The sequence below is a fragment of the Filicampus tigris genome, chromosome 21 (genome assembly GCF_054856515.1).
Source record: "Filicampus tigris isolate MCC_2025a chromosome 21, RoL_Ftig_1.0, whole genome shotgun sequence".
NCBI lineage: Eukaryota > Metazoa > Chordata > Actinopteri > Syngnathiformes > Syngnathidae > Filicampus > Filicampus tigris.
In genome coordinates, this window is record NC_141237.1 from 3,315,899 (window position 1) to 3,553,497 (window position 237,599).

The 237,599-nt window shown below is 47.3% G+C and overlaps 23 protein-coding genes and 2 long non-coding RNA genes across 66 annotated transcripts; 15 read left to right on the forward strand and 10 right to left on the reverse strand.

Moving 5' to 3' along the window:
* The first annotated feature begins 338 nt into the window (after positions 1-338).
* Positions 339-9,417, forward strand: LOC147127168 (uncharacterized). Its single transcript, XM_086020881.1, has 6 exons — positions 339-396; positions 1,314-1,467; positions 1,890-2,050; positions 2,132-2,338; positions 2,425-2,606; positions 3,024-9,417. Exons 1-6 carry the CDS (start codon positions 339-341, stop codon positions 8,559-8,561), a joined length of 6,300 nt encoding a protein of 2,099 aa, XP_085877007.1. The 3' UTR covers positions 8,562-9,417.
* A 555-nt stretch (positions 9,418-9,972) lies between these two features.
* pks1 (polyketide synthase 1) lies at positions 9,973-18,574 on the reverse strand. 2 transcript variants are annotated; one of them, XM_086020877.1, is made up of 7 exons: positions 18,443-18,574; positions 17,502-17,655; positions 17,028-17,188; positions 16,326-16,529; positions 15,997-16,178; positions 13,438-15,738; positions 9,973-13,341 (listed from the first exon to the last, which is right to left on the reverse strand). In XM_086020877.1, the coding sequence occupies exons 1-7, from the start codon at positions 18,513-18,515 to the stop codon at positions 10,309-10,311; spliced, it is 6,108 nt and encodes a 2,035-aa protein (XP_085877003.1). In that variant the 5' UTR covers positions 18,516-18,574; the 3' UTR covers positions 9,973-10,308. The 2 variants fall into 2 exon arrangements, with proteins under 2 accessions (XP_085877003.1, XP_085877002.1); XM_086020876.1 differs by having other exon boundaries at positions 9,973-15,738.
* Positions 18,575-18,705: 131 nt separating this feature from the next.
* On the reverse strand, positions 18,706-25,558 carry LOC147127170 (ATP-dependent zinc metalloprotease YME1L1-like). Of its 2 annotated transcripts, none has more exons than XM_086020879.1 (18): positions 25,353-25,558; positions 24,459-24,578; positions 24,194-24,362; positions 23,991-24,086; positions 23,779-23,888; positions 23,266-23,416; positions 23,104-23,187; positions 22,614-22,787; positions 22,386-22,538; positions 22,080-22,212; positions 21,923-21,985; positions 21,730-21,842; positions 21,107-21,262; positions 20,877-21,028; positions 19,884-20,010; positions 19,724-19,797; positions 19,554-19,640; positions 18,706-19,290 (listed from the first exon to the last, which is right to left on the reverse strand). In XM_086020879.1, exons 1-18 carry the CDS (start codon positions 25,383-25,385, stop codon positions 19,150-19,152), a joined length of 2,136 nt encoding a protein of 711 aa, XP_085877005.1. In that variant the 5' UTR covers positions 25,386-25,558; the 3' UTR covers positions 18,706-19,149. The 2 variants fall into 2 exon arrangements, with proteins under 2 accessions (XP_085877005.1, XP_085877004.1); XM_086020878.1 differs by having other exon boundaries at positions 23,080-23,187.
* Positions 25,559-27,088: 1,530 nt separating this feature from the next.
* On the reverse strand, positions 27,089-32,197 carry nell3 (NELL (neural EGFL like) family member 3). Its single transcript, XM_086021625.1, has 5 exons — positions 31,676-32,197; positions 30,454-31,599; positions 29,701-30,254; positions 29,519-29,585; positions 27,089-29,446 (listed from the first exon to the last, which is right to left on the reverse strand). Exons 2-5 carry the CDS (start codon positions 30,974-30,976, stop codon positions 27,906-27,908), a joined length of 2,685 nt encoding a protein of 894 aa, XP_085877751.1. The 5' UTR covers positions 30,977-31,599; positions 31,676-32,197; the 3' UTR covers positions 27,089-27,905.
* A 3,115-nt stretch (positions 32,198-35,312) lies between these two features.
* apbb1ip (amyloid beta (A4) precursor protein-binding, family B, member 1 interacting protein) lies at positions 35,313-43,566 on the forward strand. Its single transcript, XM_086019960.1, has 13 exons — positions 35,313-35,511; positions 37,771-37,830; positions 38,181-38,271; positions 38,956-39,218; positions 39,912-39,989; positions 40,076-40,235; positions 41,001-41,122; positions 41,215-41,289; positions 41,422-41,565; positions 41,934-42,044; positions 42,177-42,275; positions 42,342-42,435; positions 42,522-43,566. The coding sequence occupies exons 2-13, from the start codon at positions 37,771-37,773 to the stop codon at positions 43,388-43,390; spliced, it is 2,166 nt and encodes a 721-aa protein (XP_085876086.1). The 5' UTR covers positions 35,313-35,511; the 3' UTR covers positions 43,391-43,566.
* A 164-nt stretch (positions 43,567-43,730) lies between these two features.
* LOC147127173 (uncharacterized) lies at positions 43,731-50,085 on the reverse strand. Its single transcript, XM_086019961.1, has 19 exons — positions 49,224-50,085; positions 49,035-49,153; positions 48,808-48,936; positions 48,360-48,424; positions 48,211-48,267; positions 48,032-48,130; positions 47,288-47,355; positions 47,119-47,206; positions 46,975-47,044; positions 46,680-46,752; positions 46,540-46,623; positions 46,340-46,469; positions 46,198-46,242; positions 46,027-46,108; positions 45,601-45,693; positions 45,445-45,521; positions 45,311-45,354; positions 44,965-45,044; positions 43,731-44,314 (listed from the first exon to the last, which is right to left on the reverse strand). Exons 1-19 carry the CDS (start codon positions 49,519-49,521, stop codon positions 44,192-44,194), a joined length of 1,824 nt encoding a protein of 607 aa, XP_085876087.1. The 5' UTR covers positions 49,522-50,085; the 3' UTR covers positions 43,731-44,191.
* Positions 50,086-50,092: 7 nt separating this feature from the next.
* On the forward strand, positions 50,093-53,667 carry pdss1 (prenyl (decaprenyl) diphosphate synthase, subunit 1). The gene is made up of 11 exons (XM_086019977.1): positions 50,093-50,317; positions 50,994-51,061; positions 51,130-51,241; positions 51,323-51,453; positions 51,527-51,668; positions 51,747-51,858; positions 52,159-52,268; positions 52,348-52,428; positions 52,587-52,700; positions 52,784-52,864; positions 52,946-53,667. The coding sequence occupies exons 1-11, from the start codon at positions 50,171-50,173 to the stop codon at positions 53,084-53,086; spliced, it is 1,239 nt and encodes a 412-aa protein (XP_085876103.1). The 5' UTR covers positions 50,093-50,170; the 3' UTR covers positions 53,087-53,667.
* A 31-nt stretch (positions 53,668-53,698) lies between these two features.
* Positions 53,699-75,731, reverse strand: abi1a (abl-interactor 1a). Of its 11 annotated transcripts, none has more exons than XM_086019963.1 (12): positions 75,433-75,731; positions 68,585-68,752; positions 64,442-64,618; positions 62,005-62,019; positions 60,871-60,971; positions 60,363-60,515; positions 59,327-59,427; positions 58,380-58,484; positions 57,612-57,857; positions 57,179-57,268; positions 55,696-55,881; positions 53,699-55,602 (listed from the first exon to the last, which is right to left on the reverse strand). In XM_086019963.1, exons 1-12 carry the CDS (start codon positions 75,547-75,549, stop codon positions 55,427-55,429), a joined length of 1,635 nt encoding a protein of 544 aa, XP_085876089.1. In that variant the 5' UTR covers positions 75,550-75,731; the 3' UTR covers positions 53,699-55,426. The 11 variants fall into 11 exon arrangements, with proteins under 11 accessions (XP_085876089.1, XP_085876088.1, XP_085876091.1 ...); XM_086019962.1 differs by having other exon boundaries at positions 60,871-60,974; positions 75,433-75,727; XM_086019965.1 differs by lacking the exon at positions 62,005-62,019 and having other exon boundaries at positions 75,433-75,727.
* acbd5a (acyl-CoA binding domain containing 5a) lies at positions 75,564-82,984 on the forward strand. The gene is made up of 14 exons (XM_086019976.1): positions 75,564-76,025; positions 76,253-76,364; positions 77,044-77,164; positions 77,757-77,829; positions 77,897-78,014; positions 78,316-78,348; positions 78,939-79,106; positions 79,172-79,324; positions 79,566-79,660; positions 80,078-80,297; positions 80,679-80,893; positions 81,172-81,231; positions 81,352-81,461; positions 81,778-82,984. The coding sequence occupies exons 2-14, from the start codon at positions 76,265-76,267 to the stop codon at positions 81,788-81,790; spliced, it is 1,479 nt and encodes a 492-aa protein (XP_085876102.1). The 5' UTR covers positions 75,564-76,025; positions 76,253-76,264; the 3' UTR covers positions 81,791-82,984.
* A 66-nt stretch (positions 82,985-83,050) lies between these two features.
* mastl (microtubule associated serine/threonine kinase-like) lies at positions 83,051-90,202 on the reverse strand. 5 transcript variants are annotated; one of them, XM_086019958.1, is made up of 16 exons: positions 90,137-90,202; positions 89,007-89,132; positions 88,900-88,915; positions 88,418-88,544; positions 88,205-88,342; positions 87,990-88,129; positions 87,789-87,877; positions 87,312-87,415; positions 87,086-87,233; positions 86,726-86,874; positions 85,913-86,319; positions 85,273-85,666; positions 85,048-85,189; positions 83,917-84,030; positions 83,733-83,834; positions 83,051-83,556 (listed from the first exon to the last, which is right to left on the reverse strand). In XM_086019958.1, the coding sequence occupies exons 5-16, from the start codon at positions 88,337-88,339 to the stop codon at positions 83,399-83,401; spliced, it is 2,082 nt and encodes a 693-aa protein (XP_085876084.1). In that variant the 5' UTR covers positions 88,340-88,342; positions 88,418-88,544; positions 88,900-88,915; positions 89,007-89,132; positions 90,137-90,202; the 3' UTR covers positions 83,051-83,398. The 5 variants fall into 5 exon arrangements, with proteins under 5 accessions (XP_085876084.1, XP_085876083.1, XP_085876082.1 ...); XM_086019957.1 differs by lacking the exon at positions 90,137-90,202 and adding an exon at positions 89,362-89,443; XM_086019956.1 differs by lacking the exons at positions 88,900-88,915; positions 89,007-89,132; positions 90,137-90,202 and having other exon boundaries at positions 85,273-85,663; positions 88,418-88,857.
* Positions 89,803-97,299, forward strand: cip2a (cellular inhibitor of PP2A). The gene is made up of 21 exons (XM_086019954.1): positions 89,803-90,266; positions 91,097-91,244; positions 91,329-91,441; positions 91,696-91,790; positions 92,074-92,170; positions 92,300-92,422; positions 92,806-92,951; positions 93,015-93,090; positions 93,168-93,410; positions 93,548-93,713; positions 93,865-94,012; positions 94,082-94,181; positions 94,274-94,392; positions 94,675-94,852; positions 94,937-95,011; positions 95,188-95,298; positions 95,389-95,585; positions 95,834-95,947; positions 96,612-96,694; positions 96,779-96,918; positions 96,983-97,299. The coding sequence occupies exons 1-21, from the start codon at positions 90,165-90,167 to the stop codon at positions 97,124-97,126; spliced, it is 2,718 nt and encodes a 905-aa protein (XP_085876080.1). The 5' UTR covers positions 89,803-90,164; the 3' UTR covers positions 97,127-97,299.
* A 156-nt stretch (positions 97,300-97,455) lies between these two features.
* chrnd (cholinergic receptor, nicotinic, delta (muscle)) lies at positions 97,456-106,016 on the forward strand. Of its 2 annotated transcripts, XM_086019975.1 has the most exons (12): positions 97,456-97,909; positions 98,985-99,130; positions 99,264-99,308; positions 99,377-99,486; positions 99,732-99,887; positions 100,695-100,807; positions 100,897-101,097; positions 101,179-101,290; positions 101,361-101,475; positions 101,903-102,113; positions 102,234-102,352; positions 102,426-106,016. In XM_086019975.1, the coding sequence occupies exons 1-12, from the start codon at positions 97,867-97,869 to the stop codon at positions 102,606-102,608; spliced, it is 1,554 nt and encodes a 517-aa protein (XP_085876101.1). In that variant the 5' UTR covers positions 97,456-97,866; the 3' UTR covers positions 102,609-106,016. The 2 variants fall into 2 exon arrangements, with proteins under 2 accessions (XP_085876101.1, XP_085876100.1); XM_086019974.1 differs by having other exon boundaries at positions 100,897-101,290.
* Positions 103,098-109,594, reverse strand: LOC147127180 (uncharacterized). The gene is made up of 13 exons (XM_086021578.1): positions 109,471-109,594; positions 108,489-108,825; positions 107,847-108,173; positions 107,438-107,710; positions 107,038-107,343; positions 106,857-106,958; positions 106,704-106,784; positions 106,283-106,318; positions 105,118-105,471; positions 104,392-104,652; positions 104,016-104,321; positions 103,825-103,917; positions 103,098-103,746 (listed from the first exon to the last, which is right to left on the reverse strand). The coding sequence occupies exons 2-13, from the start codon at positions 108,580-108,582 to the stop codon at positions 103,532-103,534; spliced, it is 2,448 nt and encodes an 815-aa protein (XP_085877704.1). The 5' UTR covers positions 108,583-108,825; positions 109,471-109,594; the 3' UTR covers positions 103,098-103,531.
* On the forward strand, positions 106,421-113,220 carry LOC147127181 (LIM zinc-binding domain-containing Nebulette-like). Its single transcript, XM_086019978.1, has 5 exons — positions 106,421-109,008; positions 109,188-109,500; positions 111,474-111,568; positions 112,345-112,429; positions 112,510-113,220. Exons 2-5 carry the CDS (start codon positions 109,432-109,434, stop codon positions 112,783-112,785), a joined length of 525 nt encoding a protein of 174 aa, XP_085876104.1. The 5' UTR covers positions 106,421-109,008; positions 109,188-109,431; the 3' UTR covers positions 112,786-113,220.
* Positions 113,221-113,340: 120 nt separating this feature from the next.
* Positions 113,341-133,917, forward strand: LOC147127182 (uncharacterized). Of its 7 annotated transcripts, XM_086019953.1 has the most exons (60): positions 113,341-115,760; positions 115,839-115,918; positions 116,053-116,343; positions 116,529-116,600; positions 117,974-118,075; positions 118,147-118,257; positions 118,343-118,447; positions 118,541-118,651; positions 118,726-118,836; positions 118,922-119,035; positions 119,749-119,859; positions 119,956-120,066; positions 120,201-120,311; positions 120,388-120,498; positions 121,131-121,241; positions 121,306-121,416; positions 121,500-121,610; positions 122,040-122,147; positions 122,226-122,336; positions 122,405-122,515; positions 122,717-122,827; positions 123,107-123,217; positions 123,281-123,391; positions 123,459-123,569; positions 123,648-123,758; positions 123,836-123,943; positions 124,020-124,127; positions 124,315-124,425; positions 124,505-124,615; positions 124,693-124,803; positions 124,882-124,992; positions 125,058-125,156; positions 125,229-125,339; positions 125,442-125,549; positions 126,016-126,126; positions 126,407-126,517; positions 126,596-126,706; positions 127,102-127,212; positions 127,311-127,421; positions 127,497-127,610; positions 127,710-127,817; positions 127,889-127,999; positions 128,077-128,187; positions 128,264-128,374; positions 128,466-128,567; positions 128,723-128,827; positions 128,890-128,985; positions 129,234-129,512; positions 130,060-130,170; positions 130,237-130,464; positions 130,529-130,633; positions 130,700-130,804; positions 130,891-130,995; positions 131,077-131,169; positions 131,241-131,345; positions 131,942-132,104; positions 132,212-132,304; positions 132,463-132,558; positions 132,819-132,949; positions 133,362-133,917. In XM_086019953.1, the coding sequence occupies exons 1-60, from the start codon at positions 115,661-115,663 to the stop codon at positions 133,536-133,538; spliced, it is 7,041 nt and encodes a 2,346-aa protein (XP_085876079.1). In that variant the 5' UTR covers positions 113,341-115,660; the 3' UTR covers positions 133,539-133,917. The 7 variants fall into 7 exon arrangements, with proteins under 7 accessions (XP_085876079.1, XP_085876072.1, XP_085876077.1 ...); XM_086019947.1 differs by lacking the exons at positions 132,212-132,304; positions 132,463-132,558; positions 132,819-132,949; positions 133,362-133,917 and having other exon boundaries at positions 113,345-115,760; positions 129,234-129,338; positions 129,405-129,512; positions 131,241-131,440; positions 131,942-132,091; XM_086019946.1 differs by lacking the exons at positions 132,212-132,304; positions 132,463-132,558; positions 132,819-132,949; positions 133,362-133,917 and having other exon boundaries at positions 113,344-115,760; positions 131,241-131,440; positions 131,942-132,091.
* A 503-nt stretch (positions 133,918-134,420) lies between these two features.
* On the forward strand, positions 134,421-138,565 carry ssr1 (signal sequence receptor, alpha). 3 transcript variants are annotated; one of them, XM_086021483.1, is made up of 10 exons: positions 134,421-134,589; positions 135,609-135,760; positions 135,843-135,945; positions 136,143-136,246; positions 136,338-136,496; positions 136,560-136,636; positions 136,720-136,798; positions 136,870-136,963; positions 137,359-137,430; positions 137,706-138,565. In XM_086021483.1, exons 1-10 carry the CDS (start codon positions 134,511-134,513, stop codon positions 137,771-137,773), a joined length of 987 nt encoding a protein of 328 aa, XP_085877609.1. In that variant the 5' UTR covers positions 134,421-134,510; the 3' UTR covers positions 137,774-138,565. The 3 variants fall into 3 exon arrangements, with proteins under 3 accessions (XP_085877609.1, XP_085877610.1, XP_085877611.1); XM_086021484.1 differs by having other exon boundaries at positions 134,422-134,589; positions 137,416-137,430; XM_086021485.1 differs by lacking the exon at positions 137,359-137,430 and having other exon boundaries at positions 134,422-134,589.
* A 1,327-nt stretch (positions 138,566-139,892) lies between these two features.
* LOC147127184 (sodium channel protein type 5 subunit alpha-like) lies at positions 139,893-197,335 on the forward strand. Of its 5 annotated transcripts, XM_086019944.1 has the most exons (33): positions 139,893-140,001; positions 141,144-141,322; positions 154,682-154,846; positions 155,043-155,186; positions 156,207-156,324; positions 158,767-158,857; positions 159,117-159,245; positions 163,015-163,106; positions 164,132-164,374; positions 166,950-167,013; positions 173,230-173,371; positions 173,431-173,628; positions 173,771-173,953; positions 174,082-174,339; positions 174,438-174,569; positions 176,345-176,465; positions 176,654-176,892; positions 178,158-178,331; positions 178,442-178,603; positions 179,201-179,395; positions 181,612-181,752; positions 181,841-181,961; positions 182,022-182,218; positions 183,378-183,501; positions 187,303-187,457; positions 187,542-187,715; positions 188,024-188,146; positions 188,499-188,774; positions 190,296-190,349; positions 190,424-190,565; positions 190,847-190,947; positions 191,233-191,503; positions 192,136-197,335. In XM_086019944.1, the coding sequence occupies exons 3-33, from the start codon at positions 154,724-154,726 to the stop codon at positions 193,380-193,382; spliced, it is 5,934 nt and encodes a 1,977-aa protein (XP_085876070.1). In that variant the 5' UTR covers positions 139,893-140,001; positions 141,144-141,322; positions 154,682-154,723; the 3' UTR covers positions 193,383-197,335. The 5 variants fall into 5 exon arrangements, with proteins under 5 accessions (XP_085876070.1, XP_085876066.1, XP_085876069.1 ...); XM_086019940.1 differs by having other exon boundaries at positions 181,841-182,218; XM_086019943.1 differs by having other exon boundaries at positions 181,841-182,218; positions 183,381-183,501.
* Positions 197,336-198,602: 1,267 nt separating this feature from the next.
* Positions 198,603-212,434, forward strand: unm_hu7910 (un-named hu7910). 9 transcript variants are annotated; one of them, XM_086020722.1, is made up of 27 exons: positions 200,029-200,343; positions 201,000-201,170; positions 201,298-201,342; positions 201,663-201,731; positions 205,616-205,662; positions 206,663-206,873; positions 206,961-206,996; positions 207,136-207,180; positions 207,434-207,466; positions 207,541-207,573; positions 207,653-207,688; positions 207,756-207,803; positions 207,889-207,972; positions 208,039-208,086; positions 208,906-208,986; positions 209,073-209,114; positions 209,172-209,257; positions 209,334-209,420; positions 209,490-209,640; positions 209,821-209,957; positions 210,016-210,114; positions 210,188-210,277; positions 210,503-210,640; positions 210,711-210,846; positions 210,925-211,016; positions 211,091-211,224; positions 211,312-212,434. In XM_086020722.1, the coding sequence occupies exons 1-27, from the start codon at positions 200,181-200,183 to the stop codon at positions 211,460-211,462; spliced, it is 2,493 nt and encodes an 830-aa protein (XP_085876848.1). In that variant the 5' UTR covers positions 200,029-200,180; the 3' UTR covers positions 211,463-212,434. The 9 variants fall into 9 exon arrangements, with proteins under 9 accessions (XP_085876850.1, XP_085876844.1, XP_085876842.1 ...); XM_086020725.1 differs by having other exon boundaries at positions 200,037-200,343; positions 205,616-205,663; positions 206,673-206,873; XM_086020724.1 differs by lacking the exon at positions 200,029-200,343 and adding an exon at positions 198,603-198,813 and having other exon boundaries at positions 209,073-209,257.
* Positions 203,359-205,385, forward strand: LOC147127186 (uncharacterized). The gene is made up of 3 exons (XM_086020726.1): positions 203,359-203,586; positions 203,704-203,748; positions 203,878-205,385. The coding sequence occupies exons 1-3, from the start codon at positions 203,571-203,573 to the stop codon at positions 204,807-204,809; spliced, it is 993 nt and encodes a 330-aa protein (XP_085876852.1). The 5' UTR covers positions 203,359-203,570; the 3' UTR covers positions 204,810-205,385.
* LOC147127187 (clavesin-1-like) lies at positions 212,200-216,842 on the reverse strand. Its single transcript, XM_086020727.1, has 8 exons — positions 216,551-216,842; positions 215,852-216,178; positions 215,614-215,784; positions 215,374-215,492; positions 214,912-215,086; positions 214,076-214,186; positions 213,743-213,966; positions 212,200-213,552 (listed from the first exon to the last, which is right to left on the reverse strand). Exons 2-8 carry the CDS (start codon positions 215,948-215,950, stop codon positions 213,474-213,476), a joined length of 978 nt encoding a protein of 325 aa, XP_085876853.1. The 5' UTR covers positions 215,951-216,178; positions 216,551-216,842; the 3' UTR covers positions 212,200-213,473.
* A 320-nt stretch (positions 216,843-217,162) lies between these two features.
* Positions 217,163-222,971, forward strand: riok3 (RIO kinase 3 (yeast)). Its single transcript, XM_086020742.1, is given in 13 exon segments — positions 217,163-217,458; positions 218,024-218,145; positions 218,411-218,553; positions 218,709-218,875; positions 218,877-219,020; positions 219,131-219,274; positions 219,341-219,468; positions 219,534-219,716; positions 219,790-219,949; positions 220,027-220,107; positions 220,284-220,373; positions 220,478-220,591; positions 220,919-222,971. Coding segments are annotated over 13 exon segments (1,638 nt in total). The 5' UTR covers positions 217,163-217,422; the 3' UTR covers positions 221,045-222,971.
* Positions 222,972-223,836: 865 nt separating this feature from the next.
* LOC147127189 (uncharacterized) lies at positions 223,837-224,383 on the forward strand. The gene is made up of 3 exons (XR_015084241.1): positions 223,837-223,931; positions 224,121-224,204; positions 224,289-224,383. It is a non-coding gene; the product is annotated as an uncharacterized LOC147127189 (long non-coding RNA).
* On the reverse strand, positions 223,933-231,081 carry LOC147127190 (uncharacterized). Of its 4 annotated transcripts, none has more exons than XR_015084245.1 (8): positions 230,948-231,081; positions 228,036-228,118; positions 227,863-227,955; positions 226,254-226,568; positions 226,056-226,109; positions 225,873-225,948; positions 225,523-225,809; positions 223,933-225,392 (listed from the first exon to the last, which is right to left on the reverse strand). It is a non-coding gene; the product is annotated as an uncharacterized LOC147127190 (long non-coding RNA). The 4 variants fall into 4 exon arrangements; XR_015084244.1 differs by having other exon boundaries at positions 223,933-225,054; positions 225,333-225,392; positions 226,056-226,568; XR_015084243.1 differs by having other exon boundaries at positions 223,933-225,054; positions 225,254-225,392; positions 226,056-226,568.
* LOC147127191 (claudin-11-like) lies at positions 228,998-233,385 on the forward strand. Of its 2 annotated transcripts, XM_086020744.1 has the most exons (4): positions 228,998-229,101; positions 231,916-232,120; positions 232,285-232,449; positions 232,868-233,385. In XM_086020744.1, exons 2-4 carry the CDS (start codon positions 232,024-232,026, stop codon positions 233,167-233,169), a joined length of 564 nt encoding a protein of 187 aa, XP_085876870.1. In that variant the 5' UTR covers positions 228,998-229,101; positions 231,916-232,023; the 3' UTR covers positions 233,170-233,385. The 2 variants fall into 2 exon arrangements, with proteins under 2 accessions (XP_085876870.1, XP_085876869.1); XM_086020743.1 differs by lacking the exon at positions 228,998-229,101 and having other exon boundaries at positions 231,882-232,120.
* Positions 233,386-233,456: 71 nt separating this feature from the next.
* LOC147127192 (putative cationic amino acid transporter) lies at positions 233,457-237,088 on the reverse strand. The gene is made up of 8 exons (XM_086020741.1): positions 236,782-237,088; positions 236,345-236,581; positions 235,994-236,211; positions 235,661-235,807; positions 235,368-235,576; positions 235,066-235,301; positions 234,130-234,603; positions 233,457-233,935 (listed from the first exon to the last, which is right to left on the reverse strand). The coding sequence occupies exons 1-8, from the start codon at positions 237,086-237,088 to the stop codon at positions 233,601-233,603; spliced, it is 2,163 nt and encodes a 720-aa protein (XP_085876867.1). The 3' UTR covers positions 233,457-233,600.
* Between the last annotated feature and the right edge of the window lie 511 nt (positions 237,089-237,599).

Below are 237,599 nucleotides of genomic sequence, written 5' to 3' on the forward strand. Positions count from 1 at the left end.
CAGCTGTGATCTTTGATAAGCTTCAATGACAGCAGCTCATTGTTGGAAAACATATTGATTTACTCATTAAACCGCCTCTAATCAGTTGTGAGGCTTCATAAAGGCGTGCTCCTTGGTCACCATGGCCACGTCTATACAATCCATCATTAATGTTTGATAAGGGGCGGCCTATAAAGAGGCTGGGGCACTTCTGCCGAGGTTTACTTTGGATGTGTGAGGATGGCCGACGGGGACTAGTCGCACGCACGCACGCACGCACGCACGCACGCACGCGTTGTGGACGCCACGAGGAGGAAGTACTTGATTTTGTTTGTGCTCGTCAGTTGTCCTCGGCGAGGATGGAGCGGGCTGAAGACGGCATCGCCGTGGTGGGCATCGGCTGCAACTTCCCAGGCGGTAACGCATTTTGCAACCTGCTATCTTTTCCACCTTTAAAAAGAATATTACCTATGTATGCTATATTGATAAAACATACGGGTCGGGGGAAAGAAAAATGAAAACACTGGATTGTTTTTTCTTTCTAAATGTTGACTATTTTTCATTTTCTGCAAATAAATGATCTGAATGATAATATTTATATTTGTAATTTGGGAGTTTGAAATGTTCATTTAACCGGAAATCAGAAAAACGGATTTTTGCAGCGGTCTCCTCATTTTTAACACAACGTAGGTGTAAAGTTGTTTAATATGAAATTCAAACGGAAACAAAGTATGCCTTAAGTATACTTTATATTGTAATTTAAATTTCATATGAATGTAATGTAGAACAAAGTTGTTTGTTGTAATTAAAGTAAAGTTTAATAAGGTATACGTTGTATACAAATAAAGATACGGTTTTTCAAATAAAAACGATTACACTTATGTATATTTTCTTAAAAAATGAATATGAATGTAATTAAAATAAACTCATGCCATAATTAAAGAATTGTGATGTTTGTCTTAACATTACAATTGATCAATTTGATTAAATTTTATACATTATATATTATACAATAAATTAAAATGACTTAAAACAAACATAATTTAATCATTTCATTCAATTCATACATTTTAACTACTGCATTTAAAAAAAAAAAATGACAACAAAAAATGTAATTTCATTGAATATATTTTTTCCCGATGTCACAAGAATACATTTCCCTTTACTGCCATGAGCTCATTAAAAAGTGGTATTATTGTAATTATTTTGAAATTCCTTACAATGACTAATTTACAATGAGTACTAACGAGACTATTCATATCATGATAAAAACTAGAAATCAAAACACAATTTTTTGTTGTCATTCTAACATAGGAAATGTATTTTGCATGCAGGAGAGGGTCTGGAAAATTTCTGGAAGGTTCTGGTGAGTGGCCGGAATTGTTCGGTGTCGATTCCCAAGGAGCGGTTCGACTTATCCGCCTGGTATGACCCCGATGACAACAAGGCGGGCAAGTCTCGCACAGCCAACGCCGCCCTCATTGACGGGTACAACATCTCAATGCTCGTCTACTCTATGGCACTGTTGACCAACCTTTATAGCACCAAGGCACTAAAAATTTCAAAAGGTGGATGCACAGTACGGTTCAGTGAACCAGAGATTTGCTTCTTAATGTATTACACGTGTTTGAAGATGATTGCTGAAAACGCGCACGGACTGAGAACTATGTCGGACTCGATTGCGGAGATTGCATTTTTTTTCTGATATTTTTGGCCGTGGTTAAAATGGTGCACAGCGACGTACCTGGGCGGGAGTCCCCCCCCACTTTGTAGGAACTTAAGATGCATCATTTTTTGAGGTGATACTTGGTGTACAAAGTTTGAGAACCACTGCTCTATAGTAATGACTTGGTGGCTCGTGCAACTATTGATTGAATTTGGACCATTACCGCCCCCAATAATGTTTGCAGTTTCAACCAGTTTGACCACAAGTTCTTTGGCATCAGCGGCAGTGAGGTAGAACAAATGGACCCTCAGCAAAAGCAGCTAGTTCAGTGCGTCTACAGAGCTCTGGAAAATGCCGGCATTCCCATGGAAAAGGCCAGCGGGACCAGAACCGGAGTGTATTTTGGTAAAAAAAACAGTTTTCCTCATTTACCACATCTCGCGACTATGAGAGATGAATGTTTTTGTTTTTTTCTTCTCCTGGCAGGCCTCATGAATCGAGACTACGAAACCAATGCGGCACACGTCCATCCCAGCGTCATCAACCACTGGACCGGGGCAGGGTTGGCCATGAGTATTGCCGCCAACAGAGTGTCATACGTCTTCAACTTCACCGGGCCGTCGTTGGCCATCGACTGCGCCTGCTCATCCTCCCTGGTGGCGCTCCATCTGGCATGCCAGGCCATCAAACAAGGTGCTCCAATGCGTTCCCATTCTGACGAAAGCGATCTTGTGAAAAAAAGGTTCCAAAAGGTCCTTGTTTGTGTGCCGTCTCGTCAGGGGACTGCGACATGGCGGTGTGTGGCGGCGTCAACTGCATCATTGAGCCCAGAGTCTTTGTGGCCCTCAGCAAGGCCAAGATGATTTCTCCGGACGGGACCAGCAAGCCTTTCTCAAACAAGGCCGACGGTTACGGCAGAGGCGAAGGATGCGGTGTGGTTCTCCTCAAACCATTGGCCAAGGTGACGCTGTTTTCCATTGGTGGGGAAATACAGTCACATGATTTGACTCGAGTTAGGCTTAAGTCGCCAATTTAAGAACTGGGGACTCCTTTAGCTAAAACTTGTAGAACACTCAAATTTACTTGTCCTTTGTATTCATGAAATTCAACTTGACGGACTAACGATTTGAAATGTTTGAAAATTTGCATTCGTAACGCAAGAACAGATACAGAATGCAAAGTGACTATTGTCAAATATATGTTGTGACTGATTTTATGACTTAAGACTTGGAATTTAGTGGGGACTCGACAATTTGCTTTTGCCATTGTAACTTGGAACTTGCCATTTCCATATTGCCACATTCCCCACCATAAAGAAATATGATCGTCCTGGCACTTGCAACTTCAGTTTCATTGTATCCTTGCTGTGCCTTGACAGGCCTTACAAGACCAGGATCACATCTGGGGAATCATCAGCAAAACTGCTGTCAACCAAGACGGACACTCTGTGTCGCCAATCACCAAACCTTCCATGACTCAGCAGGAGGAGCTTCTGCGGATGATCTACTCTGAGCGTGACCTCGCCAACGTCCAGTACATCGAGGCTCACGGCACCGGGACGCCAGTCGGAGACCCAACGGAGGCGGCGAGCCTCTCCAACGTCATCGCCAAAATCAGAGCTTCGGGTGCAGAGACTCTGCGGATTGGCTCGGTCAAGAGCAATATCGGACACACGGAATCTGCCGCTGGAGTGGCCGGACTTATCAAGGTGCTCCTCATGATGAAGCACGGGACCATTGTTCCTTCTGTTTTCTTCTCTGAGGAGACGGCAAGCGTAGACTTCAAGGCTCTGAACATGCAAGTTCCTATACAGGTGGAAAGGTGGGAAGCAGGAGGTGGGCGGGTTGCAGGAATCAACAATTTTGGTTTCGGGGGTACAAACGCTCACGCCATTGTCACCCAGCACAAGCGGTCTCATAGAATGAAGAAGAACGATAGCAGGAAGAGGAAATATTTTGTCATGTCGGCAAATTCACCAAAGTCTCTCACTCTCATGCTAGAGGACACCATTAAACGTCTGGAGAACCACATTGATCTTGATCATCTTCTGTACACAGCGGCATGCCGGAGGAGCCACCTCAAACACAAATACAGACGGGCCTCCGTGGTTTCATCCATAAGTGACCTCAAAGAGAAACTCCAGGCCGCTGTGAACAAAAATGCAACGAGCCCGTCACTGCAAGATCCAAAGTTAGTGTTTGTCTTCTGCGGTAATGGTCTCGCTTACCACGGCATGGGCATGCAGCTGCTGCGATACGAGCCAGTCTTCAGAGACAAAATTGAGCAGATTTCCCAAGTCTACCAGCAGCTGAGCAGGCTCAACATCCTGGACACGCTTGAGAGCGAGAGCGAGCGTAGTGACTACAACGCTCCGGACGTGGTCCAGCCTCTCCTCTTTGCTCTGCAAGTGGGTATAGCCACCTTGCTTGGGCACTGGGGTATTAAAGCCGACGCCATGTTGGGACACTCTGTCGGCGAGGTGGCGGCGGCTCACTGCTCGGGTCTCCTGTCCCTGGAGGATGCCCTTAAAGTCATCTACTTCCGCAGCGTTCTCCAGGGTGAGGTGGCAGGGGGGAAGATGCTGGTCATCAGCAACATGGCCGTAACAGAGGTCGCTGCTCTTCTCCCTCAATACTCCGGGAGAATTTGTCTTGCTGCTTTTAACAGCCCACAGTCATGCACCCTCTCAGGGGATGCAGACGCAATCCAGAGCCTTCAGGCAAAGCTGAGCAGCACAGCTAACAGTGAGAACCTCTTCATCCGCGTTCTCGAGGTCCCTGCTGCTTACCACAGCCACATGATGGATCCAATTCTGCCAAAAATCAGGGAGGCGATTGGCTCCTTGGCGGGGAACAAGCTTAGCGTGCCGTTATTCTCAACCGTGACTGGTGAGGAGGCACGGGGGGGGGATTTTTGCTCAGGTGACTATTGGGCCAGAAATGTGCGAGAGCCCGTCGCTTTCGAGCAGGCAGTCAGATCAGCCAGTCAGGGAAAGAACAGCACAGTCTTTGTGGAAATAGGTCCAAGACGAGCTCTCCAGAGGAACATCATGGAAACTCTAGGAAATGACACAGTTGTCATAGCCTCGCTGCAGCCAGACAAAGACCACGAGACACTCTTGTTTGTCGTTTCAAAGCTCTTCGAGCTCGGTGTAAACATAGACTGGAACACCTTTTATGCAGGCTATGAGGCACCACCACTGCCTTTCCCGAGATACCAGTTTGATTCTTCAGACAGGGACGTCATCATCAAAGGGGCTCAGAAAAACACAGGTAGTAATCACCCTGTGCTCTGCGCCAGAGGCAATGAGAACAACACTTTCAACTGCGATTTGATGTCTGACTCCACCTTCTACCTGAAAGAGCACAGACACAATAAGGTGGCCATCATCCCCGGGGCCTTCTATGCCGAGTTGGGTTTAGCCGCATTCATGGCCTGCGCCAAACCAAAGGTCCCTCTCAACGCACTGAGGCTGAGTGTCAATTTTCACAGCCCATTTGTCATAAGCCCAAATCCCCCAGAGATGAAGGTGCAGCTGGAGCAAAAAGAGAATGAAGCTAGTTTCACAGTGTTCTCCTCATCAGCCACATATGCATCAGGCACGGTTGTCTTAAAGAAAGAGCGACCAGTCGAAGAGCAGCGCATTGACCTGAGCAGCATCTACAAAAGGTGCACATCTGTAGTGACTTATCAGGAATTTTACGGTTACCTCGCCCAAGGAGGCTTTCAGTATGGAGAGGTCTTCACAAACAAGGCGAATGTACACTATGGGGAAGATCTGAAAGAGGCTTTTGCCCTGATCACAATTCCACAAGCACTACAGTCTCAGCTGCACGACTACTATGTTCATCCAGTGGTGCTGGACTTCCTCATGCAGCTTCTCCCAGTCACAGTAGAGCACATTTTTGCTGGTAGACCAGGATTTCCTGCCAAGATTGGAAGTTTGACCGTGTTAGAACCCTTACAAGATGAGATGACTGTCTACTTGAGGGCAACTGATGTTGGTACAGATCATTTTGAGGTCTGTGGATGCTTTGCTGATCGACATGGTCGGACCTTGGTCGAGGTTAAGCATGTGTTGATCAAGTACCTTGGCAGTCGCTCTCATGTGGTTGAGGAATACTTCTACCATAATGACTTTAGTGTCATCCCCGAGGGGATCACTAATGATCCACCCCCTAAGGCCTTAGTCTTCTCTGACGACATGGGGATCGCAAAAGCCCTTCAGCCCCACTTGAACTCGCGTTCTCACTACATTTCATGCACACATGCAAAAGATATCTTGAGTCATGGATTTCCATATCTCTTGGCAAACCTCAACATACCAGACATTCCGCAGAACTTTGATGAGGTCTTGTTCTTATGGGGCAAAGAAAACCTAAACTCGTTCATGCCTGATGATGTCCTGCAGAATCTGTCAAGTTGCTGTGAAATATTCCGCCAGGTAGTCCTCGAGCTCAAGCGAATCCACTTCCCAAACTCCATCCGAGCAGTAACCTACTGTTCATCTGAGCTCACAGTTGACCATGTCAATCCAGGCTTTGCCATTGTAGGCATGACAAGGTCCCTTGCTGCAGAAATAGCCGAGCTGTCATTCCAGTTGGTTGACATTAGCTCCATCCGTGCGAAGGACATTGCGGCTCTGTCCGAGGTCCTACGAGCTTATCCTTGCAGCAAGTACCCAGAACTGGTGGTCAGAGATGGGGCAATTTTAAAACCTTCTATTGCACGCACCCCACCTGAACTTACTGACATTTCTGAAGGCACATTTGCATCCAACACATCTGATCCTTGCATCCTTCAAACTGCTTGCGCTTTTAAAATGAGTCGCTTGAGTGCCGTTCATGTCCATGCTGACGTACAGCAAATGAATGATACGTCAGTCGAAATTCAGCCTACTAAGTTATGTGTCCATTCATCAGAGTACTTCCCTGTCAGTGCCTCACATCTGAACTTTGGCCAGACGCTGTACTGGAACAAATACTCCTCACAGAACCACAAGCTACTCATGCTTGACTTCAGTGGGATCATTACCAAGGTTGGAAAGGATGTCAGGAAATTAAAAGTGGGTGATTCTGTGGCTTCCTGTTACCCTGTGGTAGCAGGTAGCAGGATCAGCATTCCACAGGATGTGTGTTACAAAACCAAACAACTCCCCTTCCTTCAAACAACACCTTGTGTCTCCTTCTTTGTGCTGGCGAGAGAAATCCTATGTCGGGTCTTTCCAAAGGCCAAGCATCATCTCGGCATTATATCTCCTATTCCCGATTCCGTTCTGGTAAAGGTTTTGACAATTGCCTCTCAAAAGTCTGGTTGGGACGTGATCGTTGGAACACACGGCTCCTTTAAAGATGCCAATCAAATTGATGCATTCATAGTCCTGCCTCCATACACCAAAAGCTTGATTGCAGAAGTATGCAACCTTCCTGGTGTCAAGAATGTTGTCCTTGTTCGAGGATCTCAGACACAGCATTTGCTTGCCCAGGATGACCTACAGGGCATAAAGGAAAGTGTCCACGTGCAAAGAATAGACATTCCGGCTATTTTGCAAAAAGGATCACTGGGTGCTCGAAGGCTACGTGTTTATCAGTGGCTTCGGTCCTTCAACCTGAACAAGAAGTTTTCCCTCGAAAGCTTCACTTTTCAGTGTCTCACACCTGAGAAGATACAAAGCCCTTCCTCGGAAAAGCCAGAATCCTACTTCCATGCAAAAAAACTGGCTGTTGTGGAACTGCAAAAGGGTCAGACCACCACAACATCAATCATTCCCCTTCTGTGCTCAAAGAAGCAGCTTTTCCGAAAGAGATCAGTGTACATCGTAGCGGGTGGTCTGACCGGACTGGGCTTTGAAACAGTTAAATTCATCTCACAAAAAGGTGGCGAGGTTGTCATCACCCTCTCCAGGAGCAAGCCCTCAGCGGAAGTGCAGCAGGAGATCCAAAACATAGAGAAGCAGTGTGGGAACAGCGTTGTTAGCATGCAGTGTGACATTGCTGCATCCGAGCAAGTGCACAAGGTTGTTCGCGATATCCAGCTTAAGTTCAAAGGTTATCCAATCAGAGGTGTGTTTCACAGTGCGGTCGTCTTACATGACGCGCTGATCGAGGCCCTTGACAGATCCATCTATGAGGAAGTCCTCAAGCCAAAAGTCAACGGTGTGCTTAATTTGCACAGCGCAACACTGAGCTGTCAGTTAGATTACTTTGTTTGTTACTCCTCCATATCGGCCTTTCTGGGAAATGCATCACAAACAAACTACGCAGCAGCGAACACATTCCTGGACTTATTCTGTCAGCACAGGCGTAAGCTCGGCCTGCCGGCGCAGTCAATTAACTGGGGAGCTCTGAACCTGGGACTCCTCTTGAACAAAGAGGTGTTCCATCGCTTCCTGGAGGCCAAGGGGATGATGGTGCTGATGGTGGCTGAGATCCATAAAAGTCTGGAGCAATGCTTGCTGCTCAACCGACCACAACAGGCTGTTTGCCGCTTCCACTTTCGGAACATTCGCTTTAACATCCTCTCGCAAAACATTGCCCTGACCATGCGGTTGTCAGCGCTGGTAGAGCAAGCCCTCCAAAAGTCCAGAGAAGTGAATCCTCAAAGCAAAAACATGGAGGAGGTGCCGGCCAAAGATTACGTCATCTCGCTGCTTAGCAAAACCGTTGGCGTGGACATGAGCGAACTGAAAGATGACACGCTGCTTTCGTCTCTCGGAACAGACTCCATGCAGGCCATGACACTGCAAAACCTCATCTACCAGGACCGAGGCGTCAATGTGCCACTGGTCAAACTTTTGGATCCCAATGCCACGCTTGCCACTGTGGTGGCCATCCTGAACGAGGGGCGTGAGTGTGGACCTAATGACCCAAACGCTTTTTCAACTGATAATGCCAGCATTCTTTTGACCAAATTTTAAGATAGACCACTCCAGATAGATACAGTTGTACCTTAACTTCCAAGTATAATTTGATCCGTGACCATGCTCATCACTCACATAATCTCAAATCAACTTTCTCCATCGAAATAAATGAAAATGGCATGAATACATTTTAGACCAGCGATTACTATTTTTAGGATCCATGGTTAGAAAAAATACATTTGGCAAGAAAACTACACAAAAATGAACAACGCAAGCCCAAAACACAACATACCTGTATTTTCATTGCAACGTATCCATGTGAACTGATGAAGTATGCTTCAGCCATCTGGTGGAGTGTCTGAAGGTCATAGAGAAGTCCACTTTTTTGCTTTCAACACAATGTTTAAAAAAAAAAAAAAAAAAAAAAAGCACTTTTAAGCCACGGCACTTATAAGTCAACATAGCACTGCGTCATAGAAGAACTGAATTAGTCATTTACGAGAGCCGACATCTCAGTTTGTTGGAATTGTCTTCGGTATCAAGTGTCTTCTGACTGGCGTAGGGTTTTGGAAACATTTTATTTAGAAGCTCTTGGAGAAGACATTTGAAAACAAAGTTGTTTATGATTGTTTTGTGTTGACATGATTATGTCACTGTCGCAAGGTTATGTGAAGATAATACAGATGTCCTTGTATTTGTTTTTTAAAGAGCTGTTCATTAATCCCGTGTTCCGAAGGTGATCTTTATTATCGCTTTATGAGGATTATTAAACCAAGTGTATGTAATGGAGTAAAATATACTCAATTAAATTATGGTGGGAATGACGCAAGAGCACACAGTGTGGCACATGCTACCCGCCTGACTTTTTTGGTCTTTCAAGTGGCGCTTTGTCAACTGAAACCTTTTCCATGTTGAATTGATTAGCAAATGCTCAGTTGCTGTACTGACCAACATCTGGGACTGAGCGTGAATTCCACCATCATTCCTGTCAAACTGTGTTGTGAGTAATTTGCATTTCTAGTCAATTTTGCTGTATATGTATTTTGTTTCTTATGTTGTTATTTTTCATCCAGTTGACTGTAGAATTGCCGCAGCTTTACGGTTCAGAGTGGTCGCCATTCATGGTTTGTAAAGCGGCTTTTAACCTTGGACTAAACCCCATTTCATAAGTGCATTCATCGAACACTTCGTGATTGGAAAGATCAGATTTTTTTTAACTATATTTTTTTCTCAAATTGAAAAAAACAGGTGTAATATATATATATATATATATATATATATATGTAAATTGTTCTATAATAAATATAACTCAATGAATATTTAATGCCAGTCTGCGTGCTTTTTGTTTTTGCCTTACATAGACAAGTTCAGGAATGTAAGACTCCTCTTTGGGCTTTTCCCCCCCACACCAAAAACAATACAATTGCAGTCCTCAATAAATGATTTAAGCGAGAGTCGTGTTTGTACAAAAACATTCAAGCACTTTTTATTACTATTAAAGAACAGGAGGGAAATAAACTTCTGATTGTCGTCGTGGATGTTATCGTCATCAGTGACTCATCACAGTACAATAAATGCATTGCACTGATAAGATGTAGTTACAATCAGATTAAAGAACTGTTGATTCAGTCTTCATTGCTTTATGCTAAACATTTATAAATACCAATCCAAATTTAGAGTAAATGTTTAAAACAACAGGATTGACAAAAGTGCTGGCCTGAGCACAAAAACAGCTAAAAGAACAAATATGTAGCGGTTACACTTTATTCGAAACCTTATGAAACAAATGCTTATTCCTCATGAATCACATTACATTATTATTTATCACAAAACTTTCCAAAGTTGCCACTGTTGTGTTTGGGTCCAGTATCCTGACCAAAGGTATATTTACACTTGTCTCTTGAAATATCTTATTCTGAAGTGTCACGGCCAACATCGAGTCGACGCCCAGCGCACCCAGTGTAGCGTTGTCATCCAACTCATCCTCATCAAGGTTTCTAACGTCACCGATGATCCTTCTCACGCTTTCATGTGGGGAGGACAGTTGCCAAACTGCTGGCTCAATGCTCCCGTTGTCCTTTAGCTCTACCTCCACCAAGGATGATAGTCGCTCCCTGAGGGAAGCGTTTTTAAAGTTGAACTTGCATACGAGTTGCTGAGGTCTGTTGGTGAGAAGGACCTTGGCGAGAGCTTCGTGAATCTCCTCCACGTCCATGACCATCATCCCTTTGCTCTCCAGGTGCTTTTGGACATGTTTTTTGTTGAACAGGAGGCCAAGGTTCAGAGGACCCCAGTTGACGGACTGTCCGGCCAGACCAAGGTTCCTTCGGTAGAGGCAAAAAGTGTCAAGGAAAGAATTGGCTGCTGCATAGTTGGACTGTGACTCGTTGCCAAGAAGTGACGAGACGGAGGAGTAGCACACAAAGAAGTCAAGCTCCTTGTGAAGCGTGGCATTGTGAAGATTCAGGGCGCCACTCACTTTGGGCTGCAAAACCTTCTGCAGGAGGGACGCATTGAGAATTTCTATGGGCGCATCGTGGAGCACTGCAGCGCTGTGAAAAACTCCTTTGATGGGACAACAACTCAATCTCATTTCAGTCTTTGAGATGGCGTCCACCACTTGTTGCAACACTGAAACATCACACTGGAAGTTCATGATGGTGATGTTGTAGCTCTTCTGGATGAGATCCAGTTCAGAACGCATTTTTTGAGTTGGCATACGTCTGGACAAGGTCACAATACAACCGCCGCCGTTACAGGCAATGAACTTAACGGTCTCGAAACCCAAACCGGTGAGGCCTCCAGTTACGATATAAGAACAGTGTTTTTTGAAGAGTTGTCTCGGTTTGCTCAGCAGCACAATGTCCGACAACTGGCAGTTAGGCGTTCTCTGATGCAAAACCACTTGGCGCACTGTCTTGGAGGCAAAGTATGACTGGTTAGCCTGAGCTTTTGTTGTGCCTGAGATCTGAAAAGTATCCCTTTTAATAGGCAGAGATGCTCGATCAAAGCCAAGCGTCGTGAGCCACTTAAAGATGGACCCTGCTTCCGCTTTGAGGTAAACCTTTTGAAGAACACGGGTCACATGCACAACGTGCAGGTGTAGGAAGTCACTCTTTAATGGAAACCTGTTTGTCCATGGGGGTGACTGGTGCGTTCCGCACACAAACACAGCGTGTCGCTCATGGCCGTCATCTTCACTTAAGTCTTGCCAAGAGTTGTCATACGGGGGCAGGAAAACAAAGGCTCGGATTGGGGCAGGACTTGGATCTTGCTTTGAAAAATGGGGCAAACAGGACACATTCCAGCCCGACCTGTTTGCTGTTAACGCTAGAACTTTCATAAATACAGAAGCCAAGTCTGGAGTGATGATGGCCAATTTGTTCTGTTGTTGTGGTTTGACAGTGGGAAGAGTGCGCTGCAGAAGCTCCCACGCCAGGATGAAGAAGGACACGCTTGGACATTCTTCCAAGAACGGAAGTTTCTTGGTGTCGTAACACACAGAATCCGGAATGACGACCCTGGTCGCTGTTGCAGATGGGTAACTTGTCGTGATGTGGTCGCCCACTCTTAGGCTGCGAACGTCTTTGCCAACAGCCGTCACAATGCCACTAAAGTCGAGCGCCAGCAGTGTGTGGTGGTGTGAGGTGCAATTGTTCCAATAAAATGTCTTTCCAAAATGCAGGTGTGAAAGTGTCACAGGGAAGTAATCTGATGAATGGACACATATATTTGTTAACTCCACCTCGACTGATCTATTCGGAATTTTGCGGTCATTTGTGTCATTGGGGCTAGCAGTCAAGCCTTCCACTCTGTAAGGATGACTGCTCTGTAGGACAAAATCTCTTACTGATTGTATGTCACCCTTGAATGATACTCTGTCCACTATATGCGTACATGTTATCCTTGGTGTTGACACCTGTCCTTGACCAACAATGACTTCGGATTGTTTGCAAGACGTAATGACACCAACTAAAGATTCAATGTCCGTTCTGGTTAGAGACATCAGGTCAATGAGCTGAAAAGAGATACCCGGCACCTCTGCTGCACAAGCTCTCATCATGCCGGACAGCACAAAACCAGAACTCACGCAATCCACAATCATCTCTGTGGATCTGTAGGTTATAACACGTACAGTGCAAGAATGATGGCTCCCCTTCAAAGTTACAACAACCTGTCGGAATGACTCACAGCAGGCTACCAAGCGATCCAGCGTTCTACTAGTTGATAAGTGATTGAGATCGTCTGCGGCCCAAATGAAGAGAACGTCTCTCAAGTTGTTGCCAAGAACGTCTCGGATTTGGCCTGGTGTCCAGTGGTTTCTGTTCTCCACGAAGGACGACTCCGGGTCCAAGTATGGCCCAAGTGCTTCAGCAATGCCGAGTTTGTCTGCAAAAACCAACGCCCTTATCTTCATGTCACAATGTATCTTGTTTGTGATGGGAATGAATTCATTGTGGTAAAACACTGGCTGCGAAGCAGGTAAACCACCATCCAAAAATGTGATCTGTACCTCCTGAAGTTCCACCAGTACTTTTCCATCTTTGGTAGCAAAGCAACCACATAATTTCAGGAAGTCTGGCTTCTCTTCAGTTGCCCGCATGTAAATAAACATCTCCTCTTGTGGTGGTCCTGAAATGACAATGCTGCCAATAGCCGAGGGGAATCCCTGCTTGACTGAGAGACGCCTCATGGCTACGACAGCAGTCATTTGCAAGAAATAGTCCAACAGCACAGGATGGATGAAGTAGTCGTGAAGGTGCTTCAAGAGTTCTTTTGGGACCTGGACTGCTGTCACAGCCTCTTTAAATTCATCACCAAAATGCACATTGTCCAGCTGTTTGAAAACAGAGCCATAATCAAATCCCGATCTAGAAAGAATGGAGTAAAATTCTATGGTCGTTATAATCAAACTGCACCGTTTAAAGAGTACCTCGGGGCAAATACTTGGTTCCTCAAAGACAGCCGGTCCATCCGTGCACCTGAAGGTACCTGAGGCGTGAGTGGCAGCAGGGGAGCTTATTGTAAAGACACCATTCGTTTCTTCAATCCTCACTTTCAATTGGTGATTTTTAGTGATAAGCAGATTGTGGAATGTCACACTGAGCTGGATAAAGGAGATGGGCCTCTTGGGCTTCAAATAGGCCACCACAGAGGAAAAAGCCAGTTCCACGTAGAAGGCTCCGGGCACGATGGCAATGCCATTGTGTTTGTGCTCCCAGAGATATGACACAGTCTCCGCCGTGAGATTGCATAGGTACTCTTTGTTGTTCTTCCTTATTTGGGATATCAGTGGATGTGGTGAAGAGGACGACAAGTTGTATCCTTGTCTGAAATCTTCAGAGTACATCTCTTTCTTTGCGTTGTCAAAATGATAGACTGGGAACGCTGTGGGTGGTGTTTTATAACCTTGGTAAAGCTCCTGCCAGTGTATGTTGACGCCCAGTTCAAAGAGTTTCCCCACTGTAGACAAGATGGTTTCATATTCTTTCTGTGGTTGAGAAGAGGAGAGAACAATCATGTCCTTTCCTAAGGTTTTGTGGATGTGTCTTTGAAGAACCCTGCGTGGTCCAATCTCCACAAAGACCATGTTTCTCCTTGACTGCTTATCCCTTACGACAGCGCGAAGTGTTGGCTCAAACAGAACAGGTTCCCTGATGTTCTTTGCCCAATAGCTACCAGTTTCAAAGTCACCACACGCATACTTTTCTCCTGTCACGGTAGAAAATAGCTTACATTCCATGTTGTTGACTGCCAAACAACTTAAATTAGTCTGAATGTCTTCAAGGATAGGATCCATTAGATGACTGTGGTAAGCTGCCGGAACATCTAAGATATGAAGAAAGATATTCTCCTCCATATACATCGTGTTGAGTTTGTCACGGAGGACATCTACAGCGTCTCCATCTCCTGACAAAGTGCAAAATTCCGGGCTGTTCAAGGCAGCAACGCAAACGCTCTCTGAGAAGTCCTGAAGGACTCTCAGCACCTTTTCTACAAGTATGTTGCCCACCACAAGCATCTTTCCTTCGGTGGCCCTACTTTGAAGCACACTGCGGTGGTACACCACTCTGACAGCATCTTCAAGACACAAGAGACCAGAGCAGTGAGCGGCAGCGACCTCACCTAAGGAGTGTCCCAGCACCGTGTCGGGTTTGATGCCCCAGTGCTTCAAGAGAGCTGCTATGGCCACTTGAAGAGCAAAAAGCAGAGGCTGGACAACATCTGGCTGGCTCAGGTCATCCGTCTCACACTCTCCAGAAAGCCACTGACTGATTCTGATGTGCTGGCTCCTCTTCTGAAAGAGGACCTCCACCTCTTGCACCTTGTCTTTGAAAAAAGGAATGGTGCTAAAGAGCTGCCTGCACATGCCTCTGAAGGCAACACCGTTTCCACTGAACACAAACACCACCTCAGTGTTGGACTTTGTCGATGCAACTTTTGCTTTCAGTGAAGAAGCCAGCTGATGCTGTAAATCGGACAGGGATGACGTGACGATGGCCCTGCGGTATTTGTGCTTTGTGTGGCTCCGTCCACAGGCTGAGGTGTAGGATAACGCCAGCGCGTCAGCCGCTTGGTCGTCGAGAAGCCATCTGTGGATGTCGGTGAGGGATCGGATCAAGGATTTCTCAGAGGCTGCAGATGTTACAAAGAGCCTGGGACCATCTTTTGGGATCTGCGCGAGATCTGTAGTCTGCTTATGCTCGCTTACAATGACGTGCGCATTTGTGCCTCCAAACCCAAAGCTGTTAACCCCAGCCACCCTTTTCCACGATCCACTGGTCCCCCACCTTTCTTTTTTTGTTGGAATACTAATTCTCATGACTTCAACATCGATGCTTGAACAGTCTTTGGAGTAGAAAACAGACGGAACGATGGTCTGGTGCTTCATCATGAGGAGCACCTTGATGAGTCCAGCCACCCCGGCCGCAGATTCTGCGTGTCCGATATTTCCCTTCACAGAGCCGACCCGCAGAGTGTCTGTACTGCCGTATGTGGATTTGGAGACCACATTTGAGATGCTTGTTGCTTCTGTCAGATCTCCAATGATGGTTCCAGTTCCATGAGCCTCGATGTACTGGACATCAGCGAGGTCACACTTGGAGTAAATTTGTTGCAGCAGCTCCTCTTGTTGACGCAAGGATGGCTTGGTGATCGGTGACACCGAATGTCCATCTTGGTTGACGGCGGTTTTGGTGATGATACCCCAGATTTTGTTGCAGTCTTGTAACGCCTGTGAATTACACAATGCTAAATACTCTTGGATTTTCTGTCATCTAGTTTACGGTCATCCGTAAGAGACGAGTGGAGATAACTGGACTCTCCTTGGTTGTTGTCATCGTATTTTGCTCAGGTTTTTTGAAATGTGAGCAAGTTTATTCTGAGCTATTTTTTCAATTTTTTTTTAGAATGCCTAAAAGTGAAGCACAGACTGACAAAAAGTCCTGACAGGAGCACACTGGCCACAATAAGGATTGTTTTCAAAACTCACATTTTTGAGCGGCTTGAGAAGAACGACGCCACAGCCCTCGCCTCTGCCGTAGCCATCTGCTCGGCTGGAGAAGGGCTTGCTGGTACCTTCGGGTGAAATCATCCTGGCCTTGCTGAGGGCGACAAACACTCGGGGCTCCAAAATGCAGTTGACCCCTCCGCACAGTGCCATCTCGCAGTCCCCTGGTCAGAGAGGTGGAAAAAGGACTTAATCGCTCCAAAATAATCGCTCAAAATCACACACGCGAGTAAAAAGTATAATAAGGAACAGATGCCCGAAAAATCTACTTAAGTATCGTACCAGAGTATTTATACATATACATAATATACCTTGTCTTATCGCCTGACAAGCTACATGCAGAGCCACCAGCGAGGAGGAACATGCGCTGTCCAGGGAAAATGACGGCCCGGTGAGATTGAAGACAAAGGAGATCCTGTTGGCTGCCAGGCTCATGGCCGTCCCCGTGGCGTTGTAGTGATTTATGGAGGCGGGGCTGTTAATTCGCAACGTCTCGTAGTCTCGGTTCATTAGACCTGCAACACCGTCAGGTCTGTTTGTTAAATTGCACTCTCATATTTTTTGTACTTAATCCATTTTTGAAAAATATTATTCTGTGTGTTTATGTGTGGAAAAAATGCTGCTGTTATGACTTACTGTTCCCTCACGGGATTAATCAAGTATCTACTGTAGGGTATTTCCCAAAACTGAGTTTTTAATATTAGTCTCTTGCCTGACTAAATGAAACTTTCAGTGATCTGTATGTGAATGTGAGAGCAATAAAACCAAATTCAACAGACCTGCTGCACAATCACACTCGAGTCACATGATAAAGGGGAATGAATAAGGTTCATTGGGTCCAATTTGGTCCTTTTCACTAAGGGTTGTACTCACTTTTGTTGAAAGAGGTGTGGATATTAATAGCTGTGTGTAGGGGTTATTTTGAATTGAAAGTAAAGTTGCAAAAGCAGTACACTATTTTCATAGCAGCAAAGTGTCATCTATCCATCTGAGTGTCATATGAGTAAGGTCACCGATATAAACTCCAGTTTTGCTTCCACTGATGCCCTCCATGGGGATGCCGGCGTCCTCCAAGGCCCTAAAGGTGCACCGAAGGAGCAGTTTGTGCTGAGGGTCCATGACGTCCGCCTCTGCCTCAGCAATACCAAAAAAATGGTGGTCAAACTCGTTAAACCTGAAATGGACACCGACAGTCATCATTTTACATCAAGCACTGCATTGCGCTAAATCTGGTGCACAATCAATATGCAATGTCAGATTCACAAATAAACGCCTTATAAAAACGTCCAACTATAGAAATTTGGGATAAAAATAAAAGATTAATTTATTAATCAAGGACTAAGAGGGATAGAGTATATAAAGTCATGTGTAAGGCTTATAGGTTATTTGTACATTTGGTCAAAGTGGACGAAGATGATAGATCTTTTTGTAACGGTTGAAAAAAAAATCGTATTTTTACAAATAAGAATCTGAATTCTTCCACTTACTCGTCTAGAAGAGCAGCTTTGGTGGTTTGCGTCTTTCCAGGTTTGCTGCCGTCAGAATCGTACCAGGAATCCCTGTCAAACCTCTCAGATGGAATATCCACAACACAGTTTTCCCCCTCTGACAGAACCCTCCAAAAATTATCCAAGCCTTCACCTAAAAACCACGGCAATGACAGATAAAGCATGAACATAAACTTCAACCCTCAGTACGGATTTATTGGATTTTTGACTACCTGTTCATCTACCCAATTTTTATATTTTTGGAAGAAAAATTTCTCCCAGTACGATTACCGCATAAAGTTTAAACCAACGTCAATTTTTGTTATTAGAATAAGATTTCCAATGTTTTTTTAACAGTACTAGCCAGCAAAGGGGCTTCCGATTCTTATACTAAAATGTAATTCTTCTCCACGGTCTGCAGAGGGTAGTACCTCCACTTAGGAAAATCTAAATTGTCATTCATTGGCTCCATTTGGATTCCAGGAAGCCTCTTTTAGAATATAACACGAAATTGCTGCCTTTTCTAAAATCATTTATCAACGGAGTAATCTGGTGTAAAACATAATAAATAAAAATCTGTTTAGCCTAGACTGAAACTCATTTCAACCAAATTTTAACTTAAATCAATAAAAAATACAAAAGTTGACCTTAATGCAAGTGAGGATCAATCATCTCGATTAAAGTAATTTGAATTTGATGCGTTTTCGTGCATTTATGCTATTAGGCTAATGAAAAGTAATATTCTTGGTTTCAGGTGGACTAAAGTGGCCACTATTCAGCCAAAAGGTCAAATTTGATGTAAACAGTATTAATAGATATATTTTTGGAGCTGAATTTGTAAATTACACAATGATACAAAAAAAGTCCACCTTTGGGAAGTTTCACTGCATTTGCACTAACCAGCCAAAAAGGAGGAAAAAAAAAAAAAAACATCAGTGTACCTCCAGGGAAATTGCATCCAATCCCGATGACGGCGACATCATCTTCTGCATCCATTATGTTCTTTTTTTCCATGTGGAGCTGCAGTCCTCATGTCAGACGAAGCGCTCTTTTTCCACTTATAAACACTCAAGAGGTGGGGCAACCAAAGAGAACTCAACAATGTCCCCATGTGTGACAGTGGAACTAATTGCAGGTTCAATAATAACAGTCAATTACCTGCAGTGGATGATACCTTCAATTCAAAATGAACGACCATCGCCAGTTGGAATAAGAGTGACCTTTATTTGACCAATTCACGTGATCACCAAACCGGGTGGGGGAAATGGAGGGCACTTCAATAAATAAAAGTAGCTCTTATAAGGTATGATGCTGCAAAAGCACCCATCTATACAAAATGGTGCCTTCAAGGAGAGGGACCCGAAGCTTCTGGGGTGAATAAACAGAAGCGCCGCTTATCAGGACGTGTGTGTTTTGTTGTTCATTGTCGTTGAAATGAGGTTGCTTGGTCGTCCAATCCAACCCAAACATTTCATGGAATTCAATCTAAAAAGGGACTACGGTAACTAGAAAAGGCAGCCGGGAGTTGTGAATAAATCCCAGCGCCCTGGGTCGGGACAGTATGTACAGTGGCGCCTCGCTGTAGTGCGCAGGACACGATGACATGACGACTGCACAGTACAGGGAAGTGGGAGGTATGTCGGTGGTCTTAGTGGTCCAGCGGTATCCCCTCCAGAACCATTTGGATCTCTTTGGCGTCCAAAGTCTCATACCTGAGGAGGGCGTCGGCGAGCTTCTCGTGCTCCTTTTTGTACGTCTTCAGGAGGCTCTTGGCCCGCTCGTACGAGTCCTGCAAATAGAATCGGACTACAGTTTTGAAGGTGCGTCAGACAAATAGGATTCATAATGCAGAAAGCAAACGAATCGTCTCTGCTTTGTGAAGTAATGTAAAAAAAATTTTTTTTTAAATGATGTTAGCCACGCTAGTTAGCCATGTTGAATCATGTCAAAGCTTTGTATATATCCTGCACTATTTAGAGAGATACTTGTGTGAAATTTCAAGCATGTAAAAGTTGCTTTTTTTTTTTTTTTTTTTTACTCAAAGCCGCACACCTTCAACAGCATCCTGACTTCCTGTTCGATGGCGGCTTGCGTCTCGGGACTTTGTTTGGTCACGTCGCCGTAGGTCATGACTCCGAGCTGTGGGGAAACAAATGGGCACACGTGTGACATCATAGTCCACTTGACAGTCTGCTTATCAAAATGCACACTGACAAATTGACCTTGTCACTCATGCCGAACCTGGTCACCATCAGATTAGCAATTTTGGTCGCCCCGTCAAAGTCGCTGGATGCACCTGAAATGGAGGATTCAAATTGAGATGTCATTGGAGCAGGCAGGCAGGCAGGAGGGCGTACACGCCGAGTGTGCAGGTAGGCCCACCTGTGGTGATGTCGTCGTCTCCGAAGATGAGCTCCTCCGCCACTCGCCCGCCCATGCTGACGTCCATCTGGGCCAGCAACTGCGCTCTGGTCTCGCTCCAGCGGTCATTTTCTGGGAGCAGGGACACCTGGAGGAAAGGACAAGATGTGAATAGGCGAATACGAGAGGACATGAAGACAAGTTGAGAGGGCGAGAAAATGTAAGGGCAATGAGGAAAATAAGGGCAAAAAAGAAAGGATGAGGACATGTGGCCGACGTTCTTCTTCACCAATAACCCATTTTTTAATTAAGTACAGTGGAACCTCAATTTTTCTGATGAACGCCTTCCAGAAAGTCAGACTAAAACAAAAATATTAAATCCGAAGCGATCTTTCCCATAGGACATAATGCAAACCCAATTAATCAGTTCCAGAGACCAGCAAATATTACCGGTAACCAAAAAAAAAAAAAAAAAAATGTTCTAGGAAATAACTCTAGATGAACATACACAACACTTTTAAATATAAATGATTAATGAAGTAGATAAATGAACAATTAACATTATCATTTTACCTTTATCGAAGGAGGAGAGACGGAGTGATTTTTGTACTCTGAGTTCTTTCCTAAATCATGTTTTTTTGCAAGCTTTTATAAACAACTCAAGTCAATAGCAAACCTGGTTGCCATCCTGTCTAAAGTCATTCAAAACCGCACAAATATAGTAACACTTTCTTTGGCATGTTCAGCGGGCATAAATTATTGTGCTTGTTTATTGGTCAGAGGAAGTGTGAGTTATAGTGCATGCTTTTATTTTGAAAGTCTGACTTTGGATGGGATATTATGCCGATGTTGCCCTAACACGTCCAGACGCCTCGCTGTCTGTTGAACCCTCGAAACATGAATTCCGAAATGCTTCCGATGAACGCACATCAATTACTGGAAAAATTGAAGATTGGACAATCACTGAAAATGAAATCATAGGAAAACTTGGGCATATACAAAATTTCGACTGACGTGTCCGAGCGTGGGTCCCCGTGGCATGATGGTGGCCTTATTGATGGGCATGGCGTCCTTGGTGTAGTAAGCCACGATGGCGTGTCCTGATTCGTGATAGGCCGTGATGGTCTTGTTCTTCTTGTCAATCTCCACGCTCCTCCTCTCGGGGCCTACAATGAACAGTGGGGTGCGCTGTTAAGACCCCCCATTTCCTCCCTCCCGACCGCTCCACTTCCTCACTCGCTCACCCATGAGGATCTTGTCCTTGGCGAACTCCAGGTCCTTCATTGTGACCATCTCTTTCTCGTCCACCGCCGCCTTCAAGGCTGCCTGGTTGACCAGGTTTTCCAGCTCGGCCCCCGAGAAGCCTACCGTGCCCCGGGCGATAATTTCAGGCTCCACCGCTGCAACACAACAAAAGAGACTTGTTACTTAAAAAAAAAAAAAAAAAAAAAAAAGAGGACAGAAGCTACTCATTCACATGCAAAGACAACCACTTCAGGAGGACAAAGAGTGTGGAGGTCTTTTGTAAATACATCAAGAAGGACATTTGAGAGGTCGCCATTCACAAAGGTCGGCGTCCACAATAAACTCATCCAAGTATGTCTTTAAGGATCTTTTCCCCCAAAAAATATTATGTAATAATCAACTCATAATATTCAACTAATAAAAAAAAAAAAATTGGTTAAATTTACAACAAATCAACAACCCAATCAATACAGGGCAGCATGCACATTGGTCTAATGGTTATGAGTCACAGTCGAAAGATTCTGGGTTCGAATCTCGCCTCACAGGTTCTCTCGCTGCATGCGTGGAAAAGACATGGCTTGCTGTCCACTGAGCATGCAGTCCATTACGAGTGACAACCTACCAGAGTCCACTTTGATCTTGGCCAAGTACCAGTTGAGGATCTCAGTCCGTCCCTTCACGTCGGGTCGGGGGACCGTCACCTGCATGTCGAATCTGCCCGGCCGCACAAGAGCGCTGGGGTCGGGCGGAAGAAGATTAACCATCAACAAGAGGACGGATGTTTGGAAACAAAAATTCTAAAACTGCAAACGTACTTGTCCAGAGCTTCGGCAAAGTTGGTAGCACCAATGACGATGACGCCTTCATTTGGCTTAAACCTGGAAAAAAAAAAAAAAAAGATACAAATATGATCAAATGTCTCCTTCAAAATAAAACCTCCTCCGGGTGATGACCACAGAAGGACAGACTGACCCGTCCATTTCGGCCAGCAGCTGGTTGATGGTTTGTCTAGAGTATGGATGCATGGGAGACTCGATCCTCTTCCCACCGACGCTATCCAGCTCGTCGATGAAGATGACGCAAGGTGCGTTGGCTTTGGCCTCCTCTGTAAATACAAACAAAGCGTAGAGACCATTCCGTAACATTTGGAAACCACAGGTGCCAGGATACGTCGGGATACGTCTGGACACCATGTCAAAAATTTGTGTTTGGGATTACATGTGACTGTCATGGCGGGGTGGATTCAAATCGAGATCAACCGCGTTCCCGGAAACTCACTGAACAGGTTCCTGATGCGGCTTGCGCCAACCCCGACAAACATCTCATCAAATTCGGACCCCGAGGCATAGTAGAAAGGCACGTCCGCCTCACCGGCGACCGCCCGGGCTAGCAGCGTTTTTCCGGTGCCCGGCGGCCCGACCAGGAGGATCCCTGCAGGGAGATTTTCAAGGACAGCGAAATCAAAGCGAAAGGAAAACACGGGATAACAAAAGAAAGCTGGGATACCTTTGGGCAACTTCCCACCCAGAACGGTGAACTTGTGGGGGTTCCTGAGGAATTCCACGACATCCTGCAGCTCGTTCTTGGCCTCCTCCACGCCCTTGACGTGCTCGAATGTCACGTTCTTCATCTGGATGGGGTCGATGGCTGAGTCCAGGCCAGATGTGGTTCGGAACCTCACTACCAGAACGCAAACCTGCTCAGTGTTTTGTAGAATTCACATAGAATGTAACTACTAGGGCTGGGCGATTATGGAAAAAAATTATAACGACGATTATTTCGATTGATACTACAATCATGATTAATAAGCACGATTATTAATTGATTTAGAAACAAAGTAAAATAATAACATTAAAATGATAGCAATAAAAAAATAAATAAAAATGATTACATTTCGATTAACTGCCCAACCCTACTGTATGTGTTGGTGTGGCTGTCAGATAATTTTTTGAGAGGAGTAAAAGGGACAAACCAGCGTCAGAAAAGGAGCCTTTACCCGAGAGAAAGGGCGCTCTGGACAGCCCATAAATGCCGAGCAGGAGTAGCACCAGCAGGACCAGCCTGGTTCTCCTCAATGAATCTGCACGGTTGAAAGAAACTAAACTAAACAAACATGGAAGCAAGAGGAGGTGCTGGCCGAAGGGAGTCAGCCGCCTGCCTTGCGTCTTCTGCGTGAAGGCCTGTGATCGCATGAAGCCGTCGGAGAAGCCCAACTTGAAGGCCTCCTCCTGGCTCTGCGGGAGGTTCCTGCTTTTCGTCAGTTGGTCCAATGACTGAGTCGCTGCCCCCTTTTCCCTCATCATAAAACCCTACAAGGAAACAAAAGAGATATCAATCATGAAAAAAAACAACAACTTTGACTCACCTACTCAATACAAAATATATCTCTAAAAAGTGGCATAGAGCAATGCACATTTGAGCCATCCATGGAAATTCAAAGTATCCCTTAAATTATATTCACCAATTTCTCTGGCAGTCAATATTTAGGTTCTTCTCTCCATTAATTTCCCCATTGAAAGATTGAAAGTCTATCACAGACCCGGTGCACAGAGCCCAGAAAACGTAGAAAAAACTATATATGTGTATGTGAAAGTCATTTTTGAGAGAATCACAGAAAGGCCTCACACCACACGTGTTGTATAAAATGCGAGAGATGATGCAGGAGCCCGACCTTCATGAAAGCTGGCGTGTACGGATCCAACTCAGTTGGAACATCATCACCAGACGCCGTCCGTCTGCTCTTTGTTCTGAGAGTCTTGAAACCTCGACTCTGGAGCCCCACTGAACGAAGCCACAAGCACAACACAACAAATGACGTTTGGAAAAAAAAATGTAAATAAAATCTTTGTCTCTGTAACGAACTGGTGGCGATGTGTTACTCACAGGGTAAAAACTGCAGCTCGGCGCAAACTTCTTGCAGAGGTCTGTGGTTTTGCCTGTGGAATATCGGCGAACCGAAAAGTCTTCTTTGTGTGAACCCTGTGATGAACCAAAATATTTGTCTCATATTTTATTTATTCTTTCTTTTGTTATGTGGACAAACGGGGAGCCAGAGAGGGTCACTTCATCAACACTGAGCAACTAACCGTGCTTGTTGTGAAAGAAGCTGTGTGCGGAAACGTGAGTTGTCCTCCACACCGAAGGGACGGTCGGCGGCTCCTCCGAGCCCAGCGTGGGCAGCAACCGGTCCAGTAGCTCGTACAGGTGACTGTCTCCAATGTCTGACACACCCAGATCCCGAAGACTTGTGCTGGGCTACAACAAGAGGAGGAAGAAAAATATTTATCCTAATAAAGCAAATATTGTGATCACATTACTGTGGCCGAGGCGCACCCAAAATTCCAAACTCGCCTCTTTTGCATGTGCGGTGTGTTCTGGGCTGAAGTCTTTGTGCAGAGTCTGCACTGATGCCGTGGCTGTGTTCTTCAGTGAGTGGAGGACGCCGATGAGCTGGTTGAGGGGCACAATCATCTGGTGGGGGTGGGGGGGGAAATGAGATGATACATAACATTGTCAACATGCATGGAACTACATTATATGTCATGCTGAGCACTCTTCAATGTGACAGCATACTCTCGCCCAAGACGGAAGGTTGTTTATGGTCAAATGTTTTCATCTGTTCCCTCGGTCTTCCGCCAAGCAGGAAATCTATAAAAACTCGGCCCGTTGTTAAATTGTCTTCCTTTGCGATCGTGGGTGGCATTGCTGCACCCCCTAACACAGCAACGGTTCACCATGTTTATATATTTCGGCCGTCTAAATCAAGCGAGAAACACAGCGAGTTTGTTTTACGTGTAACAACAGTAGTCACGTCGCCTTCAGTGCGCTCCTAACGTGGCGGCTAGCCCGGTAGCGACGTCGGCGATGACGCGATGTGCACGAGCCGTGTTGTGAAACTTTAGGTTGACGGCGGTCATTTTACTTTACATTGTCTACCGTTCGTTTCTCCGATTGGGTATACTTTATCGGCGCAAAAATCAAGCGCTACTCCTCAATTTGCATTAATCCACAGCGCGGTGACGTCACCATGGTCCCACCGTGACACAACGCACACGCTAATGCTAATATTAGCCAAACAGCGGCAAGAACAACAACAGACCTGACAAACACACACCACTGTAGTTATTAAACCAGCAAATTGATCGTCTCTAGGCTACCACAATGACATTCACACGCCAGAAGAAGACTATTGATCGATATGAATAACTAGCTACTCGCAAGGGCAAAAAGTAGCATTTCGCCTACCTGCTGTGGCTGAAACGACGAAAGGGAAAACATTTTGGCTGACTAAAACACAAATGTGAAACGTAAATGGACGAGGAGAAACCCTCCTTGTGCCGTTAGGGTAACGTGTAATCCTGAGTCAGTGTACGATTGTTTTTCTTGTTACACAACAACTTTCGGCTGCTTATAGCTTGAGAAAGAGCAAGCGCAACTTGCGGCAGCCCAGACGTCACTTCCGCTTATGCCGCGACCGCTGCCTTTTTTTTTTTTAAATATAACTTTATTTTGAAATACAAATTATACAAAAACAACAGCCAGGGAGAGACAAACTAAGTAACCAAGAAAACTACACTGCATAAACATTATAAAGAGCACATACATCTGTCCTTTTACATTTGTGGATTGTTCAATAGTTTTAATATACTCTTTGACTTCATTTACAAACATATAAAAATGTGTTCCTTCTTTTATCTTGTTGTTAATCAAATATTTAGCAGGTAGATTCCATATTTTTTCCAATTGAGATTATTGACAAGATTATTCCAATATCATGTATACATACATGATGTCGCAACTCCATTCGACCTGCTGCCTCTCCTTTTCTCATTCCACGGCATCTAACATTTTTATGAACGGCTTCTTTTTGTTGGTATCGTGTTTAGTTGTGCTCCATACCCACGATTAAAATCTATACTGCAGAGGCATACAACAAATTACATGCTGCAGTCAATTTATAGAATATTTTCCCCTCATCGTGGTGGACTTTGTACGTATGCTGTTAGTCTGGATTGTTTTCTTGGTTTGGTCATGTGATGTTTGCAAGCTTTGTTTTTTGTTCAATTCGGTTTTAGTCAGACTTTCCGAGGAAGAACGTGTGATCTCATGGTGAATTCAAATTGGACGATTGGACTCATTAGAGGAGGGCTGGGGAACCTTCTACCTTTCAGGGTTCATTTGAGTTTCTATGATGTCCCACGAGGACTTGATGTGTTTTGGAGGAGGAAATGGATCTGATCTTTGTGGGGAATTGAGTCAGGAAGTGGTGGATGTCCCTGGCTTGCGTTGGCTCGCTCGTCGCCGTCAGATCTCAAACATCTGGACGCTCAAGCGACTTTCCAATTGGATATGTGAATTTGCTAATCCCACCCCCCACCCCCCCCGAACTTCACCATCACGTCCTCGTCTGACGCTTCACATCTGGCGCAGCTGCTTTCAATCCGGCCAGGCCACAATCCAAAACTCGCTCGTTTACCTTCTTTTCGACTCTCAAGCCTTTCGGTATAGTTTCTGTTTTGCTGGATGGAGCAATTATGTGACCAATTAAATAAGTGGGGTGTGTTAATTTCCAGGTATCCAATCTTTAGAGGTGGGAATAAGTCAGACCCCAATGGCCCTTGACCTGGAGCTTTGCTGAAACTGTAGCGGAATATCCACCCTAGAAAAAAATGCCAATCCCTTGTTTGCCAACAACTTGGCTTGACTAGCAAACTAGTACAACCAAGTCAAAATCGAGTGGCGTCTGTCGTAAGGATTTAGCCAAGAAAGTCCCAAGTCCAAAAACTAGTAACTTCAGTCTCAGTGTTCTCAAGTCAAGTAACTGGAGTCCTCCACCGCTACCACTGTGCGCTACTTTTGACTGCCGCTGCTAGCCTTCTAATTGCGTCCACATGTCTGGATGAGTCACGTCTGCGATTATAACTCGGAAAATACGCGTCGTGATTAGGACTCGGAGGAACTACTGCGTCACCATTTCTACGTATGTGAAAAATGTGCTTTATTTATTTGGCCTTTAAAACACGCATGGGATGTTATAAACACATACAAAGACAATCTAATGGTCGATGAAGCTCATTTGCATAATCCATAATCCATACGCGTATTTTGTTCAACTGTCGTATTGTAAACCAATGTTTTGCATCCTGCATTAAACCAATAAAAATGGTTTTGAAAAATGTGCTGGAATGGAAGTACGTACGTATACTCATGCATATAAGCAATGATGACCATTTAAAATGTACATACAAACACACGTCGCCGATCAATACATGCACAGTACCTGCGTTATTCCATACCTTGCAAAAACAAGCGCACACACTCCATGAGAGAATTTGGTCACTGCTCAACCAGCCGAAGTACGCTCAACCAAAGCGGTACTTTCACAGTAAATCATAAACAAACACATTATCCGCAAAATTTGAATGGAGGCAACTGGACTCTTGGTGGGTGTTCAAGATGTTTCACGCGGGAATCCAAAAGTCTTCCTTAGTTCCAAACAACAATATTAATTCATTCGTCTGATAAGTTTGAGAAAGTTTTGACTCGACAAAGAAAGCGGGGGGAAGAGTTGGGTTTTCTGGAAAGGTCCAGCTGCACGTCATCTGCATGGCCGTGAAAGCGGATGTTGTATGCGTGAAAGATTTTACTGATTTGAATCAAGAGTAGTTTCCTCCATTTAACTTGTGTGGATTACTAGGACCTGGATAACAGAGATTCTACACAGACATATAACATTGTCCTTATCATACTCGAAAGAAAACCTTGTGCAAAAAGAAAAAAAAAAGGCTCTGCCCCGGCTCACCCGGCAACCCAAAGAATGGAGATATTGGTGCCGCCCTGGTGCGAGATCTGGTTGATGCGTCCGCGGATGCAGTCCAGGGTGACGTAGACGACGGTGCCATTGTGGACCTGGAAGGAGGCCCTCAGTCCCAGGCTGGCCCACTCACTGCCCTCCGGCATGTGTCCTGAAACCTGCTGAGCTACGGGACCGGCCAGCCCACTCGGGCCTGGACCCGGACTGCCGGCCCGCTGGAGAGTCACCTTAATGACGTTACATGAGTGGATGAGCCTCAGATTCAGGGCGACGTTAGCGGTGCCCTCTTCCAGGAACACAAAGTTCTTGCTGTTTGGTTCGCCGGAGCCGGCCAGGCGGATCTGCTGTGAGTCTGAAGAAATCTGCTGGAAGGCGAGTGGCTTGTTGCGGACCGCTCCGAAGGGGAGGCCTACCTTGGCCACCGTGGCAGTCAACGTGGAAGAGACGGCTGAGGGGATCCAGACCAGGCTGAGTGTGCTGATGCCGGTGCCGTCTCCGAAGTAGCGGACGTTGCACTGCGGCGGTGTCGTGATCTCAAAGCTGAGCGTGTCGCCTCCGCCCACGGCCACGGCCCCCGACAGCGTGATGGAGGTGTCTCTGTAATTCACGCCTGTCTTAAAAGCCCGCATGACCTCCTGCCCCGTGCCATTGCGGCTTTTGTAGGCGATCAGGAAAAAGCCCTCGCGGACGCAAGTGTGCCCCATGGCGTAGAGCGCCTGCTGGAGAACGAACTTGACAACACCACCCTCCGTGAAGCGCACGCCGCGATTGTCGTGCGTCAAGCTTACCATGTAAGGGTCGGACAATGAACTCGCACGAAATGTTGGGCGGTAGCTGGACTGATAGTGCGCTAACAGGGACATCTGGGCGGTCATGGCCACGGCACCCGTGTCGTGCGACAACCAGAGCAAGCTGAAGGTAGGCGTGGCCATGTCGTAGACGTGGAGGTCTTTGCTCCGGTTGCAGTACTGGTTGGGGCTCCTCAGGAGAAGGCTCACTGTGTCGTTGGGCTCCACCTCCACCCCGCCACTAACGCTCACGCCCTGGAAGTACTTCCCCTCAGGCTGCTCCATGCGGACCCCACTAAGCTCCCGACCGTCCTCTTCCTGGCTGGCGTTGAACCTCAAGCCCACCTGGAGGAAGTTCCTACAGTTGTGCTTGATGGCAAAGTTGTGGTCCAGCCACAGCAGGCCGTGCTGCAAAAAAGTCAGCCGGCCTCCCTCGCTGGACAGAAGATCACTACGTTCCTTGCCTCGCACGCTCAGCTGAAGCCCGGCGAAGATGTGGCTTCCAGACTTCCGGGCTGAGGGGACGGTGACGCTAGCGCTCCAGGACTCAGAGAGATGCGGCCCCGGGGCAGAGCCGCAGACAGAATCGGTGACGGTCGTGCAGGGGACGACTACGGGATCGCCTTCGCAGTCGGAGCAGGCCTGACATTCCTGAAGCTCCTGGTTGTAGAAGTAGTCTTGGCCGCACAAGCCCGTCCCCGCTTCTCTCTGGGACACTCCCAGACACCGAAAGCCTCCTAAGGCCGTAGGATAAAAAAGCATCAAGTCATCGGAAAACAGTTGCTGGTGATTGTTGGCAGCTCACAAACCTGGAGTGTTCAGACACTTGACCCGCTCCCCGCAGATGTTTGCTAGCTCGAGACATTCATCTCTGTCCTGTGAAAGAAACAGTGAAGAGTAGACATTACTAAGAGGGACATAAGTGTTCACGTTTGACTTATTTTCATGACTTCTGAACTTCTTGCCGGAGGTTTGTCAGCTCAGCGAGTACCTGGCACATAGTGTCCATGGTGGGCGAGCACTGTGACATCAGGAAAAATCCTGCCGGACACGTGGTGCACTTGTGGCACTGCGGCGGATCACTCTGGAAGTCGCAATAGTGGTCTGGCTGGCAAGCTGAGGGGCATCCCATCAGCAGCTGGGGGAAATGAGCTTCGCCGACTACGTCCATCACCTTAGCGTCCGCGTCCACCTTAAGGACGGCGTTGTGGAGATGGCTTCGGGCCTGACTTTGGAGGCCCACCAGGTGACTCTGGAAGTAGTTCTGCAGCTCCCCCTGGAGGCCCTGGAAGGACGCCTGCTTGAGCACGTCGGCCAGGAGGCCGTACTGGGCCTTGACCGTGTCCATCTGCTCGTACATACGATGCTGCTGCGTCAGGATGTCACGCTGCTGGGACAGGAGCGCCTCCTGCTGGTCGGCCAGCTTGTGCTGCAGCTCGCCGATGAGCACCTGCTGCGCGCGCAGAGCCTCCACCAGCTTCTCCTGACCCTTGGCCAGCTGAAGGTGGAGGATGAGGGCGTCCTCTGAGGGGACTTCATTTTCTCCTGGAGGAGGAATCATCGCGCAAGTAGGAATGAATACAACGCTTTGAAGATGTCGAATTTTGCAGTTTCAGTTGCTTGAATGCCAAACGTGGCTTTTAAGCACACATTTTGCACAACCCTACCTAGAATCTGTACGCTAGTTTTCATTGGTCCAAGTTTAAAAGACTACGCATGCACAAATTAAGAAGTTAACGCTGACCTGGTTTGACGTCACAGGTGAGCTGGACCCCCAGAGGCGCACCACCGAGGTCCGAAGACGGGGGTCCAAACTCCGGGAAGTCTCCGAGGAACTGCGCAGCTCTGTCGGCCAGATGAACCGGAGGGAGCTGCTCGGCCGCAGAGGACGGCGGCGAGTTCTGCCCCGTATCCCCGGCGCGCTCTTTGGGCCTTACGATCCGCAGCGGGAGCCGGCACTCAAACCCTTTACAGTCCCGTGTTTGGTTGCTCGTCTTGGGCGCCCTTGCGCAGTCCGCGTCGGTGCATGCCGGGGCGACTGCCGCTGTGCTGCTTCTCAGATGGGGGCTTCCCGAGGAGGGGGCGTGTTGTGGGCTGCCGGGCTGAGCGTGACGCGGCGGTCTGTTCGATCTGCCCGAGGGACAGTGGTCGCCGATGCACGGTCGTGGGTCTCCGGTGCTAGAACCCGAGCACTGGCCCCCCTTGCACGAGTCGGCGTGCACAGATGCGAGGACCAGGAGCAACAGCACCGATGACGTCAACAACATCTTGCGTCATATACTGTGATAGTGAAAAATCCGCCAATAATGGACACCTCCAAAAAGGTTTCTACTGTACTGTTAATGCCTAAAGATGCCACAAGATGGTGGCAAATGACTACTTTTATCTAAAGGAAACTCCTCAACTCACCTCAGCACTAGGATACCACCAAATAACACTCAAGCAATAGTTCTTGCTTTGCCCTCAGCGCAAATATGGTGAATAGATAAATTTTTCAGTGAGTAACGGAGGATAGCTTTTCAAAAAAGAATCAGAGACGTAACATGAAGATGCTATCGTTGATGATCATGGTGGTTTTTCTTACACAGCAAGTATAGAATCTGTACTGAGAAAAGACGCTGGAAAAATGTAATCAGAGTATGAACTATTCAAGCCTTGCCGAAGATACAAGGTACCAAATACAGCAAACCTATTCAACCCTCAGTCAATGAAGCTAATCAACATGAACAACTAATAGGATCAGATGTGGATTAACGAGGAGGATCAAGTCTGTATGGCAATAATTTAATGTGATCTCGATGTTTGATTGGTTGTATTGCTGTCCCTTTTTACTTGGACAAATTTCTCCTTAGTGAGACAAATGAAGAGAAACCTTGGAACCTTTGTCTCCCTGCAACAACAACAACAACAACAATGGCAGCCAAAAGTAGCTAAAAGTTGCCTTTTACTTGATACTTGCTATTTACCTTTCTTGTCCAGCCTTTGTTAAACGTGTTCAGCTTGAAATGTGGCATCCTGTGCACCGTCCGTCCATCCAGCCAGCCCGCCAGCCAGAGCCCCTCTGAGCTCCTCTGAGCCGCGGACTCCCAACTGCAATGTCTGGATGTGATGATGGCATTCCTGGAGCTTAATTAGCATCAGGTTTCATGGCGTCTGTTAACCCTTCGCCTGCCCATAGCTACCAGCTACCAGGATCCAAACCAAATCCCTCCTGGAGAGTAGACGGGAGTCATATGAACACCGTCGCATGACATACATTACAGACAAATACTTTTAGCGTAGCCTTGGCTTGACGGGGGAAGCTAACTAACTTCATCAGCTGTAGGGTGTTAAGATTACTATCTGGAGCAATCTTGATTAGAAAAATGGAATGACTACATTGCTAACTAACTAGCAAGCGAAAAAAATACATCTACTGTATATTACCGGACAGATACAATACTGAACATACTGTATTGGGAAATAAGCTTAGTAGCTTTTTATATGAATTTATTTGTTCTGGAAGAATTTAGAGATCCAAAGAACTCGTTCCACGGTTTTGAGAAAATTCCACAAAGGTGGTGGCCACTTGTCACGTTGCTATCAATTATTTATGCTAGTAACGGTTCCACAGAAAGATAAGTAGAGATTGTTTTGATAACAATTGAAAGGCACAATTATTAGCAATTGTTAGCTGGCCAAATTTAACAGTTTGAGCTAAATAAGAGAGAGCAAGTGATGAACAGATTGGCTTGGCTGGAGTAAGTTGACAAAGTTAGGTGGGTAGGAAAAAAACAGTTGAAGTAAAAGTGAAAATTGTATTTATTGCAAGCCAATTCGATAAATCGATCAGTTCAGGGCAGAATCTTGCTGTGTCATGTTTGTCTTTTCCCAGGTGACTGTCACTTTTCATTTGGCTCACTGTTGACTTTCCTGTGACCCTTGCGCTCCCTCCAGTTGTTTTTCTTATTCTTCTTGTGTTTTTGAGCGGCGTCTGACTGTTGAGACAGCTGCTGGTCCCCAAACCCCGTCACCGTTGTGTTGTCAACACCTTTTTTTTTCCATGCTATGATTCCCTTGCGCTTGGTAGCCGCCCACATTTCAATGCAGAACGCCGTCTAGTACAAAGGAACGCCGAACGCGCCTCACGTTTCACATCACACTTTAACAAATGGCATATTGTCTTGCACGCTCCCCGCCGCTTTTGCCATTATCGGCCCGTTTGATTTCTTTGAGAGCACCGTAAAAGAGCAAACAAAAAAGGCATGTTCAGGCCCGCCTGGATTGAACGTGACTAATGTTTCTTGAAGCCTGCAGCCTCACAGTTTGCCATCTGGGCTTCAGAAAAAGAGCCAGTGGGCTGCTTTGTTTGGTTTCTTAAAAGCCACGGCAACTCCTGCTCTGCTTCAAATGCTTATAATTAATAAACCTGCCGAGCTATAAAGAGCTTTTATCGTTTGGACCACCCTCACCGTGACAGACGAGTAGCTGCGACTTTCTCTTTGCTGTCCGCCTGCGAGCATTTATCAGGTTGTTAAATGGATGCAGTATTGCTGCTATTGGAGCAAATGTTGGCAGCTGAACTTGTTTCACTCAACATGAGAGGCCTTTGAGATTTCTGGTTCCCTCACTTGGTTTCAATGCGAAGACCACAACAGAGAGGGGGGTCTGGAAAGCAGCAGTCCAGAATCAGGGAACGGTCGGTGACCATGCGCCAAAATGCGGTCTCAAATGTTGTCCATCCAGGACGCAGGAAATGAGGTGAACCGGCCTCTCAAAAACGCCACACTCTTAATTTCTATTTGTGGCAACCTGCTTCTTCCATGACAATCGCCCTATGTTTTTGTGGTTCAATACAAGTAACACAATACAATATATTGCAAGTGGAACCTCAAAACCTGACACAGAGTCATAGTTGTTTATTGATGTGATGGTAGTTGGAGTTGAAAACTGTTATTTTTTTCACAATGGTCAATTCCAATCGGGCTTTGTGATTGCCAATTGACACTTATTGTTGGTGACGGTATTTGGAAAGCTCATTTTGGAGGTGGTACTTGGCGTAAAATGTTTGCGAGCCTCTGTGCCTTAGACCATATGCATGGATGTTATGAAGGAATGTGGAGGCGGGATTACTATAGTCTACGCACGGATGAAAACAGAGCAGAGGTAGCACAAAAAAAAAAGGAAACCTCAACAGCAGCGGGGTGAAATGGTCCTGCTGAGTTGCAAGTGCCGTAGTGTTGAAGTCAGATAGATGCTGCTGGCGGGCCTCCCAAGTTGACTCGAGGAGAAATGCAAATAAAGTCATCCGAGCTCCCGCGCTCAGATAAGAGCCGGCGGCTACGTAGCTCGCCTCCGCTCGCAAGTTCCCTCGCCAGACTTCTGCCCTCACCCCACCGCGAGATATTCTTTGCTGACTGCAAGACAAATGTGTTGTTGATGAAAGCGCTTTTGTGTTTGCAGCACACACTTTGAGGACCAATGGTGTCGCGCTGATTAGTGGGCGTGTTGTTGTTGTTGTTGTTGTTGTTAAGCAACACACTCAATTTATTGCTCACTTTCTCACACTATCCAAAACCAATCATAACACGTGCACTTGTATCTGCGTCATTTATCGCTGCTACCAGCGATGTCCACGTGGAGCCTATTGGAGAACATGTTCTGGTTTAATCTGGCACTTTTTGTGCTTTACTCTCTGACTCTTATGGTCAAATTCTTACTAGCTCTGTTACGATGCTGTTGTCTCAGTGATTAAAAAAACAATTCACCAACCAAATAACTAGCAAGCTAACCAAGCAAGCAAGCAACAAATCAACCCACTTTGGAAACAACTTACCAACCACCAACTAACCAAGAAACCAGCTAACCAACCAATAATTAATCAACCAAACAATCAACTGAGTAACCAAGCAACCAACTATCTAACCAAACAAGCTAGCAACCAACTCCCTAACCAACAACACAACCAGGAAACCAACTAACTTGTAAAGCACACAACCTGCTACACAACCAACCAACCAACCAAAAACCCATTCACTGCCATTGACGGCTATAGACATCAAAGATCCATTTTTTAATTGGCCTGCAGTGAATGAGTTAACCAAGCTACCCGCAAACTAACCAAGCAACCAACCAACTCCCCAACCATTTGACCATTTACTGAGCAACAAACCAAATGAACAACTAGCTGAACAATCCGCTAGGTAACCAAGCGACCATCCAGCGACCAATCGCCCAAGCAATTATCTAAACAACCAACTCCATAAACAACCAAGCAACTAACCGCGCAAGGCACATTGAGACAGACAACGTCCACCGTCACATCGACGCGTCGTCATTTCGCGCGAATGGAAGTCAGCCGCGTGTACGACAAGAGTCCAGCGCCAGCGAGGTTCCTCCTGTGGCGAGATTGTTACACGTTGTTGACTGAGGTGAATTATTAACAGCCACGCTCGCTATTGTTGAGCAAAGTCTGGGAGCAGGGCTGTCGGTTGGTCGCGGGCCCAGACACGAGTGTTGTGAAAGTGTTGTGCAGGAATGCGGCGGCAGGTCTGGACGTGAACTTCCGCATTGGGCAGGAAGGACGTTGTCAAAAAAAAAAAAAAAAAAAAAAAAAAAAAAGAAAGAAGCGGCCGATCAGCTAACGCTCGCCAACACACCCCAAAAACTGCTCGCCGCTATCTAACGGCCTCGTTTTGCTGGATAACCCTTTTTTTTTTTTTTCAACTGATGTCCATGACGCCTTTTTCTTGAAGGATATATACATCCACCCTTATTTATATACTGTACACACACACACACACACACACGCACAAAGGAAAAGGTGAGTTCAAGTGATTTGTTGGTAACACTTGTAGCGCTTCTGCTTTCTGAGCTTTGTTTTCATTGCTGCAATTTTGAAATTGATGACAGTCAATGGCAAAACGACATGGCAATAAAAAGAGAATGTTGAGAAATGGCCATTTCAAGGACAAGGACGGCCATATTTTGGATTTTTATTGGACGTCTTGTGTAGTCTGACTGGTGTGTGTGTGTGTGTGTGCGTGCGTGTGGACCCTTCCACATGTGATCGTCTCTCACTCTCTTGTACACTTGATTCCTGCGATTAAATCGCAAGGAGGCGCATTGAATGTCATAAATCACACAAATAGTGGAAAAAGAATGTTCTTTTGAGCTTTTTTTGTATGCGCCCCATTTTCAGTTTCGTTACGTAAAAAGACAAAGTAGAAGCATGAGGGGATGCCTGAATGCAGAAGTCATGTGGTTTGTTTGACATTTCTCTCCATACCAGAAGTGGTTTGTATTCTTTCGCCTCGTATTATTTTATAAAAGCTGACGCGTCACATTTGGGAGCTGGGTAGTGGAACGAGAGTGCAAAGAGAAGAGAATTGGACAGCAGGCGGGCATAATTGTGCAAAAAGAATATCGGCGGTTGCCAAAAGTCAGACGGCTCACTGGCTGCAAGTGAAGACAGTGGACAAAAATATTGGGACAAGTACTTTAGTGCAGGGCCTACCTAAAACTTCCATCTCTGAAGTGTAGAGTATGCATTCGAATAACAGGAAAAAAGGCATCAAAAATAAAATAAGGACAGAGATGATTGCATTAGTCCAGTAAGAAAGTCATTTGCAATTTCAACTTTTTAAAAAAAAATGTTTTGCATGCGTGGCTGCTCTCCTGGCGTCCATCTTGTGTTTTTTGAGGTTTTCCTCTCCCACCGAGTGTGGCTGGGTGTCACCTTTCACACGTTTCGACCAAGTGTGACATGTAAACGACGACATCATGTTTCTGTGGGCCACTTTATGATCGGTTACGTGAAATCAAGAAAAGTGGCGGCGGGGGGGGGTGATTAGGTTATGTTTAGTCATGTTTATGTTTCCTGTTAATTAACAACAATGACATTTCTGTCTTTTATGAATTTGCTTGGTGTGTTCTGAGAAGAAAACAAACACTGGACTTGCTTTCAAAATGTGTTCCGCTTTGCTAAAACTGCATACTAATCAACCAAAAAATGCTAAATTAGCAAAAGGCTCCGATAACTGTCTACTTGTATGTCCTTTTTTTAGACTATAAGATGGAGACGTTTTTTTTTTTTTTTTTTTTCTTAGGCTGGCACAACAGCGCATCCTCCACCAAACATTCGTTCAAGAATCTCAAGTGCGGTTGACTTTCCCTCTCTCCATTTTCAATTTTTCTCCTTTTTATGTCGCATCATCATCTGCGGAATTGGAAAAAAAGTAACCGGCCTATATCCGTTTTCAAATGTAGGGAGTAAAAGTAAAAAGTGGTGAGAAAAATCAACCCTGGTGGAAAGTAGAAATACTTGGAAAAACCTACATACGTGCAATCAACTATTTGTAGGTGGTTACCGGAACTTGCCACCACTGGCTGCTGCTGATGTCGTCATTTCCGTTCGCATTACAACAGAGCGCATGCTAAAAAGCAACCACTTCCTCTTCTCAGAGGTGAAGAAGCTTTGGTGTGAAAGTGGCACGAACCTAAAAGCAGTCACACAAACATGTTCCCATGAGAATTGAAGAGGATTTGGTATTAAAAATGATACATAGAAAAAAAACGAAATATAGAATGGCTTTGCTTTGAAATGATTGGATTGGCTTCAATTCTGCTCCAGCTCAAAACGTCAAAGTGAGAGCAAGCCCAAACAAGCCTGTGAAGAGCGAGGGAGAGTGAAAAGGAAAACATGACCGCGGGTTATTAAAAACAACATTTGATCCCGCCGCGTTTTGCGCGAGGCCTGCGCGCATGCGCGCGTGTTTTGCGCGGCGTCTGGAGCCCGCGCAAATGTCATGTCAGCGAACGCGTTCGAAAGCGGGACAAAGCGTCGCCTGGTGTTTAACGCGGCGTCTGCTCCACGCAAACGGCTTTGCTCTGCTCGTTCCGCGCAAATTAGCCAAATTGTCACATCACAATCTGGCAAAATTCAGACGCTCAGTCGTTCATATTTTCAAAAAGGCAGCTAGCAAAAGATTGACTTGGTTGCTAAATTTCAGTCTTGGTTGTTGCACAACCACAACTATTTTTATATGCGACATTAAAAAGTGACTTTTCCATGATTCGACAGATGGACGACATTGACGCCATGTTCAGCGACCTGCTGGGCGAGATGGACCTCCTGACGCAGGTGAGCCCCGCCCCCCGTCACCATGACAACTACAAAAAAAAGTATTTTTAATACAGCGAAGCCCTGTTTATCAAACAGAACACATTGCTGGGTTGCTCGTAAAAAGGTTGCTTCTTTTCTTTTTTTTTTTTTTTTTTGTAAATTGGATTAACTGAAAAAAAATTGCATTGTAGTATTTTCTCAGTCTGCCGTTAGCTAAATGAACTCCATGGAAAATGGAAAGGGGTGATAAATACGTAAGAAGCACAGGAGGGGAGGCGGGTCAAATGTCAGCTCCAGATAAGAGTTGAGTTGTTGGTGAGAACGTTGACATGTCAGTTCACTTTTGACTGTTTTTCTCCTCCTGGCAGAGTCTGGGACAAGAATCGGCGCCGCCCCCCTCGTCTCTGGCCGAAGCCGAGCAGGAAGTCAACGTCTCCATCGGCTTCACCGACCTCAATGGTGACCCCGTGTTTATTGTCGTCCTTTATTAGTTGTCGGACGCGAATTGAGCCCTGCAATTCATCTTGAATGGCTGTTTACGTTACTTCCTGTTTACTTGCAGGCATGGATCCTGAAATTATTCCTTGCATATGTTCATGAACTAGCCTGAAATGGCGATTTCAAACCAAAATGGCCGACCTCCTGTTCTATTTCTTGCATGGGACCTTCAGACTTTTTCTTGGTGTCAATTAGCGAAATTGGTGACGGGGGATGATTTTTCCTAACTTCAGAGGCATTGAGTCCAGCTACCAGACTGTACTCTACGTCTCTTTGTGGCACGGATGTGGCAAAGTATGTCGAGTTGCTTGGCGGCACATCCGGCAGCTGTTAAAAGTGGGACAAAGATTAAATTGTGCGCTGGGGCCCTAACGGCTCAACGTCAGCCTCTCGAGCTGTAAAACAACGCAGCAGTCGTCGTGATAAAACGATGACGCTAAAAGTTAAAGTGAGGTCAAGCCACTTGTTTGGTCCTCAGAAGCACGAGCGTTCACTCACAGTGTTAATCAGGGTGAGCGCAAGGTTACGTAAGGAGTTGAGAAGTTGTTGGACCATATTGACGTACTAGATGTGAAAATGTACATGCACGCAGGTAAATTCCACCTGTCTGCTTTTGACTTGATACCTGCTGTGATTTGACACCAGCGTCTCTGAACGAGCTGGAGGACAACGACTTGGACGCCCTGATGGCCGACTTGGTGGCCGACCTCAACGCCACCGAGGAGAAGCTGGCGGCCGAGATCGAGAGTCTGAAGGAGCCTCAGCCCGAGGCCGAGCCCGCGCCCCCGGGCGTGCGCCCGCCCTCCCCCGGCCCGTCGCCCTCCCCCGCCGACTCGTCCGCCGCGTCCCCCTCGTCCACCACCTCCTCCTTACCGCCTCCGCCCCCGCAATCTAGCAAACCTTCAATGGTGAGTCCACAACAGCTTCTGCTTCTTTTTCGGGCCTGAAGCTCTGAAAATGACTGCTCTATGCCAAGAGAAAACATCAAAGTGTTTTTTTTTTTTTTCTACACACTGTTAAAAAGTCAAACAGCTGGAACAAATCATACTCATGCGGAGTGGAAGCAGAACATACAAAATGATCTGTAATGTTCCATATTTACATCATATTTGGTGTTCTTTACACCTCCAATGTAGCTTATTTACATTGCACTTAAAGAGGGGATTCAACCGAAACATATTTTTTTTCAAGAATATGTAGTTGAAACACGGCATTCTGATTCATTTTGCGTTTTTGGAATAAGAGTTATTTCACCCCTTTTTAGCCATCTCAGGGGGCGGCCATTTTGTCATTTCTGTCACCTGAAAATGACATCACAACTACGCTGAGCAGTTGTGATGTCATTTTCAGGTGACTGAAGTGACAAAATGGCCGCCCCCAGAGATGGCTTCAACTAGTGGGCATGCATAGAACAGATTCTTAACAAAAATATGTTTGGCTTAAACGAGATCCAGTAGAAGAGCTGCCATTCAGGCTGCCTTCATGAAAGATGGGAATTCTGACCTCTAACTAGGGAAAAAAAAACCTCTGGGTTTCAAATGATGGTCTTATATTTCTGTATATTATTGTGATAGCTTTTTTTTTTTTTTGTGGCTTCATAGGAGGAGATTGAGGCCCAGATCAAAGCAGACAAAATCAAGCTGGCCCTGGAGAAGCTCAAAGAAGCAAAAGTGAAAAAGGTCAAACAGACCGTGACATCAAGAGTCGTATTAAAAAATGTTTCATTTGACTGGTTTTCTAAGTGAGGCGTTCATGTGCGCTTTAGCTAGTGGTGAAGGTGCGCATGAACGACGGCAGCTCCAAAACGCTGATGGTGGACGAGAGGCAGAATGTGAGAGAGGTGCTGGACAACCTCTGCGAGAAGACGCACTGCGACTGCAACGTGGACTGGAGCCTGTGTGAGACCAACCCAGAACTGCAGCTCGGTCAGCAGATGCACATTATAATAAAATTTAAAAAAAAAATATATATATATATATATGTAGTCACGCAGCTGAACATTAGCACTCACGCTGGCTATCGTTCATAAGTCAAAGCAAAATGAGGAAACGTGAATTTCCATCTTGCCCGCATGATTGTTAAATTTAGCTGAGCTGACGCGCGCAATGCTAATTGTAGCATCTCCACGTGTCGACGTGTCGCGTGAGTTAGCGCGGCGTGGTCGGAAAACGATGCGAATGTCCGTCTATGGTGCAAGGCAAGGACGGAGGGAAGCTTCCTCCAGCTTTTAGCTCCTAGCTTAACCTTCAAAGCCCGCCGTGTGTCGGCTACGCGGCCGTCGCGGTTCAAAGCTGAGCTGCGAGCTTCCTGCTAATCGTAGCGTCTCTTTCAACGTAAATGCCCCGATAAGGCGGCTCGGGACCACGGATGTGCCGTGGGGGCAATTTCGTCCTCTTTTTGGACGTCTTCCCGTATTCCTTCAGCCCATTCGGAAGAGACAATGGTGCAATTGTATTGAGTCATTGGTTGTGTGAAAAGTGCTTACATAAGCATTCACATACCGTCTTGACGCAAGGGCTGCTACTTGAATTTGGTTTCTTGGTCGCTAATTAGAACACTCTGGGATGAAACTGATGCCAATGGTAAAGGTTTTAAATGAGACTTTGGACTCATCATTTCAGATGATGTTTTCAAAACTGGGTTTAAACAAGGCCATATTGTTTTTTTTTGGGTTTTTTTTGTGGCGCTAGAGAGGACCTTCGAGGACCATGAAAACCTGGTTGAGCCTTTGCTGGCCTGGACCAGGGACAGTGAGAACCAGATCCTCTTTCAGGAGAGCCCAGACAAGTACGAAGTCTTCAAAAACCCTCAGGTCAGTGCAATCGATAGCTAGATTGATCAATGGATACAGTAGATTGATCGATGTGCCATATCTTGCTACCACCGAGTGTCTTCTGTGTGCAGAAATTCTACTTGTGGAAGAAGGACAAGAAGGTGTTGAAAGACATGAAGGACAAAGACAAAGAGATTTTAATCAAGGTACAGTGCTCTCTTGGTCAATATTTTCTATCCTTAAAATACTGTCGGGGTCATTATTATGAGGATATTCTTGACCTGAAACACACTATGTATCCAAACAATATGTAAAGGCACGTGTCCCCCCGTAAACAGGAGAACTTCTGCGGGACGTCCATTATGGTGCCCGACCTGGAGGGTGTGTTGCACCTCAAAGAGGATGGCAAAAAGTCGTGGAAGCCCCGCCTCTTCCAGCTAAGAGCCTCCGGGATTTATTACGTGCCCAAAGGCAAGACCAAGGTCAGGGTTCAAAGGCCTGGGAATCACTCACTCACTTCTTGTTAACCACTGCAGATTATTTTTTACATCCTGGACCTAGATTGTTTCCGAAAATGTCCACTAGAAATCCCTCACTAGGGAATTGGGAGTATTTGAGTAATGGTTGTAGCCCTCAAGTCAACTATTTGGTCCGCCATATAATAATCCCGCCCCATAATTAGGGAGTAGGGGATGATGAACGACGGCAAATGCAGTTACTGCTACTCAGTCCCTATATAGCCATCATCAGATTTGAAAATCGATTAATCGAGTACTCCAGAATCACTAGTGGGGGATTTATATAGCATGGATTACATTACATACGGCCGTTGTCTTTTTTTCCTCCTCAGTCATCTCGTGACCTGGTGTGCTTCGTGCAGTTTGACAACGTCAACGTTTACTACGGGAAAGACTTCAGAGCCAAACACAAAGCTCCCAGCGATTTTTGCTTTGTGCTCAAAGTAAGGCATCGACACCACGACGTATTTACCAAAAGTGTACATTAGTGAATGTCAGGTTTACAAATGGAAAATATTGCTCACTATTTATTTCTAGTATTTTGTGTTCACATTGCGTGCGTGTGTGTGGGGTAGCATCCTCAGATCCAAATGGACTCTCAGTACATTAAGTACTTGTGCTGCGACGACGCCTGGACCATGAACCTGTGGGTCACTGGAATACGCATCGCAAAGGTATTCATGACGATGACGACGTCGTGAAAATTGAAACGTTGATGAAACGAAACGCCTGTCTCGCAGTATGGCTCCAATTTGTACGAAAACTTCAAAACGGCCGAGAAGAAGGTGGCCATGGGCTCCACATGGGCCAGCTGCAGCCTTGCGTCAGGCCAAAGTAAACACACGCGCTCACGCACTCCAAAAATGTGCACGGGGTCAGTTTTGAAGCAAGTGTTTTTTGTTTTTTTTCTGCGTTCACAGACCAATCGGAGAGCCAGGTCGCCAATGGACACACCAACAACAACAACATGCCACCCGCACCCTCTCCTCCTCCACCCCCACTAGGTGAAGCCCTTCCCCCACCGCCTCCTCCGCTCGGCGGAGCCCTCCCCCCACCGCCTCCCCCGCTCGGCGGAGCCCTCCCCCCACCGCCTCCCCCGCTCGGCGGAGCCTTCCCCCCACCGCCTCCCCCGCTCGGCGGAGCCCTCCCCCCACCGCCTCCCCCGCTCGGCGGAGCCCTCCCCCCACCGCCTCCCCCGCTCGGCGGAGCCCTGCCCCCACCGCCTCCTCCTCTAGCAGTTCCCAACTGCGGCTTCCCTTGTCCTCCTCCTCCTCCAACCAAATCCTCCCCCAAACCTGTCCCCCATCCGCGACGTCTGACGACCAACTCCCCGCTACCTACCGCCGCCACGGATAACCTTCTCCCTCCCCCTCCTCCTCCGCCACCCGTCGATGACTCCCCGCCAGACTTCCTCCCCCCACCTCCTCCGGCGCCCAATTTTGGCTCACTACCACCTCCCCCGCCACCCGTGAAGACCCTACCACCTCCTCCGCCTCACATGAAGACTCTGCCGCCTCCTCCTCCGAGTTTCAAGGCCACAAACTTGCCGCCGCCACCTCCTGATCCAGGATCTTTACCGCCTCCACCGCCTCCTCCTCCTCCGCCCCCTCCTTCAATGGCTGCCCCCCCGAGGCCTCCGGTGAGGCCTTCTGGGTCGGTGAAGAAGATGCCGCCGCCTCCGCCTAGGAGGACTACACCTTCTCTTCATGGAGGAGGCGATGGAGGAGGTGAAGGTGACTTTATGTCAGAACTGATGCGCGCCATGCAGAAGAAGCGTGACCCCCATTAATTAAGTTTACAGTTCGGGTTGAGCCCAACATTGCTTGCGAGTTGTGTATATAGTCGGACGTCAGGTTTACATGGGTGTAAGTAGTCTTGAAAAACAAAAAGCTGAATCTAAAAAAACTGTAAATAACGTTATAATTCAGTGATGAATAAAATGCTGAAAAACGTGTGGAATACCTATTGGGACTGGCACAAGTCAAAGCATTATGTTGTAGATAAGTATCTAAAAACAATATGGGGATATTACTCAAAGGATACAAAAATATTCGCAAAATTATTAGTGGGAAAATGTAATAGTGGACCAAACATAAAAAAGAATCTGAAAAAAGACAAATGCAGGAATATTGCTTTATAAGATATATATTCAGTCTGCGTCAGCTTGACGGAGAGGTAAGTACTCGTCTAAATTTTTTTCAATGTGTGTCTAAACATAGGGTCACTTGCACAATCTAACGAGAGCCAAAGCGATTCACGCTCAAAATTGGACAAAAATCACCTTTTACACAAAGCAGCCAAAAAATATCAAATTAGCCCAAAATAAAAAATTGAAAAATTACACATAAGGCAAAACATAACGAAATAGTAGCCCCACCTCTAAATTTATTTTCAACATTTGACAAATATTAAGTCTTACTTTTTTGGTTGTTTTTTTTCAAATGAACTGTAAATTAGTGAGTAAGCCATAATGGACACCCTGAATGAAAAAAGGTGAAATAAAAATATGTATGGAAAAAAAACCACAATCGTTTTTAAAAAAAAAATACAGTAATAAAGGTGAATTGTAGCTTTTTGTTCTTTGAGTGACTCACGAGGAGCAGCTGACTTTCAAGTTGTGGGCCCACCAGGGCGGTTTGTCAGCATAGCCCGCCTGCTCTGCTGACGTCTGCGTCAAGAAAGGCTGCCGCAGGATGTCATGCAGCAGCGCCACCTAGTGGTCACAAGCCACATAAAAGAAAAAGAAGCTGAAGGTAAATGAGACATTGAGTATTTGCAGTCAAATATTGTTGTAGTTTTAATTTTTTCTTTGGATTTTTTCCGAATATATTTTGGGGGATTTTTGTGCATGTTCAATATTTTTTCTTGCCTAATACTTTTGTGGTTTTAGCCATTATTTTTCTATTTATTGTCATAAAACAAAGGTTAAATTTTTCATCTCATATCTGTGAATTTACTGTCCAATAGTTTTGCATTTCCCCCCCCCCTCAAATTTTTTTACCTTGGAATACCTTTTTATTGTATTCTTCTCATCTTTATGTAATCTGCATCTAATTTCTGTTCTCTCAAATACTTTTACTACATTTCATATCTTAATATTTGCTTGAAAATATTTGTGTATTTTTTTTTTCCAGAATGTTCTTACACTTGAGGAATTTTTTTCAAAATATTATATTCAAAACATTTCAGGCTCACTCCATTTTTGTCAAGTTTAAGCTAAGTGCCGAAATGAATTGATCAAAAGTAGTCGTCGTTGCCCTATAAATCCTAAAGTCAACCCCCCCCGTCCCCCCCCACCCGCCGCAATGACTCTCCTGCAAAATGCCAACGATGGAGTTAGCCCGCTCGCAAATGTGAAATCACCTGTGAAAAATCATTCATCTCTGCTTTGCGGATGGCCGACTCCGCCATCCAGTTCCTCAGCACGTATCTCGGGTTCACACCTGCGTCACCACACAAACTACCCGTGAGACTTTCACATGGCGTCATACAAACCATGGCGGAGGTGCTTCAGTCATATTTGACTGTTTTAGGAAAACATGGAAAATGATGCTAGTAGGCTACCAATATAAAGACACTACCCCGAAAGATGTTACCAGAAGCCAATCGGAGCTCAAGAGATTGAAAATTGCTCAAGACTGCTTCCCTATTTCTTCTTATCTGCGTTTATGTATCGTTGTGTTGTATTGTCTTGTAGTTGTGTGCTTACTTTTCATCCTGGCTTGACGATCCTCATCTTTGTCCTGCGTCTGACTGCGCGAAAACACATTGACATGTAGCGCCACAATTATTCTACGCTACTTATGTACCACTGTGTGTATCTTTTCAAAGTGTGTCGCTTGCCTGGCAAGGCGCAGCAGGTACACGTGCAGCCAATCGGAGAAGCGTCCGTGCGAGGCCAAATCCCGCAGCGCCCAGGCCTGGAAAGCAAAAAAAAAAAAAAAAACGAGCCATTATTCCAGCGCGGAGTCGGACGCCGAGAGACGAGCGGCGTCGCACTTGTGTGAAGTTCCTGTGGCGGAGCTGATGAGCCGAAGCCTCGCTCAGCTGCCTGAAGGTCATGGTGAAGTCTGCTCGCGTGTCCTCCATCAGCTGAGCAAACGCAAAACACCTTCATCTACACGTTCGAGACTGCGCTGCTGTTTCTAATATTTTGACCCTGATGAATGAGGTGAACAAGCACATGCAATGTGAACGAAATTTGACCGTATCGATCAAATGTGAGCATTATTTTTTGGTAATAATTTTCTTTTTTTTCCCCAATATTTTTCTATTATATTTTTCTATTTATTTCCAAGTATTTATGCACTTCTTTAATATTTAGTTTGACATTTTTTTCTCCAATTATTTTTCAGTTAACTTTTTTTTTTTTGTGTGTGTCATTGCTGCGGGTGAGCGCTGGCGCGTGCGCCAGCGGCAACTGGCCTGGAGCAGACGCGCAACCAGATGTTGATCCTGCGCGTTGTCCCCAAGCAGGCCCAACTTGGCTTTGAAGAGCTGCTGAATCCTAACAAGCAGATACACAAATACACATTTCAGAAATAAATATATGCATCACAGTACACGCGTAATTGACAACTAGCGAGTTCACTTTACCTGGTTTGGTAAATGTCAATAAATTTCTTTAAAACCATCTCAGCCCTGGAAATAAAACGAGAAGACTCCTTTTGATGCTGCAGTCGATGCGTGTAGAAGTTCCGAAAATAATCGTGAGGTGACATGGTTCAGGTCGACTTACGCCTCCTGCTGAGGCGCAGAAAGCAGCGGCCTGAGAGCATCCAACAGTTTCTCCATGTTGAAGAGGCCCGCGCGGGCCTGAGCGCCGACGCTGTACCTCCCCTCGTCGTCCGACGTGTTCGGCACAAAATCTGCGACGGTTCAAAGGGTTCAAACTGCCGGCCGTCGGCCGGGCAACTGACGAGCGTCCGCGAAACGCACCGGGGTCGTACGCCTCCATGAAGCCGAAGGGGCCGTAGTCGATGGTGATGGACAGCAGGCTGAAGTTGTCCGTGTTGCACACGCCTGCGGGGGCGGATGTCAAATTTCAAGCATCCGAGGGAGGCGCTTGAGCTTCTTACCGTGCGCAAAGCCCACTGACATCCAGTCAGCCATTAGACGGGCTGTGTCATTCGCCACCGTTGTATAAAACGCCTGAAAAGAAACGTAAATATATGAGGGAGAAAAAAAATGCAATGTTATTACATGAAAATTTTACAAGTATTGGGAAATTTTGCTAAAATAACACACGGAAAAAGTACAAGATTTTGTAAAAAACACCAAAATATTAGATGAACCTGTACCTAATGAAGTGGCCACTAAGTCTATTGTGGATTGGACGGTTCGACGCTATTAATAATTTGTACAATCACCCACCAAATATTTATCAGGCCTGTTGGAATGGATGGAAGGAAAGTGTTCGGCAATGACAAAGTTGAGCAGCTTTCTGAAGCATAAGAAAAAAAAAAGAATTGACAGATTTATTTTTTTCTACAAAAGTGTCATTTTTGTTGTGTTCACCTGAGAAGATCCAACTCTCCGCTTTGAGACAAAATCTCCAAGGAGCCGATCCGAAACCAAGATTTGGCTAAGCGCAGCACCACCGCCCCTGACGACACGACACGTCACGTCACGTCATTCGTTGTGTTGTGCTGATACAACAATCCAAAATAATCCAAATCCAAGTGACCTCTCTCCGTCTTCACGTCGCCGTTGTAGAACTGATCCCTCCAAACTGGCTCATCACTCACAACTAAGCTGTGAACAACAACAAAAATACATTTCAAGAACTCACTCCTGCCTTAAAACTGGCACTTTCTCCAAATCTTTTTTTCTTAAAAATGGAAACAAATTCTAATTCATTTTTTTTTTTTTAAACATACAATTTTTTTCCTCAAAAATACATATTTTTTTATTCTCTAAAATGTGCAACTTTTTACGAAAAACATCTATCCGTTAATCTTATTTCTGCAATATATAACATTTAAAAGATTTAAAAAATGAACTTATTTGTCAAATATAAATTACTTTTTTCATCAGAATTTACAATATTTTTCTTGACAATTCGCTAATATATAAATTGTTTTTATCAAAAATATTGGACTTGTCTTCCTCAAACATCTAGAATTTCCTTTACTTGAAAATGTTCAATGTGTTTCTTGGAAAATACATGATTTTTATATGACTTCTTTTTTAAATTGACAACTTTTTTATAAATTATTTGAAAACTTAAGTTTTCTCTATAATAGAACATTTGTTTTAACTAATTTAAAGATTGAAACTTCTTTTTTGTCAAACATATAGATTTTTAGTTGAAAATGTTCAACTTTATAAAATCCAAACTACACAACACAAAAAGAATACATTTGTCACATTGTTTTTTTTTTTTTTTTTTTAATACAGCAAAACCCCTTTTTGTGGCTTGTTTTGTCACCTGGCGGCTCTGCTGGTGGGGATGCCAAGGAAATACATGGCCTCGCTACAGAGGAACTCCCTGACCGAAGAACGAACGACCGCTCGGCCGTCTCCCGACCTGACGAGGAACGCTGACGTCAATCATTGATCTCATCCGGTCAGATTTCCCAAGAAGAACCCGAAACAGAAATGAAGTACCTTGAATACGGTGTTTTTCCAGAACCTTTGAGCTGCAGTTGCCACGTTTCGCCTTTTCTGAAAATATTTAGTCATACACGTTTCATCCGGAATATTTGATTAAAATAGACATAGAATTCATACGCATTTGTATTTACATATTCTCCTACCTGTTGGTATAGTGACCAAGGAGATGTGCGCGACCATCACCCAGCTGACCCGCCCAGTAGCCAAACTAGCATAAAGAAAGATGAAAATAATCTAACTTCATTGGGATTTTTTTAAACACTTGTGTCGCAATTGTTGTTGCAAATTTCGACTTGTCCCATCAAGTGTTTGAAATGTGAATTTTATGCGATGACATTAGCAACCATCAGTGTTTTCATCTTCCAGCCGTACCATGACATCACTGATTTGCTGTAATAAACTCCGATTTGATCTAAGCGGGAAAATCAAAAAATAAATACATTTTTAAAATCCCGGGTCGCTGTATAAAATAGTTTTGGGTCTCTAGATATCACATTCCCTTAAAACTTAAATGTATGCTCACAACTACATTAGACTTAACACAGGTTGATATTGCTTCTCGAAAATGGTGGAACTGCGTGACAAATTTACCTGATGGCCTCCATATCTGTGCGCCAGAGGCTCAGAGCCCGGAAAAAGTTTTCCTCCACTGAAGTATTGTCGGAATTCTTCAGATCCGATCACAGCCGTGTCCAAATCCAAGAGGCCTTGCAAGACATCCTATCAATCAGTTTAATATTGTACATACATCATCATGAAATATAATAACTGTATGATATATGTTAGTGGTCTTAAAAAGGAGGCACTGTAGTAGTCACCTTTGAAACCGCAGCCAGTCTTATTGGGCCTTTCAGAGGAGTCGGAAAGGATTTGGAGAAAACGCAGTTCTTCACCGTCCGGATGAAATTGCCCTGGGCTTGGTCTATTGGAAAAGCCCCTGCAAAAAGGACGTCAGAACATCAGGGGTCATGTTGATAACTAGTAGCTTGTTCCAGTGTTATAATTACCCTTGAGCTTCTCACAGGAGACTCTGAAATGGTCCAAGTTGCGTCTAAGGTTCAAAATACTCGTGTTCCACCTGGAATTGATCATGTGGGACGATGGAGACGTACCTTGACAGTCAGGCTCATCCCTTTGGCAGAACTCAAGCATGTGTACACATATGATAATCATATTTGAAGATACTAGAGTGAAGAGTAACACTTTTTGAAGGCTCCACATTTTGACATCCGTACTGTATTTCTCCAACTCTAATGAAATTAATTTGTAACCATATAGACAACAGTTTTGACTGGATTTGAACATATGGTGTAAAATAGACTAACTCGCTGTAAACTATGTCTATTTATCATTTTGACTAAACTAAAACGTATAACTAGAAGATTCACTAGTGAAAAAAAAAAAGTTTTAAAAACGTTTTAAGTTTACCATAACTGATAAGGGGCAACTGCAGAGGGGATAGGTAGAAGTCAGTAACACAGCTAGTGTGACCACCTTCGTCAAAACAAAAACAATAAACAGGAAACTAAAGACTAAATTTATACTCTGCCGTCTAAGAGAGTGCGGTCAGAAGTGGCCTACAACGCGAGAGCTAGTCGAGTTAACCAGTTAGCAGTCGAAAAGCAAGTACTGAAGTTTTTAGCAGAGGTTGCTATGAAAGTATGCTAGCACTGCAGGAGACAACGCGTTGTGCATTGAGTTGTACGTCAACGTCACCGCCATATTAGATGAGGCAAAGCGAAGCGCATTTGGCACCCACTTGGAAAAATTATAAATCAAATTAAATGTTTTCCTTTAAAATCTAACATACACTGATAGCCGTACACAGCAACGGGCCAATCTTTTTTTTAAGCTGTTACGTAAACCACATGACGTCGTTGCCAACTTCCGCTTCCGAGTCGCACGCGCACTCCCCTCCCCTCCCCTCCCAGCCGCTGCACGAGCCACGGCAAACATGGCGGGCCCACTGTGGCGGCGATGCCTCAGGTGGACCGTCGGTCGCGCCGCTGTGAGTTTACGAGAAGCCCAGTGGCACTTCTCCAGACTCAGGCCCGCCGCGTCCGCGGAGCGGACGCCCTGGAACTCGTGGAGGACTGACGAGGTGAGTGTGCCGCGGTGGGAGTCGCTGTCAAAACCGGGAGGGGAACAAGGAAGGAAGGTCATCTTGTTACATTGCGTGGAATGCGGCTGTCATTCGTCTCGCTGCGATGAACACAGAATAGTTTAGAAAGTAACATTCGTGGGACCTAATAGAAATAATTTCCTGTTTATATATGTTTTTAAACATTTCTCACTAAATTTTAGATTTGCGGTCAGAAGCTGTTGACGCACTACCTTCATTCATTGACATTTACGTGCAAAAAAGGTTGTGGCATTGTCACATGCGAAAGTAATCTTTTTTTTTTTTTTAATTTAAAAAATATATATTTTTGCACATACTTTTGATTGATTTAGTATTTGACTGCGAGTTGTTTGACCTAGAATGAATCTACATAGATGCTCATGTGGATGCCTGCTGACGTTGCAATTTTACAAAATATTTTTTGTGTATATATACGTATTTGAAAACATTATCAGTTAACATTTAGTATTTTATGGGATACTCAATACTTTTATTTGTGACACTGTAATGATATAGACATAGGTGTCCATTGACAAGCCTGACACTAAAAAAAAAAAGTTTTTATATTACTTATAGACCACATAGGAACCTTTCATCAACTTAGTTTATACGTAGGTATGCACGGAGTTTCCTGATGACATTTTTCTTTTTTTAGACACTGCCATCGTTACAGATAAACCAGAAGATCCTTCAGAGATCAACGTCCACGTTATCTCTCACCAGGTGACACGCGTCATTCTATTGCGATTTTATTTGATTGCATTTGTATGTAATGTGAGTTTTCCATGCAGACACAAGTATCCGGCTTGTTCCTGGAGGAAGATTCACAGTGATGCCAAACCCAAAGACCCCTTCGCGCTCGCTCAGAAAGACTTGACGAGCTTATACGATGACATCAAAAAGGTAAATAATGTGAATACATTTAGGTGACTTGATTAGGTGCCCCGGCTCTCTGTCATGTATGTTTTTTGCATCTTGTCCCAGGAGCTGTTTGTGTCCAAAGAAGAGCTCAAGTCTTTATGCGATTACTACTTTGATGGGAAGGGCAAAGCCATTCGGCCAATGATCGTCATCCTGATGGCCCGCGCCCTCAACATCCACAGCCACCGAGCAGGGTAAAAAAAAATAAAAAAATAAAACGTTCGGTAGGTGTGAGTAGTGCATGACGTCATCAATTGCGTCGTCCAGTGACTTACTCCCCGGCCAGCGCGCCGTGGCCATGATCTCTGAGATGATCCACACGGCCAGCCTGGTGCACGACGACGTCATCGACGGCTCGGACAAGCGGCGGGGGAAGAGGACCATCAACGACCTGTGGGGCGAAAGGAAGGTGCGCGGGAAATAGCGCTTGCTCTGGTCGTTGTCGATCTTGTGCAGTATTTTTTGACCGTGTCGTGTGTCCCTGCAGGCCATCTTGGCGGGAGACTTCATCCTGTCGGCCGCCTCCATGGCCCTGGCTCGCATCGGCAACATCACAGTGGTCAAAGTGTTGGCACAGGTCATTGAGGACCTCGTCAGAGGTAATAATAATTGCATGACAAAATTGTGTGTATATTACAGTAAGTGCCGAAAGAAATACAGTGGTGCTTTGTAGGGCTGTACAATTAATCGAATTCAAATTGACATTTTAGCGTAAGCCTAATTTATGTATATCAGGTTTTTTTTTAATACAGAATAATTTATTGCTTATTTTAAAAAAATACAGAAAATTCAAAAATAATCACATTACATTTACAATATGGGGGGAGGGAGGGTTACAAAAAAAAAAAAATCGCAATGAAACGGTGGTTGAAGTTCGTATTGTTTTGTTTGCGCCACAGGCGAATTCATGCAGCTGGGCTCCAAAGAGAATGAGAGTGAGCGCTTCAAGCACTACTTGGACAAAACCTTCAAGAAGACGGCCAGCCTCATCGCCAACAGTTGCAAAGCAGTATGTACGTTCTGTCTGCACGACACGCTCTCACCTGCTGCCTCCTTTTCATTCTTGTTTTAATCTTCTTTTACCACAGGTGTCCATTTTGGTCAATGCGGACCCTGACGTTCATGAGATTGCGTATCAGTACGGAAGGAATGTTGGCATTGCCTTTCAGGTGAATCACATCAATGCCAAAGCCTAAAAACTACCAGGAAATTGAGACATACTCTAGTATTTAAATAAAAAAAAACATATTGAAGAGGCAGATCATAGTCCCAGTATAAGAAAAAGTAGTAAAAATTAAGTAATTAATGTGTGTGTGTGTGTGTGTAGCTGGTGGATGACGTGCTGGACTTCACGGCGGGCGCCAGCCAGCTGGGCAAACCGTCGGCCGCCGATCTCAAATTGGGCTTGGCCACGGGACCTGTTTTGTTCGCATGTCAGCAGGTCAGCTCCTCCACACTACACATCCAGTTAGCCATTTCCCCCCCCCCCCTAATAAAGTAGAAATGATCATTCAATTTGTTAAGTTTCCGGAGCTGCACGCTATGATCATGAGACGCTTCAGCTCCAAAGGAGACGTCGACCGAGCCTGGCAGTACGTCGTCCAGGTAACACTTTCTACATCTCTTCATTGTGGTCATCTAATTAAATAATTGGTTTGGTTTATTCATTTCATTTTGTGTGAGCAGAGCGACGGCGTGCAGCAGACCAACTTCCTGGCGCGCCGTTACTGCCAGGAAGCCATCCGACACGTCAGCAGGCTGCGGCCCTCGGCCGAGAGGGACGCCCTCATCGCGCTCACTCACATGGTGCTCGCCAGGGACAAGTAACGCGCACCCGGGGGCTTCGCCTCAGGCAGCTACCCGTGTCGGCGTCAGCGTGACCTCCCTGGCTACGTCCCCCCCCCCCCCCCGGACAAAACAACCCCCATCAATGACGTCTCTACCTCGACACAAAGAGCGAGTCGCCTCATGTTTTGACAGCCACGCACTCGATTAGGCGGTTTATTAGGTACCTTCAAATATACAAGTCGCATCAAGGACGCTTCGATTGCCGAGATACCTAACAAACTGGCAAGTGTACAAAGCCCCGCAAATGTAAATAAATGTGTGTCAATATATTTGGTGCGCACATTATACCTATTCTCTGTGCCCATAATTGAACATTTTCACGTGTGGGGTTCTGTACGAGTGTGTGTCGATGGTTATTTAACTGCTCCGCATGGAATCGTACTGTACTGTAAACGCAAGCGTGTGTACTGCGTAGTCATTCCTTCTCCGGATCCGTCCGCACTTGAAATCTTACTGAAGGGTGACCAGTGTCCCAAGTGTAACAATCACAGCCTTAACATCTGCAACCACTGCTCAATAAACACGTTTTTTTAATTTAATTTTTATTTTATTGCAAAACATACCCTGTGTGTGTTCATGAATAATCACATGTTCTTGTTGTACATAGAACTGTTTATTATAAAAGGCTGTACATTCTTTTTTTTTTTTTTTTAAATCAACATATTTTACATACAAATGAAGGGGAGATTGACTTGAGGAGCAAGATTTTCTTGTTGGATGCACAAAAAGCAAATATGAAGGAAAACAAGACCTGATCTGAGAACTCAGAGCAAACCTGAATGAAAATTAGGAGGACTCAATGCGGCTGCTCATCAAGAGGTAAGAAAAAGTTGCTTTTTTTTTTTTCTTCTCTTTTTTAACTTTTAGTCCATTAACATTAAGTTGAACGCGGAATGTTTGTTTACTTGATCGGAATCAGTTGTTGGTTTTTAAACTGCCCACCAGCCCGTTCGGCTTCTTCTTGCAAATCAGAGTGTTTTGAATGAGTTATGACTAACCACGTGACTGTTCTCGTCGCTGATTGGTCAAAACAGGAACAAGTTTACGGATGATTTATGGAAAAGGCGATATAAAAAGCACCCCCTTTTTTTTTTTTTGTAAACTTTGATAACTTTCGATGATTTCATAGAACATCGAGCAAACCAAAGTACACCAGCAAAGAGCCAAATGCACTTACTGGGCAAATTACCCACTCAGACACGGCGAAAGGACGACATGCTGCTGTGCTAACGGCATACGTGCTAAAACCGAAGACATGTTCGGTAATGGTGCGTTCAAGGTAACTGGGAGTTCGCAAACTCGCAAGCCCATTGTGAACGTATCGTGTCAATTGAAAGATCCAAACTATAATTTCATGAATTGATCTGGTTATGCTTCATCATATCTGTGTTCTGAAGCAACATCTGTGCATTTTGTAAAATAAAAAAAAACAACAAAAAAAGACAGCAAGGCTGCAATTAAAATGTGTTGAATGCATCCTCCTCTTTTCTTTAACAATTTCATGTACATATGCTTAGCAACTCATCTAATCCTTGTTTGTGGAACGCTTCAATTAGAACATTTTCAAACCGAATGGGATCCCGGAGGTAACATCGTATTGGAGGATTTTAAAAAAAAAATGCCTTTAAGGATGCTTAGGCATGAATGTGTTCAATTTTCGAGGCCCCAAAATATGCATTTTCTTTAAAGTTCAGTGATTCAACAGTAATACAAATAAAAAAGGTGAATAAATTTACAACGTAATGGCAATAATAATAAACTGAAGGTAATATTGTGAAGATTGGCATGCTTTTTTTTTTTCTTTAATGGCCCTTCTCTCAAGGAGGAAGTGTTGAGTTGGACATTAACTCAATGTACAGCACAGCGAGAGAATGCCGCCGACTGAACAAAAAAACGAAACAAAAAAAAATCCATCGAAGCTCCTCTTTGAAGCAGTCGGACATACACGCACATCCTTCAACGGTTGATGTCGCCCGCCCACCCACCCAGAAAACCCCAAATGCAGTGAACTCCCGCTATATTGCAGTTCCTTGTTTGTGCAAACCATATAATCGCTAACTTTTAAGCAATATGTTTTTTTTTTTTTTTTGGGTGGCCTGTGAGTATTGTATGCTGTTTGCATGTGTTGCTGCTCCGTGTGTGTGTGTGTGTGTATTTGTGTAAAGTAGCAGTTGCTTGGGAAAAGGGGAGGGGGCGTACGGTCCTCTCTATATCACGGGTGGGTCTGGAACGCATCCCCGCGATGGACAGGGGTTCACTGTCGACTCAATTGTACAGTTTGTCATCTTACTTGTAAATTGTTATGGTTAGCGTCCCGGTTCAGTCGGCATAGTGTATGATGCTCTCCACGTAGTTCCCGGGGAAGAGGCCAGTGACACCGCCGCTGACGCCCTCGTACCAGCCGTCGTCGTTCTTCTTCACCACGTAGATGATGGCGCCCTCCATGAAGGACAGTTCGTCATCCTTGTCCTTGCTGTAGTCGTAGATGGCCACCACTGGCAGGAAGAGGCGGATTTACATGTTAGCATGAAGCTAGGCAGAATGAACCGGTTTGGTTGAGCAAATTCCACAAAATGCGGCGCAGCAACCTTTCTCGATGTAGTTCTTGGGCGCCCAATGGGGGTCTCCGTCGGCGTACGGGTCGTTGTAGTGCACCACAGAGGCGTCCTCCTCCTCGTAGTCCACCGGGGGAGGGGGCGGCGGCGGAGGGGACTCGTCGAACATGGCCATGTCGTCCGGGGGCGGCGGCGGGGGCGGAGTCGGGGTATCCGAGACTGGAGGGCGAACGACACGGCGTCAGTGAAACGGCGGCTTCTAAGTCGGCGGCAAGACGACGCACATGCACAACAAACATGCAAACTAGGGGAAAAACAGCCATGTTTTGTCAGGGTTTTTTTTTTCTTCTTTTAGACAAAGAAAAAAAAAAACGCACAGGTGGGACATGCATGTTTTTCATTGGACGGGAACAAAACACTACTGAGAGACCATTACAACTAATCATGCAGCTACCATGCAAGGACAATAGTTGGTCACAAACATACATTTTCTACACCATTCAAAAATTGGGCAAAGTGTTACCAAGCATTTATATTGTACGCTCAATGTTTATTTTTAAAGAAGAATTTTACATAAAAGTTAAAAACACCAGTTATAATAACTATTTCACCTGTATGTACCGTGAACACCCCACTTAGGGCTGCCCGATTATGAGAAAAATATTAATCACGATAATTTGGGTAATAATTGAAATCACGATTATTCACACAATCATTTATTTTTTGGTTCGACACAAGAAAATGTTTAAACGTAAAAGACAAAAACATTTCTTTGAAACACTATATATGTAAGTTCCTTTTGGACCAAACAAAATGTATAAAATTAGTTATGAAATAAAAGGTGCAAATGTATAAATTCAAGTATGATTTCCTTGTGTAAACAAACAGTGCGTTGGATAAACAGTACGCAGTCCCTAACTGCTGGGAAAGTATTAGGCAAATATTTTATTTTAGGTCCTTTAATTCAGAATTTTTATATCCATCATTCTGTTGACATTTATTTATTTCTGAGTCTCTGGCAAGCAAAACACATGCCCGCCGGCCACATCATTAGGTACACTTGCACTGTCAGTGTACTCTCAACAACAATTCTTTCTATTGCTCGCATGATTTTAAAATTCTTAATACAACACTAAATCTGGATCGCCGGGTTCTGTATAGGTGCACCTGGTGTTTTAGCCGGTGCACGAGTTGTAATTTTGTTTACGCCAGCAGGTGGTGACACACCTTAATTCTTTCAAGCGCAGTCCAGCATATTACGGTATACGACAGAATAGTTTTACAGTAAATAACAAATGACTATGTACACAAGCGTGACCTTGGAACAAACCATTCTGTTAAGTTAGTCACATAGTTGCAAACCGTGCTGGAGGGGAACTACATGACACTTGTGAGAGTGGAGCGAGAGAGAGAGAGCGCAATGCATGCTGGGAGTAGGGAACACAGACGATGATGATGATGATGATGATGATGGTGACGAGGGAGGTGGTGAATCAATGATGGGCTTCACACTTACTGCTCTCCTGCATCCTGGCCACAAAGCCAGTCAGGGGGATCTGTGGCGTCAGCTGGGGCATGGGGGGAGGAGGAGGGGGGGCCACGCACACTGACGGACGGCACGGCACACACGCGGAAAGAAACAAAGAGAAAGAAGGAAAAAAAAAAAGAAAGAAATGAAGAAAGAAAGGAAGAAATGAAACAAGACAGCGTCAGTCACCCAAAGTGGAAAGGAAACGATGGCACCAAGGCGTACCAAGTAATTTGCCTATCAAAATAACGTGATCTCCCTTTCCTACCTGAGATGCACGTTAAATATTTCACGTAGACCATCACCAAGCCAGGCTAACACAGTGGTTAAGTCATAATTAGAGGAAATATTTGTACGAAAAATCCCGCGCCTCAAAATGGGGAATCACTGCACTGCCTTACTATGTGGGGGCGGGGCTTACTTGAGTTGTGGCTGTAAGCGGGCGTGCCTCCGTTAATATGAGGCTGTTGTTGCTGAAGTTGCTGCTGCTGCTGCTGCTGCTGATGCAAGGAGAACTGCGAGGTGACGGACGGGGCCCGGCGGTAGGTGCCGGTGGCCGACACCATGGAGACGGACGAGTTGGCGGGGTTGTGCCGCGAAATCTGCCGCGAGATGGTGCCGAACTGCGACATCGGGGCGGGGCCCAGGCCGGGCCCGGGAGCCACCGCTGGCGGGGCGGAAAAACATGGCCGGGAAGCAAGCAGGAAGGTGAAAGATGGAAAGGCAGAGACAAAGGGACCCAAAACGGTGAACAATCTGGTTAGAATCAGATTTGAGCAATCAAAAGGGAGAAGAGCAGGTGCTTGAATGACATTTCGGGAGAGAAATAAAAAAAAATGTCCAGCTTGACCATTTCCTATTCAGTTATAGCTAACGCCAGTACAATAAGTCTCATTAGAAAAAAAAAAAGTCTGTTCCTTGTCACATTTTTGTCATTTCAAGTATTCTCAAAGAAAATGACGCGTCCAATCGTCCATGATGAACCTGCTCAACCAGCATTGCTTAACTGAAAATAGGTAACAAAGAATAGGCGATACATTTGTTAGCCAACGGACAGAAAGTTGCGTCAACCACCACCGCCACCACCACCACCAAGATTCAGAGAACCAATTTGTGTGTCGGTCTCCACCGGGCTGACCCGCCAATGCCGTGAGCCATGCATGACGACCAGTGGGCCCGAAGGTCTCACCTATGGGAGGAGGAGGCGGTGGCGGCGGCGGCGGTGGACCGAGGCCAGCTGGAGGAAGAGGAGGCGGCGGGGGAGGCGCACCCGGGGGCGAGGTCATGAACGGGACTGTGGAAAAGTTTTTAAGTGTGTGAGGCATCAGGAGACTTGGGCCCGATTCACTAAATTTGGCTTGTGTTGCGAGCGTCGCGCGAGTGACGTGGGGGGGGGGGGGGCAATTAAGGTACTGTAACGGCCTCGCATGTGGGCAAGGAGGGCCGTAGACGCTGCTTGGGAGCACACTTAGAATAAGCAGCCTACATTGCTCAGTTCTCCTTCCACACTTGGCCTGTCCAAACTGGCCACAATTTCTGCGGTCCACAATGACAACGACAATTTCCATTTTTACTTCACATTCTCTCTCATGATGTTTCAACATGATAATCCAATGCCATCACTTTTCTTGATTTGAATTTTGACACAATCCACACTTTGGGGTATTTGCAACTCGGGCCCTTGCTCCTTTTTTGCTTGCTTTGTGATGGGTGGACTGTTTCCATGGCGATAGTTCCCTGCGCCGGCGAGGCCAACAAGCTGCCGCACAAATGCTCAGAGGGTCTCTGAGCAAAGTTGACGCGGGAATGCGATGAAACGAATGCGCTGCTTTAATGCAGCTTGGCCTATTTACACTGCAACATCCGCGACGCGCTGCTCTTGGAACACAATGGGACTCTGCGTAATCCCTGTCGGGTAAACAGGCTTTATGCAGCACTTTATGATCATATGATCAAATCACGTCCAATGGGGGGGGGGGGGGGTGTCTTGGCATCATCATGAAGTTGAAATATCAAACATTCCCAGCATATCTGCTCAAGCTACAAACAACTCAAGTATAGTGTCAATGAGTGTGTGGATGAACTGTGAGACGCCACGTGAAGTTGTTACTAAAAAAGGAATCACTAAAACCTCACCTGATCCAGAGTTGGGAATGGAGGGTGTAGGCACTGCGATGGGAATGCCGATGCCGCTGCTGCCGCTGTTCTCGCGGCTGCTGCTACCCCCGCTGCTGCCACTGAGACACACCGCACGCACACACACACACACACACACACACACCAACATCAGTCAACGACGCTTGGCTTACTTTTTCCTCCCTGCCCTATGAATGTTTACACGTTACGCTCTATAAAAAATGGGAAAACATACAAATGTTTGTGGGGTTTCAGTTCAAGCAGACCGTTTCTTCTGATCATTTAGATGAGGAATCGGACTGCACTTTATGAGCAATTCAAGCAGAAATCGGTTGTTGAAAAAGCCCGGCTTCGTGTAGACAAGGCCTAATTCAATCAATGGACGCAGAGGACATGAAAGTGTCACATGTGCGTCAGCACATTGAGTTTGACCCCGGGGGTGGGTCTGCCTTGATCCTCCTCTGCATCCTCTCCATCTTTCATCCTACTTTGAACTGATCGCCCCACCACCACCACCACCATCTCTCGACCTGCCTGTCAACTAACATGCCCCCGAAGCCCTTCAAGCGCTTTCCATCCCAGTAAACCAGGCCCCCTCTTCCCAACCACTGCCCCTCCCATTTCTTTATCCCGCTTTTCCCATCCTCCCTCCCTCCCTCCCTCCCTGATCCATGTCAGTGGGGCCCCGGGGCGCTCGTGGCACAAACAGCAGGGGTTTGCCCTCCGCAGGCTGCACGATAAAAATGCCAACCCTCTTTTTTTCAGGCCAATTTTATCTCGCTCAACCCATTTACGAGCTTGCCCCAGCCTCCTCATTTGTTGCAAAAAGAGCAAAAGAAACATAAAAACGCACCGGGATAAAATATTAACGAGCATCGAAGCCTGCCGCGTTCCTTCGCTAATGAGCCCTCCCTTCGAATGAGACGAGCGTTTGGCTCTCAGTGGAGGTGTGCGAGCAACACTCGCGCGCCGAGTATGGGGCGGCACTGTAAATAGTGGTTAGCGTGGCTCCCCCTGCAGTTCCAGGGTTCCGCACCTGTGTGTGCGCTGCCTCTGATTGAGCGAGGCCGTGCGTCCAGGGCTGTGCTGCGCTCCGTGCTGGTTGCCCAGGCGGGCCGGGCTGGTCATGTAGTCGTTGGGCACCGTTGGGGGCTTCACTGGCTCCAAAGTCTTGTAGGATGCATTGCGCCTGCAGAAGCCGACCCCCCCAAAAAAGGAGAACGAATTTCAGTGGGGATCGCTGATCATAACTATTCCGAGCATCTCATACAGCCAATACTGGGACGGACAAATAAAAAGCTTGAAGCGAGCACGCTGTGCCTCTTATTTGGAGAAACGTGTGAGTGGCAATCATTGTTTCCTCACGTGTGTAGAGGGGGGGACATGCTACAAAAAAATCTCTCTCTAGGACTTTTCACCGATAGTGGGCGGGTCTGGAACTTAACCCCCACCCAAAAATATATATATATAAATGAGGCTTCACGTTACATACCCAAAAGATGATGGGATTATGTTCTGTTCCAGGGTGACTAACGGATTCTTACCCAAGCGTGCCACGCCCTGACATGGGCGGGCTCGGTGGTTTCTGCGTCGGCGGGTTGGTCCGCGATAGTGTTCCCGCTCGGATTGACTGATTGTTTCCGTGCTGCTGTGGTTGCGAGGATGACAGGAAAAAAAAAAAAAAAAAAAAAAAGAGTTAACATGTTAAGAGCAGGCTACTGGTCCTTTTCAGGCAAAACTCTTCAGCAGCAAGCACAGTGCGACAGCTGCAGTTGTTTCAGGCTTACAAACCTGTATGTTGGTTCAGTGAAACAAGTGTCTCCAAATAAGCAGATCATTATTACCTCCGCCAAGGAAGTTGTGTTTTGTGATGTGCTAAGCAATCAAAATACATTTCCAGGCTGTGTGAATAACAACTAAATCAGACATGCTGTATTTCATTAAGTAGTGGCCACCGCGATAGTATACACCACGCCCAAACGAATGGCCTCCTTGAACAAACTCCTTATGTCATAAATACCCCTTTCCTCCCCTTCTCATATTACACTGGTGTAATATAAATCATAACACTGCAATACACAATAGGCCAATTACAGCATTTAAAGCACTGGTGTGTGCGAAAACATACAAGGTGTCCACAAAGTCTCAAATTTACCCATGGTGCAAAAAATGTCTCTTTATTTGCTTTTAATAATACATTTGTTGGCAATGGCAAAGAGACTTTATGGACATCTAGCATGTGATTTTCAAAACTAAATCCAAAACTACATTAGCACTTGCCTCTCCAGTTGAATAATTAACCACCTTTGCCATTATTTGAGGAGGTGTGGCATGCTGGGGGAGTAAAATGTGTTTGTTTGGCCTTGGCGGAGGTACTGTATGCTCTTGTGGTTGTCTTCTACCCTACAGTGTGCACTGTGCAGAGGAAAAAAAAATCTCACTCAACTACTTGACATCTAAGGACGACAACAACGTGAATGACAACATGTACACATTTGAGGGATGTGGGGCTATAGGGGAACGGGGGTGGGGTATCTCGTCGTCAAGGAGGTTGATTAATGGGAAAACAAGGACTACATGACATGAATTGTCATATTGTGTATTATTTTCCACGTGAAAGGGAGAATCTATTCAAAAATGCATGACAGCAAAATGGGTCATGTGACAGACAGACTTACCTTGGCTTTCATCCACTTAGTGTGGGCAAGTGGCGAGGTGGGGGGGGGGGGGGGGCGGAAAACAGGAGAGAGACAGAAAGAGGGCATGTCAAAACGGCCATAATGGAAGTCAAAGTACAAGACGGCGAGAACGAATAAATATTGAGCTCGGTGCGACCGTTGGCACCACGCCCACGGGAGCTTGCGTCGAGAAGCATTCATCTTCGAATGGCGGAATGCTTTACTGAATGTCACACAGACGGCAGAGAGAGTCCACGCAGCAGCGGGTGCGATGCAGTCAAGTGGTTCATCAATAATGCAACGTTCCCTTTGGCCTTTTGGGGGGCAGCAGCCCGCGGTTAAGGTGGAGCGCAAGCTCTTCGGAAAAGACGCCGTTCAAGTTTATCGTCGCACACTGGCCAGGTTAGCTGGACAAGATCCACTTGACAATCTAGGTCACGCTCTGAATGCCAAGACCCTCGCGCCCCTCCTTAATCTTTGCTCCCTTTCGCCACGTGGAAACACTGAGAAAGGTCATAGTTGAGTCCAAAAAAAAAAAAAAAAAAGGATAATCATTCACATCACGTAAACAAAGTCCAGCAGCACTTCAAAATACAGTGAACCCTCGCTTTATGGCAATTTGTCATTTGCAGACGGTCCCCAACTCAGTTGTTCCCACAGAGCAGTGCGAATACGTTGCCTCTGAGTGTTGTTGTACGCTCAGTTTGTACGTGTTGCTGCTGCGTGTGTGTTAAAGTAGCAGTTGTTTACGTCGATGCCCATTTCCGGACGGCGTATGTGATGTTTGGCATGAGCATTAAGACAGTGATCAACAGGGATTCACTGTACCTTTGAATAAGAAAAACACACTTTTTAAATTTAATGGTACCCTACAAGGTTACCACGGAGATGGCTGATGTTGGCTAAGCGAGTTAATGTCAGTCACAGCTCTGCTAAATTAGCATGTGACCTACTTAATCCTGTCCGAAAAAAGTACCACATTGTAATTCCGCGAGGCAATGCAAAGTGACTTGCTAGTTCAGTGAGGGTGGTCTTAGGGTGGGAGGGTGTCAAGGTGCAAGACATTCCAGCTTTCATCAGAAGTGCACAGACTAAAAAAAAAAAAATGTGTCCAGTGCTGGGGAAAATTGGATGAACTTTATAAACAGCCCACGAACCAGATTTGACTTGCCCAGATTAATAATTAAATTGGTAACATGTACATAGGTCAACGAAGAGAAAGCAGTCGACATGAAAATGGATGCGCAAATATTTGTCTTTTTGTTTATTTTAAAGGGAATTTTCCGTGAAATAATGCATGTTTTCTCTTCTTGGTGTATTCAAAACTAGACTACGAGACGTCTGCACAGGCTCTCCACTGAACGCCATTTAAAGTGCCATTAAAGCATTGATGGCGGTCAGTGAGTAACACTTGCCTATAGCTCCTCTAGACGCAGCCTTCACAGGATACTGCAGGAATTAATTCAGCAGATCCATGCTAAGTATTGATCATCTCTTTGGTCGGACTTATAGATGAGAGGAGGCAGAGAATTTCCTATCATGCTGCCTTCTTGCTATTTATCAAGACAAATCTAGCGGGATACAATACTCGCTTATTTTACCAGACGTCTCTGAAAAGTCCCCAAAAAACTGTCTGGCTTTCGGAAGGGACTTCCCACTCTCTCCGATACGGTCATGTGGCAACCGCTGTTAAAAAGAAAAAGAAAAAGACATTTTAAAAATGTCCCAACGAGTGCAACTCTGGTCGGAGCATTTTCATAATGTCGGACATTTTAGAACTTGAGGTGGCTGCCTCCAAATCTGATAAGGGAGGGAAAACCCCTGCCAAATAATGTCACGTGAACATCCTTCAACCAATTTCCAAGACAGGAAGTTGTACAGAAACTCTTACAAAAGCGTTTTTGAAGTCACAAATGAAGACAAAAACGTTCGTCTTGACATGATTTTGAAGACGTTTCAGCACCAGCAACCCAACTGTTTCGACAGCCGCATTGGTTGTCCGATTGATGGGAGGCGGAGGGGCCCTGAAGCCATTTGGGAGTGACGTCAACATGACCCACTGACCTCCACAGTCTAGTTTAACGGCAGCCAGGAGTGAAAATGTCATTTCCCCAAATGCTGCCATCACTTTTCTGAACTTCTAATCTAATTACCAACAAATTCTTCCACGAAAAAGCTTTCAGACAGAAACAGAAAACGTAATTACGGAGGCGGTTTGGTTGTCGTCCGCGCTTGCCATTTCCCCCCAGAACACTGACAACTGCAGTTTTCTCTCTGAAAGCAGGATGATGTCATCTCTTTTTTTTTTGTTCATCTCCACCCCGACACATTCCCGCCAACCCACACGAGTGCATTTTTCCTGCAAGGGTCACCAGAGGCGCATTCCGGAGATCAAAGCCGACAGGACGACGACATACTGGAAGCGACAAGCTCTCACCTTGACACCGTGTCCGACGTCGTCCAGCACAGCGTAGTCGATGGGCTTCCTGATGTAGCGCACCGGGCGCTCCATGTTGGCCGGCGCGATGATCTTGTGGGTCCTCGCCGTGTTCTTGTTGGTTGTGAGGATGCCGATCTCCCGTCGGGCCACCTTCTCTTTGTGGATGTCCACAGTCTGTGGATGACATCATCGGGAACTTGTTGAGGGTGGTTACTGAACAGAAATATGCACATAGCAATGTGAGGAGCAGCTCGAAGCGCATCACAGCCGGCCGGGGTCATCTCATTCCATTCACTTTCCTTCACCAGTTTTCTGCAGGAACATCTGTACGTTTGTTATTTTTCATTCAAAACTGTCTCAAATCAAACCACTCTCTTGTTTTGGAATGGATTGCTTCTTTTTTTTTTTTGACTGCTACAGCGGCCCATTGAGCCAGCAAACTAGCTAGCCGCTACACAATTTAATGTCATTGATTGGCACCTTGCGTGAGAGTAGAATGAGGACGATCTGAAGCTGAACTGAAATGCTGTTGAAGTCACTGGAATTATGAAATGTGTAAATGATAAATAGTTCCACATATGTCCTGAATAATATGAACGGTTTGAATGGGTGAAAAAAGGCCAATGCTAAATCTCTTCATTTGGGAGTCGGATTGTACAAATGTCAAGTTGTCGGAAAACTGAGAATTTTTGGAATGGGATTAAGAGTAAATTAATATTTGACAGTTTGAATGATTTGAAATTGGGTGAGGCATGCGGAAGGACAAAAGAACAGTCAAGAAATTTGGTGCAGAACAACGTTCGGTCCGCATGGTCTCCAAAGTGTGTCCATCCCACAGGTGGGATGCGTGCCCCCGAGACGAATGGCAATGTTGAGTTTGAAGGGGAGCGAGGACTAGTAGGGAAACAGGTCACGCTGCTGATGGATGGATGAACACCGGGAGCAGCTAGGGGCCATAAATCTCCAGAGCCCATCGGCATGACCAATCAAAAGGCCTGGAGTGGAATATCGAAACCTTGCACAAACCTAATTTGACAACGTACGACCGCACAAACACACGCACGCACACACACATACATACAGTGCTTTGGAAATTAAGGTCAGGAAGGACAGGAGCAAAATGCCTTGAGACGTGGAGATGGGTGTCAGTGAGTGAGTGATGGGCGCCTAAACACTCTCAGAAGCACAACTGTGCCGCCGATTCACGAATGAGGCCGACTGTAAATGATTCTGTTTCCTCCGTAATACCACACATATGACCCGCTGTCCAAGAACACAGAGACAGATTCCACACATTGTTACATAACAAAATGTGGCACAGGCTTGCATTTCTTTCGAGCTGATAAAACCCCAACCTGGACCTGGACAGGCACGTCCGGCGGGATTACAAGGACAGAAATAAGCAAATCCTCCGGTTTGCTTATCACACCGCCGGTGTGAGCAGGTGAAGCCGGTTACAGTTCAAATCCTATTTTCAAGCAATCAACAATGACTTTGAGGGGCCATTCAGAAGAGAAGCCCATTCATGTTCTGCTTTTTCTCAACATGCTGTGACTGACTCACTTGTTCACGTCGTGTCACGAGACGTACGGTACACACGGACAAATGGCTCGCGGCTCATGTTTGTTCTTGCCAACAAAAGCTCTGAGGGGATTTTTTTTTTTTTTTTTCCGAGAGAGCAGAGCAGAGCAAAGCAGACAATACAAGACAAAAGACATTACATGCCTGCAATTTCTTAAGCAGCCCCGGTTGTGTTCACAGTGACTCAGACATTGCACTATCATCACGTGTGGCCTCTGTAAAGCTGACGTTTAGGATTTAAACAGTAACTACTGTAAAAGCTGCTCCAAACAGGCTACTTCACTAACACGAAAGAACAACTCCAGTAACAACAAATAGTTTCCCAAAGAATGATAAGAAATACAGTGACAGACATCAAAAGTTTCAGTGAAGGACAGAAAAGCCACGACTTTGTCACTGTCAGGCTGAAACCTCGTCTGCCCAAATATGGTCAATTTCACAATCGTGTCTGTCCCGACATCTTTTGTTACTTTTAGACATTCTGAACCACCTCAAAGTGTTGAAATTCGCTTGAGAAACAACTCTATTCGTTCTGGACAGTTGAACTATGCAATAGGCGTCGCAAAGCTCCGCCTCTTCCTCACTCCGGGAATAGGATTGGCGTAGGAGCCGCATGAGGAACACACACGCGGTCGGCGGTGGTGTCACAGAGAGGTTGTCAGTGTGAGGCGTCGGCTTCCGCTGCGCACACAAAGCTCTCCCTGTTGGCAGTGTCTTAACAGCCACTTCACACGCAGCACAAGGTGGAAGACGAGCTTTTTTTTTTTTTTCTTAAACACATTAGCCCCCCACCTCTTCCTCTTCCTCCGCCATCGCCTCTGCAGCTTGCCAAACAAAAGAGGGGAGCGTTTAACTAAAACGTTTCCCTACAGTACCAAAAATGGCTTTGCTAGTCTTTTCATTTGTCTTGCTAAAATGCCCTTAAAGACTGAACCAATCTTTAGCCGCGTTTCGTATTCTTTCCGCAGCCTGACCCAGGATGCTGCCACGGTAACAAAAAAGTCCTGTGACCTTGGTGTTGGCTTCAAAACTATTCACAGAGATAAAAGTGAATAATTGTGCTTTCTTTTTTTTTTTTTTTTTTTTTTTTGAAGGTCTTGTCTTTACTCGCTTGCCAGCTTCCTCCTTCCACTGCACTCTTGCCCTCAAGTCCACTTTTGCCTCCATGAGGATGAAAAACTGACCTTGGGCGTATTGCGAAAGATTTTCTGGCCTAAAAATGTGGGGAAGAGCACAGCCTGTACCGCATAGAGACAGGACAAGCAATTTGGGTTGCATGACAACAAGGCTTGTAAAATACCTTTTCATAAAGTTTGTAAATGTCAAGCATGTCCGAATTTCCACCGCGTCTATTTTGCAATCAACTTAACTGTTGAAATGCAATTTGGGCCGGCAGTCTGCCTCCGTTCAAAGTAACCTACCTCACACAATATCTATTTTGGCTGCCACGTCACCCTTTGAAATTAAGACTTCAATCGTCATTCAAGCCATTTCCCCAGTTCTCGCAATGCCGCTGCCTTGGTCAAATGTCACGCACGGGTTTGCTTGCGAGTGGTGCCAACGGAGTTTCTGCCACCCGGAATGACGTGTGTGATGTCAATAGTGAAAATTGTACTGGCCGCAGCTCTTGGTTGGACTTGTCTGAGCTCTTAATGCCTTCATTGGTATTACCAGCACATGCACGAAAGCCTGCTGCTGCAGAAAAGGGAAAGGTTCCGAGAGGTCTGCGATACACCCTCAAGCTCGAGGGACTTCATTCCGACTCCAACGACAGACCTCCGCCAAGGACGAAACATTGCACGAATTGTGCACGGCCACCCGTATGCAAATTCCTCAATTTCATCATTAGCATTCATTGAGAAAACTCCCCTTTTCCCAGGTGTGTACCAACGTTGATTGGCCTTGCCCAGTGTGGCACCCCTCAACATTTTTCATCTGCTAAATCAATAGTGAGCTGCAGTTGGCCCCTGAATCCTTAAATAAGGTCCCGCACACCTTCCGAGGAGGATTAAATGCTCAATCGCGGATGGATTACCCTGTCCAGAGAGCGTGTGTCCAACTTCTTCTCCACTGGGATTCATTTGCTTGACCTCTGGTGGTGCTGCACTTTCAGGAGATTTTTATTTTTCTATTTTTATGGAACGGCCTCAAGTACAGAGATGGCTCTTTGACGGCGTAGACCGATACCGTTGGAAAAAACAGATTTCCTTCCAGGCTTGTGAGGCCGTTCAGTTGAGCAATGCGATCGAGCATCAAAGTTACACTAATGCGCCGCGGCGTGTTTGCAAACACTGGGCGGTGCGATTGTGTCTCCCTGAAGACACGAGCGCAGCCATTCCAACACCACGCACGGCGCTCGCTCAGCTCCGACGAAACGATACAGTGAACTGTTGAATTTTTAAAGGGATCGTTTATGCATAGGTTTTACAGTCAAGTTTGTATGTGTAAACGGAAGCGCGAAGGCACCGCGCTGTGATTCAAAAATAGCAATTCAAGAAGCGAAAGCAGAAGCGGCGACTGCGGGCGCACATTGGTGGTCGACGGGTGTGCTCGCATGACCTGAGAAATGTGGTTGATGGAGGATTCCATGCGCCGCAGCTGCGAGGCCTGGATGTCCAGCAGCTGCAGCACGTTGTTGGCTAAGGCATTGATCTGGTAGGCCACGCTGGCCAGGGACTGCGTGGTGTAGGCTTTGGTCTCCTCCAGAGCTTTCCTCTTGTCCTGGGCCTGCCGGCAGGGGCGCACAAAAGACACAAGAACAAACCGTGAATTCAAACGAGATCCTGGTCAAGATTGCCATGATATCCCCACACCCCCCACCGCTATTGTTCCCTAGATGCCAAACTCTCTTTGGGGGGGGGGGGGGGGGGGTGATGTAATACGTCACACAGCAGCCCCCCCCCCCCCCCCCCCCTCTGAGAAATGACTCGAGCAGGGTTGGGCAAATTATATGGTGTTCCTTTGCTGACTTGGAAAATATGCAAGTAATTGACGCCCCATCCCCCCCAAAAAAATTTTGGTTGACCATAAATGCCACAAGACGGCGGCAAAGCACTTTTTTTCTTTTAGAAAAGGCTAAGGGGGTAAAAGATGAAGCTCCTCCCCTCACTTCAACATAGTTCATTTGCACCTAGATGCCACACAATGGCACCAAAGCAATATTTTTGTATTTGACGAAACACAGGCGGTTAATCGTTCACGCCTGTTGAAGCGTTGCAGCTCAGTGAGTGTTAAGGGAGCAGTTGTTTACCACAACATCGAAACGGCATAATACCTTGTTACTTTTCACACACCCTGCACATCACTGATTTCATGGCTCTAGAACTTGTCCCCAATCAGACTGAAGAAAAAAAAAAAAAAAAAAAACTGTAAAAAAGGAGATTCAGGCTGCGCAGGCACACAACTCTTAAATCGCGCTTGTCAGCGCACAAGTGCTGGCCTACATTTCACGCTCAGACAATGTTTATTCTCTCGCAGCTACACATCGCAAATGGGTCAACGCCTCCTCAGTTGTACAGTAGACAGCGACGGTCATCAATGGCTGTCCTCAAAAATATTGGTTTCACGTGTAAAATAATAATGAGGCTTTTGAACGGAAAACCACAAAGATTGGCCAAAATGAAGGGAGAAAAAAGCGATATGAATTAAGGACTTGACTGGATTTGGATAGTACGAAGTCATCCAAATGTCACAATTGGAATCCAAGTGGATTGAAATACGTTTTACGGTCTTCTGCTGATGCCAACGCATCTTTGCGTTTCTGTTTATAACCTCATTTTAAAGTCCACTCAGAGATAACTCACCCACCCCAAACACCATTTTTTTTCTTCCAGAATGTTTTTGCTTAACTGATTCAAAACCCACATAAAAATAATGACTTTTGCACAAACTTCAAGACGCTACCGCGCAGATTTTCCAATCTCCGGCTGTCTGTTGCACAGCCGAATGAGACTGCAGTAAGTGGCGGACAAGTCGAAGGCAGGATGATTCCAGAGATTTTCATTTGCTGGGTCACGCCGAGGTTAAAGCCTTGGCACATCTTAATCACACGGCCATCAACCTGGAAGCGCTGCTCCGCTTTCGAACATGAGGAAGAAACACTGCTTAACGGATCTCTGACTCTGATTGGAGTGGATTTGACCATTTGTCAATCTAATTAGCTAGTTATCTGCCTTGCTAACTAGTCCACGGCATTTATTTCAGCAAGTTGTAGACGGCAAACGTTCACTTCAAGACGTTAGATGACTGTATAAACATGAGTTGGAATTTGTCAACGAGTGACGAGTGGCCCTTCCGTAAAAGCGATATCACGTCGGAAGTATTTCCAGTCTTCGGAAGCAGATTTAGCATTTGCTAAATTTCCCATGAAAACGTACCGGAGGTTTCGCACCCTTTTGCAACGCTTTGTGGGACCGAGCGGCTGTGGTTCCAGCCCCCGTCGTCCGTCCGCTTGCTCATGTGTCGGAGGGCGGCTGGCCGCCTGATCCTCACACTAAGCAGACATGTTCGGTCTGCTTGCAAAGTCAAGCGAGTCTGGTGGAGCTTTTGCATCGCTCCCAGGGTACTTTATCTTTCGTTTCCGAGTGGACAAAGACGCTGCGGAGCGCCGCGGCTGTCGCGGCCTCACGGAGATTGAAAATCAAAAAGAATAGAGGCGGGCGAGGCGTGTGTGTACGCTCCCAATAAACCTATCACTGGGAGCTGAGGTAGGCCGGATGACAATCTAATTGCACGGCAAGAAGAACGAAGGAAAGGTGGGAGCGTGTGCTAAATCTTGCAGGTACAGCAGATTTGTATCTTAAAAAGGTACAGTGACCTGAGCCATATCGCGATTCACGTTCTGCTCCAAATTCAGAGTTGCGTGCCTTCGGTGTCGGACAAATGTTTTACCACAACATGCCAGGCAGAGAAACCATGGGGAGGAAAAGTTTAGACTTCCTCTCGTGGGACCCAAAGTGTCCAAGAGTCTCCACCCAGATGCCTGAGCAGAAAGAGGAAACGGACCTCCTGATGCAGTGACATCACCCGGAAACTCCCCCCCACACCCCCCACCACCCCACACTGGTCGTTTGAGCTGAAGACAGTGTATTGGAACACACAACATTCAATTCTGGCACTCCGCGCCGCATGCGGACATGTCGGAACGTCTGACGCCACGGCACCACAACCCCACGTTTACACACTTGTCTTCCCACACACCCAGAGAGAACCCGAGCGACTACAAGGAAATCTCAGGAATGCCTGGAATCCATCTGAAGTTGTTCAAGTGCTACTGGGGTGTCGGGTCTGTCAGGCGCAACCGCGACAAGAAAATAAACATTCACGAATAGAAAGAGCAGGATGTTTGTGGTGTTTTTAAACCCGGCAGCTCTTAACAAATACCAAATCTTGACACAGAGGGAAGATCTTCTGGAACAGGCCCGGAGGCCAAACGTACGTCGAAAGCAGCATTATGAGGGGGGGAGCTTTTGCCGATCTCACGGGGCTCTCGGCCACACCAAGACGCCACCCGCGCTGATTGCTGCCGACTGTAATCTCGGCCGGACAGCTGTTGATCTCGGATTGATGTAACCGCCTGAAATCCGGAAGCTCATTAGGAATAGCAATGACGCGCGATTACTGCGCGCGTTCACCCCGACTCGCTTCGAGGGCTTCTGCGTCGGTGCTTCGCATGGATGCAGGCTCAAATGCCGGAAATCCAAATATATTTTTCCATTTGCTCTTATCATTCGAAACATAATACATCCTTGACTTTGATAAGAAGCAGCTCAAGTTGGAAACGGTTAAGCTATCTGCTGTAATGGAGATTTGTTTTTGTGTAATTCAAGGACCAGGACAAAATGTACAAACAAAAGGAATATGACTGTCTGGGATTTTTAAGATGGTCACCGTTTAAAAATGTTTGCGTCAAGAGACGTTTGATAACGCTTTTTTTCCTGACCGATACCAATATGAGTGTTCACTCTTTGAGTACTCATACGATAAAGAGTACTGACACCTCGAGTACTTTGGTTGAATAAAATTTCAATTAACACAATGACAACAAATTGTGAACAAAGATTTTTCTTCCTGACGCAGGTGGTGATTCCCCGATACCTTAAAATAAGGCTGGTTTCGACCCGCTATCGATATATGTCCGTCCCTATTTGCGTCATTTACAGTTTCTGAGAGTAAGAGTTCCTCAAGAGCAAAAACAAATGGAGAAAGAAGAACACACAAACTGTAGAAAAAGGCAACAACGAAGAAGAGAAAACGCAGAAATTGCGGCACTGTGAATTCAGCAAGAGTAGTAGTTCCAAAAAAAGCAACGGTGAAAACAAGGACAACAGCGAGGAAGTTAACAAAGACAAGAATAAAGGCATAAACAAAGACGAAAAAGAAAAAGTCGATAACCACTAAGAGCAGAAATATCACAGAAAACAACAATGAAGACAAAGAAGACAATGACAAAGGTCTCGACAAAAAAAGATCACAAATATAAAAGGCACCAACACAAAAGACTGCGACAATGAAGACAAATACAACAAACGCGTTATGGGGCTACCAAAACGTGCCAGAAATACTTTTCTCCTATCAAGAGCACTTGGGAAGAAATGTGAAAAAAAAATCTATATTTACATATTAGACAAGGACACCAACGTGTGCGACTGGAAGACGTAAAGGAGACGGACACCTGGAAGAAGCAACAACATGAAGGCAGATGGCGGCCGATTGCAAGGCCAGAAGGCCTCCGTGACCTTCAAGGATTGCTGGAGCGCAATTAAAAACTCCTTCGGTGTGTCACAAAAGGAGAACTCGGCCTTGCCTCAAACTTATTAACCTTTGCCGAATGACTTTGGAATTGGACGTTCCCACTCCCAGCAGGAAGAAAGCCACACACGTCCCTGAAAGACGAAGATGTGGGCCAAGGACTATAAAGCCCGCACTGACAGGGATAATTATACATGGATAATAAAGTCGAAATATTAACAGAAAAGTTTCAAGTTGAAATATGATTAAAATAATCACGTTTTTGTCAGTAAAATACTTCTTAGTCACTGCTGTCCTCAGACTGCCTTTTTTTTTTTTTTTTTTTTTTTTTTTTTAGTTCTTGTAAAATTTCCGACATTCACAAATGTATTTGTGTAATGTTAAAGTTGAACTTAATTTGAACTTACGTGAATGCGCATTCAACTATTTATCGTTTCAGTACTTTTTGGACAGTTTGTTGCTCGGCAACAAGGAACTGAATGGCAAAATTGACAACAAGTGTTTGACCATAAAAATTTCTAACAAAGCAAAACTTCCAGTCTTTCTCTGGTGCAACCTGCCGATGACTGTGACTCTAACCACCGTGACCACTTCCTGTTTGAAGCCTATCACAATCATTTGTCGGCCGTCGTGTTGGTCTCATGCTGTCAGAAGTTCGACAGCATGATTAAGAGTCCAGTTGAATTACTAAGTCAACAATTTCACGCCACTCCTGCACACCTTTTGGAAGTAGCGTGATAATGCCCATGGAGAAATTCCAACTGCGAAAATTCCTGGAATTTTGCAACCACGGTTGCCACCATTTTGCGATCGCTGTGACACATTCAAACTAAGACTCAACCTTTAAAAAAATAAATAAATAAAAAGTTGCTAAGCTTCTCAGCTTGCGATGTGAGGTGTCGGCCTAAAAGTGCACTTTCCATAAGCTCCCTGTGTCTGTCTATTCCAAATCCACAATGACGCGCACATGCAGGTCCACCGACACGCCTCAGCTTGAAGCGACTTGTCACTGCAACTCTTCACAACGCCGTGACTTCCTCCTCCTCCTCCTCTTCTTCCACACTCTTGGGGTGTCACTGGCGGCGCTCAAACAAGACGTCGAAGAGCGAGCATAAGACAGACGCAGCGATGACTATGGCGTACTCTTTGTCTTTGGCGCTCGACTTGCGTTTCCTCAGGAAGTGTCCTAATAATTGAGCCAGCATAACCGCATGTTAATCGCCAGCTTTTGTCCTCGACGGCTTTCCTGTTTGTTCGCATTCAAGAGATAAAAAAAAAAAAAAAAAAAAAAAGACAATACATGTGTAGCTTTGCATGTGTAACACGCATTGACTTCTTACAGACCGATTCACCATCACCAATGTGTGGTAAATTGATTCCAGGTGAGACAGAACCATGGTCGTCATTGACATTTCAACAGGTAAATGGATTTAAAAAAAATAAATAAATAAATCCAGGTTCTTGATGGAATCATTTTCACACAACCTTTTGAGGTTTTGCAACAACACTTTTAAAGACTTTTCTGGCAAATAATTTTTAGTAGCTTCCTAACAGCCCCCCCAACAAAAAAAAACAAAAGTTTCTGTAGATGATATGTCATCCGCAAAAACGTCGAAGCGAACCAGAAGACACTTTAGCTCCATGTGAAGTTGGTCACCGAGGGCTATAATTGGCAGAATCGTTCCTTGCAGTGGTGCTTCCATGTTGCCAAATCGTACGGCAAGCAGGCCTTGGAAGAAAACTAAATTACAGGGAATCCTGGGGGGAGTGCAGCTGGAATAGACACACCCTCCCTGGCTGATATGGTGCCTCTTCTTCCTGCAGTTACTTTCTCACTCAACAAAGCTGTCACATTTTTAAAAACAAACCCCCAGTGTCACTCATGCGCCAAACGGCCCTACAAGCAACACAGTGGAAGCCAAATGAAGTCAAACTAAAGGACAGCTGTGCAGCCAGCAGAGATGAAAGCTATCAAGAAGTGTGTTGAAGGAGAGAGGGGCGAAGGAAAAAAAAAAAATCAATACCACCAAGCTTTATTGGCCTGGCTACACATTCCTCAAGGCATCAGATGAATTGTCTCTCCATAAAACAGTGCATTCCACAGATTACCACGCATGTGTCATCATAAACGAGCTAATGGATTGGAGATAATGTAGCAACATCAACACAAGTGCGACATTGGCGTTTACTTGTTGCCACTGAACGCTCCACCACAACAAGCAGTTTTTGTGGTACAGAAGAGGTGATATTAAAATGGTCCGTTGGCTGTTCCTGTGTCCATAAAGGGTTCTACTGGCAGTGCAGCGTGTAAATGTGGGATTATACGACTTCTTTGGGAGTGCCTCCTCGTGAAATAAAAGCAAGTTTAACAGCTGGGACGCGTTCACTGACCGGCTGTAAAACAGGCCTCCGCGCGTCGGCAGTTTTTAACCGACACGGCGTGTTATTATTCGAAGGGGGAAAAGTAGACACACCCTCCGTGTAAACACGTCAAATATCGCCACCGCGGCTCATTACGAGGCGCTCCGTGAGCAGTGTGTAAACTCGGCCTCGCCTGCCACTTTCTTTATCTATATTTCCGGTGGCAACCAGCGTTCGAATCCTCAGCTTTTTTTTTGCCACAAAAGGCAACTGGAGTTAGCTCCGCTTTAGCTTACCTGCACATAATTGTTTTCACAGTAGTCCGCGACTCGGGTAAGGTTCTGGTAACTCTCGACGAGCGCTCTCTTGCCGGCCGGGATCTCCTCGTCGAGCAACATTTGTAGCTCTGCCATCTTTACATGTCTCCGCCGAGCGCCGTTGTCCCTTCGCCGACTTCCCTTCGAGTGAAGCGGCCACCAGCTCAGCCTCAGCCTCGGGAGCTGGAGGGAGCGGCCCCTCCCTTGCCTGAAATTTGTGGGCGACTCGCCCACTGGCTCCTATAGGAGCATGCTGGGAACTGTAGTCTTTGCCATGTTACGGTGGCTAAACCCGCAACGATCTACCTTTTTTCCCAGCACGTTTGCCTTCACGAACAGTTATTTATGTAGTAGTTCTGTCTCATTAGCATTTTCGTTGTATTGAACACGAGGTATCCCGACGACGTTTCTTAGCTGACGACGGGGCTGTCGTAACTAAACTGAAAGAAACAACATTTCCCATGGTGCACCTTGTACCAGTTTGACACTGTACTGTACTGTTCATGGCGTCTGGTCGAAGTCTTGGGGCTGCTCCCCTTCTGACATATAGATAAGCTGTCACGGCTTTAACGGTAAGCGACATTAGTTCCTCGAACCTACTTCCAATGTTCTGGAATATGTTCACTATATTCAGTAGGATCGGTGTTGCTAACGGTTTGTCCAAGAAGACTCGTCGTGTGTTGCCCCCTCACTGCTGAATAACAGCGCAAGCTTGCCTCAGTGTTGAAAGGGGCTTTGAATGTTTAAAGGAAAACATGACGTCTTAAAGCCACCATTATTGTTTATCTTTGGGGTGCAGCTGCTTGTCACGATGGAAGTGGCCCAGTCGCTCGGTGCGGACGAGCAGACGCGTTTGACCCAGCTGAGGTTCGACGCCGCCGTCAAAGTCATCAAGAGTTTGCGTCCGGATGGTGAGTCCAACTGCAGGGGTCCACCGGTCCAACCAGTTGACTTGAGTTTCAACACGGTTGTAAAAACACAGTACGTGACGACGCCACGGCTTTGCATCGCACTGGATTTAAAAAGGCCTAATCCACTTTGCATAGCAGACTTCGGCAACAACTCGCTGTACAAACCACACTGACAGTCTGCATTGTAGACGCGACGATACAGTTTATATTAATATTTTAAAAAAGTTTATCGCGTGACCATGTTCCACACCCACTCTCGGATTTATTTTCAATCCACAATAATGCGTGAAACATATAATATCATCCTCACGGTTCCACGACTCCACGGTCTTAAAACAATAATAAATTCATAACCAGCAAAATCTTCTCCATTCATAATTATGTTCTATGTTCATACTTTGTTTTGGATGAGAGAGAGGTGTGCAATGTAGTCACCTTTCACCTGTGCAGTAGAGATGTCAAGTTCACAGCATGACATCAGTCACATTTGCTACAAACTGAAGTTTGAAAATATGCTCGCTGTCAATAAACAGAAGGGGAAAAAAAGCATATTCCACAAATTAATAAAGAGGCAAAATATGTAGGCCTATATCATTCACATTTGTATTCATTAAAATAATATATATTACAATATATGAATGTTTATTTGCATATGTTGTTTTATCTTATATTTTCCAAGGTTCTTTTCAACCATCCAACGACATGATGCTCAAATTCTACAGTTACTACAAGCAAGCCACCGTGGGCAAGTGCAACATCGCCCGGCCCGGATTCTGGGACGCCGTCGGCAAAGCCAAATGGTAGGACAGCAATAATCAACCGTTACTTTATTTGTTATACGTAAGGCTATGCTAGCATAAGACAAAAGTACAACCAAAGACCAACAATAGACCTCCTTCAAATTAAATGTGTTTTATGCTTGTGTTATATTGACAGTGCATGTTTACACAGCAGGTGTTATGGTCATTATACTGTGTTGGCGTAGGTCTCAGCGACTGCACCGGGCTTTGGCTTGTGTGCGTTGCGCAACAGGTTGCTCTCTGCCCTCAGATGACACGCGTTGTTCACTCACCGGGCTTGCCGACCTCTGGACTGGAGGTCTTGCTGCCCACAGGCCAATCTTACAGATTCTACCCCACACACCCACCTTTGGAGTTGCAAACGGACCTGAAAATGTCACTTTTACCCACACTTTCTCTTGCCGTCCCGTGACATTTTGGAGGAAGTTCCGCGAGGCTGTCAGGAAATTGTAACAATTATTTCGGGAGTGCAGGCGGCCATAGGGAACAGGCTGACCTATAACGAACATAAACACGGCCAATCCATGTGAACGCTCACTTTGAGCTTATACAAGAATGATGAAACGAATGCTTTGTGCTTTCACTAATCAAGGAACGCGTGGAACTCTCTGGGTGAGATGACTAAAGAGGAAGCAATGGCAGCCTACGTTGACGAAATGAAGCTGGTATGTTGTCCGCCTCAAAGTGTCCTTTATTGAAGAGTTGAACTGAACTCTGGATTTCTGCGTGAAGATTCTGGAGGGCATGCCCGTGACCGGCGAGGTGGAGGAACTCCTGCGGATCCTGGGACCTTTCTACGAACTGGTGGACGAGAAGAAAAAGATCGAGCAGATATCGGACCTCAGCACAGGTTGAGCTCATCCATGTGAAATACAGTCAACCCCAGTTTATTACGGGGGATACGTTCCAGACCCACTCAAGAGGCCGTAGCATGCTTCCTTGAAAAAACATTCAACAAAAGACAATACAGTTAATTTAAACACAATCACAGTCTGATAGATTAATGATAACATATCCGCGATAAAGCAGGTGTGCGATTGATATTACGGGGATTCACTGAATTGCAATCTTTCCATGTCATTATGATTGTCTTAAAAAAAAAAAAAAAAAAGAAATTCATACAATTTGTCTCCTGTCACACGCACGCTCAGCCCGTTTGACACAGTTTGCTAGGCGGCTGGAAGGCAAGTACGCTCGACTGTGTGGTGTTTTTAGCTGAATAGTCGCCACAAGCGCTCGGTAGCAGTGCAGACTCTATAGCTTGGGGTGTTTTGTGCTCCTGTTGCTTGACGCGCACACAGTGGAACCTCTAAGATCAGACACCAACCCCTATTTTCCAAGCCAAAGAAAAAACATTTTGGACAGCAGTATCATGTGACTCATCAGGCATATTTTCGCCCCAAAACTTTTGACTTGCTTTACCTGGATAAATAGAGCTATTTTTTGAATGACAGTTATATAATAATATTTTTATTTTATTGTTAATGAATTGGTAAAGCAATTATTTAATGTGATGAATGAATGCAAAAACTAGACATTTAATTAAAATTTTAGCTTTTTTTTATTTTAAAGCCCAAGAAAAAGCATGAATGCCAGCTATTTCATGCGACTCTAAGGTCATATTTTTTCATTGGATTCAGAGGTTCCACTGGGATTCTTATCAAGCCTGTAACCTTGCAAAATAACAACCAACACGCAAAGTGTTTTGGCGTTATTAGTTGCCAGAAAGAGTTTGGCTGCCATTTCAGATTTTTTTTTTTTGTGCGGCCGGCAGGCTTCGGCACCACTCTGAGCACCGTTTCGTCCAAGAGCGTGGCCAAGAGCATCATCAGGACCATGGAAATGAACGGAACGCTGGCGACTCGGCCCGCCCAGCCCCCGCCGACCGACAACAAAGAAACATCCGAGGATGAAGACGAAGAAGATGACGACGTCCATAAAGGTAATTCAATTCAAGCCACCCGAGAAATGTTGGTTTAGTTTGGAGCTGATTGGATTTATTCGCAGCCTCGCCGCCAAAGAAGAAAGCGTCACCGAGAGCGCGCAAAGCCGAAAATGGCAAGATGGCCAACGGCGTGGCACATTTGACAAACGGCGACCACCCGCTGGCGCCTCAGGACGTAGCGGACGCTCGGCCTCTGCTCAACGGACACCGCGCTGGTAAGGAAGCTTCCGAACGAAAACTCATAAGGTAGATTTTTCTTGAGTAGTTTTAATTCGACAGACAAACGAGCGCGTCGGCCGCTGACGCTCCCAGGTGACGAGAGCTTCATTTTTCAAAGCAGAATGGTGGCATTTCACACCAACTGAGGCTCTTCCCAGCTAATTATTAGGCTTTTAATAACACGTGGCAGACGATGACCTTTTTGTGTTGACCTTTACCCCCCCCCCCCCCATTCAGACGCCAGCGAAGATATGACGGGCCCCGGCCAGCTTGCCAGCGACTCGGACAGTGAAGTCTATTGTGACTCGGTGGACCAGTTCGGGCAGGACGAGGCAAGAAAGAACAATTACTGTGCGCCATTTCCTCAAATAGGGGCTTTATCCACGCCACTGTTGTCAGGACCAGCAAAGGGTTTGTTTTTATTGCTAAAAATGCATGTTTATTGCCATTGGAAAAAAAGATTTCAAGTATAACAAATCAGGTGTTAATTGGAAGTATTTTAAAATGGAGGGCCAAGTTTGACGTCGTGCTTTAATCAGGCCCACTGAGCGTTTACATTATCAGTGCTCCTGTAATATTTGCTGTATTGATATAGCCTTTGATTTAATTTCGATATTTTTTGAACATTCTCCGATGAATTGCGCCACGGCGTCTGTTACGAGTCGAGACCACTGTTTGAGGAAATACTGTGCTAGTACGACCATGGCATTACAAGCACATATTACACGATTCTCGCTAATGAATCATAGAGCACTGAGCAGAATCGCTCTCTGGAGGACTTGGATGAGGTGGAAGAGGAGGAGGTCGAGGAGGATAAGGATAAGGAGGAGCCTGTGGAGTGCGAGGACGCCCAGCGAGTGCCGCAGGGCATCAGGTGCGGCGGCGAGGACAGCGACACCGGCGGGAGCGTGACGCAGAGGTCCCGGCTCAACGTCGAAATGCCAAACTCGGCCGTCGGGGGTGGCAGAGGTAAAAGCACACGAGTCCGTTTTCAATACAGCAACTCACCGTGACGTCATGCCTATTTCCATGTGGCAGAAGCCAAAGCCATCTCTCAAACTGAGCATGGCACAACTACTGTCACGCTTATGGGGTGTTGAGGCTCCATTAAAAATATATTGTACTGTATTTTTGGGTTTTTTTTTTGTTTACCGAACCACAAAAACATGGCATGATTGTCACATTCTCCATGATTGACCTTTTAGTCACAGGTAGGTGTATTAAAAAACACAATGTATGTTTTATTAGAGCTGCAACATATCTTGGCAATGTTTTATAGCATAATTGCCTTCCAAAATTTGCAAGTATCTTAGCTGGCCTTTTTTTTTTTGTTTTTGTTTTTGTTTTTAGGCTCCAGGTCCCACGGCCGCGGCCTCGGGGCGCTGAAGGCCACCCAGGGCAGCGGCGGAGACGGCGGCGGCGGTGGCGGTGAGCGGCGTGCCGGAGCGGGCGCGCCTGTCGGCAGCTTGAATGAGCAGATCGTGGCGGCGCTGGCCCAACTGCAGGAGGACATGCGAAGCGTCCTAGAGAGGCTCCACACGCTGGAGGCCCTCACCGCCACGCAGGTCAGCCACCATCTTGCGCAACAACTAAAGCTGCAACATTTCCTGCAAATATCAATGGGGAATTTGAGGAAGACTCCAAATTGGGACTTGATGGAAATTTAATGGCAAGGTATTGCTTTTAAGCAAAATACGAATTTTTTGTTCATCCACGCAAAATGATACAATATAAAAGGATGACATTGCAATAAGATTCATTAGCAAGTATACCAAAGAGAATCTTTCAAGCAAGTGGCAATATAGGAAATGCTGCTTTAGTGAATTTGTCCTTTTCTTCCCAGGCCAGGTCAGCAGCCATGTCTCCTGTTCACCCGTCCACGCCAGTCAATAAGAACAGTCTGGTAAAAAACATGCACGCGCGCACACACAAACAGATGGTGCCATCGGAAAATGGAAGTGTGATGGCGTGTGACGTTCAAGACAGACACATTTTTTTTCCTCCCATTTGTCTGATGTTGTAGAGACCGTCGTGGTGGCCCTTTGACATTTCTCCCAGCAGTCTGACCTTTGCGGTCGTGTGGCCCTTTGTGGTGCACTGGCTCATCGGGCTGTACATGCAGAGGAGGAGAAGGTATTCTGCTCCTTCATCATCATCATCATAATTACCACAATTGTAACCTCGTGGAAAATGGCCAACTGGAGCTGATGATGTCACTCTTTAAGATTAAATGTGATTTGATATGATTGCTTTTCGTTTACGTTTCATCCGCCCTTAGTCTGGCTAGCTTAATGCTAACATATAATGTGAAACTCCATAGACTGGTTAGCAGAAATGAGCATCAATGTTGCAGTCATGCTAAACAGGCTACTTTGCCACACATGCAGCAGCAACACATCCACCGATACTCACAGGCATATATTTTCTCTTTGTTTTTCTCCTCCTGAAGACGACTGAACTGAAACAAACAAACGGACGGCCGTGAAGAAGAATCCTGGCCAGTGACTTTCGGCGGGTTGCCTAAACCGCTTTCCGCGTTTGCTTTTGCACTAAAGAACAAGAAAGAAGTCTTGTGAGGAAACGTGCATACTAAAGAATGTGATGATGCAAGACGTTGTATGTTGTTAAGGCGGTTTCCATAGCAACTAAGGCTTACTCTGCACAAAGCGAGCCAGATACTGTTTTGAGCTTGATGTGATTTTAATCTTTCACTTTAGTTGCCCGGAGCAATGCTGCTGAAACAAAAGACGTTGTAACAATTAAGTAGTGTTGAAGGAAGATGCATAAATACTGTACTGTGTGACATTCTTTAGAATTCTGGCGTTGATAGCGTTGCAAAAACATTTCCATTTAATTTCCATGGGAAGGGGAATTTTGGAAATATTCCAAATTGGGAACTGAGGCCAATTGATTGCAAAAGTATCATATTGAAGCATACATTTATCAACATTTTGGTTTGTCATAAGCATGACATTTCAATATTTGTATTTTTTCAAAGAACTTGATCAAATTTGATGTATTTTACCGATCAATCATTTATTTTACTCATGGGGAAAAACAAGAAAATGTTGAGTTGAATTGTACTCAACGCTTTGAACCAACCCAACCCCGCATCCAAATATCCCAACAAAATCCCATTCGGAATTCCCTGTTAATTCCCATAGGAAGTTTCCATCTTTGAAAATGTTGCAACTCGAAATGTTTGTTATTTATTGCTTTTAGCGGCTAAATAATCGTGCGGCATTTAGGTTCATCCTGGTGGTCTCCACATAAATAGAAGTGCCTCGACATCATTAGGTGCACACCTTGTAGCAAATGGACCAAATCATCTACACAAATACAGTACATCATTCGACCCAGTGAAATCTCATTTGCTTGCACTGCTATCGGGAACTGTCTTTTTATTTGTCCGTGCGTGCTAATATCATAGTGACAGATATTCTATTTGCAGGTTCTAATGCAACATTTTAATTGCATTATGTAATGAAAAGTATATTTACCAAGATTTGCGTGGGCAAAAACGCTAATCTTTCAAAGAGCCATTTATGTTTTAATAACATAAAAATATAGATTAAGTAATAGTTTCTACTGAAATGTACGATGGAGTGTTTGCATGTCATAATCCAAGCCTCAAATAAAAGATTCATAATGCGGAATTGACATGGCTTTTTTTTTTTTAATATATATATATATACATATATAAAAACGCTGCAGAAGGACACTTTTGTTACAAACATTTTATTTGTGTTTCTCTTTTGAGGGAAACAAGCATAAAAGCAGCAGGATTGTGTTTGGAAGCAGCATTTACCATCTTTACAAGAACACAACACATAAAATACAGAATTGTTGAACACATTATTAGTGTCCTCTAGCAGCCGTCTGTGCAGCGGAACAGGAGGTGTCACCTTTACAGCAAATGCCACAGAAAAACAAAACCAATACTTTGTTGTAAGGGAGGCTGATAAACATAAGAGCTCTATGACATAAAAAGAATACTTTCATCAAACAAGTAGTGATTGCACATTAAAAGAATTTTTTGGGGACACTTTACTGCAGTTCCGACGTGGCGGCTAGAAACTGAAGGCCGACATGGCGATGTCCTGCGCGTTGTTCCTGGCCTCAAAGTAGGACGTGTCCGTCTCGTCCTCCGGCTGCGGGATGAACGGCATGGGCTGCGTGTGAAGGTTCTCCCAGTCGCAGCCCTCGAACAGCGGATGGCGCTTAAGTTCTGTTCGGCGGGGGGGAGACGTGCTTATTAGAAAGGCGAGCCTTCTGTCTCGATGAAAATGCTCAACTTTTTCCAACACCAGACGGTGGCAAAGCACCACTTTGGTCTAAACGAAGCTCCTCAATTCACTTCATAGTCGGCCAGCTATGAAAATAAGCAGCAAAGGTAGTTTGGACCTTTAAGTCCCGCCCGCTTGGTCTTATCCATGGTCAGGAGGATTTCAATGGTGGTCCTGGCATTGTCCGTCAGCGCCTCATCTCCTTCAGGCCAGGGGATGTCTTAAAAAAAAAAAAAAAAAAAAAAATCATGTGAGGACTTGATATTGAACAGGTGGTTTAAAAACAACAACATTGCAGCCACCTCTGTTGAGAATATTCTGGAAGACCAGTTGCGGCGTCTCGTCGTTGAAGGGCGGCACACCGGTGAGGAACTCGAACAGACACACGCCCAGCGCCCACCAGTCCACCATGCAGTCTGGAAAAAAAAAAAATCCCCAAAGTCTCTGTGATGTAACCTGCTGATGACGCGAAGCCCAGTGGCAAATGGTGAGGCTTCAAACGGGATGTTGTGAGAGGGACGTGGCCACTGAGCTACGGCCGCCATCAGCAGGTTCCAACAAAGAGACTGGAAGAGTCACAGAAAGGCGAATGAATCAACAATAAAATCTAAAAATCCCAGCTTTGTTGTGCTTAGGGGAGAGAACTGCCACCCAACGCCATCGCCTGACTTCATGAATCGAAATAGCAACTACAACAAGACGTTTAACAGCTGACAGTCACACCATCGTCAAATTTAATTGCTTTTACAATCCAAAATTAGATGGCGTCTTCTATCAGAGGCTAAATGTCCCCACTTGGACCTACGCAGCCCCCAGATGAGCAAAAATGATGTTGACTTGCAACTTTGCGACTGCATTAGCGTGAGCTCCATGTTAGAAGAGCTAAACGGCCCAATCATTTGCAACCTGCTGAAGCCGAGCCCAAAATCACAAGGCGGAATTAGATCAAGTGTGTTAGCGGGCCCGGTGATGATGATGATGGCACATGCGGGGACGCTTGGGCGCAAACATTTTCCTTGCACACTTACCGCATTGACGCCTCCCTGAAACTCACAAAGAAGTGCTGTGAGATCGGTGAAAGCAGCAGTACACAATACAAGTACAGTCACCCCCCCTATATTGCGCATTGTTGTCCGCTCTGTATGTGCTGCTGCTCTGTGTGTGTGTTAAAGAAGCAGTTCACAATTACTACCAACATCGACGCTAATTACATTAGCTTATAACACTGTACTTTATAAAAACATATCGTCGTGAGTAGTGATAGAATTGAATAAAATGTAAAGAAACTATGAACAGCCTGGGAGCGGTATAATACTAACATAGGGACATAAATAGACTCCCCATTCCACGCCAATCAGCCCTATAATAGTCATTCTTTGCAGAGGACAAAGAATATACGTCACCATTTCAAAGCAAGCTGCATTCTCTCTTACCGTGAGGCGTCCGCAAAAGCAGCTCTGGGGCCAAATAGTCCGGGGTCCCTAAAATGGGCGCCCCCTCAGCGGGCAACGCCCCCCGCCGCACGCTCTTAGGAGTCCGGAAGGGGGTGTGCGAGGTGGACGTGGTCCGAGGAGTCTACAAGGAAAAAAAACAAGCAAAATACACATAAGTAAGAAAGTGGAGTTACAGTGGTCTGAACACAACGTGGACATGCCCACCTGGTAGAGCGAGCTTCCAGAGCTCATCTTCCTCTGAACCGGTGTGGCGAGGCAGATGGCGGGCGAGGACGCGTCCAAGGCGGAGCCCACACTGAGCCGCGACACATTGGAGCGGTTGATGGAGCTGCAGTAGCTCCGGAACGCCACCACATTCTTGGGCCGCAGGAAGGAGCCCTCGGCTGGGCAGAGGGACCCCGGCGTTCCCGCGGCGCGCGGCGGTGACAACGACGAGCGGGTCCGTCGACGGGACGGCTCGGCGACTTTCTCCGGGGAAGGTGAGGCGCTGCTTTCGGCAGATCTGACAAGGTCCGCCGGGGCGTGGCCGTCGATGCTCAGCGACGTCTCCAGCACCGAGACGTCAGAGTCCAGACTCAAACTCCGGCAAACGCCGCTGCTAGGAATAGATGGTACGTTAATGTAGACGAATAGCTAAAATCGATAAATAGACTTTGGTGCCATCGTATGGCACCATGAACTACGCTGAAGTGACTTTGAGGAGCTTCATATAGTGCTTCGCCGCCATCTTGTGAAATCTTTAGACGACTATAAAGCTTTTTGTGGTGGCGTCAATTTTGTGTGGACTCTCTAACGCTGGCTAATAATATAAGTGTCTCGGATGTTTGTCCAAAAGCATAATTACCCGCCCGGCGGCGACATGAAGCTGCACTCAAACTGCTCCTCTTCTAATGCCGATTCTCCCATTTCGGAAAAGAGGCTCTTGGCCACGGTGACTGGACTGGAGCGCTTGGGGGCGAGAGCGCCGTTCTCGCTGGTGATCGTGATCCCCACGCCGGAGAAGGCTCCGGTGAGGCCGGTGTGACCGGGGACGTTGTAGCATTGTTTGTAGTGCTTGGCGCTCCTTTTGGCGAGGCTCTCCACAGCCTCCGGGCTCACCTGCACGTCAGAAAACGGCCGTTTGGCGGACGGCGGGATGCTTCGCGGCACCGGGGCGGTCCGAAGACCGGTTTCTGGCTTGCCGCACGCGTCCGGCTTCACGGGGGACTCCAAATGTCCTCTTGCTTTCTGTTTGTTTGGCTCATTTTCCTTCTGAAGAGCACAGCAAAGGCAACACAAGGCAACTTTATTTACATTGCGCATTTCAATGTGCTTCACAGTTGCAAAGCAACATTTAAAGGCCAGAAGACTATAGTAGAGAAAAATAAGTACTTTACTAAAAGAACGTACAGCAAGATTATGATTTTGGAATCAAATATAATAGAAATGCTTCAAAAAGACATTCATAGGTATGGGGGAACAAACATTATTTAACCTGAATTTAAAGGCATTTACACTTGGGGCTAACTTCAATTCTATTGGCAGCTTATTCCATTTGCATGCAGCATAACAACTACGGTAAATGTTTGCTTTGAACTCTGGGCTCCACTATTTGACCCCGAGTCCGATGACCTCAGAGCCCTACTGGGCTTAAACGATTATTATGGCGTTATCTGACCTCCTCGAACTCCCACAGGGGGCTGATGCCCCCCTCCGTGTCGGTGGTGCTGCCTGTGCTCATGGTCTCGAAGCGCTTCCTGGTTTTCATCAGTCTGGGCGTCAGATTGACCGCCAAGTTGTGCGGACTGAACATGAAGCTGTGCGGCCCTGTGAACACAGTGAAGGTTACGTTCAATATACAGTGACCATTTCTTGACGGCATGAGAGTGAGAATCGGTGCTAAGGATACAACTTTGTTGTTGTAAACAGCAACCAAAAAAAAAAAAAAAAAAGAAGTTATTTTATTCACGATATATATTTTTTAAATAACTGGCCGATTAATCTGTTACTGGAATTTTTTTCTGCCATATACCAGCACCTTTCTTCCAGGCGGGGTGCGCCGGGGAGCTCATTGTCTCCTTTGTTGTCACGGAAGGGGAGCCCAAAGAGTTATTTGTCCGCATCATTTTGCCACAGGAGACGGCCGAGGTGCTGCAGTGACGTTTATTCTCTGCCGCCGGGGTATTCTGCGTTTGAAGGAATGATAAGTCAACAAGCAGGCAAACGGAACCATCGCATGAAAAAAAAGGAAGGAATTCACTCACAAATCCAATTGAGCTGATCAAGGACATGACTTGACCCGGCGTGCGCGAGTAATTTGTGGGTTTGTGCACAGATGGTGTGTTTAGGATATCTGTAAGTTTCAGTTCTGGGCGGGAAAAAAATAAATAAACGGTAAAGGAGATACTGTATATGCATATTTTTCCCACAATTTAAAGAGGATATACTGCAGATAATTGACTTTTTAGATGCTTGAGAGAGAGTCTTCTTTTCCTCAAATTGATGCTATCCACCTGATCATGTCGCATTTCTTGACAGTGAGTGAGAACAGGCACTAAGATATACTAACATTTTTTAAAAATCTGGTCTCTCTATAGTCGCAGATTTTCATCAATCGCGGGGAGGTCTGAAATGTATGTCCCATGATAAACTGGGGTTCACTGCAAGAGAATTTGTGAATTTTCCATATGTCCCCTTTAAATAGGTTTTCTTTTCATTTCTGTAAATCTGCTGGGACTTACCTCTATCAAGCTTGACCTTGGACAGCCCAAAGTCGGTTAACTTAATATGGCCCTCATTGGAAATGAGCATGTTGTCTGGCTTTAGGTCCCTAAAGAAGCAAAAAGTGACACAATGCAGTTAATGTATGCACACACACCAACCTCTCGTTGATAAACCGCCTCACACTCCATACATATCCCACCAGTAGAATCGGTTTGTACCTGTGGATGATGCCGTGACGGTGGAGATAGTCTAAAGCTAGTGCAACCTCTGAGATGTATTTGACCGCCATGTCCTGGTCAAAATATCCACAAATGTGAAGGAGAGACTTCACATCTCCACCAATGAGGTACTCCATCACCTTCAATGGAAAATAAGTTAGTCTGACGTCACAGAAATCTCTCAGTAATTGTGATTAGCGTGACTGGTGCATTACCAGGTAGATTTTGGTTGCTGTCTGGAGAGAATAAAACAGGTGAACCACGAAAGGACTTTTGCTCAAAGCCAGTGCATCTCTCTCTGCCTTCATTTGGCCAGTCATGTTTTTATCGACCATGTCCGCTTTATTCATAGCCTACAAGCAATCGATTGCAACTTTGTAACTCAACTGTAAATAGCTTCGATACAGTACATGCAAATATCCACTCACCTTAATTGCATATAGTCGGGAGTTGCATATCTTCCGTGCAAGATAAACTTTGCCAAAAGCACCGCGGCTGATAGGCTTCAAACTGACGAAATCTTCAATCTTTGGCAGCTTTATAGACCCCGTAACTCTAGAATTGGGAGTAGATTTGTGCTTTTCCTCCGTGTCCATCTTATTAGTGTTTGACCTACGTGCGATCGTATCTATAAGAGCCACCAACTAGCGTAAAATAAACACTTGCATGTTGGACTAACAGTTGAAGTATGTTTTGAAATTTGAATTCAGCAGCATTCTCTCGGGGTCCTCTAAACTCTAATGAGGTAGGCATGGAGGTGCCTGTTCATAAAGTATACTGGAATTTTTGTGTTTTTGAATATCACCGTAATGTTCCCCATTATTGCCACTAGTTAAAGTTTAATTTAAAGTACGCAACTTAATAAAGGTGTATTTGTTTCATTAAAAAAAAAACTTTATAACATTTTTACCAGGCAAGAGTTCTCCCTGTGAAAGAACAAAATACAAAACATAAGCAAATGCAAATACTTAATTCTCAGCTTTTTTTTAAATATATATCTATATTTTTAAATCTCACCATCCAATGGTAGAGTTTGGGTGGCGTCGTTTTGTAGTTCTATTCATCAGCAGCGGATGCCGGGGGTTATCAGTTCGGCGTTCAGCTAAACAGTAAGTCTTGCATATTGTGAGCCAGCGGTGCCCCCTAGAGAGAAAAAAAACATAATCGCAAGTGTATTTTGGACAGTAAAGTGCCGAATCTGACAAATGAATTGGGTTTTGAATGTCATCATCACTGCCTAATTGCTTTATGTTAAATAACCACAATTTTAGTCTTTCAAGATTTGTTTTACTTTTGCAGTATACTACACAAAATGTGAGTCATATTGAGCTTTTGGGTGGAATTTTAGGATAAACTTAAAATGCACTTTAACCTTTTACAGGTGAACTTAATTTGACAGAATAAAAGGAAAATTTCATCTTTTCTGTCCCAATCCCACACGTTTCGAGTTTTGCGACCCGGAAAAGCTTGTGACGTCAAGGTGAACCGTGTATATGAACTATTTGACACATATGAAAACATGTGTTAGTGGACACATGTTGACTTAATTACAAAATAAAATCATCAAATAATAAATAATAAAATGTTTTTCACAATTTTTCTCTTAGTTGAGTTTAGCTTGCTTGTCCCATCCATTTTGAAGGGGAGGTGTCTAATTTTAGTGATGTACAATATAAAAAAAAGAAAACAAAGTATGAGATTTACCTTGAACATATTCAAAATGAAAGAGTATTTGGAGTAAAATGTTTGTCGTTATTTTGCCCCATAATCTATGTTTATCGTTGAAATGCTGGGCACTCCTCCCTCTCTTTGACTTGGTTTGTTCCACTCCAGTTTGAAGCTCGGAGCGGGAGGAGTTCTCCGAAGGTCGCTGTTGTGTTGTCGGAAGTTAACGTTTTCGGATTAAAAACGAGCACAAATAAACTACAATAAATATATCTCGTTTTTATTTCATGACGGTGATGAAGACTATCCAATATGGAGATAAAAACGACTTAATTCTCACAAGTCGCCAGTCTAACCGCTTGCTAGCTTGGCTTTGAATTCAACTTTCCGTAGTCGGACTTGAAAAGCGTCGAGCTTCGTGTTTCAAACTCTCACTCTCACACACAGTGTAAATACTGTAGTCTACATAGTTATTATTTTACATCAAGAGGTGTTTTTCTCCTGCACGAAATGGACGCGACAACTTGTTTGAAGTCTCTGCTGCTCGCCACGCAGCAGTATGAAGGCGGCAGGAGCGCTCCAAGTGCGGCGCAGCTTCTTAAACAAGTGGAGGTGACTCATTTTTAAACCTCTTTTGCCATTTTAGAAATGATAATTACTATGTGTCTTGCATTGAATTTCCTTTTATAACGTTTTAGGTTGTCGTTCCAAACTCAAGAATCACGTGACTGTCCCGTTCTCATTGTGCCACTTACTAGTACTGAACGATTTAGAAAAATAATCTAATTGCCACCCCCCGATTTTTCTCCGTACAAGGTCTTCTTCCTATGTATTTTTGAGCTAACACAATCAATAAATTATTCAATATTCAGTATTGCATTCAACAATAATAGGTTTATAAATTGTACATACTGTAAGTGTGAAGCTTATACAAATACTGTACAGGCAAATGAAACCATGAATTACATGAAAGACAGTTTATTTGCTTTAATGAGAGTTGTGAATTTGGACTTGCAGTTTTTTTTCTGCCTTCCCTATGATAACTTCACCAAATTCTACCAAACAAGTGTGGCGTAAGCATAAATCAGGAAATCGTAAATCAGATTACAACAATAATAATGCAAATGTTTGGCTTCATCACCTTTTTTTCAAAATGGCATCCTTTGTGATTTGATTACATTCTACTGCATTGCAATGTCTGCAACTGCAGCAGGGATAAGGAAGCACTTATGTTAGCAATAATAATACTATGGTAATTAGCAGTATTATTGTTTGAAACTGAACGAATTGTCATCTGTTTGCTAGAAGCAGAGACGTTGGAGTGTGTCATTTCATTTTTTTACTCCATATCTGAAATGTAACTAGAAGGCCTTTATTAAAATGACCTTTGATAAAAAAAGGCAGAAGAGCCATTTTGATGTCAGAGTTTTTAATGTTTGCAGGAGGTTTCCTCTCTTAAATGTGACCAGCTGCTCTCCTCGGGTCAGCTGCTACCCACCGAGTGTGTCCGCGGGCTCGTGAAGCTCACCGGGAATGCAAACACGTGTCCCGCCGTGGCCGGTGCCATCTTGTCCCTACTGACGCGGCTTGGTACTGTACACTTTATCTGTCTTTATTTCTTTGAAATAAACTTCTCATGTAGTTGATCATTTTCAATATGTCATATCCTTGCAGCTTGTGATGATGACAACAGGAAGATCCTACATTGTAACTTCAACCTCACCAGCATCCTGGCCCTGCTTGTTCATCGCCACAGCGCCACCCCCGGAGACCCTCTGGTACTGCAGGTTAGTCATTGAAGTCCTCCGTATTAGTTTTATCGTGGGGTATACCGGTACCTTCCAGATCCTACCGCAACAGGTAAAAATCTGTGATATGGTTGTCCTTGCCATATCGCGGTTCATGTTTTGTGGGTTCACTATATCGCAGATTTTTAAAACAAACACGTTACCCATGCCCAACCGATTCATCGGCAAAAATCAGTTGTAAACAAATGCTCACGGTTGTGAGGGTACTGTAATGCTGTTATATCTGTGCAAAGAGTTTACAGTTGCTGCAGAAGCTAACCTACGGCACTCGCATCTTCCCGTCCTCCAACCACGTCCACGAGCTCATCGGCTTCCTCATGTCTAACATGTAAGACGGACATGCATGTATACAGGTGCATCTCAATAGATTGAAATAAGACTTACCTAATTTCCGCATTCAAATTCACGAGTATGAGTAATATTTAACAAGGTTTTTGTTAGCTTTAAGCTACAATTATCAAAACTTCCCCAAAAAATTCTGTGTGAGTGTGTTAAATCTACAGTATATACGGAGTTTGGCTTTTTGGTATTGAGATGCACCTTACATCCACATGGACATGCGCGTAGCTCAAGTTTCAGCCAATCTCACCGAGCCGCATCTTTCCTGGCAGCCAGTCGCACAGCGATGACATCATCATGCCGTGCCTGGGCCTGATGGCCAACCTTTGTCGAGATAACCCCGCCGTGCAGAGTCACATCAAGTCTCTGGTGAGTGCCGACGATGCCGTGCCTTCGGTTGATGATGTGAGTTCGCCATGGATTGAGGAGAAAAGAAAAAAAAAAAAAAAAGAAGTGAAAAACAGCTGAACTGTTGTTCTTCAAAATCCACAAAACCAGGAGAAGGTGAAGCCGTTTTATCGGACGCTGATCAGCTTTCTGGCCCACAACAGTCTGACCGTGGTGGTCTTCACGCTGTCCATCCTGGCCAGCCTGACGCTCAACGAGAAAGTCGGAGAGAAGGTGGGTGTGGCAACGGTTGCCGTGGTGATTTGCTGCCTTTTTTCATACGGCTTCATTTTTATGGTCGTGTACTGGTGGAAAATCGGAACTGTTGTGGGTATTTGTGTGTTTTTTTTGTTTATTTCTTTGTTAATGTGTGCGTCTGTTTTTGTGTGCTTCTATATCAGTGTGTGTGTTCATTCACGTGTTTCTGTTTGTGTGTTTTATGATTTTGTGTAAGTGTGTTTCTGCATTAGTGTTAGCGTGTGTGTTGAATTGTGTACGCGTCGGTTTCTGGTTGTGTGTTTTTGTGTTCATGTGCGTGTTTTGTTTGTATGTGTTTTTGCGTATGTTTTGTTTCCCTGTGTGTACGTGTCATTCTTTGTGTGCGTTTCCCGCCGCAGCTCTTCGATGCCAAAAACATCCACCAGACCTTCCAGCTGGTCTTTAACATCATCGTCAACGGCGACGGCACGCTGACCCGAAAATACTCTGTTGATCTTCTGGTTGATCTGTTGCAGAATCCCAAAATTGCCGATTATCTCACTCGGTAATCATCACACACACGCACGCATGAATGCAGTGTCTAAGGCAGTTTTCTTGCGGTCCGCAGGTACCAGCACTTCTCAGCGTGTGTGTCTCAGGTTTTAGGACTGTTGCAGTTAAAAGACGCCGACTCCGCAGCCAAGGTGAGTCAATCGTGTGTGTGCAACTACCTGCGTTAGAGTTGCGCAACCTCTGGAGCTTGGCTGTTGTGCGTCCGCAGGTTCTGGAGCTGCTCCTCGCCATGTGCGGCGTGCCGGGTCTGCGGCCGCCGCTGTGCCAGGTGCTCTTCAAACCGGCGGCACCCAAACTCAGGGCGGCGAGTCGGAGGCAGGCGGCGGCGGCGGCGGCGCTGGAGCACAAGGCCGAGCCCGGGCTGGCGCTGGTGCAGTGGGTCAGCTCGCCTGTGGGGGGCGCCGAGGCCTGCTCGCTGAAGGCGCTGCGACTGCTCAAGGAGCTGCTGGAGGTTTGAATAATGTCATTGTCTTCTTATTGTTGGGAAAAAATATCCCAGATTTCATTCAGGAAGTCGACCAGAGTGGAGATCAAATGAAAGGAATGAAATGATGTCATGTGACCATGCGTTGAATTGTCTTTGCCCAGGAGGCTTTGGGCGCCGCCGGCGTGCCGGACGGAACCGAGAGTTTTGTGGAGCTGCTACTTCCTGTCCTGCTGGAGTTTGTCAAGGGCCTGGACCCGCCCACGCAGGAAGACGCCCACCTGAGACAACACTGCGAGCGCGTCACTCACGTCAACGGCGTGCTGCTCGATATCCTCGCCATCCGCTCACATCGTACAATTTGAGGCGGCGGGAGTGTTCGGGCCTTTCTGGCCCCGACCTTCCACCACTGTCGCCGTCACGCCGTCTTTATCGGCTTCTGCGCGTTGTTTGGCTCGTCCAAAAGCCTTAACCGGTCCACTCATGTGCGGCAAGGATGCCACACGGGCGCTGGTGTCAAACCGGGTGAGCGCCCAGCACTGCCTCTTGCAGGTGGAGACGTTACTCGCCTGTTGTCATGGCAACAACCCCATGGCCTGCCTGCCCCCGGGTTCAGACAACAGCCTCAGGTCAGCCAATCAGGTGCCACCGGCGTCTTTTATGACTCTGTACGTCACGTCATGATAACGCGTGTACAGTCAGGTGTGTGCTGAAGCTCTGCTCGGCACTTTGGTGCTGATGAGCAAACTGCGGCAGCAGGTCAAGGACATGGAGACCGGCTTCTACCGGATGCTGCAGGTGACCTCCGCCTTCCTGCCCGCGTCCTCCGCGCCGTCCTCATCCTCATCTTCGCATTTCCCTCCTCCCTGCCCCCCATTCCATACGTTCAGGACCAGAGGATAGCCACGCCTCTCGCCCTGGCTCTGACCTCGCATCACAGAGCGCACGTGCAGACCGGCCTCGCTCTGCTCTTAGAGGCCACGCCACTCCCGGACTTCCCCACGCTGGTGTGAGTCTCTGACCGGCCAATCAGGTTCAAGGGGACCTAGTTTGGAAAAGGGAAAATCAGAACCTTTTTGCTAATTTTAAAAGATCATTTAGGCAAAAAGCCTTCTAGTGGCATCTCTAGGCAATTACAAACCTTTTGGGACGGGCCGTCAATTCCTCACCCAAAAGTGTATTTTGGTGGCTTGATGATGAAATGCCAACAAGTAGGCATGCTGAGAATGACTTAAAGCTGTGGAAAAAAGGCTGCATGTCTCCTTGAAAGTGTGCTGTGGTTTTCCTCCAGCCTCGGGGACAGCATGGCCGCCAACAACGCTTACCGGCAGAGGGAAGCCGAGCTGTCCGTCAAGCGTATTCACGTGCAGGAAGTCCCGCCTCCACGGACGAACGCCAACAGTCTAGATGTGTCCGGCGCATCCAGCGGCATCCACAGCCTTGTGGACAGGCTCCACGGCGGCTTGGAGGTCTTAAACGCGTTTCCTGTCTACTTCCTGACCGTTCTTGAGAGCGTGACGGCTAGCTGAGCGCTGCCCCCTTGTGGTTTGTAGCTGCAGGAGCCGGCCAAGGACGCGCACGTGTCCGACATCATCGACGTCTACGAGCAGAAGCTCGCCGCCCTCGCCGTAAGTCACGAAAGAATCCCCTCGCCAATATGGATTTCGTTACCATGATAACCAGGGCGGAACTTTTCGGGGCTGTGTGTTGAAATCCTAGTCGAAAAAAAGCAAGCGCCAACAAAAGTTGATGCAGCTCTGCTTACCTCTTGGCTCGAACATGATAGTCCTAATCTGGCCTTCAGTCTGAGGAGAGTCGCCTTCAGGACCTGCTGGAAGCCAAAGCCGTGGCGCTGTCTCAGGCCGACCGCCTCATCACTCAGTACCACTTCCAGCGAGCTCAGGCCGAGGCCGAGGTCAGCGCTTTTCTCTTTTGACGCCTCCGCCGGGAGAAAGGAGCCCGCGTAGATGGCGACAAGGTCTAATTTGGCGTCTGTGACGCGAAGGCTCGCAAGCTGGCCAGCCTGCTGAAGGAGGCGGAGCGGCGGCGCGAGGACCTTCGGGGCGAGCTGGCCGTGCAGCTGGAGGAGGCGCGACGCTCCAAGGCGGACACGGAGGAGCTGCTGCAGCACAACGCCAGACTGCAGCTGGACTCGGAGGAGCACCAGGCCCTCAAAGGCGCCTACAACTCCCTGCTCCACAGGTCATTTCAAGATCGTGAACTATACGCTATAAAAGCTCCTGTATGGTGATTCAGGTGGAGGAAATGAGCGAATGATTGAGAACGCGGTCGCTACTCCTTCACTCATAACCCCTACTCGGATGCCATTCATGACATCACGCTTATGATATGAATATTGAAGAAATGAATCACTTGTAACAACTAGGGCTCGACCGATTAGCTCTTTTATCGGTCTGTTGTAAAGTTAAACAAAATGATGTGCTTGTCAGGTTCAATGAGAGCGAGAATCTGCTGAAGGAGCTTCAGGCGGCTCACGCCAACCTCAACAAACACAGCGACGCGCTGAAGAAAAACCACCAAGCTCTGCAGCTGCAGCACGACAAGTAGGAAACATGTCCACATATTCACACGGCAATATGACATATTTGACAGTATTCAGTTTCAAGTGTTGGCATGTGGCATGTTGGTTCTTATGTTGGCATTTGAGCTGACATCTTACTATGTAGCATTTTACCTATTATGTTCGCATTTGGATTGACGTTAGCATGTAGCATGTTGATTATTCTGATAATATTTCAGCAGACCTTTTCAGTAGGGATGAATAGCGAATAACGATACTAGGTATCGGTATCAGGCCAACAAAGGTATTGGCTACTCATGGAGGCTGCCGATACCAGGCTGCTGATACTTAAGGCAAAACAAATCTGACATCGAGCAAGACCTCCTTGGCAGTAGTTGGCGCTATACTGTAACGGATTGAAACATCGACGAATGATCATCTGCATCAGAAAGAAAGCTCTTTGTTCACAATGTTTCGTTCGTCATAGTGTTAAAGGAAATTTTATATATCAAACGTATTTGTGGTATTAGTACTCGGTATCGTTGAGTACTCCTAGTGAATACTGGTATTGGGCTGAAAAAAAGCGGTATCGAACATCCCTACTTGTTTGCATGTTGTTTCTTATGTTAGCATTTGATTTACATTGTTAGCATGTTAGCATTTAGGTTCCGACGCTAGCATTTGCGTCTGCTGCCTGCTTTTGTTAGGACTGCGTTGCTGTTGAAGGAGAAGGAGGAGGAGATCAAGTCGCTGCATTCAAACATTCGGTTAAAGGACGAGGACGTAGCAGGTCGGATCTGCCATTATGCTAGCACGTAGCACCTTAATGTTAGCATTAGAATTTTGCCTCATGGGAGTGGCATTTTGGCGTCAGCTCTGAGAGGTGACCTGCGGGCGGCGGCGGACAAAGAGCGGGAGATGGAGCAGCAGAGGCGGGAGCTGGAGGACACGTTGGACGCTTTGAGGAAGGAGCTGAGCAAGACGGAGCAGGCCAGGAAGGACGCCAGCATCAAGGTAACCACGACGACGCCGGCCATCCCACCAAGCTTCCCGGCCCGACACTTGTGCCCGTGCGCAGGCGTCGTCTCTGGAGCTGCAGAAGAGTCAGCTGGAGGCCAAGCTCAAGCAGTGCGAGGACGAGCTCAACAAGCACTCGGCCATGATCGCCATGATCCACAGCCTGAGCGGCGGCAAGAAGAACGACGTCAACCTCTCGCTGTGATGCGCAACAACACCGGCGAGAAATCTGCAACAGTCGACCGCGGCAGCGACAAATGCGGCAACAACTCCAACACAGCCCGGACCAAAATGATTTTTAATTAGCATGACTCTTTATTATATTTAAATAAGTCTTTGTTTTAATATTTTGGCAAATAAATGTCTACTTGTGCTGAAGTTGTATTTGTTGTTGAGGGTCATTACAGGTATGCATGAGTGTATCAGTATTTTGCTCATTGTGTTGGCAAAATGAATGTCAATCAAAAACACAGATCAATGTTATTTCCTACAGGCTTATGTTAGCATTTGAGTTGATGTGTTAGCATGTAGCATTTTGGACGTCATCTTACCATTTGAGTTGATACTGTATTTTAGCATTTGCCATTAGGTTCTTATTGTTAGTATTTGAGTCAAAGTTTCGTTCCGAATGTTGCCGGTTAGCTTTTGACTTGCCGCGTCTGCGTTTTTGCAGCATGAGAGCAAATTTGACACCATTTGAGCACGCTCACATGCCTTCAAATGATGTCAAATGTCAGCCTTGAAATGAGTTTGAAATGTGACGTTGAGTGAGTATTGATGCAACTGTTGTGTTTTCCGGGACAGAGTGAGCAAGTGCCGCTGCTTTCTATTTTCTGCCGCCTGTGTTTCTGCAGCTGCTGACTGTCAATCAAACGCACTTTGGCACAAGGTCAAAAAGAAGACGGACGGACGGACAAGTTCTTCCCGACAAAACTCCAGCTCGACATGAAGCCCGTTGCTGTGCTCCTGCTTGCGCTGCTCTGGCCAGGTCAGTTTCCATTTTTGAAATTGCTTGGTAGTTCCCTCCACTAGGGAGTTTGTGGTTACACTGGAACAGCTTTGTGTGTTAAATCGGCTTTTATAATGATCAACCTAAATCGATGCTAAAGTTTGTCAAATAGTGTCTGATCGAGTGAAGTCTGTAATGTGGATGCTGGGCTGTCAAAGTGCAATGAATCCAGATTTGATTCAAGTTGCGTAGCAGTGTAAGTTGAATGTTGAAATGTACAGCACGTTGATGTCGAGGAGGTTGTTGTTTATGTCTATCGGTGGCAAATGTCTGCCTTAGCGGAAGTTTGAGAGTCCGGCAGTAGAAGTTAGGGAGGAGGAAGCAGCTGTCGCGTGAAATTGGAGCACCTGAACGTGCTGGAAGCTCTTTGTAATGTGTACGCCCCATTCCTTCTCAAACTGGGGGTCCGCAAGACGCTCGGCGAGTCATCGTCTGCATCAGAATTTTTTTTTTTTTTTTTTTTTTTTCCCCTTGTGTTGAATTAAATTTTTAGAGCACTTTTGCAATCCTGTGACGTTGAGGGGAGCATGTGGTTGTTTGTTTTTTGGCGTACACAACTTGTGAAAGGCCGCGAGAGGGGAAAGGGAATTTTTTTTTTTTCCCAAGAATATGTCCTATGCAGGCCCACTAGTTGAAACACGGCAATCTGATTAATGTTGCGTTTGCGGAGTAAAGGTTAAGCCGCAAAATCCACCAATCTCAGGGCGGCCATTTTGTCACTTCTGTCGACAGAAAATGACATCACAGTCGCTCTGGCTAACGACCAATCACGGCTCAGCTTCAGAAAACGGGTGAGCTGCGATTGGTTACCTGAGCCCTGAGCAGTTGTGATGTCATTTTCAGTCGATAGACGTGTCAAAATGGCCGCCCCCACAGATGGCCAAAAACACTCCACAAATGCAATATTACGTAATCAGAATGCCTTGTTTCAACTAGTGGGCCTGCATAGGACATATTCTTGAAAAAAAAAATGTTTGGGTTGACTTCCTCTTTCAGTAGTCACAATCAAATTTGTGTTGTTGTGTGCGTGTGTTGCTGTACATTCACCTTGAAGCGTGCTGGTGCCGGAACGAGGAAGAGCGCCTGATCAACCACCTGTTGAAGGAGCGCGGCTACAACAAGGAACTGCGCCCCGTGGAGAGACAACAGGACGCCGTTGACGTCTACCTCGCACTCACGCTCTCGAACCTCATCTCCTTGGTACAAACACACACACACACATGCACGTGAGATGGCAGGTAAACGGATGAGCCGTGGCGTCAGCAATGCGAGCCCGAAGGCGGTTTGACGTAGGCCACCAGAAAGAGGTGATGTTTCCCTTTGCTTTATCTAGAAAGAAGTGGACGAGACCCTGCTCACCAACGTCTGGATCGACCACGTGAGTTCTCAAGAGTTGAAGACGCCCAGTGGCGCTATCTGCCCACTTCCCATGTTTTTCTGCGTCAGACGTGGACGGACTACCGGCTGACGTGGAACACGAGCGACTTCGACGGCATCAGCATGCTGCGCCTGCCGTCCAACATGGTGTGGCTGCCCGAGATCGTGCTGGAAAACAAGTGAGGGCGTGAGAGCTGCTGGGAACCACTCAATGGCGGCTGTTCGATTCATCATTTTTGCCTTACGGTCATCTACAGTGCATAGTCCACGATATGCAAAATCCCTACTCCCGAATCACTGTTGAGGGGTTTTTAGTGTGCATTTGAAGGAATTATCTAGGTCCACTATATAAAACCCCTTATGGAATAGTTTTTCAGGAGTTGGGAATGAGAGTGCTTTCTTCTTTTCTTTTCCTCTTGCGCAGTAACGACGCCCAGTTCCAGGTGGCCTACTACAGCAACGTGCTGGTTTCCCCCAGCGGGCTGTGCTACTGGTTGCCGCCCGCCATCTTCCGCTCGTCCTGCTCCATCAACGTCAACTATTTCCCCTTCGACTGGCAGAACTGCACCCTCAAGTTCACGTGAGATCAATCTCTGCGTTTTTATGTAGACGGTAAAACCACCTTCAGCGCGGTTGTGAAATCTTTTGTTTTTAGATGTATTTATTTGATTATTCAGACACATATTCGAAATAAGCCATTACTCGCAAATCATGGTATAGCAGCGCACCGATCCCTCTATATGTTTGCAGTTGATAAATCCAATTTTTACCAAACTAACAAACTTATCTCACAATACACATGAACAATTATGCCCCAAAATCTATATTTTAAAATGAGGCTACAGCCGTCACCTTTCTGTAAGTGTAAAAAGAAGGATTGCAGAGGATTTAACTGAGTTTTTCAGGAAAAAAATAGCCAGAGCTTCAAATACATCCTGTTTCACTCTTATTCTTTTTCCCGTTAATTTTTTTTATAATTATTTTTGTAAAATTGACACCATAGTATCCAAACTTTGCCATTCGAGACCCACTGTCCATTTTTAAGCAGTCGGCAGCATATAGAGTACCAAAAATGACACTTGCTCCAAATGAATTCATTTGATATACTGTAGAGCTTTTCTAAATATGCAGGGATGCAAATCAAATATTTACAACTAAACTAGTTACAGCATTTCTCTTCATAACAGTGTTGTGAATAAAGACCATTTTTTTTAAAGCCAAAAATGGTTTGGACACCACTGGTGTGCCCCCATCTAGAGGCTGACAGTGGAATTACACCCACCGTGCTTAAAATTGCAGGAAGCGCAAATGTGCTGGAGGGGGATTTACTGTATGTGCATTGGACGGTCTTTGTCGAGCCGGCGTGCTCGTCGCCGTGTCTTTGCAGCTCCCTGACGTACAACGCCAAAGAGATCCGAATGCTCCTGAAGACGGACATGGACGACGACGGCAACACGTGGACGGTCGAGTGGATCATCATCGACCCGGCCAGCTGGGCGGGTGAGTGCCTCGCACTCGACGCCTCGGCATTGGATTTCCTGTCGAGGTGACGCGCGCCTCGGGCCTCTCCGCTGTGATTGGGCCGCCAGAGAACGGCGAGTGGGAGGTGATCCACCGCCCGGCCAAGAGGAACACGTACAAACACATTCCCATGGAGAGCAACAAGCACCAGGACATCACCTTCTACCTCATCATCAAACGCAAGCCGCTCTTCTACATCGTCAACATCATCATACCCTGCGTGCTCATCTCCTTCCTGGCCTCGCTCGTCTACTACCTGCCCGCAGACAGTCAGTCCGCAATCCTCCTCCGCCGCTCCTCCGCGACAAAAGTCGCCTTCACTCTCATGTCCTGGGCCCGCCATGCGTTAGGTGGTGAGAAGATGACCTTGTCCATCTCCGTGCTGCTGGCGCAGTCTGTCTTCCTGCTGCTGATCTCGCAAAGGCTTCCGGAGACTTCCATCTCCGTCCCGCTCATCGTCAAGTAAGACGCGCGCGCGCGCGCGCGCGCACACATTGTGCGCGTGTTTGCTAATCAACTGTTGACCTCTCAGGTATCTGATGTTCATCATGGTGCTGGTGACAGTGGTGGTCTTGAACTGCGTGGTGGTCCTCAACCTGCACTTTAGGAGCCCGAGCACACACGTCATGTCCGAGTGGACCAAAAGGGTAACGCGCACACGCGTTCCAAGTTTTGTGTTCAGCGAGCCGCGGCACATACTGTGTTTTCAAATGGAAGAATCTCACAACACACCACCAAATAAAAATGTCACAAAAAGTAGATAAAGAACACTTCATGCTTACATACAACAGAAAAATCCCATTGACATGCTAACGGTTAGCATTAGTGTGGTTTTGCAACCATTTATGCAACGGACCACAAACGGTTGAACAACACATGTAGACCGATAATACGACAATACTTTCAGGCATATATTATTCATCTATTTTTCTTCATTTGTGTCTGCACACTATCACTATCTTTTTATAAAGTACAACATTGAGTGCTATTTGTGTTTATTTAAATAAAAAAAAAAAAAAAGCACCACAGCGGATGAATCTCCGTTGTAGTCGAACGAAAGCGTTTCTCTCCCAGTTGTTCCTGGAGCGACTGCCCCGCCTCCTGCTCATGTCCCGGCCAGCCGAGTCGGAGCCGTATTGGGACGGCGCCTTGCAGCGGCGCTCCAGCTCGGCGGGCTACATCGCGTCGGCCGAGGAGTACTACAGCGTCAAGTCCCGCAGCGACTTGATGTTCGAGAAGCAGTCGGTGAGACACGGGCTCACCACGCGGCCCACGCACGCCACAGGTATGCCGGACACTGACTGTTTTTGTGCTCATCGTACTCGTCAGTCGACATTTTTCATTTTTTTTTTTTTTTTTTGTTGTTTTTTTCAGCCCTAATTGAAACAATTTTTTTATCCCTCAGTGAAAAAGCTGCAGGAGGACGGCGGAGTCACCGAGCAGCTCTACGGCGAAATCAAGCCGGCGGTGGACGGAGCGAACTACATCATCAAACACATGCGCAACAAGAACGACTACAATGAGGTGAGCGACGTGTCATGCGATGATGTCATACCTTGCGTTCGCAAACACGTCTGATGCGTTGTTGTCATCGCAGGAGAAGGACAACTGGAGCGGCATCGCTCGCACCGTGGACCGCCTATGCCTCTTCCTCGTTACCCCGGTGATGACCTTTGGCACCATCATCATCTTCCTCATGGGCCTCTACAACCACCCGCCGCCGCTGCCCTTCGCCGGAGACACTCACGACTACAGGGAGGAAAACACGCGCCTGCTGTGACGCGCGCACATATTTCGACAATTACTCTGCTTTCTTTGACTTGCGTGGCTTGTTTTCTTTTGTTTGAGGCGGGAAAAAAATGTAATGTGTAAAAGACGAGAAGTATTTTAAAAAAGTATTTTACTCACAAATTACAAATGTCAAACCTGGTCGACATTTCCAGTGGTGTAAGGTGCCTCTTGAAAGTTCAGTACTCCCGAGGCTTTAAAGATGCTCAGGGCTGAGATAACGACCAATCATGGCGCAGCTTCAGAAAAACTGGTTCGCTGTGATTGGTCCTTACCCGAGCGACTGTGATGTCATTTTCAGCCGACAGAAGTGACAAAATGGCCGCCCCCGGAGATGGCTGAAAACGGGTGGATGAACTCTTATGCCACAAAATTGATCAGAATGCTAGTGGGCTTGCATGGAACATATTCTTGAAAAAAAAAAAGGTTTGGGTTGACTTCCGCTTTAAAGGCTTGTTTCAATACTGAGACTCAAGCGAAATTTGGTTTTATGATTTTATTGTGTTGCTTCAACAACAAGCAGCGCCATATAAGGACGGGTAAAAGTAGAAAAACAAAGAAACGTTCCCATTTTGAATTCCAATTTATTAAAGGGAATCAACACAGTTGGTTAAGTCTTCATTTCTCATTCGTATCCCTTATGACGGTGCTTCCTCAAGCTGAATGAAAAAATGATTTCTAGAAAAATATTGTCATATTTGAAAAAGTATACGCAATTACTCCTCCCTGCTTGAGCGTTGGAGCAATCCAAGCCTCTCATATGTAACTGATGTAACGTCCCATAACTTTTAAAAGAGATACTCTTATGTGAAGAGTTGCATTTTTTCCAAGCGCACTCAAAATATGGCTTTCATTTCTCCTTGGACTTTGACTTTGATCAAACGGCTTTACCTTGAAGTTGCTAACAAAGCGAGTTCACGCGGCATCGCTGTTGGACTGCTGACGTAGCCTTTGTAAAATTCCAGCTCTTGTGCTCAAAAACTGACCATACCTCAGCCTCATGACGTTAAAAGACAGGAAGCCAAGGTTGTGCCTTTCGGCGTCTTTTGCGGCAGCGTCGTTCTCGGTGACTTGGTTCTCCCGAGAGTCGTCTTCCTCTGGTGCCTTTCCCGATTTGCGTTTCGTCCTCACTGCATTCAGAGCACCCCCCAGTGTTTACACGCTTTCCTGCGGTACCTGCTTGATTTGTCTTAGCTCGGCTCACTCGCCTTTATGGATCAAGGCTCCCAAGGCGCCGCAGGACACCACCAGGAGGCAGCTGAACAATCCGATTACGGCGAACAGCGGCGGAAGCTTTGAGTCTGACGGAGAATTTGAACCCTCAGCGATATATGACAGTGGGGTTGCGCTACACGCCGTCCATTTCAGTGTTAAGAGTACGTCTGTGCGATGTGATTACCCGGTATGACAATGACGTCCGTCTGCGTGAAGTAGGTGACCTGATGTGTTCGGACCTCGCAAGTGTAGGTGCCCTGATGGTCGGGCAGCACGTTGGGCAGCTTGAGGTGCCGCCAAGCCGAGTGTCCGTCCATCACGTGGACCTTCCAGTCCTCGGCCAGCATCGGTTGGCGCCGCAGGCCGCTCACGTTCATGGACAGGATGTGCTCAGAATGGTGGATCCTCCAGATCAGCTCCAAAGCGCCGCCCCCCGTCGGAAAACTGCACGGAACCTTTACCTCGCTGCCGGAAATCACGCGGAGGGCATCTGCACAGGAGCTTTGGATGAGATTCTCCAAAAAGTTTCAACGAGGAAGTCCGGATGAGGTCATCTGTACCTTCTATCCTGAGACGAGCTCTTTTTCTGTGCCTCTCGCTGTTGACCTCACACGTGAAGTCCTCGCCGATGCTTCCGTCGGCCTTCAGGTGCACGTAGCTCTCCACGTCATACAAGCCCAACTGCGTCTTCTCCACCTTGGTCTTGTTGTCGAAGAGCCCGCCGTCCGCGGACCATTCCAGCGTGGGCGCCGGATAGATGCCGTTAGCCCGGCAGAACACGGACTCGGCGCTCAGCCACATGCGGACCTCCTGGATCGGAGCTGATACCCAGACAACAACGCGTCGACGCTACATGAGCTTGAAGATCAGGATGGAATCGATCAGGATTTACAGTAGAGGACTAAGTCGGAGGAGAAGGTTTAGCGAACGTTTGCTTGCATGAGGAGTTGAAGGAAGGATGTTTTTTTGTTTTTTTCAAGGGACTGTGTTCCAGTAAACGGACAAGCAGCAGCAGTGTGATTCAAATAGCAACATTTAAAGAAGGGCTGGCTGGCTCCAAAATAAAGTGTATTAGAGTAATCCAGCCAAGAGGCGACGAGAGCAACGATTACGAATTCAAAGTACCGCTGTGTTAGAAAAGTCTTCACCTTTGCGATGATAAAAGCGGCTGTCGGGATCTTTCTTTTAAATGACACATAAATCTGAAATTGTGTCTTTCCTCTTCATTTGTGTTGGGTTCTAAAAATGTCACATTGATGAACCTGACAGGCTGTTTGCGGGCTCACCTTCCACGCGGAGGTTGATGAAGGTCTCCCACCTGTCCTGGAGGGTTCCTACGTAGCACTTGTACCTCCCTTCATCTTCAAGCACCACGTCCTTCAGCAGCAGAGAGGCGTTCCCTCCTGGAATGTGTTCTTGAAACAACGACGTCCTTTGCCTGAAGCGCTTGCCCTGGTTCGCCAGCTGGTTGACCTCGTAGAAGAAGGAGTGAACCTGAACCTGGACGTCCCCGGGGGCCTGCTGGATCCAGTGGATGACCACGTCATCTCCAACGGGGAAGCTCGCCGCTAAAACGCAGCTGCTTTTCCAACGGCACCAAATATCAGCGACGACTGGAAAGACATCGTTACGGGAGGGATTGAATTGAAGAGCATTTCACCACTGCAACTACTGCAGAATTCAGCCGCTCGGGTGCTGACGAGAACCAGAGGGCGAGAGCACATTACGCCAGTTTTGAAATTGCTGCATTGGCTCCCTGTGTGTTTCAGGATCGATTTTAAAGTACTTTTATTAGTTTATAAATGTGTTAATGGTCTCGGGCCATCTTATTTATCTGATTTGCTTTTATCATACCAGCCCTCGCGGATCCTGAGGTCCTCTGGCGCCGGCCTTTTATTTATTCCAAGGGTGAGGACCAAAATGCATGGCGAGGCTGCATTCAGCCGTTTTGGTCCTCACCTTTGGAATAGCCTGCCAGAGGACGTCAGGTCTGCAGAGACTGTTGATATTTTTAAGAGGAAGCTCAAGACACACCTTTTTCGTTTGGCTTTCAACAACTTTTAAATAATTTATCTTTTCTTTTGATTGAAGATAATTCTATGTTTTGCTTTGAATGTTTTAAAGCACTTTGAGTTGCATTTTTATGTATGAAAAGTGCTATATAAATAAAATGTGATTGATTGAAGGCAAAGCGAAACTACATGTTGACCGCGACCAGATTGAAACCATGATTCTGAAATCACTTGATCGTCGAATCGAGTGTATTGAGGCGCTATTTAATGAAGCAGATCACCGTCTGGCTGCTGAGAATAAACCGATAAACTTGTCGACCGAGCCTGTCGCAGATTTTACAGGAAATACGCGAGGGAAAAAAAACAAAAGCGACAACACAGCGACACAACGGCAGACGTACGGTCAATGAGGACTTTCTGCTGTGAGGGTCCTGCTTACCTGCGCAGGTTAGATTCCATAGGAAGAGCGCGGCAGCTAAAGAGAGCACAGACGCCCTCATCGTGAGCGCGGCTTGCTCAAGTCGCGATGAAAACAGAAGTCAACGGACAGCATTCCTTTTTGTTTTTGTTTTTTTGCTCCTCTTGTTCCTGGTTCTGCCACAAAACATGTCACTGGTCTTCTCTTTGGGAAATCGTTTTTAATTCTCTTCGTTCCAAAAAACAAACAATGATCGCAATGTGACATTTGTTCTCAGAAATAGGCAGCTTTGACATTTTTACGGCATTTAACGCTACACATGCTAGTTTTGTACAATTGGTGTTAAACGAGAGGTTCATGGAAAAAATGTCTCCCCTGTACGCAAAAAAGTGAGACAACCGGAGGCGAGGAAGTTAAAGCGAAGGACGATTTTAGGTGTCACTCTTGGAGAGCGCCGTCCCCGACGGCGATGTCGTTGTTCTCCTAGTTCCTTTCCGTAAACCGTGCGCTTCTCTCCATCGACCTTACTGGAGAAAAGACCACAGCTCGTTGAGGATCGGCTTTCACGCAGCCTCGCCGATGTCGGCCGACTCACGTTTCCAGAAGAAGACTCCCTGCATGCCGCAGACCACCAATATTACGGCGCAGAGCACGGCAAGGATCACGTAGATTTTGAACAGCAACTGATGCACCAAATCTGATGGAGCAGACGAGCAACACATTTTCCATGGACTCGATGCCGGTGGTTCTCCGACTTTTGACGGCGGTGGGATTACCCGGCGTGACGGTGACCTCCGTCTGCGTGACGTAGGTGACCCGATGTGTTCGGACCTCGCAGGTGTAGGTGCCCTGGTGGTCGGGCAGCACGTTGGGCAGCTTGAGGTGCCGCCAAGCCGAGTGTCCGTCCATCACGTGGACCTTCCAGTCCTCGGCCAGCATCAGTTGGCGCCGCAGGCCGCTCACGTTCATGGACAGGATGTGCTCAGAGCGGTGGATCCTCCAGATCAGCTCGAAGGTGTCCATCTCTCCCGGGAAACGGCACGGAATCTTGATCTCGCCGCCCGGCGCCGTGTGGATGGGCGCTGCCAAGGATGTTTGGATGCAAACATTTGGATGAAGAGGTTCGCTTTGAGATCATTTGCAAGCGGAGGTTTCACTCGGACGAGGTCGCCTTGCCTTCGCTCTTGAACCGAGTGCTTCGGCTGCTCGTTTCGCTGCTGACGTTACAGATGAAGTCCACGTCGATGCTTTCGGCCGCCTTCAGTTGCACCCAGCTCTCCGCGCTGTAGAAATCCAGTTGCGTCTGCTCAATCCTCGTCTTGTTGTAGAAGAGCCCGGCGTCTGTTGTTGGGTCTACGGACCAGACTACCGTGGGCTCCGGGTAGATGCCATCAGCCCAGCAGTACACGGTCTCGCCGCTCAGTTCCACGTGGACCTCCTGGACCGGAGCTGACACCCAAAAAACACCACCAGCAAAATGTCAACACCGAGGTCGGTTGTGATGAAAAGGCGTCATCCGACCGTTTCAAGGAGGGTTTCTTTCCGCGTGAGGTGAGCCCAAGTGTCCGTCCCGGACACGGCGTACCTTTGACATCCAGGACGACGATGCCAGACTCCTCTGTGGCGAGTTCCTTCATGGTGACGCAGACGTACTTCCCTCGATCCCTCGGCGTGACGTTTCTGAGAACCAGCGTGGCGTTTCCCTCCAGGACGTGGTCGGCGTAAAGGCTGGTTCTGTTCTTGTACTGGTCCACCGCCGAATTGTGCCCCACGACAAAACTTGTGTTCCCGTAGCGTGTGCAGCTCACGACCGCCTTATAGCGGTACCACATCACCCGAGCGCCCTTGCCGTCGGAATCGAAGTTACAGGGAAGAACGCACTCGGAGGAGGCCAGGCAGGTCACGCTGAACTCTGGCGAGTGGTCACGCACGACATACGTCACTTTTTAGCCGTGAAGACCAAGACGTCCGTCCATTTTCTGAAGAGCTAATTTCAGCCCATACGGCTCATACATAGACAAGCAAGTCTGGTCGCAAGTCGGTCACATGTAGCGTGCGCAAAAAACACGTGCGGGTCTTTAATGAAGCTAACATGCCGGCAGAAAGGACGGAGTTGAGATTAGAACACGTCGATTTGTCATCCTGGATTTGATTGGAAAATGGAGTGCCCACCCGGCCCCCCGCAACGCCCGTCCCGTCCCCCCCCAAAAATTAGGCTCACACTCACCTTTGGTTGCAGAACAAAGGGAGACGGTCCACACAACAAGAAGAAGAAGAAGAAGAAGAAGAGAGTGCAATAAAGCACGTCCTTGAGGTTCCATTGTGATTTATTTGTTTGAACCAGATCAACTTCACTTTCATTTTTGAGTGGACAAACAGGATTGACAGGGACGTGCGCGGAACTTCAAATGAAGAGCCAATAAAAAGAGAAATGACTTGAGACGTATTCTAGTAGTAAGGTCTGAACTTCTTGATGATGACGAGTGAACAAAAGTTACCCCTGTAGGGGAGAGTGGGCTAAGTTGTGACCACATATTTTTGAAGAGGCATCCATTTCGCTCATCCTGCAAAGAAGGGAGACAACATGGTGTGAGGGATAAACACATTTAAGTTTCAAAAACACTTTTTTTTGCCCTCCAAAGTAAAATGGATTTCTTTTTTTTTTTTTCCTGGCATTCCCAGAGCAGCATGAATGAGCACAAACAGGCAGGAGCAAAGAAAGGAGGTCTGCTGCATCAGCATCTCTTGTGAGTATGATGTATTTTATGTCATATGTTTAATGATTAATATTAATTGTGAACTGTATTGTGAGCTGTTTGGAGGCACTGAATTTGAAGATAAAAATGCCTCCGTCTCTTATTTTTTTTAACACCATGCAGAGTTATACAGTATACTGTAGCCTCTTGTACTTTATTTTACTTTGAAGGAAACGAGTGGGGAAGAAGCCGTTGTCATGTTTCCGGTGTCTTTGCTAAGTGCTGCGCGCTTGCCGCACTCGGATGCGCTCAGTGAGTGTTGGACTGAGTTGTTCACTCGGTCCTGGAGCACAAAGCAGCCGAGCAGCTTCTACTCCAGAGCCCCGCACCATCGTGCTCCCCCCCCCCCCGGTGACCTCATAAGCCTCAGGACCCCAACATTGGACCCCCCCACCCCCCTGCCCGGTCGCGAGGATGAACCCTCAATGTGCCCGCTGCGGGAAGGTTGTTTACCCGACAGAGAAAGTCAGCTGCCTGGACAAGGTGGGCACTTTTTCTCGGTCACGCTGCTTACCATCCAAATAAATTGATTACCGTAGAGTTATTCATTAAATTCAACATTCGAGCTTTTATTCGCACTTGTCTGAAATGGCGAATACGTTCACGAGGCGTTAAAATGTAAACGAAGCAAAGTGTATTCATCATAATTGACGCGCATCATCATTTCGTCATTCAAAAAAAGAACGTCCGCTGTTTTGTCAAACATTTCCCGACACTTTTGATACAATGTTTGTTCTCTGTCCCTAAATATCTTTTAGAGGCTTTAGGTAGCCAGAAAGAGGTTAAAATAAATAGATGTGCACATTTATGAAGCATTCATTAATTTATTTAGCTTTTTTTTTTAACCCTTAAATTGTTCATGAACATGTATATCTTAATTTTTTAATCTCATTCACTTATTGTTAGTTGTTTCATTGTATACAAACTAAAATTAAACCAAATAAGCAATTTTACTCATTAATTCAAGGCATGTACATGTATATTGAGCTGTTTTAAAATTTAGCAAATGTGTTAAGTACAATGAAATTATGCACTGTACTGTTTATACTCTACTGTGTACTTAATACAAAATAATTCTGCATGTTTGACATGAAGAAATCATGTTCATCAACAGACTTTCCACTTTTAAGAAAAAAAAAGCTTGATTTTATCTGCTGCTAATTCTTTCTCCCAAATCATTAAAAAACAAAAACGTTCTTTTCAAGCTTTAAACATCTGGTTCTATTCTAACTGCTTATGTACTTATACTATATCAGCTGATCAAGATTATTGGACAATCCTTTACAACATGCTGCAGCAGCACGCACACGCACACACACACACGCACACACGCACGACCCATTCCACCGAATCAATGCCAGTTGCTTGTTGACTAAACATAAATCAAATAATGAATCACACATCGTGTATTTATTACAGAGTGCCCCTGCTACCTTAATGCTAACACATAATGGCAGACACCATTGACGGGCTAATTATTACAATCTGCATGGCAGCGGTATAACCCTTTAAGCAATGGTTATATGAAGCAAGACATATAGACATTACTCACAGGCATATTCTTTATCCTCTGCAAAGATAAACTAATATTACTGCTGAGGACTTGTGACGTCTCAGTGCAAAGCTAGCTGTATTACACTGCCCCCAAGTGGCCAAGGCATGCACACCAGAAGGAGCAGCACGCTGTTCAATCAACTGAAGCAAAAAAGTGTGATTCAAAACGGGTTACATTCTTTACATTATAAGTGATTATCTTTCGTTTATAGAGTGCCAGTTCTCCCATGAAGAAAAACGTACATTTCTGGGGGGTTAGGAATGGTTTAATGGCATTTCCATTTATTTCAAGGGCCTCTTGGAAGTGGATAATTATAAAAACAAGTAACTGAAAGTCTTCACATATTGAGCGTCACATGCATAAATGATGGCGTGCGGCCTAATGTCGATGAATTATTAAGCCTCCTCAAGCGTCGGCTGCGCGCGGCGTCGGATGACACAACAGCACCACCGAGGCGGCGACCAAACGTGAAGCATGCTCATCGCCGTCTGAATGAGACTCTCAGTCAATCGAGTTAGTCGAAATTGTCAAGTTGTCCTGGCTCGGGGCAGGCGTGTCTCTTGTAATACCGCCTTGTACCACTGGAGGTGAGAGTGAGTCAGTCAAAACAACAAACAAGCTGCTGGTTTGACTCATCAGTTGCTGCTCAGCCTGTTGTCATGACAACATGTCAGGATGGCCAAGCTTTTTCAGCTGAGTTGAGTTTTCAATTGAAAAAAAAAAGTTTTGCGCCTAACCTTCCAATGTGGTTCATTTTTCATGAAGATATGCGTCCGACCGCAAATGGCCCCTGCATCAGACCTGCTCTAGAATGTTCCTCGTATGGAGATTGGCACACACGCACGCACACAGGAAGGGAAAATTGTAAATGCGTGTTTCTAAACAATGCCCGTGTGCGTAGAACTGGCACAAAGGCTGCTTCCACTGTGAGGTTTGCAAGATGACCCTCAACATGAAGAACTACAAAGGTTACGACAAGAAGCCCTACTGCAACGCGTGAGTCTGCCCGTCATACGTGATGCTACACGTGACGTCATGCACAACATCGCACATTATGAATAATATTGCATGGGGTGGTTTGCACGTCGGCCTCGCGGTTCCAAACGCGTGTAATTTGCACGCCGTCCCCGTGCTCAAGTGGCTGTTCCCTCCCACGTTCCAAAACCATGCTAGCACGTTAGCTTCACCATACACCATACGTTTCCATGTGAGTGGGTTGACGCACGCACATACACACGCTCTTTGTTTCTTGGCCTTTTCCGAACAATTGTCGGCACACGCACCCGCTGTTTCCTTAAGCCCCGCCCACTCGGCATTTTGATGCTGTAACTCTATTTCGAGCAGTATACAAAGCAGCATCCTGCCACATTGTTTGCACAAGTTGGAGATAGCATCAAAGTGGACTCCCAAATCAGACAGGCCGGCTTGGGAATTGATGTGGCTGATGATGTCATACTTCCGACATTATACATGACATCATGCGTGACTTTATATCCATCCGCCCCCCTTCATTTTCCGAGCCACTTATCCTCACTAGGGATACGTGTAACATTTTTTTTGTACTTGATAAAGAAATACAGCACTGTATGTAAAAGTACAATCAAAATGAATGTCCATAAACATTTTCAAGTGCACTTCATGCGTTGGATGTGTGCCGTTAATGGGCGCGGCCTAGCGTGTGATGTCACGAACTCGGGTGCTGGTCTCGCCCAATTAACGTTGCTGTCTTTATGCCATGAAACATCTTCATTCATAATACGTTTTGTGTGCAGACATTATCCCAAGACGTCCTTCACCACCGTGACTGACACGCCGGAGAACCTGCGACTGAGGCAGCAGAGCCAGCTGCAAAGCCAGGTCGGAAAAATAGGAAGACGAATCCCGCGAATCATAATCACGCGATCTTGAGCGCTGCGACGTTTGTTCACCCGCCGCAGGTGAAGTACAAGAAAGACTTTGAGGAGAGCAAAGGTCGAGGCTTCAGCATGGTGTCCGACACGCCGGAGATGCAGCGGCTGAGACGCACTCAGGAGCACATCAGCAACGTAGGTAGAAACGCGCGCTCGGCGGTTATAAAAAGTCGACACGCCCTTGTTCAAACGTCAGCAAGCGAAGCCATTTCGAGACCTGCTCCACCGCGAATCTGGCCTATCGTTGAAATGACTAAAATCTTGTCGAGGGGGGGGGGGGGGGAAACACAAATAAACAAATGAGATCATGCGCTTGCACAAGTGTGCACACCCTCTGCAGATTTGGCTCAGAATGAATGAACCAATGACATTCAAATTCCTGCCGCCATTTAAAATGCCTCTAATTCAAGTTCAGATGTTCTTGTAGGCTTTTCCTGACATTTATTGACTTCCATTTATTTTAGTGACGGTTGCAATAACTTACATAGTGGACTCTTACATATGATTACTTAGATACATTTACTTAGTTACTAAGCCTGTGTCAATATTAAGTAATCATATTCAAACTTTAAAGTGCCTCTGGTTAACCCCAAATAAAGTTCAGCTGTTCGAGTAGTCTTTTGTTGTCACGTTAATGATTGAAAAGGCTTTGAAATTCAGTTCTCATTTTATGTGTAGCAGCGACATGGGCTGAACAGGGGTGTGTAGACTTTTATTCATCCACAGTATTATTTATGTACACGCTACTGTATACATGTGGTGTGAAGGGGATGAATGGATGCGGTGCAGTTTTGTCAGTGAGCACACACACGCACACACACACTCACACACACACACATTGATTCTCCAATGAGGACGTGATGGAGGCGGGACGTCATCTGAGGCGGAGCGACCTGCTAAATTGTAAGTGAACTTTTTTTTTATCTTCTCGTTTTGAACTTTGAACCTCCCCCCCCCCCGGGAGTTAGCATCGAGGCATGCTAATGTGCTAAACTGGTGAGCTGTCAGTTGATTGATTTATACAATGAAAGAAAAGAGTTGATTATTTTATTGAAATAAACAATTCACTGGTTGTATTAATTTAGCCTTTGCCGCAAGACTACTTCACTATAGTAGACTTAAAATGTATTTGAATGTGTTATTCATTTAGATCATTCAATAAATTGTTCATTAATCCTGAACAATTTAGATACACATTTCGTTTTTTTAATTTTCTTAAATAATTGAGCTATACATTTTTGTTAGAAATGAGACCATAAAAACAAATACCTTTGGTAAAATGTACACATTGTTTTGGATTCATTTATTAATTATCACGACCATTCAAAAATTTTTGAATGATTTATGATCATTTATGATTTATTTATTTATCAAAATGTAGCCACCATCTGGAGACGATAAACGCAAACGCTTCCTGTCTTCTTCCTCTTCTCTCCTCATTTGGACCGACACACTCCGCTGTGAACTCCGAACTCACTGCACGCAGCTCGCCACGAAGAGGCGGAAAGGGAGGAAGAGGAGGAGGAAGCAGCGTGGGAGGATGAGGAGGTAGGATGAGGATGAGGAGGAGGGCAGAGAATGGTGTCGGTGGAATGTTACGTAAGCGCTGTTTGCGCTTGTGCAGATGAAAAGCGTCGCTCGCTCTTTGATGTTCTGCTCTTACATAACAATCATAAGAATAAATCATTCATTCCTGAATGTGTCACGTCTGAGAAGCATCAAGACCGGATGATTTGCGAGCTGAGCTTTCACGACTTATTTGAGCCACTGACGACTCCCGACGGGCTAACTCCATTTTTTGTCTTTTTCTAGGTTGAAGTGGGAGGTTGCAATTAATATTCGATTCATCGTTTCAGGCTATCAACTATATAGTCCACTATATAAAAATCCGCCTTAGATAGTGATTAGAGAATAAGAAATGATCACTCATTCCCTGCTCAAGAGTGTCGTCAGTCATACACACGGTTTGGTTGTCTGCTGCGTGGCGACAGATGGTCACGGGTTCGAGGTGGCCTTTACCTCAGCCGCCATCTGACACTCGCTGTCGGCGCCAGCATACCTGCCGCCGCTTCCTGTGGTCCCGGCAACTGGCGCCGGCGACGCACAGCAGTGGAGCGTATGGACGCTTGCTTTGAAGTTGAACAAATAATGTGGCCTCATTTAAATATGAAAATTGCCCAACCCGTGGCGTTGACCAAATATGCATTCTTTCCAGCATACGTAACCGCAGTCACCTTGAAATAAAAAAAAAAAAGCTGTTGAAGGTGACGCTGCTGATAAGTTGAAGTGGAGCGCTAAATGTGGCCTTCATACGCGATAAGACGTACTCGGTGAGCGACGGCCTGTCACAAGTCAGGACTGTCATTAGTCTGGACCCGACTGGCCGTGCGCTCAGAGACCCCAAGGGAGCCGAAGCTGAAGCTGGAGGCTGCGGGAGAAATCACAGGTGGGTGACTTGGGACTTGCTTGGCCAAAACCTCCAAAGACTCCACTCGACTTCAACTTGAACCTCACGACTTGACCCGTAAGGACAGCTAAGCTAGGTTAACTTGACAGTTTAGCTAACCGTTAGCTGGTCAAACATGAACAAACACTTCAGTTGCGTTTCATTAAGAGACAATGACAAAAGTATGCTAAAAGATTGTGAGTGCGTTAGTACCGCGAGCTAACAGCGAAGCTACGTTAACGCCACACGTTTATTTCACCGTTAGCTTGCCAAACATGAACAAGGCTTGAATCACATTTTAATGTTAATATTTGTTGTATTATGACTATTTTGCTGTTGTACGTAAAGTGCTTTGTTACAGCTGTGGCTGTTGTGAAATGCGCTATAGAAGTAAAATAGTATTTTATTGCAAAGACAAAGGCAAAATGGTGACAAAAGATGTGAATGTGTTAGTATGGCTAGCTAACACAAGCACAGATGCTGAGCACAAAGTAGTGTGTGAATTGGAGAACAGCTTGTCGTTTGCAGTGCCAACTTCACAGCGGACAGCGAAGTAAACAAAGCAAAATAAGAGTCAATCATAGACAAGTGCAGCGTGACATGGTTACATCATTTTTTACATCATAGCACATGGTGAATAGAACTTTCAAAGCACGCTAAAAACGGGTGCAGTGATCGCTTAGGTTACGATCCCTCACCAACTTTTCAAATCATCATATAGGCATCATTTCGATGAGATTTTTGTGTACTGGTCGTTTGTGGAAGAAAATTGGAAATATTTTGAGCAACAACGAGGTGAATAAAACCGCCAGTGCGAGTGGTGCTATGCAGGGTGAGCAGGCGGTGAAGAAATGAAACTTGACTTGCTTGAAATTTCGTGGGGACTTCTTTTAACTTGACTCTGCTACAGTGACGTGGGACCCTCTTGAAGCTTTACAGTCAAGACTTGAGACTTACGGGGCCTTCAAGGAAGAAGTTACCAGATCGAAGGTGAGTGAATCTTTGAGGAAGTAGATGTCGAGAACAATCTGAGGAAGTCTCCGAAGTTCTTTATCGGTGAGGAACCTTCAGGATGACCTTGTCTCGCTCGTGTGAACCTTAACCGAAATCTTTTTCCTCTAGAGGTGCCCGCCATGGAGGAAGAGGAGGCCTCGTCTGCCCCTGAGCTGGACTTCAAGACACAACGCGTCGTGAAGGTGGAGACAAAAGAAGAAACTTTCCAAGAGACCGTGACCACCTTCACGTCTCACCTTGACACGAACGGCCGGGCCGGCTTGTCCGAACGTGCGCACCCGGACGAGAACGTGCGAGCTGAAGAAGGAAGAGAAGAAGAAGAGGACGGAGAGGAAGCGGTTAGCGAGGAAGAGAATGGAGAGGAGGAGGAAGGAGGAGCAAAAGGAGCTGAGGGGCCACAGGTGAGACATTTCAGAATGATGAATGACAATGATGATAATTCTTCGGTTGAACAGATGATCTACAAAGGATGAGGTTCATAAAAAAAAAAAAAACGAGTTTGTGCTTGTGTGTTACCTTGAATACATTTGAAGCAAGAGCACTGTTCCTAATATTTTGGCGTGTGTGTATGTGCGTGCGTTTGCAGGCCTCAAGTGGCGCCCACCCGGTTCTTCCTGACCCGGCGTTCAACAGGAGGTGCAGCCTGCTCGCCAGTGAGGTGAGCTCATTCCAAATCAAATAAAAAAAATATATATTATTTTTTATGTATAAAATGTATGACGGAATGAATTATACATACCAGACAAATGGGCATGAATTATTTTATTAAAATTAATGATTTTATTTTAACTACAAAGATAAGATCTTTTTTAATTATGTATTTTTCCCAAATTTTTATGTATTTTTCTAATTTGTGTAGCCATTTTTTTCATTTTTTTTCATTCATGTCATTCAATTATTGCTAATGGATAAGTTGTAAATAATTGAATATAACGGTAAAATAAACAATTTTACATATAAAGTATATTTTTTAAATTGTTGAATTAATTATGTGATATGTGTTACCAATAAGACAAAAATGAACATGAATTGTTTTATTATTAAATGTTTTACAGCCACATTTATAGCAATTTTTTTTTTACCTCAGCTCCAAATTAAAAAAAAATACATACATACATCCAATAAAAATATTTTATTAAATAATAGGCAACTTTGTTCTAGTGAAGTAAATGATAAATCAAATAAAAATGAGACTGGATTATAATATTATTAAAATAAAAATACAAAAATCCTGGGGAAAAAGGACAGATGTAGAAAAATAATAATTGGACAATTAATGGATTGTTTGTTTATTAAATCCACATTTTAAGCATCATAAAAATGAAGTGTCCTATCTGCTCGTCCCTTTTAAAAATCAAATGTGTCAAACATTTGTTCCGGCCTGAACTAAACAGCCGTGGAAATTCAAACGTCATCTCGGTGACGGAGGTGGCAAGATGTGCTCAGCGTCCTGAATAAAAGGCATTAAAAAGCAGGTGGCATTGCGCAAGCCGAAGCCAGCGTTGCCGTTGGCAACCGTCCCTCAAAAGGTCCCGCGTGAGTCCACCAAAAGCCTCCAAGAGAAGGATTGGCATCACGCTGTGCAACGCTGAATCTTTCACTGAGATGTGGGAGGGCGCCACGTCCTTGGTGACTCATCGGCCGCTTTCTGAAATCCTCTCGGCTCGCTCCAACTCAGACTCGGTCGAGAGTCGTCACGCCGCCAGGAGGCGAGCGCTTTCTAAATTTAACGCCGCTCGGAGCCGCCGGGTCGCTGCGAAAGCCGCGAAATTCCGCGTTGGGCGCAAAGTTCTCAACTTCCAGGCTAATGCCTGCGCCGCCAATCAGAGCTTTGCTGTTGCCACGGCGACGTTAAGCTTTGCAAAGCTGAACTGCTGAAAGAAGCAAATAACGCATGCCAGGCCTGAAAATGATGATGATGATGATGATGGTGATGATGATGATGTGAGGTGGCAAAGCGGTTAGCACGTTAGCGGTTAGCTTCCGCCCGCATTCCAAACACATGCGTTGACTTTCCTAACGTCTTCGTAGGTCAAGTACAAAGAAGACTTTGAGAAGATGAAGGGCCAGAGTCTCTTTGTCCCTGCGGCAGAACTCATTCACGCCAAGAACATCAGCGCCGTCGTGTCGGAGGTGCGAACGCTTCGGGTTTGAAATTTGAGGCTTCCTCCTCACGCCGCCCGTGTCTTGGTCTCCTTGTTCAGTCCAAATACAAGCAGGAGGGCAGGAAGGAGGCGTCTTTGTCCCTCTACTCGCTGCTTCCCGACACGCCGCAGATACAACGAGCCAGGGAAGTGTCCCAGCTGCAGAGCCAGGTAGTTACACCGGAACCAGGACCATGTCGGCGCACTCGACGTACGCTTTTTGTTAGTTTTTGTTGTTGTTGTTGTTGTTGTCCAGGTTAAATACAAAGAAAACACCACGACGTCCTCCTCACTCTACTCACTCATGCCGGAGACCAACGACACTCATTTTGTCAAAGAGCTCACCGACCTACTCAGCCAGGTGACTCCCAGAGATGAATGTCGGATGCATGAATAGATGCCACATGACGGCGTGCCCCCCCCACCCCTCCCCCCCTCCCTGTGTGCCCGTCAGAACAAATACAAGGAGGAGGTGAGGAAGGAGCTGAGCAGCACGTTGTACTCTCAGCTTGCCGAGACCAGCGAGATGCATCTGGCCAAGAGCGTCCATGAGTTTCAGAGCGAAGTGCGAGTCTGCCCTCCCATCAACCGAAGCGCCATCCGGCGACATCTTCACCCTCTCTCGTTCTCGCCCTGTAGAAAAAGTACACGGAAGACGGCAAGAGAAAAGCCTCCATCTCCCTCTACTCCCAACTGGCCGACACTCCCGAGATCCAACATGCGCTGGAGATGTCCCAGCTGCAGAGTGATGTAGTTGGCCTCCACAAGCTCTCATGTCGCGTCAGTCGGGAGCATGCGTGTGATCTTGTCGCCGCCTCGCCCCCCTCCCCCGCAGGTCAACTATCGACCAAAGGTGCTGGTGAAGGGAGCGCCGTCTTCTCTCTACTCTCAGCTCACCGACACCATGGAGATCCAGTTTGCCAGGGAGATGACCCAGCTGCACAGCCAGGTGCCGCACACTGATACCGCATGTTGAATGATTCAGTTCCACGTTCAGATTCAGTTCCAGGTTCAGATTCAATTTCAGGTTCGGATTCAATTTCAGTTCCTGTTTCATGTTCAGGTTCAATTTCAGTTCAATTTCCAGTTCCAGGTTCAATTTCAGTTCCAGGTCCAGATTCAATTTCAGTTCCAGGTCCAGATTCAATTTCAGTTCCAGTTCCAGGTTTAGGTTCAATTTCAGTTCAATTTCCAGTTCCAGGTTCAATTTCAGTTCCAGGTCCAGGTCCAGGTTCAATTTCAGTTCCAGGTCCAGGTCCAGATTCAATTTCAGTTCCAGTTCCAGGTTTAGGTTCAATTTCAGTTCAATTTCCAGGTTCAGGTTCAATTTCAGTTACAGGTTCAGATTCAATTTCAGTTCCTATTTCATGTTCAGGTTCAATTTCCAGTTCCAGGTTCAGTTTCAGTTCCAGGTCCAGATTCAATTTCAGTTCCAGGTCCAGATTCAATTTCAGTTCCAGTTCCAGGTTTAGGTTCAATTTCAGTTCAATTTCCAGTTCCAGGTTCAATTTCAGTTCCAGTTCCAGGTTCAGATTCAATTTCAGGTTCAGATTCAATTTCGGTTCCTGTTTCATGTTCAGGTTCAATTTCAGTTCAATTTCCAGTTGCGGGTTCAATTTCAGTTCCAGGGGCCACAACTATTGACCTTTTGTCCTCCTTCAGCGGAAGTACCAGGAGGACGGCCGGAAGAGCCTGAGTCAGACGTGCTACTCTCAGCTGCCACACACCATGCAGACGCAGTTTGCAAAGAACGTCGCTGAGCTGCAGAGTCAGGTGAGACCTGCCGGCCTATCCTGCCTCTACGCTCGCCTTGGCCATCCTCACGTCCCCAAAAATGCCTCCACGCTTTTAACATCTTCTCACCACCAGCGCCGCTACAAAGAAGCGGGCCAGAAGGGCGGCAACTCGTCCTTGTACTCGCTCCTCCCGCACACGCTGGAAACGCTTCACGCCAAGGACGCCTCCGAGCTCGCCAGTGAGGTAAATAAAAAAAAAAAAAAAAAATAAAAAAGTCGCGATCATCTTGACTGAACGTACGAGTCAGCTGTTTTAAGAATTTTGCCGGCAGGTGCAAATTTTTCCATAAATGTTCACGTTGGCGCCGCCTTGTGCAGGTAAAGTACAAAGAAGACGGCAGGAAGGAGATGAGCGTCAATTTATACTCGCTGATGCCCGAAACCATCCACACGCAACACGCCAAAGAACTCTCGGAGCTGCAGAGTCAGGTAGTCCCGCATCGCGCCAGCCGAGCGAGCGAGCGCCAGCCGAGCGCGTACACTACAAGCTGGTGTGGGCCCACAGGTCAAGTACAAAGAAGGCGCTCAGCACGAGAACCAGAAGGCTCTGTACCATGGCATGGCTGAGACCACCGAGACCACGTTGGCCAAAGAGGTCGCACAGATGCAGAGCCAGGTACTCTCCTGCAATGCAGTCAGAATAGTTCAGCGTTTTGCATTATGGTTAGTTTTAGGTGCTTTTCTTTTTTGCTTTTGTTAAATACCTGTATATATTTGTAGCATTAGTTGAGTGCAAGATAAAAATAAAAAAAATAAAGGGACCAAGTATTGTGCAATTATTTGCATTATTGTTAGTTTTAGAATTAGTTTTAGTTTTTTTTTTTTTTTTCCAATACATATTTTATACCTTGAGTGCAAGGTAAAAAAAAAAAGTGCAGAAGTATTATGTAATTATTTGCATTGTTGTTCTTTTAGGTATTAGGTTTTTTGTTTTGTTTTGTTTTTTTAAATATATATTTGTAGTACTAGTTGAGTGCAAGGCAAAAAAAAGTGACTAAGTATTGTGTAATTATTTGCATTATTGTTAGTTTTAGTTTTGTTTTTTGTGGGGGGGGGTTGTTTTTTCTTTTTTCTTTAATGTGGTATTGGTTCTGTGCAAGGTAAAAAAAAAAAAAAAAGTATCGTGTAATCAAGTAAACTATAATTGTCAGACATGGCTGACTGGTGAAAATGTGGTTTGGATGCAAACCAAATCAAAGTTGAGAAAAAAAAGGAAACCCGTCTGTGGTGACGCTGCGTTGCCTGCAGGCGAAGTACAAGGAAGACGTGAAGAAGGACGCGAACAAGAGCCTCTACTCGACTCTGCCCGACACGTTGGACACACGGCACGCTAAAGACGCCGCGCAGCTGCTCAGCGAGGTACGTGCACAGACGTCAGCTGCCGGTGCGCGCCGCACGTCTCACACGTGCGTGCCCTGCTCAGAAAAAGTACAAAGAGGACGGCAAGAAGGTGATGTCCCGCAGCCTTTTCTCCGCCTTGAGCGACACGTCCCAAATGAAGCTGGCCAAAGAGATGCAGGACGTCCTGAGCGAGGTGATCCGAATGTCCCGACATTCTTGGCAACGGTCTCGGCGAGATGACCTCGATTTCCATTTTCGTCTTCCTTTTTGTCACAGACCAAGTACAGGGAAAGCGGCAGGAAGCGGCTCTCGCAGAGTCTCTACTCCCGACTGGCCGACACGACGGAGACGCAATTTGCGAAAAGCCTTTGCCACCTGCAAAGTCAGGTGGGAAAAGTTCCGTGAGGGATGCTCACGGAAGAGGTTTATTTCAAGACAATTAGCTGGCTAACTAACTATTCAAACCCGCTGTGGACACGCCGGCTTCAAACGCGCCACTTACTCACGTACTTACCCAGCTGCGTGTACTAACTTCCATTGCGAGCCCTGGGGTTGGTTTTGTCGTATTGCAAAATTATTTGGGTCCAATAAGTCTGCAAGCATTCAACAAGTTACTTATTTTCCACACTTCCCGGCCTTCAAAATAAAAGCATGCCAGAGAACCACTAAACAGCACAATTTGTTTTAGAAAGAAGCCTAAAAAGAAGCCTTTCACCGAGTAGGCTGAGATGAAATTTGGCCGCCTCGCGAGCACGTCACACGTTTCGACGTTTATGGACACCCCGCGTAGCGTGATGGTCTATTTGTCCCTGGCAGGTGAAACGCAAGCGTGGCCAGCAGGACACGCCCGCGTCGCTTTACTCCAGCCTGCCGGCCACGCTGGAGACGCTGCGCGCCAAAGAGGCGTCCGCCCTGCTCAGCCAGGTAGAGTCAAGCCGCCCCCGCCCCCCCCATCCCGCCGCGCTCTCGCTTCACATCCTCCCTCGTTTTTTTATTTCTCAGCTCAAATACACGGAGGCTCAGAAGAAAGATCTCAAGGCCACTTTGTACCACCTGCTGCCCGAAACGCTTCACACGGCGCACGCCAAAGACGCGTCGGAGCTTCTGAGTCAGGTGAGCGGCGCTGGCGGGCAAACGTTCCCTCGAGGCAAGACGTGTCAAACGTACGTCGGCTCGGGCAGGTGAAGTACAAAGAGGACGGCAGGAAGGAGATGAGCGTCAACTTGTACTCGCTGATGCCCGAAACGCTTCACACGCAACACGCCAAAGACGTCGCGGACCTGCAGAGTCAAGTAAGCGCGCCGCGGCCGTTCCCAAATGCAAACAGACGCTGGAAAGGCCGCGAGGGAAGTTGACAGGAAGCTTTTTGAGAAAGATTGACTTGACTTGGGAATTTCCTCAACTGGGTCATAGCTGCCGTTGCTCCGGCAACCCAACTTGGAAGCTGCGAGCGCGCGTGGGCGATTCAGCGTTTGTGTGTCGCTGTGTGGCAGGTCAAGTACAAAGCAGGCGCGCAGCAGCAGATGCAGAGCACTTTGTACCATCAGCTGCCGGAAACTCTGGAGACTCGGCTGGCCAAGCGCAGGTCCCAACTGCAGAGCCAGGTGACACCGGACCACCCGACACGCCGAAGCACGTTTTACATTTCGAAAGAGCACACGGGTCAAAACCCTTTTCGTGTCTTTGGACAAAAACGCAAAGACGATGCGGACACCACTTGGACTTGGCGGTGGGACACTCGACACTTGATTTGAGACGAGGACTACTCACGTCAACATAGCACAGCACTACTTTTGTCCAGATGGAGCTACTCAATTCACTCCAAGACAAAAATGACTTGAGAGTTAAGATTCTGTCTCACGTGCGACTCCTCCACGTTGCAGAGCGAGTACAAGTCGGCCGGCGAGCAGGAGCTCCGCCGCTCTCTGTACGCCGGCCTCCCCGTCACCATGGAGACGCGGCGCGCTCGAGACGCCGCGGAGCTGCTCAGCGAGGTAACTCCCCGCCCGGCGTCGTCAGCGAGCGCCGAGCGGCAACCTTGCCTTGTCGCCCGCCAGGTCAAGTACAAGGAGGGCGGCAAGAAGGAGATGGCCGCCTGCCTCTTCGCCACCTTACCCGACACCTCCCAAACCGTCTTCGGCAGAGACGCGACAAACCTGCAGAGCGAGGTGCCCTGAAAACGATCTTCCTCTCGTTCCCACAAAGTCCTGAAACGGCTCCCGTTGCGTCCTTCAGATCAAGTACAAGGAGGACGGCAAGAGGAGCCTATCGCGGACTTTCTACTCCCAGTTGGCCCAAACGCCCGAGACTCGCTTTGCTAAAAGTGTCGCAGAGCTGCAGAGTGAGGTCGGATCTCTTTGTTACGTGTGTCATACGTGTTCTTCGTACAAACATCCCCGCACGCACCCCCCCCCCCCCCGGCAGGTGAAGTACAAGGAGGACGCCCAGAAGGAGAGGTCGTCCTCGCTGTTCTCCAGCCTGCCGCAGACGCTCCAAACGCAGCGCGCCAAGGAGCTCACGGAGCTCCAGAGTCAGGTGACCTCATGCCGGCGTGAGCGCCGCTCCGTCATCTTCAATTTCCTCCTCCGTTCTCTTTGTTGGGATCCATGCAGGTAAAATACAAGGAGTGCAACAAGGATGCGTCCTCATCCCTCTATCACCTCCTCCCGGAGACGCCAGAGACGCAGTTTGCCAAGCACGCGTCGGAGATCCGGAGCGAGGTTGGGCCCCGCCCACCTGCGCTTATCGTCTCGCCGCCGATGTTCTTCCTCTTCGTGACGTTTGCCGGCTTTGCAGGCCAACTACAAGCGAGACAAAGAGGACATGTCCACCTCCTTGTATGCGTTGATGCCACAAACGCCGGACATCCAGTTTGCTAAAAACATGGCCGACACGCACAGCCAGGTGAGTGCCGCGCGTTTGCGAGTTTCATGTCTGACCTTTTGGCGGCAAGATGGGTTGCGATGAACCCTCGCGTGGACACCAGAAGGTCAAATCCTTCCGCAGATGTCACCGAGGGTTAAAATATCCTCCAATAGGAAGCCAGTCTGATAAGATGCCTCGTGTGTGTGTGTGTGTGTGTGTGTTTTAGGCCAAGTACAAGCGAGAGGCCAAGCAGCAGGCGGCGACGTCCTTGTACGCCAAACTGCCCCAAACGCTGGAGACCAAACACGCCAAAGAAGCCGGCGCGCTGCAGAGTCAAGTCAGTGCTGAGTTTTGCTCTCGGTCACCATTTTTTTTTTGCCCCCCCTTCAAACGAAAAGTTCGCGTTCTTGCTGCAGAAAGCGTACGAAGCCCAGGGCAAGAAGCAGATGACGTCGTCGCTCTACTCTCAGCTTCCCGACACCCGCGAGACGCAGTCGGCCCGAGAGGCGGCCATGATGCAGAGCGAGGTAGCCAAACCGCTCCCGGGAATAAAATCCGCCACGTCCATCAACAACGGGCGCGGTGAGCTTCTCGTTTATTCCAGAACAAATACAAAGAGAGCGGCAAAAGGACGCAGAGCGTCAGCTTCTACTCGCAGCTGGCGGAGACCAACGACATCCTGTTTGCCAAAAGCGTCTCGGACATCCAAAGTGAGGTAACGCGGTCGTCTTCTGAATCATAAAAGCAAACGCACATTAAACGACGAAGCGGGCGGCCTTTGATTTTGTTTCAGAACAAGTACAAGGAGGCGGGGCGAAGACAAGCGTCCGACTGTCTTTACTCCAAGCTGCCCGACACTCTGGCGACTCGGCACGCTTTGGACGCGTCGCGGCTGCAAAGTCAGGTCAGCGCCAGGCCCGACAACCCCGCTCCGGAACTCCTTCAACGTCTTTTGCCGTCTCTCTTTAGGTGGCCTACAAGCAGGACGCCGGCAGGACCTTCTATCACCAAATGCCTCGAACCGCCCACACGGAGTCGGCCAAACAGCTGGCAGACTTGTACAGTCAGGTGATCAACACGCACGCGCGCTCGCTCGCAAGCGAAAAATTCGCGTGAACGTAAAGTGCGTGCGCGCCGCAGGTGAAGTACAAAGAAGACGGCAAGAAAGTGATGAGTCACAACCTGTACTCGCTCCTTCCCGAGACGTCGGAGACGCGCTTCGCCAAGCAGATGTCAGAGTTACACAGCCAGGTGAGGAGCCTGAACGCACCGCCAAAATCACCTGCCACAATCGGGCGAAACCGTTTGCGCTCACGTTCGGCTTGTTGCCCCCTCCGTTCTTGGTGTTTGCAGAGCAAGTACCAGAAGGACAAAGAAGAACTGGCCCGCTCGTTGTTCTCCGTCCTGCCCCAGACTCGGGAAACTCGCTTCGCGAGGGACATGGCGGACACTCACAGCCAGGTCAGAAACGCGTCGCCTTCGCTTGACCAGCTGAAGGAGCCCGGATGAAAACAGGAAGTTGCGTTTTCAAATGGCAGAAGCTTGTGCTTTTTAGGCTGAGGAGTCCAAAGTATTTTGGCCTGTTTTACTGCCGCTTCCCACTCGCACAATGAGCATCGAAACCTCAGATGCTTTTCCTTCTCTATTTATATTTGTTGACATTGCGTTGTCATCCACAGATGTTGTGGGGGGGGAAGTACTCAGTTACAAATGTATTTCTACTTGGTTACTTGCCAGCACTGGTGTGTGTGTTCATCGCGACACGTTGTCAGATAAATCGGCGACGCTGCTCTATTCTGGTTGCTTTATCAGCGCAGCCGGATTCCTCGTCTCGCTTGCATGCCGCTCGCACAACATCACCGTCTGCGGTCACTTGCTTATTGTGTTCTCCGTGTGTGTGTGTGTGTGTGTGTGCACGTGAGCGCAGGTGAAGTACAAGGCGGCGGGCAAGAAGGAGGCCAGCAGCGCTCTCTACCATCAGCTGCCCGAGACGGCCGAGACGCTTCACGCCAAAGAACTTTCTGAGCTGCAGAGTCAAGTAATGGCTCACTGGGATGGAAAATAAAGAGATTGTTTTTTTTTTTTGTATACTTTTACCCCTCGCATCTTTTAAACACTGTTTATTTGTCCCACCCATTTTGACGTTTACTGTAAAAAAAAAAATAAAAAAAAAAAAATCGGATTAAGGTCCACTAGCTTGTTGCTAGCATAGAATGTGAAAGGCGCTAGACTGGCTAACGGAAATGAGCGTCGGTGGTGCATTTGAATCATGAATGAGCCGAACGTCATCAGTCGTGACCTTGAGCTCCCTCCGGCAGACCAAGTACAAGCACAGCGGCAAGGAAGCCGCGGCGTCCAGCCTGTACGCTCGGCTGCCGCGGACGGCCGAGACGCAGCTCGCCGCCAGGATGTCGCAGCTGCTGAGCAAGGTGAGGAGACGTTTTTCCAAAGAGAGCTTCATTCCCGACTTGTTTTTTTGCAGTTGTTTTTGTGTTGTTTTTTTGCAGTTCAAGTACAAGCAGGAGAGCATCGCGAGCCTCGGCCGCAGCGCCTACAGTCAGCTGCCGGACACCGCCGAGACGCGGCTGGCCAAGGCGCTCTCTCAGCTGCACAGCGAGGTGAGGAAGACCACAGTCAAGCGTGCAGCGCATATTCCTGCTTCGGCTTTTGCAAATTCACATTTTTGGGGGTGAAAGCCAACTCGCTGGAATACTGCCACCAAAAATGGGCAACTTTTTGTGGAAAACGGAAAAAAAATGATGTTGAGATGAGTTTCCGTTCAACAAAAGTAGTTGCTTTGCCACCATCTTGTGGCATCCTGGTGTCAAGGAACTGTGTTGAGGAGTTTTGTTTGGATAAAAGTAGTGCTTTGCCACCGCCTTGTGGCATATATAGGCAATTATTAACCTTGTTCTTGTTTCATCAATTACTTCCCAAATGACTCCCGTGAGGTTCACCACACAATGCGAGCGATGTGTGTTAGCAACATGCTAAACGCTACTGTCCTCTGCAGAGCAAATACAAGGAGGCCGGCCGGAAGGAGGCGGCCGGCAGCCTCTACCGCCGCCTGCCCGAGACCATGCAGACGGCGCACGCCAAGGCGGCCACGCGGCTGCAGAGTCAGGTGGCTCACTTAAGTCGTCGCATCACATCGGCGCCGCCGCGTGCGCTCGCCGTCCTTTTTATGGGCCGCGAGGTGACCGAGCTCTGTGACGTCGCCAGGTCCAGTACAAGTCGGACGCGTTGAGGGCGCAAGGCGCCAGTCTGTACTCGCAGCTGGCCCACACCCAGGAGATCGCCTTTGCCAAAGCAGTCATGGCGCTTCAGAGCCAGGTGCGCGCACACACGAGTTGAAGAAGTGCCCTCGTAAAAGGCAAGCTATCAAAAATCCACCTTTGTGCCTGTTAGAATAAATACAAGGCGAGAGGTGGAGAGGAGAGCAGCAGCAGCAGCGCCTTCCACAAGATGGCCGACACCAATCAGACGGAATTTGCCCGTCACTTGACAAACATTCAGAGTCAGGTGAGTCGTGACAACATCGACGACCAATCAAATGCTAGCGCAAGCTAGCATGCGTTTTTTTTTTTGCACCTCAAATCTTTGCTTTTTGTGTGTTTTCAGAGCAAGTACCAGAAGGACAAAGCCCACCTGGCCGTGTCGTTGTTCTCTTCGCTGCCCGAGACTCTGGACACTCGCTTTGCGAAGGACGTGACGGACATGTTCAGCCAGGTGACTGGATGCGCGACGTGGTTCGGCGCGCCACCGATGTCGTGTTGATGTTTTTGCCGTCGTTTTGCCAGAGTAAGTACAAGGACGCCGGCAGGAAGGAGATGGTCAAGAGTTTGTACTCGCTGCTGCCTCACACCAAAGACACTCAGCACGCCAAACGACAGAGTCAGCTCCACAGCCAGGTACGCGCTAGGCCACGCCTGACCGAGCCCGGGCGCGTCTTTGCCGTTGAAGGTGTGCGCGTGCGCTCTTTTTCCAGACGTTGTACAAAGAAGAGGGCAAGAAAGAAGCCGCCTGCAGTTTGTACGCACAAATGCCTCAAACCATCGAGACCGTCTTTGCCAAAGAGCTCAGCAAGACGCAGAGCGACGTGAGTGCTAGCGTGCTAATGCTAACGGAGCTTTCAACTCAACGCGCGCATACTGTCGGATTTGCCCCCCGTGTAGAAGTTCTATAAGGAGAAGTATAATCACGAGAAGGGGAAGTCGGACTACGCCAGCATGAAGACGCTGCCGGAGGTGGAGCACGCCATGGAGGTCAGCAAGAAGCAGAGCGAGGTAAGCGCACACGCACGCACGCACCAAACGGCGCCGCGTTGGGAGCGGACGAGTCACGTCGGCGCCGACGGCGCCTCTGCGCTGCGCTCAGGTCGGCTACAGGAAAGGGAAAGAGGAGCTTCGCCGCTACAGCACGGCGCCCGACAGGGCCGACATCATCAGCGCCGCCAACGCCGCCAAGCTGGCCAGCCAGGTCGGTCGCAAAAGCGCTTTGTTCTCAGTTTTCGTCGCCATGACAACAGGTGGACGAATTGCGTGTCTTACATAACCCCAACGGCCACCTTTTTCAGCATTTGCCTCTATTGTGTATGCCTTGCATTTGTTCACGTTTGCGTGTGGCGCCCCCAGGTGGCCTATAAGAGTGATGCCAAGCGGCTGCTTGTGACTGACGCCTCTCTCCTGGCGCGCACAGACATCCATCATGCCAAGGAAGTGTCCAAATTGGCCAGCCAGGTAACGCGCACGCTACGCACGCTAGACACGCATGACGATTCCCTCACTTTGTCCTGCCGCAGGTGAACTACAAGCAGGCGCACGGGCGACCTCGCTACAACCCGCTGGATTGCGTGTCCTTCAAACACACACAAGCCGCCGCCGCGCTCGCCAGCCAGGTGAGATGGCACGCTCGCCGTCACCGCGGTAACAGGGGCGGAGGAGGAGGCATGTCGGATGAAAAGCCGGAGAAGTTGAAGAGGGCAACACGCAGGCACATTTGCTCCGTCCTCCGCCCGCACGCGCACACGCCGGGGGGGGGGGGGGGGAGCGCTCCGGTTCCAAAGCGTTTACGTAACAGCCCGTTTGCGTCACCTTGAAAGAAAGGTCGTGGACCAATGCCGCCAACGTTGTTTGTGTTGCGCAGGTCAAGTATAAAAGCAACCGGAAGCAGAAAGTGGAAGGTTCTTCAGACCTGCCCAACCTCCTGCAACTGGAACACGTGCTGCACGCTAGCAAACTACAGAGCGACGTGCGTACGCCCGGCCTGACAAAACGCCCCCAGCATGCAGCATCTCACGCGCATCTGCGCCCGCAGGTCAAGTACCGCGAGGAGTACGAAAAGAGCAAAGGGCGCACGAGCGTGGAATTTGCCGACACGCAAGCGTACAAAGTGCAGAAGGAGGCGCAAAAGATGCAAAGCCAGGTAACGCCACGCGCGCAGAAAGTGCAGGAAGTCAAGTCGAGGGAGCGCAGGAAGTGAAGTCCTGAAAGAAAAAAATCAACCCACACATAATTTTTTAACATATACGTTCTATGCAGGCCAAGTAGTTGAAACATACATTTTGATTAATATTGCGTTTGTGGAATATGAGTCAATCCACCTGTTTTTAGCCATGTCAGGGGGCGGCCATTTTGTCACTTCTGTCGACTGAAAATGACATCACAGTCGCTCAGGGCTCAGCTTCAGAAAACAGGTCAGCCGTGATTGGTCGTTACCTGAGCCCCGAGCAGTTGTGACGTCCTTTCCCGTAAACAGAAGTGACAAGATGGCCGCCCCCAGAGATGGCGAAAAACGGGCGGATTAACTCTTATTCCACAAACGCAGTATTGCTCAGAATGCCGCGTTTCAACTAGTGGGCCTGCTGGGGACCTATTCTTGAAAAAAATACGTTTGAGTTGACTCCCCCTTTAAATGGGAGCACAGGAAGTGCAAATAGAAAGTACAGGAAGTGAAGTGTGTGCTTTTTCAGAGGGAGTACAAGCGTGACTATGAGGAGCATGTGAAAGGGAAAGCCTTGGTGGAGGTGGAGCAGACGCCAGAATATCGGACAGCTCGCCAGGCCACCCACCTGCTCAATGAGGTCGCGCACGCACGCACATTTGATTGATTAGCAATGAATAGGAAAGTTTCTCGCGTGTCCCCGTAGAAGGAGTACAGGAAGGACCTGGAGCAGGAAGTGAAGGGGCGGGGCTTGTCCGGGCTGGGCCTGGAGGACACGCCCGAGCTGCTGAGGGTCAAACAGGCCAATCGGATCCTGAACCGGAAGGAGTACCGCAGGGATCTGGACGCGGAGGTGCTGGGAAAAGGCATGCGGCTCAGCGCCGACGTCCTGGAGGTGCGGCGGGCCACGAGGGCCTCCGAGATCCAAAGTCAGGTAAGCGGCTCAGCTCGGGCCGGTCCTCGCCGGACGCGCCTCACACGCTCCGCGCGTGTCGCAGAGGTCCTACAAACAGACGGCGCATCTCGGGGAGAACACGTACGGGAGCGTCACCGACACGCCGGAGCTGGTGCACGCCTCCTACCTCAAAGACGTCTACAGTCAGGTGACTGCTCTTCCTTCATCTGTCTGATGTAAAAAAAAAAAATGTTTTAAAAAATCATCCTTCCAGAGGAAGTACAAAGACGACGCCGAGCGTCTGCGCGCTCGCTACAGCGCGCCGCCGCTCACTCCCGAGATGGAGCGCGTGAAAGCCAATCAAAGGCACATCAGCTCGGTGTGTGCTTCCGTCCCCCGTCGGCCGCCAAGAAGCGTTGACAAAATATTGAAAGGGAACAATGGCGCCTCTCTGTCGCCCCCTAGATGCACTACTGCTGGGACTCCAAGCTGATGAGAGGTCTCATGTCGTCCGTCGCCGAGACGCCCGAGATCGTCCTCGCTAGAGAGAACGCCAAGAAGATCAGTGATGTACGCGCACGCACGCGCACACACATTTTTGCGGTGACACTTTCAAAAGTTTGAGACCTAGCGATGTTGTCGTGCGGTCAGGTGCAGTACAGGGAAGAGGTGGGCTGCGGGACCGCCGTCATGGAGACGCCTGAGATGAAAAGAGTCCGACGCAACCAGGAGAACATCAGCTCAGTGAGCGCGCACGCACACGCACGCGCATGAGACGTGCGTGACACGATGTGTGTGTGTGTGTGTGCGTGCAGGTGAAGTACCAGCGCGGGCTGCAGGAGGCGCGGGGGCGCAGCTGCACGGTGCTGGACACCCCCGAGTACAGGCGGGTCAGGAGGTCTCAGGACTCGGTTTCCATGGTAGCGGCTCGCCTGTGGCGCCGGCTAACGGGACACGGCGTGCGCCGGCCGGCGTGACACTCGTACTAACCGACGGACACGGACCACGTCGGCATGTGTGTGTGTGTGCGTGCGTGGGTGTGCGTGTGTGAGAGAGAGAGCCGGCTTGTGTGTGTGTCTGTTTAATAAAGATTTGAAAACAAACGCTTCTTTTATTTGCTCACTGACAAAATGCACCGTTTGAGTGTGTGTGTGTGTTTACCTCCACTTGTGTTAACAAATTTGAACTATTTTGTATTGCAATTTTTTTTCTTTGTTTTGCTCTATATTTTTTTCCATTTTGTGTGGCCAGCATGAGTCTTGAAATTAACTATTTGAATTATTTGTAATTATAAAATTATTTCACTTTCCTTTTTTTAATTTGCCTTTTTTTTGTCGCCTGTCCTGATGTTAACATATTTGAATTGTTTCAGATTTTCTTTGATTCCGTTTTATTTTTGGTGTTTTCAGCAATAATCTAAAATACTATTTTATCGAATTTTTAAATTCAACTTTTTGGTGTCCATCAGTAACATGAATGTTTTTTTTTTGTTTTTTTTTTGTGTTCCACCGCACAGGCCAAGTACCACGAGGACTTTGAGCGGGCCCGCGGTCGAGGTTGGACGCCGGGCCTGGACGAGCCCGCCATGGAGCGCTACCAGCGGGCCAATCACATGATGATGGAGGCGGGGCCCAACCAGATGATGGACACCGACAGACGACCCGGCGGCATCATCGTAGGTCAGTAAACCCAAATTATTCACAACACGCACGTTCGTATATCGCTAGACTTTTGGCGTCAGTAGACCAACCGGCGGTTCTCAGTGTTGTTCCCGTCGTCTTTTAAGACCTGAAAGTGTGGAGAACAGATCCGGGCTCCATTTTTGACTTTGACCCTTTGGAGGATGACGTACAGTCCAAGAGCCTCCGCAGGATGTCTGGTAGAACCCAGCCCTAAACCCCCCTTACACCCCCCTAACGATCGATAATCGACTCAAATCCGCATGTTTGTAAAATCAGGCATCCGTCTTGTGTCCATTATTGTTGACCTTTGCCCCCTTCCTGTGTTTACTCGCCGGGTGGCGCCCCCTGTTGTCAGAGCGGGCCGAGCGCAGGCTGAGCAGACCTCAGTCGCGGCAGTCTCACGGCTCGCTGACCTCTGACCTCTGCGACCGCAGCAGCTGCGACACGCCGGGTACATCGTGTGTGCGCGCGCGCCCTAACCACGCCGTCACGCGATTGCTTGGAAGGAACGACACGCTTTGAAATCTCACGTGTGATTTGACATGAACGTCATCGATACTCATACCGAAACAGTCGTGTTGTTGTTTGTCGTTTTGGACTGGCGACATCAGTGGAGGATGCGCTAACTCACTCAGTTGACGCCTTGACCACTTTCACACTGAGCTGGTGCCAGTGCTACGAACTTGACGCGCACGTGTGTGTGTCCCACAGCCCCGGTGCTTCCTGGAGCGTACCACCAGGGCGTGCACATGCAGCCGCAGCCTCAGTATCACGGCTACATGCATCAAACCAGCATGTCGTCAGTCCGATCGGTCACTTCGCCACCAAACTCGACCGCCATGGTGAGTGCGCCCCCCGCAGGCTCTCGTGCGTCACTGCACGCCGTACGTCACACCGCATGTGAAATCATAAGCAACAAACCATGGCATTTGCATACAGTTGGCTGTGGCCAATGGAAATGAAGCTCATCTCCTCACGTCAAGGGACTACGTTGAAGCTTCATTTAGATAACAGTAGTGCTTTGCCGCCGTCTGGTGACATCAATTGGGGAACCGTTTTCACGTCTCATTTCAATTTCTGGTACCCTGGCACCAAGGTGCCACAAGATGGCGCCAAAGCAATCAGCGTATAAGCGAGGATAGGTTCCAAACAAATCGTGATGAGTTTATACGATTTTCACTGTGGCGCGCGACAAGCGTGTGTTAAATGTTAGCATGAAATGAGGATTGAGTGATTTTCTGTGTGCGCGCGCAGCGTGTTTACCGGGCGCTGTACGACTACGCGGCGCAGGACCACGACGAGGTCTCCTTCAGGGACGGCGACGTGATCGTCAACGCGCAGCCCATCGACGAGGGCTGGATGTACGGCACCGTGCAGCGCACCGGAAAGTCCGGAATGTTGCCCGCCAACTACGTGGAATGTTGCAACTAGACTATCGATCAGGGGGATACGTGCGTGCGGTTGGGTGCCTGGGTATGTGTGTGCGTGTATGCTTGTTTTTTTGTTTTTTTTCCACTCTTCATTTACATTATCACTTGATCACACGACACATCACACAACATACTTTGGAAAGTCTGTCTATGTTTGATTTCACAAACACAATGAGATTTTGAATATTTTGTGAATTCTTTAATAGAAGTCAACGGTTTTCTTTACTTTATTTCCACGTACTCTTGAACTTGGATTCAACTTTAATCGCATGTTATTTCACTTTATATCTCATCACCTACTCTTTGTATTGCTGTGCCTCATTCGACACGCACACACACGGTCTTACATGAGAGAAATAAAACTGCATTTGTCAGCACAATTTCGTCTTCAGTCTCTGAATAGCAATTCAAATTGCTGTATCGTGATTGGTATCGGCCGGTAACTTAAACTATGGCCAGTATCGGCCTGATACCAATACATGTCATCGGCACTAGCCCATCCCTAATAATAAGCAAGGTAATCACAAAAAAAAACATTAGCGTTATCCATTGCAGACAGATTTCAAAATATAACAGTACAGTCGACAGCTGCTATTGTTAATATTATTACAGGTGGGGGATTACCAAAAAAAAAAAAGAATTAGTTAATAGAAAGGTGTGTGGGATAAAATTAACCAAGTTAAAAAAAATCATGAAAAAAGAAAGCGTCATATATAATAAATTTTTCTTTGGTGGATATTGTTTTAACAATATTGTCTTTTTACGTCAAATTCGGCGTACAAAGCTACCAAGTTAGCGAACAATCAGTCACTTGAACTTGCGGTGTCGCTCCGCCAGGTAGCGACGGTGCGCTTACATGTTACTTGGCTTGTCTCGTACCAATGAAGCCGAGTAGCGTAGAAGAAGAAAAGCTAGTGTAACTGCCGTCAGTGGGTGTGTGTTGCGCTGAGTAAATGAAAGCGCGCTGAGTTTGATGTTCGCAAAGATGTTGTTTCTTCCCAAACTCCTTTTGCTGGCGTTGTTGGCTTTCCCGGCGCACGTCGTTTTCAAGGGTTCGTATGTTCTTCACCTTTTTGCGCCGCGGCGAGGAAAAACGAGTGGCGTTGAACTCTGCCAGTGTTAGCTTAGCTTAGCCGCTTCCACTCAAATCAAGGCCATTCTCCATTTGACATGTGCCACATGAATGAAAGCATTCTTATGACGCAATCTTGAAATCGAGACTTTGTGAAGGATTGGCTCGTAGTTTGTGCTTGAAATCCCCTCAAAATTCGGAAAAATGAGCACTTTAACTTGGCCCACTTCCTTAGACTGACGTGTCCTTACTGCTAGCTACAAGCAAAGTGGCTTGATTAGCTTGCTAATACGGCTAACTTGGCATCATTTTAATGGTCATTTAAAAACAATCACATTTTTTAATGTAACTATACTAGCATTACATGTGCAGTGTCTTTCAGAGCACCTTATTAAGAAAGTATAATGTAGCAGACCTAAGTACATGAATTAATGTTCAATATGACAACTGCACACAATTTCACTTGGCATTGATCTCTTATTTTAGGGAAGTCCTTTACCTAATATGTTCCGTGTACAAATAAATATTTTATTACCTTTCTAATCTGATGCATACGTATTAAATGTTTATTTTTCAGACATACGTTGTAAAGTCATAATTTGAATAAAAATATTGTATTTGTATGGGAAAACATGAATATCAAACAAATTAAAAACATTCATTCATAAGGTGGTGAATTGATGCCTGTACATGTTTAATATCCCAACCCACCAGTTGAATGACTAATCTAGACAACACAATCATCAGAAAAGTGCAAAGTTTGTCACTGAAGTTGTTTCAGCATTGCGTCACTCCACCGTCCACACTGACATGTACACGCTGAGTGGAAGTGAGTCAATTGGGTTTCTATTCCAGTTACCGCAGAGGGGACTTACAAAATACTTGACATAAGTAAAAGATACATATATGAAATACATAATCACATCGGACATGACGCAAAAGGCACACTGACCCAACAACATTAATGAAAGTGCGTGGTTGCTGAATTTGCGCGTGTAGGCCCGCTGGCGGGAGCCGAGATTCTGCGAGAGGACGATGACATGGACGTGATGGAGATGGAGGAAGACGTCGTGGACGACGTCATGGACGACGGGGCGGCCGACGACGAAGACGACGAAGCTGAAGTCGAAGATGACGAGAACACGGAACTGGTGAGAGAAACAAATGCAAACGAGGTGCAATGAGTAGAGAACAAAGTAGGTCAGCGTCGTTAACGCCAATGCGTGTGTGTAGATGGAAGAAAAGGAGGAGGATGAGGAGGAGGAGGAGGCGTTGGTCGGGGAGATGAAGGCGTCCCCTTATGCGGACACCACCATCCTATTCGTCAAGGGAGAAGGTTGGCGGTCCTCCTTTGCATCCTACAGCATCACATTGAACTGCTAGCATAATGCTAAAGAGGAGTAAACATTTTATATTTAAATAAAAGTCCTAAAAGTCTGCTAGCTTAATGCTAACGTATAATGTGAAACGTGACAGGCATGCTAGCGTAAATTAGCGCAGCACCAGTGAAGCCAGTCCAATGTTGTGTTTCAGACTTCCCGGCCAACGACATCGTCAAGTTCCTGCTGGGCTTCACCAACAAAGGTTCCGAGGACTTCGTGGTGGACTCCCTGGACGCTTCGTTCCGATACCCGCAGGTAAGAACCGCGGCGGGCCCCGATGGAGGTCCCCGTCCTCGCCGCTCTCGACGTGTTCTTGACGTGTTGTCGTTCTTGCGGGTGGCGTCAGGACTACCAGTTCCACATCCAGAACTTCACGGCGCTGCAGCTGGGCACGGCGGTGCCGCCCGGGCGCCAGGCCACCTTTGAGTATTCCTTCATCCCAGCGGAGCCCATGGGGGGGCGCCCCTTCGGCCTCGTCATCAACCTCAACTACAAGGACGTCAACGTGAGTGCGGGGGCGTCGCCGTAGCAACGCGCGCCCGTCAAACCACACGACTCTCTCCTGCAGGGCAACGTCTTCCAGGACGCCGTCTTCAACCAGACGGTCACCATCACTGAGAAGGAGGACGGACTCGACGGAGAAACGTAAGCGTCTTCCCATTTTCCGGCGGCTCTTCGCACAGTGAAGCGTTTCAAACGAAAGCGGCCGCCACGTTTGCGCTCCCCAGCATCTTCATGTACATCTTCCTGTCCGGCCTGGGCCTGCTCGTCGTCGTCGGCCTCCATCAGCTGCTGGAGTCCAGAAAGGTAAAAACCCGGCACGACGCGCCTGTTGCCCGCGCGCATGCGTCGACATGTAAACGTGTGCGTCTGCGCAGAGGAGGCGCCCCGCCCCCAAAGTGGAAATGGGGACCTCGACCCACAACAACGTTGATCTCAGCTGGATCCCGCAAGAAACTCTCAACCAGATCAGTAAGGCCAACTGAACACACGCCTCGACTCTACTTTGCACGCTCCACTCTTCGCTACTCTACTTTCCACCACTGCTCTTCACTCTAGTCTACTCTTCACTCTAAAGTACTCTAAACTATACTTGACTCAACTCTTGACTGTACTTCACTCTACTCCCTATTCTACTCTACTTTTCACTGGACTGTAGCTTACCATGTTCTTCACTATACTCGTCACTGTGGTCTCCTGTACTTGAATCTAGTCTACTCTCTTGACTAGTCTAATTTTTCAATTGTCCCTTTTTTCCAAGTCACTTTCCGTGTTGAGCGGTGTGTATTGTTCTGTCGGGCGTTGTCAACCCCCCCCCCCCCCCCTCGTCTCTCCCTGACTGAACTTTGACATTTTCTGTGCATGAGGATCACTCACTTTGTCTGGTTTCTCTCGCTGCTTCCCGTTTCCTGTCACGCCTTCAGTGCAGAGTCGCAGAGGTGAGGCGTTGTTGCATCCACAATCCTAAACTGATATATTTGACCAATGTGCAGTCACGTTGGCATACGCATCACAGGTATGCACCAGAAAAGAGTGTTGAATGCAACTTGATTTGATTCAAATCATCCACAATTGTAAACAGGCGCAACTGAAGCGAATTTGAGCCCACAAAATGTATCTCTAATGAGCAGGATGACACTGATGGTGAAAGTCCCAACAGTCTCGAACGCAGGAAAACATTTACTGTGCTAAACCGTTTGTCTGATCTCCTCAGACAAAGCGTCGCCCAGGAAGTCTCCGCGCAAACGTAACCACAAGCGCTCGGCGGGGTCTGACGAGTGACGAGCGACGAGCCAGCCGCCGGCGTGCCAAGACGATGACAAGGGCGAGGACGGCAACGCCTCACGTGGTTGCCGGCCGAGGGCGATAACCGCGAGTGCCGCCATGCCGGACTTTTTTTTGGTTTTTTTTTTTTTTTCTGGAAATTTTTTAACGTGCTGAACTCTCTTTCACATGACACAGATTCAGCAGAACGGTTGTGTTGACACTGATGATGATCAAGTTGATTTTTGAAGACGTTTAACTGCTGATGTTGCCGTAGTGAAGAGCTCAAACATAGCCCTGTAAAATTGGAACGTTTTCTCACATGGGAATTGAGTGGATTACGCTAGAAATGTAATCCTGGTGAATACTTTACAATTTGGCATCTTTTCAAAATTCCCCCGTTAGAATTTGTTGTGAAAATTTACTGGAAAACGTTCCAAGGTAATGTTTGCAGCTCTCCACTAGTTTCAATTAAAAAAAGAAAAAAAACGCACTCAACTGTTTATGTGACGCACTGATGACTCAAGACAAGTTGAACATGATGATGATGATGATGATGGTGATGAAGATGTCATTTGTTTACTGTCGTGGACAGTAGCAAAATGTCAGCTAATTTATTGGAAAGACATTTCTGGTGTGGGTGGGGTGTAATGTTTGTATTACCACTAGGGGGCGACACTGCTGACCTGAGTATTTTGTTGTCGGGATACGAGTACAGAATTGAACTTTGACCTTTAACGTCAAGGGCTACGTTCATTGATTTTTCTTGTATTTGCTTTTTAATGTTAAGCAAATAAACGTTTATTTGCACCTTGTGTTACGTCATTAGTCGTGTCTTAAAAGCAGTTGAGTTAGCGCCTACTATAATTGGTCTTTTTTTTTTAACGCCTTATGTATAAATTATTTATCCATTTATAAAAAAGGGCCTTACTACATGGTCATTTTCTCTTTTTGTTTTTCCAAAAGTCAAAAGCTAACACCTTCAACATTGTTTCTTTAAAAATGAAAAACTGCCTATACATTAATTTTCTTTTAAAGCGTCCATTTATAGTAAGTCAATTAGGTTTTTTGTGGGGTGCAGTAACGCTGTTAACCTTTGGGAGGCAGCACAACACAACATTTGTTGTCAGTAGCTGTCGTGTGATTTTACTGACTGCTCGTCCTTAAACGTCACATCAATCAACCAATAAGCTTGAGTTTGTGCGTCTGGAATGTTATTGATTGTGCAATTAAGAGGAGAAAGCCGAACAATACCAGTTTCATTGGTTGTCAGGACAACCAAACGAAAGCCGGGCTCGCCATTGGCTAAGACATATGTCGACAGAATGACACACATCCGCCCCTAAAACCGGCCAATTATAACATGCTAGGAAATACGCTGTGGAGATACATTTGTCCTTATTGATTCTTGATTCTGAAAAATGCCACATATATGTTATTAACACACTTAATGTAAATAAAAAAATGCAGTGTCTTAACAATTTACTGTCCCCTGGTGGTGATTTCTTGTCTTGCAATAACCAAGAGTTACGCCTTTAAATCTAGTCGCACCTTTCAAAACTTCACCAAATTGTCACGTTTAGTACACATGCTGACATGAAGAAGACAGTTGCCCGTGCTGAATTTTTGCGAGTTCAAGTGTTTCCTCTTTCTGTCCGCCACCATCATCTGCGTTTGGTTTTACGCCCCCTGGAGGCGGCGAGGGAACTCAGCAGTCTTTGCAGGACCTCGTCGATCCCTCGCTGCCATGGCGACGGGACAATAAACACACCTGGGAGATTCAATCAGCACACGCACGCGCACACACACGCGCACCCCTTAAAAGCTGACGAATCTGTGAATAGTTTGTTAAATGGAATAAAAACAGAACCAGGCTTGCTATGTAAATCATTTTCATTGCGTGTCAACCCAATTAACGGCAGGAAAAAAGTTGTACTAATAGAGGCAATGAGAGGCAAGCACAGTCGGGAGACCTCAGGTTCGAATCGGGGCTGAGACGTGACCAGTCCAGCCAGGTGTACCCCACCTTTCGCCCTCTTGCCCGTACTCAGCTGGCACATACCCCAAACGCCAAACTAGATGACTGGAGTAGGAATGACAGTCGCACTGCAGGCAGTCGACGCTAGGGGGAGACTGTTGTACACTTGACACAGTTGCATGCTGGGAAGTAACTAATTGTGCTTAAAAATGAACAAATAAACGAAAAGAGCGAGTTTTGGCAAACCTTGTAAATGACGACCAAAAAGGTAGACTGAATTTAAACTCTTTCCTTTTGTTATCTCTAATCACTTGAAAGTCTTCAACACAAGAGCTTGGCTGGTTTTAAATAACGTTAGGTACACCGTTGGCTGGTTTGTCCTATTTTATATAGTTTACCAGTTTATATCTCTTTATGTACTGTAGCTAGCTGGTCAGTTTGGAGTTCATATTTACTTATACACGGTTAGCTAGTTGATGTTACTGTACAGTGTGCGAGGTAAGATAGTTTATAGCCGGTTTATGTTACTTGACACACGATTAATTGTTGTTGTTGTATTATACTACTTCATACAGTAAGACAATTCATACTTGCTAACTTAGGTAGTTTGTTACATGATATAGAGTTAGCTGTATTTCTTTCTGTTCAACTTTACATAGTTGGATAGTTTATACTACTTTATTAAAAAAACTAACCACTTTACACACACTTTACGCTAATTTCGACACGGTTGGCCAGCTTCAGTAATTTTAAAAAATAGCTTTGGACTTTGTGCACACAGTTAACTAGTTAATTGAAACACCACTAAGATAGATGTCGATGACGTCACATGCACTTGTTAATCGTACAATCGAGTTGCCGCAGCTGTTTTATTAGCAGTTATCTAGTTTCTTGGCAGTTGGCGAGTGTTTACTACTTGAAACCCAGCTAGTTTGCTCTTCTTTAATTGTTATAGAGAACGTTTTGACGGTTGGTGAGAGAAAGGCAGTGTGTTGTGACGTCATATTGAAACCGTGCGGGACTTCGCGCGCGTACACGCGCGTGTACGAGAGCAAGGTGTAACCTCGCGATACCTGGCCCTTCTCTCGTTTTTTCCGCTCGCTCGCTCGCTCGCTCTCTCTCTCTCTCTCTGGCGTCCAGGGGCAATCAAGCGTCCTGGGTGGATGTTGGTGCTCATGTTGAGTCGGGCTGGCGGCCCATTGAGAGCAGAGCTGACTCGCGGACCTCAAAACAACTTACTGTACACTCCTCTTTTCTTTCTTTCAGGCTTCCTTGCCTTTTCCCTCTCTTTTCTTCATCTTTGTTTGGGGCGCTCGTGCACGAGAGCAACAGCTGGCGCGCGCGCGCGCGGAGGACTTCTTTTTCATTTTTTTGTGTTTTTATTTTTATTTATTTATTTTTTTTTCGTAGACACTCGTCGTCCGTGGAGACTTGTCCACCTCCCCACGCTCCTTTTCATCCTCTTCATCCTTTTCCCCATGGCTGGATGTAAAGACTGAGAGGCGCTCAGACAAGCGCTTGCACGTGCACGCGCGGCGCGATGTGAAGGCGACGACGTGCACACTTTTTGCTTTGGAAACACCTGACACGTGAGTAGCACTTTATTTGTGAAAGGTGAACTTTTGCTGACTTTGTGCGTGTCAAGCTTTCTTTGTTATTATTATTTTCTCACGTTTGATTGAAAGTCAGCATTTTTTTTTTTCTCTCTGCCTGCTGGGACACTTTGGCTCCTGGGGGACACGCACGCGTTTCCTGTGTTCCTATGCAACCTGCCTGTACTCTTTCCATTCATTAAGATCCTTGCCATGCAAAGCTAATTATTGCAATAATTATTGACGTCGTTTTTTACATGACATTACTATTTCCATTCTTGAGGAGCCTTTTAACGCAACCTGATTCTTACAATAATAATTATTATTATTTACGTAACATTGCTCTTGCTCGCAATTTGATTTGAATAATAATGATGATGATAATAATAATAATGACGATAATAATAATAATAATATTTATGTCCAGTTGGTAAGATTCCATCCAACATGAATATTTCATTGTAAATCATGATTATCATTCTTTCCATTGTTAAAATCTCTCTTCATGCAAGCTGCAAGATGATTACAATAATGATTAATTGTTATTGTTAATATTATTATTACAAAAAAAAGAATCATGTAATTCTTTACATAAACACTTTGGATGGACCTTGTGTGTGTGTGTGAGAGACAACATTTGCCCGCTGAACTTTGACCTTCCATTGTTTGGCTGCTTATGAACAAAAGTGCTCTGGTCGCAACCCTAACGCAAATGCAAGGGCCTTTGACATCAAAGTGTCATCTGACCCTTGACCTGCGCAGAAAGCGCCTCGGTGGAGGTCACCCAACCTTCGTCGTCGTCGTCGTCGTTTTTGTGGCTGCGTGTGCGACGTTGGCGTCATGGCGGCGGGCGCAGTGAGGAAGAGGAGGAAACCATGACGGAGTTTCGCTGTGGGAAGGAAGGGTGCAAGGAAGGAAGGAAGGAAGGAAGGAAGGGAGGAAGCAAGCAAGGATGTGTGGCTTTGTCACGTGTTTGGCTGATGATAATTAGAGATGAAACATCACATCAACCTGATCACGCGTCGCTGTACGGTGAACTCCTGTTTATCACGGAGAGAACTTATAAAAAACATTTTTTAATAGCTTAAGCTTTAAGATAGCCCTTCCCACATATACTTTCAACACATTTAAACTTATTAAAATGCACGTTTGAAATATTCCCTAGCGCCTGTTCTCACTCTCTTGTCAAGAAATGGGAGAACTCATATAATATCACTTCGAGGAAACAAAAACATAACAGTTCTCCTAATAAGAAGCCAAGTGTGCTTTCTTCAAGCTATTTATTTGTCACTCCCGGTTAAAAACAAAAGAGAATCAAAAATTGTATGTTTGAATACCAAAATGTTTACCCAAGCCATAGCTTAATGCTAACATATATTGTGAAATGTCATAGGCAGGCTAACGTAAATTAGCATAGATGTTACAGGGTCCGGAATCGTCTGTTATATAAAGCGAGCAAATGGCAACACTGACTGTGCTGAACTGCAAAAAAAAAAGATGTTAAAAAAATTGCCTTCGTCATCATCATCTTCGTCTTCTTTTATGGTTCACTCTTCTTCATCTCCATTAGTGCGCTGTAACATTTTTTTTTTTTTTAGATACAAGAAGGAAAAACAACAAGAAAAAAATCTGCACTCCGAGACGCTAAAACCATCTTTTTTCTTGAGCACGTATCCTCTTAAGCACGATAACAAAGTATTTGCACTTGGTTTCGATGATGATGATGATGATGATGATGATGATAAAGGTCATTGGGGTGGCGCTCTGGGCGATCAGAGTGTGACCTTGAGAGCGAAAGGTCGCTTCCTTGCCTGGCGGAGACGACGTGAACATTGTGTCGCTTGTCAACACAACACAAGCACAACAGGTGGCCGGCGCATGCATCGCATTGGCGCGTGTGTGCGTGCGCGCGCGAGCGTGAGGCCGCTGTTTGCCCGGCGCGGCGGCGGCGGCGGCGGCGGCGGCGGGCCTGACCTTTTCTCCAGCAAGAGTCGTCGTTTGACGGACGAGGGAGCGCCCCCCTTGCGTGTTTTGTGCGCGTGTGGAAGGCATGGACCTCCAGAGCAGCTGTCAGCGTTGCCTTTACGTTTGTCCTCTTTTTCAGCGTCGGCAATCAAAGTTGAGCAGCTGAGTGATATTTCGCGTTGACGGTTCCACCAGTGCGTCCTGCCCAAAAATCATTTCTTGCTTTGCGTGTGTTTTTTTTGTTGTTTTTTTTTTTGTTTTTTGTATGTCAGGGGCGGAGCCAGGACGTGGCTAATGGGTGGGACTGAAAAAATCAGGATGTGCCTGAATTTTTCCCTCACTGAGCACAATCCTCCTGTCCCGACACACCGTATATTCAAATGAAATGACATAAAAACCAAACACAAATTCCAAAATAATTTCATGATTTACAAAAAATGTAAAAGTATATATTTTTTCGTGAATCTCACTGGGTGGGCAGTCTGTCAAGTCTGTCAATGGCTCCGCCCCTGATGTATGTATGTGTTGTGATTGCTGGAGAGAGAACCAATGAACACATACAATAGGGCTGCTCGATTATGGAAAAAAAAAAAAAATTAATCACGATTATTTTGGTAATAATTGAAATCACGGTTATTCAAATGATCATTTGTTTTTTTTGGTACAAAATAAGAAAATGTAGAAAATATAAATAATACAAATATCTTTTTAACCACTATAATTATGCAAGTTATTTTTGGATTAAACAACATTTATATAATTAGTTATTTAAAAAAAGGTGCAAATGTATGATTTCCTTTTGTACAGTGTGTTGGATATAAATGCATATTAATAATCGTTTTGTTTTTTTTTACGATTATGCCAATTTTATAATCGTAATTGTAATTGAATTTCGATTAATTGCACAGCCCTAACATACAAGAAAGTTGTCCTCCGTTGTTGTTTACACAACTTTCAGGATGAAAACTTCCATAGCGCTTAGTGCAGTTGTTTTGTTGTCATCTTCCTCTCTCTCTCACACCCATGTCGCTCTACGAGTGCGCGGAATTGTCTTTCTTGTGAAGATGTACTGTAAGTGTGCTCGTACATGGACAGGAAATCGAATAAACACTGAAATAGAAATCGCTTGCCGTACACACACTCTCGGGCGCACGCGCGCACCTACACGCGCACGCACACTCACAGCAAGTTCCTCTGCGTGTGAAGCCGCGTCAGTTCTTGCTGAATTCTTCTTCTAATCCGACACTTTAATGATGCTGTCGCTCTTCTAAAGACTCTTAAAAGCCAACTCGTCAACTCTGCGCGCAGACGTCGGTGTCAGCAAAGCCGCCCGGCGTGCCGGGCGCCACGCGCGCGACCGAGAGCGCGCGTGTCCGGCAGCAAGAAAAGCAAAGCCCGCTTTGGAAAGTGTCACCTCGCGTCCCGCTTAACCGGCTCGCTGAGATGCGGCTTTTCATGGCTTCGCCCCAACATTTCAAATGTTTCGTAACGACCTCAACGCAACGGGCTAATGAGCGCCGCGTCATCTTACGTTTGGCTATAACTTAACTTGGCTAACAAACCTGAAAAGCGAGATCAAGTACATACAAGCAGCTGGACGTGTTAAATAAAAAACGTTAAACTGCTGTCTGAATCAATTCATTTGATTTGTTTTCAATTTTGACACTATTTATTTTTTTATAGCGCTCATCTAGTGGATCAAGCTAGTGTCACTTCATGTAACTCCCCTGCTACATGTAATGCCCTCACTTCCTGGGACGCCCTTCTTTCATAAGGCTGCACTGCCCTCACTTTAGGTGTTGCCCTTCCTTCTTGTAACGCCCTCACTTCATGTTACGCCCTCACTTTATGACACTATCACTGCCCTCACTTCATGTAATACCCTCACTTCGTGTGATGCCCTCACTTTCTGTGACGGTCTCGCTTCACGTGATGCCCTTCTTCACTTCATATGACGCCCTCACTTCATAAGGCTCGCACTGCCCTCACTTCATGTGACGCCCTCACTTCATGTGACGCCCTCACTTCATGTGACGCCCTTTTATGTTACGCCCAGGCTTCATATGACGCCCTCACTTCATAAGGCTCGCACTGCCCTCACTTTAGGTGATGCCCTTCCTTCATGTAACGCCCTTACTTCATGTTACGCCCTCACTTTATGACACACTCACTGCCCTCACTTCATGCGAGGCCCTCACTTCATGTGACACCCTCACGTCATGACATTCCCACTGCCCTCAGCTTTTGTGACGACCTCGCCTCATAAGGCTCCCAATCCTTGCGACGCCCTCACTTCGTGCGACGCCCTTGTTTTGTGCGACGCCCTCACTTCGTGTGAGGCCCTCGTTTTGTGCGACGCCCTCACTTCATATCACTCCCCCGCTTCATGTGTCACCCCCTTCACATGAAGCACTCACTTCATGTGACACTCACTTTAGTGACTCACTTCCTTCGTGTTCCACCCTCACTTCACGTCACGCCCTCGCTTCAGGTAAAGCCCTCACTTGGTGTGATGCCCGTACTTCAACTGAAGCCCTGACTTCATGCGACACCCTCGCTTCAGGTGATGCCCTCACACCATGTGAGCACATATATTCAGCGTATCTTTATTTGTGTGTGTGTGTGTGTGTGTGTAATGTTTTATGGTTGGGGGGAGGAGGCATGGGAGTAGTGTTATAAATCACACCCTGTGCAGTCGGCTGCCTCTCAATCATCACACAATCATTGAAATGTGAAACACACACACACGCACGCACGCACGCACGCTGCTTTTACCTGTTCATCAGCATGCTGTACTTTGGTCCCAAGAGTGGCATCTGTTACTATGGCAACAGCAGAAGCAACGCGACTAGCATATGCACACTCACACACACACACACACACACTTCCACACACACTGGACCTTTAAATGGTTTGGGGGTCGGCACAAGTCGGTTTGTGTGTTTGATTTGATGACTTTTTTCTCATCGCTGACATCCACTCGGCATGTTTTTTTTTTTTTTGTTTTTTTTTTTTTCTCTGACTGGATCTGATTTGATCGTTTCTGTCTGCTGTCATCATTTGTTGACCGGGTCACGCTAATATTAGCGACGTGCTGGAAGTACACAGCGAGACCTCGACACGTGATGCTAGCAGCTACATGCTAGCCTTGTTGAGAGTCTTGAGCGAGAGCCCATTGAGCACGCCCGCTCCCCGTCCACCGCTTTGCCTTTTACACTGCTGACAATGTGGATCAGAACCACACCAAACTTGGATTTTCATGTCACGTTTTATTTTGACGCGGCACAAATATGTTTTTTTGCGTGGCTTGTCATCTATCCGGAATATGAGCATGGGGGTAAATAAGGTTAAAGATCCTAATTTAGAAAAAAAAAAAAAAAATGTATTGGCCGGCGGTGGTATTTTGCTTTTGCGACGTTAAATGTGACTGCGATGTTGCGCGGGCCGCACTAAATCAGCGGCGCCGGCCGGCCGACATGTTAAAACACTTTAGTGCCGATGATTTATTTTGATGAGGGGCGGCCATGTCAGCCCGGCCACTTCCTGTCAGGACTCGTCGCCTTCGCCGTCCTTCATCCTCCATCTTGGTGCTGTCGAATGACACTCGCGTCGCGGACGCTTTCCACGTCTTTTCAACATCCTCCCGCATGGCATGTTTGGGAGAAAAAAAAAAAAAAGGGGGGGGCGATGATAAGTACAATTGAATGAGTTTATTTTTCAGGTAAACATGCTTGCCTCACGGTGCTCGGGCTCTTGGTTCGAATGTCGACGTGGGCTTTTCTTTCCTGTCTAAAAACATTATAATGAAGACTCTAAAATTGCCGGAAACATTTGATGTCTCTTGGCAAATCAACCGTGGAAAAAAAAAAAAAACACTCTCAACTTTCTGGAAGCTTCTCATGTGTTAGTTGTAAAGAAATGATGAAGATGAAGCGTCCCCTTCATCACAATTTTGCAACAGTAAAACTACAGTGACAGTGGAAGCAATCCAGACATTTCTGTGTGTGTGTGTGTGTGTGTGTGTGTGTGGATGTGGGGTTGAGGGGATAGTGGTGGGGGGTCCGTGCTGGCTCCCAGCACTGGCCCACTTTTCTTCTTCTCTGGCGAGCAGTTTGGCGTCCCCCCCAGCCGTCGTTTAGAGTGCTAACGAGGACTCTCAGGTGATGGTGATCAGCTGACGGCGTTGTCCGTGCATGTGGCGGCTTTCCGAACACACACACACACGCATATACGCACTAAAAAAATCAAACGCACTAACTCGGTTAACTCCGTTTTATTTACTTTACTTTATTTACTTAGAGGAGAGTCACTGTCGCAAAGACGGCCTTTTACGTAGTTTTACTTTAAAAAGTTGCTCGACGACTCGGTGGAGAAATCCAAAATGATTTGCACATTTTGCAAAGCCAAATTCAAATACCATATTAGTTGTACGTCTTTGGTGTATCGTTCAACTGTTGTATTTTACAGGAAAAGAATCGTATTCAAGGATCAAAGAGAGCTATAAGAACAGTCTTGGAATCGAAATATACTTTCCGCGTTGATTCCAAGATTTTACTCAAGTAAATATTGGTTCCAGGCTTTGTGAAAAATTGGAGTTGGAAAAATACGATTAATCGCGATCAATTGTGGAAAATTTTGCGATTAATTAGTTAAAACATTTTAATCACTTGACAATAATATATATATATATATATATATCGTAAAAATTGTGATTGTTTGCTCGCCCGTCGGGCCTCTAACGGTCGAAGAAGCAAACATGTGACCCTAACAGGAAGTTGGCTTTGTCTTGGCAGGAAATGATGGAATAGTGAGTGCAGTGAGAGACACCGATCGATGACAGACGGGCATGCACGTCGGTGCGTGATGGGCAAGGCTGCGAGCGCGCGCGTGCGTTCGTTGTCCTTGTGCCGCGGCTTCATCAGTTTAGTAGTTCAAGAGCAGCGCAAACCGACAGGAAACACTCCGTCACTCTTGATTCCTACTCGTCATCCATCAGACGCCTCTCGCTGTGCGTGCGTGGGTCGGGTGGTCGGGTGTGGCCGTGGCCCAGAGCGCACTAAAGGATGGGGAGTTCGCTTGTAACTGCGGCTTGCGGTACACCTGTCTCACACACCCACTCACACGCACTCAATTCCAAATTGAAGTTGACTGTAAGACATGATACACAACACGATTGAAACAGTCGAGATGCTCTACCAAGCCGCATCGTTTCATCTTGCAAATGTCTGCTAGCTTAAGGCTAACGTACACTGCGAAATGCCATAGACGGGCTCACGGCCGTTAGCGCAGACGCCACGGTAATTCTAAACGTTGAAACAAGAGCCATTTTAGCACACATGGAGCGGAACTCAACTCAAAATATGTATACACATATAATTTACTGTTAAAAAAAAAATATATATATATCAGGGGGAACATTGTGCACAGTTTATAAAAGGTGTGATGTGTTAGACAGTCTTTACTGTACCAACAGTGTCGGCTGTGTCGCAAACGAGTTAATAGAAAATTATTTAATCAACCACCGGGGAGCAAGAGAACAGCATGACACACGCGCGTATGCAGACACCCCCCCACACACACACACACACACACACACACACACACACACACACACACACAGGAAAAATAGCAGAAAGGAAGAGATGGGAGGCAGAGAGTCTCAAATAGGATAAATGTAAGTGGGTCGCTGTGTACACACACACGTACACACGTTAGTGTTGTTTCATGAGAGTGGAAGGTAATATTGTACATATACTGGATGATAATAAGAATATATAGTAGTGGTTGTGTAACACTATATACTGTAGTACTCAAATACAATTTAGTGTGTTGTCATTTATAGCTGTGAAAAGAATTTAAAGCAGGTGCGGATGTGTTCTGTGTAGTGACGGTATTAATGTAGTGAGGTGGCGATTTGTAATCGTGAGGATGTGCAATAATAATAATAAGAATGTGAAGTAGGTGGCGATATGTAATTAGAATAACGTGAAGAGGACGGATGGCTAACGACAGGAAGGAAGTGAAGTCATAATAAGAACGTAAGCATGTCAGAAGAAGAATGGCAAGTAGGCGAAGTTGAAAGTTGCCAAGGGCAGGATGTGGCATCAGCTTCAGGGTCGCGACCCTTCACATTCAACAAAATAAAAGTTTTTATGCTTTTTTTTATCAAGTGACACACTCGAGCGTGACTGACACCTTTCAACCGCACGCACGCACGCACGCACGCACGCACACAGCGAGATGGGCCGGCGAAGCTATAAGAGGCTGACGAGCGTCTCGTCTGACCTCCTTTGGTGCTAAATTAAAATGAACCTGAATATTGATGCCGAATGAAGGTGTGTGTGTGTGGTGGGGCGTGTGTGCGCGCGCGCGGGTGTGTGAGACGGTAAGCGATGACGAGACAGAAAGAAGGCCACAGTGGGAGATTGCCACAATAAGATTTTTTTCACGCATGCGCGCACACACGGCGAAAATCAGCATTCAAGATTTGAGATGGTTTCCATTTTCCCTTTTAAACTTCTTTTCACGCACATCAATTTTGACTCTGACGTACAACTTCAAAAAAAAGAGAAAAAAAAAAGGTATTTTGGGTGAAAAATATGAAAAATAGAACCGTTGTGATGTTTGTGAGAGTGAGTTTTTCTGGTGCGAGTGAGATTTGTTTTGTTTTTGGTGGGCGTGAGAAGTTTTTGTTGTGTGTGTGAGAGTTTTGTTGGGATCTGTAAACTTTTTTTTATTTTTGGGGGCGTTTACGTGAGCGTTTTGTGTGAATTTTTGGGCGGTCGTGTCAGAGTTTATAGGCTATGTAAGAATTTTTATGGCGCGTGTGAGAGATTTTCTAGGGTGTGAGAGTTTTTTTTTGGGGCGTTTGTGAGCGTTTTCTTTTGATGTATGAGTTTTTGGAACTGTGAGAGTTTGGGGGTTTGTGAGAGAGGTTTTTGTACTGTGCGCATACACACCCATTTAAACAAAGAGACGCATTACACCTGCAGTTGTTTACAGCAGTCATTGTAATGGACCAGCTGTCTGTCTCGTGTGCGTGTGTGTGTGCGTGTGTGTGTGCGTGTGTGCGTGTGACAGGAAGTGAATGTCTTCTTTTTGAAGGGATAAACTCAAAGCGTTTCCTAGGTAACGACAAGCACGGCGTCGGATTGCGTGTGCGCAGGACGTGCGCTAATGTTAGCATGCTAGCATAACAACAATCCAACAGGAGGCAGATGTTGGAGTGACAGACTGACGATCATTTGTCAGTGGGACAAACCAACTTAAAACTCACTCAACACCTCACTGCTACCTGACTGTGTGTGAATAATGAATGTGTTTGCGTGCTTGTGCGTGTGTGTGTGTGTACGTGGGTCTGGCCCAGATTGCGCGTTGTGATGTCGTCGATGTAACCCCAGCTGAAAGTTGACTCTGTGTGTCACCTCCTCTTCATCACCTGATACCTGACGCACACACACACACATACGTACATATACTGGATATACAAGTAGTTGCAAAAAAAAAAAAACAATTATTTATTTTTGATAGCCCGTCTGTAGCGCATTGCCTTATATGTTAGCATTAGGCTAGCCGACTTCCTGTAAATGAGATGCTGTGGTTTGGTTGAGCATTTTGGTGTTCAATTCTTTTTTTCTATTGCCAGTTTTTATTTATATATTCATATATTTTCACCTAGAGTACGTAGAACGTATCCTCCGTCATAATTGAGGCTCGACTGTACCATAAACGTTTTCGTCCCTGCTACACACACACGAGATACACTTGTGTGTTCATATCCATTTGGATGAGTGATGTCAACGCAAAGGTGTGATGCATACTCCAAGTGTAACATTTGTCCACTCTTACAGGGAAAATATTTAGCGCTTGCTAGCTGTCAAGTCTTTCTGACTCACTTCTCTTTCATTTATATGTTTTAAAAGCATTTATTCATCTTCACACCCGGACGCCAATAGTGCTAAAAGATGCGGCGACAAAGTCAAGACGAATAAAATCGCCGTGACTCATGTGAGCGACGCTAGGCTGCTGACACGCAAGCTAGCGGGCTAACAAGCTGGGAGACACGCGGGCTCACTTGTTTTGAAGAGCGTGAAGTGTCATCTTGAGATGAATTCCTTTTTCGAGGCTCGTCAGTATTTCACAATGCAGCAGTGAACCAGGAGGGATACGTGAAAAAACAAAAGTAGGCTCACGCTAAAGCTAGCAAAATAACGAGATCATGTACGATCATTTTTTTTAAATCGTTTTCGCCGGGCTACGCTTTTCCAACACGTGCGCGTGTGTTTTTTGACTTTGCGAGGACGTGTCGGCGTCGCGGTGGCGGCGCGGCGTATTTCACTTTAATTTGCCGTTGAAATGTTGTTTCAAGCTTGATGGCTGCGTTGGAGGCTTGAGGCTTCCGTTACTGTCTGATGGCCGTTTGACGACGCCCATAAAACGTTTTATCTCCGACGCGACCTTGACCGCCGTGTGAACTCGGCACGCTCCCGTCGCGTGTGCGCGTTCGTACACGCTGCCAATTCTCGGCGATGGGACACTTAGTGAGACGCTCATAGCTAATATGGAAACGATAAGGGTACATTATGTGCGTGTGTGTGTGTGTGTGTGTGTGTGTTTGTGAGTTGGAGTCTTCCTCATCACCTTCCTGTCAGCTTCCTCCTCCTCACACATCATCATCATCATCATCATCATCATCATCTCCTGGACTCTTATTGAGTCCACTTGTTCGTCATTAGGACACCGGTTCAACAACCCTAATAAAATCACTGTTTTATTTTTATTTATAAATCACCTTTTGACGGCTTTAATTATTATTAATTTTAGTTTTGCCAGGGTTGTGGATTAAGTAATGTTATAATGTTGGGATTTTCTCCCTTGATACTCGCTTCATGGCCTCTGCACCCAGCATACTTAGCACGTTATTGATTTTCTTAGGAAAAAGACATTATTCGGAGCAGTTGACACTCCAGAAGTGGACGTTTCTGGAGCTGCTTCTGATTTATAGCATCGCAGAGTCCCGGATATCAAGTCCACGACCCGCTGCTGTCGGTTTGGCCAGTAAGCGCCTGTCGGTGCTGGCCAGGTTTTGAACATTGTCATCATGTGATGTCAATCGGGGTCACTACGCCCCCAATGCCCCGTTGCGTCCCAAGTCCCGCCCCTGCTGTCTCCGAGCCAAACTTTTCTGGTCGCTGCCTGCCAGCTCGCTTGGCTCGCTGCCCGCCGTCTTTGAATGGCGGCGACAATGTGTGTTTCCTCCTTTCAAGCTAATTGAATTGAGCTAGCGAGGGACGTCTTCATCGTCGTCGTCATCGTGCCCGCTGACAGCCGCTCGCCGTGAGGGGCGGAGCCAGGGCGCAGATGCCGTGTAGATGCAGAGTGTATATGCAGCATACGTCTTGTATGTCATGAGCAGTATTGTCGAGGCGATCATTTTGTCCAACGAAAGTCCGCTAGCTTATTGCTAATATATAATGTGAAACGCCGTTGACGGGTGGAAGGAAATTTGCGCAGATGTTACGGTGATTATCACCTTTCAAATCGTCGCCGTTCTGTGAAAAACACTTATCTCCAATTTTGGAAACTTTTTTTAATTTTCACTTTAATGCATTGTCCGTAACGCCGAAACACGATGAACAAAAATGGAGATAAGTGTTTTTCACATGACAGCGACGAAATGCTACTTGAGCACCCAGGGAGCAGCAACACAGATATAGCAAATATAGCATAAAAAAAAGAGTCACAGGAATGCTCTCTATTATTAATTAATTAATTGATAATGAATGAATTCCGCTGCATCTCTTCCAGTAGTCATCAGTGCTGCCCTGGCATGTTGTGGCACAATGTGGTGCTACACTCGAGGCGCACAATTTGAAATCCACACTTGCTTGTATACTGTTGAAACCCTGAAAAAAAATATGCTCAAAAGTTGTTTTTGCCTGGATAATAAGCCAATTGTAGCAGATTAGCTGCATCTGTCGCCATGACGTTGACATTTACACACTCTCCCGTCTCTCCTCACCTACTCGATTCTTTTCGAGGAGCTAGCTCGCTAACTGTTAGCGTGTCATACTCGATGACACATGATTGACACACACACACACACACACACACACGCGCGCGCAACAACAACAACACGCGCCTACGTGACCGCCGCTCTGCGTGTGTGTGTCCACATCAAAGGAAAATCGAGCTCTGTTTTCCATTCTTATCAGAAGCTGTCATCCACACGTCGCGCGCGCGCGCGCAATCACGTAGACACTTTTCACAAATCTGATTTGGGAGCTGTGAAGAATAAATGCATGAAGGCTTGAAAAATGACTCCCGTCTGATCATTCAATTAAGAGCCCCGTGCAGATGGTCCGCAAGAACACACGCGCGCGCGCGCGCGCACACGCGCACACAGCGTTTCGAGACCAAAGGCTGAAGAACTAGTTCCCAAAAGTATTTACATTCGCCAAGACTTAAGGAAATGGCAAACAACGACAACACCCCTCCCACCGAGGTAACTAAGGTAACGGATGAAAAAGCGTCAGGGAAACAGGACCGTGACGGCAAGCGCCTCGGTTGTGAGCGTTTGAGGCTTGGCCGGGCCCGAGGAGGCGGGGCTGATTGCGTCCGGTCCGCTTGATTGCGCGGAGGTCGTAGGCCGAGCCGAGCCGAGCCGCGTCTCGGTCGCGAGCCGCGTCTTCATCACGCTCAATCACCACGCTCGGAGATCCTCCAATCAAACGCTCCTCGTCTCACAACCACGAGCGCTCTCAGCGCTCTCAGACTTTCCCCAGGATCCCTCGCAAGCACTCCACCTTCTTACGTTTATACTTCAGGGTTTTTCCTGGCTCGATTTGAGGCAGAGGCCGTATTATGATGATCAGCGGCTCAAACAAACTTTTTTTTTTTTTTATATATATATAAATTCTTTCAATTCAGGTTATTGTTTTATTTTTTTTAACCTTTTCTTTTTACTACGGTTAGACGGGCTAACGTAAATTAGCATTGATTACGGTGATTCTAAACCTTCAAAGAGGTGATACTTTAAACACACGGTGCAGCAACACATACAAACGACAATACTCACAGATATCAGATTTTTCTTCTCTGCAAGAGCAATCGCTATCATTGCAGCTTATCGTACGAGACCTTCTTCGCTTCTTCTTCTTTCTGTTAAATATGCTGCATTCCTTCACGTAGAGCTCAGTGCTGCCCGGCATGTTGTGGCACAACGTGGTACTACGCCCAACGTGCGCAACTCCAAATCCTGTAAACTGTGAAAACCCATGAAAAAAAATAAACCTCTCACTAAAAAAAAAAAATCAGTAAATGATGAATGGTGATATAGCGAGGCGTCGTTGTACTTTGTACTCATGGGTACTTTACGTGTGTACTTTACAGCTGGTTGCTTGGGCCAGTCAGCAGCAGGATCAGGATGACAAGATGGCCGGCTGTGTGTTTCCAATGGGACCAGAGAGCTTTCAGCGCTTCACGCCGGACTCCCTGGCGGCCATCGAGCAGCGCATCGCCAAGGAGGAGGCCCGACGCAACAAACACTACCAGGAGGTAGCCGGCGCGCTAAACGGGGGCGGGTCCCAAACCTTCCGGGGCTCCCTTAACATCGGAGACTTTTAATTAATCCGTTAATATGACCTTATCACCCGTTCCCATCATCGTTAGCTGATGTGCACTGCTTCCATGAACAACATGGCCGTGAATAGAGAGGAGCTACTTTACAAATGTGTGCGCGCGTGTGTGTCAGGACCTTGGCGACGTGGAGGTCCCTCGGCCCCGGGCCGACCTGGAGGCGGGGAAACAGCTGCCGCGCATCTACGCCGACATCCCCTCTCACCTGGTGGGAGTGCCCCTGGAGGACATTGACCCGTACTACTTCAAAGACCAGAGGGTACGCAAAACATGCTACCTTGACATACGAGTCACCCGACTTTTACCCGACGTTTACTGCCACTCCCAGTTGGGTCAAAGTAAACATAAAATAAAGAGAATGACGTGTTGTGCACTTATACAACCAAACGACGACGCCTTAAGATTGGCCAGCTAGCTTAATGCTAACGTAGAGTGGGGAACGCTATCGACATGCTAATGGTTGATGGCGTATATTTCTTTAACCTTAACACGGACGTGTTTATTGGAATATTGGTAAGTTTAACGTTGGTAAGTAGGGGCGGCGTTAAACTGTACTTCCCCTTGGCGTCGGCGCGCGGAAGTTGCTCGACTCGCCCGAGCGCCGCCGCGGGAGGCAAAGCGAAAAGCGGGAACGCGGCGCCGGTGTGATGTGAGGCTGGCGAGGGACGGCGAGCGGCGGCGACACATCGCCGGCCAGCCCCACATCACACCGCTTCCTCTTGAGGGACTTTCCTCGCCGGCCTCCCTTCTCGGCTCCGCGCCGTTTGCAACATCACGTGTTTGTGTTTGGCTTTGCGTTTGCTGTGCCAGTTTAGCAGAGGGAAGCCAAAAACAGACAGAAACAAAAAAAAAAACATCCAGACTCTCTGCTAGACTGAGGAAAATGATCATTTATCTTGCACTAACTTTTCCCTCTGAGAGCCATGCATGGAAAAATGCAAGGAATCGGTCTCCAAGCGTACTCGGGTCTTACAGATATCGAAGTAATTCGAACACAAAACAGCCGCTGCCTCTGGAACTTTCTCCCTACTCGAATCTGCCACACTGCTCCCCCGGACACGTTCAAACAAACCACTCAATCTGTTCACCGCAGCATACATGTAACAACATGAATACACACACTCACGTATAGATTTTAATGAGCCCCATGAGTTACAGTGAAGCACCCTTTAGTCCCTTAAAAGCAGCGATATGAAGCAACGCTGCTGTCTTTCTGTTATGATGAACTCAATAGTCGCTGTGAAAGAATATGCCATTAGTGGTTGTTTTTTGTTGACAGACCTTCATAGTTCTGAACAAAGGCAAAGCCATCTTTCGCTTCAACGCCACATCTGCGCTCTACTTCTTCAGTCCCTTCCATCCCGTGCGGACCGTCGCCATCAGGATCCTGGTGCACTCATATCCTTGTCAACATCCTTGTGATGTTTGGAGGAAAACCTGTGGTGCTCAAGGACAATGTTTTATTTTTATTTTTTTTATTTTTTTTATTTTTTATTTTTTACACCGGGCAAGCAACCGGTGTGTTACGATACAAGCAAGTGTCGTGGAGGGGGCTCAGAAGATCAATACAGGTCGGGTTCCAGGAGGATGCTTTTGACCGAATGGAGGAAAAGAGAAATGGCAAGGCTTAAAAATCAAAGATATGCGATACGACCAGTACGACGTCTAACTTCATCCGTCAGTAGAAAAGCCAGCTAAGCGACGTTAGCTTCACAATTTAGCTAACCAAAATTGAATGAGAAGTGTAGTTAACTTAGTAGTTAAATTTAGTGGGGACTCGACTTGCTTACAGTTGAATGAGGAATCGAATCGACTTGCTTAAAATTTAGTGTGAACTCGCCTTACTTAAAATCAGGGGCGGAGCCAGAACGTGGCTGATGGGTGGGCCTGGAAAAATCCGGCTGGGCCTGAATATTTCCCTCACTGAGCACAATCCTCCTATCCCGACACATCGTATATTCAAATAAAATTCTCAATATTCAATACAATAAAAAAACAAAAAAAAGACAACGAAACACAAATTTTAAAATAATTTACCCAAAAATTTCAAAGTATATATTTTTTTTCATGAATCTCACTGGGTGGGCAGTCTGTCAATCTGGCTCACCCATAGCTCCGCCCTTGCTTAAAATTGAGTGTGGACTTGACTCGCCTGTTTTGGGGACTCGACTTTTGGGGACTCGACCAAAATTGAAGCAAGTCAAGTGAAGTCCCCGCAACGTTTCAGGCAAATGAACTTTGACTTGAACTGGTTTGAAGCTTTACAGTAAAGACTTGAGACTTCCCCACCTCTACAGTCAGGTGACAGCAAACATGACAGACATGGCTTCACAGCCCCCCCCCCCCCCCCCCCGTTCCCAAATACACCACCCTCCAAATGCCCCCCTAGCCTGCTCCCCCTGCCCCGTGTCCTCACCTCACACTCTGATATTTTTAGCCAGCGCGGCGGCTGCTGCCGTTGAGAGATGGCGAGTCGGCGGACACGCCGCTGTTGTCGGGGATAATCGGGTGAAGAGGTCGCCGGTCGAGGTGCGGCGCTGCTGATTTTGCGCTTGGGGGGGGGGCGATGCAGAGCGGGGCGGGGGTGTCCAGATGAAGTGGATGCTCAGAGTTTTCAATAAGTGTTTGTGTGCGACCAAGAGCCTTTTGGATTTTGGCCCACCGGCGTGGCGCCACCATGACAAGCTGTGCCGTGACATAGGCGCCCGCCCGCCCGCCCGCTCACGCACGCACACACACTTTTGTGTGCTTTGTGTCTCACTCAAGTGTCACCTTTGATCCTGGCGCCCCGTGAGGCCTCGCCGGGCATCAGAGGACGGGCGCCCAGGTCAGACGCTTGGCAGCATGCGGCACCACCCGGCGCCACAGCGGACGGCACGTATACGCAAAGTAGGACAAATCATGACTTGCGGACTGCCGGCAGGAAGCCCTCCTTCGGAATAGGGCCGGGAAAGAAAGATGGCTCCCGTGGAGGCCGTGGGCGGCGTAATGACATCACGGCTACGGTGGCCCGGGAGGTCCTTGACGGCGACCTGTCATTACGCCATAATTAGCCGCCCGCGTGGTTTATCTGGCCAGCCGCCCCTCAAAGTCTCACGCGAGGAGTTTGTTCCTCGCTCTAAATGATCGTAATTAAGAGTCATTTATAGCCTGATTGACAGCTCGGCCCGCCCCCGCCCACTTCCTCCCCAACGCGGCAGGTGGAGGTGACATTTCACTGCCAACGTATGGGAAACCCAGCCAAACATTTAGTCCGCATCCTTCAGATCCGGCTTCCGGGCCATGTACTAGTGTGCTTTTTGTCCTCACTATCTTTTTTTTTTTTACTAATCCAATTTTTTGCTACACTTTTGGCCTACTAGTCCACAATTAAATCTGATTAGTAAACTATGGAAAGTTTCTTGCATTTATTTGACGTTCTTCACATCCAGGTTAACCCACATGTACTAGTACAAACTGTACAGCTTTTTTTTTTTTCAATACTAGTACCACTTTTGACCTACTAGTACACAATTAAACCTTAGCAGTAAACTTTTGAAAGTCATTTTGCACATACTTGTTCCATTTGTCCCCTTGTTGGTTTACTGGAATGCAATAAACCTCACTAGTAATGTTACTAGTGTCCTAGTATGCCAAACTGTTCCTACAAGAATTTTCACAGGCCTCTTTCTACTACTTAAAGTATGAAATGTCATCTAGTCCGTGGAACTGGCCTTACTAGTAAGGGACGGTTGTTGTAGTCGTGTGCTGAATTGTCTTAGTCGATGGACGTCCAGCTGGATATCAAGGATTACGCAATGCATACTCCGATGATGGCGTTGTGTTCCTTAAGTGTGTCACGTTGTTCAGTTTGTTCATCATGTGCACCATCCTGACCAACTGCTGCTTCATGGCCATGTCCGAGCCCGCCACCTGGGCCAAATATGTCGAGTGAGTACGCCCGAGCACCATTCCATAGACCAGGGCTTCTCAAACGTTTTGGGTCAAGTGCACATTTTAGGAAACTATCTCGGTCCATAATTTTTTTTTTCTTAAATCCCACTGAATATTGTGTTGTGTGATCAGAAAAAACGGACTTTCTAGCTGTGTCCGTTCTTGAATCAGCAGTCGACCCATGTTTGAGAACCACTGCTTTGGATGAGTCTTGTTTCTGTGCCGCCATCAAGTGTCTCCCCCCCCCCACCTCCAGGTACACCTTCACGGGCATCTACACCTTTGAGTCCCTCATCAAGATCTTGGCGAGGGGTTTCTGCGTGGGACCCTTCACCTTCCTGCGGGACCCCTGGAACTGGCTGGACTTCAGCGTCATCGTCATGGCGTGAGTCACGCACGCAACGTCACCACACGCCAACACTCATACGTGGGAGGATTTGTTTGTCAAAGTGTGGGCGGGGAAAGACGTTTAGCAAGCCGGCAGATGTGCCAGAGGGAGGGCTGCGCCACTACGGGAGCGGTCACAGCCGACTTTGGTCATGGCCAATGAAAGCAGCGCCCTTCGTTTTTTTTTTTTTTTTTTTTTTTTAAATGGCTTGGGTGCCAAATTGACGTTGCGAGCTCGGTGCTGATAAGCAATCAGGAGCCCCCGGCATCGGCGCCGCTCCCCGAAAATTGAGCCCTGAATAGTTGAGTTGGGTCACGCCGCCCCGCGCGCAACCGGCTAGCTTTAGACATCACACCGGCGCGAGGGCCGGCGCGGACATGTTTGCAGCGTCAGGAAGAAGTCAGCTGTCAGCGGGGAAAACTTTTAATGAGGTTGAGTCAGCTGAGCGGTAACGTGGCTGCCAGGAGAGCAGCCAACAATGCTGCCTTGGCTGCGGCCGTGGCCAGAGGGGACCAGAGTACCTCGACTCAGTACGCGACTGAAAGTACATATACTACTTACTGTCAGTCATTCAAGTGACAGTAAACATCCAACAAGAATCCAGTTTTTGAATTAAGGAATTTTTGATAGCTTGTAACAGGCAAATTTTTTTTCAGGTTCAATGTTACATTTGAAGTTTTTTTGTGTCTTGTACATTTTGATTTTTGCTTTAAAGGTTAATGTCTTTCAACACTAACTTTGACAAACTGAAACTACATTTTATGTTTATAAAACTAACTGAAGCTAACTATAATTATAGCAAAAATGTTGTTTTCATCTTTGCCAATTCATTTTATACATAATTTGCGGTTCATTTGAAATATATTTCTTTCGATATTACTGTACAGCTGCACAGAAGAATGGAGGTCGAAAAGTCATTTGGGAATTTACTTTACACAACACCTTTTTACATTTTTTATCTTGGACTTGACAGCTAAAAAAGAAAAAAAGAAATATTATGCTAAAATAAAAACTAAACTAAAACAAACAGATTTTTGAAAAAATAAAAGCTAACAAACCTGCTCTGAAATCTAATTAAAATATCCTGATATAAAAAAAAATAAAAAAAAGTCAAAATGAATTAAAAACGAACTAAAATGAACAATCCCAAACCATTTTAACCCTGCTTTGGACACCTCTGATCGACACCTTCATCAATGAATTCTTTCTACTTGGATACGCTCAAGTGTAGGCCTGAGAAAGAAAAAGAGCACCGCACTTCCACTTCAGTAATTGAGTGACTGATGGAAAATCTTTGGGCTTTGGTTTGCTTAGCGATCGGTCGGCAATCAGTCAGACAAGAGAGGCCAAGCCAACACGGGGGCCCGCCGGACGCGCGACCCCGGCGGCCGGCGCCCGCAAGATAAACGATCTCAATCATGTGATCGGATCAATAGTTGACCCCCCGTGCTTGACCCGCGATTAGCGCGTCTGACAAAGCGCCGTCGCCGCCGCCTCCGTCTAAATCGAAGCCTTTTGATGAAGGTGCCCTCGTGCCCCCGCGCGCCCGCGTCAGGCTACCCCCGAGACCGCCCGCCCCGGTCGCCTCCTCGAAAAATGGCCGCTCCTAAAGGACAAACCCGCCGTTAACATCACATCCGCCCGGCCCGCTACGTGACATGTTACCATTCATCCCGGAAAAGAGACGGAACAGAAATCAATAAAATCACTTGCGGACGTAAATCAAGCAAAATTTGAGGAGATATTACAAAATCACTTTGATTTGTCTTCAAACTCGTGACAAAAGTTCACAAAACGTGGCCGAATGAAGTGGAATTCTGGGAAATGTCCAGCCTCACTTCCAGCTTTAATGACGCTCCGTAGTCTGCTCTTATTTCATCAGCGACACACACGCGCAACACACATGCGCGCGCACACACAATGTCGGCGGGTGCGCGTCCTTGACCCGCGGGCCATCCTGGATCTTTAGCGGTACAGGGACACATAAGTCACATATTAGCGCGCGCGCACACACACACTGTGCCCCTGAAACGTCACCTCAAGCTTTATTAAAAGCAGAGTGATGGTCAGTAAATAGACACACCCCTCTGGACACGCACACGCGCGCGCGCACGCAGACTGACTGATGCTCCCAGCGCCTCCCACTGTGTCACAGTTGCCATGGTAACAGTGTTCATGAACCACCCCCCCCCCCCCTCTTTTTCCTCCAATCAACACACGTTGCCCCGCCCCTCGCGTACGCCCGCCAGCGTCACATGACAGCGTTGACGTGTTGGTCGGTAGCAGTGCGGTGGTCAGTCACATGATATGGCCTTGTTTCGTGTATGTAGTTGCCGAAGAAAGCTGCGGTGGCGTGCTGGCGAAAGAAGGCCTCGCATTGATGAGGTGCTCGACGTAAAAGTCACGTTTGACACGTTTGCGGATGACTAAAAAGTATTTTTTTCAAGAATAGTTTGAAACACGGCATTCTGATTAATTTTGCGTAGGTGGAATATAAATTAAGCAGCAAAATGCCCTCTTTTTTAGCCATCTCCGGGAGCGGCCATTTTGTCTTCTGTCGACTGAAAATGACATCACAACGGCTCACGACGACCGTGATTGGTCATCGTCATTTTCAGTCGACAGAAGACAAAATGGCCGCCGCCACGGATGGCTAAAAACGAGGGCATTTTGCTGCTTAACTGCTGCTGGCTGGGAACATATTCTTGACAAAAATATGTTTGGCTTGACTTCCGCTTGAAGCTTTTGCTGCCACAGCACCGCCGGCATCAGCACCGCCCCTAACGACCCCCCCAACCCAAGCCCACCATACTAATTCAATCAATCTGCCAGTCAAGAGGGAGAAATATGAGCTCTGCGCCATGGCTGTTAGCACTGTTAGCAAGAAGGCCACGCAGCCATCAGTGTTAGGGTTTCTTCAGAACACTAAATTAACGATATTCATCTGAATGTGTGCATTTTAAGATGACTACTACATAGATGCTTGTTGTCAACCATTTCTATTTTTACTGATGTTACTGCCTGAACGTGTCAGAAAGAGACGTGTGAGCGCTCTGTTTTGTCTTCTTCTGTTGTCGTCATTGTCGCTGCTGCACGCGCCACACTGCCCCCTGCAGGCTGTTAACAGAGTTTATCAAAGTAGGCAACCTGCAGGCGCTGAGAACCTTTCGAGTGCTGAGAGCCCTGAAAACCATCTCGGTCATCCCAGGTAAGGCCACCAGCGGAGCCCGACGGCCCGTCCCACCCACCTTGGGCTCCACCCAAGCAGGAATTCGCTCGCCATCGCCGTGTGGTCGTAAACGTCGTCCCGTGTCCGGCCCGACCCGTGTGTGTGTTCACTCCCCGCTCCCCCCACCGTCCCCCACGGCCGCCGGACAGCTGAAGAAGAATCGCAGCAGGGAGCTGAAAAGAGGAAGTCAGCTGGAGGGTGTTAGTAGCCAAGCGTGTTTGATGTAAAGCTCAGATAAGCATTTATTCCATATCATCAAAATCCACTTGAAGGTCTATGTACTCGTTTGCTCTTTGTCATTACTCGTGAGACTCTCGGCGCACTAAGTGGAAATTTTTTTTTTTTCCACTCTTACTGCCTCTTTGGCCTAAGCGTACTCAATTAAACTGGGCTTTCCATGATGTCGGCCCTCCAGGTGGCATCCGCGCGCGCGTCCGTCTTCTTGGCGGATTGTCCAATGGCGTGCGTGCGTGCGTGTTTGTGTGTCTGTGCGTGACGCCTTCTCGTGTGTCTTTGTGTTGTCTGGCCTTGTTGCAGATATGTCACTGAGTTTGTCGACCTGGGTAATGTGTCGGCCTTGCGGACGTTCAGGGTGCTGCGAGCGCTCAAAACCATCTCAGTCATCCCAGGTGAGCGCGCCCCCCCCTGACCTCCATCTCGAACTCCCCCCGCCCCACCCACCCCGCGCGGTAGCGTACGTACATCAGTAGAATGCAGGACTCGAGTGGACATGAGAGGTTCAGACCACGGCTACGCAGCTAAAGACCGACATCTGACCACCTTGCATTAGCGCTGTGAACAGGCCAAGGTTAGCTAGCCAGGGCTGCTACGTTGTTAGCGTGACTTATTTGTAATGGGGTCCTCCTACTATAACACTAACTGTTTTATAGGTTTTAAGTTTTATTTTATAGGCAATCAATTCTAAATAAAAAAAAGAAGTGATGCAGGTCAGCTGCCCGGGGTCACTTTGTTTGCTCTCTTTGCTCATTTTTTCGCCCAGTTGTTGGAAAATGAGGATAGGCGTTGTTTTTATTTTCCAGATTTGGGTATTCCAAAAATTGTTCCATAAAGGCTCCTGAAGCGCATCGTTTGATTGAAAATACCCGGAATAAAAAGGCCTGTGATTGCTTCCTGTCAGGATTTTTCCTCCATGTTTTCTTCCTCCATGTTTCCTTTCCTCCTTCTCCACGTTGCATCCGTCCAAAGTGCTTTTGGTAGCTTTTCTGTGTTGATTTTCAGTCATCTAGGTCATTGTAATCCACAAAAAAAATGAATAGAGGCAACTGGACTCTTGTTGCTTGTTGTACAAGTTTCATTTTGAATCAAAAGACTTGTTGACATTTTAATTGTGAGGTCCCCCTATTAAAGATGAAACAAGTTTAGCAACCACAAAGAGTACAGTTGTCTCCGTTCAACTTTTTTCTCTTTTCTTAGCTTGGTACACTTTAGCTGTGTTGGGAATCATTCACTCATAACTGCTCCTTAATCACTATATAGGGATTTTTATATAGTGGGACATGATGCAGTGGACAGTGAGTGATTCCCTACATCGCCTTTTTCTTTGTTGCACGGCTAGAATGTTGGTTTTCAATTGTTCCGTCGGCGTTAGCCGTTCGCTCCGGGCGGCATGCTGACGCTGTGCTCCTTCCGCAAGGCCTGAAGACCATCGTGGGCGCTCTGATCCAGTCGGTGAAGAAGCTGGCCGACGTGATGATCTTGACCGTCTTCTGCCTGAGCGTCTTCGCGCTCATCGGCCTGCAGCTCTTCATGGGAAACCTTCGTCAGAAGTGCGTCCGCAGCACGGCGCACTGCGTCAACGACAGCCTGCCCGCCAACGCGTCCTTCTTCTGCAACAACAAGACATGGACGTCCATGAAACACTTCATCGGTGACGAAGGTGAGCGGCCAGCGTCCGCCGCTCATAACCAAAATGCCGTATCAGCGTGTGTGTGTGTGTGTGTGTGTGTGCGGGTGTTCGTTTTGTTCACTTGGGCCCACCACCCTCTTTTGTCTTTAACAGCTGGGCCAGGCCTGTTGAATGATCAGCAAATGAGTGCAGAATTGGCTGGCTGTTAACTGGCTAAACGTTAGTTACTCAGGTGTTGAGTGACGGCGTCACTTGAGGCCATCAGCAGATCGTCAAAGAATGTGTTTGTGTTTATGGGATTTTGTTGCCCATTCTTCAGTAAAGCGATTGAAAGTGGACCTGTGTCTGTCTTGCGGAGGGATGACAATTCATTCAAACTAGCATTGGTAGGCTATATTAAATTAGCTAACAATTTTATCTTTGCCGTAGCCTTGCACTTGTGTAATTTAAATAGGATGTCAACGCAAACATTTTTTTTTTCCACGAATGTTCTATGCAAGCCCACTAGTTGAAACAGGGCATTGTGATAAATATTGCGTTTGTGGAATAAGTGTTAGTCCAACCATTTTGAGCCATCTCGGGGGGGGGGGGGCGGCCATTTTGTCCTCTTTTGACTGAAAATGACATCAAAACTGCTCACGACGACCAATCGCGGCTAGGATTCAGAAAACAGGTCAGCCGCGATCGGTCGTCATGAGCAGCTGTGATGTCATTTTCAGTCGACAGAAGACAAAATGGCCGCCGCCCCAGAGATGGCTCAAAACGAGTGCATTTTGCTGCTTAATGCAAAATTAATCTGAATGCTGTGTTTCAACTTTTGGCTTGACTTCCGCTTCAAGCCAGTTGGACTTTGCAAAAGGCACATTTCTACTTTCGCCTCTTTTATTTTATTGTGAAATAAATCCCCACCCCGGTTGTTTTCTATATTCCTGGTCCTCGCACTCGCCTTCCCGCGTTTGTGCGCACGCGGCGGCGGATGCTAATGCAGCCGGATGCTAATGCCGCTGCTATTTGTGTCTCCGCCCGTCACAAACCAACAAAGCAAACAAAGCAACCGACAAACAAACGAGCGAGCAAGCGTCCCCGCAGGCGTCCGTATCGACCCTCTAAAAGCTGACGTGAAACCCGAGAGCCCAGCCACTACGCTGATCAATAGCCCTGCAACATCTACCTTGCCTGTCCCGCCACAAAACAAGTTTTCACACAGCATTTTATATACTTCTTTTCCATGCCATAAAGCTGCTCTTTAAGGGTTGTGTATTTTGTCTTGACGTGGCGCCTGTCCTGCCACTATAAAAGCAATCTAGTAGCTTTTTGTAAAGTTTGAGTCCACGTCACATCTGCCCCGCCACAATAAAGTGTCAGGTGGAGTAGTAAACACGTTTGTGTTGGGAAAAAGAAACTTTATTTTGCAGGAAGTGCCTTTTGCTTTCCTGATGACTTTTGTGTGGGATGAACGTTGTGTGCGCACGTGCACGTGGCGCGCGTGCGCGCGCTGAATAAAAGATGAGCGTGCTGAAAGTTGTTCCCATAAGGCGAGTGGATGAAAATGTCAAGCTAGCTTTTAAGGTCAGAGTTTGGCGTCGTCTTACGCAACTCCGCCTCACACGGGAATGTCTTTTCACAATAAAACGCCGGCTTTCTTGCCGCTCTCAGCGGCATCCTCCGCGTCTGCGCCGCCCACTCGCGCCAACCGGCCGCCACTCGAGGGGAAGTGAGTGGAGACGTTGTGTTGTTAGGCACCAGCCCCATGCTTGGCTTTAACATTGCAGCTTGGTGCAACTTGGTTGTTGTTTATCATCATTTTGGGAAATGAAACGTTTTAGCCCTCCTGCTTGCATTGAAAACATTTAAACGTATGGAAAGAGACTTTTTTTAAATGTATTTCTTAGCACCTGTCGTCGGGAAATGGGAGTCTGTCATACAACAACAAAAGCTAGCTCGTTGCTAACGTATGATGGGAAACGCAATAGCTGGGATAACAGAAATGACTATCGAGATTAAAGTCGCACTATATTGCTGTTTGCCTTTTACGATTTCACTGCATCGTGGATTAAAAAAAATAATAATAATATTTGTATTGCGGATTATTCGCTTTATCACAAGATTTTGCTCTGATTATTTTTCAGACATGGACGGTTTGTGCGGACTAGCAAATCAAAAGAAGCCAAAGTGTAATGAGCCTAATACATTTTTATCGCTTACTACCGCTAGTCAGAACGAATCATTCCGCCCGTGATCAAGGATGGACACGACCGCTCTTGTTCTTTCAATCCTTTTATCGAACAAAATACAGTACATTAGAAAGACATTCTTGGTTTCAGCTGGCGCCGTCACTCAACACAGACGATTTGACATTGTCATTCACAGTCTCCAAAGGCCTGGCCCGGCATTCCAAGACACACACACACACACATTCAGCATCACAGATATTACAGTTGACAATGTGAGGATGGTAACCCCAAGTGGACTAAAATAATGCCTGCACTTAACATGCGTATAATTTGGTATCCCATGCATGAAGATATTGGGGCGTGAACAACGAATCACAATATAGCAGGCGATTTGATGGATGATATTGTTTTTGTTTTATGTTCTCTTGCAGACAACTTCTACAAGGTGGAAGGTGCCAAAGATGCCTTAATCTGCGGCAACAGCAGTGACGCCGGGTGAGTACACCTCGGCGCCTTCCCAGTGTCAGTCAAAATATTTTTTTTAGGGGAGGAAAAAAAAGAGCACATTTTGTGCCAAACGAGTGCAAGTGTGCTAAGCCGGGGGGGTCGTGTGACACGCGGCTTTTGGACGGACGAGGATCGGCGCTCGGTGTTGACGCTGAGAGCGGGAAGATGACACTCTGAGCGACACCGCTGTCAGAACAGCATCGCGTGTGTGCGCGTGCGCGCGGGTGCGCTCGCCTGTGTTAGCCTCCAGCTAGCCGGCCAACCGCGCCGCGTGGAACCATCCCAGGATGCTAACACGTAGCTCGCGGGCTAACACGAGCTCGCCACGGGAGAGTCGGGAAAGGACGGAGGTTCAGGTGAGGTGAGGCGGAAAGGAGGATGAAGGAGGGAAGAGAAGTGGAGAGGAGAAGGCGGCGGCCATGGGGGGGGGGGCTTTTGCTAAGAAGAGACGAGAAGGAAGCAAGCAAGCGAGCGGAGGAGATGAAGGAGCAACAGCCGGCCAACGTGGAGGTGAAGAGGAAGAGGAGCAGATGGCAGGAAGTGGAGCAAACAGATGGTGCAAAAAAAAAAAAAAAAGAACAAAAGAAGAATGAATGAGTAGAAATGAACGGCAACGTGCAAACGAGCGAAAAGTGACAGGGAAAACTTCATTTGCCTTCAAGGGGGAGATGCCAGGGAAGCACGCTAGCCTGGCGGTTAGCATGTTGGCCTCACGGTTCTAAAACAAGAACTGAAAGAGAAACTTTGTAATGGAGCTTTTATTGGCCAGGTGATGAACGCGGCATCCTCATAACTGAGGTCGTGTGGTCGCCGTCACCACGGCGACGGCGGTCAAAAAGCCAGGTGGTGCAGTTGCAGGTGTTGCAAAAGCCTTCCCCGCACTCGTCGCGTGTCGTCGCGCGCGAGCGGCGCTGACAGTGACGCTGATGCCGCCGCCGCTGCCGGCTCCGCGCGACCCAGCGCCGCACGCACCGGGCCGCTGCGGCCGCCCCGGGGGCAAAGGTCACTGAGCTAAGCCGCTGCGACATACTTGCTGCGACCGCTCGCTGAGCTCGGCGCTAATTCATCCTCCTCCTCATCATCATCATCATCGTCATTATGATGTAAATGAGCATGCATTTGACCTCGTTAGGGTCACGGGTTGAGCTCCGGTCCATCCCAGCGGACGATGGGCAAGAGGTGAACACCCTGGACCGGTCGCCGGCTAATCACAGAACACATAGAGACAAGTAGTTGATGCCGTGGCGAGCGGCGAGCGGTCTTTCCGGATTGCGCGGCACGCTGTCGTGCCAGCAGTTAGAAGAGAAATATGGCCGAGGGGGGCTGACTTTCCTGGAACACGTGCGTCCCATGACCATATTCATCATTCCATTAGCCGCCTTCTCTGTTGGTGGTCGCCACGCCATGCTCTCGCCGCCTGGGTGCGTGTGTGTGTGCGTGCATGCGTGCGAGCGTGCGTCTTTATAAAGTTCCCAGCTTGCACTTGTACCTTATAACATTATGTTAAAAGCTACACAGATCAATAGCTCATCTGCAACACCAAAACATTTCTCTAAATGGTTGTTGATTTCTATTTGTGTGCGTGCGTGTGCGTGTACAGGGTGCTCGCTGCGAGCTTTGCGCGGGTCTAACCATGTGATGTCTGTTACGTGTACAGCCAAACATGCCAAGGAGGCTTCCACCAAGCTCCGCGGGGGCTCTCTTTGTGTGTGTGTGCGCACACAGAGCTAAAAAAAAAAAAAAAAAAAAAAAGATAATAATAATTCAGCACTTTGAAGCATAGGAAAGAAGTCAAACAAAAGAATGTTTACTATGTATTCATTTCACATTTTTCCCCTGGACTGCAAAGGGCCATTCTGCTAACATTAGCATCCTTCTCATTAGCATTTGTCACACTCCAAAGCAGTACCAGGAGAGTACTACTAAAAGTACCAGTAACTGCACTAGCAAGTGTAGAAGTAGCGGTTAGGACTAGTACTGCTGTAGTATTATCAATTTCAGAAGCAGTACAGTAGCGGTATCGCAGTATGAATACCAGAACTAGTATCAGTTAGCCGTACCAGTAGCCACAGCGGTAACAGTATCAATCGCAATATCAGTAAAAGAGCCACTATCAGGAATTGTATCCTTACTCGTCCCGGTGTCAATATCGGTAACTGTAACCTGTAGCTGTAGCGCTAGCAGGGGCGTTATAGCCGTAGCAGTATCAGTAGCTGCACTTTATCAATATCAGTGTCAATAGCCGTATCAGAAGTAATACATTATTGGCGTAGCTGCAGTACGTGTTGTAGTTGTTGGGTTGACTGCGTGTAGTGCCATGTTGCTTGAGCTTGTGAAGGTCTGTAGTGGTTAAGTCCCGCCCCCGGTTCGATGGCAGCCAATCACCTTCACGCTCGCACAATGATTGACAGCCCGCCGGCCTTGTCCTTGGCACCGCCTTGGCCGTTCAATCACACGACAGACAGACAGACGGACAGACAGAGAGCCCGAGTGGGCCTGAGCGGGTCGATGCTAATCGCTAAAGCTAACGCATATCAACTTGTCTGACAGCAGAAACGTTTTTTGACCTTTTCTGCCCGCTGGCATCTGAGCCACTCAGCGCTCTGATTGTGTACGTCATTACTTATGATCAAACGAAACACACACGGCGCGCAGCCTCCCGATGTTCCCGCCACTCCGCCAGCTAAGCGCTAATTGGTTAGCATGTTGTTTCAGTCCAGCTGTCACATGCTGAACTTTAAATACCCCCCAAGTGGACAAAAGTATCGGGACACCGGCGGCTCCTCTGGGAAAATCTTTCGGCCAGATTTTGGGAGCGTCGTGCCTCACCGGAGCAATCCGACAACATGTTCCGGATCACCTCGGCACTTGGGCGTCCGATCCAAAGATTTGTGTGATTCGTTGGCAAAAGACGGGACGCCACTTAAAGTTTAGAGTTTCATTTAAACGCTTTAAAGCTTCGCCATCGGACGGCAAATTTGATTTGATTTTCCTGAGCGAGACGAGCTGAAACCTTATCTTATTTGTCCTTTACTTACCCATCATGCTTTGCCCAAGTACGCGTGTGTGTGTGTGTGTGTGTGTGTGTGTGTGCGCGCTTGTCTATGTATTTGCGCATGTTTGTCTATGTGTGTGCGTGCGCGCGCGAGTGTGTGCGTGTCTATGCTCAGTCATAAGGCCGTTTGTTCTCCAAGCTAGCCGACTCCAGCCGAGCGTGTTTGTTCATGCGGCGTCGCTCACTCATTAGCGTTAGCATTAGCCATCAAAGCGCCGCCGCGCAGCCGTCGCTAACAAGTGTCTGGCTCCGCCCCCCCCCCCTGGCTCCAGAGGCTATTTCTGGAGCCACTGCTGATGTCACTCGTCAGACATTCAACACAAGTGAAACCACTCTGACCTCCACCAAGGCCACTTTTAACTTTGACCCCCCCCCCACCAACGCTCTGATTCCTCTGAGGGATTGACGACCTATGACCTCTTGCAAACTGCTGAGCAGGGAGGGTAAAAGCAAGAAAAAGTTTGAAAAGTCACCTGACACCGGGGTCGGGACGTGCTAATGCTAGCTTGCTAGTCATATCTTTGAATGTCATCATGCGCCATGCCTTGTGCACACGTGTCGTTTGAGTGCGCGCACGCACACACACAACAAACACAAATGCGCTTGCGTGCACACAAACCTACACGCACACACACGTACACGCACGCACGCATGGATGCATGCAAACAGACAACACACCTAAGCAAACACACCAGCACACGCGCACGCATGCAGTCTACTCAGACACACACACACACACATCTTCTAACAGCGGTGGCACAAAACAATCTCCCTCGGCAACCGGCACAGGGATACGGTTGCCATAGTGATGCTAAGGATTGGCTTCCTACCAGGCCTCAGTTTACCTGAATGTTATAATTGAAGGTGTGTGCGTGCACATGTGACGGGAAACCAAATGGAATGGCAGGGGAACACACACACACGCACGCACGCACGCACCCGCACACGCACACACACAACATGTTTTGTATTGTTTGAACCCATCTGTCATTTCCCTCTCTGTCTTTGTTTCACAACACTTTATCATTAACTTTGACTTTGTACACTTATCTTCCCGCACGCGCATTTTTTTGTTTCTGAAGTCCAAAACGTCTTTTGATTCGACACACTCTGCCAGCACAACAAACTTGTGTGTGTGTGTGTGTGTGTGTGTGTGTGTATGCATCCTCGTGTGCGTACGTGTGTGTGACGAGCTGAGGGCCCCTCTAGTGTGAATGGGGGGTGGGGGGGTCTGAAGTGGTGTCCCTCCATTAATGCAGGCCGAGGTGTGCGTGAGCGATAACTTCGGGCTCTCACACCTCGCACGCGCGCACACACACACACACACACGTGGACACGCCCTCCCGTCTGCATTTTGCAGCTCTCTCACACACTCTGGGTGTCCTCGAGGTCCTTAAGCACACCGACACACACACACACACACACACACACACACACACACACACACTGGAGCCATCGGACAGGCTCACATGCCACCGCGTTGACTCACTTGTATGAGATGGCTGCATGAGGCGGGTGATGTGTGCGCGCGCGCGCGCGCGCGTGTTGGACGGCGCGGCCTTGCTCAGGGTGGGTGTCGGCCTAAGCGCCGTCAAGATGACAGCTGACGACTGATTAGTCACGTTGTGTGCGTGCGTGCGCGCGCCAGTCACTCGCCCCCTCGTGAGCGGAGCCGATGTTTGTAAAATCAGCACAATGCGCAGGTTAGCGTATTCTATTAGCATCGACGTTGTGATGTTTGTGTTAGCAGCACTTTGAAAGTACATTTGCATTGATTGCTGCTCAGCTTTTTATTATCACATTAAGAAGAAGGACTGCTTGTTACTGGCAGGCCTCAGCATTACTCTTTGTCTCGCCAAAGTTTCATACGAGACGCCAACAACAACAATCCGCGCTTGCGCGGAAAGCCATTTGAGCATTTATTCCACATCTCGCCAAAGGTGGAGGCCGGAGGCCGACTGCGCGTTGCTCGGATGCCACGCCCATTTGACGTTGAGCTCAAACTCAACATAAGACAAAGAGAATCACACCTGGTGTATTTAAAACAACCACATAGCTTCGACTTTCAGTTTGCTAGCTTAATGCTAACGCTAAGTAACATTTTCTGGATGTTGCAGTGTTGTAACTCTTAGCAACAGACAGCCACAGACAATATAACAGCGCTCACATTAATATATACCCTGCATAGAACGACTAATATTAGTGCCGTACTGATGAGCCGATGAGCTGCCCCCAGGTGGCCAAAGCGGGGACGCCATTCCATTGAGGTACTGTGACAAGAACTGTTTGATTCTATGTCATTATTGTATGTGTTTATAAAGTACAATATAGGGTTTTTTTTCCTCCTGAAAATAGACATTGCAACAATTTGAAAGCGCAAAAAAAAGGTCCTCCCGCCGCACATGTCGCCGATGTTGTCGGCCTTGTCCGCGTGGGCTGCGATGGATGCGATAGGATGGAATATCAATTTTGGCTGCATGTTCCGTCTGGCGTTGACATGTGTGGGCGGGTCCCAGTCACACGGCGCTAATAAGCCTAAAGAGGATGCGGGGCTGCTGTTTGTGTTCGGAGAAGATGGAGGGCGGGATGTTGTCCACCCACTTCCTGTGTGTGTGTTCCGCTCTGCCGGGTTACATAACATCCTGCAGCCGTTGATCACCACCCGCAAATGACAGCTGATTCAGTGCTAACGTGCTAGCAGGTGGTGCGCTAGCATTTAGCAAAAATAGTCACACCGGTATGGAATTTAACATTTTTATTTAAAATATGTCTGAATTATGTTTGCATTGATTTGTGGATTTTTTTTCATTGAAAATGTGGACTACTGAATGGGGATGTAACGATTAATTGATTTTCGATGAATCGATATGACGAATTCATCTAGAAAACGATGTCTTGAAATGTTTATTCATTCCCGATACCTAGCACATTTTGAATGTGTAGATCCAATTATGCGCCAAATGTCATTGCGCGTTGCGTTTGTGGATGACTGTGGATTTTTTTTCAAAAATCGAATCGGAAATCGGGAAGTGAAAATCGAATCCAGTCGGGGCTTGAGTGAATCGTTACATCCCCACCACTGAACAATGATCTCGGGGAATGTCACAAATCATCACCAGCCAATTACTGTCAATGTCGCGGTGCCGCAGGAAGTGTCCTGACGGTTTCGAGTGCCTGAAGGCAGGCCGCAACCCCAACTACGGCTACACCAGTTTCGACACCTTCGGCTGGGCCTTCCTGTCGCTCTTCCGGCTCATGACTCAGGACTACTGGGAGAACCTCTACCATCAGGTACCGTCAGCATCCCGAGTAGCTGCGATGCTGACGTCGCTAACCTCGGCGGTGTGCAGACGCTGCGCTCGGCCGGCAAGACCTACATGGTGTTCTTCGTGGTGGTCATCTTCCTGGGCTCCTTCTACCTGGTCAATCTCATCCTGGCCGTGGTGGCCATGGCCTACGAGGAGCAGAACCAGGCCACCATCGCCGAGGCCTGCCAGAAGGAGCGCGAGTTCCAGCTGGCCGTGGAGCGTCTGAAGAAGGAGCAGCAGGTATTAGCTTAGCCACGCGCGCTAACGCTCGCGCTCTTTACTCCCAAATAAATTCCTCTTCCAAATGGAGGCAAAGGTAGCTCGCTAGGTCTTCGAAATTTGAGACTTACGCGACTTGCCTCCGCTTAACTCGTCCCATCAGGCAGCCGCACAGAAAGCGCCAGACTCTGACTCGCTCATGTCACCCGAAGTGTCTCCCTTTGGACCTCCGCCGGACCTGATGGAGGAGCGGCGGCGCAGCCAAGCGCTGGTGGGGGTGGCCGACGTGGACGCCAACCTGTCAGAGGAGAAGCTGCTGCAGGCGGACGGGACGGAAAGCTCCAAGGTGAGGACACCAAGGAGAACATTTAAAAAAAAAAGTTTTTATTTTTTTTTATCATTATTATTATTATTATCGACTTCAGTCTTCACACAGATGGAGGCCATAATCTGTCGTCCAACTTCCCTTCCCAGCCCCTCCACCCCCTGCTGGCTCGGTCGTTCTCCGCCAGAACTCGGCGGAGCAGCCAGGTGTCGTCCATCTTCAATTTCCGGCTGAGGAGCCGCGGCTCCGAGGCGGAGATGGCCGACGACGAGTACAGCGTGCCGGGCGACGTGGTGGAGAGCGCCGGCGGCCGCACGTACAGCGGCGGCACCTTCAGTGGCATCCTGACGCAACCGTGGCCCAAGCGCAGACCCAGCACCTACAGCGCCACCAGCAGGAGCTCGCAGGTAACGACAACCACTCGCGTCAACGCTGTCTTGCACAATAATGGTCAAAGGGGATTCACCTGTTGTGTGTGTGTTTTTTTTGTTGTTGTTTTTTTTAGGTATTTTATCCGACTCTGAACATCAACGGGAAGCTTTTCGTTGCCATGGACCACAACGGGGTGGTCTCGCCACCGCCGCCACTGCAGGGGCAGCTGCCTGCCTGCACCATGGAGAAGGTCAAGGAGGAGAGTGTGAGTGGCGCGCACGCACTCGCGCACGCGCGTGTGTGTTGTCACAATGGAAACAATGGCGGAGACTGCATCCATCCAACACTCAGACATGTGAATTATGAATCAGCACTTTGCATAGCTGCACTCTGATATCATGAGCTAAACACACACACACACACACACACACACACGCGCGCGCGCGCACATCCCAACTCTGATAACAGTAAACGCAGTAGCTTAGTGCTTTGTGGGGTCAGAGGTCACAGGAGCCGCTTGAAGCTGATGTTGGGCAAGCTGTCAATCAAGATGACCACACCCCCTAGGGGTCAGATGCTAGACACTACACTTAATGTAGAACGACTGTTTGAACATCAAAGTGTGTGCGATTATCTTTCCAAATGTAAAATACAGGGTTTTTTTTTGTTTTTTTTTTAACACTACATTTTGTTATTGTTCTGATTAAAAGCGTCATCGCCGCTTTGCCCACGTCGACCCCGCGTCAGTGTCTTGAAAAGTGAGCAAAGTTGTGCGTGGGTGCCGAGCTCCCATCCCGCCGCTCGCAGCCGAGGCCGGATGAGGACGGATGGTTGCCACTCAAATGTTACCATGGCGACCCACAGCCGCTAACCAGAGGCGAAGCAGAGCACAACTGGCGGCCGGTGGCTGTTTTTTTTCTTTTTTTTTTTTTTTTTTTTTCCTTTTTGCCAGCCTCCCCGATGGCGGCCTGGCAGGCAGGCACGACGGAGGCGGCGGCGGCAGCAGCGGCATCGTGGGAGGTGACCTTTGGTACCCTTCGGTAACCTTCGCGATGCTGCGTCATGTCTGGTTTGAGGGCGGCAAACGTTACGCAAGCACACCTGAGAACCAAACTTATGCAACTTTATCAGAAGCGATCGATACAACAGTCGGCACATCAAAAGCCAGCATTAAGTGCATCTTTAAATCTCATTAGATTGTGTACCTAATGAAGTGGCCGCTTACGCACGGCCACACACGCACACACACACACACACACGCACAGACGTTCTGATAGCCTCAATCAAAAGCAAGCATTAAGCAGCCCTTGCATTCAATCTCATTAACTTGTGTACCTAATGAAGTGGCCACTTAACGCGCGCACACTCTCGCCAGCGCACACGCACGCAGACGCCCCGGCAGCGTCGCTCAAAAATGAAGGTGAAGCGGCGCTCGCTTTGAATCTCATTTGATTGTGTACCTAATGAAGTGGCCCGCACGCGCATGAAATCATGTACGCTAACACACAGGCACACGCGTGCACTGACTTCGCTGAATCATTGAACTGCAGTCGTTACCTGCTTATCTTACCCACAACCCCCCCACACACACACACACACACACGCACACACACACGCACGCACATAAAAGAGGGATTTATATCTGGTCAAATGGTCAAACATTGTGTGTTTGTGTTCGATGCTGTCACCATGGCAACAGAGGATGTGGCTGCTGATTGAAGGCTGGCAGTGCGTGCGTGTTTGTTGTCGTGTACAGCAGGGCCTCTCAAACTTTTTGGGGTTGGAGGGAAGCCCTCACCCTCAGATGGCCGTCGGAAGTAAAAAAAAAAAAATACATAAATAAAAAAGTGGCCTGGTGTATAAAATGAAGCGTGATCCTCCTGGAATATACGCCAGCGGGTCGCCGCGAGCAACGAGGCACTCTAAAGCTTTTACGGAGAGCCTCAAGCTACGGCTCGCCGACCGCCATTTTGAGACGCTTCGGCGTGTGTGCGTATGTCATGCGACACTGACGCCAGCGTGTGGGCGCGGTTCCGGCAGGTGCCGACGTCAAGCACGGAGCTCAGCGCGGTTCTGCTCCCTCGGCCGGCGTCCACGCCGGGCTCGGAGAGGCGGGGCCGGGCTCCCAGCGCCGCCAGCCACCTGACGGACGCCATGGAGGGTGAGCCCCGCCATTAGCTTGTTTGGAATTGGGAACGGGAACGGGAACAGTCTCCGATTAGACGTGATTGGGGGCAGTTCTGAAAATCGCTAGCGATAGCATTATTAGGAAGCGTGAACGTATTAGTGTTCGGTTCTACGAGTATTGCTTAGCCCGTATGAAGCATGCTTGTCATTTTTTTTTTTCAGAACTCGAGGAGGCCCACAAGAAATGCCACCCGTGCTGGTACGCCTTTGCCCATCGCCACCTGGTGTGGGAGTGCACCCCCTGGTGGCTGAAGGTCAAACATGTGGTGAAGATCATGGTAATGGACCCCTTCCTGGACTTGGCCATCACCATCTGCATCGTCCTCAACACTCTCTTCATGGCCATGGAGCACTACCCCATGACCAACGACTTCAACGGCATGCTCACTATCGGAAACCTGGTAACCTGCCCGCGAGGACGATGGAACAATTTCTAGCTGGGGCGCTTCAAAAAAAAACATTTTTTCGATGAGTTTATAATGGGCGTCAATTATACACTATAACATATTTTTAACATTGGATGACTTTGTCAGCGTTCAACATTTTTTTTTTTTTTGTGCACCTCTGGATTCATGAAAGAAATTAGTCGAAAAGCTACACAGCTAACGAACGCTAACCTGCGCAGTCGACATCATGTTAGGGCTGCTCGATTTTGAAAAAAATATTAATCACGATTATGTTGGTAACAATTGAAATCATGATTATTCAAACGATCACTTATTTTTTGGGTACAAAACGAGACAATTTTGAGATTTTGAGAAAAATATAAATACAAATAAATGCAAGTTCCTTTTGGACCAAACAAACTTTATAAAATCGGTTAATATAAAATAAAAAGGTGCAAATGTATAAATTCAAATAACATTTCCTTGTGTGGATATAAATGCATATTAATAACGTTTTTTTACGATTATGCCAATTTCGTATTCGTGGAGGGTAATAATCGTCATTGTAATTGAAGTTCGATTAATTGCACAGCCCTACACCATGTAATAATTTCTTTATCAAGTCAATGTAAACCTTCAATGGCCTGGATTAAAGTACGGCGTCGGCCATCCGTGGCCCTCAGGCAGACAAACCCGTGATAGTTGAAAATGCGCACGAACGTCGGCTAGCTTAATGCTAACGTTGAGTGCAAAACGCCATTGACGGCTATCTGAAATTAGCATCGATTGCAGGGTAATTAACCGAAACCTTCAAACGTCTGCCACTTAACCCGCACGGAGCAGCAACGCACACGAGCGTCAGTTCTCTGTGCGCATATAACATGAAGACTGACTGCCCAAAACATTGCGGACATTGGCAGTCTCAGCACAGTCGTGTCCTGACACGATCCTTCGTGCGCACGCGCACACACACATAGACGCACATTGACAAGCTGAAAGGCTAAAAGGCGAGCTAAAGGCAATGCAAACATCTGTGAGGATTACGGGATTTATCCGGTTAACAATTGAGCGGCGCCGCGCTCTCTCGGCCTGACACCATGACTCGGCGTTTTCTCCAAACCTCGATGGCTTGAAAGTTTGCAGCGTTGACATAAGAAGAAGAAAAAGTGTGTTGACGCTGCAGCGCGGCGCGTTCGCGTGTCTGCCGATGACAGCCGGCGCCCTTTCTGGCAAAAATACTGAGGGAGGTTAACGGCGTTGCGATTCTTGCTGCGTTCCAGGTGTTCTCCGGCATCTTCACGGCGGAGATGCTTTTGAAGATCATCGCTCTGGACCCGTACTACTACTTCCAAACGGGCTGGAACATCTTCGACAGCATCATCGTGTGCCTCAGCCTGATGGAGCTCGGGCTGTCCGACGTGGAAGGGCTCAGCGTGCTCCGATCTTTCCGACTGGTGACCGACGCCCGCCACGCGGCGATATCGCCGTCCGCGCCCACATCGGCGGAGGGCCAAAAACCTCACGGGGTCTTTCTGTCTCTCCCATCTTCCCCATGCGTCGTCAGCTGCGCGTCTTCAAGCTGGCCCGCTCGTGGCCGACGCTGAACACGCTGATCAAGATCATCGGCAACTCCATGGGCGCCCTGGGCAACCTGACCCTGGTGCTCGCCATCATCGTCTTCATCTTCGCCGTGGTGGGCATGCAGCTCTTTGGCAAGAACTACCAGGTGAGCTCACAACCCCAGGCACCGATGGCCGTAAACCACAATACACGGCCGCGCCCCGTTGATGCTGCACTTACTGGCATATTTTAGTACATCGAGTGGTTTTCATCACAAATATTTCCGATTTTTATGACTTCACTACTGGGTTAGCGACTTACGGCATTGTAAACCTGTAATGGAACCGTCAGGTTTTTGACTGGTCATGTTCATCCGCAGACACAAACCCAATAGAGTATGCTTTTTATTTTTTATTTTTTATTTTTTTTTCAGTCCAGTTTCAATACAGAGAGTACACCCAACTGGAAATGAATAAGTCTGACATCAATCACAAGGCCACGCCTCTTAAAGGCACATTTACCACATATACTGCGGTTTTTTAAACCTGAGCTTCTCAGCGAGACCTTCCGCAGCCGCGGCTACACACTGAAAAAAGGTATTTGACGAATAAATACGTCAGTGGCATTGAATAGTTGGATTAATGACATTTCAATTCATTTCATTGCGGAAAACTGATTTGAAAGTTCACGAAATTCCCATCTTGGGCCAAGTCAAGCTACCAGTGTTTATAACTGCACCCCCCCCCTCCGCTGCCCCCTTCAGGACTGCGTGTGCAAGATCTCCAAAGACTGCTCGATGCCTCGCTGGCACATGAAGGACTTCTTCCACTCCTTCCTCATCGTGTTCCGCGTGCTGTGCGGCGAGTGGATCGAGACCATGTGGGACTGCATGGAAGTCGCCGGGCAGCCGCTCTGCATCCTGGTCTTCATGCTGGTCATGGTCATCGGAAATCTGGTGGTGAGTCGATTCTCCGACGCCCCTCGGGCACCGCGTCCGCCCGCCCGCACGCCCGCCCGAGACCTTTTCAACTGCTTCGTCATCACGTTTGGAGACAGGCTTGAACGAAGAGTTGCTGTGGAAGAAGCCAGGCAGGGATTTTTTTTTTTTTTTTTTTTTTAACCATTCAGATTCTAAAAGACAGTTTTCCTCTTCATATAATACAAGTTCAGTAAAAAAAAAAAAAAAAATACTCAAGTAACCAGTGAGTAACTTCTGATTTCTTTTTAATCAAAGCATGACCATCAACTAACAAAAAATGACATACGGAACCAAACCATAATTCAGTTTCTGAAAGTAAAAATAAAACTACTCTCACAAGTACACAGTTTCCCATAAATTTCTTATGCAAATGTAACAGACTAAAAGTGTCGCTACCTCCCTCTGCTTGTACATCAGCAGATTTTTCTCCCTTTTTTAGTGTTCACAAAGCCTTGTTGTTTTCTTTTTACCAAGTATCCATACCGTTCGAGGTATTCCTATTTGCCAACCTCTAATTTCCTTTTTAGACGTCCGCGCGCGTGTGCGCACGCGGGCACACACACACTCGCGCGCGCGCACACTCGGCAGCTCATCTTGCTCGACGCGAAGAGCAGAGAGGAGAGATTTCTTTTCTGTGGATAACGAGCTCGCCTATCATCTTCCACTCCGCGCGGGCGCACACACACTTTACACACACAGTAGCTCAGCTTTCTATGAAATTTACCCCGCGAAGCTGTCACATGTCTGCACTTCCATCATTCTATCACAGTGTGTGTGTGTGCGCGTGTCCATTGTGGTAGCTCAAAAAGGATGGGGGTGGGGGGGGGCTTCGCTAATCAAACACACATACACGCAAACACACACTTATTCTTCCCCTGTCAGCAGCAGCAACTCTATCTCCTCCTGCAGGGGACGGGCTGACCCGAGCCAATGAATGAATATGTCCGACACAAATGTGTGTGCGTGTGCGTGTGCGTGCGTGCGTGTGCTCAGCTGCGGCAGGTGAGCAGATGTTTAGTTTGCTCTTTCTGCTTATGACAAACGAGCGGGTGAACGCGTTTCCCTGAGCAAGCAATTCACCCGCTGGGCACCTGACGGCGGCCGGCGACACCCTCCTCTGCCTCGCCCCCTCCCCCTCCTCATTTTCACGTCCTTTTTGACGAGCAAGGAGCCCGTTAGGGGAAAAGCGGGCCCGTTAGAAACTTTCGACCCGGGGTATGTGCGGCCGAGCCGCGCTCGGCCTCGCTCCTCATGCTCCTCTCGCCCCGTTGCCCCCATTCCTCCTCCCGGTCCTCCCTCGTCTTCCTCACGCCGGCTCCTCTCACTCGCGCTGCCTCGTCGTCGTCGTCCCGCCTTGCAAAGCTCAGCGGCAGTCCCGAGGGGGGGGGGGGGGGGGGACTTTGCTCACAGCGCTTTGTTGCGATGAGGAGGAAGAGCAAAAAAAAAAAAAAACAGATCACCTCGCTGCTCGTTTATCAGCCGCACCTGCGTGTGTGTGTGTGCGTGCGTGCGTGTTTGTGTAAGAAAGAGACTACCTGAGGTGAACTTTACTGACTTCACACAGAGAGGTTTGTTGAAATCTCCCGGTCATAAAAACCTCATTTCATCTACCAAAGTCGCGGCTAGATCAGTATGCGTTACACACACACACACGCACACACGCGCACACCCTCTCGCTATATTTTGTCTCTCATGTTCCCTCATTACTGGCTGAGAAATTTTATGTAAACAACTTCTAAATGAGTATGAAAATGTCCTTTACTTTTGTCCCGCAAATAGTTGTTCTCCTTCCTTGGGGAAGGTAACACGCTCATATGCATGCTGGCATCCATCTTTGTGTGTTGAAATGCGTAAGGTCACAGGTCAAACACAACTGGAATCTTCTGGCTCCAGTAGTTGCGCAACATTTGTGCATTACGTCGCTCACTCAAAATCAGCTATCGGGTATCTTTGAATTTTCTTCTTAGACGGGTGGCATTTGGTGCGATTGCTAACATGCTAACTACACGGCAAACGTTGACACGCACACGCTCAAATTCAGCTAGCAGGTGTGTCCAAATCGTTCTCGCGGGCCACTGCCTCGTCACTTAGGACGAATGCTGACGCGCTAAGCTAGGCTAATGCTAAGCGAGGCGGCGGATGCGACGCGGCTCAGCGCTTGTGCTCAGTGCGTGTGCTCGTGTGTGCGTCGGCAGTTGCTGAACCTGTTCCTGGCGCTGCTGCTCAGCAGCTTCAGCTCGGACAATCTGTCGGCGCCCGACGACGACGGCGAGATGAACAACCTCCACATCGCCATCCACAGGATCGGCCGAGGCCTGGCCTGGTGCCGCCGGCAGGTGGCCGAGCGCTTTTTACCAACCCTCCGGCCACCGGTTTAAAAAAAAAATTTGAAAACGACTTTTTTTTGTTGACATTTTTTTGCAGGTGGTGGATTTTTTCAACGGCAACCTGAAGCGCCGACGCCAAAAGCGCAAAGAGGCCAAAAGCATGATGAAGCTGAAGCGCCTGAGCAGCGTCCACGCCGAGGCCAACGGCGCCGTCATAGGTACGGCGCCCGCCCCCGACGCCCGCGGGGGGGCGCACCTTAACCAGCTCCACCTTCCAGGACGCCACGTGGAGAAGTACGTGGCGCCCGAGGACGACAGCTACATGACCAACCCCAACCTCACCATCAGCGTGCCCATCGCCCCCGGGGAGTCGGACGTGGAGTTCCCCGAGGAGGACGACGAGGACGAGGACGAGGAGGTGGACCAGGAGGAGCGAAGCGACGACTCGCAGGAAGACGACGCCGAGCGGGACGAGGTAACGCGCTGTGTGTGCCTGTTTGCAAGCGTATTAAGTGTGTGTGTGTGTGTGCGTGTGCGTGCGCAATGCCGGCAGCAGGAGATCCTTCTTTGCATATAACACGGAACGACAGATTTGTGTCGCGCTCTGTGTGTGCGCGCGGGTCTGCGCACACGCTGACTCAGTTGATTACGATTATGTCATCTTTAATCATCTGGCGCACCTGGCTTGTTGTCTCACTTGCCTTCCGACTTCCTGGACCCAAGTTGCGCGGCGTCCGGCCCCTCTGATGTCACACGGCCAGCGAGCGGTCAGCCAATCAGCTGACAGGTTCAAGTTCAGCTGACTCGGAGCGGAGATGAGCCGGCGCTCGTCTCCTTCTCATTTTAGCCCTGCCTTGTGGTTGACGCTTATGCTAAGATAATGCTAAGCTAAGGCAAGCGGCGTCATGCGAGCAGGTGTGTTGCGTTGCCCCTGTGACCTTTGACCCTCGCGCAGGTGTCGTCTGCAGGGGCAACGCTTTGATTTCTTTGATTTGATGATCTAACCTTCATGCGACCTTCACGCAGCCACAACGCTCGATTGATCTGTCGCGTTTGTTGCATTCGTTTGGACTCAAATTTATTTCTCTCACTGAGTCATTGATTAATTGTCAAGAATGTAACATTTTGTATTCTATATATGATATTTCTTATATGTTTTATTTGTATTAACATTTGGTTAAATCAGTCAAATTAATTATCTATTAACAAAATGATCTAATGATCTCCATTATTTTTTCCTGAAATGGTTTTCTAAAATTGCTTTTAATCGTTGTTTTAATCAATTGATCCAGTGTATGTATTGATAAAATTAAAATTTGTAAATAATTGCACATAAACAAGAATTCTATAATTGTTTAATTAATCCTAATACATTTTATATAATACAATTTTATTTATTTTTTCTATATTATTTGTATTATTTTATTTTATTTATTTTTATGGATATAATTTTTATATTTTATGCATTGTATTTTTCTGCGTGTGTGTGTCCTTGTAACATGGATGCCCACCTTCACGTGTGTTGTTGTCATGTCCCGGCCTGAAACAATCCACATGCTGACATCCACAATACTTGATGATGATGATGATGGTAGTGATGATGTTGTCATGGTGACGAGTGCTCATGTGCTAAGCAGAAGGACGACATCAGCCTATCAGAGGGCAGCACGGTGGACCTCAGGAAGCCCGGAGAGGAGGAAGACGAGTACTCCGAGATGGCCGAAGAGGCCATGGACCCCGAAAACTGTTTCCCTGATTGTAAGTGCCGTCTTCTCCGTCACACACACACGCACGCACGCGCCCGTCACAACAGGCGTGCTCATCAGGAGTCTGGTAAAAGTAAAAGTACTCATTTTCATTGGTAAAAGTAAAAAAAACAAAAAAAAAAAGTCACGAACTCTGAAATGTGCAAAGTGCAAAAATAAAAAGTAAACCAAAAAAATTAGCTAGCATTGGCTCAGCATTTCATGTCATCAAAACAACAAGTTCTGCTCAAAATAAGTACTCAAGTCAAGTACAGATGGCTGCAAAATGTACTTCAGTACAGCAACGAGGTATTTGTACTTGCTCACTTGCCACCGCCGGCGCTCACGAGACGCTGATGACATCATCGGCGGCCTTGACAAAGTGCCTCGGCGCTTAGTTGCGCAGTCAGCGAGTTGGTCAGGCAAACAGCTGACGAGCGTGACGTCATCGACGGGAGCCCCGCCCCCTCGACCTCATCCCTTCACGGGGAGATTTATGGAGGCGGTCCAGGTGGGAACAGCACCTGCGCTCCCTCCTGACTCAGCAGCGTCGCACCTTTTATTTACGCGCATAACGCCTGCCGCTTTTCGTCCCTGGTCGCAAAGGGCACGCCGGGCTTTGTATTCTTATCCTTTCGGATTTGATTGGCACTCTGAATTATTTTGGTCGTCCTAAGAGAGCCGCGACACATGTACAAGTGTTTCCGGCGGTTTGACAAAACGGCTGCGACACAATCGGGCCACCCAGCCGGGAACGCCGCATGCGTGCGATGAATTCACACGGAGGCTGCGCAACTTCACTCCAACGGAGCATCGGGACTAGAACCTTTGTTGTTGTGCGGAACATTGAGGCTGTGATGGGAATCACTACAAAATGGCACACCACTGGAAAAAAAAACCCCAAAAACACGATTACACTGTAAAAAACCTGCTGCTGATTGGAGATATTTGCTAGCATAATAGCATAAAAAGTTGTATTTGAACGAAAATGAGAAAAAGAAGCGGGAGTGAGGCAGAGCGCCACCTCCTGGCGGCGCTGGCTCCGCCTCCTGGCACCGTCGGGTCCTGGCTCGTCCCGGCAGATCGGTACCGGCAGCAGCTGACTCGGCACCGGCGCCGCTGCCGAGGGAACTTCAGAGACTGGAGCAGATGTTCGTGTCGCATGGCCAGCCCGGCGCCATGATGGGGGGGGCCCCTGGCAAGACGGATCGGGCGAGATCCCCCCCCCCCCCCCCCAAAAAAAATAGGAAATCCATAATATTGATGAAATACTTAACATATAACATTAAGAAAAATTTCTTTTTTTTTTTTTTTCTTTTCATGTATGTGTTGGTGTTATTTTGTGTGTGTGCGCGCGCGCGTGTGTGCGTGTGGCCATCTGGAGCCCGCCGAGGCCTCCACACTTGGCAGGACATCCACTTGGTCCGGCGGCCGCCGCCGGCGACCCAGCTTGCTTGCTTGCTTGCTTCGTGCAAGTGGACGGCGGTGCGCTTGGGAGAAGGGCGCGCCATGCTTGCTAACGTCCGCAGAAAGCTCGTCTTGATGACATCATCGGGGTGGAGAGAGTGGCGGCGGAGTTGTCGACAACCAACAAAAGTTGAGCTTGTGATCCGGCCGCTGTGTGTGTGTGCGCGCGAGATGCGCCACCGCCGCTAATTATTCACGTCGCAGGCAGAAAAGGTCAGCTGAGCGGGAAAATCCCAGCAAGTGTTGAGCAAGCTTGGAGATAAGTGAAGGTCACCATCTTGTTTTTCTACTTGTGATGAAGAGCGCCTCACTCGCCCGCCGCCAGCGCCGCCACGCACACGCGCGCGCACGCTCCCCGCTCCTGCTGAGCTCGACTTATTTGATGCAACTTTGCACATTTGCCGTTTGCTTGGGCATGCATGCGCACAAGTACCAATACTTGGTTACTGTACTTAATTCGATTTTTTTCGAGGTACTTATCTCTTATTTTACTTTTACTCCCTAAAGTAAATACTGTACAGTTGTTGTTGCTGCCTGGCTTGATGAGTGACGTGTCTGTCAGCGAATGAGTGTAGAGTAGGACAAATTGTACGATTTTAAAAATCGGCAGTCCTGTGGCGATCGTTGAAGTTTTGCCATTAGCAGTGCTTTGACGCCATCTTGTGGCCGGTGCAGGCAATCGCAAACCTTTTTCCTTGCTGGTATTCGCTATTTGCGGCAAGGCTAGGCTTTGATTACGCTTGTAACTTTTGTCAATCTCTCCTTATGATGACAAGCCATAAAAAAACATTTAAAAAAAAAAAAAAAAAAAAAAACACATCTGTTTAAAATTCTTAGCATGAGCTAATTTTGTATTGCTAGCGGTGATGATGCTGAGCTCACGCCAGCTTACTGGCCGATGACCCGGAAAGGTTGATGCCGCTCGCGTTAGCATTAGCCGCTAGTGTTAGCCCGACAGAATGATGGACTGTCATGTGCTTGCCATCGTCGAACACTCACACACATGCCGAAAGATCACATGGATTTGCCCGCATGCAAAGAGAAGGACCCAATGAGCCTCGGTGACATACTCGCAGACACGCACACACGCGCGCGCACCTACACACACACACACACACACACACACACACACGGCGCCGTTAGATTAGCTGCCTCATTAGGCTGCTAAATGCCAGCTCTTTGGCTGATGTGACGCCACACATGCCACCAAGAGGCTATGCGTGTGTGTGAGTGTGTGGGTGGGTGGGTGTGTGTGTGCGTGCGTGTGTTTGTCGCGTCGGGCGGAAGCGTGCCGCAGTGCCCGCGAGCAAGACATGTTCACTGACACATGTTCTCCTTCATGTGCACAGAAGCAGAGCTGACCTGATAACAGGACCTTGATTCTGAATAAAATACAAACTGAGTTACTTTACTGATTACTTGATGTAAAAAGTAACTAAATCACAAGTTAATAATTAGTTACATTCAGGCATAAGGCACATTAACCTGAATGCGAGCGTTAGCAGACGTAACTTCAAGGTAGACGCAACAACGCAATGTCAATCGTGGCACTTGCTAAGCTAACTGGAATTTAGCATAGCATGCTAGCTGAGCAAAGTGGGCACTGTGTTCGTGGCTTCACCGCCTGAGACATTACAAAATTCTACTAGTTAAGAAGTAGTAGCAGGCACATAAATGCAATTTGGCCTCTCCGGGAACATGTCGTTTTTGTAGTAGTGCTCTTTGGTCACTTTACTGCAGTGTCGCCGTCGTAAACGTCCTACCGTAGTACACCGAATTGTCCTACGAATGAGTCCAAAGTGCACTAATAGACGGAGCCTTCAACGCACTCGTAGCGTATCGAAGAAAGACTCAAACGGCTTGGCAGAGGCATTTACCGTCCTCCTGTCACTTGGCACAAGTGCTCCGTCTGATTGAGCGGCGCAGCTTTAAATCACCATCAGGCCAATTAGTAACCAACGGCAACGCAGCTTTAATTACACAGGCAATCAGCGGGGAGGGCCCATGGGAGTCGCTGATGTCATCAGTCATGAGGACCCAAATGGCTTCTTCGTGCTCATCCTGTCAGCTCGGCGGCGGCTGCCCTTAATGGTAACCGTGGCGACTCGGCAGCCATCTTGGAAACTGGTGGTCTCCCTACAGTGACTTGGACATTTTTTGGGTGCTTTTGGAATGCGTAGCGAGTCTACAAACATGTCCAGCGGGCTGATATCTATTTACGGCAAACTGAGAAATGCGCTGAACTCATCGCGTGGCTTTTTTTGCGCGGTGTTCGCCGTTCACTCCGCTTCGCCGTATTGGTCCATGCTTTGCAGCTCCTTGAGTAACGTGCGGCGCGCGTTTGCAGTGTGCGTGTCCAGGTTCAAATGCTGCGACGTGGACACGACGTCGGGCTTGGGCCAGGTGTGGTGGCGCATGAGGAAGACCTGCTATCACATCGTGGAGCACAGCTGGTTCGAGTCCTTCATCATCTTCATGATCCTGCTCAGCTCGGGCGCGCTGGTAAGACTTGCCGGGGGGTGGGGGGGGGGGGGCTTACGCTGGCGTCTTTGGTGGCGCGTGAACGCGTCCCCTCGTCCTCATCAGGCCTTCGAGGACATCTACATCGAGCAGAGGAAGGTGGTCAAGGTGGTGCTGGAGTACGCCGACAAGATCTTCACGTACATCTTCATCCTGGAGATGATGCTCAAGTGGCTGGCGTACGGCTTCAAGAAGTACTTCACCAACTACTGGTGCTGGCTGGACTTCCTCATCGTGGACGTAAGGCGCCGCCGTCGTCTTGTCGTTGAAGCTTGAGAAATGGTTTGAAAGACACGTTTTGAAAATTCACATTCCAAACACGATATTCTGGTTGGTATTGCACTTGTGGGATATGAATTAAGCAGGGAAATCGTTTTAATCCATCTCAGGGGGCGGCCATTTTGCCACTGTCGACTGAAAATGACGTCGCAGTTGCTCACGGCTCACCTATTTTCGGCGTTTGGTCACATGACCTGATTGGCCGTTACTTGACCCCTGAACGTGTGCAATGTGCAAATCCAAAGCGTCCCGCCCATGGTCTCCCCCAGGTGTCGCTGGTGAGCCTGGTGGCCAACACGTTGGGTTATTCCGACTTTGCCGCCATCAAATCCCTGCGGACGCTGCGAGCCCTTCGACCCCTGCGAGCGCTGTCCAGGTTCGAAGGCATGCGGGTAAGACTGCGTAGTAAAAGCGGACATATACAAGCGATGGAATTGCCCACACTAGTCAGACACAAAAAAAAAAATATATATATATATATATATATATCACAGTATTCAAAGAAATAGGCTTGGCCATTCATGCATGAAATTAAATTGCACGAATAAACCATCCACCAGAGGGTGCTGGAACCACACAAATGGAAAACAACTTGCTGCTATTAATATTGTGACATGACGACGACGATACATCGCGCTATCGCCGATATTGTGACATCCGCAGTATGTTGTGCTGACGCGCTGAAATGTGCTTGATGCGGCTATGAAGAACGCGGCGGTGGCGCGGCCTCTGGTTTGTTTGCAGGTGGTGGTGAACGCCCTGATCGGCGCCATCCCGTCCATCATGAACGTGCTGCTGGTGTGCCTGATCTTCTGGCTCATCTTCAGCATCATGGGCGTCAACCTGTTCGCCGGCAAGTTCGGCCGCTGCGTCAACCGCACCGGCCACATCTACGACGCCGCCTTCATCAACAACAAGTCCGAGTGCGAGGCCCTCAACGACACGTCGCTCTACTACTGGACCAAGGTCAAGGTCAACTTTGACAACGTGGGAGCCGGATACCTGGCCCTGCTGCAGGTGGTGAGTGAGGACGCTCGGCTCGCCGCCGTGGCAACGTGGCCCGCCGCGCTTCACCCTGATTGGTTGCCCCTGGCCTCCTTCTCTTCTTCTCTCCTTGATATACTGTCCTGGTTCTTCTGTCCTTTTTTCTTCCGTCTTCCTTCTCTTTTCTGTTTCTTTTGTCCTTTTTCTTACGTTCTTCTTTTTCCATCCTCTCTTCTTCTGTCCTTCTTCATCTTCTTTCCTTCTTCTGTCAAAAGGAAAAAAAAAAACAAAAACAATGTCTCCGTTTTTTCGTCTTCCGCTCCTCCCTCCGTCTTCTGCACTAAATGAACTCCGAAGACATTTTCCCTCATGGCCGCCGCGTCCTCCCGGTTGTTCGGCGCCGCGGGCGTCCTGCACGCCGCCAGTCAATCAGCCCTGAGAGGCTTTTATTTTTAGAGGCTCTTAAGTAGGCAGACATGAGAGCGAAAAACGAGGAGGAAGCGAGGGAGGTTGAAGAAGACAAACGGGAGGAGTAAAAAAAAAAAAAAAAAAAAAAAAAAAATAGAGGAAAGACGGAGGGGAAGAGATGGAGAGCGCGTTGATTCACAAGCGCGTGGAAGTTGAATGAGTGCCGTCGCCTTGGCGACGGGCGGCTCAGCATCCCTCCGTGTTTGCCCGGTCGCCGTGGCAACCGGCTGCCCTTCCATTAGCGGCTCTGCTGTTGAAAGTTTGTCAGGGGGAAGGAAGTCCATAAAAGGATGTGTTGACGGCTGTTGCCATGGCGATCAGACAGACGACAGGCTCGGACGTCTCGGCGCTCGCTCGTCTCGGGTGTGACTTTCATTCAACAAAACCTCATTTCAGGCCTTTCCCCTGCGTGAAACCCACATTTGAATCTCTCACCCTTCTTTACAACCCTGACATGACACTGGCTTGGAAACCTTGATCCTGCCTTGAAACCCTACTTTGGAGCCCTAAATCAGGCTTCAAACCCTCATTTGAGACTTGGTAACACTTGATTGAAGCCCTAGCCCTGGTTTGAAACCTGAACTAAAAACCCTAACATTGAATCAAAACCCGAGCTCTTCTTTCAAACATGAACCTGAACTTGAAAAGTTCATTTGAATCACTAACACCTTAATCCCTTTTTAAAACCCTAACCCAGGCTTGATGCCTCAATTGGAAACCCTAACCCCGACTATAAAACGTTAACCTCAAACTCTGTCTTAAAATCGAGCCATGGCTTGAAACCCTAATTTTGAACCATACTCCTTTTTTAAAACCCTAACCCACATTTGAAACCCAAATCCTGGGTTGAAACTTTAACCATCGTTGAAAACTTTAACCCTGGCTTGAAACCTTAACCCACCCTGAATCTCTAATGTGAAATCCTACGCCGCGTTTCAAACCCTAACCCCGGCTCCAAACCCTACTTTCTTAACCCTGGCTCGAAAACTTTCCCTTGCAACCCTCAGTCCGCCTTCAAACCCAACTCATGTTTTTCTTGCGCTTCCTCTGCCCGGCGCAGCCGTGACCTTGCGTTGTTTTGTGTCGAAGGCGACCTTCAAAGGCTGGATGGAGATCATGTACGCCGCCGTGGACTCGCGAGCCGTAAGTCACGCCGCCAAGCGGGCCGACGACATCGGCGCGGCAGGAAGTGTAAACGTGGAGGGCGTGTCGCGCAGGTGGAGGAGCAGCCCATCAAGGAGATCAACCTGTACATGTACCTCTACTTCGTCATCTTCATCATCTTCGGCTCCTTCTTCACCCTCAACCTCTTCATCGGCGTCATCATCGACAACTTCAACCAGCAGAAGCGGAAGATAAGTGCACCTTAAACATGCTTCGTTTTTTTTTGGGCAAGACCAACGTATGGAATTGCAAATGTCACCCAGGCAGCTCTGAGAAAAAGCTTCTTTTGGCATCGGGATGAAAATCAAGCAAATCCTACAATAGGGAAAAAAAAAAAATCCATTAACATTGAAAACTGATTTCTGTAAAAAAAAAAAAAAAGAAAAAAAAATCGGCTTCGATTGTCGTGTGTTTTGTGTCCTCTCAAAGTCAGCAGGCTGAAAATAACGTTGTGGCGGTGTGTGGCTTGCACTTAGGAGGCCAGGATATCTTCATGACGGAGGAGCAGAAGAAATACTACAACGCCATGAAGAAGTTGGGCTCCAAGAAACCACAGAAGCCCATCCCCAGACCTCTGGTACAAGCGCTGCACATCACACTTTGAAAGGGAAAAAACAATATCAAATTTGATACAGCCTCAAATTATACGGTGGCGCCTTAAACAACAAACCGACTGATATATTGTTCTCTCAACTGCTCTCAGCTCATCAGTGCGGCACTGATATTACTTGTGCTTCGCAGAGGATAAAGAATTTTTCTTTAGCTTGCGTTTCAAAGCAAACAAAAAAAAAAAACCTGCGGGAAAGCGCCGGCCCGTAGCTCAAGGCAGCGCAAAGATGACACGCCGGTCCTCTTGCGACAGAACGACGTGCAGGGCTTCTTCTTCGACCTGGTGGCCAAGCAAGCGTTCGACATCATCATCATGGTGCTGATCCTGCTCAACATGATCACCATGATGGTGGAGACGGACGAGCAGTCGCCGCAGATGGAGCGCGTCCTCAACAACATCAACGTGGCCTTCATCGTGGTGTTCACCGCCGAGTGCATGGTGAAGATCGTGGCGCTGCGCTGCTACTTCTTCACCGTGGGCTGGAACATCTTCGACTTTGTGGTCGTCATCCTCTCCATCGTCGGTGAGCGCTCGGTCGCCCTCGCTTTGAAAGCCGGTCCCCGCTTTGAACCCAAAACATGTCAAGCTGGCTCGAGTGTGTGTGTGTGTGTGTGTGTGTGTGTGTGTGTGTTTTTGTAGGCAGGAAGTAACGTCATGTCATTGTGACAGTTATCTGTCAACAACGTGACTTTCTGGGTGGCCTTGATGCCTCCCTCCCAGCAAGCGCACACACACACGCACACACGCCAAGGTCTCGCTTGGTCATACAAAGCCACAGAAACACACATCCGGCAAAGAGTAAGCAGGTCATTTCGCCATCACCGTTCATGTTTCATTTGCTCCAGTTAGCTCGCTGCTAGCGTGCGATGAAGTGAGCGTGCGGGCGGGCCTGGGGTTGCGCGTGCGTGTATGCGCTCAGACGAGGCCGCCCGGGGGAGGTGAAGGTAACGGCGGCAATCAGCGCTGGCAGGGGGCGGGTCCCCGGAGACAAATCAACAAAAATGATTGAGCCGTTACATCGGCTCCGTGTGCGCGCGTGGAGCGGGAATCACCTCGCGCCCCTTCCATCACCTATGCGATGCGCGTGTGTGAAATGTGAAGTGTTTTGGTTTTTGTTTCGTGTCTTTTGACGGCTGTGGCGCGCGCGCTCCGCAGGCATCGTGCTGGCCGACATCATCGAGAAGTACTTTGTGTCGCCGACGCTGTTCCGCGTGATCCGGCTGGCGCGCATCGGCCGCATCCTGCGGCTGATCCGCGGCGCCAAGGGCATCCGCACGCTGCTGTTCGCGCTGATGATGTCGCTGCCGGCCCTCTTCAACATCGGCCTGCTGCTCTTCCTGGTCATGTTCATCTACGCCATCTTCGGCATGGCCAACTTCGCCTACGTCAAGCGGCAGGCGGGCATCGACGACATGTTCAACTTCGAGACCTTCGGCAACAGCATGATCTGCCTTTTCCAGATCACCACCTCGGCGGGCTGGGACGGCCTGCTGAGCCCCATCCTCAACAACTCGCCCGAGGAGTGCAACCCGCAGGTGCCGCACACGGGCACCAGCCAGCGCGGCAACTGCGGCAACCCCTCGGTGGGCATCACCTTCTTCGTCACCTACATCATCATCTCCTTCCTCATCGTGGTCAACATGTACATCGCCATCATCCTGGAGAACTTCAGCGTGGCCACCGAGGAGAGCACCGAGCCGCTGAGCGAGGACGACTTTGAGATGTTCTACGAGGTGTGGGAGAAGTTCGACCCGGAGGCCACGCAGTTCATCGAGTACGCCAAGCTGTCCGACTTCGCCGACTCCCTGTCGGAGCCGCTGCGCATCGGCAAGCCCAACAAGATCAAGCTCATCTCCATGGACCTGCCCATGGTCAGCGGCGACAAGATCCACTGCCTGGACATCCTCTTCGCCTTCACCAAGCGCGTTCTGGGCGAGTCGGGCGAGATGGACGCCCTCAAGCAGCAGATGGAGGAGAAGTTCATGATGGCCAACCCGTCCAAGATCTCCTACGAGCCCATCACCACCACGCTGCGGCGGAAGCAGGAGGACGTGTCGGCCGCCGTCATCCAGCGCTGCTACCGGAGGCATCTGGTGCGCCGGCAGATGAAGGCCGCCTCCTACCTCTACCGCCGGATCACCACGCCGCGACACGGGCCGGCCCGGGGGGAGGACGGGGCGCCCGACGGCGGCGAGGACGACGGGGACCAGGAGGAGGCGCCCGAGAAGGAAGGCCTGATCGCCGCCATGATACGCGAGAACTACGGCTCCGGGCTGCTCGGGATGGAGCGCTCCGAGACCGCGTCCTCCCCATCGTCGCCGCCGTCCTACGACAGCGTGACGCGAGCCGCCGCCCGATTTCCTCCCGGGGCGGGGACGAGCGACGCGGGTACGCCACCATAGGAGCGCCAACGCCAAATGGAGGACTTTGCGCAAAAGCGAACTCACGCGGCTGCTCGGGGTGCCGTGGCACACTGGGGGTCGCCCGAAAAACGTGAAGATATAAATGCGGTGGGGCCCCATAAAGGTTCCGGACAACTTTACTCGCTTTTACTTTACTTCCTGCCCCCTGCAGGACGCTCCTAGAACTGCAGTAGCTTCTTCTCGGGCCCCCAAAACACTATATCACTCATGTATCCCTCTCTTATTGGCCAGGAGCTGCGTTAGCGGCGTTAGCGGCGTTAGCGGCGCGAGTGTTCGCTTGCGAGTACAGAGAAGCGAGCTGAGCTTAGCAAAGGTTTTGTTAGTGAGAGTAGAACTTTGTTGACAGTCTTTTCATAGCTGTACGATTATTACGACTATTTTTTATATTTTTTAGCGTAACTTGACAAGGGAAAAAAAAAAAAGCTTTGCAGTTTTTCCTCACTGGAACTGTGACACTTTGACAGAAGACGAGAACAATAATCTTTTTTTTACTTTTTTTTCATTATGTTTTTTTCTTTGCTGTAATGACACATTCACAAAAACTACCCGCAAAGCTACAGCGTGTTTGCGATCCGCGGATGGCGGGATGCTAAGCTAGCACTAGCTCAGAAGCAGAAAGGTGACGATTGTCAAGTCTCGGCACGCCGACGTTAGGTTTGTCCTCGTCGCACGCCGTCGTTTACGTTCGACAGCCAACCAAAGTAGACGACAGACGAGAAGACGACAATCAGCAAAAACGTTCACAGGCTCATCACCAACACAATTATTAGTCATTTAATAAGCACTCGCTCATCTCATTTTTAGCCGCACGGCCACTTAAAAAGGGAATGATTTTGTCTGTTAAAGTTTGGTGACGGTACACAAAGTGAAAAGTCCGAAGGAAAACAAAATTCATTTTCCGCATCACGTTGTTCCCGAATTGAACTCTCATTCCAAACAAATTACGTGAGTGTATCTGCGCGCATATATATAAATATATATATATATATATATGTTCCTCCCAAAAAAATCATTCACATCAACCTCATCTTTGTCTACTTCATTATTTATTTACCAATGACTTTTTTTTTTTTTCCCTGCTTTGTTTGGTTTTCTACGAACACTGGGACACTTTTTTTGCACAGGGAAACGTGGAAAAAAAAAAAAAAAAAAAAAAACGACAACAACAAAGTGTGAGGAGCAATAAACGCTCGGTCCGAGACCTGGAAGCTTGGAGAGCGACACTTTCAGGACCTTCCGGGACCTTGACGAAACAGAAAATGCACAAACGCGCCGCTTGGGTGGGCGCAGACCGCTCAGTTCTTCTTTGTGTCAAAGTGGTGGTTTTGCCCTGCCCGCCCGCCCCCACAATCCACCCCACCCCTCCTAAAATGGAAACCGGCGCCACCTGGATTTTATTCTGCTGTTGAAAGCAGAAGTTAGTTGCGAAGTGTTGCCGTGGTGTTCGACTGCGCTGCGCTGAAGGGCTCTTTTCGGTAGCAATAGACCGCGAGTGTGCCTGCCTGCCGACGCCGCACTCAACGACACTCCACGCCATCGTTTGCGCCCCCTTTGTTGGCCCCGGGACCCCGCGCCTCCGAGGTGGCTCCTGATTGGCTGATGAGCGTCCACCCAAAACAAAACACATTTTGAAAATCATTTCTGTTCAAACAAACACTTGTTACCGCTGTGCTGCGGCTCCCCTAGTGGCAGGGAGGAAAACATGTTTACCTTGCAATAGTAATAATAATAATGCGGTGGTGCCTTGAGATACAAGTTATCAGACTAACAAGTATTTTTAAGTCTTAAATGAAAATGTTAAATATGTATTTAGTATAAATCAGCAGTTAGGAACGTCTGCTAAGCTTAATGGTAACAACAATGCAAAATGCCATTGACATGCTAATGGTTAGCCTCAATAGTCGAGCTTTGAGAAGCAACGGATATTTAAACAAAAACGATGGAGCAACATGTAGACAGACGATATCACAATACTCACAGGTTTCATTCTTTAAATTTTATTTAATTATATTACTCTATTTTTTTTATAGGGTACGATATTATAGAGTGCTATTTTTCCTTGTTAAAAACTCAAACGCATTTTTTTAAGGTAGGCTGTAACAGATTATTGTCATTTCCATTCATTTCAATGGTTAAAGACGACTGGAGAGCATGTTCGTGGAACGGATTAAACTCGTATCTGAAGGCACCACTGCAATAAAAATAACACACTTTTGTGCCCAAAGGCCACATTTGATTATTAGAAAGCTCATGTGTAGATATTTCTTTAATTAAAATATGTACTGTGTTTAATTAACCTTAGTTTATTTTCATAATAAAATAATTTGTACTCATTTTTACCTGTATTATTTATGATTAATTTTATCGTTAATATTTTATTTTTTGTATTCACAAGAAATGAATCAACCCATTATTTAATGAGCTAAATGAAATTCTATACAACAACATAAAACACTATTATTAAATCAAATAAAAGCACATTATTATTTTTATTTATTTATTTTTTTCTAAGTGTTTGTTGGCCAGAGTCTATTTGTTTGATTGACAGGTCTGAATATCAATAAAAGTCAGTCACGTGTACCGGCTCGGCCCATTTGGTGCGACCGAGGGGGTGCGGGAAGCTCCAGACCGGACGGGGTGATACACTTTCCTGCCCTCCTTTCCCTTTTCAGAATAAAAGCTGCTTGGTCGTCTTTCAATCCCAACAGAGTGCACAGGAACCTTCCTACATCTGAACAACAAAGAAGATCTCAACCTTCTCATTTTATGAACAAAAACAACTCTTTGCCAACATTTGTACTCAGCCACCTCCAAACTGGATTCATACTGGTTCAGCAGAGGTGTCAAACTAGGTCAATGCAAATGTCGCACTGGTTATTGAAAATTGTTTCGAACCTGTGCCATACTTGTACAACACTTCACACTGGTTCAAAACTGATGTCAAACTGGTTCAACACTCGATTCATACTAGTATCATACAGGTTTCGTACTTGCACAACACAAGTGTTATACTGGTTCAACATGGGTTCAAAACCAGTGTGATATTGGATCAATACTGGTGTCGTAGTGGTACAACACTGGATTCACACTGGTGTCACACTGGTGCAAGTTTGGATTTACACTGGTGTCATACAGGTGTTGTACATGTACAGCACTAGTGTCAAACTGGTTCAACCTGTTACAGCACGGGATTCACACTGGTTCAGCTGGTTCAAAACCAGTTCAACGTGGGTGTCACACTGGTTCGGAACTAGTTGAAAACTCTTCATATTGGTTTCAACACTGGTTACAAACTAGTATCATGCTGGTTGAAAAGTGGTGTCATATTGGTTCAACTCTGGTGTTACGCAGGTGTCATACTTGTGCAAAACTTGTCATGCTGGTTTAAAACTGGTGTCATATCGGTTCTCCACTGCTGTCACACGGGTGTAAAACTGATCCAACACCGATGTCACGCTTGTTCAGTACTGGTGAAGTAATGGTGTCATACTGGTGTAAAGTGGATCCACGCGGGTTGTGTGAGTGATGCCCAAAGGTGGTCGAATATCTGCAGGAAGTAATCTTGTTGGTGACAGAGGAGGCAGAGTCTTCTGTCCTGACGCCATTTTGTGCTTCAAAGTGTCTCTCCAAAGAAGGTTCTGGAACGCAAAACACAAACAGAACACAACAAAAACGGTTTGAGTCATTAAAAAAAATCTTGGGAGTTTTTCAGACCTTGTTTTTTTTGCCAGTAAAACAAAAACTTTGGAGTGAAGAAGGAGAAAGTTGTGCCTCAGTAACCCCTCCCCTCATCCCACTCCGGTGTTTTACAAACAATTCATTCATTCATTCTGATCATGATGATGATGACTACAATAAATATATCCACTTTTTAGTACTTTGAGTTGTAATACTCTTTAGTATTTTGCAAATAAATGTCTGTATTTAAAACATCCTGCGGTAAATAAACCAGACACAAACCCAACGAATCGGTCTCATCCGATGTCTCATTCCGTGTGTCTCTGCGTGTGTTTGTGTTTTTGTCTCTGTAGGTGTTTGTGTTTTGTGTGTGTGTGGGGGGGGGGGGGGGGGGGGTGCGCGTGTCTCGATGAGTTAGTCAAGGGTCAGGCTGGTATGTGGCATATGATCTTTATTAGCAAAGTGTGTGCATGTGTTTGTGTTGCGCAACGCCTGTCTGAACGTGTGCGTTAGTGTTAGCAGAATTTTACTTGACCGTTCTTGTGATTTAAAGCCGTCCATATCTATAAATCACACTTTCTAAATGTTTATATCACATGAAACGCATCAATATTTAGACGCTTTATTTTTCATGTGAATCTCTTGCTGAATGCACAGGGTACTCTCATCTTTACTGATACGATACGACAGCGCTACCTTGTGGTTCTATGATGTAGTCGCCAGTCTGTAAAAATACAATAGATAATGCCTTACAAAAAACATGAATTTTTGTCATGTGGATTTTAATAAGAAAGAATCGCACCTTTAAATGTAATTTATGAAAAAAAATACAGTAATTGCATATTCTAATTAAATAGAATGTGCAGAATTTAAGGTTTTTCAACACATTGTTTTGTTATAAATTTTGCTTCTTCTAGTGTGCGCGGCATGGCCACCTGGGGGCAGTATAATACAGCCATCCAGCCATCCAGCCATCATTATATGGATTTTAAAAATCGGCAGAACGACGGCTCGTATGTTGATAAATTCTCCACTTGGTCACTCGTATCGCGAAGCACCGGCGTACACCCAATATATATAGTGTTTTAGGCATCCATTAATAATTCCATGGTACATTAATTTGAGATTAATTGAAGATTAAAAATGTATTTGTGCTAATATTGATTGTGCATCTGTCATATGTTGTGCAGTGTAGTTTTTAAAAGCTGCACATTCCTTTGATCTGTGTATTGCTCCATCTTAACTTGTAGGAATGAATGAACGTGTGTTTGCATTGAAACAAATACTTGGAGAGCAGAACAGTTTGTAAAAGTGAGTTTTGGATTAAATCCAGATTGTGTTCCGCCCCAGATTGCATCAACGCTTCTCTTGCCACGTTCTTTTCTTTTTTTTCTTTTTTTTTTTTTAACAGGGCAAACAGTGGGAAGCTTTCTACGAACATGATTGGCTCAAATCTTTTCAACCGTGCCCTTACTTCCGCCCATTTGGACAGTCCGCACCATCGATTGGTCCAGCATATGGCCAATCACAGTAAGTAATCAGTGAAGCGTCGCTGGTATCCAAGCTAGCAGCAGCTTCATCCATCCTCCTCTTTCCGAACAAAATCCCCCCATTGTCAATCAAAGTCGCCGTTAGCTTAGCCTGCTAGCCGCTGGTCACTCGATATAAGTCTACCGGCGAATTTACGACGCAATGGCTCAGAAGAAAAGTCCCAAAACGCATTCCAAAAAAGGTTTGTGTTCTGCTTTACTAGCGAACGAGTCGCAGTCCGGGAACGTCAGTCATGTCTGTACCATACTCCCTTTGCCATTCTGACGATTGTCGATGTCGTATCTTTTCTGGTGAATGCACGTCGAGAGGGACAAAAACAGGCCCGTGGTTTTAAACTTGAAGAATCAACCTTTAATTCGGCCAACAGTTTCACTTGTTTGTGGGATTTAAAGCGCAGCTCGCGCGTTTCCACGTCCTGACTGTGGCAGCTGCAACAAGCTTAACCCGGCAACATTCATCTTAAAACTGTATTTAACTAACACTACTGTGCTTGTACAAATATGTATATGTGTACTTTATGCTGGCCGTATGCAGCATTTTTCCGTACATGTTGATGGAAGTTTATTAGTTAGCTTTTTGATGGCGTCTAATTCGCCTTACAGTTAGAGAAAGTTAAACGTGAAGATTTTCTGTTCGGATTTGGTTTAGCCATCTCGCGCTTTCGGAGCTCAGGGCCATGTTGCTAGCTGCCAAAAGACACACAGCACGGATCAGTTGTGAAGCTTTTGCTGACTTGCGTGACCGCAGCATTCCTGGAATTCACCCTGTGAATGACGTAAGGATTATGTGCTTACAGTTCTAAAGAAGCACTCCGAGCTGAAGAGAACAATGACCTCCTTGCAATTCCATTTCTGAACATCAAGCCTTCATATTCATTAAATATGTCGTTTAATTCATAGTCTGTTGTTCTACCGATGCACAAATACAGTACTAAACAGTTCATTAAAACACGTAAATGGACAGTTAAGTTGATTTATGTGCAAGCCCCAACCAGACCAGGACATGATTTCACTTTAATTTTAGACTTTAAACTGGGGTCCCCTGTATCCTAACTACCAAATAAATGGACAGACACACCCAACTATGAAGCTGTATGAATTGTTTGAATCTTTAATAAAAGTTCAGGCTTGGGAGGCGATCGGTGGTCTACTTAGTGGCCTTTTAGTTTTATATTATGCTCATGACCGCATTGCTAAAACAACAAATCTAATATTGGCCTGAGACATTTGCACGCTATTGTATGTCAAGGTTGTCTGCCTCACTTTGTCCTCTGTGGCATGTCACACACAGAGAAACACGGAGCGCTGCGAGGTTTGTCGGCTCTAAGAATAGTGGGGATCAGTTTTCTGGACCTCACAATTGGTCGGCGTGAGAACGGCGGGGAGGAGGCGCTCGCGTCCGCCCTGTCCTGACTCGCCGCCGTCCCGCTCGTTGGTCACTTGTCATCTCGTCGTGGCCTCTTTGGAAGCTCCCTTCTGATAGTTTGGCTGAATGTGCCGTCTAGAGTTGAACGCGTTAGTTTGACGGGTCGCTCGGAAGGTTGGCTCCATGCAGCGCTACCGCCACTACGGCGCCTACGGCACCTCCTCAACCTCCTCGGAGGAGCCCCACAGCACCCAGGAGGCCGCCCTGAACGCTCACGAGGAGGTGCCCGAGGAGCAGGTGGAGCCGGTCGCGAATGAGGAGGCTCAGGATGGCCTCGAGAAGACAGGTAGGACCGGCGTGAGCGTTGAACTGGTTGAGTTTGACCGTGTTCCGGCTTGAAGCTTTAACATTCGAGAGCCGTGCGTGTTTGGTGCTCGGCGGTGCCGCTGACATGGTCGTCGCGTTTGAAGCGCTCAGCTGCTTCCCGAGGAGCAGCTGTCGTCGGAGCCGCCCCGTCGGGCTGGCGTTAAACGCGTTCCCGGGTCGCTTCGACCTCTGCTTTTTGTGACGCTCGGAAAAAGGTGTCGGCAACTTGAGCCTGCGATGACGAGTAGCTGCTGCGCGTGCTAAATTAGCGTGTGTTTGATGTGTTATGTAATTAACCAGGGCCTCGACTTAACATGGCCGCGCGATGCCTCTCGGTCGGGGGATGTTGGAATCTCGGAATCTAAAGCCTTCCTTGTGTTTGGAGTTTGCACGCTTGCACGGGTTTTTCCCCACTCATTCCAAAAATATGCAAACTGTTAAATATTAAGTACAATATTATAAAGGGCATTTTTTTTTCTCATTAAAACCACTTTTTAATTTTTTTCTTGCTGTATTTGCCATTGGCTGACAGCCAGGCAACTATGGAGAATTTTTTTTAAAAAAATGCTTTTTTGAACTTTTTTTTTTTTTTTTTAATGTTTGAAAGCGTTTGACATGTTTGTGCGTCGTCCTCAGAGGCAAAGGCGCCGTCGGAAAGCAAGAGCAGCAAGAAGGCGGCAGGCGTAGACGCGGGGACGGGAGCCAAGTATTCCGTCTTCACCTGGTTTGCGGTGCTGGCGCTGTTGGGCGTTTGGAGCTCGGTGGCCGTCGTCTACTTCGACGTCGTCGACTACGACAGCGTCGTCGGTAAGCGCCACCGACAATCCCACAGCGCTCGAAGGCGTTGGTGGCTCAAGTTTATTTTTGGCCTGCAAAGAAGGAGAAGACGACGCTCAGCTTTTCTTCTTGTATTTTGTGTGTGGTCTGCACGCAGCCAGAGCTCGGGAGTTTCGAATGAACTTTTCACAAGTTTTACAAGGTACGCTTCCCACATGCGCAAGACAAAGCGTCCTCTCATCCATCTCAGCTTGATGGCTGTGTGGACATCTCCTGAATCACAACACCTTCACCTTTTTTAAAAAAAAAAAAAAAAAAAAAAAAAAATGTTTTTTTATCTTCACTTCATCCAACATTGCCGCCAATTTGGCACGAGCGAAAGCGCACGAATGAGAAACAAACGCTAATAACCTCCATGATTGTCGCCGTCGCTCCAGACCGGCCCAAAAAAAAAAAAAAAAAAAAAAAGAAAGCGTCACATTCACGATCTTGTTCTTTTTTTCTTCTTCCTTCCGCCTGCAGGGAAGCTGACGGCCTACGACACAGACGGGGACGGCGACTTCGATGTGGACGACGCCAAAGTCCTGCTCGGCAAGTCCCCGCTAATTTTTTTTTTTCTTCCCCTTTTTGCGTCCTGGGGAGGTGGTTCGCAGTAAGCGCGCGAAAAACGGCGCCGCTGCTCCGACTCGGGTTTTCGCTTTAAGAAGGTTGCAGAGTGAAGGGACGAGAACAGGGCACGAAAGTCCAGCGTCACATTCGTAAAGTCGAGCTTGTCGGCTGCCGGCTTTGCGAACGACGACTTTTAACTCCCTTTCCTTTCTTTTCCCTCCATCACCATCATCATCCTTTTATTTGACGACATGGTTCATCCGTCACGCCTTGTTTCTTGTCGTCGTCTTTTTAAGTTACCTTCCATCCCTCCCTCGCCATCGCCCTCCCCTGTCTTCTCTTCTATTGTCCCTCTCTCGCTCTCTCTCTCTCTCTCTCTCGTCAGGCCTGACCAAAGATGGCGACGGTAGCGCGCAAGGCGAGTCTCTTGAGGAGGTTGTTAATATTTTGGCCGAGGAAGGCTCTGATTGGATGTATGGCTTCTTCACCTTCCTCTATGACGTAGTCAGCTCGCCTGTAGAGCAGGGCGAGGAGGAGGAGGAGGAGGAGGAGGAGGAAGATGGCGAGGAGGAGGAGGAAGATGGCGAGGAAGAGGCGGCCAGGAGGCGCCAGCAGGGCAGCGCTTCTTACCTTGATGACGTGGAAGTCAAAGGGGTCATACTGGACCTTCAGAACCAATAGGAGGACAGGAAGCGGGCCTGAGGACCTAATGGAGGACACGCTTGGCAAAGTGGATGGACTAAAAAAAAAAAAAAAAAAAAAAAGCGGTATATTTTTTCCAGAGGAGCGTGGCTCCAAATTCATCATTTAATTTGACGTAGGGCACACATGAACAAAGTATGTTTAAAAAAAAAAAAAAATCTTATCAGCCCAGGGGAAAGTGCACGATAACCTTTAGAGCTGAACTTCGTTTGACCTTCTCTAAACTTTTGACTGTCAAATAGTTTCCAAAAAACAAAATTCCCAACAGGTATTTGGGCATACTTTTCCGTGACTCTTCCAGTTTCTCTCCAGCAAGCCGCTGATGACACTCACCCGCTTTGAAGCCTTTCCGCAAGTTTCGCAACACCGACTGAAACGGGGGAACGCTTGGTTGAAATGTTTACAGAAGGTCAAAGGAAGTTCACCTTTACAGCTTTGCTGCATTTTGCCGTCTTCCTGAAATGTCACCCCAAAACGTTTTTGCAAATCATCTCATAATGTCGCTTTCCAACGCCGCAAACATTAAGATCAAAGATCCGCTTGCAAGGCGTCACTGATGAACGCCTCTGCTGTTTTATTTATTTATTTATTTATTTTTTTTTTGTCGCTTCAGATGAAAGGACTTTAAAAGGTTCTCGCAGGAAGCAGGCGCTCAGGAAAGGTACCCCGTGCGAGCATCGTGTGTTGCCCCGCATGCGCGTGAGGAGGCGCGTCCGGTTTGCGAGTGTGGCTCGTGTCCAAATGTTTGACGGCGCTGGCCGGCCTTTGTTGTGTCGCTTGATGGGGAAAGGAAAGCCCGCACGCATCCAAACACACCTGCCGCCGTCTGCTTTGCGTGCGCGTTCGGATCCACCAACACTGACCGCTCCGAAAAGGCTCGGCATGTTTGTCGCCGTGGTAACCTGACGACCGCAAGTGGGGCCGATTTTGGGCCTCGGCTTGACTTGACGAGTGTTGCTTGTTTGCATTTGAAAAGCTGCATTTGGAAGATTTGGGGTCAAATCGGGAAGAATTGCTGACGCCGGCATTATCTCAAGCTGTGCTGTCGGTGTCTGAAAACTTTGTACGTGTGTGTGTGTGTGTGAAGTGCGCCAAGAAGTGGACGAGGATCCTGATGAGATGGAAGTGGATGAAGGTAGCGTTGGGATGTGACTTTTTTTTTGGAAGTCTTGATGTGATGTTGGCATCTTAGCAGCAGCTCTTTTGTTTTTTTTTTTGTTGTTTTTGGTTTGTTTCCTATGTGGCGCCCCAGACGAGAATCCAGAAGAAACAACTGTACGGAAGAACGGAACCCGAGGTAGAAAAACGGCGCCCGCATGTGCGTGAACATCACCTTGAGTGCCGTGAATGCTAACACACTTAGCATCAGGTTGCTAGCTCAGCCCGCGCTACGTTCCCGGTGACGCCAACTGCATTCCGGCCGCAGAACTTCCGATCCGAGACGACGCGCTGCGCTCCGCCCTGCGAGAAGAACTGAGCGCCATCGGCGAGGAGGCCGAGGCCAAGAGGATCGCCCGCATCGCCCTGGCCGAAATCAAAAGCCTCCTCGCCGGCCGCGACCGCGGCAGCGAGGCGGCCTGGCAGCTCAAGATGAAGACGCTGGAGGTCACCCGGGAGCAACTCGCGCTGCAAAAGGAGAGGATAGGGCTGGAGAAGGACAGGGTGGAGGTGGAGAAAAGCAGGATGGAGGTGGAGAGGGAGAGAATGGAGTGGGAGCGAGCCCAGAGGGAAAGGGCGGAGGAAGAGAGACGTGGGCGGGAAAAGGCCGAGAGGGAAAGGGCGGAGCGGGAGGAGGCGGAGAAAGAGAGAAAGGGGCGGGAAAAGGCCGAGGGGGAAAGGATGGAGAAGGAAAGGATGGAGTGGGAGAAGGCCAAGAGGGAAAGGGCGGAGTGGGAGAAGGCGGAGCAGGAGCGACTTGCTCTGCAGAAAGCCAAGCAGGAGCGGGAAGTGCTTGAAAGGAGGGAGAGGGAGAGGGAGCGCCTGGCCCGGGAGCAAGAGGCCGCCAAGGAAAGGGAAGAGAGGGAGCGCCTGGCCAGAGAGAAGAGCGAGGACGAAAGGAAGGAGCGGGAGCGGCTACAAAGAGAGCGGGAAAGACTCCAGAAAGAAAAGATGGAGCAAGAAAAGGAGCGGGCGGTGAAAGAGAAGGAGAAGGAGAAGGCGGCCAGGGAGAAGGAGCCGCGGGGACCTCGCGACAAGGCCGCTCGGGACAAGACGGAGGAGGCGCAGCGGCCCGACGCCAGCAAAGCAAATAGCACTCAGACGCCCGAGGAGAAAAGTCAGCGAGCCGGCGTGACGCCGCTCAGGAGGGAAAAGGGCGCCGTCGCCGACAAGATGGCCGCCAGCGGGAGGAAGAAGTAAAATCTCCTTTTGCTCATGTTTGGACTCTTCTTTTTTTTTTTGTCTCTGGTGAGGCAGTGGCTGCGTTTGGAATCAGGCACTCATTCCCTCCTCACGAGGAATTTGGATATAGTGGACTCTATAGTTGCAAATAAACAAATAAAAACAATTTTTGGAACAGGATTCGGGTGTTGTTAATGACGCCATTGCTGTTGCATGGTGACAATGTCAACATCGGTTCACCTTCCGCAATGAACAAATAAAGAAAGAAATGTTGTTTTGTCATCCTCTTGTTGCCAAGGAATGATTTTGACGTGAGGGGAGGGGCCTCTTTTAGTCGGGCTTTGGCCCTGTCGAAGGAAAGTAGCGCTTTGCCGCCGCCGACAAGCAACGCGCCCTTTGCGGGTGGGCGTCGATGACTCGCAGATTGTCGCCATTGCGAAGTCATCGATTCGTTCGCGTTGGCTGTTGTTGCTGTAATCTCACTCGATGTGTTTATGCGCGCCGCAAACTCCGCCTCCATCTCCTTTTCTGGAAACGTATTTCCCCTCAATGTGACAGCAAGCGCAAAATAAAACTTCAAATGGTGCCATCCTATTATTCTCTGGCGTCCTCCCATATTCCAAAAACATACCTTTGGTTATTTCCAAACTCTTACCTGTGTGTGTGTGTTCATGTCAGCAAGTCACGCGTTTGGAAAAGGGATTCCACGTTTACTGTGAACCACCTCAGGTGCGCTTCTCACGTCATGTGACATGGCACGCTCGGTCACTTTAAGTCAGCAGTCACTTTGCGTGTCTTTGTGATTTTGTCGCATCTCCAAACAGGCCTGAAAGAAACGCCAAGCCAGGGGCAGCCGACCGAAAAGGAACCAGGTGAGTACACACACACACACACACGCACACTCGTGGCGGGAAGTAACAGTTACACACGAGCGACCTGATTTTTTTTTTTCTTTTGCTTCGAGGCTTCAAGCTGTTTAATGCCTCTCCCATTTGCAGTTTACTGTCAAAGTAAATATAGAACAAAGAGAAGTACTCATTTTGTCATCGAAACAAAATGCTAGCACGTAACAGGCTAACCAATAGCATCTATATGGCGGCGTTATAACGCTGTCAACTGAGATTTGAACACACGTAGACACAAATACAAAAAGTTAAAAGACACAAACAAATTTTTTTTGGGGGGGGAGGCTGGAACGGATTAACAGCACTTCCATTCATTTCAATGAGGAAAGATGATTTGAGGTGCTTTTTTGACTTATGAACATGGTCACAAAATGAATTAAACTCATATCTCAAAGCACCGCTCTGACACACACACAAACAAACAAACTGAGTCGCGACAGTGACAAAGATTTTAGGACCAATTAAAAGAACTTCACTTTTGCCGGAGTTCACATTTTGGGTCGTCCATTGCTTTGCTAGCCGCTAAACACGCATGAAGGGAGGTCAGTTGGTTCACGTTATTGACTTGAGCAGGATATTAGATCCGGGTGTCATCATTATGCAATGGTATTATTTGGACATTTCATGAAAGCGGCTGAACAACTCACCCAGAGAGAGCGTGAACAGGGAAAACGCAAGGACCGAGGACGGATCCCTGAGGGACTCTGCACTGGAGGAGAGCGAAGGAAGAAACATGATTATTACTAAATTAGAAGAAAAAAAAAATCTAGCTCGGACATACTGTATATTCACGCATTGTTGACTTAGTACCTGGACTTGGGTTAGCTAGCTTGTACTAACCCGTTCAAAATCGCACTTTTTAAAAAAAATTTATTTAAACATACATTTTTACCAAGCAAGTTCCAAGTCCTGCATCAACATATGAGTACCATCCAGCGTGTTTACAGATGAATTCCCGCCATTATTGGTGCGCTAGAAACTCCCGAAGAGCGGTCCAGCAACGAGCAAGCGGCAGAGGCGCCGCAAGACGAGTCCGTGGAAGAGCGAGCCCGGGAGACCGCAACGGAGGACTCGACTCCTCAAGAGCAGCCGACCGACCGAGAGGCCGCGGAGCCGCGCGGGGACGAGTCAGCGGAGGTGCCGACGGAGGAGAGCACGCCAGAGGAGTCGCCGACAAGTGTGTGACGCCACAATTTGCTTTTGTCAACTTGTTTCCGTGCGTGTCGTGACACACTTGCTGTGCGTTTGTGCATGTGCATGTCAGTCTCTGAAGCTGAGGATGTGGACTCTGAAATCCAAGGTTTGTCCTGCGCCCTTTGACAGTCTGCTTCATCACCTCTTCAAACGGAAGACTTCTTAATCGCTATCCCCCCCCCCCCCCCCCCCACCTTTGTACGTGCTTGTGTGTATATACGTATACGTATATGTGTGTCCTGCAGCTGCTGTTCCTCTGCCCGCGTTTGTAGAAGACGACTTTGTAGCAGGTGAGTCCAACGCAGATGCTGAGGATAAGGGATGTATTTTCCTAAACTTTGTTTTAGGGGGGAAAAAAATATATTTTTATGAAAAAACACATTACAAAAAAAAATGTATTGGTTTTTTTTTGGGGAGCCTGGAACGGATTAATGGCATTTCCATTTATTTCAATGGGGAAAGATGACTTGAGATAATTCTGTAATTGTTTTTCTTTTTTTTTTTTTATCACTACATCTAATTTAAAATTAATTTGTGTTGCAGATGATCCTCGAGGAGACCCGGAGCATCCTTACGGTGTGTAGGATGTATTTCTTTTTTGTGTCTCTTGTCCGTCTCCCATGGTGACGTCTCGCCTCGATGTCTTTCAGAGGAGGACGTGGACGCCATCGACACGAGCGGAGGTGAGCGCGCGGCGGCGGCGGGCTGAGAGCTCAACGTGCTTTTGGTGTCCTTTCAAGTGTTGCCGTTTTGTGCCCGCAGTCCTGGTGGAGGAGCCGTCGCCGCGGGAGACCGTCGGTAAGACGGCAAATAACCCCAATGCGCGTTCCGCAAACATCAACTCTTTTGTTTCTTTGCGCTCAAGTGGAATCTGCAAAGGATTTGACGAGCTCCAAACTGACACAAGAAGAAGGTATGTTCTTTTTTTTTTTTTTTAATAAAGATGTGTTTATAAAGATGTGTTTGCTTCTCCGAAGTAATTTGATTTTATGCGTCAGAGTCACCGGTGGAAGCGGAGCAGCAGTCTGAGCCCGTCGAAGCGCAGAGTGAGAACACTGCAGAGAGCAGCAGCGCCCCTGAGGGTGAGCACGCCGCTACCACACACCTAATGTGAATTGCTTTTTCAGACTTTTTTTTTTGTGGTGCAGTGGAACCTGCAGAAGATGTGACAAGCTCCAAGTTGGCACAAGAAGAAGGTATGTTCCTTTTTTTTTTTTTTTTTTTAAGTCATCCAAATTCATTGTGTAAGTATAGTCAACCCTCCATCCATCCATTATCTGTACCGCTTCTCCTCACAAGGGTCGCGGGGCGTGCTGGAGCCTATCCCAGCTGTCTTTGGGCAGTAGGCGGGGGACACCCTGAACTGGTTGCCAGCCAATCGCAGGGCACACAGAGACAAACAACCGCACTCACAATCACACCTAGGGGCAATTTAGAGTATCCAATCAACTTACCGTGCATGTTTTTGGAATGTGGGAGGAAACCGGAGTGCCCGGAGAAAACCCACGCAGGCACGGGGAGAACATGCAAACTCCACACAGGGAGGCCGGAGCCGGGATCGAACCCACGACCTCTGAACTGTGAGGCGGACGTGCTAACCAGTCTATAGTCAACCCCTGTTTATTAAATGTGCAAAATAGAGACAGAAAAAAGTTCGCTCAAGTTTTTCCCTCCCACATGCACATTTAACACACTTTTTTTTTCAAGCAAAACAACATTGTATAATTCAAACATCAAAATGTTGAACAAATCATTATTTTATCGCTCGAAAGCCCGTTAGCCTAATGCTAGCATATAAAGCAAAACGCCATAGCTTTGCTAACAGAAATTAGCATCAATGTTTTGATAATTCTGCTTTAACACACAGAGAGCACCAACATATATAAATAGGGCATACATAAAAAAAAATTTTTAAAAACCTCATCGGCATATATTCTCAGTGCAGCTCAAGTTATGGTGCATGTCTTCCAAGGATGAACCGACCGACTTCACTCTACTTTTACTTTGTGCATCAGAGCCGCCGGTGGAGGCGGAGAAGCAGCCTGAGCCAAGTGAAGCGCACAGCGAGACTACTCGAGAGAGCAGCACCCCCGAGGGTGAGCACGCCAACACAAATAGACACACTTTCTCTTCATACCGGATAAAAAAAAATAAAAAATAAAAATAATGCTCTTTGCCATAGAAAAAGCAGACCGCGCAGCCGCGAAGACGCCCACAGAAAAAGGTGACGAAGAGACGCAGATTTGTGAAAGTGTTTCTCATGCTCACGTTTGTCCTCCAGCCACGAAGAAGAAAGCCAAACTGCTCAACAAGTTGGACAAAAGTATCAAAGCTGAACTGGATGCTGCCGAGAAACTTCGCAAGAAAGTACGTGACGGCAGCGACGTGGCTGGCGCGCCTTTGGGATGCGCGTTCTTTCATGTGCGCGCGTGTTGTGCATCAGGGGAAAGTGGAGGCGGCACTGCAAGCCTTTGAGACGTTGGTGCAGCAGCACCCGCAGAGCCCCCGCGCCCACTACGGCAAAGCGCAGGTGCGTAAATGCCACCGCTGCCTCCCATGCTGCCAAAACGGCACCAACGCGACGACTTGAAACCCGCAGGCGGAGGACGACCTGGCCGAGAAGCAGCGCAGCAACGACATGTTGCAGAAGGCCATCGGCAGCTACCGAGACGCCGCGGAGCTTCCCGACGCCACCCCCGACCTGGTCCGAGCGGCCCTCAAGAGACGAGCGGAGCGCCAGCAGTTCCTGGGTAACCGCGCAAGCGTCCTCGGCTCGTCAGTACGGTTGCAAAAAAAAAAAAAATCGATCGCTCTATGCAGAGGAGAAAGAATATATGACTGCAGTCATGTATGTGCTGAATACTGGAGAATCCCGCCTCCAAACAACAACAACAACAACGTCTTATCTATTTGATAAATGTCCACGTCAGGGCGCATGCGGGGCGCTGTGGCCACGCTGGAGAGGCTGGTGCAGATCTTTCCAGAAGACATCACTCTGAAGAACGACCTGGGCGTGGCCTACCTGTTGCTAGGCGACAACAAAGGTGCCAAGACGATCTACGAGGAGGTAAGTGCCTGCTTCCTCTTCCGTTGTTCTTCCTTCGTCTCACCGGCGCCATTTTCAGGTTCTGGCGGTTGCCCCCGGCGACGGCTTTGCCAAGGTTCACTACGGCTTCATCCTGAAGACGGAGAACCAGATCGCGGAGAGCATTCCGTACCTGAAGGTTTGTGGGTGCGCGACGCGGGTTCTGTTGCCGCGACAAACGTGCAGACTCTGAATGCGTGCCGGGCCCCCAGGAGGGGCTGGAATCCGGAGAGCCGGGCACGGATGACGGACGTTTCTACTTCCACCTGGGAGACGCCCTGCAGCGAGTCGGAGACAAGAGCGTGAGTGTCCATCGACAAATCGGGCATAACACAACACATTAAAGGACCAAGAGTGAACCCCCCCCCCCCCCCGTTTATCGTAGGGGACTTTTTCATGACCCGCCCGCAATAGGTGAAAATCAAGAATATACAGAGACCTTATAAAGCACTTTTAAAAAAAAAAAAAATGTAGTTCCACTTTATTATTCTTGGTTCACCAGTATGGTGTGTGTGTGTGTCCTGCAGGCGTACCACTGGTACCAGGTGGGCCACGAGCGAGGCCACTTTGCGTCCGTGTGGCAGAGGTCACTCTACAACGTGGACGGGCTCAAGGCGCAGCCCTGGTGGACCCCGAACGAGACCGGATACACCGATCTGGTCAAGGTAGGACAGCGGGCGGGATTTACGAGGACGTCCTTCCAGTCCAGGACCAAACTGCGGCGTTTGCGTTCAGGCGCTGGAGAAGAACTGGAGGACGATCCGGGACGAGGCCACGGCCATGATGGACGGAAACACGGGCCAGTTTGTACCCGAGGAGGAGAACCTGAGGGAGAAAGGAGAGTGGGGCCAGTACACGCTCTGGCAGCAAGGTCCACTTTTGGATTTCGCGAGCTCGTTGTCACGGCGGGACCGGCGGCCACTTGGCTAACAATCGGCTTTGTCTTCAGGGAAGAAATCCGGCACGTCCTGTCAGGCCGTCCCGAAGACCTGCGCGCTACTGGAGAGATTTCCCGAAGCCACCGGCTGCAAGAGAGGACAGGTAGACACGCGGCAGATCGGAGCGCAAGCCCCGATTCGCTTCGCTCACCCGTGTACGCGCGCGCGCGCGCGCAGGTCAAGTTCTCGGTGATGCAAGCGGGCACGCACGTGTGGCCGCACACGGGCCCCACCAACTGTCGACTCAGGATGCACCTCGGCCTCGTGGTTCCCAAACGCGGATGCAGGATCAGGTGCACGGAGCAGACCAGGTAACTTTGAAGCATACGTCAAAACCGAATACGTGTTCAGTTGAGCTGAGCGCCTCTCCTTCATCCCCCCCCCCCCCCCCCTCGCAGGGAGTGGGAGGAGGGCAAAGTGTTGATCTTCGACGACTCTTTCGAGCACGAGGTGTGGCAGGAAGCGGACACGCTGCGCCTCATCTTCATCGTGGACGTGTGGCACCCGCAGCTGACGGCGTACCAGAGACAGACGCTCAGCGCCATCTAGAGCGGCAAGCCCAGGACGGACTGCGCAACGCTCAAGGTTCTTCTGGGTTATACTACTGACTTGACCACACACGCACGCACGCACGCACGCACGCACGTACCGCACACACTTTGACTGACTGTTGTGTTCAATGTGTGTAGATTTTATTTGCGAGAAACCTCGACTTGTTCATCCTGTGTTTTCCTACTAGCTGATTTTATTTCCCTTCACTTTTGTACGATCACTACAACCAGCAGATGTTTTAAGAGATTCTATTTTTATTAAAAACCACACCAGAAAATCACAGTGCTTTTTTTTTTTTAATTATTATTATTATTATTATTATATTATTTTATTTCAGCTAGTCCAGGGGTGGGCAAAGCTGTTTTTTTTTTTTTTTTTTTTCTTAAATTGGTGAATTAAAATGTTTCAAATTCATTCATCGCACTAATTAATTTATTTAATTTAAATATCAAACTGAAAAAAAATGTTAGTATAGTATTGTCCAAATATATTTAACATGTATTTCTTGTATTCAATCATTTTTATTTTTTTTGTACATAACATTTAAAATGAGTCCAAATAAACCGGTAACATTTTGTATTCTAGGAAACAATTGATTGCTTTATTGATTGTAAAGATAGATACATCCCCATCTGTCCATTTTACAAATCAAATGTGTCCGTTTGACTTTCTAGGCTCTCCTGCAGTATTTATCCCCCCCCCCCCCATCCCCCCAAATGAAAGCATCACACGTGGAGGTGTAAATGTTTACTAGTTTACATTCTGCAGTAAATACATGAAAAGAGTTGAGCGTAGCCCTGATGTCGGATGGCACCGCAAAAAAAGCGAGGACCGACTTTTCATCTGAACACCCGCAATGATTTCCACGTTAAGACGCAAAGTCTTCCCGCCTTGTTTGCGGTGCAACTAATACATGAACTATACAATCTTGAAATACGTTCAGTTCAATAAAAACAATCGTTCTCTTCAGTGACATTTTGGCATTCAGTGTGTGTTGACGGCGTAATACTTCATGAAAGGTGCCACTCAGGGAGAACTTTTTCTTCCCAATTGACATGCACGTGCCGCCGAGTTTCCCGCCCCGAGTGACATTTATTTGCTTGGTTGGAAAGCTGAGAATACGCGACAGAAAGTGTCCTCATTCATATTTGGCGGTCAACGAAGCAGCGATTGTGATAGCGAGATTCGTCGACGGCGACAATCGGGCGTGGCCACCTGACAATTCATTTAACACTTGAGCTAGAAGCGGCTTTTTTTTTTTTTTTTCTCCTTTTTTTCCCAAACTTCCTCTTGACACGGCTAATACGTTAGCAAGCGGCTGAGCCAGCTACGCTAACAAGAGTGCTAACGCTTCGGTTCCGTGCGTGATAATCAACAGTGATTCCCAACCACAGTAGCGTGCCACGGAAAATTACACAATTTCACTTAAATTAGGGAGTCATTTTCATATATTCAACCTAGATATTTACTCCCTAATTACTATCAAGGGATTTTTATATAGTGGACTACAAAGTTGAGTATAGGGCCAAAATAATGAATCGAATAACTATTCTTTTTGTGAACTCAAATACGTGCCTTGGCTCAATCAAGGTTGGGAAAGACCGACCTGTAATCGTGACGATTGAATGAATTTATGTCAGGGCGTCACGATGACGATGATGATGATGATGATGAAGATGACGGTGGTGGTGGTGGTGAGCAAACATTCACTGTCACCGTTAAAAGTCATGACAACCTTTTCTACATTCCTCCTCAAAGCTAACACGCTTCGCCAGCGTGGGGACGCACAAACGGGTAAGAGCGCGCGTGTGTGTGTCGGGGGGGTGGTGGGGTGGGGGGGGGGGGTGTGTGTGCGCAGCATACACACACACATTTGGGCTCAGAAACAGGAAGTACGAGTCAAAGTTCAGCTGGACGGGACGAAACAACACAGGTCAAAATCCAGCAAGTGTGCGAGTGTGTGTGTTTGTGTTTGTGTGTGCGTGTGCGTGCGCGCGCGTGGGTGCGTTCAGTCCAGGGCCAGTAGCGGAGTGCTGGTCTCCCTGTCCGTCTGTCGCAGCGTGGCGGGATTGACCACCGACTGAGACCTGAAGCACAAGAACGTCACATTGGAGTCAGCGTGACAGCCCCCCCCCCCCCCCCCCCCCCCGAAAAGGTTTCATAATCGCTCACTATAGAGACCACACGATGGCGGCAAAGCACCCATTTTGTCGAAATGAAACTCCTCAACGCACTTCAGCGTAGTTTGATCGCGTCAACTGTTTTGAGTGTCCTGACCTCTTCATGAGCTCCTTGTCCGCGCCTCCCCCGCAGTTCTCTCGGACGTGCAGGGCGTCGTAGGTGAGCGTGTACTCGGTCTCGTCCATGTAATCGGGACCCAGCAGGGTGCGGGCCCACATGCCCATGTCGTACGGGGGAAGCGTACCCCCGAACTCGGACGGCAGACACTCGGGCTGGATGAGCTGATGGAGCGAGTTCAGGTTGTTGCCGTGGAGAAAAATCTGTGCCGGAGATTAAAGTAGAGAGATTTATCTTGCTAGCTAGCCAGCTAGCAAGCTAGCTCTCTGCTATATGGTGAGTTAGCGACATAGCTAGCTGTTTTGCATTCACCCGTTTCCTGGTCTTGTCTTTGAGGAAAGGCTTGATGATGGTGAACATGGCGTGAATGTACCACGGCTGGTTGACAAAATGGATGCCTCCGAAGCGGGCCGGGAAACTGTCCTGGGGAGAAAGGTTCATGCATGCCAACTTCTCACTTGTTTTGAAAAATTTCACAACTACCATAGCAAACGTTGTTCAAAAGAAAAGCACCAAGTCAAATGTTGGCTACTTTTAAAGTTTGAACTCAAACATGAAGCACCTTAAAGTGATTCAAACGGTGAAAGTTGCATATATTGCTTATAAATCACTACTTTTGTCGAAATGAATCCCCCCCCCCAATTCACTTCAACATACTTCCTTGGTGCCAAAATGGCGGCAAAGGATTACTTTTGTGTAAATGAAGCTCCTCGATGCAACATAGTTCTTTGCCCCCAAAATTCCACAAAATAGTGGCTAAGCTCTACTTTTGTCTGAATGAAGCTCCTCAACTCACGTCAACATAGTTCATTGCCACCAAGGTGCAAGCTCCTCATCTGAGTTCAACGGCGTTCCTTAGCAACAAGATTCCACCAGGTGACAGGTAAAGACAAGATTTTTTCAAATAAAGCTCCTCAACAAGAATCCACAAGGTGGCGGCTAAAGACTACATTTGTCTAAGAGATGCTCCTCGACTCATTTCAACATGGCACCAAGATGCCACAAGATGGTGCCAAAGTAATCTATGTAATCGCATCGTCACGAGTTTTAGGGACAAGCCTTTATCAACATCCCCGAAACGTTTGTCGGCAACGCGGTAGTCGAGCCGAGCGGTTGCCGGGGCGACGGGGGCGGTGCGGCCGTCTGACCTGCAGGCCTTCGATGGCCAGCTTGAGGATGTTGGGCGTGAGCTTGGAGGCCTGCTTGAAGGAGAAGTTGCTCCAGTCGATGATGAGGACGAAGCCGTTGATCTGCAGCTCGGGCTTCTCGATCAGAACCTCCAGCGAGAGGAGAATGGCCCGCAAGATGTCCGTGAACGAGTTCCTGGACAAATGGAAAACCCGGACCAGCGTTTAGTCTCAAGTCCTTCAAATCCAGCTCAAGGTATGTGGACGAGCACACTCTTTGTTCTCAAGACGCACCTGGGTCTCATTGTTCATGATGAATGAAATGATCATTCCTTAAACAATTGTTATGAAATGTAAAAATGTGTCAAATATGAACGTAATTAAATGGTCCAACCGAAATGATAACCTAATAATACATTCTTCATTTTATATTTTTTAGAGGTTGAAACGTGAGCGTGGCCGTCGCCGTGACGACGCCTCGACCTGCTCTGGTCCCAGTTGGAGGCGAAAAGGATGAGGATCTTTCGGCCGTGTTGGTCCGGAGTCTCCAGAACGCCCGGGAAGCCGTCCATCAACGCTCGTTTGATGCCGGGGTCGTCCACCTGACGCGCACGCACACACACACGCGCGCGCGCGCACGAGCACGTTACTTCCTGTTCATGACCGCCTTGCTATTTGGAGACAAAATGGCATCCCATTTGGGAACGCTGTGTGTGCGCGGACCTTGAAGCTCTGGAACATGTCGAGGTTCTGCTGTCGGAACTGGAAGTACTGCGCCAGCAGGCGGAACGTCTCCACCGGGTCAAACTTGCGCGCTCGGAGAAAGCGAAGGATGAAGTCGTCGTCCGTACGCAGGAAGCCGATGTCTGGGCGAGTCACGATCATGTCGCGCACCTTGCCGCGGTGAAAAGTGTCAAATGTCAGGGCACATCGAGACAAACGAGGGACTGGCCGCCGGTACCTGTTGTATGTCCTGGTGTAGCGTGTTTGGGTTTTCGTTGAGCTCGAGCCGAGCCTTTTCGGTGGCGTCGGCGCTGAGGCCCGCCAGGAGCTGCGACATCCTGCTAGCGTTTTTGACGTTGGCGAGCGCTCACTGTCCACACGCTCGCCTCATCTGACTGCTCAACCAATCAAATCCGCCGCCTCGGGTGATGTCATCCACACTGGCTCCGATACTGCTCACCGCGCACCCCTCCTGTGGCGCGCTGTCATGGCGGCGACCATTTTAACATCGCGGGATGACGGTTGTTGCAGGAAGTTCAAAGTTCAGTCAAGGCAATGTGGTCCGCTGGCACAGACAAACACATACATTCAATGTATACACATTACTCGTTACTGTATGTTTTAATATTTAACGTTTAGATACGAATATTATAATTTTCACACTGTATGTCGGTCACAAGGTACAGCTGAGGTCCAACATATTATGCAAAAAACATCTGACCGTTAATGGTGTTTTCTAGTGTTTGTTAGCATTAAGCTAAGTGGACGTTTCTAAGGCAAAGCTATGTAAACATTTCATGGATGGTCATATGAATATATACATATCACATGTAATCAAATAATCCGTGTTTACCACTAGAGTCCTGTTTGTGCTGGAGATGTGTAATAATAAGTATAAAGGATGTCTTTTAAAGGTAATGATAAAAATAAATATTACTGATGGAGTTAGGTGTGTTGTTGGAGTGTCGCTGGTCCGAGCGACTCCGGCCCTCCTGAGCTGGTCCTGATGCTGAGGACGCTGTCGGCCATCACACACCAAACAACAACAAGAAGGAATGCGGGCAGGAAAATCCAAGGGGATGAAAATTTTCAAAACACGTCGTGTTTTGGCGACCCCGCTGACATTCGAACGCTCGATGAGGGGGAAAAATGTGCGGAGAAGACGTCAGGATAAGGATGCTCTCGTTTGGCGTCCTCTTCTTTCACTACATATCACTTCCGACACACGCTTTCACAATAAAGTTGTCCTATTAGAAGACTGAAAATCATTAGATATCAATCTCAATCCGTCTATCTATTTATCGATCCATCTATTCATCTATGTTTTGTTTGGCCTTTCAAATGCCTACATTAAATCTATTTTGGAAAGTATCCTATCAATTGGGGGCTTATACACCGCTGTACAAGTATGTGTCATATTTGACACTGGAAATGATACTAACATGGCGGTGCATTGCATTGATTTTTTTAAATGTTATTATTTACTTTTTGTGAAAAGTAATTGAACTCGGGTTTACTGACGTCATCGGAATGTATTTTATTGTCAAAGTTTGCCAGCTGACGCTGACGCACTTCCGGTTGGTCCAAGGTGCTTTTCTTACGCTTTTCTAACACCTTCAACTCACTTGGTTATTTACGACCCATTTAGTCACCGTAGCCTCGTTCGAATCGTCTTTTCAGTGTCGCCAAGTGTGTTACGAGACTTTAATTCGCTTTTCATACCCTGCTCAGTTTGTTTGTCGTGTTGTTAGTTTCACCTTTCTTCGGCCCACTTAGCTTCGCAGTTAGCCACCTTTCAGTCATTAAATCATGGATCAAAGTGGAGTCACTGCTCACAAACCAAAGGTAAGCCTGTCTTGCTTTAGAATTTATAGTTTTACTTTTACATTTGTGTGGTACTGGCTGTTCTGTCGCGTAGCCGGTTAGCTTTTTAAAAGGAAACTTTGCTAACCAACAATTGACATATTGTAGCCAATATGGCTTCCCTCGATGACGTCACCATCATTTTGTTTTTAACGCCTGGTACGACGTCGACAATGACTGTTTCGATTAAGTTCATATTTATGTAGACGAGAGTATAGTTAACCCAAAGGGCAAAAACGACGTCATCGACATTATTTTTTGTCATCTTTGGCAACTGGGTTAAAGTATGTCACCAGTGGGCGTGACTAAGCCTCAACATGTCCCAACTTGTTCCCTGACTGACAGCTGAGAAAGGATCAGCCACATTAGCTGAGTCATTACGTCAATCAAACTGCACGCTCTTTAGAAAACTGTCCAGCTCAAAAACATTATTCCTGTCCGATGTTTTGATATTCCTCCCGACCTTTCTCCCGATGAACCTGAAAATCTGTGTGCTCTCTACCAGTCGTCTTTTCCAAGTTAAAAGGTGTGTGTCTGTTTTCTCCAGAGCCCGTGGGGCGTGACGGCGGCGGTGCCGGCCATGTCGACGTGCTCGCTGGCGGATGTGATGAGCGAGCAGCTGGCCAGACAGCTGGAAGAAGAAAATGACAACTTCAGCAGCCTCACTGAGTGAGTTGGCATACACATTGTACTCCTCATGTGTTGTGGAAGTCCTACGTGCAGTACACGTGACACACAGTGGCGTCGTACATGACATACCTATCTTAATGCTAATGCTAAATAGCACCTATGTTTCAGTGCTATATTTAGCTTTGGATTCAATGCTGAACAAGCAGCACAATGGCAGTGACTTTTTTTTCACTCCTTGCTGGCGATTTGGATGTTCCGACTGCCTCGTTCCAATCAAGATAACAACAATGACGTATTTGTTCAGCCCATCGGGTTTGTTGCTGAGCGACGGCGCCGCGGACACGACCAGCGACTTGATGCTGGCCCAGATGCTACAGATGCAATACGACCGAGAGTTTGATGATCAGCTGCGTCGAGAGGAGAAGAAGTTCAACGGGGACAGTAAAGGTAGCGACGTACCACATATTCAAATTTGGATTAGAAGGCATAGTGCTGACTGTACTGTTTATCCTCTTTTTGTATTTCACTGACCACCTACTGAACCGGCAGTTGAATGAAAAAAGTGGTTAAGCGTGTTTTAAACTTGATGTGCTTTTGTGTAGTGTCCATCTCCTTTGAGAACTACCGCAAGGTTCACCCTTACGAGGACAGCGACAGCTCTGAGGACGAGGTGGACTGGCAGGACACCAGGCACGACCCCTACAGGGCAGGTAGCGCCACTGCAACGCCACGAATACCTCGGCAGTGTACTGTCCAATCACATCGTGCGCGTGATTTTTTTTATTTTTTTTTTTTCTCTCTCAGCCAAGCCTCAGACCACGCCCAGGAGAGGTTTCACTGGCAAAGGCAAAAACATCACAACCAAACATGACGCCGTGACATGTGGCAGGAAAAACACGGCGCGCATGGACAACGTAGGACACGTTTAATCTTCTTCATTTAGTGGTCGTTCCAAAAAAAAAAAAAAAAAAAAATCACAGCGCGCAATCCCAACGAGTGTTTGTTGATTGTGGTGCGCGTCCAGTTTGCTCCCGAGGTGCAAGTGGGCGACGGCCTGGGCATGGACCTGAAGTTGTCCAATCAGGTGTTCAACTCCCTGAAGCAGCATTGCGTCAGCGAGCAGCGCCGGAGCGCCAAACTGCACGAAAAAAAAGAACACTCCACGGCCGTGAGTCCCCTCCCGGAAAGCCGTCTCATGCTTTGCCCCGTCTGAATTGAGTCGCCCCCCCTGCAGGAGCAAGCGGTGGACCCCCGCACCCGTCTGCTGATGTACAAGATGGTCAACGCCGGCGTGCTGGAGAGCATCAACGGCTGCATCAGCACCGGCAAAGAGTCGGTGGTCTTCCACGCCAACGGGGGAAGGTTGGAGACCGCCGCACGCGCGCGCGCTCACGCACGGTGTAGGTGTTCAACATTTATGCGCGCAGCCTGGATGAGCGGCCGGTCCCGGGCGAGGTGGTCCTGAAGGTGTTCAAGACCACCCTGAACGAGTTCAAGAACCGAGACCGCTACATCAAAGACGACTATCGCTTCATCGACCGCTTCACCAAACTCAACCCGCGCAAGATCATCCGCTTGTGGGCCGAGAAGGAGATGCACAACCTGTGCAGGTATCTCTCTTTTTTTTTTATTTTTTTTTTTTTTGAAATGGATGTCATAATAAGATGGCTGTTGGTCGCACAGGATGAAGAAGGCGGGCATCCCGTGTCCGGACGTGGTGCTGTTGAGGAAACACATCCTGGTCATGTCGTTCATCGGAGACCAGCACGTGCCCGCGCCCAAACTCAAGGACGTGCTGTTGAGCTCGGACGACATGAAGAAGGCTTTCTGCCAGGTTTTACATGTATGGACACACGCACTAGTATTCATATCCAGATATACGCACACGCCGTTGATGTTGAAATGTGTGTGTGTGTGTAGTTGATGCAGACGCTGTATAAGGAGTGCCAACTGGTCCATGCTGACCTCAGCGAATACAACATGCTGTGGCATCAAGGAAAGGTCACCTTCTTTTTTTTCTTTTTTCTTTCTTTCTTTATTTTTTCTCTTCTCTCTCATTGGTTGTCTTGGTAGCGGCAGTCTTGTTTTCCTCCTTTTGCCCCCTTTCCTACAGTTTCTTCTTTCTCCTCATCTTCTTTCTTCATAAATCGTCCAACCGCTTCCCGTCGGTGTTGCAGGTGTGGTTGATCGACGTCAGTCAATCGGTGGAGCCGATGCATCCTCACGGCCTGGAGTTCCTCTTCCGAGACTGCAGGAACGTTTCGACGGTAAAACGGGCACACGCGCACACACACACACACACACACGCTCACGCACGTGGGCACGTTTTTGTCTTTGTGTGACCCGCGCGCCTTTGCGTGCTCGTGCGCAGTTCTTCCAGAAGCGAGGAGTCAGCGAGGCGCTAAGCATCTTTGAGCTTTTCAATGCCGTGTCAGGACTCGACATTCCGATTGGCGCGGAGAATGAGGCGGAGTTTGTTGCTGAGGTAACACACACACACACACACACACACACACACGCTAAAGCTGGACAATATGGCCCAAGAATAAATTGTCATATAATTTCGCACTCTAGCAATTCTGTCTAATATGAGAAACATACGAGGGGAGTGTATTTTTTAAGTTATCATTCATTTCAATTTTAATTTCCACAAAGTCCACATCAACATGGTTTCTTGCCACCAGATGGCGCCAAAGAAAGTCATTGAATCCCAATTCCTTCATTTGTTTGGACAAAAGGAGTGCTTTGCTGCCATGATGTGGGGCGTGGATTGAATTCAAGCACAGAATGGTTCTACTTTCCTGTGTTTCAGATCGTGGCGTTGGAGAAGAGGAACGAGGACCACGTGCAGCGGCGAGGAAAGAAAACGTTCGCCGTGGCGTCCGAAGACGACGGCGAGGAGTCCGACCCTCCTTTCGAGGCGGACGCCGACGACTAGCCCGGCGTCCGCCCGTTCTCTCTCCGCCGCGATGACGGCGGCGTGACAGGCGAAATGGCCCCGCCCGCTGACCGCCCCCACAGCGCCTCCCGCCGGATGCTGCGTGCTTTGACGCCCCGCCGTGAGGAAGCTCATCTCGTCTTCGTCACGCTTGGAAGTGTGGTGTACATTTGGGCGATGCTTTGTGTGTTTGTGATGATGATGATGATGATGAAGAAGTCAAAGTGTGTATGGAAGAGGCTAACACACGCGCGTGTCGTTTGTGTGACGAACGGAGTGAGTGCTCTATTTTCATGGTCATTCCGTCTTTGGTTATCGCTTTGGCTGGCAGACATGACAACTTCCTGCCTCGCCCTAAAAAAAAAATAATTAAAAGATGAACACACAAATGAAATGAAGAGACGCTTGTGGTTTGTTCTCACCGAAGCAATTGGAATTGTTTATATTACGTGACTGAAAAGAAAGGCGGTTGAATTTACGTGCATAGAGGGGCGGGGCCAATGGCGCGGTGGCCCCGGGAATCCACCTGAGGGGCGGGGCGTCCACAGCAAGCTAGGGTTAGGGTTTCAAATTGGGGTATGGAATTTTTATCCAGAGTTGTGTGTTACCATGGCGACACAATTATGAGAAAACCACGTCAAAAGAGCCATGCCTAAATCATCAACACGAGTACCTTTTATTTTAAGCCACTCTTTGTATGTGCGCAGACAGTGACTTTTCATCGTTTTGTTGGCCCTCGATCTTGCCACCTTTCGCTCAGTCTCACAATTTATGCTTTGCTTTGGTATTTTATCACCATTATTGGAATGAAATCAAGACTCGACAGCAGGAAACTTGAAGGGATTTTTATCGATCTTGAGAAAAGGCAAGTACAGGTTGGGTCATTGTCATTGAAGTACACAAACGTCAACAATTATTGCGATGCCGCATTTTACAGTTTTACGACACCGCCACGATTTATGTTCGTGCTGTCTTGTGCTTGTGCTCTCCGCCTTCGCCTCATATCGCCTCACATTGTCTTTGTTTTCTTATTAGCGTGGTGGACTTTAGCTGCTGCAGACTGAGATCCTTGAGGGGATAACCGCTGCATCTTCAACTTTTTGTTCGCTCACTCCAGGCAACCACTCACATCTACACAACACACAAATATCCTTTAGCACACATCCATAAGAGCTCTGGACAGTATTTTTGTTTTGGCTAGCCAGTCTTTATTCTTTTGGACGTTTAAATGACACTGAGGATTTTTTCGTTCCTTATGTTTTTGTTTTTTTTGCACCCGCGTAGACCGTGTCAGAAAAAAATGACATTGTATAGTAAGGGTATAGTAAGGCGTTTTTTGGGAGAAAAAAAAAATTACAATCGTTTTTTTTTTTTTTTTTTGAGAAAAAAAAGACAATGTATAGTAAGGCGTTTTTTTGCGAACAAAATGACAATCGTTTTATTCTGAAATAAATGACAATGTATAGGAAGGGTATATAGTAAGACGTTTTTTTGCGGAAAAAAAGCAATGTATATTAAGGCTATATTAAGGCGTTTTTTTTCGCAAAAAAAACGACTTACTTTTCCCTTACTATACATGGTCGTTTTTGGGGCTCCTTTGTGGGGCCCTCGGAAAGTCTTCCCATTTTTTCTCCCCAATAGTATTAATAGTTACTATTATTAAATTTGATTTCACCACGTTTCGTTGTGTGTTGCAGGTTAAGGCTACAGATCTGTCGGACCAGCAGCGACCCACCCGCTCCCCCCAACCAACGAGACGAGACGCTTCTCAATCTCCGAGCAGAGTTGCTTTTATCGACAAAGCATCTTGAAACTAAAACAAACTAAACATTTGGGACTGTTTGTGACTGAAGCAGACAAGAAAATACTTGTGTGTTTTATTCAAGCACTTTATTCACGAGCACCAATAAAGCAACGTAACAAACGACACTGCCCCTTTATCATGTTTGTCTTCAATTTCAAACCAAGTCAAGTTGACTTTGCAAACTCTCTCCTGATGGATGTCATCATGAAGTTAGTGGTAGTAAACACCGGTGGGGTGGGGGGTTATTTGTTAGGTTAGAATGTCATCACAGAGTCCACGTTGAATGTGTAAGTGACCACTTCACGAGAGATGCCAACCCTCTCCCCGATTACATGTAACTGAGGAGAAGCGGCTCGGGTAATGGCTGGATAGATGAATGTTTGGAAGACAGCAGGAAAAACACCGGGTTGAACGAAAAAACATTTTCAGACTGTTGACCGCGATCCGATAAATACACAAAAAAATTCCGAAATTTCTCCGTCAAGATAGTCGAGTGGTATAAGAAGTGCCTTGGCGTTCGGGAGATCCGGGTTCGAGCCTCACTCTTTGCTCCATTTACAAACTAAATGGTGGACAAAGCAAGAATCGAACCCGGGTTCACCAAATACCAAGCCATGATACTAACCATTCGACCATGACAGATTTACTTCGACACCTCGGTCGGCTATATATATATATACATACACATATATATATATGCATACCGCGTCATTATATCTGATATATACTACCAAGAGAGGCAATGGGATTACCTAGCTGGTAGTCAAGTGGTAAACACATCCATGTTATATGCGGACAACCCGGGTTCAAACCCCTCAAAGTGCTTATGACAATTCTTCTATTATGTCGCTCCCGTATTTTCAATGTACACAACTTCTTTACTAGCGTCGGCTACTTGGCTTTCTGTGTAAAATATATATTTTTTTGTTTCTGTGGGCGGACGTGACGTCATCGCCGGAAACCTATTTAAGTCGGGGGAAAAAGAGTCATTCTTTCCCAGCTCGCTGACAGCTCCAGGTCGTCCTCGTCCGCCTGCTTCTCCGCACACATCTCCAGCTCAAAATCATCCACAACTTGGACAAGGTGAGTGCTCAATCTTTAATAGCCTCTTAAAACTCACTGCTTTTGCTCACTGCGAGCTAAAGTAGCACTTTTGGCGTGCTCGCGCCTTGCTAACATGCTAAGCTAAAGCGTTTGCTCTAGCGTTTGCAATTTAACGCTTCCTTCTACTTGAAATTGCACCAAAACGCGTTTTTGATGTTTATTCAACAGAAATGCAGTTAGTCTGTGTGACTTTGACTAAGCATTTGTTCAAACCTTTTCCAGCATCTGGACCAAAGTGCCGTTTTGCCGAAGGTAAGTAGAAAATACTTCATAATTAAACTGAATAAAGAGTACATTTTCATGCATGCGTGTTAACTGTTTTATTTCCGTCCACAGCCTTCCATCTTCAGAAGAACGGCCAGGTTGACTGCAAAATGGCACAATTGCTGTGTTTTATATACAAGATATCATTATTAAACAGACTAAATCAAGTATCTGTGTGTGTTGGTTCTTCTTTCCGTCTGTTTAACAGACTGGCCCAAATAACTTAAAATGGTTGACTTCCTGGGTTTTTTTTTTTGGGACATGGCGTCATGACTTTTGCATGTCCACCAAATGTCAGGTTGCTAAGTCACTACCTTGTCAGACTGACTATTTTCAAGTGGAATTCTTACGTTTGTCTTTCAGGCCAGCATGCTGTTGAAGAGGCGTCCAGCTCTGCTCCCCTCACTGGTAAAACACACACACACACGCTTTCATACATGTACAAATGTTTGACTAATTATTTCCGCATGTGCCGACCAAGGGGCCTCCTGTGATCTTATCAATCAGCAAAGGTGTGTCAAATCCGGGCCACAGGTGCGTCCACTCAAGCACCTGCTGGGGAGCTCGTTGAGTGCAAGCACCTGCGGCTAAAACTGTGGCGGCAGGGGTTTTACTGCTGAACCTGGATTTGACACCTGAGCCAGGTAGGAACATGCACTCATTGGCAACTTTAATGTTTGCTGCAGTATCACTCGAGGAAGAAGCACCAGCCGAGATTCTGGATGAAACCGAAGGAGGCTCAGGAGACCCGATGTGACTTTCCAGCGGTGTCCCATCCGAACTTTTGCTGTTTTTTCCCTCCGCCTCCTTTTCTGCAGTCATGCCAGAGCTTCGAGAGCTGTGGAACAAAATGGCGGCGTATCAAGTGAGCATTTTTTTTTTTTTTCTCTGCAATTTTGCCAAAGTTGCAGTCGAGACATTCCAATCCTGTTTCTTGAATGTTTTGTCTCCCTGCTGCGACACAGCCGATTGAAATGATCAGGCTCCTAAAGAGCTTGCTGATTATTTGAATCGCAATGGAAAACAGGATTGAAGACCTTGGTCAACAAGTGACTCTGCCTTTTTTTTTTTTTTTTTTTTTGTCCTGCTCTTGTCCACCAGGTGGCGCTGAAGAACCTGATGACTGCAGCATGGATCAACTTGGCAAGTCGAGCTCCCCTTGGTCAAGGTTGGGACCTGTTGCAAAATTCAAACTTGATGAATAAAAGTACTTGATTTTTTTTTTAATTTTTTTTTTTTTTCCTAGGTGGTGCTATGATCAACTTGCTGACCGGTTAAACGGGCTACAAAAAAACTTGGCACTCGCCTGTGTTTTCTTTGGCCATGCACTGCAGCGTCCAGTAAGGGTGCCGTCGGGGACTCTTCCACCTGCTGGGCAAAGAGAAATTCTCCATAAATGTGGAAGGTCCTCAAAGCTGCCAACATTTTCGATATCAAGACACGCAAATAAAAGTAGTAAAAACAGCAGCTTGTCTGGTCCGTCGTTTGTAGTCTTTGCAGCTTTGTCCCTCCGGGAGAAGTCTCAGGAGCTTGAGCAGCGACGAGGAGACTCTTTCCATGCGTGTTCCAGATGACTGCATCAATGAGGCGCTCCTGCAGAAGCGTAACGGTAAAACGGAACTGCATTTCAGGTTAGTCATAGAATTATCTGCTCACATGTTCCTTGTCCAGCAGATGGCGCCACTGCAGTGCTGCAACGTGACTCAAAGTGCGGCTGCTGAGGAGGAGTCCTCTGTTGGTAAGAAAAGCAACATTTCATTTCAGCTAGCATGTTCCAGTTGTCTCGACAAAGTGGAATGATTTTGTTCTTGTGTCCAGTTGTGGCGCACGATGGAGTACCTGCTCACAGCCAAGCAACACTTTAGCCTTTGTTGCTTGCTCATCGGCGAGGTGCTGAAACCAAACTTGGAGGCATTTACACTTTGACGGTATGATCTTGAAATTCTTTTCACTGCACATTCCTCATGACCTTTCTGACCCAATACTTTTTTTTTTCTTCCCCTTTTGTAGGCAGCAAGATCATCTTCCATAACGCACCTGTGAAGACTTGTCTTGATCGCTGGTAGGTTTCAAGCCCCAAACATCTTCTGCACTAGACTTTGACTTGACTTTTGACTTGCTCATGTTTTGTTTTTTTTTGTCTTAGGTCCACACGCTTGTCAAAGTTCTTCTCGCTGGCCGACCGTCGTCCAACTTGCAACTTTGTCTCCCGGCTGGCCGACCGCTTGCGCACTTGGCAACGAGCAGACTGTCGTCCGACTTGCAACTTTGTCTTCTCGCCGGCCGACTACTTCACCACCAAGCAACGAACAGACTGTCGTCCGACTTGTTACTTGTTTGTGATTGTCTACTCTGCAAAAGAAATAAAGCTTGATTACAACTAACACTTAACATCTCAACTTCATTCTTACACACATCACAAAAAAACTATCTTAAATAAAAGCAAACAAAACAAACACAAAAAAAAACCAAAAATAATTTTTCTGAATTTTTTTTCACATTTTTTCAAAAAAAATTTTCCCAATTTTTTTATTTTTTTTATTTTTTTTTTTTTTCGGGACTGGGAGGTGAGGGAAATACTGGAAAGTGGGTGTGGCAAGGCTGGAATAAGGCTTTCTGATTCGCTGGTCGGTCTGGAAGTGGGTGGAGCAATGCGGATAAAAGGCTGCGATTGGTCAAAAGGTGGGCGTGGCTATGCAAATTGGACACGCTGTGATTGGTTGATATAAAAGTGGGCGTGGCTATGCAAATTTGGAGCACTCTGATTGGTCGGATTGGCAAGTTACTGCATTCTGATTGGCTATGCAAATTCAAGCCGCGCTGTGATTGGTGGATTCAAAATTGGGCGGAGTTAGGGGCGGTCCTAGCAGCAGATAGGTTTTTTTTAAGGCACTTTTGAGTCTTCGGGTCAAAGTTGCACTTCAGTCACTACATGAGACAAGTTTTTTACTATTCCCCTCAATCTCACATGACCCAAAGCTCGATGAATTCAAAAGATTGCTCGAGTTTTGAGTCATGAGGAGACAAACAGGAGTAGTAATGTGACACTTGTGTCCACAGTAGTCGTGACTGACGTGCAACTCTCACCTCAAGACTTCAACTTTGACTTTGGAATAGTTTTCCACTGCAGCAACCGGCACGCACGAGGGCAGATTTAGCAATAAAACACAAAAGACTCCAATCCAAGTTGAACAATTTATTGGACAGAGAAGCTAACGTGACAATTTGAAAGCATTTCGCCAGTCAATGTTCGCGCGTTGCACTCACAGACACTGACGATGGAAGCAGCTTGAGTGTCGGCTGCTTGACGAGCTCATGTGTGATGTCACTTACTTCAAATGAGGCCATGGCACCAAAGGGGGACGTGAGCACACTGCGACAAAAACTAAGTGTACAGCACAACACCATCTGGACATGTTTTGAAATGACACTGATGTCAACCAAGTTAGTCAAAAATAAATATCCTTTTTTTTTTTTTGAAATGGGACATTATTTTTTAACTGACTTGGCCCACACCATTGTCATTCAAAAACATGTCTGACTACGGTGTTGTGCTTGCCAGCGTCATGCGCTTCACGTCCACCTTGTGGTGCGATGCGACATCACACGTCAGCTCGTCAAGCGCACGACACTGCTCGGTACTCACGCGGCGGCGTCCAGATGCAGCTTGGCCAATCCTTCCGCATGTCGCCGCGAGTCCGTCGGCTGCGCCGTTGAGCACGAAGCCGCCTCCATCCATCTGGTCAGGCAGAAAATAAAAGCAGTAAGTAACGCTCTTCTGCAGTCACAATCAATGTGCTGGTGGCTTTCTCTCCACACCTGACAGCCAATGAGCAACTCATGCTCCTCTCAATCAACTGGTCAAGTCCAGCAGGGCCTCAAAGTCCGCCAACTGAAAAATACTTCGCCCATGTGTTCAAATTGTTAAATAATCTTCAAACAACATTGATTACACCGTTTTCTTTGTTCTTTTTCCCCCTGGCCCAAATAATCCTTTGTATTAGAAATTCAAATGATCAATTGGGGAAATCGCAGATTAAATTGTCCATAAATGCGATTTTGGACTCTAATTAGGGATGTCAAAATTAAAGTGTTCATTCTGGAGATGAATTTAAATTCCATAAAGCGTTAAAAAAAATAAAAATAAACACTCAAATTTGATTTAATTCCTGTGGCAGCTGACCTCTGCTCACCTCGCAACCTAACTTAAGAGGAGAGTCACTGGCGCAAAGACAGACAAAGACGGACTTTTACATCGTTTCACTTTGAAAAGTTACTCATTGGAGAAAGCCGAAATATGTCTTTGGCATATCGTTCAACAGCTGTAACAAAGCACTTGACATCACAATAACAAAAAATAGCAATATAGCATACAGTTGGTTGCAAAAGTGTGTTTCGCCTATTTGCGTGAAAGAAAATAGCACAAACACAGCAATCCATCACTGTTTTTGTTCTCTTTACGGCTCAGGAAGAACAAAGTGAAGGTTCTAGACTAGAATCGAAAAATGGTCCCAAACAACAGTGCGCAAAACGCCCTGCTGGCTATCCAAAGTTATTGGAAGCCGTTTTGGATGGCAAAGGAGCTGCAACCAAGTACTGATTATGATTTGATGACTTGGTGTGAATACTTTGGCAACAATCAAATGCAGACTTTTGAAATCTATCTATAGTCAAAAGTGCTTATCGTCGCTGTCGCGTCAGATAGGCGGGGACTATTTTCATTTTTGTAAAAGTATTTTTTATTTCATTTCACCATAATAACCTTGGTATCTTGCAACTTTTTTTTTTTTTAAACAAAAGAGGGGTTGGAAAAGTCACAACATTTTTACAAAGTTAGCACCACTGAGCAGCCCTAGCTGCTGTCACAAAGTCTCAGGTTGTCAAGGTAAGTCAAAACCTTCCTTTAGGCACCTGAGAACTCTTGAATTGAAGAAAAAAATATAATGATTTCTTTAATACAGAGAAATTACATTCATTTTAAACAGTGCTGTCAAGCGATTACATTTTTGAAAATAATGGCAAAAATTTTCCATTTTTAATTGCGATGAAACTTATTTTTCAACTACATTTTTTACGGAGCTTGGAAACGATATTTGCTTGAGTAAAACCTTGGAATTAATTATTAAATTATTTCGGCTTTCCCCAATGAGCCGTCGAGCAACTTTTTAAAGTAAAACGACGTGTCGCACAAATGCATCCGCGATGTTCACGTGTTTTTCAGAGCCGCAAAAATATTGATTTTCACGTTGTTGTTTTTTTTAAAGTTGTGCGTGTGCCTTTATCATGACTCTGCGCAATCAGCGAAGGCGCTGCAACTGCGTCAGTCTGTCGGACGGCGCGCACGAGGCGGAATAAGCGTGTAGTGTGTTAAAAAAAAATATATATATATCTTGAGTCACTGTCGATCTGTGGAGGTAAATGCAACTTTATTTATTTAATGAATGTATCTGTCCTCTAAAATACGCAGCGGTACGGGAGCGGGCGGGATAGAAGTCGCTGTCACCGATGGGACATGCAGGATTAAAAAAAAAAATTAATTATTCTTTTTTATATATATATATATATATATATATATATATACTGTGGGCTGGGACTGAGATTTTTTTTTCTCTTGTGGGAGTCGGATGGTACGCGAGTAAAAATCCACTCCGGTATTATCTATCTCACACACAACAGTTGTCAACATTGACATGTGTTTTAAAGGCCATCCCTCTTTTGTCCGCTAGAGGGCAGTGTCTCTATCTCCAACAATCCGTGAAGCATTTGTTCATTAGTTGTTGTTTTTTAACAAAACGGGTAGTAAAAAAATTAATTTGAAAAAAAAATTGTTTTCTCAATATTCATTCCAAAAACCAAAATAAAACAAAAGTGACAACAGATCTTATTTCCAACATGTTTGTTGTACAAGTAAGGCGATCTTCTGCTACTGCTTGGGGAAAACAAATTACGGTCGTATTTTGTTTCCCGAATTATGTCAAATAAACACACAAAAGATCCGCTTTCCGTTTCAATTCCAAAGTTAAAAAAAACGGGATATAGCGAATTCCCGTTAAATGAAAACAGCAACACTGCCTAGAGCGGAAAGAGTCAGGACTGCCTTTTCCACACATGTAAGAGACTTGTGTGTGTGCGTGTGAGAACATTTTGAAACGGCGTGCCTGCTGATCCACAAATGCACATTCGACACGCAACACGCAGAATTGAATATTTACACGATAAATCATGATAAATTACGCCCCCCCCCCCAAAAAAAAAAAACAACAACGTGAAAATCACGAAGATAATGGTGGACCCGAAAAGCACATCTTGGTGCAACTAAATGTTTCAATTCAACAACATAAATATTTAGTTATTTAAGTGAGATACATTTGTGAAAATCACAAATACTTGTGGATTTGAAAAACACGTGAAAAGCACTGATGCATTTGTGTGAATAATTTTGAGACAAATCTCTCCCCATGTGGACATCAGCTTTGGGGTGGAAAACATACAAAACAACATTCAAGCCAAACGCTTTTCTTGATTGACAGCTGAGTTCGACTTGTGGGCGTGCTAGCTAACGAGCCACCTTTGTTGATATTGTTTTACGATAGCTAGCGAGCTTCCAGTGACGTAGCGAGTAACAATAAATAAACTAGAAGGCCTCAGTGTGTAATTATGCTCCTAAATAGTGTACATACATTCGTGCATAAATGGTAAATAGACTGTTTAAAAATGTTTAAATTACTCACCGAAAACACAGCTGCCAGTCACTGGGGGGGCTTGGTCACAAACCGGATGTGTACAATTATTCTTCTTCTTTTTCTGCTGCTGCTGCTTCTTCTTCGTCTTGTTTTTAGCGAGTTGGTTACGTCTCCTTGGTGCATATCGCCACCGACTGGACAGGAGAGCACAAAGCCATTTAGCAAGCCATTTAGCAATCTATCTATCTACCGTAGGTCAAAGAATGTGTACGACTGTACGGTATGTGAAGGCTAAATTCAAACTGAAAATAAAACTTTTTTTTTTTAGACTTTTCCTTACTCTTTCCAGACAACAAAAAAGAAAATTAAGCTTTATTTCAATGTTGGTGTTTGAATTTTAAAATAAAAATCAAATAATGAGTCGTTTTTTCATTTTTCATATCTGCTTAGATAAAATAAAACTAATTATTAGAATTTTACTTACTCGTTCCAGGAAGCAAATTAGAAAATCAAGCGTTATTTTCGTGTTTTGATATTTTAAATGACAATCAAATAAGGGGTCTTTTTTTTTTTTTTTTCATTTTTAATATCTGTTTCCAAACGAAATATCCCTGGCGATATGCATGTTTGCCACCTGTTGACCAAAAAGTCAAGTTGTTGCTGTTTCATGTGCGTCCAGCAGGAGGCCTCGTGGGCGCAGGTGAGCAGTTGGAAAAGTTGTTTCTGAATTTTCCTCAAGACATTTTTCATGCTGTCCAGCATCTGGCTCGTTTTTGGCCCGCATGCATCTGCTTCAGATTAACTTTAGTGCGTCCACGTGACTTTTTGCACCTTTTCTGCACCGCGCCCATTAAAATTCAGCACAGCGCACTCCAGCACCAGCAGTCCACTCCTCAGGAGTTGATCTGATGTTTAGGGAATACGTGTAGTTATTATTTCATATTTCAACTCATTTTCATCTTTCTTTGAGGGTTTTGGAGTATCTTGCGCGTGTGATGTCTCCGGTGTGTCGGCAGGCATGCGGCAGTTTGTCCATCTTGGCGGGCTGGGTGTGCCTCATCGTCGCCACGGCGACCAACGATTGGGTGCGCACCTGCGACTACAGCGTGGCCACCTGCGTGCGGATGGACGAGTTGGGGGCCCGCGGCCTGTGGGCCGAGTGCGTCATCGCGCCCGCGCTCTACCACTGCACCGCACTCAACCAGATCCTCAATCTCCCCGGTAACCTGCACGACGTCAAACACTGCCACCGCCGCGACGTCCTCAGCATCATGACGTCATCTTGACACGATCACATTAATACGGACATCTCGTAGCGTGTGCTGTTTGGTGTGTATCATCGCGGTTCTTTTTTTTTTGTTTTGTTTTATGAAGTGTTTTGTCAGCCCACGTGCAGGCGTCCCGTGCCATGATGGTGTGCGCGTGCCTGCTGGGTCTTCCTGCCATGTTGTTGGTGCTCACCTCCACTTCGTGCGTTCGTCTGCCACATGACTCCGCCGCCAGCAAGAAGAGGCGGGCCCGGGTGGGCGGCGGCCTCATCTTACTCATGGGTGAGGGCGCGTGTGTGTGAGAGTGTGAGTGAATGAGTGAATGAGTGAATGAGTGAATGAGAGAGAGAGAGAGAGAGAGAGAGAGAGAGAGAGAGAGAGAGAGAGAGAGAGAGAGAGAGAGAGAGAGAGAGAGAGAGCGAGAGCAGTGTGCCAGTGAGAGTATGTGTGTGAATGTAAAAGTTTGTATGAGAGTTTGTGTTTTTGTGTACATGACTGTAAATATTTAAGCGTGTCCATTTTGTGTGAATAGTGTGTGAGTTTTAGCGTGAGTTAGTGAGTTCCTATGTGTGCCCCAATAGCGCGTGCGTGAGAGAGTTTGTGAGCATGAGAGTTTGTGTACGCGTGAGTGCGTGAGTAATGCCGCGCGTGCGTGTGTGTGTGTGTGTGTGTGTGTGTGTGTGTGTGTGTGTGTCCTCAGCCGCGCTGGGCCTGGCGTCCACCGTGTGGTTCCCGGTGGGCGTCCACCAGGACAAGGGTCTGATGTCCTTCGGCTCGTCGCTGTACTTTGGCTGGGCCGGCGTGGCGCTCTGCTTCCTGGGCGGGGGTGTGGTCCTCTGTTGCCACGGCGACGCAGACCCCCGTGCCTTCGCCAGGGAGAGCAGCTTCTTCTACTCCAGACAGCGAAGAGGAGGAGGAGGAGGAGGAGGAGGAGGGGGAGGAGCCGCCACCGCCGTCATGGTGGACACGCCCGCCAACCACGCCAAGAGCGCCCACGTGTGAGGGTGGCAAGATGATTTTTTTTAAATTTGTTTTTGTGGCATGGAATATCTAATAAGTAGAGCAGCACACAGCGTGCAAAAAAATGTATCGTCTGTCGTGATGGAATCGGGCTGTGAATACTTTGCAGATACGCTTTGGTTCGGCTAATGCATGACGACACGTTTGCCTCGCTCTACTGTACTCTTATGTCCAAATAAAGTTTTGTCACTTTGATAAGTGATGTTTATTTTACACGACGAAAACACAAGCACAACAACATCAACATTCAACCCAGGTGGGAAAAAAAAAAAAAAAAACATCAAAAGTTCTCAAACCCTCAATAAAAACTCGCAAAAACAAAGCTAGTGGCTGTTAGCCACCTAGCCTCAGATGTTAGCAACAAGAGCCGCTGCGTGTGTTTGTGTTGTGCTGACACCTTTTGTTCTCGTTCGTCAATGGTCATGTCCATCATCAAATCCGTCATCGTTTGTCCCCTTCGCCTCCACGCCTCCTCCTCCTCCTCCTCTCTGGTATCCAAAGTGACCGCCGCCGTCATCGTCCTCGCTCACTCCACCGTCATACGCGTGGTTCTGGTAGCGGAAGTCCCGCTCCCGGGGGGCGGCCCAGCCCCGGTAGGGCCCGTCGTCCCGCTCCCGGGCGTTGTCGTCGAAGGTGTCGTCCAGGTGGTCGTCGAAGCGTTGGTAGGAGCTGGCGTGAGCTTCCTCCTCGCGGGCGCTCACCTCCAGAGAGCTGTGCCACACGCCGTACAAAGCGTAGATCAGCAACCCTGACGACAGAACCACAAAACGCCACCAAAGGCGCTTGACTAAGAACAAGCCAGGTGACCTGACGTGAGCGTAAGAGTGCGGGGCGGTAGGTTTTTGTGAGAGTTTATGTGCGAGAGGGGGAGATATAACTACTGTCGACATATCAACTTGAAATATATACAGAAAAAAATGATAAATTAGCGAGCGGACTCACCGATGGCGCACCAGACGGCGAAGCGCATCCAAGTGAGCGGCGACAACTTGAGCATCAGGTAGCTGTTGACCAAGATGGCCGCCGCGGGGACAAAGGGCACGCACGGCGCCATGTAGGCCAAGCTCCGCCCACTCTGCGGCTGCCGCACCACGGTGAGCAAGAGCCCGGCCAAGGCGGCCGCCAGCACGGTCGCCGCCAGGCCCCAAAGGGCGGCGCCCGCGCCGGCGCCCTGCTCCACGCCGAAGATGACCGCCGTCCACAGCAGGAAGGAGAGGACGAAGAAGGCCAAGGTGCAGCGCGTCACCGTGCGAGCGCTCCAGGCCGTGGGCCGCGCGGACGGCGCGGGCACGCCGAGCCGCGTCAGCAGCGTCGGGTAGTGGGCTCCCAGAAGCCTCTGCAGCGGTGACACGGGGCCCGTGTGGAAGTCGCCGCACTCGCCTTCACCGCCGCCTTCGTGCTCGGAGGGACCGGAGCCTGGATAGAAGTTGAAACTGGAAGGAAGTTTGCTTGTACCAAATTCTGTCATTTATGTAAGCTAGCTGCTAGCTGCACGGCGTTGATGCTTTATGAGCCCTTTTCTTGAGGCAATTACAAACCTTAAGAGTTCATTCAAAAGGAACCTACAACCATTATTGTTATTCAATTCTTTTTCAGTTGTAGTTTTTTTTTTTTTGTTTACCCATTTTATTTATTATTTAACTTGTCCCTTTTTTTTTTTTTTGAAGACCTGAAGTGTGTGGTGTGAATTGTGGTTGAGTGTGCTGTTTGGGTAAAATTTATTTTTTGTTCTTTAACTCTGATTGAGACATACTTGGCTTCAACGATTTGAAAAGTTTTGTTGTTGTTGTTGTTATCCCCTGATCGAATGCACCCATCTCCTAACTGAAAAATGTCAATGAAAATACTTGCCCCCCCCCCCAAAAAAAAGGAACCTACAGTTCATGTCCAGGTGTTCTTTGGCAGGTAGCCCCTGGCTTTCCGCAAGCTCGGGTTGGTAGCGCAGCAGCAGCACGCAAACGCTGACCAGCGTGTACGCCAGCAGCGTGCCGATGGACATCATTTCGATCAGGTCGCGCAGGCTCACCAGCAGAGCCAGAAATGACGCCAGAGTCCCAGAAACCAAGCAGGCGGCCGCCGGCGTGTGCGTGAACGAAGACACGTGAGACAGGGACCTGCCGGCGCGCGTGGCGTTCGCGGATCAAAACAACTTGCTCGTGCGCGCGGGGTGCTGCGCTAACCTGAATAAGAGTCCGTCCGTGGCCATGGCGTAGATGACTCGCGGCATGGGGAAGAGCGATCCCAGCAGAGACACGCTGAGGCCGGCGATGGAGCCCACCGCCACCGTGTACTTCCCCCACAGGAAGCCGTGCGCCGCGAACATTTCCATGAGTGGGGCCGAGCCGTCGATGAGGTCGTACGGAACCATCAGGGTCAGGATCACGCTTACCTGTAGCGCAAAGAGTGTCGCAAAGTTGACGTTTTTTTTTGGTGTACGTGGACGTCCAGAATATGAAGTATATTAAGTACCGACCGACACATATGCGCTGAGACACGTGACCAGTGACGCGGTGATGGCGTAGGGGATGGAGGTGTTGGGGTTCTGCGCCTCCTCCCCGGTCGTGGCGATGATGTCGAAGCCGATGAATGCGTAGAAGCAGGTCGCCGCCCCCTGCATCACCTGAACGACAACCGACAAGCAGGCGGACGGAATCAATCACGTATATACGTAAATACGCATCTACGTATACTGTATATGTACGCACATATACGTATATGTGTGTACGTACTGTATACACGTATATGAGTATACGTATACACGTAATGACAAATAATTTGGAACACTAGCCGGGCGCCAACAACTAACCCCCGACCAGCCGTAGGGCAGAAACATGCCGCCCTCCCAATTCTTGGCTGACAAGAAAAAAAGTCCGGCCATGATGATGAAGACCCAGACCACCATGTTGACCAGGTTCAGGACATTGTTGAGGCCCACGGAGTTGCGCACGCCGAGCGCCACGATCAGTGTCACCAGCAGGACGATGAACATGGCCAGCAGGTCGGGGAACGTGTCCTCGCCTTTGCCTGCAACAAATACGTGCCCGTTCACTGATGCGCAAGCACAAGACACACACACACACACACCATGAAGTTTACCTGCCACAATACACTGGAAGTTTTTGCGCATGAAATGTACAAATGAAAAGCGTGCACTGACCGAGTCCTCTTAGCGTGCCCAGGTGTGCGATCATGTAGTGGCTGATGCTGTGATTGGCCAGCGAGTCAAACATGCTGCTGAGGGCCGACGCCCCCGCGGCCGTGCCGATCAGGTACTCCAGGATCAGATTCCAGCCAATCAGGAAGGCCACGAACTCTCCGACCGTCACGTAGCTGTATGTGTACGCCGAGCCCGTCGTCTTGGGAACGCGGACGCCGAACTCTGCGTAGCACACGCCTACGGGTACATCGGCCAATCAGAGGCCGGGCATAGTCGTCTACGTAAAACCGCTGAATTGTACGGCGGCATCACCGTCTTATTGAAAGCGGCAAAGTGCGGAATTTTTGACTAGTAACTTTTTTTTTTTTTTTTTTTTACATTTAAAGCCAGCTTTATTGTACCGTACTGTGACTGTATCCGTCCGTGATCCGACTCACCGGACAAAACGGACGCCACGGCAGCGATGACGAAGGACAGGATGACGCCCGGCCCGGCCACGGCCTTGGCAACCAGCCCGGCGACCACGTACATGCCGGTGCCCACGCAGCTGCCCACCCCCAGCGACACCAGGTCGAGGGTGGTCAGCACCTTGGCCAGGCCCACCGCCGAGCCGCCCGCCAGTTCCGTCAGGTCTTCGTCCCCGCCCCCGTGCGCCATGGCCCCCACCGGCTTGGTGCGGAGAAGCCGCGAGCACGCGTGGTACCAGGCGTCCGCCCAGGACACACGATGCAGCCACGACGACATGGCGGCGACCGGCTGTGCTCGGCGGGGATCTCACTTGCTCCGCAACGCCATCCTCAAGCGAAAAAAAAAAAATGGCGGCAAAAGTACTGAAGAAGAAGTACAGATACTTGATCTACTGCTGTACCTGAAGTAGTGGATATGAAAAGTCTTTTTTTGAAACAAGTTATATAGCGCTAATTTTGTTATGTCGCAAAAATTCAGCATTTGATAAGGCGTGCGGAGACTTTTCTATTCTATTTCTATCCTTCCGTCAGACAGCAGCACAAACAAGACATTGTATAAATACTGACAGCAAAAATGGAGTTCTTTGCAAAAGTCACACGCACGGGGTGAGCGTCGTGTTTTTTACCTGGTAACGTGCAGTGGAAGGATGGCAGGATGAACGAATGACTGGATGAGTGGAAGGAGGAAAGCAAAGCATTGTCTGCTCTCCTCAGCCAGCCGAGCGAGGCCGCTCTCTGAAACATTGATGAAGAGAGCGCCGATCAACTTTCACATCACAAAAGGTGAA

Bases quoted from the DNA above. Each gene is read 5' to 3' on its own strand.
- cip2a (XM_086019954.1), top strand. From the start codon at position 90,165: ATGGACGCGACAACTTGTTTGAAGTCTCTGCTGCTCGCCACGCAGCAG. The intron at 92,171-92,299 runs GTGAGTGCCGAC...CCACAAAACCAG, and splicing joins AGAGTCACATCAAGTCTCTG to GAGAAGGTGAAGCCGTTTTA. The intron at 93,091-93,167 runs GTGAGTCAATCG...GTGCGTCCGCAG, and splicing joins ACGCCGACTCCGCAGCCAAG to GTTCTGGAGCTGCTCCTCGC.
- pdss1 (XM_086019977.1), top strand. From the start codon at position 50,171: ATGGCGGGCCCACTGTGGCGGCGATGCCTCAGGTGGACCGTCGGTCGC. The intron at 51,062-51,129 runs GTGACACGCGTC...TTTTCCATGCAG, and splicing joins TCCACGTTATCTCTCACCAG to ACACAAGTATCCGGCTTGTT. The intron at 51,242-51,322 runs GTAAATAATGTG...ATCTTGTCCCAG, and splicing joins TATACGATGACATCAAAAAG to GAGCTGTTTGTGTCCAAAGA.
- nell3 (XM_086021625.1), bottom strand. From the start codon at position 30,976: ATGTTGTTGACGTCATCGGTGCTGTTGCTCCTGGTCCTCGCATCTGTG. The intron at 29,586-29,700 runs GTACTCGCTGAG...TTTCTTTCACAG, and splicing joins CCATGGACACTATGTGCCAG to GACAGAGATGAATGTCTCGA. The intron at 29,447-29,518 runs GTTTGTGAGCTG...CTACGGCCTTAG, and splicing joins CAAGTGTCTGAACACTCCAG to GAGGCTTTCGGTGTCTGGGA.
- LOC147127186 (XM_086020726.1), top strand. The intron at 203,749-203,877 runs GTAGAAAAACGG...TTCCGGCCGCAG, and splicing joins ACGGAAGAACGGAACCCGAG to AACTTCCGATCCGAGACGAC.
- unm_hu7910 (XM_086020716.1), top strand. From the start codon at position 200,181: ATGCAGCGCTACCGCCACTACGGCGCCTACGGCACCTCCTCAACCTCC. The intron at 207,467-207,540 runs GTGTGTAGGATG...GATGTCTTTCAG, and splicing joins AGACCCGGAGCATCCTTACG to AGGAGGACGTGGACGCCATC. The intron at 207,574-207,652 runs GTGAGCGCGCGG...TTGTGCCCGCAG, and splicing joins CGCCATCGACACGAGCGGAG to TCCTGGTGGAGGAGCCGTCG.
- abi1a (XM_086019962.1), bottom strand. From the start codon at position 75,549: ATGGCAGAGCTACAAATGTTGCTCGACGAGGAGATCCCGGCCGGCAAG. The intron at 68,753-75,432 runs GTAAGCTAAAGC...CCCTGCCGGCAG, and splicing joins GTGAAAACAATTATGTGCAG to GCCCAGGACAAGAGGAAAGC. The intron at 55,882-57,178 runs GTAAGTGTGAAG...TTCGCCCTCCAG, and splicing joins GGCCAGGATGCAGGAGAGCA to TCTCGGATACCCCGACTCCG.
- LOC147127170 (XM_086020878.1), bottom strand. From the start codon at position 25,385: ATGTTTTCCCTTTCGTCGTTTCAGCCACAGCAG. The intron at 23,889-23,990 runs GTGAGTAACACA...GGCTTCGTTCAG, and splicing joins CGAGCTGCAGTTTTTACCCT to TGGGGCTCCAGAGTCGAGGT. The intron at 19,641-19,723 runs GTCAATTTGTCA...GTTTCCCCACAG, and splicing joins GGTTCGGCATGAGTGACAAG to CTCGGAGTCATGACCTACGG.
- LOC147127168 (XM_086020881.1), top strand. From the start codon at position 339: ATGGAGCGGGCTGAAGACGGCATCGCCGTGGTGGGCATCGGCTGCAAC. The intron at 1,468-1,889 runs GTACAACATCTC...TAATGTTTGCAG, and splicing joins AACGCCGCCCTCATTGACGG to TTTCAACCAGTTTGACCACA. The intron at 2,607-3,023 runs GTGACGCTGTTT...GTGCCTTGACAG, and splicing joins TCCTCAAACCATTGGCCAAG to GCCTTACAAGACCAGGATCA.
- ssr1 (XM_086021483.1), top strand. From the start codon at position 134,511: ATGTTCGCAAAGATGTTGTTTCTTCCCAAACTCCTTTTGCTGGCGTTG. The intron at 134,590-135,608 runs GTTCGTATGTTC...TTGCGCGTGTAG, and splicing joins GGCGCACGTCGTTTTCAAGG to GCCCGCTGGCGGGAGCCGAG. The intron at 136,247-136,337 runs GTAAGAACCGCG...GGGTGGCGTCAG, and splicing joins CTTCGTTCCGATACCCGCAG to GACTACCAGTTCCACATCCA.
- LOC147127180 (XM_086021578.1), bottom strand. From the start codon at position 108,582: ATGGAACCTCAAGGACGTGCTTTATTGCACTCTCTTCTTCTTCTTCTT. The intron at 106,319-106,703 runs GTGACACCTAAA...TGCTCTCTTTAG, and splicing joins GGGGACGGCGCTCTCCAAGA to CTGCCGCGCTCTTCCTATGG. The intron at 105,472-106,282 runs GTAAGCAGGACC...CTCTTCAATTCA, and splicing joins ATGGAATCTAACCTGCGCAG to ATCCCTCCCGTAACGATGTC.
- acbd5a (XM_086019976.1), top strand. From the start codon at position 76,265: ATGGAAGTGGCCCAGTCGCTCGGTGCGGACGAGCAGACGCGTTTGACC. The intron at 78,349-78,938 runs GCAAGTACGCTC...TGCGGCCGGCAG, and splicing joins GTTTGCTAGGCGGCTGGAAG to GCTTCGGCACCACTCTGAGC. The intron at 80,298-80,678 runs GTAAAAGCACAC...TTTTGTTTTTAG, and splicing joins GGCCGTCGGGGGTGGCAGAG to GCTCCAGGTCCCACGGCCGC.
- LOC147127181 (XM_086019978.1), top strand. From the start codon at position 109,432: ATGAACCCTCAATGTGCCCGCTGCGGGAAGGTTGTTTACCCGACAGAG. The intron at 109,501-111,473 runs GTGGGCACTTTT...CCGTGTGCGTAG, and splicing joins AAGTCAGCTGCCTGGACAAG to AACTGGCACAAAGGCTGCTT. The intron at 112,430-112,509 runs GTCGGAAAAATA...CACCCGCCGCAG, and splicing joins AGAGCCAGCTGCAAAGCCAG to GTGAAGTACAAGAAAGACTT.
- chrnd (XM_086019974.1), top strand. From the start codon at position 97,867: ATGAAGCCCGTTGCTGTGCTCCTGCTTGCGCTGCTCTGGCCAG. The intron at 99,309-99,376 runs GTGAGTTCTCAA...TTTCTGCGTCAG, and splicing joins CCAACGTCTGGATCGACCAC to ACGTGGACGGACTACCGGCT. The intron at 101,291-101,360 runs GTAAGACGCGCG...TTGACCTCTCAG, and splicing joins TCCGTCCCGCTCATCGTCAA to GTATCTGATGTTCATCATGG.
- LOC147127182 (XM_086019953.1), top strand. From the start codon at position 115,661: ATGAGATTTTTGTGTACTGGTCGTTTGTGGAAGAAAATTGGAAATATT. The intron at 127,213-127,310 runs GTGGCTCACTTA...TGACGTCGCCAG, and splicing joins CCACGCGGCTGCAGAGTCAG to GTCCAGTACAAGTCGGACGC. The intron at 128,000-128,076 runs GTACGCGCTAGG...CTCTTTTTCCAG, and splicing joins AGAGTCAGCTCCACAGCCAG to ACGTTGTACAAAGAAGAGGG.
- LOC147127184 (XM_086019940.1), top strand. From the start codon at position 154,724: ATGGCCGGCTGTGTGTTTCCAATGGGACCAGAGAGCTTTCAGCGCTTC. The intron at 158,858-159,116 runs GTGAGTACGCCC...CCCCACCTCCAG, and splicing joins ACCTGGGCCAAATATGTCGA to GTACACCTTCACGGGCATCT. The intron at 164,375-166,949 runs GTGAGCGGCCAG...GTTCTCTTGCAG, and splicing joins ACACTTCATCGGTGACGAAG to ACAACTTCTACAAGGTGGAA.
- mastl (XM_086019955.1), bottom strand. From the start codon at position 88,585: ATGGACACGGAGGAAAAGCACAAATCTACTCCCAATTCTAGAGTTACG. The intron at 87,234-87,311 runs GTGAGTGAATTC...CTTCAAACGCAG, and splicing joins TGATCAGCTCAATTGGATTT to AATACCCCGGCGGCAGAGAA. The intron at 83,557-83,732 runs GTCCAAACTACC...CCCGCCGAACAG, and splicing joins CAAGCGGGCGGGACTTAAAG to AACTTAAGCGCCATCCGCTG.
- LOC147127192 (XM_086020741.1), bottom strand. From the start codon at position 237,088: ATGTCGTCGTGGCTGCATCGTGTGTCCTGGGCGGACGCCTGGTACCAC. The intron at 236,212-236,344 runs GTCAGTGCACGC...TATTTGTTGCAG, and splicing joins GGGCACGCTAAGAGGACTCG to GCAAAGGCGAGGACACGTTC. The intron at 233,936-234,129 runs GTGAGTCCGCTC...TTCTGTCGTCAG, and splicing joins CGCCGTCTGGTGCGCCATCG to GGTTGCTGATCTACGCTTTG.
- LOC147127173 (XM_086019961.1), bottom strand. From the start codon at position 49,521: ATGTTCAAATCCAGTCAAAACTGTTGTCTATATGGTTACAAATTAATT. The intron at 46,109-46,197 runs GTAAAGTGAACT...TCTGCTTGTTAG, and splicing joins ATTGACATTTACCAAACCAG to GATTCAGCAGCTCTTCAAAG. The intron at 45,045-45,310 runs GTAAGCACACAA...GTGGTGACGCAG, and splicing joins TCGTCAAGCCAGGATGAAAA to GTGTGAACCCGAGATACGTG.
- pks1 (XM_086020876.1), bottom strand. From the start codon at position 18,515: ATGGAAAAAAAGAACATAATGGATGCAGAAGATGATGTCGCCGTCATC. The intron at 16,530-17,027 runs GTGACCTTACTC...ACGGTGTTGCAG, and splicing joins CAAAACTGGAGTTTATATCG to GTCTAATGAACCGAGACTAC. The intron at 15,739-15,996 runs GTGAGTTTTGAA...TGTAATTCACAG, and splicing joins TTCTCAAGCCGCTCAAAAAT to GCGTTACAAGACTGCAACAA.
- LOC147127191 (XM_086020743.1), top strand. From the start codon at position 231,895: ATGTCTCCGGTGTGTCGGCAGGCATGCGGCAGTTTGTCCATCTTGGCG. The intron at 232,121-232,284 runs GTAACCTGCACG...GTGTTTTGTCAG, and splicing joins CCAGATCCTCAATCTCCCCG to CCCACGTGCAGGCGTCCCGT. The intron at 232,450-232,867 runs GTGAGGGCGCGT...GTGTGTCCTCAG, and splicing joins CGGCCTCATCTTACTCATGG to CCGCGCTGGGCCTGGCGTCC.
- apbb1ip (XM_086019960.1), top strand. From the start codon at position 37,771: ATGGACGACATTGACGCCATGTTCAGCGACCTGCTGGGCGAGATGGAC. The intron at 39,219-39,911 runs GTGAGTCCACAA...GTGGCTTCATAG, and splicing joins AATCTAGCAAACCTTCAATG to GAGGAGATTGAGGCCCAGAT. The intron at 40,236-41,000 runs GTCAGCAGATGC...TTGTGGCGCTAG, and splicing joins CAACCCAGAACTGCAGCTCG to AGAGGACCTTCGAGGACCAT.
- LOC147127187 (XM_086020727.1), bottom strand. From the start codon at position 215,950: ATGTCGCAGCTCCTGGCGGGCCTCAGCGCCGACGCCACCGAAAAGGCT. The intron at 215,087-215,373 runs GTCGAGGCGTCG...CCATTTGTCCAG, and splicing joins TCCAACTGGGACCAGAGCAG to GAACTCGTTCACGGACATCT. The intron at 214,187-214,911 runs GTCAGACGGCCG...CTTTCTCCCCAG, and splicing joins TGGCCATCGAAGGCCTGCAG to GACAGTTTCCCGGCCCGCTT.